Below are 264,268 nucleotides of genomic sequence, written 5' to 3' on the forward strand. Positions count from 1 at the left end.
ATTAAAATAATGTTTACAAAGAGTATGAAGTATGCATACAAAAATGCTGGGTGGAAGGGAATATACCCAGATCATTACAGAGTGGCGGACTGTGAGTGGTGAGATTCATGTTGCCCAACTCAAGAAAGTGCCATTTACATAGAATCAATATAAGTGTCACCCCTTGGAGTTGTACAGTGAAATAACACTGGTGCAACTCTTGAACTTTTTATTCTCTTTGACTAGCAGGCACAGGTCCCCTTCTGGCTAATGTGAAGGGATACCCAAAGGGAATTTTCATGAGGAAGACACAAAAAGACTAACAGCCAAACAAGAAGATGTTTACTGAATGTCCAAAATTAAAGAGCTGAACATCAATACCAGAAGTGTTCTGCCAGATATTGGGAAACAAAATATAGAATCAGAGAAACAGCACTCTAAGGTGGGATGGCTTCACTACTTATTAATACTAAGAATAATTAATACTATAAAATAATGGAACTAGTGTGATACTTCAGACCGCATATTCAGCTTAATCTCTATTTAAGATTGTATTTCATCTGATTGTAGAAAACCTAGTCTCATCAATTCAGGGTATATAGATTTTGCTTCCATTATTTCTTGTATGAACTCAGTGAAATCAGGGCTTCCTCCTTTAATCCCCCTGCTCCTCTTCTCCCCAGAAGATTCCTAAACTGTAGCTCATGCACTGTCCTACCATCACTGGGAGAGAGGTTTCTGGTGCCTGGTCATCAGCATCTGTCCCATCTGGTTTCCTCCACTGAGTCTCAATGTATTTGCTGCAATAGCTCCTTCTCTCTCTGCTCTGCAGAAACCAGCCTGTGAAGAACTGAGTTCTCCTTAACCTTGGGAGACCACTCCCGAACTGCAGCTCACTCCCAGCCACCTCCTCCCAACACACAGAAGCTGGAGAGAAATTTTGTTCATTCTTCTGCTCTTTTTTGGGTTGTGTATATTGTGGGTGGGGCGAGGTTATGGGGAGAGAGCCTCAGCCCTCTCTGCCTGAACATTTTATGCTACCATTTCTCCTCTGTGGCTGCTTCAGCATGCTTGGGTGTGAGGGAACAGGGAGGAGTGGAAGGGGCTAACCTGAGAAGTTTGGGATTTTGGGGGGCTCCACAAAAGAAGTGAGATATTCTCAGATCACAGATTCCCAAACGCGTGCAAAGGTTTTATCATTTACCTCACTCACAACTGGGACTCAGCCTCAGGCAAGAGATAGAGGGGCAGGGTACAGGGACTCCCCTGTTTGTGTTCCATTATTCATCCTCCTTTTACCCTCAAGCTAGTCAGGTCTTTATCTAGTCTGTGGTGGCAAGACCATCAGGCATTTCTCTCTCTCTCTCTCTCTCTCTCTCTCTCTCTATATATATATATATAAAAAATAATATAATAATATAATATATATATAATATATAATATAATATATATAATATATATAATATATAATATAATATAATAATATAATATATATTATATATATATAATATAATATATAATATAATATATAATATTATATACTATATATAATATAATATATTATATAATATATATATATATATATATCAGGCCCTTGCAAGTCAAAAGCCTTGGCTTTGAACTACTGTTACTGAACCAAACTTGGGTCTGCTTGCCCCCCACTCAGCCAAGCCTATCTACTGACACTGGGCTATGGTAAAGGAAGGTACAGTGTTTATTGTAGGGCATCAAGCAAGGAGAATGGACAGCTCATGCTCAAAAGACCTGAACTCCCTGATGACTTTCAGAAAAGGGTTTTTAAAGGCAACACTTGGGGTGAGGGTTGCAGCTGGTGGACTTTCTTCTGATTGGTTGGTGGTGAGGTAAGAGGTAATAGGGTGATGTTTCAGGAATCTTAATCATCAAGCCTCTGGTTCCAGTCTGGGCTCTATGTGCTAGTGGTCAGCATGTAGTCACCATCCTCCACCTGCATGAGGGGGTCTTAGTTTCTGCAGAACAACTCAAAGATATATGGCAGGTTGTAGTGAATATCCCTTGAGGAGCTAGGACTCTGTTTTATTGCTGAACTATTGTTTAAGCTATCATTCCTTTTCTTGCTTGATTGCTTTCCCTTTGTTTCTGCATTCCTTCACTTCCCTAATTAATAACTGCTTAGTCTGCTCTTTGGAAGTCAGGGAAGACCTAGGAGACTAGGTCTTTTTCTATGCCTTTTTCTACAAACATGAAAAGACTATGCCTTTTTCTACAAACATGAAATGTGGGGCACAAAGGTGCTTTGTACCAGGAGGGCTCCACAGGGCCCTTTCATTTTTATCCCCACTTTTCTTTAACACTCTTCAATCCTGAGGGGAATAGGGGTAAGACAAGAAAGGGAATAAAGTTTTGGATAGAGAAGTTAATCATAAACTCATCAGAGGAACTCAGTTTTAGGACTTATTTCACTACTACTGGACCTGAAGACAAGAATTTGATTCCTTAGGTCTTACTGCATGTGTGGGGATCTTCTCTTCAAAGATACTCACTGTTGTCCGGGAGAATCCTGTTTTCCAGGCCCAGGTAAAATTCAACACTGTCAGCCAGTCCCAAAACAGTGGCTGCCATAGAATAGGTACCCAACAAATATTTGTTGAATAAATGAATGAATACCCCTTAGGCAAGGAGGTAAGTGAAAGGACAACCAAGGAATAGAAAGGAATGGGAAAGAAGACTTATAATGTTCTCCTCAAAAATCTCCTTTTTCAAAGCTTCCTTTAGAAACGAAACTGACTTTGTCCTCAGGTGTTACGAATTCATTATTAAACTCTCTAGAAGAGTTTGCTCTTGAAGGAATCAGGGGCGTGCCCATAACCTGCATAATCCTTGTATTTCTTATGCTTCGTTCCAGAGGCTGCTTAAAAATTTATACATACAAAACACTTCACAAGCGCTCAGCAGAGATGTCACTTTCAAAGCACAAGTATTCAATTCAAGTTCCTCTCCCAACGAAAGCAAATATACCTATTTAACTTTTCCCTATTGTTCTTTTTTTTTTAAAGATTGTTTTTTTGATGTGGACCATTTTTAAAGTCTTTATTGAATTTGTTACAATATTGCTCCTGTTTTATGTTTAGGTTTTTTGGCCACGAGGCATGTGGGAATCCTAGCTCACCGACCAGGGACTGAACCTGTACCTCCTGCATTGGAAGGCAAAGTCTTAACCACTGGATTGTCAGGGAAGTCCCTCCTTATTGTTCTTAAAGAGGAACAGAAGGAAAACAAGCCACTCCCTAGTACATAGCATCAGCGTTCTTTTATATAATAGCACCGAGAAGAAATCAGCTTGGAACTTTTGGAAGGCTGTGTTCCTCTACTTTGTTTCTAGAAGAAGCCTTCCGATTATAATCATTATCTGTACATTTACTGGATTCCTGCTACGGGAAGTGTGCATACTAGAAAGTTAATCTTTCTCCAAAAGTTTAATCCTGCAATTCTGGAGTTATATCCTAAGCTTAAAGATGGTGACTTGATCCTGTATTTGGGTGGAAAAGACAATAGGCACTTTGTGCTCGGAGAATAATTCCTCCTACCTCAACTATCTAAAGCTTCATAGAAACAAATGGATTTCCGTTGCAACTCTGAAGTTTAGCTATTGTGAGGCATTTAATTACTGGAAATTAAATTGTGTCTGACTTTAAAATATTAAGTCAAGTATTTACTTCTGAATACACAATGGTTAAAAGTCTTTGTTGTTTAAAAAAAATATGTATACAACCATACGTGCCAAACTGTGAGTTATACATTTAATATATATTAGCAAGGCCCAATTTTTGAACAAGATTAGTTAAATAAATAGTACATTTAATTAAAACTTAATTATTATAAAATACTTAACAAGGGTGTTTTCAAAAGCATTTGGATTTCTTAATGAGATTAGAACAGATTAATATAAATGCCAGGGTAAATCAAAGTTCACTTTTTTCAAATTTAATTAAATTTCCCCTGGAAAGAAAAATGTGGCATGACTTAAAAAAAAAAAGTCTCTGCCTTCTTTGGATCTCAGAATATTTCAAATACATTTTTTCAGGGCATTAGGATAGCATTTGGAAATGATCTAGTAACGGAAAATGGTGTGATGTGCGTGCTTTGAACATACTGCCATCAAGCGGTGGTGGTAATTTTTTATAACTAGAGGAGTAGATGCTTGGGTTCAGAGGGTGGTGCCTCTGGCCCTGGGAAGTCAGCTAGCAGGGGCAAAGCCTCCTTCGGCCCTTCACACGACGCTCAGTCTCCGTGAAACAGTTCTCATGAGAGTATGTTTGACCCAAACCCAAGCCCTGCCCCCTCATTTAAAGCCTCTTTGGCTCCTTGAGCTCTGACGACTTGCTGTGGGGTCTGTCTATGCCCACTCATTCTAACCCCAAAGGCTGCTGTCTGTTTTTCCTACTTAGCAACTCACTCCGATCTGCTCCCCCAGGTTGTGTTTGCTTCACAGCCCCAGCCCTTGTTTTTTCCTGGCGTCTAACCTGGGCAGCTCTGGTTATGCTTATTTGCTAATTCAACATGTATATGGCACACACTGTGGGCCAGGCACTGTGCTAAGTACTTATCAAGTAGTCACAAATATTAACTCACTTTTTCATCATGGCAACCCCATGGCAGAGTCGCTATTGTTATCAACCTTATTTTATAGATGAAGAAACTAAGTAACTTGAAAGACTAGGATTCAACCCAGCCAGGCTGATTCCAGAATCTCTGCTCTGAACCTTTACAGCCTACGCTACCATTCCCATCCAGAATTGGAGGACAGGGCTACATGTTCTGAACAGTAAACTTTAAACCATGTTCACAGATGCTACACATACAACAACCCAGGCATTTAAAACACACAGATTCATGGAGCATTAAGCAAATAGTATATTTTAAGATAAGCAGTAAGAGTGCCTTATAAAGCATTAAAAATCGAGAGTCCAGTTTGATCCCTTTCGCACTTATCCTTAACTCTTCTTTTATTTTATTCATCCCAGCCTAATCTCATACATGATTTTGAATTAAAGAGTTTATTTGTTACTCACATTGAGTCTAAACAATTATGGAGGCTGGGAGAAATTTTCCAAGTGCTTTATCCTCTTTTTTGGGGTTAGCTCAGCATCTAAGTGCCTCTTGTCCCTTTCTCTGGATTTTAGGTTCATTTATTTTCTATTTTTCTTCTTTGCTACAGAAGGAACTACTTAAAGCTGTCGTTCTCAAATTTTTGATCTCAGGAACTCTTTACATTCTTTAACATTATAAAGAAATTTTGTTCATGTGGATTAGTATCTATCAATATTTACCACCTTTGAGATTAAAATGGAGAATTATTCACTTACTATATATGTTAGTTATTAATACATATCAAAATAAATTAAATATACAATAAATGTATATAATAAATGTATATAATAATTCTTAGTTTAATTTAAATATAATTATTATTTATATAATAAATATATAAATAAATGCTACATTAAAATTATGTATAGTACATTAATATATATTATAATAATAAACCCTTGACATATTAACATAAAGAACACATCTTTATGAAAAACATATGTTCAAAGCCAGAAATACTTTGTGGGAAGAATGGCATTTTTTTGCATTCTTGTAAATGTCTTTAACCTTTGGTTTAATAGAAGACAGCTAGATTCTCACATCTGCTTCCATATTCAAGCTGCTGTGACATTACATGTCATATAGTTCTGGAAAACTCCACTGTACACTCATGGGAGAATGAGAATGAAAGAGGCAAATAATGTCTCAGTATTATCAGGAAAATAATTTTGACTTTACAGACCCCTTGGAAGGGTCTCTGGCAATACACTGAGAACCACTGGTTTAGAGAGGACAGATAGGAGAGAGGGGAGAAAAAGTAGGTCCACTGGTATCCTGTTCCCAGCTGTCATTCATCTTTTTTACAATGTGGCAAAAGGGAAGGAGCAAGAGAAAGTGAAGGAAGACTTTTCTACATTATGAGCAAAAACGCACTGTGAATTTTTTCTCTAACTTTGAAAAAGAAAGATTCTTATTTTATTCTCGTTGTAAGAAAAATGAAAGAGCCTGCCTGACTATTTTTTCAGACCAGAGTCTCGAGTAATTGAACACAACACTGATTTAACAAGACAATTGTCAGCCACTTTGCCCTAGGAACACTTAGCAGCAACTTGGAACTTCTATAAAGTGCCTTGGAAGAGAGTTATAAATTTTACTGAAAATATTGTAAAGAGAGGAAAGGTTTTGGGTTTTAGTGCTGAGAATTTAGTTATGAACTAATTGTGACCACACTGGAAGGAAATAATAGTAGCTAGAGAGTCATCTTTACTATAAATGTTACACTACTACCATTACCACCACCATCACTGCTACTTCTAACCATAATAATAATGTTGTGCACTGTGTAGATGGAACTCACTGTTTCACTTTCCAGGCTCCCAAGCAGGCACTAGCGGTCTATTTGACAACAGTAGTCTCTATACGCTGAATTTTCTATCAGGCAAAGTGTTGCCTACCCGAGAGCCCTGGAAAAGTAGAATCCCAGAAGAGCTGGGTGTGACTCTTCCTCCAGATTCTTCATTTTACATTAATTAAGCATTAATCAAGGTCCAGAAGAGCAAAGTGAATCACCCAAGTGACACAATATCTAGTCATTTAAATAAAAAGAAATAGAAAACAGATCTCCAGACCCTAAGTAGATAAAATATGTTTCCATTATGTCTTTACAATTAAATAACTATAATAATAACTCACAGTCACAGAGACCTTACTATAGGCATGCACACTTCTAATTTGATCAGCTCCATTTTTAAAAATAATTTCAATTCTAACACATTATTTCTTTTCTTTTTTAAAAAACATTTCTAATTTCCAGTTTCTTGAGAGAGGCCTAGGCACATTGATTTCCAAATTTTTTATTTTCTAATATATATATTTAAGGAAATAAATTTTCTGGTAAATATTGTTTTAGTTACAGCCCACAATTTTTTATATGTAGTTCTTTAAGTGCTTCTCAGTTCCAAATATTTTGTAATTTGCGTTGTGATTTTGTCTCTGATGCACTGATTATGTAGAAGTGTGTGCGTGTGTGTGTGTGTGTGTGTGTGTGTGTGTGTGTGTGTGTGTACATGTACACCTCTGGTTAATTTTCAAGTACATATTGTGTGGGGAAAGGGTTTATTTTGTTTGGATTTTTGTTTGTTTTTTATCACCCAAAGTCCACAGTTTACTTTAGGGTTCATTTTTTTGTGTTGTACATTGTATGAGTTTTGATAAATACATAATGTCATGTATCCACCATTACGGTATCAGAGTATTTTCACTGCCTCCAAAATCCTCTGTGCTCCACTTACTCATCCCTCCTTCCCCCTAAACCCCTGGCAACCACTGATCTTTATACTGTCTCCATAGTTTTGCCTTTTCCAGAATGTATAATTGTTGGATCATATCATGTTTTACTGCCTTTCATTTGTTTTTATGTTTTTTTGTTTGTTTGTTTCAGTTTTAGCACCACACAGGTTGTATAAATGAAAATCTGACACATAGTATTGTCTTAAAGTTTTGGGGGTTTTTTGGTTTTTTTTTGTTTGTGTGTTTTTTTTTTTTTTTTTTGGATGACTTTGCCCACACCTCCAGCTGTCTGAAAGATTAAAAAACACACAAAAACATGTAAGTTTTCTCAGCATTTCTCTGAGGTGGTGGGTGGAAGCTTTTAGCCCATGAGGGAGTACTTTGAGGCTACTGGCTTTATGTCAGTGGCTCAGATTCAGTTCTTCCACTTTGCAGAAGCTTTAGAACCCTAAATTTGGTTAAACCAACTTACCTCTGGGTGCTAAACTGTCAATAGATTTACAGGTTTGGAGGGGAATGCATGGTCAGATGGTACATTCACTGAGAAACAGTGAGAAGTTGCAAGGATTCATATTATATAAAGGAATTCGGTCACTTGGCATATTTTTGTTGTTGTTGATAATAATTACATGATTGATGTTTTTGGCAAAAGGAAATCACCATATCAAATTTTCCATCTTTGGTCTTCTCCCTCATTAGCTATTTCCATAATATGAGTAAGGCGTCGAGAAAAATGCCAAGTCAACTTCAAATTGTAACTGGGTGAATTTTTAAACAACTAACAGCTTTTTCTCCATTGGGGTTCTTGACTTTTACCTCTCTTGCCACATCTTTCTCTCTTGTATTTGTGGCTATAATGGAGAAAGAGATATATTACATCATTCACCTTTGAGTTTCTCTGCCCATTCCTTGTCAGAAGGTTCTTTTGGCTCCCTTCCTGCCCCACACCCCATGCAGTCATTCATGGTAGTTCAAAGTGGATATCAATTCTGGGAGTCCTAATATTGGGTTGGCCAAAAATTTCGTTTGGGTTTTTCCATAACATCATAAAGAAAAACCCAAATGAACTTTTTGGCCAACCCAATATTATATTTTAATCAGAATTTGTTTGACTTTTCCCTTATATAGCATCTCTTGACCCCAGATTTCACCCTAAAGATCAGACTTAACCTTATGTAAATTTCGCAAGGAATAAAAGTTTGTCTGTCCTTCTTCCCTTTATCAGTCCCCGCTTCCATTTCCAGGATTACTATCTCTTTCATTACACTCAGCTCATCTACAACTTCCTGCATCCCATTTTCTGCTAATCTTTTTAAAGAAATTAACATAAAACTATGGTGTAAGTGGAATAAAGTCTAAGATGTGATCCCGTAAGTTTCCAACGGTCTTTGGGTTAACCGAGGGCTCCTGATTTCTAAAAACTTTAAATACTCAAAGAAAAGCAGCTTTTAGAATTATGTGATAGACATTGGGCTTATATTTTAACAGGCTTCTTATGTAATGTTAGTCTATTCTGTGCTTCCAAATACTCTTGCATTTTCAACCTGTACTAGAAATAAGCACAGTGATTTCTTCTCTTTCCACTTTTTATGCAAGGTTTTATACACACACACATATAAATATATATGTATATGGATACACATATCAAAGAATATGGTATGGAAATTGCTAGTAGCTAGCATGAAGAGGCAAAGATAGAATCCATTCTTTGGATATGACTTCCTGATATAACATATTTTCATTTTCTACTGACAATTTATTTAAATTCATATGCAGTAGACTTGTCCTCATGAACATTTTGTCAGAATAAAAATTCCACCTTGACTAACGAAATAATGTTACTTTCAAAGCAATGGAACTTAATATAATTATTGGTCTTCACATCATCACGATTTTAGCATACATTACAATCATTAATTTCCTGATGCTGTTAAAATCCTGCCTTGTCTTTGGAGACACCCTAAGTATCTTTAATAGGAATTATTTGGCAAGCCAGCAGGAATTTAATATAAGAAGAGATCCATCTGGTAGATATATCAAATTATTAATAGTACTTGGACACTGAGTTCCACTTTTCAAAAACTAATTAAGCATAAAAAATCAATTTCTTAACAAATATCGATGTGTTTTCATTATAACTTCATCACAGTTGCCTTCCTCACATCTGAGTGGTTTGGAATAAATAACATTTTTGAAAACCTGCTATTAACTTGGTGAAATACCTTAGATGATAATTGAGTAAGAAGACTGACGTTAGCTTCATGCTTCATTTAAATGTCTGGATCTATTTTGCATGGCTCTAGCCAGTCTTCTCAAACTTTTAGAGGATTTGAAAGTTTAATCACATGCTTAGATCAGATATGTAAGAATATGTATGGAAATTGCTAGTAGCCAGAGCAAATACAGGCCTTACTTTGGATTGGACTTCCTGATGCAATTCAAAATAGCATGATTTAAAGCATCCAGTTTAGTAGTACAAGAATTCAGCTGTCTCCAAGGTGGCACATAATCTGAAGGTAAACTGTTTTCTCCTTGGGGATTTGACTTATTAAAGGCAATTGTCTCCTACTATGTGGAATTTTGTGGGATGCTCAGGTAAAGTTTGTGGCTGTGGTGTCTATTGATCCTATAGAAGACCTTCAAATTCTATGAAAGTTTGTAATCTTCATGTAGGCCTTAAGAATATTCCCCCCAACATTTAATCCTCTATTTATTCTTTTAGAGGACATAGAAAGATAGATAATACTCAAAAAAAAGAAACTGGCTAAGGCTGAAAAAAGTACCCACAGATAATTTGCCTTTAACATGTACACACACACACACACACACACACACACACACACACAAACCTCCCAGCTTTCCAGCATTCCAATGTGGAAAGGTTGTAAATACCATGGAGATTGAGGATCCAGATTCAAGTGGTACCTAGGTATCAGGTTCTGGGACAGAGTTTGGCAACAATAGGTCCAATCTATAAAGACATTCGCAAGTCTATTATAACATACTGTGGGCTTTTCATAAAGTCTATTCAGTTTAAAGTACTGTTCTTCATTCTCAAATTTTCTGATTCTTACTTCTTTTGGTGTAAAACATTCTTTCCTATGTGAAATGATGGCCAGAGAAGATATGGTGCTTGTTTTTATGTTTTTACTTGAAAAATAAAAATAAAAGAAAGAAAATTGGCAACCTGACATTGGCTTTCAAATTTGCTCTTGAAATATTACCAGCTGGAAAACCCAAGAGTCTGGAAATCATTATCACACTTGGAGCATGGAGCACACATCCTTCCTTCATTCTTGCTAAATGAAAGGGAATTATTATTTTGGTTTTATAAACCATTCCAAAGAACATTTTTTATGTTATTGCTCTGTCCATTCAGAGAAGTTCCCTTCACAAAAAACCAAAACGAAACAAACAAAAAAACAAGCTAAAAAGTAAATAAAGAATCAAGAGGGAATGTAACTGTAGTATGGTTATAGCTTATTTCATGAAGTATATGGATGACTGAAATGCAGCCAAGATATCATATTTCTTTCCCTCTAATCCCGTATTTCCTATAAAATTAGTACTGTGATTTCCTTTGACCTAAAAATATCACATAATTCAATAAACTTTTCTTCTAGTAATCTAGGGAAATGATTATGAAATGGGAATTTTTGATAACATATTTGAAAGGTACCAATAAAAAATGTGAACAGATGAAGTTTGAAAAATCAATGAGAGCTTAACTGTGTAGAACCTAATGCATCGTGATGAAAATACAGATTCATAGTGAGAAGAAAAATTAAAAGTAACTTTCTCCATTTGATTTTTGAAGTCATCAGAGAGTCAACCTAATCTATACTACCTCTATTTCTAGTTGTACTACCGTGTAGTTAATCAGCCTTCAATGGCTCTTTCCTTTCAAAATGGGCAGTGAATGTGTATTGTTAGGTATATTGCTTTATAAATATCAATTATGTTAATTTGATTGATATAGTGTTTTTTCAGGTTTTCTAAATCCTTAAAGAATATTTTATCTGCTTTATTAAGAGTAAATTTTCAGTCTCAACTATAATTTTATATACTTTTCATTTTAATTTTATATAATTTTAATTTTCCTTTAGTTCTGCCAGTTTTTGCTTCTATTATTAGTTGTGTGACAAATAGGATTATTATATATATATTTAATTTTTATTGGACTATAGTTGATATATAATGTTTTGTTAGTTTCAGATGTACAGCAAAGTGAATCAGTTATACATACATCCACTCTGTTTTAGATTCTTTTCTCATATAGGTCATTACAGAATATTGAGTAGAGTTCCCTGTGCTATACAGTAGGGTCTTATTAGTTAGCTATTTTATATATAGTAGTGTGTATATCAATCCCAATCTCTCAATTTATCCTCCTCCTTTTCCCCCGTTAGCCATAAGTTTGTTTTCTACCTCTGTGACTCTATTTCTGTTTTGTAAATAAGTTCATTTGTACCATTTTTTTTAGATTCTACATATAAGTGGTATCATATGATATCTGTCTTTCTCTGTCTGACTTACTTCACTCAGTATGACGATCTCTAGGTCCATCCATGTTGCTGTAAATGGCATTATTTCATTCTTTTTTATGACTGAGTAATATTTCATTGTATATTATGTACCACATCTTTGTCCACTCCTCTGTCGATGGACATTTAGGTTGCTTCCATGTCTTGGCTATTGTAAATAGTGCTGCAATGAACAGTGGGTTGCATGTATCCTTTCGAATTATGGTTTTCTCCGGATATAGGACCAGGAGTGGGATTACTGGGTCATATGGCAGTTCTATATTTAGTTTTTTAAGAAACCTCCATACTGTTTTCCATATGGTTGTATACATTCCCACCAACAGTGTAGGAGGGTTCCCTTTTCTCCACACCCTCTTCAGCATTTATTGTCTGTAGATTTTTTTGATGATGGCCATTCTGACCAGAGAGAGGTGATACCTCATTGTAGTTTTGATTTGCATTTCTCTAATAATTAGTGATGTTGAACAACTTTTCATGTGCTTTTTGGCCATCTGTATGACTACTTTGGAGAAATGTCTATTTAGATCTTCTGCCCATTTTTCAATTGGGTTGTTTATTTTTTTGACATTGAGCTGCATGAGCTGTTTATGTATTTTGGAGATTAATCCCTTGTCAGTCGCTTCATTTGCAAATATTTTCTCCCATTCTGTGGATTGTCGTTTCATTTTGTTTATGGTTCCCTTTGCTGTGCAAAAGCTTTTAAGTCTGATTAGGTCCCGTTTGTTTATTTCTGTTTTTATTTTAATTACTCTAGGAGGTGAATCACAAAATATATTGCTGCGGTATATGTCAGAGAGTGTTATGTCTATGTTTTCCTCTAAGAGTTTTATAGTATCTGGCCTTACATTTAGGTATTTGGGATTATTATATATATTTTTGATTAATTAACTTTTAAAATCTTATGAAGTGTATCTCTTTAACTTTAGCAATACTCCTGTCTTGAAGTCTACTTTGTCAGAAATTGATTTCACTTTAGCTTTCTCAGGAATGATGTTAACATAATAAAGTGTTTCTCTACAATTTTACTTTTAACTTATCTGTATCTCTATATTTAAAGTGCATTTCTTTTCAACAATATACATTTGGGTCTTGTTTTTTTAAAAAATTGAATTTGATGATCTATGTATTTTAATTGTTTAATTCATGTACTATGGAATTATTGATGCATTTGGGTTTAAGTCTATTATATTGCTACTTATTTTATAATTGTCCCATTTTTTCTTATTCCTTTTTCCCTCTTTTCCTACAAGCTGTTGACTTAAGTATTTGTTTAGTTTTCCTAAATTTTCTCTACCAGCTTTTTAGCTATATCATTAAAAAATTTAGTGGGTTGCTTTAGGGATTAAATATGTAACCAGAATTTATTAACATACACCTTAATTTATATTATACAGTACCTTAAGTTATTGTTAAGAACTTTACAATAATATAGTTCTACTTACTCCCCTCTCTTTCATTGTGCCATATTGGTGGCATATATATTTACTTCTATATATATTATAAACACCAAAATACATTGTTATTGTACATGCATTCATTGATTGCCTTTAAAAAATAGGAGACAAGAAAAAAGTCTTTCATATTTATTAACTAATACATTCCCCATTTCCAGTGTTCTTCCTTCCTTTACGTAGATATGAGTTTCCATGAGGTACCATTTTCCTTAAGCCTGAAGAATTTACTTTAACATCCTTACAGTGCAGGTCTGCTGGTATCAGATTTCCTCAGCTTTTGTTATCTGAAAATGTCTTCATTTTGCATTCATTGTCGAGAGATTAATTTTGCTGGATATGGAATTATGGGTTGAAGGTTTTTTCTTTCAATACTCTAAGGATATTCTATTGTCTCCTGGTTTGCATTTCTTTAATCCCATCAGTTGTCATTCTTCTCATTGCTTTCCTCTAGTGTATGTAATATTTTTTTCTTCTCTATGTACTTTAAGGTTTTCTCTTATCATTTATCTTTATGCAATTTGACAATTTGACATTTGACAATAAGCCTTTGTGTAGTTTTTCTTTGTGTTTTTCCTGTTTGTGAAATTATCTGTATATTATAATTGTATATGTATATATATTTTTAATCAACTTCAGAAAATGGCCATTGTATGTTCAAAGATCTTTTTTCTGCACCAGTATCTCTTTTCTCTTCTTTTGAATCTTCAGTCACACATATTAGACTTTTTGATATTTTTCCATAGGTCACTGGAGCTCTGTTTATTTTTTTTTCAGACCTTTTTACTCTTTGTGCTTAGTTTGGATAGTTTCTAGTGTCTTACTTCAAGTTCATTTATATTTTCTTCTAAAGTCTCCAATCTACTGTTAAGTCCATCCAATACATTTCACATTTTAGAAAAAAGATTTTTCAGATGTAGAACTTCCATCTATTTTTAAAAAACTAATTTCCATTGCACTGCTTGGCTTCTGTATCTGTTCACATATTACATCCATATTTTCATTTACATCCTTAAAATATTTATATTTTGTACAGTTGTTTATTGTCTTTGTCTGCTAATTCCAACATGTGTCATTTCTGAGTCTGTTTCTTTTGATTTTTTTTTTTTTCTGATTATGGGTCACATTTTTCTGTTTCTTGACTGTTTGTTTGACATCAAAGATGCTACATTGTTGAAACTCTAAAATTCGTTGTCTTCCTGTAAAGATTAAGGTTTTTTTTTTCTGGTTGGCAGTTAATTTATTGGATAATCAACTTTATCTTACTAGAATTTCTTTTTAGGCTTTGTTAACTCTTATGTTATGGTTAAAGTATCCCTACAATGAAAGACATCTTCTCTTTCTGGGTTCTCACCCTAATTTTCAGAGTCTTTAGTGAGGTTTCTCCACTTTAGCTGGTTGAAACTCCAGTCACTTCTAGAAGTGTGCAACTTCCAGTCAGCTCCCAATCCCCCTGTGCATGGGAAGGCTTGTTTTTTATCAGATCCAAGGAGACACTGAGCTAATTTCTAGAGCTACTTCTGTACATAGCTTCTTCTACTCCATTATTCTATCCCATAAATTCCAGCTGCTTCTTCATCCTGAAACTCCAATCTCTATTTCCTCCACTTAGTGAGACATTTTCCCTCTGTTTAGTGTCCATTTCTTCAAGTCACAGTCAGGAAATATCCCCCAGGAAGAAATCTGGGGAGACTGTGCACTATATGTCCACTGCCTGAAAACTTGCTTTATATATTTTTCTAGTTTTATAATTGATTACAGTGGATGGGAAGCATGATACTCTTAATTCCGTCATGGTCATAACCAGAAGCAGAACATGGGAAGAAGCAATTCCTATGTTCACATGTCCCTTTGTGATCATCATTGTCCTAAGTACAGAGGAATGGGACCTAGCCTGTGACACAGAACAAAAACAAATTATACAACATAAATATAGGTGCTAAAATGAGTGGTACATGTTAAATATCCTGTTGGCATACATAGATTCAACCCACAATATTTACTGAGTGAGCATTTTGACAGTTCTAGGTTTGGGTCTGTGAAGATTTTTCTAGGTTCTGTATATCTGAAAATGAAAAGCAGTACATGTATTCAGATATCCGAGATTCTACTGGTACATTTTAGCCCACTGGAATTGAGAGGAAAAGGTTGCCAATTAGGGCTGTCAATAATAATTTTAAGAAAGAAATCTGACTTGAATGAAAGAGTAGGCTTTGGTGCAATTGGTCAGGAAGAAGAGTCAGGAATTGGTACAGTATATTGTTATTCATGATGGAATGTGTGGAATTAGAGATTCTGGAGTGTCTGGAAAGTCTGGCATATACTTTTAACAGGAGGTGGGGAAACACTGCAGTTTTGTAATGTATAAGGAAGGAATAGCATGATGAAGGAAGATTAGACTGCCAGAAGTATTCAGAAATAACAGGATAAGTCTTTATCTGCATATGGAAAATTGGAAGCATAATAAAAAAAGATCCCATCAAGAGTAGAAATATAAGGACTTCCCTGGTGGTGCAGTGGTTAAGAATCTGCCTGCCAATGCAGGGGACACGGGTTCAATCCCTGGCCCAAGAAGATCCCACAAGCCGTGGAGTAACTAAGCCTGTGTGCCACAACTACTGATCTTGCACTCTAGAGCCTGCAAACCATAATTACTGAGCCCACGTGCCACAACTACTGCAGGCTGCACGCCCTAGAGCCCGTGCACCACAACTACTGAAGCCCATGCACCTAGAGCCCGTGCTCCACAACAAGAAAAGCCACTGCAATGGGAGCCCGCAACGAAGAGTAGCCCCTGCTCGCCGCAACTAGAGGAAGCCCACACACAGCAATGAAGACCCAACACAGCCATAAATAAATAAATAAATATATTTTTAAAAAAAGAGTAGAAGTATAGAGGATAATGACTTTCAAGAATTACTCAATTAATCAAAACTGTAATTCTCTGGAAATTATTCATTTATAGAGAAACTACAGTGGAGTTAGTTGTCAAACTTGGCACATGTAGAGATCCAGTTTGCTCTAAAGCATATTCCATGAGAGAGATAAAGATGTGGGCCTATGTGCACAAGTGCAATGTTGCAATAAGAATAATTCGATCACATTCAGCGAAACTAAGGGTTTACTGGCAATGGTTATTTTTTTTTTCTGGGGAAGGAAAAAGTAAGAAATGAATTCATGGCTCTAAATTTAAGATACTAAAGGTGTTTTGGTTTCTCTGAAAACTTCAGTATGGGAAAATAAGAAATTAAAGCAAGAATTCTGACAAATGAACTTTGGCTTATCTCAGTCATAGAACATATGACTCACTCTTTCTCATATGGTACCAAGTTATTTGTCTTGTTTTGTTTTTAACTTGATATTGTTTCAAATCTGATTGCTCTCTAAGATTGAAAATTTAAGTGTTTGTTTGCCTGAGAAAGGCACAACCCATATATAAGACAAATCATGTGGCCTGGAAAATATGACACATGAAAGAAAAAGTCATATCTGCTTCAACAGAAAAGACCTCAAGAATTTGGAAATAGAATTAAATTCTCACAGCATTATAGTTATTTGCCACAAATAATATGAACCTAAATCAATACTTGTTTGAAAATGTGTTAGAAAGCCATTAGAAGATTGCAAAACTGAGTTGTTGGCCAAGTTATGGGTAGTTGGTAAGAGTTAGGTGTCTTGGATGAAAGTTGAAAGAAAAGCATTTATTCTGAGCTTTCAGAATTGAGAAGGGATTGGGATGATGGCGAGAATAGGAGGTTTTGTGAAGGTGGTAACTGATGAGCTGGACCCTGAAGGACAGGTAGAATTGGCTGAGATAGGAAGCTGCCTTTTTTGCAAAGAGAGGATGTAGAGATGGGAAAAGTGCGATATAGTAAAGAAATGTGAGCAAGTTGTGCAAAGGGAATTTGTGGCTTACAGTTAAGTTTGGATTGAAGCTAGATTGTAAAGGACCTCCAATGGGGTCTTTTTCCTCCAGGACGGTGGCTCCAAAAATGTTTCCAGCCCCACCCCACCCTCACCCTCCCTACATGAAATGCCCTCTGATATTTTCTGTTCCATTGTATTCTTCACTGTTTCATTTTTACAGAATTCTGACATGATTCACTATAGGAATTACATATTCTTTTAAGAGGTCAAAACCCACAGTCAGTAAATGCTGCTCTTGTGAAATTCATGAAAGTGTCTGAGTTGAAGAACAGAGAGGGAATATGAACTGGACTGGCTACAGACAGTGACTAGAGGAGAAGAGACAGGGAAATCTGGCTTGGCTGCTAATTGTGGGCACTAGGGGAAACATTTGTTGAATTAATGAATATAAAGTGAGCAAGGACATTGCAAAACATGTCGAGGAGAGGGAATGAGAGAATGATCTAAGGTGATGAGACAGAAATGAAGAAATGCATGCAAGACATATGTAGAGGACCAAATAAGATTTTCTAAAAAATCCATCTATGTATATATACTTATGTGTGTATAAATATTGAATTAGTAATAAATAAAATCAAAGCAGATTTATGAAATAAATGTCTCAAAAACTTATTGAAATATTATAAGCAAATCTAAACTACTCAAAACTAAGCCAACCAGCAATGTAATGGAAAAATTCATATAGCCTCAGGAGAAAAGGAAAGAAACGTTTAGCATCTACCATGAGTCAGATATTAATATGTACAATTTCTCATTTAATCCTCATAACTCTGTCAAACAAATATTGATGTCCTTGTTCTACAGATAAGGAACTGAGCCTCAGAAGTTAAGTAGTTTTTCCAAAGTCAAAAAACTAGTTGGATCAAAAGCAAACATCTGGAGCCAGGTGTGTCTGGTTCCAAAGCTTGGGCTTTATCGATAGCGTAAAATTCTATTTATGAAAAAATGTTACAATTATTTTTTAAAAGAATAAGGTGTATTTCATTTCGGTACACAGCAGGACTTTTCAAGCCAACTTGTGGTCTCAAAATAACTCTTTGTAATCCATTCTTGACTATTTACAAAGAAAAAATAAGGATTTATAAATAAATGACAGGTAATGTTTTAAAAAATAAATTTTTAATTTAGTTTTAAAATTGCTGTGATAGTTACAATTAAATGCAAGATCCAGATACGCTAAAAATTTAATTAAAAAACAATAAGGATGCCATCTCAAGAACAGATGGGAAACTGTCCATTTCTTTAATCATCTCCTCTCCCAACTGATTCCACATGGGGAAACAAACAAGTCACATATCATATTAATGCAAAACACCAACATGAGCAGTGCTAGAAACCTTGCCCAGAGCTGGGATTTCAATGGAAAGACAATAGATTTAATGGGAAACTTGGAATAATAACTAAACTAGCAATTTCAAGAAAAAACACACAGTAAAATGCATGTATTTCAGTAACAGCTCAAATTTTTCATTAATATTTTAATGTCAGATCACTTTCAACTGGGATGCTTTAGGAACTGAAAAAAATTATCATGTTCTTTTTGTGAAATGAAAGACTTTGCCTTAATTTTGTAGTGTCTGTTCTTCATTTATCTAAATTCTGTATAAAAACTTCTTTTCCAAAATACCACATTGGCAGACTGGGACCTGGGTTCCAAAGACAAACACTACAAATAACTCTTTGAAACAAACAACAACCAAACAGCTCCTACAGATGGGCACAGAAATATTTTGCTCTGACGTGGGAATAATAGCACATATCTACGGATGGTTTATGAGCTCAGGCATTCTCTTCTGGTGCAGCTGTGGAATTCGATGCACCCTCATCTACATCCTTCCCCAAAAGCAATTTTCTCAGCAATCTAGAAAACATTGGTTTCTATCCCCCAGGCTTTATAGACTGAAATTAAAGCTTGGAACTTCTTAATAAATGTGTAACACTAGTCTTCAGTTTAAATATACTACTGGGATGACAAGCAACAGGAGTGTCTTGGAGGTCATTTCCAGGCAGGTATTCATCCCTTAGAAGCATTTTCAGGGATGACTTATTTCCAATGGATAAAGGTTTACTAGATATATTCCCCCAAGCTGTAGAGGCTGTTTGGAATCTCATAGTCTTCCGAATTTGGATAACTCTAATGTGAGGCATAGCAAATACATCAGGCTCCAATTCTGTTGGCAATAAATCTCCCTCAGAATTCCCATTGTATTTAGTTATGCCTGCTGTGTTGGGTGTGAGGAAACTCATGGGATAGGAGATTTCAAAGTTAAGTAAAGCCAACAGTGAAATAGTACTAAACTTTTATCCAATCAGGACACATGGATCAATTTCAGATTAATCTTAAAAGACATTTCTTCTATTAGGACATTACTGTTATTATTCTTACAGTTTAAAAGAATCATAATTTGATGTATCCAAGCTTTTGGGGGAGAAAATTCCTTATATTTGTGACATACATATATATACTATTATATATGTATATAATTTTTCCCATTATTCTATCTAAACTTGTAGAAATTATTAAAGGAAAATTTTTCTTACCATTGTTAAAGACCATAAGGAAGACTTTATTCAAGGGACTACTGCAGTGAGGTTTTGCAGTAGGGGATAGAGTTGGGGCTCAATTCTGAATACAACAAGGAAAAGTGGGGATTTACAGCCAAGGAGCAGGGTTGGGTCTATGGGGGGAAAACTACTAAGAGGAAACAGCAGGGCTAAAGGCTAAACTGACTTGACAGGATCCCTGCTGAAGACAGGCCAGAATGATCAGCTATCAAGGGTGAGGGATGAGGTATTAGATCAGATATGGGTGGGGGATTTTCACTAAACTGACCCAGCAGGATTTTTGCTAAAACTTGACAAAGGGGCCAAGCACAGAGTTCAAGGTGGGACCTCAGAGGGAAGAGGGCTCAGAGGAGGCTGACTCGGGTTTGGGCAAGGTGAGAGTCTTTCTCAAACTACAATTTAAAAATATTACCTGGAAGGCAAAACTGACCAGAAAAGAAGCTCATTAAATATTCACCTCTCAAAACAATATAAAGAAGTGAATTACCCTAAATGTTAGTTCTGTCACCACCACCGACAAAACTTGAATGCTTGCTGCGGGTCAGGACCTATACCAGTTCTGGGATTAAAAGATGAATAAGACCCATTCTGTCCCTGTCTGGGTAGCCCATACAATGTAGCAATTAAAACTGGCCATTAGAGTAGGACCTTCCATAGGTTTCTTTAAGAGACAAACAGGAAGAAAAAAATTCCCTTTCAATCAAGCCTCTTTCCTTCTCTTTCTGCTTGTCCAAGAACCCCTTGCTCAGTCCACTAGCTTCCCTGCTTCGCCCCTCCGCACCCCACTCCTCCTAACTTAGCGCTCTTGAAGGTCCGCACCGCCGTCTCCGGGACTTCGAAGCCCACTGCGCTTGCGCATATCCAGGTCTTACCCGCCAGCAGGGGGCAAGTCACGATTTTCTGTCCTCCTCGGCTGGGCTCTGGCGCCCTTCTTCTCCCAGCCTTTCCCTTAGCTCTGGCCTGGAGACGCTTCCTTAGCAACGGGTCGCCCTTGGCAACAGGAGGACGCGGGCGGGAGGACTGGGTTTCCCGCGCGTTCCTGGCACCTGCCTGCGGTGGGAGGCGCGGGCCGAGCCATGTCGGAGATCCTGTGCCAGTGGCTCAACCAGGAGTTGAAGGTGTCCCAGACCGTGAGTGAGTGTCACAGCCTGGGGAGAGCGGGCCGGGGGCGAGCGGGGCGCGGAGCCTGGAGCGCGGCGCGCTGATGGAAGGTGGCGGGGCAGGCGCTAGCCGCCCGCGCCGGCTCACCTCAGCCGCTGCAGGGCTTCTCCCGCCTCCGCCCTGCCGCTCAGCGTTATCCATCAGCACGGTGGTCCCAATCCCGCAGGTTCTGACCTACCGTGGTGCTCAGCCATCAGAGGCTTCAGGGAGGGCCCCCTTGCTCCTTTGGAAAGAGGAATTTTCTGGACTCTATCGTCTGGCCCTGACATTGCTCCTTTCACGCTCAAGTGTGGTGTGCTACTAAGCCAACGAAATATGAGGCCTGAAAGCCAGCTACCGCGCTACTAAATGTGTGCCCCTGGACAAGTTACAATACCCTCTCCTTCTTCCAGTGTGTTTCCTCCAGTATAAAATAGATCCAGTCATACTTGCCATACCTAACTGCCTCGCAGGAGAGGAGGGTGTGTGAAATGAGTTAATGCAGAATATGTTAACTTTTACAAATTTCAGCAGTCTTAGCTCAAATGTACACATTAGCTGCTTCTGACCACTTTTCACTCTTCCCAAAGCTGACCTTCTTCACTAACCTGATTTTACCCGAGCCATGAAGTTGCCGCCCCAAGTTTCTAAATCTCACAACCACAGAGGCAGTTTTACATGTTGGCACCTTCTGTGACAGCCAAAATTCCAGAATAGCACTAAACCCCATTCAACTTCTTTCTGTTGTCTCTTAAGCAGTTCATTTTCCAGCTGGTACGGTTTTTGCTCAAAGCAAGAGGTTTTCAGACCGAATCATTTCATCCTTGCATAATGCCAACTTGCTACCAGAGGGGCAATAGTGCCAACTCAACCTTAAGTCTTAAGTCATCCACAGAATTTGCTAGATCAGTAGTGTTTCTGCATCCACACAGTATTTGTTATCAGCGTTTAAGATCTTTAACTTTGGAGCTTCTCCAGTTGCCTTTCTTGAGGCATAAAACCCAGATTTTTTCTTTGCCAAACCACCACCGGCACAAGCCCTGGGAACTGCAGTAATTTTTTTCCCCAGGATTCTATGATCATCCCGTGTGTCTCTGACTGTTCCTCACCTAAAATACGATGCTGATCTCAGGATGGCGTTTAGCATTTTTCTTTTCATATTCCTTTCTCACCATAGGAGCCAAAATGTAATAACATGCCCTTAAGATATACTCTTCCGAAGAAAAGCAGTTACAAATTGCTGAGTTTAATTTGGTTTATTTACTTGATTAATAAAAACCACACCCTTTGCTCAAGTCCCTAAGACTCTGTTATATATTGAAACACTTTTGAGAAAAGTAAATAAAATTCATAAGAAATATATAAAAACAGTAGTATGCCATTCTAATTGTAATCATTTTGGGAATTTTGGCTTTGAGAGGAGGAGGAAGAATTACTTCATTCCATGAATATTAAAAGACTGGAGACTTTTTAAGTAAGAATTTAAATAACATAAACTATAAATGGAAAATTCCCAGTGTTTGCTTTCCCGAAGCATAACGCTGGAAGCTGTTAGCAGAGACAGCTGCAGTATTCTGCATCCCATTCACTAGCAATACATATTCATTTTTTGATCCCAATTGCTAAGAGGAGCCTAAAAAGAGAGAGACAATCCCCTAACTAACCAAATTCCATATTGTAAAAGGCTTTTCTGACTGTAGGGCACACATTCAACTGTGTTTGGAAACAAACAAGATAGGATTTGTGCACCTAAGAAGCACACTGCCAGTTGATTTCTGTCATTAGATAAGCCATCCTATGGTGTACAATGGAAGGCTTGGAATGGTTTAGAGGAACTCTCATGGAAGGACTGTAAGTGGGTACAACCTCTGGGGAAAGTAATTGGGCAATTGCTGGATAAGGGTCCTGTTAAGAGCAAGGATTTGGAGGCCAGACTGTTTAGGTTGAAATCACTTATTCACACTTATTAGCTAGTGACCTTGGGCAATTTATTTACCTAAATTTTACGATAATCAAAATAGGGGTAATAATAATATTGCACTGAGTTGTGTCAAGACTAAATGAGATAATAAATGTAAAACATTTAGAATAGTCCCTGAGACATAGTAAATGCCAAATCTTACTTTACAGAAACTATCATACAAAAATAAAATCACCAATATGTAAGGACATTTGAACAAGGATGTTTATTGCTACATGGATTGTAGGGGCAAAAAAAAAAAAAAAAATGGAAACAGTTTGAATACCCTTCAGTAGCAGAATACTTGGGTAGATAATGCAATGGACTGTTATGCAGTTGTTAGAACAAATGAGTTAGTTGCTATAACTTCTGACCTAAAGAATGCTCAAGTCAAACACAAAAGTTATAGCTTGTTGTAACCAGTATAATTTCATTGTTGCATGAGGATGTGTGAGAGAAAAGTGCAAAGAGGCATATACTGGGCCGTTGACATACACGGGACTCTTCATTTTGTGGTTTGTGTAAGCATAGAGAGAAGTGTGGAAGGATATAAACCAGTGTGTTGGTATTGGTTACCCTGGGAAAGAAGATTGCTGGCTTTTTTTTAATACATCTGTGTTATTTGGCTTTTTACTTGTATTGCCTTTATAATTTGAAAGGAAAATACAATATGGCCTTACAAATATAAAATCAAAGAAGTAGATCAAACATCACATGACGAAATAGGAGAAAAAGAGGTTTAACATTTTGGTTGAAATATAGTAAGTATCTTAAAATATTGGAGGGTTACATAAGAGTTATTTTCTCTAATAAAGTTTATAAATGGAATAATAATAATAATAAAAGTTATCCCTTCTTGAGCACTTAGGTACTTACACCAGACGCTGTGCTAAGCCTTTTACATAGGTTTTCTTTTTTAATCTTTAAAAAAGCTCTAAGAGGCATTGTCCCAGTTGTACAGATGAGTAAAAGAGGCTGAGTGAGCTTGGTAATTTGTTCAGGGTCACCCGTCTAGTAGGTCCTAGAACTAGAATTTGAAGCTAGATCTTTGACTAGTGCTCTTAGGCACTGTATTATATATTAGAGTTTATGCTTAGGGAATATATTTTTTTAAAAATTTACCCTCCCAAGTGTATTCATTTGAGCTCCTTTTAATGAGGATTATTGTTCAATTTGAAGTCACAAGCAGTACAGAAATTCAACCACCCAGGCATGTTGTAACTTCACAGGGCATAACCTAATTCCTAGATGCTTAAATGGCAAAGGTGGATTTATTGGTGTTTTTAAAAAGTGGTTGAGTCCATATGTTGCTTGCTGGGACAAAGAAAACAGAATGAGAATGCCAAGTGAATGCACTGCTGTCATTGGTGAGGTAGCCAAAGCCGATTGATTTCTGGATTATTCTGAAAGGTAGAAGCCAATTTGGATAAAGCATCTCATGTTGAATTTTGCGTTGTCTGGACTACCCTGAATATCAGCAGTAAGAAAATGAATTTCAATGATCCTCAATTGAGAATGGTCTCCCTCCACTTAATGAGGTTTCTGGGAGTCACCAGAGGCTTGATTAGTGTCAACACCTGAAGATTCAGATCTATGTTACTAAAGCTAAGGATCTCCAGTGAGTTAAGTTTAACTAAACCGTTTGTCCTGGAAAATAATGCTTAGACGTATATGTTAATGAAATGTCTTAAAATACAAAAAGTTGTTCAACACAAAATCACATCTGAAATTCAAGCAATTATTTTTATAACAAAAATAAGCAATATAGAATAATGTTACTAAGAGATCTGCTGCAAAATTCTTTACAAACTCTCAGTTATTTTCAACAATAAGCATTGCCTCTGTTTTACAAAACGCCTGTGAATACACTGTAAGAGGTAACTGGCATCAGAATGTCATAACTAAACATTCTCCACAAATGAGTAGAAGCATTTGAATTCCATGTACTGAACAGATCAGATTCTTTGTAAAAATGGTTGTGTAAGACAGTCTATATTACTTTGGATTCTGGATGGAGCTATATTGAAAATTGTAAATACCTTATTATGCATACTTTTATTGTTTCAATAGTCTTAAACATTGTTATCAGTAGTAACAAGGAACCAATAAAGAGAAAACTGAGTTAAGAAAGTTTAGTATCCCTAAGTCTTGATTTTGTAGTAGCCAAATTATAAATAATGATCTCTAGTCCCAATTTTATACCCTGAGAAGTAATAATAATAATTGCTATATATTTGGGAGGGTATCTAATGAAATTGCAAATGGAAAATATCTACCACAGTGCCTATCATCTATACTAGAGCTAGATACTCAAATATTATTTCAACCACTTTTCTGCCTCTCACTTTAGAATTATGTCTATTATAGTGTCTGTCACATAATAGGCACTTAGTAAATAATTTTTTATTACATGAGAATGTATGAATGAGACAAAAGTAGGGTAAAGTATTGTTTTTGACTGAACCTTATGGATTTGTTCAACTCGAAAAGGTCACCCTGGGTGCTTTGATCCTCACCTTTGTGATTTCAGAAGCTCTGCTTTATTACTTAAAGCAACTTCTTAGGAATTGTCACATGCTAACAGAAATTACATTCTGCTGATTTTATCAGCTACAGTACCAATTCATCATGCGGAAAAGGACAGCAGAATAACATATACTGGCAATGGAATGTAATGCAAGTCTTGGTGGGCTGGTACACTCAGGAGGAGACCAAATATATAGATCAGATTGCTCCTTGACCATTAGAAATTAGACATTACCAAAAGAATCCTCAAATCAAGCTAATACTTGATGTGTTTTACTTTTCTGCTCTAGAGATATTTTATCTAGATATCAGTGAGTGGTTAGATTCGATTAGATTAAGTTAGATTAGATTAAAGTCAGATTCCCTCCTCCTTCTCTTCCCCCAGTGCTTGGGGGAATCATACTGTTCAATGATATTTTCCAGTGTTACTACTACTACAAAAGCTTCTAAAATTATGATATTTGTGTATTTTTCTTCCATTGCAGCATATCTCTATTCTGAATAAGTTTAACTAATACATTTCAAGATTATCATTTACATGATGCATAAAAAATTTAAATAGATAAATTATTGTGAGTTTTAAGAGATGGCCTATATTCCTTGTTAATTGGGTTTTTTTTTATAAGTGGGTTTCCATAGGTGGCTAATTTTGTCCTTTTGTATTAAATCTCAGTAGTTTTTGTTTTAGAGAGTGATATTTTCTACTGATGTCCCAAGTTTTAAGGACATCCTCAATTCGGACCCCCTTGTGCACTGACTAACTAACCCCTTGTGCGCTAACTATACTTAATCTGGGTTCCCTTGTACACTAACTAAAGGTCTTATGTCCACACTTTTTCAAAAGTACCAAATTTTATTTTAAGAAAAAAGTAGAGATATGAAAAAATCCTATTGAATATTTATTATATACCATATTTTATAATGTATTGTAATGACCTTTTATTAGCCTGTGACCTTACCATATCATAGAGACATAAAATTTTAGATCTGAAAAAAAATCTTAGACATCATTTAATTCTTCTTTGACACATGAGGAAATCAAATCAGATATGTGTAGAGATTTGTTTAGGGTTATACAACTAGGTAGTGGAAAGTTATTAGCAGATTCTGAGTACGCTGACTTTTAGTTCATTCCTTTTTCCCCCAGGTATTATTAAACCACACACTTTCTCATACTTTAGCCTTTCAGGGTCATTAGGAAACACATGATTTGTCATGTAATATAACAAATTATTTGATATTTCCTGGTTAGTTCAGCAGCATTTTCCTTGATTGAAATTTGGCCTCTGTTGACTAGAAATTGAGATAGCAAATCTAGTAACAGAAGACTGTTGTATAAATCAATGTCAAAATTTTAAGATATGAAGTTCCAAGAATGCCACCCAAAATTTTAACCATTAAAGAAGGTTATATAACATAGCAATTGAGATTTTTGTTTCAGATAGTAAATCTTGAGAATTATGATGAAGTCTTCAAAGGAGAAAATTATAAAAATTGATCATCCTATTCTGGTACTGGAAGAAAAGAAATTGTCAATGTCCTCCAGCCAAAGAGCACAGGATACACCTGTAGTTGAACAAAATTGAGTTTACTGACTTGTTGCAACACATACCATGAGGAACTGTGGGGCATCTCAAGAAGAGGATGTTAGAAAGCCCTCATAGCATTTGGGTTTGTGTTAGGGGTTTCTTGGGGAGGGCTCAAGGAAGCAGCGCTTTGCTCTGAATTGGATCCTGTAAAGGGAGCATAGACAACTCTATGATTGGATATCTTAATAAAACTTATCTAGGAAGTGGGGAGAGCAAAGCAAGGAAAAAGAAAAAGCAGCCGCCACTCATATCAGTCAGAATAGGGGGATAATATTTGATCATTTTTTGTGTTTTGGCCAATACTGTTTCAGGCTGAGTTCAGACATGATTACAGAGAGATTTTGTTTTTGTCTTAATCCATCAGGGTCACTGAGTAGCCTTGTCCGGTGTTGGTGTGATGTGAAATTGATTATGTTCAGCAGGAGAAGGCCGAGGTCTAGCTGTGAGTGCCGGGCCAACTCCTAGGAACACCAGGGCCTAATTGGGCCAGGCCACTACCCAGCCACCAGCAGCTGTTTTTCTCTCTCTCTCAAATGAAAGTAAATTTGCTTGGCTTTTAAAATGTGGTTGATAACCTAGGCTAGGTCTTTGATCTTCTAGTGAAGGAGGAGCAAAGGACACTTAGCATAGAATGTGTAGGTCTATAGCCCCTTGTCTACAATCCCCAAATCCCCAAATCTCTTTAGTCATTTGGTGGCAAAACTTGACCAGAAATGCTGTGAGGCTACGTTTTGTCTTTATTTCTCCCACTCAAATGGTTTGCTGTAAAAATCAACTGTGTTTGATTACATGTGCTTCCCCAGACTGGCAAGAGTGTTATAGCTTATCTGGCCCCAAGAGTAGGCCTGTATCTGAATTTAAGGATAGGGTCAAATATTTGTTCTCTGAGTACTGAGTTACCTTTAAATAAATATGTTTGTACTGTAGTCATTGAGGATCTATTACTGAGCTTAACAATTGTGTAATTGATATAACCTGTTGTCTTAGATTAGGAGGCAGTAATAATAACAATAAAATGATCACTGAGCACTTACTATATGCCAGGAATTATGCTATGCACTTTACATGTAATTATCTCATTTAATTCTCAAACCAACTCTCAGGAGGTAGAACCCATCACTTTCTCTCTTTTAAAGACAGGACACTGAGCCTGTGTAACTATCCAAAGTCCCGGGGCTTATAAATGGTCAAAGAGTCAAACTAGAGAATATTTCTCCAGAGCCTGTGCTCTCCTCATTACCATTTGGAATGTAGAAGGCTTATCTTCTTTTGTGCTTTCTCCAGCTGGCTCAGGTGGAGAAACACATAGACCATTTTGCCCTTTGTCCCAGCCTAAGGTAGACAAAGGCCCACATCAAAGATTTCAGGAAATGAAAACATTAGTGATGGGGATCAGATCTGAGGCTTGGAAGACGGGAGGCATGGCTGAGTGGCTGCTGAACAACGTTTCCCAGATGTAGATCATTTTAGAGCTCAGAGTGAAGAACGTCACTGGGCTCCCATGGTTTATGTATTTCTCATATTCTGCATTGCTCCTTATCCTAGAGTCAACCCACCTCTTCTTTCCTGTAGGTAATTCCAGTTGTGAGTGCAAATTAACTTATAGAGGTGGCCGTCATGAAGTTAGTCATGGTATTCCAGAACATTTACTGGGAAGGAAAATTTGATAAACCAAAGGGAAAAAAATAATCTTTCCTTTGAGTTTCCTTTTTTCCTTACTGTTTCCCTCCCCTCGCCTCTCTCCATTTCTCTTTCTCTCTCTGGCTTCTTATCTTCCTTGCCATACTTTTTAATCTACATATTCCTGGCTTATCTGCTTTTTCTTCATCTGATTTCTTGCATGTATTCTTCTTTTTTCTCCTCTTTCATTTTTTCTATGTGTTTTCTCTCTGTTGCTTTTGCTGTTTGCTATAGCTCTTCACTCATTATTCTCTTCTGTGTTCCTCTGGCGCAAAAAAAAAACAAAACTGAAAGTGTCTAATACACACAGAGCTGCAGACACGTGCTTTCATATTTATAGTAAACTACTTGACAGTGAAATAATGTGTTTACTGTTCTTCTTTGACCTTTATATCCAAAATGCCCCTATATTAGCCATATCAGAATTGCCTTATTAATAAGTCCTGCCACTTCAAAGGAAGTGAATTATGATTTTATTTTTCTAGTGACTTTTTGTAGCAAAGAGTTTGCTACAGACCATTTGCCTGATAAATTGAGAGTGATGGACTAGGATATAGTTATTCCCCAGTTATTCACAGGCTAGATTTCAGGCCTTCAGTCAACAGGAACAATAGGCAAAGTGCAAAATCCAGTGAGAGTGGGGGAACGAGGCCACCCAAAGGTGACATAGCAGTAGCCCCTGAATACAAAACAATAGTCCTTAGATTTTTAGTAGGAATCCATAGTCTGGCAATGACTGTATGTCCAATGGCACTTCAGAAAGCTAAGAATAGGGACGGGCTATAGAAGAGAGAAAGGAAAGAAGCAGAAAGGAGAAAGCAACAGACAGAAGAGGTGCAAGGCACAGCCAGAGCAGCCCAGATGGCACAGTGAGGACAGTGGTGGCAGCCGAAAACCAGGGAACAGCATTGGAGGCCAGCAGTGGTGAGTCTCTGAGGAAAGGAGAAATCTGCAGTGACTCAGCAGGAGGAGATGGCACACCTCTGCCTTTTGGGGGCAGAAGGAGCTATTTGGATTTCAGTTGCTTCCAAGACTACTGCTGTATGATGCCAGAAGGCAGTCAATAGATTCTAGTGCTAGATAGCTTAGGGGCTCACCCCAAGTAAACAGAATCAGTGAGAATAGTTGACATCTTTTTAAACTACTTTATAATTATATTGATTTAACCTAAGAATTGGGTTATTATTGAGTATAAAATACTTTGAGAACAGATATTAAGAAAGCTTTGGGCAAAATTGTGGGCTGGTGTCAAATATGCAAGAGTCTTATGATAATGTGAAGTCTTCTGAGTAAGGTCTCTGTACAGTGGCCTTTATGGAGCAACTCAACTCACCTCCCTGCAACCACGCACCAAGCATCAGTTCTACAAATCATAAAGAAATTATTTTTTCTTCATTTTCGTATAGCCACCTTATTAATAGTCAAATAGATAAAAGAGGGTAATTCAGTATGAATGAGTTTGCGATACTGTGATAATATATAATATTTTATAGATATTTAGTATTGCTATTGCCTAAAGGACTCTGATAGAAATACATTGAAGATTTTTAGACGATTTTGAAGTCATTTGAGAGATGATGGCTTTGTCCTATGATATTTATTTATACATATTTATTTTATGTATCGATTTTGTATATCATTCTTGAATACCATGTAACCCTATATCCTTCACTTCATAAGAAAAATACAAGGGACCCCAAACTAAGGACATTTTTAAAGAAAGCAAATTCTGTTTAACACTTAATTTCTTTTTCTGCACTCATCATTATGTGCATACTATGTAGCAGACATGGTACCAAGGAATTCTCATACATTACCTCTAATCTTTAAAATAGCTCTCCAAGATAGATATAGATATGATGAGGGGACAGAAACTCAGGAAGCTTAAGCAGCTTGGAAGAGGTTGCACAGCTAGTAAAAGGCAGAGCCAAGATTCCTGCATAGACATCTCTGGCTCCAAAGTCTGTCTTCCTCTGAGCTTCTCCATCATTGCACAGAACACCAACTAGACTGGAGTAAACCCTGGAGCCAACAAGGAAAAGCTTGATTATGTTCAGTAGGCTTTATTTAAGAAGGCACAGATGATTTCTGTAAAATTTCCATTGCAAAATGGTTAAAATTAAGTTTTGAGGTTTAAAGAAGTTAGATTGTACCTTACCCGGCCAGAATGTGAAATCATCATCCACAGGTTTTACTGATAACTAAGATATTAGACTATAATTTTATAAAATATATTGAGGGTTTGTTTTTAGATCTAAGGTTATATGTTTTATTGGTTGTGTTTTGTTTGGTTTGATCAAAAGTTGTCTTTTCCTTCAAAATGTCATATGTTATCAAGTACTGATCTACATTTATTCAGGGGTCTTTATACGATTCTACTGTTAAACTTCAATATTTTCATTTGGTTATTACAAGAAGTTTTTAGAAGTATTTTCATGGCATTTTGAGTTCAAGTTAAATTATGTAGTTTTACTCTATGTGTATATAGTGAAAATATATAAGCTCTATGTACAACATTATATTTACCTTTTTTAATCTCTGTTCTAAAATTCAGGTCCCAAGTCATTTGCAAAGGCATTTTCCAATGGCTATCTAATTGGAGAAGTTTTGCACAAGTTTGCACTTCAGGATGATTTTGCAGAATTTTCAGAAAGCAGGTTAGTGAGATTAATCCTTACTTTAAAAAAGGTCAATTCCTTTGGCATTTGGATGGTTTTAGCCCAAAGTTAACATTAAAGAATCATTTATCACAAGATTCCCCTAAACCAGACAAACATCCATTGGTATGGAAATTGCTGCTTCCTCACATATACATACTTCATTGTCCCAGCAGTACAAAGGAGAGAAAGTTATAAGGTTGCAGCAAGCCCTTATCTCTAGATGGGCCCCATTTTAATATCTTCTGTATTCCTGTAGTCCTGTGTTTTATCAAATTTGTGAAGCTTTCGCCCATCATTTCTCCAAAAGTTCTTTCTGCCCATTTCTCTCTCTCTTCTCCTTCTGGGACTCCCACTATGTGTATGTTGGTATACTTGACAGTATCCCCCAGGTCTCTGAGGCTTTGTTGATTTTTAAAAATAAACTCCTTATTTTGAACAGTTTTAGACTTATAGAAAAATTGCAAAGATAGTACAGAGAGTTCACATATTGTTCACATCCAGTTTCCCCTACTGCTACCATCTTATATTCGTATGGTACATTTTGTACCAAATATTTGTTATAATTTTTATCTAATGTCTTTTTTGTTCCAGTATCTCACCAGGATACCACATTATATTTTATAGCCATGTCTCCTTAGACTCTTCTTGGCTGAGATACTTTCTCAGACTTTCCTTGTTTTTGATAATATTTACAGTTTAGAAAAATTAAAAACTGGTCAGGTATTTTGTACATTGTTCCTCAGTTAGAATTTGTCTGATATTTTTTCTCATGATTAGAATGAGTTTATGTGTTTTGAGATTCTGTTCATTTTTCTTCATTCTTTTTCCTTTCTGTTTCTCCTATGAATAATTGCAGTTGATCTATCTATGAGTGTACCAGTTCTTTCTTCTGACAACTCAAATCTCCTGTTGAGCTATTCTAGCGAATTTTTACATTTCAGTTATTGTACTTTTCAACCTTAGAATTCCACTTGGTTCTTATTTTTATAATTTTGATTTCCTTATTGATATTCTATTTTTGTTGAGATGTTGTTCTCATACTTTCTTTTTTAATGGTTAAAAAATGGATTGTTTTAGTTCTTTTAACATTTATAATAGCTGACTTAAAGTCTCTGTCTAATAAATTCAACATCTGGGCTTCCTCAGAGAGTTTCTATTGACCTTTTTTCCCCCTATATATGGAGCATACTTTGCTTTTTCTCTGTGTGTCTCATAATTGTTGAAAATAGACATTTAAAATAATACGAGTTAACTCAGGTTATCCCACCTTCCCATGGTTTGTTGTTGTTGCTGCTGCTTCTTGTTTGTTTAATGACTCTCTTGGACTAATTTTGGAAAGTCTGTATTCCTTGTTGTGTACAGCAGCTGAAGACTCTGCTTGGTTAGCTTAGTGAATAGAGCAAGTGAACAGAACTCAGCAAATGAACAGAGATATTTTAAAATATCTTGAACTGATAAATCTTTCCTGACTGAGAGACTGTGAGTTTGTTGAGGTGTCTCCAGTGCTTTCACAGTTTACAACCCTGCCTTAGCCTTTACTTCCTGCTTGTACAGGACCTCAAGATCAGCCAGAGGTGAGAGATTTGGGCCTCCTTCTGTCTTTCCTGCTTATCCAAACATTCCTACACATGTATATGGCCCTCTAGATCTCCAGGAATATGTCAGAGCTTTTCAAAGCCCCCAATGGATATTTTATTCTTATATCTTCCTTTTAAGTTTTTGGGTAGGCTCTTATTTGCTCCAGTGGTATCACTGCTTTAGGTAGCTCTGATCTTAAACAATTGCCACTGATTGGTTTTTACTAATACCCTGGGAATAAGTCTTTTTTCAGTGATTGAGCTCTAAAAAATATCAAATAATGACAATGTCCTGAGGATAGGACTTTTTGAGAAGGTTTAAACCTGTTTGTCCTCTCTGATGGCTGCTAGGCTGCTGGTTTTTACAGCTTCTATTGTTGCAAGGCTACTGTAGAGCTGGGGAGAAGCTGAGATTAAGTTTTTTCTTAAATAAATGTTTCTTAGATTGTTACAAGCCTTTGGATAACTTCTGGAGTTATGAAAAAGTTGATTTTCATAATTTTTGTCAGTTTTATTATTGCCTTTATGGAGGAATGGATTTTTGGAGGTCCTTGCTCTACCATTCCTGACATCCTGCTCCATATCCATGTTTTAACCTGATATTTCCCACTCAAGTATTTCTTAGTTTTTGGTTGCTTGGAATGGTAGGCTTCCATTGAGCAGTACCTATGTTGCAAGACTTTAAGGCAAAAGAATCTGGTACCTCCATTCTAGAGGTGAGTCATTCTTTCACAATCCAGATTATGCTAGTTGTACAGGTAATAATAGTATAATACAAGAGGAACCATGGATTAGAAATACATTTTCATACCAAATAAGCCTCTGTTGCTAATTCCAGACAATTTCTTAAGCTTCTAGCGTACTGGGTAACATTCTAATCCATATCCTACACCCCATGTCTCACACCTCTTCCTCAAGGGCAAGCGATACACGGTCCTTCACAGCTTAGCCCCAACTGCCTCCTCTGCCTGAGCTCCTAGCCCTGTGCCCACTCTGCTTCTACCTTAATTTCGTCCCCTCCAATGGAAGCCAGGATCAGCCTCTAAGGTATATGATTTCCAGGGTAGGTAAGTCAGTGTCTATGCCCTTCTTTTCTCCTTTTGCTTTCTCACTAGTTCTCCTATGACCAGACTGATTTGTGATGGTCTGCATGTAACCAGGTTTCCAATCCTTTTTTGTTGTTGTTGCTTATTATCCCTTTATGAAAGTTAAAGTTATCTTGTACATTTACTTGTTATAACACTGGTCACTTTGTTGTCAGTTTCTTTTTTTGTGTCTCTTTCACGTTGCACATTGTACATTCAAGTGCCTTAAAGTTATGGGTATGAGTTATTTTTCTTTGCATCCCCAGGGCCATCGCAGGCCTGGCACGTGTTTAGCTTTCAGTAAATGTTTTTTGAATTAATGAATGGCTGCATATCCTGATAAATCCTGCATTTAGGCACCTTGTTTGAACTTCTCCGTAGGCAGATAGAGCTCTACACTCACATTTTTAAGTGTGGTTTCCCCATCAGCTTAAGAAACTTTAGATATTCCAGTTTCTGTGTCTCAAGGCCTGTCTTACAAAATGCTTCCCTGTGTGACCCTCATCCACCTTTCCAGCCGCATTTTCCACTGGTCTGGAGCCCTAACATAAACTGCTTTGGTCCACAAACATGCCATGTGTTTTTGTTATGCCTTGCAACTTTTCATATTAACATTTGTCCTTCACTTCCACCATGAGAAACTTTTATTTATCCTTAAGATCCAGCTAAAAATCCACCCCTTTTCTAAACTGTGTTTGGTCCCCTAGCAGATTTAATTTTCTTTTCCTCTTTGTTTTGTTTTATTTTTTTCTCTTTGTTTTAAGAACACTTTGGACATATCTTTTTGTTATCACATTAAGTTATAATTGTTTATTTATATGTCAGTTCTTATCAGAGTTACTGCCACGTGAAGGAGCCCAAATAATGTTTGATAATGAATATATGAATGTTTACTCCTTAACTAGATTGCAAAGTTGCTCAAAGTTGCATAGTATGTTTATTCTCTATGCTCCAGGCATTGTCCCTGGACCATAGCAGGCACACAATAATGTTTCTCTATTAAATAAATGAATGATTTCAGAAAGTATATCTAGTTCGGTACAGAAAACTTAAAGAACCATACTGATCAGATCATGCATGCAGTATTTCACGTGTACTAAGTTGGCTCTTGTTAGCCAGGCCATGGAAGGCCTTTGTGTGAAATGGAAATAGGGACCCCATATGGACGGAGGTAACCGTAAAGACACAGGTCTTAGTGAACAGAGAGACCTCTGTGCAAAGAAAAAGAAGCCCCTTTTTGGATAAAACAACCTCATGCCAGGTATGCCCCGCCCCTGCACAGGTGTGTGCCCTGAGCATTATCATGTGTAACAGTCCTGCCTTTCACTCACTGCAAAGGACTCACTTTCTGTTCCACTGAGTCATTACTTTTCTTAACATGGGGAGAGGGACCTACTTGTCCTGACAACCAAATACTATCCATCTTTAGTTCCTGGAACAACCCACATTTTTTCCAGGGCACATGGTATTTTAAAGAAGGCAAGAATTAGTAAATCTGTGGATCTGACCTTTGTAATAGTGTATTTAGTGGGGAAAAGGACCCTTCTTTGTAAAGCCTGTTTTTTTAGACAGCTAGCTAGTGCCAGAGCTCATGATTTGGGGATTTTTGTGTAATACTTTCTAGGGTCTTTAGTCTAAAATGTTAACAGTAAACTAAATCTATGTTGCTAATAATTTGAAGTTATTTGCTTTGGGAATTACTTAATCCTAAGAATAACTCATCTAACTCTGAAAGAATTCTGTTTTGGGATATTTTTAGTCCATCTCAGAGGGTGAAAAATGAGCAGATTAGTTAAAAGAATAAAAAGTAAAGGAACATGGATATCCCTTGGGAGGGCAGCTTCTAATTACCTTGTGAGATGTATTCCCTCACCAGGTGGCAAGGAGGAGAGGAGATTGGTAATCCCTTGGCAAATAAGGACTGCAAGTAGAGAGGGAGAAGACTTTTCCCAGAATACATTCCTTATCCCCTCAGGGGTCATCATTTACATCATATGCTATGTCTTCAGAGCAAAGATGTCCCAATGGATTCTCTGGGTTCAAAAACAACTGTTGATTATCATGTTATACTGATTGAGCATATACTGTAACAAGAGTGGACTCCACCAATTTACACACCAGTTATATTCCCAAAATTTTGGTTGGAAATTTAGAGTATATATTAAAAGCTTCCAGAGGGAAATACTATTACACCTGGACACTTCGGCCAGACCATAAAAGCCATTTTAAAGCCTACTGTGTCACTGAACCCTAGTGTTAGCAGGCTACACTGCATTCTGGGGGTTGTGTAATACAAGAAAGAGGAAGGGAAGTGTTCTTCACTTTTATTGGGTGCAGGGCTAAATTTTGATAAAATTTGGAAATGAATAGTGTTTGTTTTTGGATTCTCCCTCCCGAATTATGGTGCCTCTAACCTCTGAAGCCCAAGGTTATGACCCAGGCAAAATCTCTGAAAAGTGGCTCTCAGGCCATATCTTTCCAAGTAAGTGTAGTGGACAAGGCATACAGGACTCCTAGGACAGGAAGGACATGAGAGGCTGAACTGGGATGGAAGATCAAAAGGAGATGCCAGGTGCCCGTCCAAGGAATGTGAACACAGGTCTTTGATTTGACCATCCTCTGTCACAGTAAGACTCTTCAAAACATGGTCTGCTGTACCCTAATCATTTTAGTCCAGTGTTTGTTATCTCAAACTGTAAGGTCATTTGTGGGGGAACAAATTGCAAAACTGGACATGACATGAGAAGACCTAAAACAATGTTTTACCCTTTTTGTTGATAAGATTACCTTGTAGCGTTCCTTATCTCTTCTTATCCCCTCTAAGGTCTGTTTCTCTGTATCAATTTAAAATATTTCATTCAAAGTTTGGTTGATGTGGTATGCCATACTAAATATACTTAACCAAATAGAGGAAATAGGACGATAAGTTACACCACAGAACTGGAAAAGGAATTCAGTGTCTTGTGTCACTACATTTTTTGACATTGGCCTTTCCATGATACTGACTCCTTATTTATATTTAGAAATCATTCCTATATTTCCCCAGATCCACCTCCTTGGCAGCTAACAGGCACTTTTAGACTAGATTTTAGGAGGTCCACAAATACCCGCAAATGGTATACACATTTTGTGTATATGCATGAATGTGTGTTTTCTTTCCTGTGGAAAAGGTTTCATAGCTCTCATCAGATTTCCAAAGGATGGTATATGTGATTAAAAAAAAAAAAAAGGTTTAGAACCACTGCTTGAGAGCTGTCTCTTGAGAAATAATATAGTAGGAACAGTATATAAAGTTTAAGAAGTGCTAATTGGGCTTCCCTGGTGGCTCAGTGGTTAAGAATCCGCTTGCCAGTGCAGGGGACACGGGTTCAATCCCTGGTTGGTCCGGGAGGATCCCACATGCCGCGGAGCAACTAAGCCCGTGCGCCATAACTACTGAGCCTGTGCTCCAGAGTCGCTCCAGAGTCCACGAGCCACAACTACTGAGCCCACGTGCAGCTACTGAAGCTTGCATGCCTAGAGCCTGTGCTCCGCAGCAAGAGAAGCCCACGCACGGCAATGAAGAGTAGCCCCAACTCGCTGCAACTAGAGAAAGCCCGCACGCTGCAATGAAGACACAATGCAGCCAAAAATAAATAAATTAATTAAATAAATTTTAAAAAGAAGTGCTAAGTGATCTCTTTCAGCTTCTAAACATTCAGTTGAGGTCATTAAAGGTCATTGTATCTTCCCCAAATAATATTATAGTCCAAAATGAAGTTATTGAGTGAGTAACCCTATAATATTAGAAATTCCGCCAACTCCCTCTGTTCTAAAGTATCGTCTTTTTTCAGGGAGAGGATGTGACTTTGACTTATATTTAAGTATATTCAGTGTATTTTTTCCATCAAAGAATGTCACTGAGTTTTTGGAAGTTAAAGTAAGGAGAAAATAGACCAGTGGTTAAAATTGACATTTGCATGCAGTTTGATCACAGAGAGGCACAAAAGTTGAAAATCCATCTAACATCTTCTGCTTTCTTTCTGCCACTGGATTCATAGGCTTATTGACAGCCCTAGGTCATTTGAGACCTCTATTACAACAGTTACATCAATTTATCACTACTTGTTATTCATCTGTTTTCCCACTATTTCTCACTTTTTCCCTCCTAAAGGGCAGGGTGTCTTATCTTTGTAAGACTTCAATAAATTTATAAAAATTTATTAAATTAAATAAATTATTGGTATAGTTGAGAGAGTATATTAATAAACGAATTAATGAATTTCTTCTAAAATGTGAGCCTAATTTGATAATAGGTGATTCAATAATACATATATTTTAGAAAGTCTTTAGTGATTCTTGAAGAAGTAATATGAAGTGTACAGTGAAGATTACATAACTAACTTAGTTGTATAGCTAATGTTATTTAATTAAATATTTCTGATAATGCCTGAGGGAATTACTGTGAGAGTTGTCACTGCAACTGAAAATAAGGTTATTTTCAGGTTCTAGTAATGACATCACTTAAAGAAATGGACATTTAAATTGCAATTTTGTCTTCTGAGTAAAATATTTTTCAAAACGATAGTTAAGTTTTTCCATTTAGAAGAAGGCCTTTAGTTATGTTTTTGTACTGGCTTCTTGCAGAAATTCTAGCATCTATTTAAGTAGAAGAGTATATGAAATTAATGGGTTTTAGTTTAGCCATTCAAGAGAAATAAATGCATGGAGTTAGGACAATACACCAAATCTCAATGTATCTACCTGATTAAGTGGTTTTAGAGAGGATTGATATATTTAAAAGAACATGGGATAATTCATAATATGGGATCATGGTAATACCTCTGATATTTGTTGTTTTAATTCAGTGTCTAATTATGTAAAATATTTTAATGCCTAGGATTTCAAGTGCCAAACTTAATAATTTTTCTCGCTTGGAGCCCACACTTCACCTTCTGGGTGTGCAGTTTGATCAGAATGTGGCCCACAGTATCATCACAGAAAAGCCTGGGGCGGCCACGAAACTCTTATATCAATTGTACATTGCTCTCCAGAGAAAAAAGAAAGGTGTGCTGACTGGAGTGGAAATGCAAACCATGCAACCCCTGACAAATACAAAAGTTCAAAACGTGAAAAGCGAGACTTTCCGAGATGTAAGTACATAAAGAAACATTATAAGCATATCACAATATAAAGCTTGGTAAAGGGACACAGCAGTGATGTTGCGTTCTCAAAGAAGCCCCATCGAACATATATGTCCCTGATGTATGCTACTGGCCATATTTGGGTTTTATTTTATATTAATATTTTCAATTCATTTATCCATTTTTGATGCCTGTCTCCATCTTATCCACCAATTGCCAATAACTTATCAGTCGTTTGCTCCTAATTCCCAGTGCTTTCTATGCCTGCTCCTCTCATTCCATTTCTACCCCATCCTATCTGCTCAGACCTCCTGCTGAGCTACTGCAGTAAACTACTAACGCGGCTTCCGATCTTCAGGCTTTCTACTGGAGGTTAATCAACCGCTAGGTGAATCTGCCCTCAATTCCACTTTTGTTGGTTTCTTCTGCTCAGAAACCTGCTAATTTACAAATAATCTTGTCACCAAGTTAGACTAGCATCCAAGTTCTTTCACTAAAGAGTCTCATTCTGTCTTTCTAACTTTATTTCTTCATAACCCTCAGCATAAAGTCTTTCTTCTACATTGATTGGCAGCCTGTCCTTGAATAAGACTTGTATATTTCTGCTCTTCCCTTTCTACCACCCAAGCTCACCCTTCTCCTCTCTCCGTTTCCCCAAACTTTCCTCCGTCTACTCTGTGCAACCTTCCCAGTATACATGGACTCTTTCTGCGGAGCTCATAGGGCACAGGTAATCGTTACTCTTTGGTGTTAACCTCCTCTTGCTGATAGTATTGACTAACTTTCATTATTTATCTGTCATATGGCCTCACAAGATTTTTAGTTCCTCAAGTTCAAGAAATATGCCTAGTACAATGCTTTCAACATTGCAAATACTCATGAAGTGTCTCTTGATTATTTGATACAACTCTTTAGTTGACAAATCTCTGTAGTTCCTGTGCTGTTTCCTTATGATAAGTGAAGGCCATTAACTTTTCCAGGTCTGTAGGATAATGGGGAGTACTGTACTGATGTAATGCATAAAAATAAATGAAAATAATTAAATTTTAAATTTTAGTTTATGAAGCAGCAATGACAATAAATGTGAGAGCTACTTCCACTTTTAGATTGTCTACTCTTGGTGGACATCCTTATGAGTCTGGTAGCAGAATGAACTCAGCACCCACAGACAGCTAGAAATTAGATTAGGCTGAAAGTCAATAACTTAGTATCTCATCCTGCTTCCTTCACGTGCAAGCTGGTTAACTTTGGGTCAGTCCCTGGAACAGTCTCAGTCTCACTTTATCCAACTGTAAAAACAAGGATGTTTATCTCTACCTGCCTGAGAGTTAGGTTTTTTGGTAACTTCAAGAAAAACAGTATATAAGAAAATTCTTTGTAAAGTATAAAACAGTCAGTGTAAACAAGTGCTGCAAGTGCTGTGGAGCTGGAGTCCAAACAAAAAACCATTGGGTTTAATGTTGGCCACGGTGACCTTCCAAAGTCAATTACTCATTTATTGAACAAAGATCTGTTGGGCTTCTACTTTATGTCAGGCACCAACACAGTGAGTAGTACAGGAAAACCCCCAATTCTCTTAGAGCTTACATTTTGGGGAGAGAAAAATGTTTCAGCAGAGTGGTATGGATTGCAGTGGAGATGAGGAAGAATGGAGCATAGACTATTCTTTCAGGACACGTGGAGATAAAGGAGAAGAGAGAATAACAGTAGCTGCAGGAGAGAAGCTCAACAGAAGTGTGAGATTATTTGTTCATTTTATGGACATGGAGACTGGGACAACTTGGCAGTTGAGAAAAAGAATCAGTGGCAGGTGATGAGTGGTGTGAGGACCCAAGTGGAAGGAGACCCTCTGGGGAAGAAAAGAGGAAGAATGAATCAATGGTTCAGATGAAGGAGGAGATATCTTATGAAAAAAGTAGAGATGCCTTTTTCTTTGATATAGTGGAAGAAGATGCAGGTGTCTATTACATATTAATATCAATAATGATGAAAATTTATTGAACATACATAGTGAGATGCCAGGCCCTGTTCCAGGTGCTTTATGTATCTTATCTCATTTGACCTTCACAACCATCTTATGAGATAGGTACTTTTATTATTCCCGTTTTACAGATGATGAAACAGAGAGAGATTAGGTAACTTGCTCAACTTCATGAAGCTAGTAGGTAGTAGAGCTAAACCTCAAACCTAGGCACTCTGATTCCACACATTTAACAGTAGGCTATATGATGGCTCAACGGATATTTCCTGGGCTGGGGGGAAATAGAATTAAGTTGAAGAAAAAAAAATATATATATATATATATATATATGTTGAAGTGGGGTGGTAGGATGTTGAAGGACCTTACATGTTCGTTGCCACTGTGAAGATGGAGGCCAGGACATTTTTAACAGTGAAAAGAGCAGGGGTGTGTGTAAGTGCTTAAAGACAGCTCACAGGGCCTTAACTGATCTTCTGAGTAAGTGTCAGTATCTACTGAGGCAGTTTTAGAAAAGAAGGACCAAGAATGGTTTGAGCAATGGTACCATTTTTAAAAGGTTTTTTAGTAAGTCATCAGCTTCTAAGTAGATTACTTTCGAATATAAAAGTTTTAGTTAGATACGTTAGCCATTGCTCTGTGTCCCACTTCACAATCATCACTGAGAGTTCATTTTCTTTTACTATTGTACCCTCATTGCCAGTGGCCTGGAAGTTTTCATTATTTCTTCACTTTTTACTAGGAAGTGGCTTAAGTAATGGACAGAATCTAGCTTCTTATATTATCTCTTTTATGTTGAAATTGGTTTTGTAAATTATTTTTATGAAAATGTATTTGTAAGGATACAAATACCATTCATTGAAAATTAAACTCAGGGCAAAAAGTTTAATTATAAAAAGTATATACGAGACTTTTGTAAGAAGACATTCAAATCATGCATTTTTATTGTCCTTACATCAGTTAAGGGTGTGAGTGATTGGTATGGGACTTGAATTTGCTTTAGCCATCAACAGTAGTAATTCACAGAAATTTTATTTTGAAGGCAAATTTTATGTGTGCTTATAATGACAATATACTCTTTTTTCTCTAATAATGGAATCTTCTTGAAATGCTTTCTTCATTTGGAGACATAGAAACCTGATACCACGTCAAACTGATTTCAATCTGATGCAGGTTACACTTAGGTTTCAAGAAAAATATAAGCACACGAACGAAGATCTTGTCCACATGCATATTGAGAAACTTGAAAAATTTCAAAAACTCCAGGAAGAACAAAGATCTTTTAAAATCTAAAAGGTTTTATAGAACAATTTTTCCAGAAACTCATTAGTGCATAGTATATTGTTTGCCACGTATGTCTATATTACGCATTACATAAGCACGAATCCAGCCCGGGCTGCCAGCTCCCGGTACATGACTCATGCTCTGCCTGCTCTCACCTTTCTCTCCCTCACTTTTCCCCTTTCTCTGTCTCCACCGTTGCTGATGGTCGCATCTCCCTGCGACTAAGAACTAGAACTGCCATTCTTTGGAACCGTGGGACAACTTGACCTCTTTTTAAGCTGTCTGGTAGAAATGAATGCTTCAGATGCTTTCGTGATATGGGGGAGGGTTGCTACCCAGAATGAAAATACACACATTTGATCGGCATAATTTGGGGATTCCAAAATTGTGTTTCAATATCATACTTTTCAAAATAAGTTATATTGACACTTGCTTCCTAACATTACACAGTTGTAACACCCAGTCCATTGGTTAATTGCTGAGTTCCGAAAATTTCAATGGAAAATTTGTATATCTGTGTACCTGTGAGTGTATAACATTGCATATTATTCTGATGTACTGAATAACTAAACTAATGTGTATGGGATATTTAGCAACGCTTGAGCAGAAGACGACAAAATGAAATAATGGCTAAAATCCAAGCAGCTATCATACAGATTCCTAAACCCGCATCAAACCGAATTCTGAAAGCACTTGACACTCAAAAAATGTTGAAAAAGAAAAAAGAGGCAGAGGTAAGTGATAACCTTTTAATAATGTGTTGTGTTTATCTTAACAAAAGGATGATCTTTCCCTAAAACATATAGAGAGACTTCCCTGAACTCCCTACTTCCTTTTCAAATTACTTCTGGTATTGTCCCTTCTCATTTAAAACTCCTCCACCATATGCATATCCAATTCATTTTATAGTTATTTGTTCAGAAATAGAGAATGTAGCTTTAGGACAGGGATGGCAAATTCTATTAAATGACAGAACCTGTGTTCCTCCTGTGTTGTGGATTCTGTGGTCACTAACAAACTATGCCAGAGTGGGTGCTGTTGTAATGGGTCATGATACCCCTGGGTACAACAGGGGCCAGTCCAGGTACCCATACCATGCATGTGCCATTCCTACTATTTGCTTTTCCTCAATACCTCCTCCCCATGCTGCACTGTCTTTCTATGAATCCTAGAAATGTTAAGCAACTTGCTTGCTCTCATCATATTTAAATTTAAGATACTTACACTATTGATATTTTACTAGACCATACCAGCTGTCAATCATTACAATAGGATACAATCTCATTATATTTCACAAGGGAACAATACTACATTTTGATACTAATTCCTGCAATCTACACTGCATACTGCTATAATGATTGTTAGGGATATCCTCTCCCTTAAGAAAAAAATTAATAACTACCATTTATTGATCATCTGCTATATGCCAGGCTGTGGGTTGGGCACTTCACATCATTTTTAATTCGTAAATAATTCTCTAAGTAGGGTATTATTTTCCCCATTTTTTAGTTAAGGAAAATGAGACTCAGAAAACTGACATATTTTACCCAAGTACACAAGGCTGTTAAAGCAGAGACTGAGAGGTCTCTCTGATTTCTAAATCCATTGCATTTTATATTAATTCACATTTTTTTAATATTAAAAAATCCTATAGTTAGATTCTAAAAAGTACTACCCACAGAGGCTTTTTTCCTGACCCCATTTTAGTAAAAGTATTTAATTCTCCTGTTTCCCTGAGTTGATTAAAGCTTATTAATAAGGATTTGCAGGAGGCAGAGGATCAGCTAAAATTAATTTTCAGAGAGCAAATTAATAGTGTAGGTAAGGTTGCACAACCTTAAATGTTTAAAACACTCAAGATGATTTTAAAGAAATATTTATGTCCAAAAACATGCTTATTCTCATTTAAAAGAATTGTAATTAACAATGCACTTCCTGACTGTTTGATAATCTTTATTCTCATTAAATGCCCTTTGATGTACTGTCAGAGCTAGACTTGTGAACTGAATGATTCGGGTTAGGCAATTTTCACCTTCTTTTAGATATATTTAGCCTAGTCTAAAAGTAACAAATCAGAATAGAAAAATATTCTAGAATGTAGCTTTTCAGATCTTGCTTCCCAATTAGATTGAATTAGTAATGCATGTCACTTTATAAGTTTGAATGAATGTGGTAAATGAAAATGTTCAATGTTTTTTTAGAGGTGAAAAACTGATAATGAATTTCCTTTAAAGGATGTGGCCAATGAGATTAAGAAGTTTGAAGCATTAATAAAAAAGGATCTCCAAGCAAAAGAAAGGTGGGGTGCAAATTATCTCAGTAATCACAAAACTACATTTCGTTCTACTTTAACTTTTGAATATTTAGAAATAGTTTACCTGAAATAGCTGTTCCAAAGATGTTTTCACCTTGTAGAATCTTAATTAAGAGCATATATTAAGGAAGATAAATGAGCTAAAATTCAGGTTAGTTGTTCATTAACAATTTTTGTAAAGATCAAAAGGGAAAGTGGCTATTATGAGATGTGAGGTTAATTTATTTGTCTACGTTTTACTTACCCTTGTAAGTTCACACATATTTTTTAAACACTCTTAACATTTTTTCAAGTTACTATTAATTTACATTTGTCACAAAAAAGCCATTATTAGACGCTAGTTTGGTTGCTGTCATGTTGCATCCTCAGCATTTAGCACAGGGACCAGCAGTAAAAAGTTGTTGAATGAGTCTGTTGACTGAATGTCACTAAAACAGTTCAATGAGTTCTTTACAGAAAGTGCCTGGTTAATGGGCTTCTTCTTCCTAAAGATAAAGATCTTCTCCCCTTTTGTTTCCTATTACGGGTCATTGACTCACGGAAAATAATTGATTAGAGAGTACACATATAAGAACAGCTTGAATTTCTCTGCATTTTTTTCATGGACACTAAACTCTACTCATTTATGTTTTATAGAATAGGAAATAAATCTCTTAAAGAAGAAAAATCTACATGAATTATATACTTCAGTTCCATATTAATATTTTTGAGGAGAGGGAATAGAGTCAAATGAGGAGGAATAAGAATAAGCTAGAAGGAGAAGTGGAGAGGAAGTCAAGTGTGAAAGGAAAGTGAAGCAGAATGAAGAATGTATACATTAATTGCCTTTCCCCCTTCCCTCTGCAGAAACTCCTGATGCCCTCCCCATATTCATCAGTGCTCACCTCACTCCTAAAATAACCACAGCCCAAGCCTACTCCCCCATGCAGCTGCCACCTGACCCCCGCCACGCCCACCCTTGACCTTGGCCCATGAAACCACTCCACTTCTTCCAACTCTTTCACACATCTCACCAGCCACATGCTCCGGAGTGACAAATGGACGGTGTCCACCAGAATGACTATCTTAAGATATTGAAACACTCTGTTGCTTTTCGTGAATGGTATTCTCTGCAGCCCCGCAGCCCACCCCTTTCTTGGGACGCCTCGATTTCCACACAGTTTAGCAACCAGAATCAACACCAAGCACAACAGCGTCTTCCATCCCTGTACCAGCATCCATTTTGATTCGTTAGTGTCCTTGCCCTGTCCGTGGTTCAATGTTTTAAAGATCCATCCTGTACAAACATTCCCCCTGATCCTCATTGCCTTCCCAGCCCAACCTGAACCTAGGCCTCTCTATCAGTTAGCTTAGAAACCCCGAAACCAGAGTGGGTTAAATTAGATGGATATTTACTTCTCTCTCCTATAATATTAATAGAAATCCGAAGGTAAGCAGCCCAGGGCATGTGTTGCTGCTCCAAGGTCAACAAGGACTGAGCCTTCCTTTTAGTTCCACTGTCCTGATGTGTGGTTTCTGTCTTCAAAGTCACGTTCGCAAATAAGAGATAGCTTCCGAGGCTCTGGCCGTTTGGCCCACGTTCCAATATCAGGAAGGAGGAGAGGCAAAAAGTGGATATCCAATCTGAAATCGCTCCTTATACGAGCCTTCCCAGAAGCCCCATATAACATTTCTGCTTATGCCTTATTAGTCAGAATTCAGTCAAGTGGCCATACCTAGCAGAATGGGAGGCTGGGAATTGTAGACTTTAGCTGGGTAAGTTGTTTTCCTGAATAAAACCGTGGCTCTGTTTTGAGGGAAAAGGGAGGGAAATAGCAGGGTCTATCACAAGTCCTTTCTCTGCAGAAGCCTCCACTTGGTCTTGCCAGAGGTTTACCACTGGGGGCCCGTGAGATATGGACATCCTCACTTCTCAGAGCAGCAGGATAGGGCCTGGGGCAGCTAGAGTCCCTGGACCAGTCACCTGTGACTGTGAGCAGCCCCATCTGTGACTCCAAATCCCTTCCAGTACACTTCACAAAGGACATTTTTTCTGATGGACCCCCAAATAAAAAATGTTGAGAAGCACTAGTCTAGAGCAAAGTTTTAAAGAAAAAAGAGCTATGGTACAATATGGCCTTTCTTAATCTCTGTTATTGACCACTGCTTCTTAAGTTCATTCTGAATCCTTAGCTTAGAATCAAGCATGTTCTGGGCTTTTCCAGAAACTTCACACTACTTGATGACGGAGAGCACTAAAATCATCTCTAGGGTTGACCTTAGGAGCAATTTCTACAGCTGCCCCTTTCACAGCCTGCTCGTGAAAGACTTTCCCAGGGATGTCACTTAAAAGTCTATCTTTTCTCTTTTGTGAAAGAATGAAATGATGTCTCAGTGAGAGCAATGCAAGAACAGCCACTGCTGCTTTTTCCCCACATGAACTATTTCTTTATTTTTTAAGACAAATAATAAATGCCATCTGCTGTTTGTTTCTTTAGCTGAGGCTGTTGGCTGCTGTAATCTGACATTTGGATTCACAGATTTACCTTAGTCTCCTTCTAGCAACTGCTTATATATATACACAAATTTGGCCAAGGTTCCTATCACTAATAATTCATACACGTACAATTATTAACTCTATGGAGGCCTGGCGAGCAAACAGATATAAAGAAAACATAATTATTGCCCTCAAGAAACCCACATCTCAGTAAAATGAATACTTATTCAAGTAAATATCACGTAGCTTTCTTCAGGCCTTAATTGGCATAAGACAGCAGATGGGTGTATGTACGGATGGTTGGACAGACTGATTGATGAACAAAGGAGAACCAGTATCTCAAGTACATTGTTGGTGGCATAAATACAGTGTTGAGAGAGCTATTAACCCGTGCTCAATCTGAGGCAAAATCTTTTAAACAGCACATTTAAGTAAAAATATAGTAAGGATTTTGATGAAGGATCTGAAAAAGTTATGCCACACAATTTTCATAAATAATTGCACTAAATCTTAATAAATAAATAGGGTTAAAATTTGTCTTTGATCTTACTGAGGCTTTGTTAGCTACACAATTTCTGCTCAGTGACTCTCAGTGACAGAATACAATCAAAGGTTGAGCCCCTGCTGATAAAATAACCAGAATTTCAATGTGTGATTTTTTAAGTTATATTACACTTGTACAGTGCTTCTTAGCATATTATTTGAAATTTAGCAGACATTAGCTACATGTCAGGATTATGAGGCACAGGTACACAGGAGAGTAAACTAGGATCTTTTCTTCTGCGCTCAGAGTTCAACTGGAAGCGGCAAATGTACAAATAATGAACTATAATAAAATATCTGTACCATAAATATGTGATTATTAAACAGAACTAATTATAATTTAAGAATTTTAATTCAACTATGTAAATGATTTTGATCTTTGATTTAATGAAACTGCATGGCCACAGATTAAAAACAACACGTGTGATTATTCATTAAACATGAGTTAGCTATGCTTTTATAAGAACACTTCTGTCTATATGAGAATTGATGACTGTTTAATCCCTGCATACCATAATAATGTGTCCTTGTATTTTGAATAAGATTATAAGTTATATTTTAAACTGAACACATCAATAACTTATGACATTAAGAATAATAATTATCAATAATATTAAAATTCATTATTTCTTGGCAAGTAACGTTATATCTTATACCATTGTACTGTTGTATTCTTTTTATTTTTTAAAGAGTATGCAGATGAGAATTGATTATTTGATCCTTACGTACATAAAAATGTATCTTTTACTTTTAAAGGCAACTTTTGAATGAATCTATAAATTCTGTACTAAGCCACCATGTGCCTCACTAAATTGAGTGTGTTTGCTTTCTGTTGGTGAGACCACCAACTCTTCCTGATCCGTAAGTTCTGGACATGAGGTAGGACAAGAGCCCCAAGGTAGATCTTCTCACTTGGGTCTCCAGGACTTGGGCAAGAGGCTAGGTCAGACCTGTGGTGCAAGTCAACTCTCCACTGCTGAGCTTCTAGTAAGAGCTGGGCTGCTGCCCTAAGGAGTCGGAAGTTACTGGGAGCTCATAGAGCAACTTGCATTCACATAGGTGAGAGGAGAGTTGTAGTGGACAGAACCATCCATGGACGTACTCTCAGAACCATCCATGGACGTTTCTGCAGAGGGAAGGGGGAAAGTCAGTCTTTGGTCCTCACATTAGTGTACCTGGCTGACTCTTGTAGAAGTATGCCTTCCCTGACACTTGGGTTATCAATATTGCCTTACTCTTGACTCCAAGCAAGGGAGGCAGGAGGCCTAGAGCCAGCAGGAAGAAGAGGGAGAGAAATCCAGAATCTCTGGGCACAGTGAAGGTCATGAGAAGTAAAAGAGTAAGTAGGTGCCAGACCTAGAAAGAAGGCTATGCTAAGGACCTCACAGATACAGAGTCCAGAAATGGAGTGAGGCAAATGGAATCTGTTGATAAGCTGTGGATCTCACACTGAAGTTCTAATATTTGCTTCGATGCTTGTATTAATAAATGAACAGAGCACTCAAGGGAGCCGTCTCCAGAGGTCTTCCTCCACAGTCACAAGTAGTGGTGTGTGATTGAGTTATTTTCTAAAATTTTAATGAAAACTATTGTCCTTAGTGCATCCAAGACTTCTTTAGATACAACAGGCCAGACAACTGCTGATTTGTTAAACACTTATTCGGATGATGACTACATTAAAAAAATCCAAAAGCGCCTCGAAGAAGATGCTTCTGCACGAGAGCAAAGGGAGAAAAGACGGCGGAGACTCTTAATGGACCAGTTAATAGCCCACGAAGCACAAGAGGTAAGATATTTAATTGTTGATTGAATAATGGTGCTGAAAGATTTTACAAAATGTAGTCTTTTATACACACGTATGTTTATCTTATGTATGTATTATGTGCTACTCTGAATCAATGTCACATCCTCACATCATAACAGCAAATAACATTCAGAAAACAAATCTACATAAAACATTTACTAAAGAACCTAAAATCTGGTAATGGTTATACAGCATTGTAAATTTACTTAATTGTACATTGAATTGTACACTTAAAAATGAATTGAAATGGTAAATTTTATGTTATACATATTTTACCACAATAAAAAATACTGACAAAATAGGAATCTAAAATCTATGTCAGCCATGTATATCTATTGTTACATTTAGAGGTAAAAGGGAACTTTTTGTCACAGTTTTATTAGGTATAATTGACAAATAAAAATTGTATATATTTAAGATGTATAATGTGATGTTTTGACATATGTATACATTGTGAAATGATTACCATAATCAAACTAATTAACACACCCATCACCCCACCAAAAAAAAAAAAAATAGTTACCATTTTTGTGTGTGTATTTGGTGAGAATACTTAAGATCTATTTTCATAAGTTCAACTTTTTTAGATTCCACATTTAAGTGAGATCATGCAGTATTTGTCTTTCTATGTCTGGCTTATTTCACTTAACATAATGTCCTCCAAGTTCAAACATGTTGTCACAACTGACAGACTGACAGGATTTTCTTCTTGTTTAAGGCTGACAGTATTCCATATATATACACACACATATGTATGTATGTTTGTGTCTCACATTTTCTTTATCCATTCATCCATCAATGGACACTTAGGTTGTTTCTATATCATGGCCATTGTGAATAGCGCTGCAGTGAACATGGGGGTGTAAACATCTCTCTGAGATACTGATTTCATTTCCTTTGGATATGTACCCGGAAGTAGGATTTCTGGGTCATATGGTAGTTCTATTTCTAATTTTTCAAGTAAACACTATACTGTTTTCCATAGTGGCTGTACCAATTTACATTCCCACCAACAGTTTACAAGGGTTCCCTTTTCACCACATTCTTGCCAACACTTGTTATCTCTTGCTTTTATTTTATATTTTTTGATAATAGCCATTCTAACAGATACGAGGTGATATCTTATTCTGTTTTGATTTGCATTTCTCTGATGATTAGTAACGTTGATCATCTTTTCAAATACCTGTTGGCCATTTGTCTTCTTTTGAGAAATGTCTGTTCAGGTCCTTTGCCCAATTTTTAAATTGGGTTATTTGGTTTTTGGCTATTGAGTTATTTGAGTTCCTTACATATTTTGGATATTAACCAAAATGTATGGTTTGCAAATAGTAATTTCCCCCATTTTGTAGGTTGCCTCTTCAATCTTTCAATTGTCTCCTTTTCTGTGCAGAATTTTTAGCTAGATCAAATCCCACTTGTCTATTTTTACTTTTGTTGCCTGTACTTTTGGGGTCATGTTAAAAAAATAATTGCCTAGACTACTGTCAAGAAATATTTTTCCCTATATTTACTTCTAATAGTTTTATAGTTTTAGGTCTTATGTGTAAGTCTCTAATCCATTTTGAATTGATTTTTATAAATGGTGTGAGATAAGGGTACAGTATCATTCTCCTGCATGTGGATATCCAGTTATCCCAGCACCATTTGTTGTAGAGACTGTCCTTTCCCCATTGTATAGCCTTGGCACCCTTATTGAAGATCAATTGACTGTACATATGTGGATTTATTTCTGGGCTCTTTCTTCTCTTTCACTGGTCTATATGTCTGTTTTTATGTCAGTACCATACTGTTTTGAATACTGCATCTCTGTAATATATTCTGAAATCAGGAAGTGTGATGCCTACAGTTCTGTTCTTCTTACTCAAGATTGCTTTGGCTGTTTGGAGTCTTTTGTGGCTCCATATGAATTTTAGTATTGTTTTTCTATTTCTGTAAAAAATGCCATTGGAATTTTGATAGGAATTGCATTGAATCTGTAGATCACTTTAGGCATTATGGACATTTTAACATTATTAAATCTTCCAATCCAGGAACATGGGATATCTTTTCCATTTATTTGTGTCTTCTTCAATTCTTTTAATTAATGTTTTATAGTTTTCAGTGTGGATCTTTTGCCTCCTTGGTTGAATTTATTCTTAAATATTTTATTATTTTTGATGCTATTGTAAATGGGATTGTTTTCTTAATTTCATTTCAGATAGTTCATTGTTAGTGTGTAGGAATGCAAATGATTTTTATATGTTTATTTTGTATACTGAAACTACTGAATTTGTTTTTTGGTTCTAACATTTTCTTTTAGTCAGTCTTTAGAGTTTTCTATATATAAGATCATGTCCTCTGCAAACAGAGATGTTTTACCTCTTCCTTTCTGATTTGGATGCCTTTTCTTTCTCTTTCTTGCCAGTTTCTCTGGTTAGGAATTCCAGTACCAATAGAAGTGGTGAGAGTGGGCATCCTTGTCTTATTTTTAATCTTAGAGGAATGGTGAAAATCTAAAAGCTTTTAGCATCATACCTTTAAGTATGATGTTAACTGTGAGCTTATCATATATGACCTTTATTATATTGAGTTACATTCCTTCTATACCTAATTTGTTGAGAATTTTTATAATGGAAAGATACTGAATTGTTTCAAATGTTTTTTCTGTATCAGTTGATATTATCAAAAAGGGAATTTTTAAATGAAAACATGGAAAATTAGTTAGTCCTCTCAGTTTGATCTAATCCAGTGGTTCTCAAAGTGTGGTTCTTGGACCAACAACATGAGCATCAGCAGGAAACTTTTAGGAATGTGAATAATTAGGTCCCATCATCCGTGTTAACAGACCCTCTAGGTGATTTGATGCAGCTATAGATTGAGAATCACTGATCAACTCTTATGTTGAACACATATTTACTGAACCTCCTCTGTGCTCTGGGGACCTGTCCTAGTCCCGGGATACAACAGTGAACAAGAATAATGGGAAATCTGCTCTCACAGACCTTGCTGTTTGGGAGATGATCTGTAAACAAGCAACTACATTGGAATGTGGAGGTGCCATGAGGGTGATGGGAGGGACAGGCAACACATGGGAGGGAAGTCCAGCCCTGGCCTGGTTCAGAGATGATTTCTGGAGGGGGATAGCACAGAAGCATGAGGAAGGGTCGGAGTTAGCTAATTGAAGGTAGGGGTGATTTTAGGGGGTGGGGATGGGGGTTAGTTTCCAGCAGAAGCCAAAATGGTGGAAGGCAAACTGTGTCTCCAGAGAGAATATCGTATAGAAAGGCTCAGGGCTTTTAGCAAACTAAATGTCATCAGGCAGGAGTCACCAGAGGTCAAATCATAATGGGCCTTGTAAGATATAAAGAGGCAAATAGCAGATTTTATCCTGAGTGCAAAGGGGAACAAGAGTGACAAGGCTAGATTTGCTTTATAGGAAGATCGCTCTGGCTTTAGTTTTAAGAATAGATTACAGGAGGGCTAACCAAGTTATAGCTGTTGCTGTAATCCAGGTAAGAAACTATCCCCATTTAAATTTAGGGAAGTGGCAGTAGTGATGGAGAGAAGTGGCTTCAGGAGCTATTTTAGAAGTAAAATCAATGGGACTTACTGATTCATTAGATATGGGGGAGTGAAAACGTGGGATGAGGGGCCCAGTGTCTGGCTTGGGCAGCTGAGTGGATGGAGGAATCATTTGCTGTGATACAGAAGATGGTAGGAGGAACGCACTTGGGGAGGAAGGTGATTTGAGTTGTTAATGTAAATAGGACAAATCTGTATGTCTGAAATGTGAAAGACCATTTGAAGATACTTCTTTTATTCACCTGACTACATCTGGTCTGCTCAGTGGTTCTGTTAACTGAAGGGAAATCCAAGCTTCATGTAAGTATGAAGAAGTGAAACTGTTTATCCATGTGGTCACTCCTTTCCTAGTGAAAAATTCAGAGAATAACTGCCATCTCTTTGTGCTAAAAGGTTATTTCTTACTTCAGATTCACATATATTTTTACTCAGTCAGCTTGATAGTCACTCTTTTAATTAAAAGAATTACAAATTATGAAAATTAGATGATTAAAAAGTAGATTTTAAAATAACTACCTATTTCAAGTTTCATTAACTAGCAATAGGATTTTGAACACACTTTCATTTATTTTACAAAACAGTTGTGTGTTGGCTGCTAGGTTTTTTCTTTCTATTTTTCTGCTTATAATCCATGATTAATATTTACCTAGAAAGTGGGGTGAATGAATTCTTTCTAGCTTTCCTCACTTTCAACCAGGATGCTCTTAGTGTTGATTTTTTAAGGCTCTAGCTGGAGATCTGTTCAGGGATCCAGCAACCTAAGAGACATTGAAGGACGTCGGTGCTCTAACTAATGATATTTCCACCAAGGGAGCTCATCTCTGTGCTGCTTCTTCTCTGTGTTTGGGGAAGCTGCTACTTCTAGAACCAGGCTGGTTCATGCAGCAAGGGACCTCCGCTCCCACTGCTTCCTTCCCATTAAGTGTCCCCACCTGCCTGTGCCGCTGACCCAAGTGCCCCTGCTCCACACTGGTGGAATGTGCACCATGGTCTGCCTTCCCATCCATCCTACTCTCCTCCAAAGAGAAAATGGTACTTGTCAGGGTTAGCATTTCCTCTGCTTCCCTCAAGTATCTGCTGCTTTTCGGGAGCGTGACATGAATCTTGTGTCAGCCCTGGATACTTTTATTTCGCTCCATTTGCAGTGAATCTATCAGAAATGCCTCATAATATCTGCTCTAGCCTCCAAGTTGTTGCAATCTCCCCCTGGAGTTTACAGACCCTTGTTTTAGTTGGGCTTATAAAGAGAGAGGCAGAGATCTGTGCTCAGGTTGCTATCTTGCCTAGTTATCCATAAAGAGGTGTCATTATGTGAATGAAATGATGAGACTTAAGGTTAGAAGGATCACTTTAACTTTTTTAGAGGATAGATTCTGGAGAGGGATTGGGGGGAAGGCAAGGTAAGGAGGGGCTGATGTTGTCCACTATGGGGTGTCAATGGGCAGTGCCAATAGGTACCGAATGGAGTAGACAGTGATTTAAAACCATACATAGGAGGCAAAATAGACTACTTCTTCAAGAATTGTATTAGGGTGACAAGAGGAATGGACTTAGAATGACCTTAACATTTTAGGTCACCGAGTCATAGGTTTATAGTGTCATCAATGGAGATGGGAAAATACTGGGGGAGGACCAGGTCTAAGGGGGAGTTAGTGAGTTTAGTTTAGGACTTGTTGAATTTAAGTACTTCATAAGCATTTAAGTGGGACTTTCAGACCGTGAACTCTATATGGCTCCCAACTGGTAGTGTGATCATTTGGCCAGCATCTTAGCCTGTTCTTGGGATTCATTCCAGCGCAACTAACTCTACCTTCCCAGAACCTTTTCTGGATTATTTCCTTGGAACTGGCATTTGAACACCAGACAGTCCCCCCATCTCTTAACTAAAAGACCTTTGAATACTTAGCTTCCACGTCTTTCCTGCCATGCCCCATTCCTCCAGGAGAGCCACTTGGGCATCTTTGGAGAATTAAAGCAATGGTATGCACCAGAGTAAGCTCCTAGCTCCAACTCATGGGAAAGGCAGAGGTCTTGGCAATCAAACTGAGCATGTTTTGGATTGTGTATCTATAAGTCTTACCCAAATATGATTAAATATACTGAAAAGAGAAATGTGACTTCTCTTATTTTCTATTTTATTCATTGCAGATGTAGACTATTTCATCGATGTTAAGGGTTAAACAGACATCTGTAGGCTGCCCTAAGCACTTAACCGTAACATATTTTTCTATGAGAAAATGTGTCCCAAATTGTAATGAAACTTTGGGAAAAAGTATATTTCTAAAACATGAACTACTTGTACAATGGAACAAAATAAGAATATTTTCCACTCAACTTTTGGTTGCAGGTCTTAATACACTTGATGGTTCTTCATACTGAAGCTTCATATACATAGCATTGACTCAGCCATTCAACAGTAATTTCTTTTCTTTTCCTTTTTAATCATAATGTGTTGTCATCTAAGCAATAACCAAGGCATATCTGACCAACCCAGTTCTTCATCAGGGTCAGAATGACCAGCTCTCATCTCAACAACCAAATTGCCTTGCCATGTAGACACAGACAAATATAGAATATATTCCAAATTCAATATAGAATTCACTTGGAATAATAAATTAAGGCTTTACTTTTAAAAAATATGGCTGTGACTATGCTTTATGTATCCCAAACCACCCCCAAAATGTGGTAGGCAGTTTGGTCTGGGCTCAGATGTATGCCTTTTGCTGGTCTTACCTGGCTTCTCTCAGATGTCTTTGGTCGGCTGGTGGGTTGGCTGAGGCTGGCTGACCTGGAAGAGTTTCATTAGTTCCAGCTGAGAAGGCTGGTGTCTCTTTCCCTATGGTTTCTCATTTTCTAGCTGAGCAGAAACTGTGGTGACAGTGGCAAGGGTCACAAGAGAATTAAGAAAGTCAGACCGCAAGTGTTTTGTTTTGTTTTATTTTTGCTAATGTCCCATTGGTGAGTTCAAGTCAGAGGTCACCCCATACCCCATATTTAAGGAGTGAAGAAATAGATTCTACTTTTTGATGGGAATATCTGCAGGATAGCATTGGAGGCTGTGGATGAAGAAAACTGAAGAATCTGTGGCCGTTTTTACATTCTGCCTCACCTCCACTATTGGACCTCAAAAGAAACAAATGATTAACATTAAAGCTTCTAGAATGTTGTAACTAGATGAGACATATGTTTCAAAGTTGTTCATGATTTTATTCTTATCTGATATATTAATAACAGAAAAAATTTCATATTTATTTTCAGTTGAATTTTATTTAATCTACACTTCTATATAATCCCCAAGTTCAAGTTTTGGTATTTTCCACAGAGTGTTATTGTTATTTGTATCTTGATTCTGAACATATATATAGTACTTCTCCCACAATCTGAAACAGTGTCACTAGTGATGCCAGATTTTCTTCCTGAACAATTCGATTGTTGAGTGTTAAATGGACAATCCCAATGTTTAGTTAGATGTTCTCCTAAGTCTTCTCTCTGGAGAACTTTAATTACCGCCTCCTTCCACATGGTGTCTCTGTTTAGACAGAGTGAGAGAGCTTGAAGATGCCTTGGAGATCATCTTCTACCCAAACCCTTCATTTCCCCTGTCAAGAAATAGGCCCGGAAAATCCAAGTTACTTGCCCGAGACTGCAAGCCAGTTAATGGTACAGCTGGGGCTGCACTGGCAAGGGCCTCTGATTCCCAGTTTGATGCTTCTTCCACTGGTCTCTGGTTCTCCTTCGGTTCTCTTAAAATAGCCAAGGGAGCCAAGAGAGTGCATCTAGTTTCTCTCTCAGGTTACAACCACTCAGATTTTCTAAGATAAACTGTAGATCATTTCCCCTTAGCCTCTTCTCCAATCTGCCCAATCTATCATGTAGGAATTGAGATTGCCCCCCTGGGAACTAAGCAGATCTGCCGTCCTCAGCCAGACAATGTCTGCATTTGTTTTTACAACTAGTATTTATGTTGAGTGCATATAGCACGATTCCAAGTTTCTGAAAACATGCTTATAAATGGAGAATTACACCCTTTGTTTATAAAACCTTGAAAAAAATTACCTAATCTATTTTTGATCCGATTTTAAAGGAAGTAATAATTCATTTAGAAAAAGGAGTTGCAAAACCATGTGTTTCCAGATACCAAAATTATACAACTGTCGGTGGAAATTTTCATTTTTATAACTCGATTTTTGCCATGTTCAAATTTAAATCAAATAGCAGAATATCAATTCTGCAGGTGAATACTATGCCTTTTACACATGGTTTATGTGTAGGCTTCTCAGCCCAGTGGGAAATGTGGACATCACCTTGACAAATGATTGGCTCTCGCAATGGTGTTTCCAGGAGGCTTATCGGGAGGAGCAGCTCATCAACCGGCTGATGCGACAGTCCCAGCAGGAGCGCAGGATCGCCGTGCAGCTCATGCATGTTCGGCACGAAAAGGAAGTTTTACGGCAAAACAGAATTTTCAGAGAAAAACAATATGAGGAAAGACGGCTTAAAGACTTCCAGGATGCTCTCGATCGAGAAGCGGTAAACAATATATCCCTTAAAAACCCTCCTAAAGTTACTTTTGATCCTTCCTACCAAGTCAAGGTAAACAAGGCTGCGTTTAGATGCCAATCATTTAATGAGTCAATTTTTTGTATGATCTCTCTATTATCTCCCCTGACGGCACACATAGCATCTACATACTATACTCTCCCTTTAGTCTTGATTCTACAAATATTTTATTCTCACCCTCAGTCCTTATGTCCACATCTCTCTGGTCATTTCTGTTGTCTGCAGCTCTCTAGTAGATTCCTCAAGAACAGCTCACGGGAACAGTATTCCCTGAGCGCTTGCATATTGATAACAGTATGTGCCTTTTATACTCGTCAGTTTTGCTGTATATAAAATCCTTAGTTCACATTTTCTTTCCTTGAATATCTTAAATACATTATTCCATTTTCTTCAGGTATAAAGTGTGCTGTCAAAAAAAAATGAATGATAATCTAAATTTTGTTTCCGTGAGTCATTACTCCTGTTTTCTAGACGCATAAAGGACTTTCTTTTTCTTTAAAGTCCACTAAGTTGACTGGAATGTTATTGGTGTTCATTATTCTAAGTGAATGCTATTTTCAGGCAGTGAGAGCACTTTCAAGCTGCCTCCTTTTTATAAGACACCATTAGTCTTTAATAAGCAATTCCTTGCTTTCTGGTAAAACAAGATTTCCCAGGCCCATACTGTACTATTCCTTCCTCAGAACTAGAACAAGCCACTTTTCTAGGGTACCCTGGTTCACTGTAGCTGAGAATGGTTACAGAAGCCAAGATTTGGGTGCCAGGTGTGCTCTTGGCCACCATGGTATCATTGTGTCTAGGCCCTTTATAACTCTGAAAATCAAATTATCTAATCTTTTAGTTATTTGAGATATTAACATTTTCCTTATCTTTGTATGTACAGTTCTAATAACCAAAATAGATTTATTTTATCAGGGGATTTATATGAATCACTTCTTGTCTTTTTCCTCTTGGGGTGGTTTCAGATTTATTCAGTCTGTTAAGCCAGATTTGATTGAAGAAATATAAAGCTCATGTGAGTGGCATTTTAGATAGCCTGTCTTTACTGCCATAAAATATTCATAAAACCAGGCTGAGCAGAAGAGAAAACCTTACTGAAAATAGGAAGGCAATGCTTTATTTATCAGCATCATGGTTTCCACTGTGATATTCCATGAAAGTGAAACACATTTTTTGCCAAAAGTATGCAATTTTGAGAAATGTCATTTGGAAAGTACAGTATTCTCCAGAGTCAGGAAAATGGTGCTTTTGCCTTTGTAGAACAGACATAGCCAAAACGTCAGGAGTAGAGCGGGGAGCCGTACCCCATGAATTTGACCTGCATGCTCTCAAGTGTCTTTACTAGCCGAATTATCTGGATAATTGTTTCATCTCTCTTTTTTGACAAGAGTAAACTTGAATGGATTGAGTGGCATTTGCTTACATTAGAAATAAGTGCCTGTTTGCTTCACAAGCCCAGTTAATTCAGTGCAAAATAGTAAAGCACCGGTCTCAGAGCAGGACTGGTCTCACTGTGATGAGAAGCAGGACCTGTTCTTTCCTTACCTGGGCTTGGACTCACTTTAGAGGATCGGGACACTCGGTCTGCTAGAGCCTCAGAGGCCAGAATTGGGAGGCTCTGAAGCCCCTGAAAAAACATTACACAATTACCTTTTCCCAAAGCTGAGGTATCTGCTTACCAGGCACCCCTCCCTCTGAGATGGCCTGATTTCACAGTTTGAATGCATCACGTCCTCCAGCAGGAGTGGCTGGTTCCTGCTAAGTAAGGAGGGAGGAGGAAAGGGAGAAAGGGAAAGAGAACTTCATGTTTTTCACCATCAGGAGTTTTTGTTTGTTTGGTTTGGTTTTTAGGTTAAATCTGCTGATCTCTCTTTTGAAGGCAAATGGGCATCTATTCTATATTAATTAAAACGGTTGCCGCTTTCAAATTTCAGTGCCACCTGCTATTATTCACAGTAATTCATTGCAATAGCATTTAACACTTGTGAGCATTCACTCTGAGTCCAGCATTGAGCTACGTTCATTATACGCATTATAATTCTCACAGCACCATTTGGCAGTGGATACTGTTCTTGTGTACATTTCATCCGTCAGGAAGCTGGAACTTAGAGAGCTCAAAGTTGCACAGCTTGGTGGTGTGGCCCTAGCACAGCTTGGTGGTGTGGCCCTAGCACAGCAGTTCTCAGAGTCTAAAGTCCAGGCTCATCACCGCTGAGAGTTACTAGCTCCCACGGACTTCTTTTTCCTTTTCCTTCTTTCTTTATTTAGGGCTACAAGCCACTTTGCTGTAATGGGACTGGAAATTGTGGTGGGTTTAGCATGGGGGATGGGGAGAGGGTAGAAATAGCAGACTCCATGGCTAAAAAGAAGGAAGAAAGGCCTGGAAGGAGAGAGGGAGCAGGGAGGGAGGGAGAGAACACTGGGAGAAAGCCGCTCCATTCCTGCAGGGGGTGTTCCTGGGCTCCCGTCAAGGTTTTGGTTCCGTGGCATCTTAAATATTTCCACATGCTTTCCAGGCACTCAGTAGTAAACCAGCCTCGCAACCCATTTCGCTGGCTCGCTTCGTAATTTCTCATCTGGCTGCGCCTACTCTCTCAGATTCCTCTTCCCTCTGAACTCTTCACACTTCATGAAGCATGCCACAGGGCTCTGTACTTAAACTGGATGCTTCCCCCGTGAAAACAGGGCCTACAAAACAATACAACAATAACAAGTTCTGGTGTCATTCCTGAACGTGCCAAATGTACAGAATCGACCTCAGAGGTCACCCAGACCAACTTCTTCCCCAACAAAAATAAAGCAAACTAACAAAATAAAACAACAATAACAAACCAAATGAAGCTTCCATTTGGTTCAGTGGACAGTAGCAGCCCATCGTCACGCATTTAGTTACTTGTGAATAGTATCATAGGTATTTGCTCTGACAGTTAATTTCTGTTCATGCCAAGTCTTTGACCATCCCCGCTTCACAGAGAGGAAGTGGAGACATAGGGAAGCTCCGATTTGGCCAAGGTCCCGCAGCTAGTACTTGACACCTGTACAAGCTGAGGCTTGAATTCGAGCACAGCTCCGCCAGACCCATGTTTACCGCCATCGTACACTTGTTGGGTTAAGTTTCAGGAGGCAGCTCTTGTTTCTGGAGCACGTTAGCACAGGATAGAATTTCTCAAGGAGTTGGTATAACTGTTTGAAAAGCAACATTTGGTCATGCCAAGTTTGACCTTTGTACTTAGTGTGAAGAGTGGGTTCCCTAAACAAAATAATAGTGCAAAGCAGACAGAGGGTAATGCCAAACTATTTAAGTATTTTCTTACTTTCTGCAGAAATACATGTCTCTATGAATGAATTTTATCTATTTATTAAGGCTGTAACAGCAGAAGGTTTTGTTGTCTAAACACATTTAACATTTGTTGGCAAATGTGTTACATTCTCAAGCCAGTATAATCAGGGAATTTCCAAAATATTTTCTAAGTATAAATCAGTATCCTAGAAGTCTCCCACTAAAAGACATAGGGCATTGGCCAGAGCAGATGTGTCAGGTTAAGGCTCCTGAGATGGGTACAAAGGAGCCAGCTATGCTTGCCTGTTTCTCTGTGATCCCCAACTCTATTTGCAGTCCATGAACTCAGGACTTCTTTTTAAACACTTCAGATCCAATTTATCATTAATCCACATAGCACACTTTTCTCTGTACTGGGTTTTGCTGATAATATAAGCTAAGGGTGGGATATTTCCGATATTGTCTTTGCCATCACACTCAGTACTTAATGTATTAAGGAGAAAGTGCTCTCTCATGATTTATTTTTTCCTGATGTAAAAGGAAGTTTCATTCTATTTAGAGATTTTTTTTTGTCTATTGAAATGATGACATTATTTCTACTTGAATCATTGCCCAATTACAGTGACATAAAAATATGTCTTTGCTTCTTAGGCTTTGGCCAGACAAGCCAAGATTGATTTTGAAGAACATGCCCTCAGAGTTAAGGAAATTCATGAGCAGATTGCCGTGGAAAGGGTTCAAGCTCATTACAAAAAGCATTATTCAATATGTGCAGAAATTTTGGATCAAATCCTTGATTTGTCCACTAAAGTGGCGGACTATCGAATGTTGACAGATAAGTAAGTGTTGTTTTTTACTACAATAGTTAATACAATAGAGACACCACAGCAAACGAGAAAAGGGTAAGATTGTGATGTAGGCACTAAGTTGATAAGTAAAGAGAGATAACAATGTTTTGTGAAATGAAGACTAAGACGTGGGGTCCAGGATACCTTGATTACAGACTTAATTCACCCAATGACTAGCCTGATTTAAGGTGTATTTATGTCTTTTAACATTTAAACTTTGTGTCTAACTTCTCTATAATTGACAAAGACAGCTATGATAATTTATTTGAAACACTAGGAACTTCCTAGAAGATAGGAATTACTTAAAGATTATTTTACTAATCATTAAATCAATTTTCATTACACCTTCTTTCTAAAAGGAGTCAACCTATTTGTAAGGAAACATTTAACAATACAAAAAAGATTAAGAATATGCCAAAATAAGAACAAAGGATGGGAGTTCCCTTGTGGCCTAGTGGTTAGGGTTCCAGGCTTTCACTGCCATGGCCTGGGTTCAATCCCTGACTGGGGAACTGAGATCCTGCAAGCTGCATGGTGCGACCAAGAAAAAAAGAAGAAAAAGAAAATTCAAATAAAGTAGAAAGTTAAAAACAAGGAATACATGAAAACACAGTTATATCGGTACCAGTAGATTTGCCAGATACTGCAACTGAGCTGCAAATTTTATCTGAGCTTCCAGGTGGCCAAAGCAAAAAGGGCAACACAGTTTGTCCTATGATTTCTGTTTTCCATTCTAGTTCTTTACAAAATACAAAACTTTTCTTGGTCCTCAGTTTAGACTAATGATTTTCTCATGTGGCCCCACCTAAGGTATAATGAGTAGTGTAGTAGGTCTGGTGGAGAATGACCTCAGCATTCTGGCATCTGGCTTCAGAGACCTATCTCTTGTGATGTCCTTTCCTGGAAGCTGAAGGGAATGACGTCACAACAGATCTCAGTGAAAGCATCTCTGCAAGGACAAGGATAAGTCACTCCACTTAAAGTTTTGACCTCTAATATTACCCAGACTGAGATCTTCTTGAGAACCCACAGTGAAAAGAATGAAAGCCACGTGATATTCAGGGTCAAAAAGAAGATGGGTAAACCATCCCATCACCCCTGGACTTGATAGGAGCTTTCTCCACAGCTCTCACCCCAAGAGCTATATTTCTGATGCACTGCCATATAAAAACTACTAAATGAAATAACATAATGATGAGGACAGTTTGAAGATAAAACTATAAGGGTACAAGATTGAGAAAAGAAAATAAATAAGACTAAAAATTGAAATGAATTCAAGAGTAAATGTTTAAAAATACTTTTCAGATTAATATAAATTCAAAAGTTCAGAAATTATAAGAATAAAACTGTGAGGAAGGTAATCTATAAAAAGGTTAAAAAGGAAAGGTGATACAATGCATTATAATGGTAAAAAAAATAGGTTAAATTACAGAAGATAAATATAGTGGATTTAAATATAAAAACATAACACAAGATAATTCAGAGGGAAAAAAAGTACAGATTGATTTCCCTAAACAAATAAAGACTCATAATTCCAAATTAAAACGTAAATGCAAATCCCATTCCGCTCTGGGAAAATGGAGTAGAATGTGTTTTTCCCTATTCTTCCCACTAAGTACAATGAAAAGCCCTGAACATTGTGTGTGAAACAAACAAGAAGACTCTGAAGATGGACAGAAAAAGTGAGACTGGCTGGGGACCTCAGGACACAGTGGTGAGCTTCCTGGGTTCTCCTTGTCCTCACACATCCCAGATTGGAACTGAATATTCTGGCAACAGACATGCCAATGGTGTAGACAAAAATAGCCCCAACAGAAGCCTGCTCTTTCTAGTCAAAGAACCAGTTAAGGAGCAACCTAGCAAGATGGAAAACTTTTAGACAATAACCACTCTTCCCCAAATACCACACACACACACAAAAATGTAGCCCCATTCCCACCCGTGCCAGCAAAGGCCAAGTAGAGAGCCTGTCTTCCACCCTCACAAGGCTGTAACGAGGGACCTCTGGGACACCACGAGGGTGGTGTCCCAGAGGCCAAGTAGGAAGCATGGACTTCCACCCCCACCTGGCAGTACTGGCCACTCCTCCCCTCCCTACTGGGGCGGTGTTAGAGGAGCCTAGGGGGGGTCAGGACTTTCACCATCGCCCAGTGGTCACAAGGCCACCCGCACTGCAGTGGAGACCATGTGGAGTGCCAGAACTGCTACCTTCTCCTACAGTAACAAGGATGCCCTCCCCTCAGGTTGTGAGGAAGGCCACGTGAGGACTTCTGTCCACACCTGCCAGTAACACGATGGCCCCTTCTCTTTCCCTTGCCTGAGCAACGTCAGAAAAAAACAGCTAGAACAGAAGGTTCATGCAAGATTCAGAGTCTTGCAACATAATCCGCAAATGTGCAGACTTCAATAACAACTCATGCATCATACCAAGAACCAGGAAGAGCTCAAACTGAATGTAAAAACTGAGTACATAAAATTAAAGTTCTAGAGGTATTGGTATCATAAACTTTTAAGGGAGCTTTTATTAATACTTTGAAATTTTAAGTGTCTAAAAGGCAATATATAGATGCTTATATATGGGTTGAATCGTGTCCCCCCAGAAAGATATGTTAAAGTTCTAATCCCCCATACCTCAGAGTGTAACCTTATTTGGAAATAGTCATTACTGATAGATTAGTTAAGATAAGGTCATACTCGTGTAGGATGGGACCTTAATTAAATATGACTGGTGTCCTTATAAGAAGTAGAGAGGAGACACACAGGGAGGACACCATGTGACAACGACGGCAGAGGGTCATGCGGCTGCCAGTCAGAGAATGCCAGAGATCCCCATGACACCAACCTGGGAGAGCCTGGAAAGAAGACTGTGGGAAAAAGATTCCTCAAATCCCAGTTCCGTGAATGCTTCTGTTGGGAGAGGTCGTGGAGATAGTCCCAGTAGCGCTGGCTGGGGACCAGCATGAAAGGAATCAGATGGTAACCAGCTGTCCTAGAAGTATTATTTCTATGTCAAATAGGTGACCTAAAAATCCCCTTACAGAGCACAACTTATTAGTAAGTTGAGGACCTCCTGTGTGTATTGAGTTTAACTAATATAATATTTCACAGACTCATATATAGTCTGCCTTTTATTACTCTATAAATCCTGCTTCGTGAAAATTAATATTGAGAATATATTGGTTATATGAAACCATTTTTATTTTAATGAAAAAATACAAAAAATTTTAAAGTTCCAGAGGTATTGATCCCATAAACTTTGAAGGGGTCTTTTACTTTGAAATTGTAAGTGTCTTTTACTTGCAGCTGAATACAATGATTACACGTATATGTTAAGATGTTTTTAGTCTACACTACTAACAATCGAGATAAACTCACATTATTCTATGTACTTCCCAAAATAAGATGTTATCAATATATATTTCTTTCTTAAGCACAGGGATATTCTTGGTATCAGCCTACTTACATGAACTGACTTTTGTTAAGACTGCTCCTTAATAAAATAATTGATATTCAGATAATAGAATATTAATTCAGTAATTGCAACATGAAGTTTTGGACAATATATAAGTTGTTAATCATTTACTTCACCAGAGGAGCCAATGCCATTTCAATAATTCTGATGTTAGAATTTTTCTATGTAGGCCTTCCCTGGTGGTGCAGTGGTTAAGAATCTGACTGCCAGTGCAGGGCATACGGGTTCGAACCCTGGTCCGGGAAGATCCCACATGCCGCGGAGCAACTAAGCCCGTGCGGCACAACTACTGAGCCTGCGCTCTAGAGCCCTTGCTCCGCAACAAGAGAAAATGCTATAGTGAGAAGCCCACGCACCACAACGAAGAGTAGCCCCCGCTCACGGCAACTAGAGAAAGCCCATGTGCAGCAACGAGGACCCAGACCCAACGCAGCCAAAAATAAACAAATAAACAAATAAATTTAAAAACCCAGAAAAAAACAAATAGGGCTTTATTTTTAAAAAAAGAATTTTTCTATGCCTAAGCTATTAATTTCTAAACTTCATATCTCTATAATCTTTAACAAATATAAATATTTCATTAATGGAGAACAATGATTATATTTGAAGTTCACATTTAATTGAAATACTCTTTATTATTGTGGAGAAACATACCTAACATAAAATTTAGCATTTTAAGTGGTTTTCAACCATTTATGAGTTCACTGGCATTAGGTACAGTCACACTGCTGTGCAACCATCCCACCATCCACCTCCAGAACTTTTTCATCATCCCAAACTGAAGTGCTGTACCCATTAAATACAGTAATAACTCCCCATTCCCCATCCCTCCAGCCCTGCTAACCTCTGTTCTACTTTCTGTCTCTATGAATTTGTCTGTTTTAGGGTCCTTATGTAAGTGGAATCATACAATATTTGTCCTTTTGTGTCTGGCTTATTTCATTTAGTATAATGTCTTGAAGGTTTATCCATGTTGTAGCATGTATCAGAATGAAATACAACTTTTTAAGTTGCAATTTCAAGCTTTAGTCCCACTATTTTTAGAGAAAGGCATCTGAATCATGTCAGGCTCTTTAATTCCTTTGCACATTTTGTTCCTCTTGGAACTACTTTCCCATCGCTCTGTCCTGATTACCAAGTCATTCATCTGACTTAAATAGAAAAAGTACTGAAAAATAATTGCACAGGTTACCAAACGTGCAATGACAATAAGACTACCATAACATTAGATTTTTTTTCTGTTACAAGTTATTTGAAAATATGTAAACCAACTGTCATCTTAAAGAGGCCTTGGAAAGTATTCAGTCTGTTCATTTTGCATAGGAGGACACGGATACTGGAACATTTAACTGATTTCCAAAGCTTGCACAGCCATTTAGTATCACAGCCGGAAATCAAAGAACCTAAGTTTTGTGATAGTCGTCAGTATTTTTAGATATATTGTGCTTTCAGTGCACAATCAAAGAAAATTTGAAGAACCAATGGCTTTAGGTAACATTTATTCATTCAAACCTACTAAGTTTCAGCCATTTTACTGGCTATTAGAAATGTCATAGTAAGAGGAACCTCTGGCCTCAAATAGCAGATCCTGGTGAATGAACATGGTAATAGAAAGACTAAGATTTAAGATGTGTATTTAACTAACCATTGATTCCTCTCGACCTTTTTTTCTTCTTTTTTGCTGTAGCCTGATTCCATATAAGTTGATGCATGATTGGAAGGAACTGTTTTTTAATGGAAAGCCCATATATGAGCAAGCGTCTCTTAAGCATCTGCCAGCTAAGCTCTCTGCAGAACAGCTTATAGAACTGGAGAAAAGGGACTTGCTAGATAACAATGATTATGAAGAATATAAGGTACCTACTGATGTGGAATAATTAAAGAGAATGCAACATAATAAATAGTGTTGCTTTAGCATTAATTTTGTGATATTATTTCTTTTCATCTCTACTAATAAAACTGGGCATTTTATGTTTGCATTTTCCCTTGGTTTAATTTGTATTTATAGCACTAACTTTTAAATACCTAACCTATTCATAATCTATTATCTGTTGCTTCCAGTAATACTAGAGGGTGGTCTGAAAAAAAATTACACATAATACAATAGGTAGATTTCAGAATTTTAAAGTTTTTAATTGTTCATTAGCAGTTTTCTTTGTGTGAGCTGTCTACCTTTGCTTCAAAACCCCTGGTTAAATGTATTTTTCTAGTAATTTATCTAAATAACATATTGTTTTTGGAGGAAAATGGAAGAAGAGGAGGTCTGAGTTTTCAAAGTAGCATAGATGCAAACAAAATTTTATTCAATGAGTTTTTAAAAGGTATGGGGTGCCAACTGTGCTTCTTAGAAGAGCTGCTGAAAAACCTTTGGGGTAAACACGCCAAGGTCCCATTATTGGCACTGCCAACTGCTAACTGTGAGACCTTAGGTGGCCAGTCCCTTAAGTGCTAAGAGTCTCGGTTTCACAATATATGAAATGGGGATAATAATATGACTACCTTATTTTGTTGTTGTGAAACTTATTTAAGATAATATGTGTTAAACACTTAACCAAGTGCACTGAGTGTTGGATGCAAATAATATGTACCAGTTTCTTTCCTCACCACCCTGCCCTCCCTACCCCACTTCATCTCACCTTTAGTGGGAAAGATGTGAAATGAATGGCTATAGGATAGAAGTTCTGGGTAGATCATCAGCAATGGGGTGAAGAATGAGGCTTTTAATTATTAGAAATATTATTGAATGAGTTTCAGAAGAGTAGTAAATTCAACATGAAAAAAAGAAAAGATGGGACTTCCCTGGCGGCGCAGTGGTTAAGAATCTGCCTGCCAATACAGGGGACATGGGTTCGAGCCCTGGTCTGGGAAGATCCCACATGCCACGGAGCAACCAAGCCCATGCGCCACAACTACTGAGCCTGCGCTCTAGAGTTCACAAGCCACAACTACTGAGCCCGCGTGCCACAACTACTGAAGCCCACGCACCTAGGGCCCGTGCTCCGCAGCAAGAGAATCCACCACAATGAGGAGCCCACGCACCGCAATGAAGAGTAGCCCCGCTCACCGCAACTAGAGAAAACCCACGCGCAGCAACGAAGACCCAATGCAGACAAAAATAAATAAATAAATTTTTAAAAAAAAGAAAAGATGATTCGACCCAATCATCTGCTGGTATTTAGCAAATACTCAATGTTTGTTGAAAGGATTCACAAATAAAATGAATGAATGACAATGAACAGGGCAAAGTGTAAAATAGCACTAATATATAACTATTGAAGAAGGCAAGCTTATTTTAAAAGAAGGAAAGAAAATGAGATTATGAGAAACTAAACGTACGCCATATTTTAATTGGATGAATCTATATTTGGATCACTAAAATAATTATTATTTATTAAGGATTGGCCAGAACCTTACGGGATATATGTGCATATTTATTTTGCATGGTTGTAGAATATTCTAGATCTAGTATGTCAACCTAAAGTTCAACGCTTCATAATAAAATGCTTTGACAGTGTCAAACTATGTGAACGTATTTCTTTCCATTGTAAATTCAAGTCATTTTACTTGACAGATTTTGCTGATTCATGAAATATTTATTTCTGAGTTATTTCTTAAGCAGCTCTACCTTGTTGCTTTCATAAATCAGGAGACCTGGTAGTCTGCAACTTAGCAAAAGTTTGTCTTTTTAACTATTTTCTTGTTTGGGAAATTGTTACCACAGGAACATGCTTGTCTCACCCACATCCTGAAGCAGCCGGTATGTTTCTTTTGCAAGAAATTATAAACATTTTTAAGGAGTACGTGGACGTCTGGTAATACAGTTTATTTTGTTTATGGCCTTTGCTGTTGTCCTAGAAGTGAATATTACCTTAGGATTTCTGATATGTGTTTATATGCTGTGTTCATTTTGACTACATGATGAAAAATATACCACATACAGGTGTTAGCATATACTGTAAACTATCCTATTATCATTCCGTATTATTAGAGCTTTTGTCTCTTCAGATACTTGTTAAATGTTTTGCATTTAAGTAAAAAATAAATGTTTCAACTTGGAAAATACATTATCTGGCTTAAATAGTCTTTCACAACAGGCAGAGGATCAACACATCTGGCTTAATAAACATGGAACAGTTTTAGCAAAGTGCTAACTTTGCTTAGGATTTTTAATCCGTCAATCAAACACGTAGCTTAGAAATTGATCTTCAAAAAGTTTACTTTCTTAGCATACTTTATTAATGCCTATACCCACCATTAGTGTAGAACTGATGCTTCCTGGTTTTGAGATCATACTTTTAAAGCTCTGTTAGAGTAAGCTATCATGTTTAAAATTTTTAAATATCACACCTAGAAACTGGCATAAAAACAAAATTTTGCTCATGTCCATGTCATATATAGCTGCCAAAAATTTGACATTATTTCCCAATCATCATACTCTCTTTATAGACTGGCTACATGTGAGAGAGCTGTAGCCCAGGAATGGTGTGGCCAAAACTATCATTTATCTCTTCTAAGAAGGAGGCAGAAGCAGCATCATGGAGCAGCCAAACCCTACTGGGATTCCCAGCCAACCGCCATAGGATAACAAGGAGTTGTTCAATAGAGAGTGGGGAGGAGCCCCTAAATGCTATGGACCACCGGCAGCAGGCTAAGCCAGGAGCCCAGCTGCTCCAGTTCAGCTAACAGCATACCCCTCACATAGCAGCCACTGGTTCTCAGTTATGCAGTGGACTCCTCCTGGTAAACCCCAGACTCCCCCAAATGCAAATCCTTTCCATGATTCTTCCTGGCAAATGACTCACAATTCCATAGCATTTTATTTTAACATAAGTTGCTTATTAGCAGTTATCTACTGAATGAATTTGAGTTATTAAAATGGGGTGTTCATAAACTAAAATTAGCTCATGGCCACGGTTTCCTGCTGATGCAGATTTTTCTAAGAAGTCCATGCCACGAAGCACTTGGCAATTTGCAGGGCTCTACTGTGCATGCTCACGAACAAGTTGTAGTTGGAATTCCTACAATTTGGAGGAAGGATGTTTTGTGTCCAGTACATCATTCGTGTTGTCTGAAGCTGGTCATAGTTTTTAATTGCTGTTATTTTTGTTTTTAATGAAAATTACTACTGAAGTTAATGATCACTTGAGTTTGCTGTGGTTGTTGGGCTAACCCTACAGTGTGTGTCGAAATGCACGTTTTTATCAGCCACACTTTTGGCTTATGATTTTCCCTTAACTAGACTTTAAGATGTAATTGTATAGGTTATGGTTTAACATTCATACTCTTGTCACTACAGCAGATGTATACCTACCCATCCCCAAATTTACTTATAGAATGACATTTATTATCACGAGGTCTTTTTCCACTGGGGAATAGGAATGCGGGACTAAATGCACCATTGGGTAGTTTGTCTTCCTATGTAAGTCTCATCTGACTTGTTTGACCTAAAGGCACTATCCAGATACTATCTTCTTCTTACTCTCCAATCCCAGCCTTTGGCGTTGATCCAGTGGCTTTTTAGATTTGACATCTGACAGTGGACTCTCCAGCCTAGCTCTTGCCTTGCTCCCTGGCTTCCCAATGAATGACCCAAATTTTCATAGTTTAGTATTTAATCAGTTCCCTGTGGGCAGAATATCAGTTTGAAGCCTGTATCACTCAAGCGATGTCACTGGATAACTGACCCAAGCACAGTGATAGATTTTAGTAGATGAGTCTTAACGTCATGTGAATAGATCATCTTATTTTTTTTGTGGCTGTTATCGTTGTTGTTTTTCTTGTGTGTGTGTGTGTTTAAAGATACCCATTGTATTAGCTCAAGCTGCCATAAGAAAATACTGTAGACTGGGTGGCTTCAACAATAGGAATTTATTTCTCACAGTTCTAGGAAATCCAAGATCAAGGTCCCAGCTGATTTGGTTCCCCAGTGAGGACTCTCTTCCTGAATTGCAAACGGCCACCTTCCTGTCATGTCCTCACATAGAGGAGAAAGAAAGAGAACTTTGATCTCTCTTCTTCTTCTTAAAAGGACACTAATCCTGTCATGGGGCCTCCACCCTCATAACCTCATCTAAACCTAACTACCTCCCAAAGGCCCCACCTCTAAATACCATCACAGTGGGGGTTAGGGCCTCAATAAATGAATTTTGGAGAGACACAATTCAGTCTATGACATATGTGCTTATTCAGGACACTTATAAAATGTCGCAAAGTGCAAACTTACTAGTCAAGCAAGGAACCCCTAATTTCAAATGAAATTTTTTTTTCATGGCCTCTTTTGTGCCCTGCTAAGAAGTCTTAATGACTTACTTTTTGACTGTGAATTTATGATGGTTATATCTTTTATTTTCAGATATGCAGGAATATATGTGACTGTTAAGTAGGTAGAGTAAGCACTTGCTTACATGAAGGGAGTTGAGATTTTCCGTCAGGTCATTCTGCTTTAGAACTCCTGCCTGCCATTGTACCTGATGGTCCACATTATTATGTGGGCTAAAGACATGGATGGAGACGTCAGATGCATCTGCTAAAATACAAACATTTTTCAAGATAGGTAACGAAACCATTATCAGCCTCCAAAATAGGAGCTAAGAAAGAAGTTTGGTACTGAAAGGAATGTTCCCAGGTTCGTCCTATGTATTCATTGCTGTAATTTTCCTCTCCCTTTGCTTACATTTTGACTCAGGCTCTCACTAAATTTCTCCTCTAATGGTAAGGCTTTCTCAGGTTAGACCTCATTGTGTGTCTGTGTCTTGGTGGAATCACCATTATGCCCTACAATACTGATTAATGGTTATCAAGCATAGTGATACTAACTCACAAAACAAAATGTCACTATATTAGTCTTCAAAGGGAGCTATAGTTGCCCTAGGCACAAGGGTGTCTTCTAACTGTTGTGGGCCAAGGACTTCAGATGGCTGGAGTAGGCTTGGCAGAGGTCTGGGGCTGTGTCTATCGGGTATGCGTCTTGTGTAATAGAAGGGAAGCCTGGGTCATGGGAAGGGTATTTGGCTTCAAATTACTGGAACTGAAGACAAGCTGAGTTCATTAGAAAACCATGGTAGGAATAGTTGAATTAAGGTGTCAGGTTCAAGGCGTTAGACCAGAATTGAGAAATGGTTTGCAGAGTTAAAGAACTGGCACCCAGATGGAAGTGGAATGGAAAGAGGAGTGAGAAGGACATAGCCAACGAGAAGATCCCTGGGTGACTGATATGAATGAGACTAGAGTAAACGTTCACCACTCATTTTTGTTTGCTCTAGATCACATAGAATAGGGAGAATCTAATTCTCTCCCAGGCTCCCTCTCATCTGGAACCAGTCAAGACAGACAGTGGTCAAGTCTTCCCTGGGTTTCCTGCCACTGATTTTCTGGTTCATCCTTTACCTACTTGGACAACTGTGGAAGCCAGCTTCTATGCCTCAAGTCCAGCTTCTCTTCAATCAATTGCTCAGACTTCCCATCTAGTATTTTAGAGTTAGCTCTGGGGATCTGAACACTAAAGCTATGTCTTGGCAGATAAATATGGCAAGAATACATTGGGGTTGGTAACCACAAGAAACTTGAATGGATCCAAGAAAGTCTTTGAATTTTGGTATTGGGCAGATGTGTTGGACTGAGAACCAGAGAAACTCCCATCCAGAAGACCCCGTACCCTACCACTCCTGTCCAGTACCCAGAGTCTGTCAGCCGTATTCTTTAGTACATTGGTCCTGGAGTAGTCTTTCATATATTGGTCAATGCCATTTCTAAGCTGTTTTGGGGTGCTCTACACCTCTTTGAGGTATCAACCTTAGCAGTGAAACAAAGAAAATAGAGAGAGTGACAGTGGTCATTATTATGAGAGAGGGTATTCTGTGTGGAAAAATTGTGTGAATTTTGCAGTGACAAGATAGTTAGACCAAGTCATAGTGTTTCCATGCTTTGTGACATTTAAGAAATTTTAACCAAGCCTATCTGACTGTCCTTGGCTGGTCAGTGGCAACAGATAGGTGAATTTGGATGTAGAAGTCTCTGGAAAAGTTCTTTCTGTGGTCCGCAAGACCACAGAAATTAGTAAAAAAGTGATCTTGAGGAAGACTACCACCTCCCTGATGATGAACAGAGTGTAGTTTGAGCATCTAAGGAGTGAGATTACTGTTTTCATAAGGATGGCCACTACCACCAGAATTGTTTATGGCACAAGGAGAGATGTGATATAAAGTCCAGTGTGATGCTGTCCCAAGGGCACTAGGGCATCAGGAGAAATTGCAGTAGCCTTAGTCTTAATTTGTTTTAGACCCAGGCAATTCTGCTTTGAAAAGCACTGGGCTAGCTGCACAGCTGCTGCAGCTCCCAGTGTGCCATGATCAATGCCTTGGAGGGCCATGTGGCTTTCCAGGACAGAGAATGGAACCAGGAGTAGGAGCCTGTCATGTGGGGGCAAGTAAGCTACTCTTCCACATGACCTCAGTGGGTCACTTTGCACGTGTCAAATCAGAGTGATAAGCAGAAGCCCCTGCCCACTGTTTGCATCTGATTTGTCCTTTAATTACAGCAGCACTGAAATGTAAGTTTTCAGGACAGAGGATCTCTCAGAGTGGCTTAGTCTCAGTTACCCCTGGTAATCAAGCCTGTAAGACAAAGTATCAGCCCAGTGATTCTAGCTGCCTGACTTACAAGTAATCAGTAGCTCGGAGTTTTGGAAAAAGAAGCCTGCCATTGTCCACAACTGCTGAGCTTTCTGAACTTCTGGACTTGTTAGAAGCTAAAGTTATTGGATTGCATAGGGAGGTGCCAGGCTCCCTCACGTGTGGGCCTGTAGGCTTTGACAGTGATCTTTGTCACATTCTAGCTAACTGACCATGGCCAATTTTAATTTCCCTCCAAAAATAACCACAAGGTAGATGGAGTCTGTTGTCCTGGGTCTTCTTTTGTGACAGACTAGAATTAAATATGTCTGTTTCCATAGTATTAGATCAGGGCAGACTGGGGAAGGCCACTGCTGGGACAGAAGTGAGCAAGCTGCTGAATGAAAGCCATTATTGGACTAGGACCGTTCTTCAGATTTCCTGATGAGCCAGAGTTAACCATGGGATCAACCTATAGAAAGGCATTGGCTACTCACAATGCTGCTTCTAGCCCAAACAGTCTTCAGCTGAGCATAGCAGGTGAAGTAGTGATAACATCTGCCTTTCCCTCGTTACCATGGGCGACGCTTGCACTTCCTGGCCATAGATAAGATGTGGTCCACACTCAGCACTCTAGTGCAGAGGCATGCCTCCTCTCCGCAGATGCGCCTACCATGCCAACGTCAGTGAGAACTGTACATCACCATGGCCCTGCCTTTTCTGGAAGCTGAAGGCCAAATTGTCTGGCAGGAAGGTGTGGCCAGGCAGCTGACCATACTCTGACCTGACTGGAGGTCAGGTGACTTGGAAAGGCTGCCAAACTCACTCAGCAGGGCCAGCTCATCTTTTCAGGTTGTTCTGAGGGCTTCTTGGAACTGGGTCCCGATAGAGAGCCCATTCCATGACAATTCTTGGATAAGAGGTCAGGATTGAGTTGCACATCAGCTAACTCTCCGTCCTCCCTTCCTCCTTGTCAGATGCAGTAGAGGGCAGCCTCCATCTTTCCATCAATCTTGCCAATCTTTGATAGGAGCCTGCCTATCAAACAGGTCCCACACAGTGGTCAAGAAGCCCTGTAGGGCTGCCAGGTTACATGGGCTGAACTCCCCATCAGGCAAGATATCCAACCATCCTTTCTTCTCCTGAGAACCATGGATAATTGTGAGGAATTTTAACAGCTGAATTACAAATTTAAGCAGTTCCTCCAGATCCTCTCAGGGTTTTTGTGTGGTTGGAGGAGAAAGAGCCTGGGAAGAGAAGGCAAAGAACAGAGGCTTCAAAAGCTACAAAGTTTTACCTCAGTACTTCCCTGTGAAGTTTGGTTTTTTCCTGAGTGCCAAATTCCCCAAGCACAGTAACTGGAATATAGCCACTAGACTTTCCATGTTGCCATAATAATAGATGTGCTTCTATATCTGATTCCTTCTGGTAGGAGACAGGACAGACCCCAACAGAATGTCAACCATGAGAGCTAGTGCCAGGGGTTGGGTTCTTAGAGCTGGAACCAGGGTGGTCAAGATAATTTACCTGAAGTAGCCAGAAATGGGAAGAGGCAGAGGTGGGATCAAGCCAAGTCCTTTGAGCAAGTCAATGATCAAAGCTGAGACTGGGTAAGAAACAGACTAGAAAGTGGAAACGAAACCAGCAGGTTGGAAGCTAGGCAGTACTGGAACAGGCCAGGACTCAGATGAAAGGCTTGGAAGTTAAGTAAGGAGGCCCTGGGCAATTGCCACAAACAGAGCTGGAAATTCTGCAGCTTATTTTTATTATCTGCCTGTCATGTGGTACACCTTTGGGTCAACGTAGTTTAGGAGACCCAAGACAAATATCCAGTTAGGAATATGAAAGTAACCAGGTCATAACAGCTTGCCATAGAGCAGACCTTACCTATCCATTCACTCAACCTGCTCCTTACCCCCTCTGGACCCTGTTAAAATCTCTGGCAGAACTTCTTACAAGTCCCAACTTATAAATGATTTATAATTTAGTACATTTTAACTGAGATGCTTTCTGCTGCCATAAAAAAAGATGGCTTGATTTAATAGAGAAGCTCTTTCAAAATCATACTACAAGCTGTTACTTCTAGAAATGCCTCCAGGGTTAGCTAATTTCATACATAGTGTGTGGATTCTTGCTAACTTCCATCTGTGAGGATGACACTTTCTGATCTTGTTCCTAGATTTTATCTTGGGTTGTGCCTATCTTATTTGGAGAACTAAGTCATTTTTGTATTTAATCAAAATTAATAAAATACAATATCCATGAGTTCACTCATTTATTCAGTTCACATATATTGAGCCTATATGGCTAATTGATTCACTCATTCATTCAGTCAGTCAATAAATATTGAACACCTATTATGTTCCAGCACTGTTCTGGGAACTAGGGATATAAAGTTGATTAAGATAGAGATCCTTCCCTCTTGGTGCTCACAATTTAGTGGGGATGAGAGAAAAACCATTCCAGAGCATGATATTAAGTATGGATAAACACAGAGGTTATGGGGGGCCCATTAGAAGGGATGAGTTTCAACTGAATTGTGAAATATGAGTAGATGTCAGTTGGTTTAAAGGTATTAACTCAAAACTGACCTAATCCTATGAACTGTGAGCTTATACTTGTACTCTCTCCCTATCTTTGTATCTTCTCCATGATTTCATTTAATTTCAAGCATGTAGACAAAACTAAGCTCAGGAAGTATTTTGGGTGTCCTAACTAAGAGACACCTGCCTCATCAGAATTTCTCAGTAACTGCTAAAGATATCACCTTGAGTATATCCAAAAAACTTTAAAGAGAAATATGTAGATTTTCCAGTGAATTTAAATATTATAAATGGACAATTGGGCAAATGTACCTGGTTAAGACATCATTTCCTGCCCAAGGTGTCTGGTCTTGAGTTAACAAATCCCCTCATCTCCCACTCACGAAAACGTTTCCTTCGGATACAGTTTAGCTATTAGCTGGTCTGTTTTCCAACAGCCCTGAAAATTTTATTTCATTTTGAGTAATAAAAATAACTGATAATAGTTTTTAAAGATTTACATTATGAAAAAATTTTAAAAACAGGAATTGTACAAAGAACTATTTTCTAAGATACTATAAAATGAGCAAGCTAAACTAAGATCTAAATCACACAAAATAAGATCTAAAAATATAAGCTGGATCTTTAATTATTACCAATTATGAGAAATTTCACTGAGAATTGTATTATTATGTTAAAAATGCATTTGATAAGTAAATATCTACTCTGTACCTCTCTGGTTTGAGTCATCGTTAGTATAAAGTTAAGCATTTACTCATCCTATTTGCAGATATCTAAGAGATGAATCCAAGGTGGTACTTAAAGACATGAAATCAGAACTGAGGATTCCTGATGTCTTGTCGAATAAAAGATCCTTTATCTTTTATTTTTCAAACAATGGATTGAGACTAGATTATGAAATTAAGTTATGGATCACAACCATTATTTATTTAAAAAAATGAAAACACAACAAAATAAGAGAAATACAATACAATGCAATATAATAGAAAATAAAGCACATTACCAGGTAGTAAGGATGAGCATTTCATAAAACTTTTTCTTTTCTGTTCTATATATACCTGTATACAAATACTAGGTAACAATGCAAAAATGTATTTTTTATGGAAGGACCTGGTTAAAAAAAATGTCTTAGAAGATGCAGTACAAGTGGAAATTGTGCAACAAGAGAAGCTGGGTAGGTTGAGATACCCTCACAGGGGTTCAGACCAATAAATAATGGAGACACTGGGTGAAGTGGTTGACCCAGAAGCCTTGGATGGCTAGAGAGAAGTCCATCATGGTGAATATAAGTATAATGTCCCCTGGAACTTGAGGATTGGCGATAGCTACAACAACCCCTGAGGCTGCTGCTACTACAACCTTAGTTGTATTTCAGGTATCATGAAGGGTCATCTCTTCCTCACTGCCTGCAGAGTGGTATGCCAAGAGAAAGCCAGCCATGGGAAAAGCAGAATTAAGGTATTAAGGTCTTGGTAAGCTGTACTCTAAAAGGGGCATAGCCTTGATTTGTGGAGTTGCTACCTGTGTTGTTCCTTGAAGTCGGTTTATCTGAAGCTTTCACCCTAAGTCCTTTGGCCATTGCGTCAATATAATCTGTCTGTTGTTGGGTTTTATCATCTATACGTAAGAAGATTGCATTTCAGGAAAGCTCAAGGAAACTAGCAGGTGTCAAAAACAGTGTGTTTTATCCCCTAGGAGGTTCTTTCTCCGTCTTAGGAGAAAAGGCATTTGTCCTGTTTTTCCAAATGCGTCAGTAATTGAATTGTGAAACACTTGGAGCCTACCAAACTGGGAATATCTGGGGTACTTCAGGTCATGCAGATGTTGATAAATTCTAGCAATCTATGAGGACAAACACTGGATCATGTGTACTTTCAAATTAGTACCACCACTCTCCAAAAGCCACATTTGAATATCACTGCTAAATATCACTGGCATAGCCCAATGTTTTTTATTGAATGTTGTGCTAGTGACACTCAGACTTTATGGACTAGTGAATATCTCCCAAGGCCCAGATTCTGTTTCTGTAAGTTGGTCAAAGTGAACCACATCTCCCCCTCTTTAAAGGGTAGATCAGAAAGCTGTATTTCCAATTTGAATCTTTAGAAGTGGCAAGAAATGAGAATGAGATGAATTTGCTTTGGTCCAGGGATAATCATGTGCAGGGAAATAATCAGAATCTGTCGCGAAAACCACGCAGCTCCACCAGCATCATTATCCAACCACTTGGGCAATGTTTCAGGCAAGGAGGAATCTAGTGGACTGAACACATGGACAATCTTAGGCTTGCCCTTGAAGTGTGCACTTCAGCCCACATTCAAGCACATTGGTTCCGAGCTGATGCTGTCTGTAAATACTCATGATGCTTTTAGCCATGATTACTAACAAGAGGACCAAGGATGCTGACACATTAGGCCACAGGAAACAAAAAGGATTTGACAGGGTGGAAGTAACCACAGTGGGAAGTCTGGGTAACCATGTGGTACCTACAACAGAATACAGGGAAGCATGTGAGTGTATTGGATCCAGCTTGGAAAACAGTGTTAGGTCCATGTAGTCTGTGAAGATGGGAAGAATAGGTGGATACCATGGTCTCAAGGCAGGATTCAGTTTCCAGAAAATTCAGTGTAGGTAAATTAATAAAAACAGTACTGGTGAACAGGTTGTGACCAAAGGCAGAGGCTGTTTACTCTTTGTTGTATTTCATGATCTCTGTGTGTAGGTAGACAAGAATTCACAAAGACAGGTGGACTCTAGGTGATGGTGGATGTTATACCTTCTCAAAAATGCATACAGATGATATTTATGCAGGTACAATAACAATATTAATATTAAAATAAAGAGATAATAATTATTTGTTATATGTTCATGACAGTTTATGGTAATCAAGGGCAAGTATCATGGAGCACATCTACACAGAAAAAGTGTCTTGGTAAACTAATAGTTTGTACCAGGTGATACTTACCTGGTGTTGCCCACTCTGGGCATCGAAGTCTTGAAACTAATAGTCAGATGTCAATTTATAATAATACCTGAAGGAATAAGAATTATATACTTTATTTTATAATTTTATGTAATTTTATCATATAATTAATGTAATTATATATAAAAAACATATAAAATAAGGATCGGGTAAAAATTTCTGTTCCTGTTCACTAATGAACTAGTAAAATCTCTTTAGCTCATTGTCGTTAAACTGGTCATTTTTATTCTGGTCTAATTTCCTTCTTTTTTCAGTTCTCCTGACTTCCTTTTCCCTCATCATGTTCTTGTTCCAACCTGACATGTTTCCCTTTACTTATCCTTTATCTTTAGTCTTATTAGGAATTTCACAACTGTATCTTTAAGGTGATGCTGTAAAATGTGTTCTACCAAATCCTCGATTTGTCCATCTCCAATGGTCAGGCTTCAGTCCTTTCCCTGACCTCAGCATTCAGTTCTCTTCACAGTCAACATTCTATCCCATTGTGTTTGGACACATTCTACAACTAATCAGTGATAGAATAGGGCTTTCTTCTGACCCCTTTGTGAGGAAGTGCGCCTTTCTGATTGTGGCACAAGCTGGACGTGGTTTCCCTTTGGGCAGAAATGTGACTGCTGTCACCCCTCCTTTAGGGCACTACTATGTGCCTGCAGCAGCAGCCTGAGAACTTCTAGTTAAGCATTTAAAGTCAGTGGTCACATAGGCTACTTACACAAGCCTTTCACTCAATCTTTACAACAACCCTGTGAGATAGATATTATTATCATACAAAGGTGAGGGAATTGACAAGGGTGCAAAACAAGTAAGTAGGAGAACTATTATGGGAACCCAGGTCATCTGATTTAAGTCCCAGACTGTTTCCTTCAGAATGAATTAAATGACTGCATAGCACAAAAATCATTAGAACATTCAAAACTTTCCACTTAAACTTGACCTTGGACTTACAGCCTTTTTAATTTTAAAATAGCACAGTTTCTCTGGCTTCCATTTTTTATTTGGTTATTTTCTGATTGTCACATTACATAGAATAATTATCACTTGTCTAGTTAGAAGTATAAATGATTCCAATGAATGAAAGCAGAAACAAGTAATCAATCATAATAATCAATAATTATGCAAATCAATTCAGTATTTACCTAATTTTGAACAATGCATGTAATTATTATGCACAGAGTTGTTAGAAAAACCAAAGGCATTAAACTAAAACAAAATAAATTTTACAGGTAAAGGGTAGTTTGTATAGAAGTGACAAATATATGTATATACTAATAAATTCTACCAATTTAAAAGAAAAACCTATTATGAATACTTTTTTATTTGTTTCAAAAAGTATTTCTTTATCTCTTGTGTTCTCATATCATAAATTCAGGCACCAAACCAGATAATACCAGTTGTAAAATAATCTAAATTTTTGTCTGCTAATGTGACATATAAATCTCACTAGGTACTAAATTCTTACTCACACTTAGATCTGTTTCTAGAATTTATATTTTTGTGCACTGAATACCCTGTTTCTTCAAATCTTTCTTTTCATTACTTTGTTCTTAATAAGTGCTTTAATATCTGGTTAGGCAACACTCCCATATTACTTTTCTTTTTCAGTTTTTAAGTGAATGTTTTTATCCGCTACAATTCTTTTTCTGCTTCAACTTTAGAACCATTTTGGATATCATCCTGAAGGAAAACAAAAATGACACTAGCACTTTTGTTTCATTTCATTAAGTCAGGTTAATTTGGAGAAGAATTAAATGGCTTATAATAGTGGACCTTCTTGACTTTCCCTTTATTCAAGTCATTTTTCTTACACTCCTCAGTAGAAATATGAGGCTGTTTATATATAGGCTCTCTCTTTATTTCTTGTCAATTCCAATGATTTTTGTCAAAGTTTCTAACTGCAAGCAAAAAAGTTGACTTATGCTGAGTAAGCAGAAAACACATTCAAAATATGTTGGGTAGTTTAGTGAATCAGTAGGTAGATTCAAGAACCAGGCTCAAGGTTAAACTTCCAAGGAAAATGATCAGAACCATCACAGCAAGTTCTGATGAGACAACTGTCACCACCACGGAGCACTAGAGGTTCAGGTTGCAGCAGCTACCTCTGCACCAGGAACTCAACTGTTACTTCTAGGAACACTGCTACTTCTTTTTTCTTCTTCTTTTTTTTTTAATTTTGTTGAAGTGTAGTTGATCTACAATGTTGTGTAAATTTCTGCTGTACAGCAAAGTGATTCAGTTATACATGTATATATATACATTCTTTTTCATATCCTTTTCCATTATGGTTTATTACAGGATATTGAATATATTTCCCTGTGCTATACAGTAGGACCTTGTTGTTAATCCATCCTATATATAATAGTTTGCATCTGCTAATTCCAAACTCCCAATCCTTCCCTCTCCCACCCCTCCTCCCACTTGGCAACCACAAGTCTGTTCTCTATGTCTGTGAGTCTGTTTCTGTTTGGTAGATATGTTCACTTGCTACTTCTTTCTTTATCTTATTTGCATTGGCTAGAACTTCCAGAATAATGTGACTATTAATGTAAATGATGAGCATCTTTTTCTTGCTCCTGCCTTTAATGGAAAAATGTGTTGTTCATTTTGGTTCACCATTACATATTGGTAAGATATGTAAAAATGTTAGGGAAATCATCTTTGATTCAGAACATATTAAGAGATTTGTTTTGTTTAAATTTTTTTCTCATTAGAAATGAATTCTGAATTTTATCAGATGCTTCTTGGTCAAAATTATCATATATTTGTATTTTTTTATTTTAACCTATTAATGTGATATAATAATAGGTTTTCTAATATTTACCCTTCCTTGTATTCATGAAATAACTCTTATTCAGTCATGGTGAGACAACTTCAATATAGTATAGAGGTTATGAGCACATGTTCTGGAATCTGCCTGCCTGGGTCCTAATTTAGGCTCTGCCATTACAATTGACTGTGACCATGGACAAGTAACAGCCTCTGTAATTCTTAGGGTTTTCTTCTGCAAAATTGGCAAGATAATAATACTTATGTGAGAGTTGTGTGAGAATCATTTGAGATAATTCCTGAAAACAACAATATATGAGATATACTGAGTGTGTAATAAATGTCAATTAATATAATTATTTTATCTTAATATAGACTGTTTTTGTCAATATTGTATGCGTGATTCTTGCAATATATTTCCAAATGAGATTGACTTGTCATTTTCTTTTTGGAAGCTGTCTTTGTCAATTATCTTTGACACCTTTTTGGTATCAGTGTTTTGTTAGTCTTGCCAAGTGAACTGGAAAGCTTTCTATCTTCTTCCATATTTCAGAAGACTTTAAATAACATTTAAACTTCTATTTAATTAAGGAATGAAAAATTTTCTGTTTTTTTCTGTTAACCATCAGTGTCGTCACATTTGCTAGGTATAGTTCTTTGACAACGTTTTCATTTCTTTCATGGCTTTCACCTTTACAAATATTCCATTTACATTAACTTTAATCATTTGTACTTTCTTAAAATATCATTTTTACCATACATTAATAAATTCAAATTTATTATGGTAGAGTTGTACATAATATTTTCTTAAGGATTTTTAAGTCTCCTTAAAATCTGTTGTTGCCTTCATTCCTATGTTACAAAATTGTTACTTGCTATTCTTCACCTTTGTTCAGAACTGGTAGCAATTTCATTATGATTAGTATGGATAAGTTCTAGAAATACATTAATAAAAAGTATCTCAATAGTTTTGCTCTCTGTCAACTTCCATTATCATGAGTTTCTTCCTCCTTGTTCCTTTTTGGTTATTTTTAAATTGTCTTTTACTATTTTCATGCTTAGTTCATTTATTTTCCTTCTTTTTTATTTTAGATCAAAGCATTTTAGGCTAAGGGACTATGAATTTTCCTCTGAGTACAGTTTGATCCCATCTCATATTTTTTAATCTATTATTTTTAATGTTTTGTTTTAATCTGTTGTTTATAGACATTTATAGTTTTAATTTATTCTTTAATCTAAGAATCACTCAAAAAGACTGTTTTTAACTTTTAAAATTAAATTAAAATTGATTTCTAGTTTTATTACACAGAGGTCAGAGAATGTGGACTGTACAATTTTTGTTCTTGTTTTTCTTTCCCTCTAATTGTTTGATCATTTAAGCAAGAAACGTGAAAAAACTGGAAGTCGTTATTACTGTCCTGCCCCTGGGTTCTTCAGAACCATTTTTTTTTAGATTCCATATATATGTGTTAACATACGGTATTTGTTTTTCTCTTTCTGACTTACTTCACTCTGTATGACAGACTCTAGGTCCATCCACCTCACTACAAATAACTCAATTTTGTTTCTTTTTATTGCGGAGTAATACGTAGAGAATGAACCTGAGGACATGGGGAGGGGGAAGGGTAATCTGAGACGAAGTGAGAGAGTAGCATTGACATATATACACTACCAAATGTAAAAAAGATAGGTAGTGGGAAGCAGCCACATAGCACAAGGAGATCAGCTCCGTGCTTTGCGACCACCTAGAGGGGTGGGATAGGGAGGGTGGGAGGGAGACACAAGAGGGAGGGAATATGGGGATATATGTATATGTATAGCTGATTCACTTTGTTATACAGCAGAAACTAACATAACATTGTAAAGCAATTATACTCCAATAAAGATGTTAAAAAAAAAACCAAAAAAACTGGAAGTCGAACATAGTAAACTGAGAGGACAACATATTGGGCATGAAAATTCTCTTTTACCTATCTTACTTTAAAATATGTAAAACTAAGCTTAGTACTTGCATAGGGTAGCCGAATAACTCTTACTGTCTTTTATCTCTCTACCGATAATATCAATTTAAGTGTCTTAATGCTCAACTTTCATTACAATTTGTTTCAACTCAATATGCCTACTTTCATAAACTGTTAAGTATTTTAGAGGCTTGGTTTTTTTTTTCTTTTACTTTTATATGGGAAGCTCATTTTTCACTGTCTAATATGAAAGTATTATTCATGTTATTACTCATTTATGTAATGTAATTAAAGTATTGATTCACTTTTGTTTGCTATAATTTGTATTTACTTTCAATTTTCATATTTCCTACATACTTAAATTCCACTTTTAAGAATATTTCTGTTTTGTTTGTTTCATTATTATTTTTGCAGAACATGGTTGGAGAATGGACCTTACCAGAAGAAATGGTTGATAATTTACCACCCTCCAACAATTGCATATTGGGCCATGTGATTCACAGACTAATTGAAAGTTCTCTTCCTCCTCAAGTTGAATCAACAGTACCTGAGTTACCTTCATTTGCTATAAAAGGATGCGTGTTGGGGAAAACATTTAGTGGAAAAACTACTGCTCTAAAGTCTCTAGAGAAAAGTAAAATTTCTTTTTTGTTTGTGTTTTTTTCCTTTATTGGATTCTATTTACAATGACTGTAGCTGCAAATGGCTATGTCTGTAGAAAACATACATGAGAATCTGCAAATATATTGGGAAATTCTGTCATCAAGAATTTTGTAATAGGGTGATCACATAATTTATTGTCCAAGTCAGACACTTTTAGGAGTAGAGCTTCATAAATTGGGACTGTCCCAGGGAAACTCGGATATATGAGCTTGCTATATAATTATGATGCACAGTATAAAGAGAAATAATGTCTCAAACTTTACTTAAACTTTCATCATAGATTTTACTTTACCAATAGATGAAGTAGGAAAGTAATAACTTGTCACAAATAGAAAAGAAATCATGACTTCCCTGGTAGCGCAGTGGTTAAGAATCTGCCTGCCAATGCAGGGGACACGGGTTCAAGCCCTGGTCCGGGAAGGCCCCACATGCTGTGGAGCAACCAAGCCCATGTGCCACAACTACTGAGCCTGCACTCTAGAGCCTGTGAGCCACAACCACTGAGCCCGCAAGCCACAACTACTGAAGTCCACGCACCTAGAGCCCGTGCTCTGCAACAAGAGAAGCCACTGCAGTGAGAAGCCCGGGAACCGCAAAGAAGCGTAGCCCCTGCTCGCTGCAACTAGAGAAAGCCCGCACACAGCAATGAAGACCCAACGCAGCCAAAAATTAATTAATTAAAAAAAAGAAAGACAGGAAATCAACTTAAAATTATAAATGTTTTAATTCTTCACATTGATTGAGTTCTTTCCCTTTCATGAACTTTTGGCTTTTTATCTAGAAGTTCTTTCAGTTAGAAGTGAAATCTTAGTTTTCCATCTATTTAATTAGTTTTTCTTCACTAATACTTACCTTTTACTGTTTTTACTGGAAAAATCAAAATTGTCACTGAGGCCAGTCTGTCTTGTAACAGTCCAAGGCAGAGAACAGTAAGTCATTATTGAGAGGTTAAATAGACCTCTTTAAAAGGCAGCCTAACAAAAGCTCAATGAGATACCACTCCACACCCTCTAGGATGGGTATAATTTTTAAAAATTGGAAAAAAAGTGTTGGTGAGGATATAGAGAAGTCGGACTCTCATACATTGCTGGTGAGAATGTAAAATGGTGTAGCCACTATGGAAAGTAGTTTGTGATTCCTCATTAAGTTAAATAAAAAATTACCATATGACACCAGCAATTCCACCACTGGTATATACCCAAAAGGACTGAAAAGAGGTGTTCAAAAAAAACCATATGCAGGAAGGTTCATAGCAGCATTATTAATAGTAGACAAAAGATGGAAACCATCCAAATGTTCATCACCTGCTGAATTGATAACAGGATGTGATATATCCATACAATGGAATATTATTCAGCCATAAAAGGAGTGAAGTACTCTATGTGCTATGGATAGACTTTGAAAACATTATACTAAGTGAAAGAGGTCGAACACAAAAGACCACATATTGTATGATTCCATGGATAAGAAACATCTAGAAGAGGCCAATCCATAGACAGAAAGCAAATTAGTTGTTGGGGGTAAGGGTAGGGAGATAGGGAGTGACTGCTTAATGGATACAGGGTTTCCTTTGGGGTAATGAACATTTTCTGGAAAAAGGTAGTGGTGATGATTGGACAACATTGTAATGACCTAAATATCTCCGAATTGCATCTTTTAGAATGGTTAAAATGATTCATTTTATGTTATGTGAATTTTACTGCCATAGTAAAAAAACCAGCTTGATCCAAAAAACACTGCTGGGGCACCCTGAAGAGCGTACTCTAAGGGTGAAGCCAGCACAGAAGAACAATGATGTCAATTTCCTAAATGAAAAGTTATTAATAAAATTGTCATTTGTATTTTAGGCTTTCCTATTCAGGTACTTTCTATTGACACTCTCGTCCAAGAAGCGATCCAAGCATTTCACAACAATGAGAAGATCAGCGGAGCCCTTCAGAAAGCAGCCGAAGAAAAGGCTCTACCAGTTAGGCAAGAGAGTAGTAAAGAAAGCCAGGCAAGTGAGATTTTAGTTTTCTTTTCTTCACCGTGTACATTAGAGATTTCCAACTGGATGGCATCTAAGAGATCCTCTAGACCAGAGGTTGTCAGATTTTTCTGTAAAGGTCCAGAGGGTAAATATTTTAAGTTTTGTGGGCCCAGAAGCAACACTGAGGATATTACATAGGTACTTACATAATGAGAGAAAATTTCAACCCCCCTCTCCACTCCCCACATACATACACACACATCAGTTGGCCTAGGTGGGCCATCCCAGGTGGTGGGCTGACTTTGTGCCCAGTTACCATCAGCTGGAGACATTCTCCTGAGGAAAGAGCCACCAGCTGGTAAAGCTGGTAAAGGGGTGGAGGGGCCCAATTGTGAGGGCTTGGAGAGGGGTGAGGTATGAGTGTTTTGGACGAGTTCACCATGTCACCAGCTGTCAGAATGGAGTTCCACTCCCGAGAGCCTGACAGTGGCCAACAGCAAGTCCCCATCTCGTAGATGCAGCCCTGATGCCAGTCCTGGGCAGCAGCCAAGGAGGGTGCTGGAGAGGAGCAGACAGAGGGCGAGGGGGGCGCCTGGCTTGGTCCTCACAATGCTATCCTGTGGAGTGATGCCCAAAGACTGTGTAAAAACAGCCAGCCGATTTTGGTCCAGGGACCATAGTTTGCAGACCTCTGATCTAGACTAGTAGATCTCAGTTTTGAGGGGTGGCTGGTAGGGGAAGGTCTCTTACGGTTTACCTGCATTACCGTTTCCATCAGTGTTGCATCTTGCTACATTATTACGTAAAGATTCTAGGGCAGGAATTAGGAGAATGTGCCCCCCCCACCCCCCCGAGAATCATGGTGTGGTCCAACCTGCTCATTTTAAAGGGAGACAATAGAAACCCTAAGCATGAGTTGATTTGCTTGGGGTCAGAGGCTTGTTGACGGCTAGGCTGTGATTGGAATCCCAGATTCTAAATCCAGTACTCTTTTCCCTGACTTATCCTGTTTCTGAAATTGAATAAATTAGCGGAGAATCTAATCCAGGTCATTTGCATGAGCTGCAAAATAAATACCATTTAAACGTGATTCTGGAAATAACTGGGAGAGTTTTTCTTCACGGTGGGCTGCCTCTTCTTCTCTGTTGTGGTACTCTGTATTCTAATCAATAGGGTGATAGATAATGTACATGTTTTTCCTTTATTTCCCTTTTGGCTATGACTGACACCTCTAAGATTGTTCTTTCTAAGGTGGTTTTCCATAAACTCTACCTCTTTCTCAGCTCCCATTATACTTTCATAATGGCAGTTGCTTTATTTTACATAGAAATTGAAAGACAGATTATACCATGGGTTACTATGTGTTTCCATAAGTACAATGATCAAATTTTGTTTGCTTCCGGAACTCACTGAGTTCTTCTTAATATCATTAATGTTTTAGATAAAATAGTCTATGTTTTTAAACCCTACTTATAGACATAAAATTAAGAATGTTATTAAAATATGACAATGTTAAAATCTCTCCATGTGTGTTCGCGTGTGTTTCCTCCCCAAAGGATCTGCAAAATGTATTTTCAGCTGAAGCATTACCAGAAACAGAAGATAAAAGCAGACTTAGTAAGTAAGATATCGAAACAAATAATCCATCATTTTCATGAGAGAGACGGATAGATGAACAGTAAGAGCACACGGACGTGAGCACAGACCAGCTTTCAGGGAAAGAAAGGGGAGACGGGGAGGGAGGCACGCCTGTCTACATGGTCACGTGACAGAGACAGCAAGATAAACCCAGACGTCCCTAACCACTGTCTACAACTGGGGGTAAGAGATGACAATTTCAAAGGAATCTTCTCACACCCCTTCAAGTAGCTGCTCAGTTTTGCTGTGGTTTTGAAAACAGCCAGGCTAAATCATCGTCACTCTTCCTGGCTTTGCAGGCAGACAGTAGTTTATGGTTTCTTCTCACCTATGCAGCTGGGGGGAGCACTGCTGTGCTCTCTGCACGCTGCTGCTTTGTTCACTGTGATGAGGGAGGCTGCGACTCTGTCTCTTCCACCCACCTGAGCGGTGGTTCCTTAGATAAAGCTAAGTTTCTTCCCAGCCTTGGGCAAAGCAAATAGAACCAAGCTTCCCAAACCCAATGAAACGTTACCTCCCTTAGGATCTGGGCTTTAGTCCTTCAGATCCTTGGTAGAACCATTGAAGGAAAACAATTTTAAATCTTAAATATCTTTTCTATTTGTGCTAGTAAGGCTTTGCCACATTCAATCGTTGCCTCATATTCTAGCATAAAATCGGTTGCTTCTGTGCCATCACCATTCTTGCTATCACCTTTGGACAATGTGCACATTTATTATGAGCAGGCAACTCCACCAGAGCAGTCAAGTTTCACATACTTTAAAAGAATATAACCTGTCCCTTGTTTCAATTATTTGTGTCTTACAAGATAATTTTAATTGATTTTTTAAACTATCTAAGTATACTTTGTGACACATTCTATTAGAGAAGTCCAGTAAATTACAAACAGACTCTGAAAACTTATTTTTTCTGTGGAATTTAACTAAAAAACCCTCTGACTTCTAGAGTTTTCCACTTTCAGAAGTGTTTGTTACCTACAACTTGATAATCCAGGAAAGTAAAAACGTAACAAATTAACATCTTAATGACTTCTCTTGAGATCTTGGCTTGTTTTCCGAAAAGAGAACCCAAACTATGTTAAAGTATTTCTAATGATATTGCTCTGAGTGAGCCGTACTGGAAGGAAGTAGAAAACACCAAACCACACAGTGGCCAGGACTTAACGTTGCGGAATGAAGGTAAACGCCATGCTGTGCTGATGCTTTTACTCCTTTCCTCTGAGTATCTCAGGCATAGCTGAATCCAATAACCCACATGTCCAAAGCCATAGACGGTCAAATGTTAACATGGTTGTTAGCTGTAAATACCGGAGTATGTTCTTACCACTTTTTCTATTGCTAGGTACCAATACTAGAAAAACACCAAAAGCTGAAGAAGTCGTAGCAAGTGAGAGTTTCTCTGAAGTAAGTACTATAACCTAACTTTGGCTACTAGTGTATTGAAATGTGTTTTGATTCATAGCCTTTTCACAGCATTTTCATCTTCAAATGAAATGAAATAGCAATGTGCTCCTCTTTGGTTTAAGATAAATCTGATGGTGAAATTAGCTAAACCTGAATTTACTTGATATTTTTTATATTCTTAATATTCTTTGAATCTAAAGCAGTGGAAATTGCTTTCAGTTTTGCCAGGTAAGAAAGTAAACACATGCTTTTAAAAATTTTAGACTTATGCCAAATTTATATTTATGTATTTTTCTTTACCACTTAATTTATGACTTTTATTTCCTTTCACAATTTCTTTACCTTTAAAGATTTTTTTTCCAGAATTTATCCTTAGACTTACTGTTGACTCTGCAGAATTTTTTATTAATCCCTGAAAAAATATTTACAACAATCTACAGGCTATTGCTTCTGATGAAAACTAATATTTCTATATATAGTATTGTTTTACTGTATATTGGAAACATTTTTGATCATCAAATAGAACGGTCAGATTAATCAAGTGGGATTTTATTAAATAAAACTAAAGGAAATAAATAAAAGTATATTTGATTACCTTTATTGTTTGTTTCATCAAGGAAACCAGTTCCATAGTATTTTAGATTTCAAAACTGCTTAAAGATAGAAAAAGTTTTGGAAGAATATACAGCAACCTGTACATGTGGTGACCTATGGGGAGAGAAATGGGTTTAGAGAAAGTGATAAAGGGGGACTTATAATTTTTACTCTGTGTATTTTAAATGTAAATTAGCAGAAAAACTAAGTATATTTTTATATTTACATTTATTGAGTTACAAATCCCCCAAATTCCATATTCAATTCAGTTCAAAGGGCATACTTTGTTCCATGCATTGTTGTAAAGGCAGAGTGGATATGTCAGTGAACAAAAAAGACAGGGTTGCTGGACTTTATGGAGTTTACATTCTAAAAGATGGAACGAGATAATAAACCATAAACACACAAATAAATGAATTATATGAACCATTAGATGGTGATGATGCCATCAGAAAAGAAAAAGTAGGGTAAGGAGATCACCTTGAGAGAGTGAGATTTAAGCAGATTGAAAGAATCACCCACTGGATCTGGGGAACCATTTCAGGCTGCCAGAATAGCTGGACGACAGTCTTGAGGCAGAAAGGTGGTTGGCCAGCAAGGTGGGGGAAGAGAAGGGATGAGGTTAGAGAGATGAGTGGAAAGGGAGAAGAATCAGGGCAGCCAGAGCCTTATAGGCAATGATGAGGACATTGGGAGTAAAGGAGGAGCCTTTGCAGGGTTTTCAGTAGAGACAGAGTATCATTTGACTTATAAAATGCTCACTCTGGTGACTGACTCTATTTCAGAATAGGCGCTAGGGATGTTCCTGTGGATGTGGAGTAGCTTAATTAGACTAGCCTTCCTACAGATAACAATACAAAGGCTGGACAAAATACAAAAGCTAATTATCTGAGGGCCTGAAGCAGACAGCAAAAAAGCAAACAGCAAAAACCAGGCAGAAAATATATGGGATTTGACCACTGACAGAAGAAAACTTCAGTGGGCAAAAGCCAGGCTTATGCAAGTTACCCCAGAGGACATGCCGCATCTACGTGCCATGAGTGGTTAGAACCGGAGCAGAAAGCCCTAGTCTCTTTGATTTAAGATACTAGAGAATGAAGTTTGGGGATGCCAGAGCAGCTGATAATTAAAGAGGAAGATCTTGGAAAGGATGGAGCCGGAGGAGGAGCCCCGAAATCTGCATATACATTTTCCTTAAACGCTTGGCTGATTCCAAAATTGTGCTAAACGATAGTGTCTTCACCAGAGAACACGACCATTTAATTTTTTTCCCTCCAAATATTTGGAATCTGACTTTTAAATCAGCTGTCCCCTACCATTGTTTATTTTCACAGCTCACTGTGCGTGCTCAGCTTGGTGCGAAATCAGAAGAGTTGCTGAAGAAAGGAAGGAGCATATCTGATATGTTGCTAGTCAGCATCATGGTAAATGCTATTAAGTATGTTATCACACTTTTCTCTTTTATATCTATTTAATATGTTCTTTATCAAATAGAGTTGTATAAAGAATAACACAGAAATATTTTTATGTTCAGCATCTAATGAATTTACCTAAGTAAACACAGCAAGATAAAGATAAATTTTGTGATTTACATGTCTATATTTCACTCCCCCCCCACCCTTCACCAACCTTGACTTCATTCACCCAGATGTGAATTCAGGTTAAGTTCTATCCCGTGTGGGGAATTCAAGGAGACATTAGATACTTGGAAAAGCCAAGGGACAGATTTTGGAGAAGGGAGACCCTAACTATGTGGTCACGGGCCAGTGTGCTTCCTCATTTTGTGTTTCTGGAGGAGGAAGTGACCCCTGTGACTCAAAGGCTGGGCAGTGAAGGGTAGGAAGGCCATGAGAAAGTAGAGGTTGCACAGGCAAGGACTCACATATATGCATAGCACAGAGATGATGTGCAATAAGGGTAAAGAAAAAATTTAAGTAGGCTATAATATTGTAATTCCTCCTTTCTAAGGATAGAGGATTCTCCTCAGCCCTCCTTTACAATACAGAAAAGAGAGAAATTAAAAGAATCCATAGGGGTTCTGTTGATCCGTGTAATAAAGAAATGAGGCTGAACAGGCTGGAAAAAGGAATCAACAAGGCTCCTGTTGCAGGGTGTTGCAGAGCTTCGAGTGAGTGAGGGGTTTGGGGTAGCTGTGCTACCTGGGAAACGTTAAGACTGAGAGATGTGAGAACAGGAAGTTTGGGAGAAGTTTTGCCGGGCATCTGGAATGGACTCCCCCTTTAGAGTTTTCTTAAGAGACCTCATTAAAGATTTAAGTTGCCTCTCAGTTGTAATGTATCTTGGACTGATTAGTCTTTGAATGCAACACTGAAGAAACTGGGCCACAGTGATGCTATTCTCAAAGCTGGAGTCATTCTAATAGTTGCAACATTTTTCAGTACTGGAATAAGCCTTGGGAGTCCTTGTTCAAAGAAAATTGTATACGAAAAGCATCAGCTATAAAGCAGATCTTAGCTGTGGTTTCACTGAAGTTGGAGCGTCTACATCCCCTCCCCAGAACTCCACTACCCTCCCACCACCGCCACCACTACCGTCATCCCCTCTGCCCTTGAGGCACCATTAGAGAACTGTCATCAGTTTGACATCCTTTCATTTAGTCCAAATGTCCTCCTTTTTCAGTGAGGAAAGGAAGGCACGTGGCAGCTCAGTTAGGCAATCCAGTCACGTATCTGGTTAGTGGCGTAGCCAGAGCCAAAGCCCAGGTCTCCTCACTCCCTGTTGCCTGGTGTCCTCACACTACAGCGTGACAAGTGTGGCCCTGACCTTCTCCTCCCTCTGAAGTAGCTCCTGAGACTGGAGGTGGGAGAAGAGGTCCCTCAGACCTGGTAAAGTGCTCAAGAAATTTCTCTCCTCTAGCTGAGGCCAATGAATCAACAAGCTCATTCTGTGCAGAATGCTTACCACACTCTGGACAAATTATAAAAGCAAAATGTAGGCTTTCCTTGCTCTTCATAGCCTAGTAGGGGTAATAGAAGCAGTGACCTGAAGGCAGCTTGATACTGCGGAAAGATCACTGGATTTGGGGTCACTTGCAATTTTATGACTTTGAACAAGTAATAAAACCTCTCTGAACTTTGGTTTTCCCCCTTCTTCCTTGCCACACTGATAGAAGGATCATGTACAGGCACCAAAGCAGACTTCCAAGCCTTTAGAAAGGGATTCTAATTGTTTAAATGAGTTTTAACGGAGAAAGAAATGAAATCATAACTTTTTACCCAAAAATCAAAATCTTAATCTTACATAATTGAAGGGTTTTGGAAGAGCAAAGTTGAAGTTTTTTTCCAATTTAAAGAACTAAAATAATTCTTGGAGCACCTATTCTCTATAGAGGATGCTGCACTGAGTACAAAAACCAAAGAAATGACCCGTGCCCTTTAGCAACTTATAATCTAACTGAGATAAAGAAGACCCACTTGAATTTTTCTGTCAAGAAATATAAGAATTACAAATCGTGTGGTGAAGTGAATGAGGGTCCAGAGGAGTTCAGATCAGGCTGTTATGACTCCCTGCTGGATTGGGTGGGGTAGGAAGAAATTTCCAGGTTGGCGATGTGAGTATCCACCACATGCTACACTCTGTGCTGGGTTCTTAAAATGCGTCATTTCAGTTCATCCTCACCAGCATCTTGTGAGGTGTGTTATGTTATCCCGCTGTATAGATGAGGAAATTGAGGTTTTAAAGAGGAACAGCCTATGAACACAGCTAGGAAGTACAATTTATACTCACATAACAGTGAGGAGATTGGTGTGTTCAAAGTGAATGGTTCAAAATTGTGAGAGAAGAAGTTATAAGGAAGTAAGTTGTGGCCAGTTCATTTTAAATACCATGTTATGGCCTCTAGAATAGATTTGGAGGGCAGCAGGGACCCACAGAAGGATTTTGAGCAAGGGAGCGATTGTGGTACATTAGGAAACCTAATTTTGGCTGTAAAGAAATAAAATTCATGCAGAAGGAGGTTACTGTGAAATTGAAAGAAAGATAAAGGCGAGATTCACTGTGTTATTATTTCTGAAGGACTTGTGTCTATCAAAATGTTAATGATTTGTCCTTTCCTAATTTAGTCAGATACCTATACATAAAGGCTGGGTCCTGGATGGCTTTCCAATGACATTAAACCAAGCGAAGCTTCTGGAGGAAGCCCTCACAGGCTGCACCAGAAACCTCATAGAACTGGAGGGAAAGAAATCACAAATATCCACATTGGCTGTTGACCCTACAACTTCCAGAGAAGTGCCTCTTCCCCCTTCTGCATTTGATTTTGTCATGTTATTAGATATTTCAGATAATTCCTCACTGAATCGCATGAATGACATCATGGGTAAGCTGGACACCTTTTTTAAAATATTCTTTTCTATAATTCAGAGCTCTTTATTTTTCTTTGCCTGAAATGGTGAATATTCCCATTCAGGGCCTTCAGGAGAAGGCCCTTTACAATTATAAGTGGATAATAAAGAATCCATTTCAGGCTTCCAAAGAATTACCTAGTACAGCACAGTTGCCTCCTGGGTTTCCGTCAGTGTTCAGCACTGTAGCCCAAGCCTGGAGCTCGTGGAGAATTCCATGCCGACTACAAGCATCGCATTCAACCCTTCCATCAAATTGGCAGCTCCCCTGGCCCAGAGGCGCCCTCCTTTTCGAGGCTTGCATACGTGGAGGAGCTCCTTGTAGCTATCTAGTACATCTTGGTGTGCCACCCAAAGTGAAGTTCATGAACCACACTGGTGCTGCGAGCAAGCATCTGGTAACAGCCTTCCCTTGGATTGCGTGTTAACTGAGGAGCAGGTATCAGTTGGCTGCAGTCCTTCCACACTGGGGTCAAATAGTCTTGCCAAGATTCATGGTTTATTTAACTACTTTTCATTGTTGAAATGAAAACATTACTTTATTCCACAAATTCAGTGGTTATGGGTAAAAGCACACATTCTTGAACCCTGGCTTTCCAGGTTATTAGGCATTTGACCTTGGGAAAGGTACTTCATTCTTCTAAACCTCCATTTCACATCCTATATAATAGAATGCTTCATTGTATTGTTTTGGATATTAAAGGAAAACTGTTTCTTTACTCACAACACTTCTGACACCAAAGGTGTGTGGGTTTTCCATAGCACCCTGTTCTCCAATTCTTGAAAAACACCAACTGGGGGTCCTATAATTTAGGCTAATTCTGGCCCGAACTCCCCAGAGTTATCACAGGTTTTCACAGGTTAAGGGCTCAGTCCCACAAGACTTCTCCCCACTTCAGATGCCAGTCTCACGTAGTGGATCCCCAGGTTACCCACACTCCTGTCTGACTTGACTACAAATTGGGGGTTTCCATGACCCCTCCTCAGGTCTGATAATTTTCTATAATGACTCACAGAACTCAAGGAAACACTTTACTTACTATTACTGTTTTATTATAAAGAATGCCATAAAGGATACAAATGAGCAGCCAGATGAAGAGGTACATAGTGCAAGGTCTGGAAGAGTCCCAGGCTCAGGAGCTTCTATGCTCATGGAGTTTCGGGGGGGGGGGTGCCACACTCCTGGCACATGGGTGCATTCACCAACCCACAAGCTCTCTGAATCCCTTCTTTAGAGTTGTTATGGGGGTTCCATTATGTAGGCATGACTGACTAAATCATTGAGCGTTGGTGATCAGTCTCTAGTCCCTTCCCCTCCTTAGAGATCAGGGGGTAGGACTGAAAGTTCTAGCCCTCGAGTCACTTGGTTTCTCAGGCAACAGGGTCCTACCATCCAAGAGTCACCTCTTTGGCATAAACTCAGATAAAGTTGAAAGGGGCATATTATGAATAAAAAAAAATGCTTCTTTTACCTCTATCACTCAGGAAATTACAAGGATTTTCAGAGCTCTGTGTCAGGAGCCAAAGTCCAAATATACATTTCTTATTATATCACAATATCACAGGTATTAAATGAGATAAATGTTAAACATTTAGGATAGAATCTGGTACATGATACTAGGCACATAGTATCCACTAGGAAAAAAAAGTGGAAGACCTTGAAATGAACAAAAGATTATTGGATATCCTTTCAATAGAAGGTTGAGTATTGTCTTTTGGACTCCGAGGAGTATCTGGTTTCAGAGGGGTCTATGCCTTTCATTGGCTTTGACTCGGCTTTTCTGTAACTATAAATTGTAGGAGACTAATAGTAATTCAAATGATTCTTGTTCATGGACATGCAAATGAATTTGATTTAATTAAGATAAAATTAATTTCTATAATTTGAAAAGATGATTCCAAATATTACATTGCTGTATACACAGTAACCAGTCTTTCATCTATTACCATCTATTTCAGCATTCCTGACTACCTGTAAATGGGTCTGTTATTCAGATTGTCATTTGTACTAGTTGTAACATCACATCTTACTGGTTCCCTCATTACTTGAAAAATTAGATGATGTCATTTTACATTTGTTTGAGTGTCTTGATTTTACCTTTTTAAAAAACTGCCCTTTAACAAATGGTAACATCATTCTTTCATTATTGCTGTTACTACTAACACAATGACATTCGGAGCTAGGAGAGACTTAGGGGATCATCTATTCCAGTGCCTTTATTTATAGGTGGAAATTTAAAGCATGAGCACTTGACTCGTCCAAGGTCACACTCTTCCTTATTTTGAGTTTGTATAATTTTGAGATCTTCCTTTCATTGTTTAGTTAAATAAAATGACAAAGCCATTAGATATGACCTCAGCTGTTGAGCCCAGTAGCTTAAACTGGATGCTGTCCATCAGATCTCAAAAGGGAGAATTTACTTCTCTCCATACAAGGGAGCTATGCTGACAGTAGTGATGATTCTGCTTGTTCAGCCAAATTCTCATCCCTGTTCAGGATCATCTGACGATTGGCAAAGAATACTGCAATCCATGGCCATCTACTGACAGAATAAGGCCCTGAACTCAAATCAGTCTGACTTGCTTTCAAGATATGACGAGTTATTAAGTACACACAAAGACCTGTGGGTGAGACGGTCCCTGAAAGCTGATTATAATCCTACAAGGGCCTTAGAAGTTTTGCCTACTCTCTTGAGGATCCCTAGGAAACATTTGTTGTGTGTTTCAAAAAATAGAAGGAAACCAATTGGCACAAATTTTTCAAGAAATCTACTCAATCCAGTTTGAGTTCTTTCAATTCCCTATCAAAATTACATGACAAATGGTTCTGGAAAATTTATCAAAGCTGATGTTAGCATCTAACTAGTTTAATTTCTTAATTCTAGACCACTTACTTATAACTAGCCTCAGAAATGCCCTTTATTCACTATGACAGGGAGAATTATTTTTTGTCAAGTTTTTTGTACATATACACATAAATAATCTTACTTATCTACCCTCAGAACTTAGTGTTAAAGCACAATTAATTTTTTTATTTTTATATGTATTTCTAATCATATATATTCTAGGTCTGAAGTGAACTGAGCCAACTACTAGATTAGGTTCTTCTAAATCACAAAAACTAGTATGAAATCATTGAGTTTATAGTTCTTACTTGTTTTGGTCAGAACTCAGTAGGCTAAATATGTCCACAACTTTGAAAATCTATCTGCAGCTTTTATGTTCAAGTATTTTAAGTTAAGATAAAGTGTGATTCTTACATATCTTAAGATTTTTCTTTTTTAGAATATAAGATTGGAATGGCCATTGAAAGATCACTTTGCCAATTTGCTCTCCTCATCTTAAGCAAGACCCCACCTGAATTCTTTTGGACAGATGAAATTCTATCCTTCAAAAATATCTTGTTCATTCACATATTCATTCATTATTTATTGTGTGCTTGCTAAATGCCAGACACTGTGATTGGCACTGGTGATACTGTAATAAAGAAGAAATGGATCCTGCCTTCAAAGAATTTAGTGGAAATTGTAGCTAAGGAACCAAGGAGTTATAGTATTGAGTTGTACTTCCAACACGGCAGCCAATAGCCACAGGTGGTTATTTAAATGATTTAAAATTAATAAATTAAAAATTCAGTTCCTCAGTCACACTGACCACATTTCATATACATATGTGACTAATGGTTACCATACTGGACAGCACTGATGCAGAATATTTTCATCATCTCAGAAAGGTCTGTCTTATCAGATAACACTGTTATAGAGTGATGGGAGCTAAAAGGGTGCCACTAGTAAATATTTATCTAACATTTATAACATGCCAGGAACTGATAGTACAGAAATGAAGGGCAAGTCCCTGTCCTCAAGTCGTTGACAATGTAGCAGGAGAAGAAACAAAAGTAAGCTGATTATTATAATATAGTCACTTATATGCTATACTAGGTGAGCCCAGCATAGGAAGAGATTTACCAGACCAAGACAGGGAGGAAGGACGAGGGGATCCGCAAGCAGGGTCCATCTAGAGAACAGCAAGATTATCATTAGGACGGAGAGGCAGCAGGGTGTGGAAGAGTGACAGAAATGAGCCTGGATGGTAGGCAGGGGACAGCTGAACAGTCTTGCCCCAAGTTAAAGTGTTTGAACTTTATCCTGAAGCCATGTGAGGTCACTGAATTCTATTAAAGCTGAGATTTAATGCAATTCAATATGCTTTTCGTAATGGTCATTCTAGCTGCAGTGTGGAGGATGCATTGGCAGGGGAGTGAGATTGGAAGCAATGAAATGAGTTATAAAACTATCACCATCTGAAAAGCAACGAAGGGATTAAGTCAGCTAGAGAGACAAGGTAAAAAGAGTTAGCTTCAGGTGCTATTTAGGGGAAACTATAGAACTTACTGATCAGTTGGGATGGGGGCATTCATTTTGTTGTGAATTTAGTGCAGGGAGAACAGGGTGACTTCAAGTTTCTGACTGGCACAACTTTTTGAATGATAATACCATTCACTTAGACAATATGGAAAGAAACACAAGAGTTTCTTTAGGGGCATGTTGAACTTGAAGTACCTGGTACCTATGGGACTTTTAAGCTAAGATGTTCAGAGGGCAGTTCTATAAATGGGTCTCGATGTCAGGAGGGAAGTGTGTACTGAAGTTAAGGGCTTGAAGGTAAGACAAATCATCTAGGAAGAAAAGTGTATTTTAAGAAATACCCAGGATGACAGCCAAGAAAACTTGAGAATAATGGGGAGAGCAAAGGAAGAAGTGTTTAGAAGCAGCAGCTAGAGAGAAAGGAAGAAATCCAGGGAGAGTAATGTCATATAAGCCAAAGGCGGACAGATTTTCAAAATAAAGGTGTTATTCTCTCCTCCTCCCAGACCAGCAATGCTTGGGGTCCATGGGGAAGCCTGAAGAATGTCATCACAGGGAAGCAGCCTTCATGCAGCCAAAGCCAAGCGGGCTCAAAGACTGAACATCAGTCCTGCCAGGGCTGGGCAGAGAGGCGTGGCCCAGACTCAAAGCCAACTGGCAGGAGACCAGGAGACCTAAGGAGAAGGTTCAGCCAGTGTGGGAGCATAAGCTTTTGTCAGAAGGGAAGAATAGGTGGCTGCCTGGGTTTTTAGCCAGTGCCTTGGGCCATTGGTCAGCCTGAGAGGGAACAGCAGTGTTCATAATATGGGGAGAGGTACTGAGAGGCTTTGAGTGCAGGCTCTGGATGGATAACTTTAGTCACTTATAGTGACTGAAAAGAAATAGGAGGGGGCTTCTAGGGCTGATAATGTTTGTTTCTTGATCTGGGTGCTGTTTTCAGTTTGGGAAGTCATTGAGCTGTATAATCATGTATGCGTTCTTTTTGGCAGGTATAGTTCAAGAAATAGTTTAAAAATTAAAAAGAAGTTCAAAAAAAAAAAAAAAGAAGTTCAGAGCTTGGAATTAGATTGAATAGAATCAAATCCTTTCTCTGTCATTTATGAACTATGCCATTTGGGACAATTTTAGAATCACAATCCTACTTCACAAGTTTTGTTGTGAATATAAAATAATGTAATACAGTCTTGCCTCAGCATTCATAGGGGATTAATTCCAGAACCCCCTCAGATACCAAAATCCAAGGATTCTCAAGTCCCTTATATAAAATGGTGTGATATTTGCATTGAACCTATGCATATCCTCCCATATACCTTAAGTCATCTCTAGATTACTTATAATACGTAATTTCCTCTTTTTCTATCATGAATGTAAAGGGAGAACAATTGATTGCTATATCCTGTGAAGGTCCTTCATTTTCTTGAACACTATTAATTCGCTCTTCAATGTTCTCTTGCATTGACTGAGTAATCTAATTCCTTTTAATCTAGTTCAAGGCTTTTTTTCCTCTTTATGATTTTCCATTTATTCTGAATTCATGAGTATTCTGGACTTTGTATCTTAATCCTGAATAGGACTCAATCAGAGAAGTTGAGATCGTTTTTGGTTTTGGTCTCTTGTCGTATATTCCTTTATGTCTCTTCTAGAAAAATCATAAAGTCTAGAAAGAAAGATAAATCACTTTATTGTACTGTAATATAATATCCACAAATAAGTTGCATATTTGACTTTATGGCCACCCTGCTATTTCATTCTTAGCTTTTACAGCATGGTGTTGATTTTCTAATTGTTTCCTAATTTGTTATTCATGACAAACCATCATTTTTTATTCTCATCTCTTCATGGTCAGTCCGAAGATGCTCTACCTTAAAACTACAGCTCCTCTTTAATGTTGTATTTTACCTCCTTTTCCCCAATTTCCAAGGGAAATTTGAATTCTGATCCCAAAGCTATACTTTTTCAACATTTTGTTAAACATTTTAATTAATATTGGACCAAAGGCAGGACCATGTCTATTTGACTTTCTTGTATCAGTACATTTTAGCAGTGCTACTGCAACTTTGACTGCTTTAGCAAATTGTCTAATTAAGTAATTTCCATAACATAGCTGAAGCATTTTCAAGTGAAACTCCTCATGAAGACATCAATCAACGTGTAGCTGCTAAAAACCAAGATGTGGATGAGGACCAGAATTTAAGAGATCAAATACAGCATAGGTTAGTTTAAAACTCAATGTCTTGCTTCTTCTTTCTTACCCTTTGAACAAACTGACAACTAGTCACTTTGGAATCATCAGATCCAGCAAAAAAAATGTATTTCTTAGCATTCAGTCTTTTACAGGTAAAACAAAACTAAGTAGCTTTGATGTTGAGTGAAATATTTATGTGTTAGCTTTTATATTCAGAGCACAAGTCATCATAGTCTGAGAAGAAAAGAATTAAATCAGGCAACATTTCCCTTTATGGCTACATGAACTTACAAGTTCATTATATGGAATCCTAATTCAGCCCTCATTCAGCAAATGCCAATGAAGATCATGGAATGTCAAAGAGCTAGGCATCAGACTATAGAGTATAATTCTAAAGCTACTTCTGTGTTACTAAAATGAAGTTATGCTTTAAAAACCTTCTTTTGATCATATGCAATTTGCTCATTGGAAAAAAAATTAGACAAAATTAGACAATTTTTTGAAACCTTGAGAACTCTAGAAATATGAAATGAACCAGGGAAGAGGAATTTGAGCTACATTAAGCATGTCTACTCTTGGAAGACAAGACTGTTTCAAAAATCATTCCAAGAGTATATTTGAGTAAAGCAAATAAGTCAGAACCATCTATACTTACTCAAAGGTCTCTTTAACTTCTCTAAGAAAAAAGTAGATGACCTATGTGGCCCAGGCTGCAGCTACTATCAAAAGGGTGTTCAGAGTTTAGTCTGCTATGAGTATAGGTGATGTTTCCTTAGATCTTCACTTAGAGACATGAACCCACACTAAAGGTTTCCTGAAATGATAGAATTGCCAAATCTTCTTTTACTCACTCATATACCTCAAAATATATGGCTAGACAGCATTAAATGATTTCTTCTTTAAAGTAGATAGTATTTCATTGCCTGTAGATTTCTTAAAGTCGCTTTTTCAGATTTTTTTTGACAGCTTATTTTTTCATTACGTACATCAGATAAATCATGCTTAATGTTACTTTAATATTTCTGTCAATATGTTACATTCATATAACATTTGGGTTTTGCAGAATTTTAGGCTTCTTGGACAACTGGCCTTTATTGGAGCAATGGTTTACAGAGCCAGAAAACATTTTGATAAAAATTAATGCTGACATAGATAAACAGTCTTTGTGCCAAAAAGTAAAGGAAATGGTTATGACTGAAATAATGAAAAAAGAGAATAAAGGTAATTACAGTTCTTTATAATTTTGAGCTTACGTAACGAAAATGTGTGGTTTTAATGAATTTAGGAGGAAGTGAAAATGCGATTGCAAATTTCTCTCTTCTCTTTGGATCATACCATCTATAAGTATCTTCTACCTGTGATTTTAGCTTTCCACTGCAAATGTTTCTAAATAAAAGATTTTTCTCTCTTCACTTTAATTTAATTTAATCAAAAGAGGTCATCTTGCTGAAAGGTTGTTTTCAGGTGAAAAAAATAGCAGAGTTAAAATTAAAGATGTTACAGAGAAGGGTAAAGATTTCAATCTGTTGACCTCAGCATTATAAGGAAGCAATGAGTGAATTATCCTTTTAGGATGAAAACACTAGGCAGATTATTCCCCCCAAATCTTCTTGTGTTGGTATGAATTTACTGACTATTAACTACTTATTTATAAGCCTGCTTCTGGGTGCATCTCACCTACATTAAACCATCCCGACCTCCTTCCTCCTTCATTCAACCAATAGTAATTGCCCATTAACTTTTCATGGTATTATTGGAATTTGTTATTGAAAGGAATTTTAGGCTCATATACTGTCAATGCCAGACTTCAATGGAGATTTTACCTTTGAGAAATGAATTCAGAAATAAATCTTTCCCTTTTGTTTATCAATCACCCCTGACTATATTGACAACTGCAATTTCTTGGTATAATAAAAAATGGCCAAAATTAATAATATCACAAGGATTCTAAAACTGCCTTAGTAGCATACTGTCTCCCATCCCTAGATTTATGACCTAACTACTATAATGTATCGGTGAACTGACACTAAAATAGTGCATAGATATAAGCCACAGTCACCTTGGGGACCCAGGAGCTCACACTTAGAAAGACAAGCATCCACATCGAAATGTCTGCTCTCCCCAAAAACACCCATGTGAAGCTTTCAGACAAAACAAAAATCAACCCATATAGTATATAAGAGGCTTAACATGTTATTTAACACTCAGAAATTAGGCTGAGAGGAGGGAGGAAACCTCTAGGGTCTTGATTGGGAGGCAAAAGCAAACTGATTCTAGGCCATAGCTTCAAACATCTACCAATTAGAATCAGTGTTTTTGCCAGCTATCAGACTCACTTCAACATTTTCCTAAAGATTTTACATTCTGGTCACTTATTACATTAACAGACTCTACTGCCACTTATTTAAGATTTACATTCCAATCAGTTAATTATTTTTAATAAATATTTTGTCATTAAAATAATAAACATTTACCTAGCCCAGTGCTCTGTATTAAACATCCTGATTAAGCTAAAAACAAAAAATAAAAGGATACGGTACTTCTATGAATATTCTGCTGTTTAAAAATGATCATAATATACTGTTAAGTAGGGAAAATCAGGTTATATTTAAATTGTCCCTTTTTTGTTTTTTTGTTTTTGTTTTTGTTTTTGTTTTTTTATTTGAGTGTTCTTAGCTGATTCAAGATCTTTATTTTTTTTTATTTTTATTTTTTTTTACAAGAGATAAATAGACTGACACCAAGCATTGTACATGGATGACCACAACAAAAGCAACAATGATTGCAATTACCAAACATGAAACACACTCATACTATGTCATAATATTGACATTCAGTCCAGTAATCCTCCACTGTAACAGCTCCTTTACTTTGCAGTGAAAATTGATTTGTATATTCTTTGCCTCTGAGTCCTTGTGGGATTTTTTTTTTTTTAAATTCAGACAGAAAGTCACAAAAATTATACTCATCCTCATCAGTTCACTCAGTCCCATGTAATTAATTGTTTTTTTTCATCTTGATCTTTTGTTAGCACTTTTATGAGTTCATCAGTTTTTCATCAGAGTTCTGAAAATGCTTATTCATTCAGTTCAGCAGTACAGTCAGTTACCAGAAACCTGTACTTGTCAGAGTCTTTTCCATGAATTTCTTGAAGATGGAACCCTTTTATAGGAACATATTTGCAAAATCATCAGAGTACACCCAGAACTGTCTGTAAATGACAAAAGACTTAAAAATGACCACGGTAAAAGATTTGATGAAAGTTCATAATAATGCAGTTGACAAGAAAATTAGTTATTTCTGAGATATACATTTTAAAGTAATAACTAGGATTATTACTTATAACATTATACCAGAACATATAAGATTTTTAGAAATTTCATGTAATGTCTGAAACATTTATATTAACATATTTCCATACAAATACAAATATAAGATTTTTAGGAATTTCATGTCCTTTTTTGTTTTTAAAAGTATGTCTATTATTAAATATATAGGCACAGAAAAGAGTCTGACAATATATGCTAAGAAAAAACAAAATTCAACCCAGTAAATTCAAAGCTCTAACTGGCTTTGTTCAACTATTCCTGAAGTGGGCAGCGTCCCATCTAACAACTAGAAGGGCACTCTGAGGAACGGTACAAATGGAAGGCTTTTTTAGATAGGAGGGTGGGGCAGGGAAGTCATTAGCAAAAGGGAAAAAAAAAAAAGGGTTATTTTGGGCCAGGACATCTTCTTTTTGGAGGAAGGGGACTGCAGGGTCTTTACCATGCAGATTGCTTCCTCTTCTTTGGGGGGGATGGGGAGATATAGAGAGGACCCACATGACAGATCACCTCATTGGTGCTGACCAGAAAATTCCAAGCTGGTGGATTAAAATTACATTTCTGAAGAAGGTAGAAACTGCAACTGAGGCAGGTGGTAAGTCTAGGTTTGGTATCATGGGCTTTATTTAGCGCAAGTGACCCCATTTAGGGCCTGTGGTTTTCTCTTTAGCCGTACAGTCCTTGATGAGGGAGAAGGAGGAGGACAAAGAGACTTAACAGGGAATTTCTCTTTCTGCTTATTTGTCTAAATTGTTGGAATTTTTAAAGCAATAATTATATATCACTTTTATAATCAGAAAAAAAAAATCCAGTTTGAAAAAAAAAATCTAATAGAATGAAGCCTCCTTGGCTTGCTGAATTGAAAAGAATAATCTGAGGACAAAGGGAGTATGGATAAAAAAGCCATACATGGGTGCAGTTATTCACTGCCCCTGCTACAGGGGTAAAGTTGCGGCCGTTTCCAGGGTGGAGGGCTGGGAAGTCAGGGAGGGTGGGGAGGGCATGCTGGGAAGGGTGAGCCTGAATCCCGAAAGGCAAAAGGCCATAACAACGATAGGAGCCTAGACATTCAGGAATCAGTCCTACTCCGCCCCTCAAGCCCCTTGGGCTGACTGTCTGCTCTGCCTGGAGCACACGTTCCCTGAACCTGTTCAAGTCTTTGCTCAGATGCCACCTTCTCAGCGGGTCTTTCCTGCAAAGCACTCTGGTTAAATGAACTTTAAGAGCTGCCCCACAGCACTCCTGACCCCTTTTACTCTGTTCTATTTAGCTTCACAAGGCAGTGATTTTTCTCTTTTGTTTTACTTTTGTATCTCTGGCAATCACAACTGTGCCTAACGTTGTTCTTCTTCTTATTATTATTATTACTGACAGTACTGGTGTAGTTTACCTTATTGTTATAACCCTTCCTTTTCTTCACGGCACAACTCAGATTCAATAAGTAGTTGCTGCATGAATGAATGAAATGCTAAGACTTAGTTGTGTACTGAGCACCATTCTAAATGCTTCATATGTATTTACCCCTAGATGTCGGTGCCACGCATTTCTTTTCCCTTCCGTGTCCTCCCGACCCTCACCTCTTCTGTCACATCGCTCTTCACCTTCTCTTTGTGCTTTTTCACCTTGTTTTTCCCCTGGAAATTTTGACGTAATTTTTTATTTTTCTATCCCAACACACCAGCTACTTCTAGATTGTTGGTTTTACACATGGCACCCCCTTAACAAGCCTTCCCACCTGATACACACACACGCACACCCACACACCCACACACATCATCCCCATCAGAGGCAGGGGAGACGGTATTTCTAACCAGGCAGAGAAGACTTCAAATCTTAGTTTTACGGTCTGAATGATTTAAAGGAGAGCCCTAAAACATGAATTTTGCCCTAATTCAGTAAGAGCAGTTTTATATTAATTTAGGTTTATCTTAGTTCAAGTGAAATAGTAGGTGTCTGGAGCCGCTAATAAAGGTCCATTCTTACCATCCTTTTGAAGTGAAAAAGAAATTAGAAGAAAAGGAAGCTGAGGAAAAAGAAGAAGTTTCCCCAACTGAGGCTACATCACCTCTCCCTCCTCCCCCTCCTCCTCCTGAACCAGAAAAAGAGAAGGAAGTCCACCCTCAGCGTGAGCATTCCAAAACTCCTGCTGCAAAAGGAAAACCAGCATCAGGTGATTGACAGAACGATTTCTAATCCTGTTTGCCAGTTTCTCATGTTCATTTTAGAAAAGAGTTATAAATGATAGTACCAGTCCATTTATCTAGATTCAGGCTTTGAGCAACTTCAGTCGTATGAAAGCAAGCTGTCTGCTCAGATGAAGAGGAAAAGCAGTAGTCACTGAGAGCACAGCTGTCACAGAGCGGAGGTGCTTTACTGTGTGGGAAGGAATGTGGAGTCCTTACACCCAGATCTACTGATTAGAATAAGACCACAGGTGAGAGGAGGGAGGGCGCAGAGAATAACCAGAAGGAGATTAGAGCAGATCAAGAGGACAGACGTCTGTTTGCAGAGTGATAGGGTTGTGTTTTTGCAAAAAGAGAGACCATCGTCAGCAAATGAGAGCACAACCTGTTGTCCACAGGAATAAGGAAACATACCAACAGCATTCTTTAGAGACGAAAATTTATATGTAACTGTCACTCTTCAGTGCTGTGTGATTATAAAAGGCTAGGAACAAGCACCTGACATCTCAGTAAACTTGTATATTTATAATATATAACATACATGAATAGAGTTTCTATAGAGAATATTTTTTAGCTTAAGTTCTTTCTAGATTCTTAACCACTAAGGACCATTAAGTCAAGTGGTAGGCAATATAATGACAAAAGTAAAATCCTCAATTGTTGAAATGTGTGATATTGGGAGAATGCCAGGATCAGCTTGGTGCTGTGTGTATGAAACAAATGTGGCTCTAGTGGCTGGTTTTAGCTTTGTAAGTAGCTGGCTGTGCAGTTACACAAGTCTACCTAGGTATTCTTGATATTGTGTCATGATTGCATTTCTAAACTCCATAATATTTCTACTTCATGGAGATTTGAGATGGGTCTGATTTTTTTAATTCAATTTATTTATATTAAACAAATACATTTGAAAACTTTAATAACATATATTATGGTCTATTAAAGACCATTGTACTCCAATAAAGTGGGGCTTAACTAAAGGCAAAATATGCAAATTCTAAAAAAAATATTTTATCATATGAAACAATAAAGCACAAAGCAATTAAAAAAAAACAAAGCAGTGGTCTGAAGGACAAATGGAAACCTTAAAAATGCTGTTTAGCCAGGGAAGACAGTTTCCACAGAGGCTCAAGGGAGCCTGGAGTTACCCATCTAGGCCTTTAACCTATGGCCGTGGCCTCCCCTCCCTTTCCTCCCCTCGGCCTCACAGTCAGGAGTATCTGTGGATTGGAGCCATTCCCTGAAACCCATCTTTAGCATTTCTGGTTGCAACACGGTTCAGCCTTTAAATTTCTTAAGTTTGCTCGTGAAATTAAATAAAATTGTATACTTGAATACTGTGCATTGGAGGAATAATAAAGCTATTGTTGCTCCAAAGAGTGGTTGTATCTGTCTCTTTTTTCCACCAAGGGCAGGGTTAGTGCCTGATCTTTAAAAATGTACAGAAGAATTAATCCCCAGGGGCCCAATTACTGCCTTCCAACTGCAACGCATCATTGCAAGGGGATCTCAGTGCTAGTAGACGTTGATGAGGCAATAGCACAGGCTGCGCTGCCCTTACAGCTCAGGGAAGCTGGGATAAATGATTTTAGGAAGGGAAGTTGCCAGGTTTGTTTATTTTTATATAAATAACTTACAATTTTTTCAAAAGACCATACTTACAGAACTAAAAGCCTAAGGCTTCTGAACAAACCCAAAGCAAACATCCAATTACAATCTCCTTTAAAAGTTGAGAAGAAAAGAGAAATTATTTACTTAAAAAAAAAAAAAAAAAGGGGGTGTGGAAATAGGGTAAAGAAGGAAGTATAGTACACTAAGTACTAATAGTCATTTTGTCCAAATATAGTTCTACATTGTATATGGGTCTGTTGACCTGAAACAAATAGACTGCCAGATATTTCTCCAGCAAAGATGGGTTTATTCAGAATCAGCAGGAAATTATAATTCGGGGTTTGCAACCATGGCAAGCCATGTGCAAGTCTCTGCATGACAAGGGAAGGAGAATGCTTCTACAGAGGGGAAAAGGAAGTTGGGAGGGACATAGTACTTGATGAGTCCATGGCTTTTCATTGGCTGAGTCCTTGCCAGGAAAGAAGAGGAGTCTTCCTTCCTCCTGTTGGGCAATGCTGTCCTCTTAGGGCATGAGAGCTCCCCCTTCTGGTTTCCTGACTCTATTTATTTGTGCTTTCTGTTTATTAATTTTTAACAGTTCTGTATTTTATATCTGCTTCAAATGCATTTGAGATTAAATTTGAAAAACTTCACAGTTATGTCCCATTAAAGGGTTTATTATCAAGTCTACTACCAAATGTCAGAATTTAATTTAAAACTAAAGTTCTGAGTGTGACAAAGTATGGTAGTGCTTGCTATCTATCCGTGCTACTAGGAATATATTTTGCAATTTCAGAATACATTTTGGAAATAATTTTTAAAAATAGGCAAAGTGCATGCTATCCCCAGCAGAAATTAGACTTGCTCACAATACTTTATAAGTTCAATGTCTTAGGTGTCTCTATTTTTACCTTCTTTGCTGTTGCCTTTTGTAAAGTTTAGAGCTAAATGATTGGTTACCCAGAGTATTGTTATTAAAGGAACTAAGAGGTTATCTAGACTTTTTTTATTAAGCTTATTTTTTTTTTTTAAGCTTATTTCAAAGAAAAAAAAAAAGCAACTAATTCAAATGTTTGGATTTATTTATTTATTTATGAATGAGTTTGGTGTTCAACTATTTGGATGTTTAAAAGTCCTTTTATGGAGATTAACAAAGTTTCAGGGTTACTCCTTCTTTCCTTCACTTGTCTTATTTCTATGGAATCTTGGTTTTTGGAGCTGAGATGTTTAAATGTAAAAGTGATATGAGTTATGTATTTACACATTCTTATAAGTAACAAACACTTCTAAATACAAAGAATAGGTCAGATGATCTCTCCATCACAAGCATTTAAATTGTCCCATATGTGCATTCTTCCAATGAAGGAAAAAAAAAAAAAACTGTAGCCCAGGGCAAAGGGAGGAAGATGACTAAACTTGTTTGGTAAATTATGTGGGATGTAGTGATTTTTTCAAAGAACTAATTATTATTTGGGACACCTTATTGACCTCCATTTTCCCCTTTCCAATATGTTTTTGAATTAGATTCTGGGGAACCCAACGTATATATTCCCAAACCATCCTTTGCATTACAAGTTACAGTCAATGCACAGTGGAATGTAGAAGTCACAAGGCAACCAAATGTGGGGTCAATAGAAGTTCAAGGATGCTCCATAGCAAAGCAATGTGGTTATTTAACTCTTCTTCCAGGTGTTTTGGCATCATTTTTGTCACAGACCCAGTTGTCTTATTGTATAGGGATCATTCCAGTGAACTATATCCAAATAGAGCCATCTGCTTCAAATGGACTTGTGACTAACTTTTAAAATTCTGCAACTATGTTGCATTAAAGAGTTTACAATCAAATTCACTACCAAATGTTGATATTAAGCTTAGGACTCAACTTCTCAGTGTCACAAAATAGAATAGTACTATCAGGGTTGTCATTCAAGAAATTTCAATCTACAGTCTGTCTTCAGATTAATTTTAACTCACAGTAAAGGCCTAAGCCATTTTAGGCAGTTCACAAATATAACTGTTTTTGAGAAATAACATTTGATTTCTTACAAATCATAGCCCAGGATATTGAAGAAAATCATCAATGATATTTATGTGTTGAATTTTGTTTAGAACCCCCGCATGGTAATCGAGAATCTCCTCAGGAAGGAAAAGGGAAGAAAAGTGAAACTTCACTCAAAAGAAAAGGTACAGATCAAGATAGATATGATTAAATGTAATTCTGCATTTTATAATTTTCAGTGAAAATAGCTGTATTTATGTAGTAGTATACACTGAATACCTCTCTCAGGCGTTTGTAAACCATAAGCCCTTGCCAATAAAACAGAACCTCAGTGTTTCTGTAGCCTGGGTCTTAGCAAAGGTCCTGCTGAGAAAAGTGAGGCTTGTGAGGAGTAATTTAGAGAATATCTAAGATACAGAATATCCATTCATCATAGATATTACAGGTGTTATCCTTGGGCTAAGCTACGCCATCAGAAAACTACATGCTGAACCGTATTTTCTTGGACCCCCCATGGAATTACTTTCACTGATAAGCACTTTGATATAAAGTCCTCAACACAATAGCAGTGGAGGTAAAACTTTTATTATACCAATAATAACCTGGTATTTTATTTTCTGAAGGGATAATATGCCCATTATATCATTAAGTCGCCCCTATGTGAAATCCTAGGTGGGAAATTTCATTCAGAATCAAGGAACTGGAAAATCTTTCTTCCTCTGCATGGCTAGATAATTAGCACCTCTAAATGATAGCACTTCCTTTTCTTTTTTGGCTATCTAGAAGTACAGAAACAAATTAGTGTCTAAGATTTAGTATCTGTGCAAGGACCTAGATCCCAGAGTCTGCTTTCTAATTCCTCTCCTGGTTTTGACCTTCTACTTTAAGTTGTATTTTTCCTGACCCTAATTTCTTTTTTTTTTTTTCTATTTTATTTTAATTATTTCTGTGAAATAAAGAGGATAAAATTTTGTAAATAATTTATAGTTGGTAGAAGAAAATAGGCTTTAAAAAGCATATTAATTAGATTGTACATTGAAGCTGCTACACCAACCAATTAAAGATTGAAATGTAGTTGTGGACACATACAGTTGACTTATGCAGGGTACATACAAAGGGGGTTGTCATGAAGTATGTACCTTTGCTTAATTTTTCATTACAAATTGCCAGTGTAGTAGCAGCCCAAGATTGTGCCATGTCCACAAAATGATGGGCTTAAAAGGATCTTTATTTTGGCATTTAAAGATGCATAACCATGATTCTCAAAGAATCTTACCCTTCTCTGATTATATGACCTGATAGGCTTATATAACTAGAGTCATTGGTGAGTTAGCACTGAGATGAAATATTTAGCTATAATTTTGGCTATAATTTATGCTCTGCTCTATCTCACCTGTTTACAAATAGGAGAATAATTTTCACATTTACATTATGCATCCCTTGCTTTCTTATTGTGATCAGCAAAAGCAAATGAAGGATCAGCATAGAATCATCAAAAATAGGAATTAAATATATTTATGCATATTAGGTGCCAAATCATCGTTAGACATAATAATTCACATGCTTTGAGAGCATCCTTAGATAAAAGTATACACACTCAAACCATAAGCAACTACAAGTTCAACCAGTAAAATATATATATTCACTGGAGTCATGCAGTTAGCTCAGTTTAAGTAACTTCAAGAACTTTCAAACATTTTTTTGCTTTTATTTTACTATTGTGTTTCTATTTCCATAAACACAATTTCTACTGTGTTCAGTAATATTTGAAATAGGTAAACTCTCGATCAAGATTTAGAAGTCTTTCTTTTACATAGAAATGCTGTTGTTTTGGCATGTATAACAGGATTTCCTTCATTAAGAGGAAGTCTTAATGATTTTAATTCTTAATATTTGGAACTAATTCCATTAGGGGTGAACACTATTCATTGGTTATCTGTTTACCTCACAGGCTGTTTGATACCAATTATACTGAAAGCATCTCTTATGATTTGAGGAACCATCTCCTTTCTCCTTCCTTCAGACTTATCATTGTTTCCTGCTATTGGAATCTTTGACTCATCCCTATTTTTCTCTGTGTATTAGATCAATCCCAACCTTCTCCCTCCAAAATCTTGACACTGAAATGCCATTTGCAATTGTATTTATGGTGTTCTTAAAGCATTTCTTATTATCTTCAACGATTTGCCATGGTCCCACCTTATTCCTTCATAAAATAAGGGCTTTTCAACTCTATGACCTTATGTAGGAGGTGCTAATTAAGGGCTAAATGAAGCGTTTTCCTTAATCAACCAATTTCAGAAAATGCTGAGTTACACCAAATTAAAATGTTTTTAATCTCAACTGAGATAGATGTCAATATAGACATGTATCTCCTGTAAGCATCTATCTCTAAGGCAGTAGGAGATACACTATGTAATATCCCAAAACATTGTGGCTGCAGAACTCTCTCTTGGAGGGGTATCCGTTGGGACTAGAGATCTGTGGGATAAATGTTTGGAACTCATGTCCTTTTTAGTTCTTCTGGCCTGCGCGTGTATTAGTATTGGGACTGTTCCAGTGCTTGCCTTCTGATTTGACTTAAACTTTTGGTGCTATCAGGCCACGTAGCAATAAATGTTATTTCAATGTTATAAACATTAATGACATTTAATTGGAAAGACATGGAAGAACAGAGAAAAAAGATGAAAATGAAATGGAATTGAAATACCTAGATGCATCTACTAACATGGTGGCTCTTTAAGCTCAGTCCTGGACCAGCAGCGTCTGCATTACCTGGGAACTTACTAGAAAAAACAAATGCTTGGCCCCACCCCAGACCTACTGAATCTGAAACTCCTGGAGGGGCCCAGCAATTTGTGTTTTAATAAGCCCTCTAGGGAATTCTGGTGATCCCTAAAGTTGAAGAACTACTATACTGATGCCCAAGACTTATTGTCCTATTTTAGCCATTGGAATATCAGAAACATTCAGCTATTTCTAATGTATTACTTATAAGATGTCCTGTTCCCCAAAATATTTAAGTTGGATTACATTTTTAAAAACAACATGTATATAACAATACTTTGAAATAGAAATAAAAAGCCCTAAGTTTTTCTAGGATTAATTTCTAAAATACATTTTTTAACACCTGGGACCTTAAACAGAGGAGAGTATGTGGTGCAATGTACAAGGTCTTAATAGATTTTAGAGCACATGCAAAACACGTTAGGTTTCATCTGAAAGTTGATGCCACACATTAGAAAGTTGATGATTAATTTACAATCATGGTTCAGATATCAAAATTCAACAATCTCCTTTGATAATATAATTCATACTAATAGTAACAAACTACCTCTTATGGAGTACCTGCCCTACGCCAGGAACTATACAAGATAATTTTTATAATCTCACGTAATCCTCATAACCACCTGTGAAGCATAAATGATCATTTCCCACTTCAAAGATGAGGAAATTGAGAGTCAAAATAAATAAGGTAGTGTTTTGTTAGGAATCATTAACCTATGAGAAGGAAAAGTTAGAGCCTCTTTACACTTTGGCGAATGTAATCTACACTCCATATTAACTCTCAACACTGTTCTCATAGCTTCCCTGGATTTTGCCTTAATACCATCATCTAATATAAATGAGTTAAATAATATTATTTATACTCTTTAGTATGAGTCTTTCAATGAATTGATTTCTCAGACTGTAGCTTTTAATAAAATTTTCACCACCAGTAGAAAAATTAAATTGTAATTTAATTGTAATGCAATGTAAATAGAACACAGTCCTAAAATCAATTTATGAGCCAAGCAAATAGTATTAAAAGAACTACTCTAAAGCTTGCAAATTTCTAAATATCAATCTACTGAACACTTTTGAACATGAATTACATCAATAGACACTAAAAGGCAATCAAGTATGACAGTCAAATGCATGGACTCTGGAGCCAGCCTGCCTGGGCCGACATTCTAGCTCTGCCATTTACCATACGAGTGACTTAGGGCAAGTAACTTGACCTTAGTGAGTCTCAGTTCCCTCTTATGTAAAATGAGGTCATAAAAGTAACTTCTCTGTGGCTGTAGTAAGGAATTAGTAAATATCCCAAAAAGCAGCTGGAACAGAATCTGGCTCAGAGTAAATGGGGCTAAATAAGTATGGGATATGATTATTGACTCCAGACAAAGTTATTAAAGACTGTGGGCAAAAAGGGGAATCCTTTGCAAAATTGACTGAAGGAGTTTCCAACGCTTATCACTGAGTACAATTATACTAAAATCAGGTCCTATAAAGGATTCCAAAGAACCAGTCCTCATTACTTTATAGTTGCCCATGTTCCATATCTCCAGCTCCACACAGACTAACAATATGAACTCTAGGACACCAAGGAGAGAAAACTTTTCCAAAATAGCTTCTCAATAGCGATTTAGAGAATAAGCTGATTCATGTTCCATCTCTGGCTCCTTACCTGGCACTGACCTCTTTCTCTTCCTGGCCACGTTGCTGCAGAGCAAAAATTTTCATCTTAGCCAAGGCATCCTGAGTCTCCACTTCAGTTACCAACCAGAGTCGTTTTTCGCTGAACCAAGGCAATAAGAAAGCCATCACTGTTAACCAGTTTTCTAACTTCTACCTAGGGAAGCCCTTAATTAAGCCAGATCCTACTAGGAAATATTTTAGGACTGAAAGGTAATAATAATGCCTTTCTTTTAAAAAAATCAGACTTTTCGCATCTTTTCCTTCTTCCTACAATCCTCTCATCTCCCTGAGTAGTGCCAACTTAATCTGAAAGTGTTCTAGTTTTCTTAATGTCCTCTCATCAATTGATCAAGTTTATTCTTACCTTTACTGAGCTCCTACTATGTTATTTTCTTTGCTCAAGCCTATTGCTCTATCGTTTCAACTTTGACCATTTCTTTACTGATAAAATGATTAAATAAATCCCATGTCCTAAGATTGCATTTTTCTTTTGACCTCATTTTATTTATACTTGTTCTCACTCCACGTGCTTCTGTGTAATACCATTAGGTTCTTATAACTGGCCAAAAAAAAATTTGCTAAAATCTATCTTTACGATATGCTAAGCATAGATTACTCTCCAGAATTTTATGCATGAAGAATGGCCACACTGAGGACTCAATAATCCAACTTCCAAATGAAAGCAAATATCTTATTAGAAACTGAAGTCTTCACATGGTTGCATGGGTGGTACTTAAAAAGGAATGACCCTCATGACATTTGAGATGTCAATAGATTTTGTTCAAAAGTGGCACCTATTTTCACTCATGGTGACATAGATACATTTTTATTCATTCAAATCTTTTACCCTTTAGCATTTTCATTGTTAGCAATTAGATAAAAGTTAAATGAAATCAAAGCACATTGTCCAAAAATGTTCCCTGGCTCCCTCAGTTTTCACTGAATGTTCTTGATATATAAGAAAAGAAGAAAAAGAAACTCATTCCAGTCTCACGTTTATAATTACAAAGTTCTCCTTAGGAATTCTCCTTTGAGAAATTCATCTTAAAGTGGCCATAGTATTGTCACTTTTATTTCACCAGAGATTCAGTTCAGAGAATGAAAAATTATCATATAGAAAAATATATCAAGTTATGAACATTTTTGGTTTTCACCTGAACAAAGATGCTCTTAAATTTTTCTAATTAAAAAAAACCTAGATGCAACTTTAAACTTGTAGATGATGAATACTGGTTTTAATTGTATAAGTAGAAGTCATTTAAACTGTTCATATGACATAATTAACAATATCCCCTCTACTTATAATCCATATATTTTAAACTAGTATAAAAGTGGAAGATATATTTACTTTTCTAAACAGCATTATCATTAAATAATACTCATTAAAGAAATATATTTTGGGGAAAGAAAGTGCTGCAAATTCTGCAGGCATCTATAAACTGCATCTAAAATCTTAATAAGGAAACTGAAAATAAGTGGAATTTAAACTGAGTGAATTTCTAAACTATAACTTTGAACCTTTAAGGAAATATCAGTGCTTTCTGAGTTAAGGTAGTTTGACCAATCACAAGATCTTTCAGACCATAAGGGTACTGCTTCGCAGGTCTAAAATCCCCCCCTGGATGTTCTCACAGAGAGTGGGGCACATGCCCTTTCTGGGTTCTGAGCTGAAATTAGGCCTCTTTCTCTTTCTCCTCCTCCACCTCCTTTTCTTCCTTCTCCTCCTTCCTCTCTCTTTCCATTCCCTCTCCTTCTCTCCCCTTCCTTCTTCTCCCCTCCCCCGCATGTCTTAATTCAGCCAGACCTACAGCACAGCAGTTGCCTTCATCCCTATACCCTGACTGTAGAAAGAGATATAGTTTCCCAGCTCAGAAGCCCTCTGTCTCATGCAGGGAATGTGGGAATATTCAGGAGGTACCCCTTCTCCTCCCCTACATCCCTCACTGACTCCTACAATAGCATTCTTTCTCCCTGCTCCTCCCCTGGGTTTCAAAGAACGCCAAGAGCACCGCTCCTGTTATAGCTACCCTCTTTCTCATCCAGGGTGAGTGTTTAATTTGCCAGTTTTTGCAATAGTAAATAAAATACACTTTTCTCTGGCGCCTAAACTTTGTAAAAACCATGTGTTCATTGTGGAAGCAAGGACAGAGATGAAAATAAAATATCAAGTTGTTTTCCATAGCTAATTGGACAAGAGAAGTTGCATTGCTTTAAAAAAAAATTGCTATAGATATTATTGGTTAATTTGGAGACTATAGAAAATGATGTTTTTTATTTTGTATTTGGTAAGGCTGCCCAAAGTTGCTTAAAAAGTAGTTAATGAATTGCCTGAAATCCATGGCATCATAGGTTTATCCATCCACCACAATCTGGTCCCATTCATCTCCTTGTAATGGCATGATTTAATATGCATGTTTAAGGTTCTCCCAGAGGAAAATCTCCAGGAGGGAAAGTTCCAGTAAAGAAATCACCTGCTGACTCTACAGATGTGTCACCTGCCCCAGTAGTGCCACCCCCATCTAAGCCAGGATCAGAAGAATGGGTGTATGTGAATGAACCAATTCCTCAGGTACGGCAGTTTAGACTCAAGCTAGTAGAATCTGTTCTTTCTCCTCTTTATAGGAAGATTCACACCATTATTTGCACCATCCGAAAGGCCTTTTGTAGCTGGTAATATATATATTCATCAAAAAGCTGAGGTGATCTTTTGCAAATACTCATTGAATCACATCCCATGCTTTCTCTGCTCCCTAAAGTTTCTGAGTCATGCTTTGAGCGGCTGTTGAGTGCTGCAATCAGGGGAACAAATGGGTTCTTTGAGGACCAATTTTCACCCCAGGGACAAGCAGAGATGCAGTTTCCTGGAAGAATATCTTCCCCAGAACACATATCCAGCAAATTATAGCCCTCCAACCGTGCTCTTATGCCCACATCATAATGCTTCCAAGTGAAGTTTAACCCCTGACTTTTTAGAAATAGAAGTAAAATTTTGAAGCTAACTAAACTAATAAAAGAACAGAGAGCTATCTGGCCTGAGCTCTTTAAATGGGTACCCTAATGTCAGGCAAGGAGATGCCCAGGTGAGCCCTGGAAGCTCCATTCAGTTCTTTATGCTCTGACAGCTGCAAAGCCCAGTTGTCACCTAGGCAAATCGGGCTGCTTTAATAGATAAATCATCTTGGGGGAATCACACAGAATGGTCTTTCTTTTAAAACTTTTTAAAAGACAAAGAGTTTTTTGAAAGACTCAGTCCCTGTCTTCTTAATTCCAGTCCTCCATGGTTTCTTAATCTTATGAACTCTTAGCCCTGACCATCTGTGCCAGGCACTTGAGATCCAATCATGAATTGCAATTATTATTGAGCATTCCTGGGGAAATGTCTTACTTATCTCCTCAATTAAATTGTAAACTCTTTGGGGGAGGGTAGGAACATGTGGGACAATTCACTGTATTCAATACAGAATCAAATACAGTGAAGAGTATGTTAGAGATTCTTGATAAGGCTCTGATGAATTAATTAGCATTGAGGGAGAAATTAGAACAGAAAATATTTGAAGATGAGAACATTAAATGATAGAATTATAGATGTGTGTAATTAATATCACTCAGCCAAATAGTAGCTACTTTGAAAAATAAATATATTCAAAAACTGTCATAGAAGCAGGATACAGAAGTGGTTGTTAGGAAGGAGATAAAATTAAAATGATATTATTTGGTAGGAGTTGGAGAGTGAGGGACAAAAATATTAAAATCTAACCCTTTATTCCTAACATTGAAGCCCTTGAGAGAAATAAATTCATAGAGGGCAAGAGGGAAATAGAGAACATGAGTGAAAAATAAATATTCACACTGAGATATGGCACCAGCTTCCATTGTAGATCATCTAGTCAGGATCCTGGCAGAAAACAGAAGATAATTTAAAGAAAGTTGAATAAAGGATGATTTTTATGTATGTGGCCAGTAAATGAGAAAATCTACAAGGATTAGATTGTTACCCTCAACAAGAGATAGCCAGGAGCTATTATGGCCCCTAGGCCTGAGAAGGTGAGGACAGGGAGCAGATGTCCAGACCTCAAGAAGACCTGTGCATGGGCCACCTGCCAGGGACTGTGGCCTTCCCAGAGGATGCAGCCACCCACAGTGACCAGCAGAGAGGAGCAGGGAAACATTAACCAGACCTCATGTCCTTCCTGCTCTCACATCTCTTGCCTGGGAGGTGGAAGGCAAGGGAGTTTCCTGAAGTAGTTCACATGAGTTAGCCTCCTAGAGCAATCACTGAGCAGGATGGGGAGTTGGTCTGGAGGGACGATGGGAGGATATACAGCCCGGGCCTCTAGTTACCTAAGTGAAACCATGTACAGAACTCCTTTTTGCTACAAGCAGAATTAGCCTAGAACCTGGAAACAAAGCAGGCCACATGACCTACCCTAGTCCTTTTCTACTCTAAGCTTCTCACACATGAGCTGCACAGCTTACCTACTAATAGAGAGGAAAAACAGATGCCCAGTTAAATGAATTTGAATTTCAGGTAATCAATGAAGTATATATAGGCATCATATACTTTATCTGGCAACCCTAGTTCCAGGCCTTCCAGGGACCCCAGATATACCTTACCTCAATAGGCACGGGGAAGGAGACAGAATGAGAGAAAGAGGGGGATTGCTTCCATATCTGGATCTCTCAGGTGGAGACAGCAACCAAGTTCAAGGGGAGCCTGGGTCCTTATCCCTTTGCCAGCCCCAAGGGAAGGTTCAGAGACCACCAAGCAGGCAGTGGTGTGATAGGTCTTTGCTTTCTAGCTTCTGAAGCTTGGAGGATACTTGCTTTGGCTACCCAATTTCCTGTTATGCTTCAGTCAATGAAGAGAAGACTATTTAATTGGAAAGGATAGGTCTTAACATCTAGTCACATTACATAAGTTCAAGTGCCTAGACCCAGAAAAATAACATCCCAGAGAATTAAAGAAACTACAGATGGGACATTATCGATAACTTATAGAAATCACAGAAGATACAGGAGAATCTGGAAGACCAGATGTGGGCTAATGACTAAATGTTTAACAAAAGGTGGATGGGATTTAGTAGCATGCAAGACCAATGATCCAGACGTTAATCCCTGACAAAATTGGAAAGAAAATTATTAAACACATGCCTTCTGAGCACTTGTAACATACAAAATGATCACCCAGAGGTCAGACAGGTTTACTAAGACTAAGTCCTGCTGAACTGGCCTGTTCCTTTTCTTTGATAGCAAGGTTGAGTAGGTGGGTCAGAGAAGTACCATGAACATAGTATATCTTGAATTCAAAATAGTATTTGACAATTTCTCATGAAATTCTTGTAAATAAATAAGAACTGTGAACAGGATGTTAGTTCAATTAAGTCCATTCCTAGGTGGTAACTCTCCTCGCACAGTGTGTTAATTAATGGCTTGACGTCACCAGGAGGGAGGTTTAGTAGTCAGCTTACTTAAAATGGTATTCAGCACCACTCTGGATACCACATCTTTTAAGAGAGATCATGAAAAATTAGAAACCAGAGAGGGGCTCTAGGTAAGAGAAAGGTGTTAAAATAATTTCAGAGGAGCATTGAAAGAACTGTAAATGTGTATGATAAATGAATACTTGAAGTATGGTTAGACATGAAATCATAGGCCTTTAGAACCAGATGAAGCCATCCAGTGTCCTGAAAATTTAACTGATGATAAAATTGGGTTCAGGTGACTCTGCTTACATCTATATTAACATCTGTTGAGTACCTGTTATTTGCAAATGCTGTACTAGGTGCTGGAAATACAAAAGCAAGTGAGTTTCATCCTGAATCCCATCCTACTTCTCCTCACCAATGTCTTCAAATATTTGACAGGCTGTCATAGGGAAGATGGTGTGAATGTAGACTGTCCTTCTCCAAAGGGCACAGCTAGGGCTTATAAGTAGAAAATACAGAAAGGCAAATTTCTGCTCAACACAGGAAGCATTTTCCACTGACACAAGTTGTGTGACCCTGGAGGGGGTTGTATTGAAATGTGCCTAATGTATCAGTGAGGTCCACAGAGATTGGATAATCTGTCTCTAGACCTCTTAGTATTTCTCAGTTGAAGAGGAAGTTAGCCCAGATGACCTCCAAGGTCCCCATGTGCAAGTCCCTGAATAAATAAATGCACAACCAATAAGGGAAAAATTAGTAGAGCAAGTTTATATTAAAATATAATATGTACCTTCAATTTGATTACTTCTTATTTTTCATTGTTTATTTGCATCATTAAAGATAATGTAAAAGAAACTTTCTGATTTTCGTGGTGCACTTTACAGCAAAGGTAAAACCTCAAGGGGGTATTCAGAGAAATAATTCATCATCACCCTGACATGAACCCTAGGTGTTCTCCAACTTAGGCAAAATGTGAGGTCTGTGATTATTCAATTCATTCATTCAATAAATATTTCTTGAGCACTTACTATGTCCCAGACACTGTGGTAATTATAGGAAAAACTGTTTAGTGGTGAATAAGATAGTAATTCTTCCTGGTTTTATGAGACTGCTGTTCTAGAGGTGAATATAGACAAATAAATAAGCAGTTACAATTAATGCCATCAGTTCTCTAATGAGAGAAGTACAGGGTGCTAAGGTGGGACTTCAGAACTTCAGACGATGACCCTATACACTTGTTGGATCAGGGAAGGATTTCTGGAAAAAAATATGTCTGAGCTCAGGCACGAAGAATGATTTGAAATAGGAATTAGCTGGGGGAGGGGGAGGAAGGAGGAGCAAGAAGTTTCACAGAGATGTCTTAAGTGGCTGCAGTTACATCTTGAGCTTCTTGCTTAGTAGTGCCCTTTTGACTCAATTACACAGAAGAATCTTCACTTTGAACTTATGATTTTTATGCTTTACCATTTAACAGGAAATACGATCATTTTTAGTACCTTACTGGAAACTGATAGAAAATTCCTATATAAATTCCATCAAAACAGTACTCAGGCACCTGAGAGAAGGCCAGCATACGGTGATTGCTTACTTATATGATATTAGGTAAGTAAAGTTTCCAAAGTTACAACCGTGTAGTTTACAGGCGGGACAGATAAGCTCCGTCTGATTCTCCGAATGCCTTACAGAACAGGTTTCCAGCAGTTTCTAAGGCGTCCGGACCACAAGCAAGATTTTGTATCTCAGTGGCAGGCTGATTTCAACTCTCTTCCTGATGACCTGTGGGATGATGAGGAAACGAAGGCTGAACTACACCAAAGAGTGAATGTAAGGGAATCCATGACCTGCGGGGCCAGAGTTTCCACACTCTCAAATCTTGTACTTCAAAAGCCTAATTCATCCCCTTCTTACTCTCATGAGGTGTGAGGATGAGGAGGGAAATGGTTTGAACACTGACCTGCCAACTTTCAAGAACAATCGCTCTTCTGTACTTTGAGTTCAGAATGAGAATATGGTAGCCAATGTTTCTGGAAGGAGAAACCAAGGCCAGAGGTGCAAGAGCATTCCGGGCATCTATTTTGTAGACTCCTAACCCTTTTGTTGGGTCATGTAAGTGTGTTCAAGCCTGGTATTAAGTACGTGCCTCTCTTGGATACAATTATATGGTTGGTTAATGTCAGGGAGAAGGGGAATGAGGGAACATCCCAGAAAGCCTGAAGTGTTGCCTCTATTGAATAGATCCCTTGAGGGAAGGTACCAAATCTCATACATCTTTGTATTCCAGCAGCACAGTGCCTGGCACTTGGTAGACAGGCAGATTTTGATAAATTCATAAATGGAGTATATTACCCTGATGCTTTAGAAAAGGTCCTCTGATGTACATGAAGCCTGATTTCAATCTCTCACCTTTTGTCTTTCCTGTGTAGATTTACAGAGCCCCTTATCCTGTCAGGGGAATTCTTTCCCCTTCCACAACCTTAAGTATAGGCTACTAGTAGTCATATCTGATTATAATCTCAGTATTTATTTGTCAACAACAACAAATTCCCAAGCTCTACCCCATGACCCATTCATCTGCTCTGTGACTATTTATTGAGCATCTACCATGGTCCCGGCACTGCTCAAGGGGCAGGTGATTCAACACTGAACAAAAAAAATCCTATGACTTCAGGATATTTATGTTCTGGGGGCCAGAATGCAAAGGATAAGCAATAAACAAGTAAATGTATAGCCAGTATGTCACTGATAATATGAGCTATGTGAAGGAGGAAAGGAGGGCAGGGAGGGAAGGAACGTTGATATACCATTTAGTATATGATAGTTGTGGAAAGACCCACTGAGAAGGCAATATTTGAGCAAACTCAGGACAGGAGAGATTGAATGAGATAAGCCATGCAGATTTTGGGAGGAAGAGTGTATCAGGCATAAGGAAAAGTGAAGGCACTGAAGAGGGAGGACGCTTGGTGTGTTTGAGAGCAGTTGGAAAACCAACTGGGAAGTTATTGAAATTAAGTGAAGGCATTATGGTAACTTGGATGACCAGGGTGTTGGAGGGTTTAATCCAGGAGGTATTGCATTAATCAATGTCCCAGCAAACTGAAGTCTTTTACCTGTTCTTAGACATTCCTCAAACGGTAATCCTAAAACATATCTGCCTTTCCTATCTCTTTCCTGCCTATTCACAATCCTGGCCCTCCTGTATTCCAAAAGTACCATATGTTTATTGGAGACAGATTAGATATTTAAAAGAAGCAAAACTGGAAACGACAAATCCATAATCCTATTTGACAGTAGTTAACCTCTTTATTCCTGGTAATATTCCTTGTCCTTGGTTTCTTTCATTCCAATCCTAAGAAGTTAATGGAAAGGTTCTGCTATCATGTTGTCCTCACTTTACCATTAGAAAACCAAGCCACAGAGACACTGGTACTTGCTAAGGCCTCCCAGTGAGTCGGGAGCAGAAAGAGAACTAGAAACGAGGTCCCAGGCTCCTGCTTTTGTACTTTCTCCTCAACTGTTTCCTCTCCTGTCTTTTGAAAATGTATAAATGTTCAAGGAGCAGAAACCAGTCCTCACTGATGTCTGATATAGCATTTGTGCAAAGACCAGGGGGACATCAAGATCTGCTCTAAAAGAACGGCGTACTGTTCTGATGTTAGCGTAGAGCTATAAAAATGCCTGTGATGTTTTCATTTCATGTGAAGCCCCCACAAGATAACAAACCAAAATGCTAAGTGTTCCATAAACACAGCATCACAGAAGTAAAATCCACTGTAGGCACTGGAATCAAACTGCTTGCTTTCGAATTCCTGCCTTCACCACGCTGAAACCATAGGCAAGTGACTCAACCTCTCTGGGCATCAAATTTCTCATCAGAAACTTCTCCCTTGGTTACTGTGGGGATTTGTGAGGTAATCAACATCAGGCACTGAACACAATGCCCAACACACAGTAAATGTTCAATAAATTATTGTGATTGTGAAAACTGTCAAGTTTTATTGGACTGTATATATTTTCTTAATGGGATTTTAATTAAACAGATATTTTATTGCTATGAATAAGATTATGATACTGTTTATAACTGAGGAATTATTGTGTGCTAAATACTGTGCTAAGTGCTTTATAGGCTTAGGCTAACTGCAGCACATCCAAAGGGTAAATAATATCCCCATTTCACAGGTCAAGGAACTGAGCCCTAATCTAGTGGTATAGACAAGACCACAGGCTCATATCCTGGCTCCACCACTTGCTCATAATGTGGCTTTAGGAAAATTACCTCTCTGTGACTGACTCAGTATCCTCATCTGCAAAATGAAGAAAATAATAGGACCCAAGGTGGTTGTGAGGCATTAAATGAGTCAATATAAGTATAATGACTTATATTCTGAACACTGACACACATAGAAAGGTATTATCAACATTATTCCTCAAGATCTGGTAAGTGGCAGAGCTGAGATCTTTAAAAGATTTTTTTTTTCACTGCTAGCTCTGTAATACAAAGCTTATTTTCAGACAATCCTATTAAGCTCAGACCCTATTTCTTGGAGAATGACATGCTCCACTCATGATTAATTAACAAGCCTATGCCCTCGGATTCAATAAAGCAGCATATTTCTTCCACCAACAATACACCATTTCCTCAAAAATTCCCTGAAAGGTCTTTTCCGGCCAATCAAATCTTGTGAGGAAGGATTAGAATACCTAAAACATAGCACCCCATGAATAAAGTAAACTGTGGACCTGGGCACAAGGTGTGCTGAGGGGGTCTTAGAAAGATAAGGCCTGACAGAGTAGAAGCAAAATAAATATTTGTTGACCGAAGGGATAAAATATATGAGTGTATTAGGTCTAAATTTTCTTCAGGCACATTAAGACAGGCAAAGGATTTTAGTGTTATTATATGGAGGTCATCTGAGCTGTGATTCTGAAGCCTCACAGCAGTGTCTGTGTTCAGGATTTACGGGACCGCCTGTGGGACATCTGTGATGCCCGCAAGGAAGAGGCAGAGCAGGAACGTCTGGCCATCATTAACGAGAGCTGGTTGCAGGACTCGATGGGAATCGCGATGAACCATTTCTTCTCACTGATGCAGGTAAGAGCGGCCGGTCAGGATGACACAGACTCTTCTCTCCATGGCCACGTCCGTCCTGTAACCACTCCTCTGGGAATGCGAGGGGCTTGTTTTACGCACAGCACTCTGCCCAGCCTGAGCTCCAACTTGCCAAGGAGGTTAGCTGAAATAAGCCATTCTGTCCCCGGCCAAGCAAACACCAGAACTGGTAGCATCTCAAGCTACAACTCACCCGCTGTTTCCAGGTGGCCTAGAGCTGTGGAGGGCACAGCAGAGATGGTGTCTGTCCTGGGTCGTTACCATGCCAGCCTCTCCCAGCGGACACCCAAAGTGTCCCCGGGAAAGCAGTCCTGCCACAGGAGCGTGGGCTGGGTCACACTCAGCGAGCACTTGATTCCTGAAAAACGTTTGTGTCCAGATTGGAAAAATAGACCATTCATCGGAACAATCAGATTAATTTATTTCTGCAGCCCGTTAAAATAATGAATTGCACTGGACAAGTTGAAGAGACAGACGTTGATTTTATGCCAAGGTATTGTCAACAATAGGGGAGAGAGCACAGACCAAGTCTGGAGACCCAGCTCTGCCAAGAATAAGTGCTGGAGAGTTTTTAAGAACTGGGGCAAGGTGGGGTGTCATGCGCAACCTGTGTTGCTTGATTGGCCTCGTCTAAAGGAAAAGTAAACTCTCCCTTCTCTTCTTGATGCACATAGTTTTACAACTTGGAGCAAGGTGTCTTCCTAAGTCAGACTCCTCTCCTCCCAGAGGACCAGGACATAGGAGTTCTATTTTCATTTCATATGCTTACATTTCAAAGAGATGATTCCCAGGTTTTTCAGAGAGACAGTTCTGATTTCTAAAACCAACAGGAAGATTTTGAAAAGATTTACATCTCAAAGGGACAGAGAATGGACTTACAAAGACAAGTTTTCTAAAGTAAATACTCTAAGAAAAGGGAGGTCAGGAGTCTGGAGTTAGGAAGAAACCTGTCTATAGTTTAGTCATGCTGAGAGGATTATGAAGGCTGTCTTGGTCAAGCTGTGTCTACATGAGTATTTTTTCCTAAGAAAATAGCAGTGAGGATAGAGTGGAAAAAGGTACCTTTCAGGTCTTGAACTGATTAGCTTACAGGAGGAGTTACTGCGGGAAATGAGAATATTTAGCTGAGGATCACTGGAGCTAGCGCATAGTAGGTGTTCAATAAATCCTTGTTCAACAAATGACCGTGGATGCAAGTACTTCCAGCACTCACAGGGACAAGCCCGGGGTTCGGGGGCAAGCTGGACCACGGGAGGCAGCGGCCTGAGAAGCAGGAGCAGCCTCGCTGATTGCTAGCTCTGGGGTCCAGGTGGGGGCTACAAGGCATGGGCTGTGCTGAGGATGAAGGCAAGACAGCCAGCAGCCTAAACCTGCCTGGGTAACATCCCCGGGACACCAGTTGGGTAAGCGGAGAGTGAATGCTGGAACAGCTGTTTCAAAAGTTTATGGTAGAAATAACTGAAACCCAATAACAAAGTCAAAGGGATTAGAGAATTTTTGTAAATCATTCCCATTAGTCCAAGCAATATGTGCCTCTTTTGGAAACGGTATAACTCTTACACCCCACAAGACCTACATTTCAGACCCTCTCCCTGAGAAACAGAATCCACATCTAAAGCCAACTGGGAAAAAAGAGGGTAAAGGAAATAAAGGCTAATATTTATTAAGTTCTTACTCTGTTCTAAGGACTCTTCATGTGAAGGTTAAACCTTCACAACAACCCTAGGCTGTGAATTCTTTCACAATCCTCATTTCACAGATGAGGAAACTGAGGCAACCATAGATGAAGCGATTTGCCGAGTGCCACATGCCAGTAGTAGGAGAGCTGGGATTTGGACTGAGGGAATCTAACTCTTGAGCCAGTACCCCTGACCACTGCTTTGTCTTCAGCATTCACATAGTTAAAGGCTAGCCACCGAGAACAGAAGAAGCCTAGCTCTGCACTGATTGGCATGATCCTATAAAATCCCAAAGCTGTAAACTACAGGAGAGTAGTAGGTTTCAGTTCAATAAATGAAGAACGATCCTAATGATTGGAACTCTCCATCGAATAACAGACTTTTCAGGCACTTGAGCTGCTGGTCCAGGAGCTCATAAGCAGAAGCTTGCACATATTTATGGAGGAGGGGAAAGAATCTTCATGAAAGTTTTCAAGGGCCTGTGCCTAGATAAGTGTTTCCCAAAGTGGATTCCACGGAACACTAGTCCTACAAGATGTTTCACAAAACAAGGACTTGATGATCAGAAGACTTTGGGAAGGGCTATGTACTCTACCCTTCCCTCTCCCTGGGAGATCGACAAGCATATTGACATATTAAGATACTAAGATGCCCTGCAATAAAGAAAGTCTTCTGGTGTGTTAACCCAACATTTCTGAAATTATTTGACGTTGCAAAGTTTTTGTTTGTTTTTTCCCCAGCATGGTGCTCATTAAGAGCTTATAGGACAAAGCTTCTACGAAATAAACTTTAGAAAATGCTATGCTAGATGATTTCTAAGATTTCTTTCAAAACTAAGTTTCTGTGATGAGAGAAACAGTAAGAAAGCATTATTTACTAGTTACCATAAATGTGAGAGGACTTTTGATCAATTCTGCTTATATGATATATGATGGCATCTTAGTCATAGTTAGCTGTATAATGAATCAAATTATGTTCCCCCAAATAAATTAATATTTTATATAAAATAATATAACAGGGTTAGCCTAAGGCATGGATACCAGCAGTGTCTCGAATACCAATTGTATAGAATAGGATCTACTAAACTTAATCATAATTAAAGAGTTCAGTTCTCTAAGTTAAGGAGGAAATAATTTTCTGATGTCTAAATATATTTACCAAATGATGTAATACTATGGTTTACTAACAATTTTTATAGCCTCACAACATTTCTCTTTAATTCCCCAAAGTTATTAGTCAGTACTCAATTTGTCCAAATTGGGTTTATATTTGCATGCTACTCGTTGTAAATGTGGTATCGTGCAGATTCTCTTGAGTATACTTTACAAGAATCATTTTCTCTCTACTGTTTTACCAAATCTAAGCACAAAAGGTGCAAACATTTATTGTCAAACTGTGAGATTAGTTCATAAATAAATATTTTAAAGCTTGATTTGGTTTCTCTGAGGGAAAGAGAAAAATGTTTAGTTTTCCTAATCATTTCAAAATGCTAGTTTGAAAAGTTACTTAAACATATATGTGTTTAAAATCCAAGTAGAGTATTTAAAACATGTTCTATTATTTAAGATTATATATGAATGGTAATTTTATTTGTAACATAGATTCAAATTAACCAAATAAATTTCTTCCTGTTTCAATCATTTAGCTAGAAAAGTTTAATAATGCAGAGAACAGCTTTTCAGGAGCAATTTGGCATACACTTTTCTGTATCAAAATGAAACCTATTGAAACTGTCCTTGTCTTTTGCTGTAGACTACAATGCAGAGCAGACGTTTATTTGTTGCAAACTGTGAATATGGTAGTACAAGACTACTTCTTGATGTTTTATTAAATAAATGGCCATATTAATTGCTTGCTGAATATAGAGATCCCATCATAAATATCCTGGGTTAGGTTCAGCAAAGGGTTTTGAACACCAGGTCAGTTTTGTTCCTTTTAGAAAAGATGCTTTCTATAATTAACTAGCTGTTATGGAATACACCTGCATAAGAGCTTCAATATTTAAACCCTCAGGTACTGGTTTAAGTAGCCCCACTAACTAAAGCAAAGAATGGAGGTCATGGTTACACCACCAGAGAGAAGCACAGATATGCTAACTGATCTGACACCTAATGGGAGAGCAGGTTGGAAAACTCATGCTCTACGTTTGTGTAATCGACACTGTGCAGGGTCTCATTGTGCATGCATGTCACCATTACTGCAAAGGGAAACGACCTGGCTGCAAGGGAGTCAGTTGGGAATAACCGATGCTCCTCTATGCTTCTCCGTTTCCTGTCCCTCAAGACACCTACTGGCAAAACCAGCAGAGGGATTTCGTTGTCAGCATGGACAAGTGATCACCCTTCTGTTCCTGTTGAGCAAGAATGGAAACTGTGGAAAGAGAACTCTTCATTATCCCTTTACCTCACCATTTGTTATTCCTCCACAGCTACATTACATAGTCCTATAGGACCAAAACCTAGTCTTATTTTGCATTTCAGTTTTTTTGTATCTGTATCTGTATTTATATTATGTATTTGTATATATAATATTTTTGGTATCTCCCAAATCAACTAATATGTTACCTATGACAGAAGACACTCAAATGTTCGTTAATATATTGGTTGATTGAATACAGGACACAGGAAGAATTCCTAATGTCAAAATAATGAATAATATACACTACTTCAGACTTCATACAACATTTTGTCACTTTGTTAAGAGGCATAGAAATGTCATCTTGTTAAGTGGAATCGTACTAAGTACAGAGAAAGCAAACTCACCAGTTTTCTTTAATTGTTATGAAATTTTAGATATACAATTGAAGCCGATTGTCTTTCTTAATTTCCAGAAAACTGATTTCAACCTCAATGTTTTAAAATAGTGCTTACAGGGACTTCCTTGGTGGCGCAGTGGTTAAGAATCTGCCTGCCATTGCAGGGGACATGGGTTTGAGCCCTGGTCCAGGAAGATCCCACATGCCGCGGAGCAACTAAGCCCGTGTGCCACAACTACTGAGCCTGCACTCTAGAGCTCACGAGCCACAACTACTGAGCCCACGTGCCACAACTACTGAAGCCCACAGGCCTAGAGCCTGTGCTCTGCAACAAGAAAAGCCACCGCAATGAGAAGCCCGCACACCACAACGAAGAGTAGCCCCTGCTCACCACAACTAGAGAAAGCCCACGCACAGCAACGAAGACCCAACACAGCCAAAAATAAATAAATAAATAAATAATCTTATAAAAAAATAAAATAGTGCTTACAGGGCTTATATAGAACATATGTACAGATCAGCTTGTTCTGTCTTGGGTATTAACATTCATATTTTCTATTAAAGGCAGAACTGAACCGCTTCCAAGATACGAAGAGACTGCTTCAAGATTATTACAGGGGAATGGAACGTAAAATCCCAACAGACGACACTAAGAGATTTACTCGAGTCCCATTGGTCCAACTGGATAGTAAAGATATTTTGGAATTCCAGCTTAGGTAAGGCGGGCTATCACGTTGCCCTGTAATCAGTCTCAACATAAAGCTTTGTGATTTTAAATTGAATACCACTAATAAAACCACAGTCTTGTATCTGCTAATCCAAAATCCAAAAAAAACTCTAAAAACTGAAAACTTCGACTCAAGACTATTGATATGCATTATTTATCCCACTTATAGTGAATATCTACTCATTTCTGCTGCAGAGATGTAGTGTGTTTTGTTACAGAGTGCTTCCAACAGACTGCTGGGGATATTACGGAATGTATAGTATATACAAATTCTGAATTCTGAAACACTTTTGACCACAAGGGTTTCTAGTAAGGGATCGTGACCCTCTACCACTTTTATGAAAGGTCCCAAGCTGCTCTGTGTGTATGTGTGCATTTGTGTGTGTGCATGGCATTATATAAATGACAATGGAAGGTGTTATGAGTCTTCTTTTACAGGTTAGGAAATTGAGAAACAGTAAAGACTCAGTCATATGTGATTATGACTTTGTGAGACTGAAACTTAGTAGTAGTCTAACATCAGATTCCCACCAGTAAGAAAATAAACTTGGTGGTAAGGGTGGAAGAAAAATGACATTTTCAGGCAATTACTAGTTATATGTAAGTAAGTTAAAACAATTTGTTTGGGAAAGTCACCCCAACTCTCTTAAGCCTTGGTTTCCTTATCTGTAAAGTAGGGTTGCTGTGAAGATTACAGAGAATGAAATCCTCAAAACACGTAGCACCGTGCCTAGGAGTCAGAAGACTTGAGACCTAGTCCCAGTGACTCTCAATAAGTGATGACTATTATCGTCATCATATTATTGCATAATATGACAACAAACTATTCTTCCTCACATGCACTATTTTAATTGTGAGTATCACATGTTCTTACACTCCTCATTTTACCATCCCTTATTCCAGAAAGGATTTGAAATGGCCTGTGCACGATAGGATTCCACAGTGATCTGAGGCCCATTTCTCTCTAGGCTTCTTCCATCTGGTCCCATCATGTCCTTGTCAGGACCACGAGTAAGCAAGAACACACAAGAAGTCTGAACCCTCTTTTTGACACAGATACAAGAGAAATGTTTAACTCAGCAAGCTTCTGAAAGAGAACTTTGAAATTAAGAACAATAAAAATTTCCCAAAGTGAAATGAACCATCAGAGTCATCAAAAGAGGCCAAGTTTCAATGTCTACAGTAGCAGGGCATTCTGTTCTTAGCAGAAAATAGCAAGTCAGGCATAATGGGGAAGCTATTAATGTTGGTTAGTAGAATGAAACAGGCAAAAGAACAGCCAGTTCTTACTTTTTGCAAAACAATGTGCACCAATCTCAACCTCAGATCACTGCTGTGAGTATCGCCTGGAACTCTCAGCCAATCAATGCATCAACCAACAAACCAACCAACCAGTCTCTTTAATATGTATAGGGAAACGAGCAGTGTTAAGCATGTTCACATAGCTTGTCTATTTTATTCCTCCAACAACCTAATAATAATAATAATAATGGTGTTAACTAATAACCAATAATGTGTAACAATATTATTATTATATTTGTATTTTTCCAGAAGGAATGGAGCCTCAGAAAGTCGAGTGACATGCCCCAGTTCGTATCTATTGATACATCTACTGATAGTGAGAGAGCTAGCTGACCAGAATTTTTCCCAGTAAATGAATTCCAAATCCAGATCCCTTTTCTAAATGATACGCCACCACTGCTGTCCTCCAAAGCAAAGTGTTAGGCATGCCTATTGCCCCGTATTAAACATGTAGAGATGATCACACAGCCTTTATCTTATTAGACACGTGAATCTCACGTCTCAGTGACTGAGATTGAGCACTACTTGATTATTAAAACGTCAACTGTCCTTGTGGGTGGACATATACTGAGCTGTAGACCCTCAACACGTTGCCTTTATAAGGCACGGTGCACTGTCAGAATTCCAAGCGCTATGAGAATCAAAGAGCCAACTTCAGAAAACCTCGTCTGATGCTTCAAAACAAGGCCAAGCTAATTGTGTGCTGGAGTTCACAGCCAGCTTTCTGCATCCCTGCTCTGGTCCCCAGCAACTTGAGTCTGCCAAGCCAAATGCTTGTTCCTCCTCAAATTTTAGCAAAGGCATCCTTGGAGCTCCTCTCGGCCCATTCCTTGCCCTAGCGGAAACCTCTTCCTATGTTCTATCACCGAGGGGGATCCCAGTCGCAATTAGCATTCTGCTCTGTGGATCGCTCCCTGCAATTAGCCTTTGAGATCCTGGGATCCTTCAGGGATAGAACATTCCCAGGGGCAGCTCTAAAATCTCTACATAGGGGCAGCAATATGGTTGAGAAAGGGGGAGAGAGAGTTTAACTCTGTGTTCCCACAGCACTTTACAAAACAGAGACAGCCTTCATCACCCATTCTCAAGGGTGGGGAGGGCTGCGGGAGCTCTCACACCTCCATGGGACACCCCCTTGCAGACCTCACATCTGTCATATCCTGCTTTTTAACTCTCTACTTCCGGAAGCCAACTGCTAGTCATTTTAAAGAAGTGACGTCCAGTTCTATTGGTTTGCTTTTCATGACTGATTTACACCTTGTCGGAAGTTTATATCCCAGATAAATTTCAAAATTGCATTTCTTCATAATTGCCATTGTTTAATCCCCCTCCTCATAATTACTGAGAATTAGACCTGAAAATTATATTTTAGCATTGCTTGTCTCTAGTTTCCTCTTGTTAGACTTTCTAGACCATAAAACATTTTTTTTCTTTTTTAACATCTGTATTGGAGTATAATTGCTTTACAATAGTGTGTTAGTTTCTGCTTTATATCAAAGTGAATCAGCTATACATATACGTATATCCCCATATCTCCTCCCTCTTGCATCTCCCTCCCACCCTCCCTATCCCACCCCTCTAGGTGGTCACAAAGCACAGAGCTGATCTCCCTGTGCTATGCGACTGCTTCCCATTAGCTATCTATTTTACATTTGGTAGTGTATATATGTCCATGCCACTCTCTCACTTCATCCCAGCTTACCTTTCCCACTCCCCGTATCCTCAAGTTCATTCTCTATGTCTGCATCTTTATGCCTGTCCTGCCCCTAGGTTCTTCAGAACCAGTTTTGTTTTTTTTTTTTTTAGATTCCATATATATGTGTTAGCATACAGTATTTGTTTTTCTCTTTCTGACTTACTTCACTTTGTATGACAGACTCTAGGTCGATCCACCTCACTACAAATAACTCAATTTCGTTTCTTTTTATGGCTGAGTAATATTCTGTTGTATATATGTGCCACATCTTCTTTATCCATTCATCTGTTGATGGACACTTAGGTTTCTTCCATGTCCTGGTTATTGTAAATAGAGCTGCAATGAACATTGTGGTACATGACTCTTTTTGAATTATGGTTTTCTCAGGGTATATGCTCAGTAGTGGGATTGCTGGGTCGTATGGTAGTTCTAATTTTAGTTTTTTAAGGAACCTCCATACTGTTCTCCATAGTGGCTGTATCAATTTACATTCTCACCAACAGTGTAAGAGGGTTCCCTTTTCTCCACACCCTCTCCAGCATTTATTGTTTGTAGATTTTTTGATGATGGCCATTCTGACCGGTGTGAGGTGATACCTCACTGTAGTTTTGAATTGCATTCCTCTAATGATGAGTGATGTTGAGCATCCTTTCATGTGTTTGTTGGCAATCTGTATATCTTCTTTGGAGAAATGTCTATTTAGGTCTTCTGCCCATTTTTGGATTGGGTTGTTTGAGTTTTTGATATTGAGCTGCATGAGCTGCTTGTAAATTTTGGAGATTAATCCTTTGTCAGTTGCTTCATTTGCAAATATTTTCTCCCATTCAGAGGGTTGTCTTTTTGTCTTGTTTATGTTTTCCTTTGCTGTGCAAAAATTGTCAAGTTTCATTAGGTCTCATTTGTTTATTTTTGTTTTTATTTCCATTTCTCTAGGAGGTGTAGGCCATAATACAGCCTTTCATAGTCTTTTCTCCATCTAAAGAGTTCTTCCAAGAAAACTTTGAAAATTGAGATTAAAGCAGGACAACGAAAAAAAAAAAAAAAAAAAAAAGCAGGACAACGAAATTCACCAAGTAACATGGACACAAAAATAGAATTCTGTTAAATAAAATCTTTATATTTCTTTTTTGTTGGTTTTCCCAAGAATTCCCCTAGTTCCTCAAAGACCCAATTCTCCAGAGTCAGCTTTATCCAAACCAAAAACAAAAGCCACACTGAAGGGTAAGATCGATTACTCACTGGAAAACATAGAGTTAAACTTTGAGGCCGCTGAGAAGATGATGATGGACACGTGGCAGCAGTCTTCGTTAGCAATATCTCACATGGTAAGCAGTGCTGGTTACTACGTTTCCTTTCAGTAATACCCTTTCATTAAATTCCAAAGTTGGTAATATGCTATGAACAGAAAATTTACACAGTGTTCACAATATAAATCTATACCTCCCAGAAGTTTTTTCTTTTTTTCTGAAAGAAATAAGAAGTGAAACAGTTCAATCAGCAAATATATGAGGTCAAGAAAGGACTGAACCAACATTTAGATTATTTTCTATGCTGGCCCAGGGCTCCAAGTGCAGGGCTCTACAGGGCCAAGCAGGAAATGTCAGTGAGATGGGTTAAGTATAAGGCAATAGGGTGGAGTGGGACTGTGGCCAAGTGGAAGTAACAACCCCATCTAGAGAGGCACCTAGCCAACCTTGCCATTTAAGAATGGGGTCCAGTAGGGCCAGATTTTCCAGTTTTAAAGTCAGAAATTCAGCCTGTACTTTCTTTAAGTCTTCAGAACTAGTTCCTACCTTGATTCCAAACCAGTTGGTTGTCTGTTTCCTGAAGCCTGAGCCTTCTCTGATTGCATACTCTTCTAAACCTTGTAGCATTTATTGTCTCTCCCACTCTTGACTCTTAGTATCTAGGTTATTGTTTGTGATTTTTACCTTATTAGTGTTTTCCTGAATACTTAACTAGGTTCTAAAACTTTCTGTATCCACTACACCTAGCATGATGCCCACATCTAACACAGTACTGAGTCCTCAGCACATTCTTGAGATGTTGCTGCCGCTATGCTGGTGACACTGATGTTCATATAAATGATGATGGTCATGGCAAGGGGGATCACCGCAAAGACTACAGCTACCAAGCACCAGAGAGTGGGAAACCGGATCTAGAAGTTCTAAAAAAAGTAGATGAATTATTATCCTTACTGTTAATTGAACATAAAGACAACTTACAAGTCTTATGAATCCCATTAAAATTACCTGGGGAAATGAGATTTTAAATATTAGATTATTAGAAAGAGTATCATACAGCACAAAGAGCACTGGCTACACTTCTTGTTTAAGCTGTGTGATTTTAGGAAAATCACTTAACCTCTCTGAGTCTTCAATTCTTTATCTGTAACATGGGAGACATTCTACCTTATCTTTCCTTTCTTGAACGGTTGAAAAGATCCAATGAAATAATGTATATGAAAGTTTTTTAGACATTAAACATAATAGATTATTATATTAAGAAATTTATTCAAAACTGTACCACTTTGCTAGTGAACCTTTGAAAACCACTTAGAAAGCATAGGAAGAAGGATTGTTTAGTAATATTCCTAATACTTACATTTGAATCCTGCTTTTATATTTCTAATAGACTTTTATGACTTTGATATTACATGTCTTTAAGTGAACTTTGAGTTTCAGATGAGACAGGCCTGATTCAGTAAACTGCTGCAGGGAGAACGGGACCAGCCGAGATCAGGGCAATGGGAATGAGAGCACTTTAACACGGGCTTTTCGCTACACAGCGGTTTTACCAAGAGCTATTCATTTAGTACGTTATGTTAATTTTTAGTAAAACTTTCTTGTAATTAGCAGGTGTGCAATGATTTCAAAGAAATAAGTCATGTTTAACACCCACAACGTCAAAGCATTATTTCTAGAGTTTCTTCAGCCTTACAAGCTAGATTGCTGGATGTACTGTGAATTATGTTAATTTTTGAAAGAGACCCAGAGGTGTTTGAAGGAAGTGGACCAGAAAAATGCGGATGATGATAATTATCATCATCATCATCATCACAAGGTTGTTTACAGAGGAGAAAAATCCAATTTTAAAGGAAATTGCTAACTCACCGTGGTTTGCAAGAACACATTCAAAACTGAATTGCTTGCAATTTAGGGAAGAATGTTAACAAGTCTGCTTTCAGCTTTACCAAGAATTTGAAAGTACAGTATATATCATGAAATCCATTTTTATCAAAAGAACATCTGATTAAAAAAACGCATACACACCAACAAAAAAACTGCCTTGCTCTCTGAAACATTTCTGCATCCCTCCAAGGTTCTGCTAATACAGAAGAAGCTGTGGGTGTATTCTGTAGCATATGATTATTTTAAAAGAAATTCCATCAATCGATAAGCATTTCCTGGGCATCTTCTATGAGCATAGCACAGATGCTAAAAGCTATGGAGAAAACCAAGAAGCAGGGCTGGCTCAGCCCTCCGGAGCGCTCATTTCATTTGGAGATTGAGGGCAAGATTTAACACTCGTAGAACAGTTGGGGGCAGTGATATGCTGAGCCGTGGGTATGAAGTGTGCTGGGAATCTGGAGAGGACAGGAATTGGCTGGTCTATTGCACCCGCAGGACCGCAAGCTTCTTTGAGAGTAGAGATTAGATTGTGCCTTCTTCATCTTTCTATTCACCTCTATGCAACTTCCTGTTTCTCCTCTGGGCCCCTCACCCAATTCTCCCCAGAAATAACATCAGGCTTGGACACAGAAAGCACTGTAATAAATAAATGAACTCCCATGGACCCCCATTTCCTCACCAGCTGCCTTATTGAGATTTTTAAGTTTTCAACCATATGTTGCTACTGCCCCCGTGGTGTGTGTGGGTTTTCTTTCTTCATTTTGGGAGTCTCGTCTCAGCTCTCATTTCTCAGATTTACAGCCGTAAACGCCCTTCACCTCACCAGGGGCAGGTGAACTTATTTTAGCAGGTCCAGTCTTTCTCTTTTTTATTTTTTTAATTTTGATTTTATATTGGAGCTCATTAACAATGTTGTGTTCATTTCAGGTGTACAGCAAAGTGATTCAGTTATACATATACATGTATTTATTCTTTTTCAAATTCAATCCCACTCCTGGGCATATATCTGGAGAAAAACATGGTTCAAATGGTCCAGTCTTTCTAACTGCAGGCACAGCCCCAGCTGTACAAGCCCCAAGACAAGGTTTTCCTGCTGCCTGCAGAGCAGAGCCAGCCTCATAGGCGAGATGAAGGGATCCCAGCGGCACTTCGCACACCTCCCTCTCTGCCCTTCATCAGCTATTGTATTGTGACCACACAACTAATCTCTCATACCAGGAAATCTATGAGAGTGAAAGAAGGAGGGTGCTGATACGGAGAGAAGCTGAAATTTCCCCCAAGTAGAGGAAGTTAAGAAGCAGCGATGCAGTTAGCCTGTGGGACAGGTCATCCTCATGAACACTGCACCTTGGTGGGGTGATGTCTAGTGTTAAAAAATAGAATGGAAGCCCAGGATTCAAGTGTCCATGAGCCCAATTAATACAGGGCATGTGCCCCCAAAACTTGGTTGGAGGACATGAAAAATTCTCACCAGTTTTATGTATGAAGCACAGACACACATAAAATACATAGGCAGATACCCTTCTGCAGTATTAAAATTTCAGGAAGGGGAATGTGGTTAGGAGAAACTTACTTAAAAACAATCAATAATGAAAAAAAAAACCTGAGAAACAGTGATATAGAGGAATGCCCCAGGTTGAAGACCAAGAAATAACAGGAACTTGGAAGAAGAGTGGGTGTTAAATCCATAGGGTCTGAGATTAAAAAGAAAGAAATGTTTGCGTAACTAAAGACGAATGGCAGGCAGGGCTTGAGAAAGTGAGTGGCCTCCACACAGGTGGCCTCAGGAAAGCTACATCTTGGGACAGGGACAGGTTTCCATTCAAGTAGAATCTTTTAAATCTTCTGTAAAGATTGAGTACATGGCATGTTTGCTGTAGAATGAGGTTTCAATGGAATTGGGTGACGGCTAAATCCAAATGGCTGTCGTCTTTCATAAATGTTGTATTAACTGAAATGTTGCTCTTATACAACCAGGTGGCTGCTGAAATTCATCAGAGGCTCATGGAAGAAGAAAAAGAAAACCAGCCAGCAGACGCAAAAGAAAAACCTCCTCAGGTAGCTGCAAATAAAAAAGTGAAAAAGGAGCCGCCCAAGAAAAAAAAAGAGGACAAAAAAGGAAAAGGTATTCACGGCTTTAGCATCCAGAACCCTGGATGCTTAACCTCTCCTTGTTGGAGAACAAGCACTTAACCAGGCACAGGAGCCTCTGAGCTACTAGAATGCTGTTCATTAGGTTTTACTTCGAGACCCAGTCTTCTGTGAGCCGGAGTGTTAGCTGGCAAACATTTTCCATGCCAGCATTTCTCCGAATAGCCAAGTGTATCCAGGGTGAAATAAATCTCAAAGACAGTTTTGAACATGTGAAAAGAACTCCAAGATGACACTATGTAATCTGAAAAGTGTGTGCAAGAAGGCTGACACTGGCTGCCTTAATCAAGAAAGGGTTAAAAGCTAATTCTGAGTATGTAAATTTCAGGTCTAATTCAGGTTTCAGGTTTCATTCAAGCAAGTCCTTCTGCCCTGGAGGCCTCCTACCTAAAACTTAGCCTCAGAGGCAGGATGGAATGAAAAAGAGAAAGGGTGGGCTCTACCACAAACATTACCCTCCCCTCTGAATGTTTCCACTTGTAGATTTTTGCAGTGACTTGAGGCAAGAGAGGAAGAGAGGGAAGCACATGAGCAAAAGTCCTTCCACTGATCAGTTGCTCCTGATGTGTTTGTTAGGCCCCCGCCATGCAGAACATGCTGAGGATGGGTACTAAGGACACAGTGGTAAACTTAAAAAAACAGAAACGTGGTCCCTGCCCTGATAGGACTGTAGTCTAATGGCAGAGACAGACATGTGACCGATCATTGTTCTTTATGGGGGAGGTAGAGGTCCCTGGAGAGTGCGGTTATCTCACTCCATCTGAGGGGTAGAAAATGCTTTCCAGATGGAGTCCATCCAAGCAGCTAGAGTAGGAGTTAAGACAAAGCCCTCAGGATGGGGGTTGGGGGAGGTGGTGGCCCCTGAAGCCAAGGAAAGGGCAGCCCCACAGTAAAGAACAGGCGACCTTTGTCCATTTCAGATGGTGAACATAAAGGAAATAAGCAGCATTTGAAGGAAATGCTTCCGTTTACTTTAATGGAATAATTGGTTGGGTCCAATCTCTTAATTTCACAGATGTTAAAACAGAAACCCAGAGAGATTAAGGGCTCTTTCATCTGTAATTTATACTTACCTTCACTATTGAAATTAACACATCTTATTACAATTTCTTTGTTTACATTTGTCTTCTTCCCAAAATTTGAACCCCTTGAGATCAGACCTTCAAGAAAGATTTATTGAACTAAGTAGAATAGTACAAGCTGGGCCTGCAGCTAGAATCTCACTGCCATTTCTTATGGGCAAATTCTCAAACACTGACAAATTCTTTTTTTTTTTTTTGTAATTTATTTTATTTTTGGCTGCGTTGGGTCTTTTGTTGCTGCGCACGGGCTTTTCTCTAGTTGTGGTGAGCAGGGGCTACTCTTCCTTGCGGTGCGCGGGATTCTCATTGCAGTGGCTTCTCTTGTAGCAGAGCAGGGGCTCTAGGCACTCAGGCTTCGGTAGTTGTGGCTCGTGGGCTCTAGAGCGCAGGCTCAGTAGTTATGGCGCATGGGCTTCGTTGCTCCGCGGCACGTGGCATCTTCCCAGACCAGGGCTCGAACTCATGTCCCCTGCATTGGCAGGCAGATTCTTAACCACTGCGCCACCAGGGAAGCCCAAACACTGACAAATTCTTATTTTCTAATTTTCGTGTGTAATCATTGAAATACTTGTATTTAAGCACTAGTTAAAAGACAATGAAGTAGATTACGAATTCTTGACCATCAGCTACATTTCCACCGTATCTGTTTGAGGTTATTCTCTGATCTTCTCTTGATGAGGACCTGGGAAACACTTGGCCGATACAAGTATCCCTTGTGAAGTGGTACTTCTCCAGGTGGCCAACGCTATGTTGGGGTTTGCTAATTTCTGTCCCCAAACACTAAGTTGCATCCTCTTTGGTGTCTGTAACCCTGTCTGCACGAGCCACACACCTCATTTTTCCATGATGCTAGACGAATGGGGTATTAGTATATGTGTCCAGCCAGACACCACATGGAGAATTCTCAAGGAAAGATTATCAATATTTCATCACTCACACTGTCTGGACCGGGGTCTCTCCTTTCCAAATCACCAGACGTGTATTGCCCTGCACACTCCACTTTGTACTCATTTGATCCAAGTCCCTTCGTGTACGCTTGTATGTTGGCAGGTAACTCAGCACGTTTCATTGCCCTTTCAGGTAAATCCCCACCTATGGCAGAAACCGCTCCTGTAATAGTAACAGCAGAGGAGGCTGAAGAAACGGAAATAAAAAACAAACTGAGGCTCAGAATAAAGGAAGAGCATCTTGCTGCCCTGCAGTTTGAAGGTAGCAATTGGAAAGAACTAAGACGATACTTTTAAGTAGAAAACAGACCAGTAGGCAAACAGCCCCTGGCTGGCTTTTGTCTATGAGGACACAAAGCGAACTAACTGAAAGGTACAACATTCAGTTGGCTGTTTTCATGTGACCCTATGAAGACTAGATCTGACTGTCGTATGATTGTCTGCTGAGATCTCAAAAAGGGAATTTGGGAGGAGGTTAGGAGAGCACCAGAAGTAATTAAAATCTCAAAGAAAAGAAACAAAAGCAGTATTTTAGATTTGGTGTGATTTTACAGGCTGGGAGAAAGCTTGGGGCTACCTAAGGAGGTGCTTCTATATTATAATAAGAATAATTTAGGCCTCTCATTAGGAAAGTAAACCCTGACTAAAGGCTAACGGGTCCTGAATGTGAGTTCTTGGGAACAGGGACCACAGAAGAGCCAGTCATGGATCAATAATGTTCAAGGGACTCCTTCTCTAAAGAGAGCAGCAATTTTACAAGACATAGTCTCCTTCTGGCTCTTCCAGTTGTCTTATAATAAATTCAAAATGGAATTTGAAAAGATCAAGAAATTGAGCCAAAGTATCCTAATTGGAAAGAAACCATGGTCAATATACTAGATGTCAAAACCATAAAAATGCAGCATTGGGTAAGCTGGGACCCATTAACTACTCAATGACAATTAGCTACTAAAGATGCTTTCCACCCCTTGCTTCTCTCCTTTTCTCCCTCTCTCCATCCTCCTACCACCTGCTTTCATAACTCCAAGTGTAAAATCTGAAGGATGTTGAACACAGGAAGTCAGGACACATGCTTGTCCCGTTGCCCATCCCCACGTCTGCTTTCAGTTGCTAAGTATGCTTCATCCTTCAGTTCATTCCATACGTGGTCCCTAGTGTAGCTAAATTCACTCATTTATGTAGTAAATGTTCACTGAGTTTCTACTATGTGCCAGGTCCTGTAGTAGCTGGAAGAAATATACACATATATATACAAACACAAAAAAACAAACAAAAATAAAACCCAATCTAGAGGAAAAGAAATGCAAACAATCACTTATAATATGTTGTGATATTGGGGTTAGGCGGACAGGACAAAGGAAGCATGGCGGGAGTCAAGAAAGACTTCCGAGCAGATGAATTCATGCTTGAGCAGAGCTGGAAGAATGTGGAAAATGTGCGCAGGGGACGGGGGGGGGGGGGGGGGGGGGGGGCGGGGGGGCAGGGATGGGGGAGGAGAGCTAGGTGACTGGTGGGGAGTAGCTGCGGAGTCTGAGGCACATTCTGGGAAGGAGTGATCAGGGAGGTGGAGGGTCACATAGGCCCTGCCCAGAAAGTTACATTTCCTTTATGGCGACTGGGAGCTAGTGAAGAATTCTGAGCAGAAAGCACCTGTGAGCACGTGCGCAGGTGAGCTGTGTTACTCTGGGGCGGGTGGAAGTGGATTTGGATTTGAGGAGGGGAAAGGAACTTGGAGAAAGCAGGACAGAGGCGGTTGCTGTAGCTGAGGCGAGACATAAAGCAGTGCCCAAACGCGGTGATAGAAAAAGCAAGGAAGAAAGATTGGACAGATATTTTAGAGGAAAATCCACAGACCTCACTGTGTGCCCAGAACATCAATGGGCACTGGGACCATGGGCTTCGCCCTCCTGTCACCTGTGCTGAGAAGGATGATGGCGTCGCTTTCCCAAGGTTCTGAGACGGGAGATCCAGAGACTTAGTACCCTCCCCCTTTTTGAAATTCAGAAATTATCTATTTGTGTTTTCCCATTCCAATTTATCAAAGGGTATATTGCAATAAAGTGCAATTACGTGTAAAGCTGAATTATAGTTTTGGTTTAAATAAACTGTCAAACGACTCTAACCACGCATTGTTTTGTTTCTGAGACGGATAGGGTATTAGTTATCCATACTGGTATATCAAGTGTATGCCTAAAGTTTCACAGACTAAAACGTAATTGGTTTAAAATTGAATTTGGCTAATCAGAAAATGCATGACATATAAAACATGTAAAAAATGTTTGTTTCTCTTTTTAAATAGAGATAGCTGCACAGTTCAGACTTGAAATGATCAAGGTAAAAGCATTGGCTTTCCTGGAAGAGTTAGTAACAAAGGCAGTTGATGTATATAAACTCATGGAAAAGTGGCTCGGTGAGAGGTACTTGAAAGAAATGGCCAGGTAAAGTACAGTGTGACTTTTAAAAATATTTTAAAATATTTACTTTGTTAATTCCTGAAGACCAAAATTGACAAAGATTTTTAAGGTGTTTACAAACTTGAATTATATTTACAAATAGAAATTTTGACCTTTTAGGAAATCACATATGCATTTGTGTTGCCTCTTTTTAACAATAGTAAGTCATGTATCAAAGGGCGCTATTGCACATTATTTATAAATTTGGTTTTCACACTGCTCAGTGAGGACCTTAGTTTACAAGGTAAAACTATAAGCAATTTAAAAATATTTTTTAGAAGTAGTATAATGTTTCATATCTTTCTAATGCCAGACTTCTTATTAGTCAGGGCCAATGAATGGGAGATGAAGTCATTCACAGGAATGTTTTACCTGTTAGGCCGATTCCCTTGTGACAGCTAGTTCTACTTTTCTATTGGGTTCCAAAGGCTTTCCAGATCCTCATTGCTAGTGAGGGACAGCAAGTCTCATCCTCTTAATTCTCCCCTGAAAGGCATAAAGAGGCAGCTCAGCAGGGCGGAAACAGCCCTCAACGGAGAGTCAGGAAACGTGATGGTCCAGGAGATGGGGAATCTCTCCTTGTCCACATATTACAGCATGCCTAACCACTTCGGGCCCCACAGGCCTCATCTGTAAAAGAAAACACTCCAACCAGGCTCTTTTAAAGGTTTCTACTAGATCTAGATTCTGTGATACACTACAGTTTGCAATAAACATTTACTGAAAATTTGGAAGTTGTGGCATACATAGTATACAAATGGCAAGTATTCTCAGAAGCAACATTGGCCAGCTAGAAGACAGTTGTTAGGGTTTGTTTTCTCCAGTCCTTGTCTCAAAATGAAAGTTCTGTTGTAAAATCCTCAGCCTAGTTGTTTGTATCTGTTGCTCTATAGTAAAACACACACACAGACACACACACACACACACCTCGGCCTGGTAACCTCACTGCAGTAGTGCTTAAAATAATTTGTCAGCTACTCATCAGCATTGTGAAGCAGTGATGTTCAGTTCCGTTCTCTGCCTGCTGCCTACAAATGAAAGCATATCTTCTTCATTCTTAGGGTTCACAGCACCCATCCTTGTGGTCACGTCAAGAGGCACATGGCCAAGTTTCTTTTTTTTATCAGATGAACTCATATTTCTCAGATTTATTTTTTGCGTGTGTGTGAGGTCAGGTATATATATCTGACCTCTGAATATGGCCACAAGCAATTAAAACCTAGGACTGTCCAGCTATGCTTTCTCTTTTGGTTCTTGCAAAAATTCTCCAGTGATAAGAAAAAAAAGAACAGTGAGACCTAGCAGATCCCTTTGAACTTCAGATCCCACTTTCCATTTTCATGGGATTTCCCTAGCCCCTCCTCCCCGCCCGCCCTTTCTGAGAAGGTTACTCTTGGTAACCTTCCACTAGATGGCACACTTATTTTGCTGTGCTGGCTCTGGCTGGGTGTCTACATTTGGAGTCCCTCCTCACTCAGAGCTACAAGCTCTGTAGCTCTCCAGTACCCTTTTCCTTTGCTTCCAGCACATAAACACCATCAAACAAAAAGTACCTGGATAATACAGACTATATGGGCACTCACAAATACAGTATGCCGGAATTAAATTCCAGACTGTCTTTTGAAAGAAAGTGACTAATATTATTTTTTTAATTTTCAGTATACAAATATTTGGTGTTCCAGAGTTATATAAAAGCAGATTAAATGTGCATTTTTCTGCCATGTTCAATCTTTATTGCAAGATATAAATAAGATTCTTTCTGTAATACAGTGATATTGTACTTATGTATAAAAGTTCTCTGGCCTTTAAAGTGACCTTTAATTAAGGCCATAACTGTAATCCCCAGTACAGCCTAAATCTATGCCCCATGTGATTTCACATGAATAACCATAAGGTATGGAGTCGTGTGTTTTTGGCTCCATTGCAAAGATGAGGAAATCAGAGAGCTTGAGTCACTTCCCAAGGACCCATGGCTGGAGAGGGGTCTGCAATGAGAGCTCAGCTTCCAGGGCTCTTCCCACTGCACCACAAGGTTCCAAACTACTGCTGCTTATACCACGTGATTTAGCTGGGAATTGTTATTCTCTGTGAAGATAGCAAAGCAATTTCAATGGGTTATCTCCTCAGAATCCACTCTGTCAAATGTGTCTTCGATAACATCAAACTCCTTGATATAAAGTTAGAGAAAAGCCACTTTTCTAGACATCCATTATCAAATTTGACTCACTTTACATATAATTTGTCCCGATTCCAAATAAATGTGTTATTCTAACAGTCATATTTTACAGGCTTTTCTGTCATATAACCTTATTCTGGTTCATACTTAAAATGAATACATCTATTGACATAATCATTTATATAGTAAAATATGTTCTAATAAAACCATTTTAGTGGAGTCTCTTTTTGCTCAGCTTTGTATAAAATGTGTAACTCTTAGCCTTGGATGAGCATGTATTTTATTTCTAATCTACATTTATTTATTTATACCCTACCTTTTTACAAACGGTTTTGAGGAGAAATTAATATTTTTTAATCATGCGGATTGAATTTTCTAGCTTAGCCAAAATTTCTAATGTGTTAACTCTGTGTGTATATCTAATAAACAAACGCTATTAATCTGATAGTATTTTTAATGAGGATAACCCTATTCATTTTTCCACTTTCAGTGTGGAAAAATTAACTGAGGTAGCTCGCTATCACATTGAAACATCAACCAAAATTCAGAATGCACTTTATTTAGACCAAGAAGATTTCTGCATTAACGGCGATATAAAAGTCTTTCCAGACCTATCTCCTCCGATACGCCCTCCACCTGTAGAAAGGGAAGAAAATGGCACCCTGACCATCGAACGTCTTGGCAATCTTCGGGATCAGTTCTTAGAGATAGCACCCAAAGGTAGGAAAAGTAATTATTATGAAAAGAGCACAAAATAAGGTTAAGATTAACCAGGATGGCAATCCTCTGTCCACAAGTAAAACAGCCCTCTGGGATTGTGTGGCACTAAAACAAGCCCTTGATTCTTTCTAATTTATCTCATATTTGCTTCATACAACATAGATCTGAATTAAACAGAGCAAGACAGTGGCTAATACATAGGCAGTGCGGTGATCCTCATCCCTGGTAATTCTCCTCTCCTGCCCTCCCTGCCCCTGGCTGGCAGATGGGTAAATATGAGTATTACTCTGTCTGGCAGTTGAGAGACCGTCTTTGTACATACTTCTAGTTTAAGTTTTGTACTGGGATTCTGAGTTTGTGTTTCTGTCTCCCCCACTAGTCTGGGAAGGGAGACCAGGGAGTAGAGAATTTCCCTTTTATATTTGCCTTTTCCCTCAATGTTTCATAGACCAAGAGCAGAACCTCTGTCAACACATATTTGATTGATTGATTAATTAATTAATCTGTTCACATGTAAGTGTACATGTTATTTTCTGCACACAAATTCTTGATTTCCTTCACATTTTATTATTATGGCTCTGTAGCATCTACACAGGCGTTTTTTTTTTAATTTGAGATCTTTCTACTTATAGATATTCATCAATGAATTCCATCAGTTGATAGCACAAGTAATTCTGACAGAACATGTAGGATTATCATCTCCACTTTATAGGTCAGGATACTGAGTCACAAGCAGTTGAGAACTTGCCTATGGTCACATATCAATCAGGACACTTCAGGTTCAAAGGTTTTGCCCCTTCTCACTAAACTAAGTTGTCTCTCATAAAGAGGTTTATCTTCTAACATCTCCTACTTACTGGAAAATCATTACTTTTCCCTAGAGAATAGTCAACTGACATTTGTCTAGTACTAACACAATTTCACTTTCATAATGGTTATGCTTCACTTATTTTTTTAAAGTTCAGTATTCCCAGAAAACCACATTAGATCTCATTAGTCACAAGAGTATTACTTTACTTTAAGTCTGAAGACTTCCTTGCTAAGCCCAGTGGGTGAAACAGGTGTAACCATTTCCCTGGGTAGACCCCTACCCTAGCAAGTGTCACCTCATCTAATCAGCTTGAATGGGTCTACACCTCCAAGATATAAAGGCACACACTACAACAGTGGATGAACACCAACTCAGGTTGGCAGCATTTAGGCAGGAAGCAGCTGGTCAAAAAAATATGGCCATCAGCCAGTACAGGAAAAAATCTCAGTTGTATAAACCCAGCTCATGAAATCCCTTCAGTCCTTCAGTCAGGTAGATTCCATCCTCTTTCCCTTTGTTTGGGCTTACAGTGTCTTTTTATTACGTATTTCCTTCTTCAAAGTTGCTTTTGCTCTTCATTTTATCCATATTGTTTACATATAAAATAAGAAAAAGTATATGAAGTATAATTTGCTTTAATCCTAAACTAGGGTGACTAGAAGCTGGTCAAAATTTAAAGTTTTGGGGGGCATTTGAGTAGGTGGAAAATTATCAACCACTCATAATCCCTTTCAGAAAGGACCTTAGTATTCATGGCGATAATTGAAATACATTCTTGGATCCAACCTCAAAATCAGAGTTTGCATTTCAACTAAAGGTTTAAACATAAATTACAAATATCAGTTACAACTTGACATAACGTATGTCTTAGAAGATTAACTCTAGAAACCGTTGAGACTAAAAGATGTCAACTGATACATTTATCTATTTTCAGAGTTTGGTAGCATACAACGGCTTTCAAAGTATGGTAGGAAGAGGAAGGAAGGGAGAAGAAAGAAAGGGAGGTAAAGGAGAAGGGTGATAGTTATGTATATATATATATGTATATATATATATATTTTTTTTAAGTAGGTGTAAAAGGAAAACCACTTGCCCTAGGGACTTAGAGTGTAATTTGAAAAGGCAAGCAAAGAAGAAGAAAATATAAACTTCTATTTAGGATCTCCTCTGGAACAGAATCTGAACTTGATAAAAGTGCTCAAGAATGCAAAGAAAAGGAGAATCAGTGTGCAATGAGGTTGGTCAGGAAAATTGTGTGGAAAAACACCTTGGAGGGAGGAATTGAAAGAAGTAAAGAGTGACTGGATGTCAGGGATACAGAGGATATTTAAAGTTGGGGGAACAGTCACCAGAAAATGTGTAGGTTTGTGGCTTGAGTATGGATGTTTGAGGGAGGGTCGGGGGCCTCTCTGCTTCTCCCTCCCCAGTTGCATGAACTGCAGGAAAACAGATGCAGAGGTCAGTTCTGTCTGGGGAACAACCTCCAGCCACCCAAGCTAGAGAATTATCCAGATTTAAGAATAATTGTTGTAATTAACACAGAATTGACAAAGCTGTACAATACTGTGGGATTTGAGGATCTTGGTGGTACAAAATGAGTTACGGTCTATAAGCAAAGAGTTTAAACCCTTTTCTTTGTTATTGGCTCAGTTATACTATTTGAAAATATATATATTGCGTATGGCACTTTTTAAACACATGTAAAATACTTAGCACAGTACCAGGGGATCTATCAATAGAAATAATATTCATTGTCATCATTTTTCTAATGTATAAAGGGAAGGCAAAGTAATAATAATTCCATTTTCTGGATCCCAGAGTCACAGAATTAAAGGTTCTCTGCTGACATCTTAGAAGTCAGGCAGCAAATGTTAATGTTACCCCTGCCTGAAGAAGCCCAATGATTACCACTCACTCCTTCTCCCAGTTCCCCTGGCCCCAAAAACATCCTCTGACTTGAGTCTTTCTTCTTAATTCTTGTTAAAGGATACACACCAATCCACCTTTTACATGAAGTGTTTGTCATATTCCTTCCAAGGATTAGAAAACAATCTTTTATGATACATCCCATGGTATTTACCCTAGAAATCTACAATTTCAAAAGACGATCTTAGTTGAAGTAATAACAATTTTGAAAGTATAGAGCAACTGGCTACAAGTAGTACATTTCTAAATGTGGAATCCTATAGATCTTCCTGCTTGAACTTGAAAATTGCTGTTATTTCTAAGCCAAGAAATGTGAGCATTTTCTTACACTGTTTCACATATTTCAATTTAACCTATGATATTTAAGATGCAAACTTCAAGCTCACTAAAATATATTAAAGTATGGTGAATAGATGAACTTTTTTCTAGGAAACAACATACATATTTGCATATAACAATCATTATGATACTAAGCCCAAAGTAAGATTTTTTTTTTTAGCAAATCTACAAGGAGTATCAATGTGATTAAGTTATATTTTGTTCCCTCTAATTATGCTACATAAACAAAATTATTCAGGGAAATGGATAATCTTTCATTAAAACAAGTGACTGAATACATTCTTGTGAGTAACTAGTATCAAGATATTAATGGAGAAGATTGGTTCAAGATGGTAGAGCAGAAGGACATGCACTCACTCCACCTTGTGAGAACACTGGAATCACAACTAACTGCTGAACAATCATTGACAGGAAGACACTGGAACTCACCAAAAAAGATACCCCACATCCAAAGACAAAGGAGAAGCTGCAGTGAGATGGTAGGAGGGGCACAATCACAATAAACTCAAATCCCATAACTGCTGGGTGGGTGATTCACAAACTGGAGAACAATTATACCACAGAAGCCTACCCCTTGGAGGGAAGGTTCTGAGCCCCACGTCAGGCTTGCCAACCTGGGGGTCCGGCAGCAGGAGGAGGAATTCCCAGAGAATCAGGCTTTGAGGGGTAGCGGGATTTGTTTGCAGGACTTCAACAGGGCTGGGGGAAACAGAGACTCTACTCTTGGAGGGCACACATAAAGTAATGTGCACATCAGGAACCAGGGGAAAGGAGCAGTGACCCCATAGGAGACGGAACCAGACCTACCTGCTAGTTTTGGTGGGTCTCCTGTGGAGGTGGAGGGTGGCTGTGGCTCACCGTGGGGACAAGGACACTGGCAGCAGAATATCTGGGAAGTATTCCTTGGCGTGAGCCCTCCTGGAGTCCACCATTAGCCCCACCAAATATCCTGTAGTCTCCAGTGCTGGGTTGCCTCAGGCCAAACAACCAACAGGGAGGGAACTCAGCCCCGCCCATCAGCAGACAAGCGGATTAAAGTTTTACTGAGCTCTGCCCACCAGAGCAACACCCAGCTCTACCCACCATCAGTCCCTCCCATCAGGAAGCATGCACAAGCCTCTTAGATAGTCTCATCCACCAGAGGGCAGACAGCAGAAGGAAGAAGAACTACAGTCCTGCAGCCTGTGGAACAAAAAACACAGGCACAGAAAGATAGACAAAATGAAAAGGCAGAAGACTATGTACCAGATGAAGGAATAAGATAAAACCCAAGAAAAACAACTAAATGAAGTGGAGATAGGCAACCTTCCAGAAAAAGAATTCAGAATAATGATAGTGAAGATGATCCAGGACCTTGGAAAAAGAATGGAGGCAAAGATTGAGAAGATGCAAGAAATGTTTAATAAAGACCTAGACCTAGAATTAAAGAATAAACACCTAGAAGAATTAAAGAACAAACAAACAAAGATAAACAATACAATAACTGAAATGAAAAATACACTAGAAGGACTCAATAGTAGAATAACTGAAGCAGAAGAATGCATAAGTGAACTGGAAGACAGAATTGAGGAATTCACGGCTGTGGAAGAGAATAAAGAAAAAAGAATGAAAAGAAATGGAGACAGCCTAAGAGACTTCTGGGACAGTATTAAACGCACCAACATTCACATTATAGGGGTCCCAGAAGGAGAAGAGAGAGAGAAAGGACCTGAGGAAATATTTGAAGAGATTATAGTTGAAAACTTCCCTAACATGGGAAAAGAAATAGCCACCCAAGTCCAGTACGCGCAGAGAGTCCCAGGCAGGACAAACCCAAAGAGAAACATGCCGAGACACATAGTAATCAAATTGACAAAAATTAAAGACAAAGAAAAATTATTAAAAGCAACAAGGGAAAAACAACAAATAACATACAAGGGAACTCCCATAAGATTAACAGCTGATTTCTCAGCAGAAACTCTACAAGCCAGAAGGGAGTGGCACGATATATTTAAAGTGATGAAAGGAAAGAACCTACAACCAAGATTACTCTACTCAGCAAGGATCTCATTCAGACTCGATGGAGAAATCAAAAGCTTTACAGGCAAGCAAAAACTAAGAGAATTCAGCACCACCAAACCAGCTCTACAACAAACGCTAAAGGAACTTCTCTACGTGGGAAACACAAGAGAAGAAAGGGACGTACAAAAACAAACCCAAAACAATTAAGAAAATGGTCATAGGAACATACATATCGATAATTACCTTACATGTGAATGGATTAAATGCTCCAACTAAAAGACACAAGCTCTCTGAATGGATACAAAGACAAGAACCATATATACGCTGTCTCCAAGAGACCCACTTCAGACCTAGGGACACATACAGACTGAAAGTGAGGGAATGGAATATTCCATGCAAATGAAAATCGAAAGAAAGCTGGAGTAGCAATACTCATATCAGATTAAATAGACTTTAAAATAAAGAACATTACAAGAGACAAGGAAGGACACTACATAATGATCAAGGGATCAATCCAAGAAGAAGATATAACAATTATAAATATATATGCACCCAACATAGGAACACCTCAATACATAAGGCAAATGCCAACAGCTATAAAAGAGGAAATCGACAGTAAGGCAATAATAGTGGGGGACTTTAACATCTCACTTACACCAATGGACAGATCATCCAGACAGAAAATTAAAAAGGAAACAAAAGCTTTAAATGACACAATAGACCAGATAGATTTAATTGATATTTATAGGACATTCCATCCAAAAACAAAAGATTACACTTTCTTTTCAAGTGCACATGGAACATTCTCTAGGATAGATCACATCTTGGGACATAAATCAAGCCTCAGTAAATTTAAGAAAATTGAAATCATATCAAGCATCTTTTCCGACCACAACACTATGAGATTAGAAATAAATTACAGGGAAAAAATGTAAAAAACACAAACACATGGAGGGTAAACAATACACTACTAAATAACCAAGAGATCACTGAAGAAATCAGAGAGGAAATCAAAAAATACCTGCAGACAAATGACAACAAGAGCACGATGATCCAAAACCTATGGGATGCAGCAAAAGCAGTTCTAAGAGGGAAGTTTATAGCAATACAATCCTACCTCAAGAAACAAAAAAAATCTCAAATAATCTAATCTTAGACCTAAAGGAACTAGAGAAAGAAGAACAAACAAAACCCAAAGTTAGTAGAAGGAAAGAAATCATAAAGATCAGAGCAGAAATAAATAAAATAGAAACAAAGAAAACAATAGCAAAGATCAATAAAACTAAAGGCTTGTTCTTTGAGAAGATAAACAAAATTTATAAACCTTTAGCCAGACTCATCAAGAAAAAGAGGGAGAGGACTCAAATCAATAAAATTAGAAATGAAAAGGAAGTTACAACAGACACTGCAGAAATGCAAAGCATCCTAAGAGACTACTACAAGCAACTCTATGCCAATAAAATGACAACCTGAAAGAAATGAACAAATTCTTAGAAAGGTATAACCTTCCAAGACTGAACCAGGAAGAAATAGAAAATATGAACAGACCAATCACAAGTAATAAAATTGAAACGCTGATTAAAAATCTTCCAACAAACAAAAGTCCAGGACCAGATGGCTTCAGAGGTGAATTCTATCAAACATTTAGAAAAGAGCTAACACCCATCCTTCTCAAACTCTTCCAAAAAATTGCAGAGGAAGGAATACTCCCAAACTCATTCTACAAGGCCACCATCACCCTGATACCAAAACCAGACAAAGATACTACAAAAAAAGAAAATTACAGACCAATATCACTGATGAACATAGATGCAAAAATCCTCAACAAAATACTAGCAAACAGAATCCAACAGCACATTAAAAGGATCATACACAACGATCAAGTGGGATTTATCCCAGGGATGCAAGGATTCTTCAATATACACAAATCAATCAATGTGATACACCATATTAACAAATTGAAGAATAAAAACCGTATGATCATCTCAATAGATGCAGAAAAAGCTTTTGACAAAATTCAACACCGATTTATGACAAAAACTCTCCAGAAAGTGGGCATAGAGGGAACCTACTTCATAATAAATGTCATATACGACAAACCCAGAGCAAACATTATTCTCAATGGTGAAAAACTAAAAGCATTTCCTCTAAGATCAGGAACAAGACAAGGATGACCACTCTCACCACTCTTATTCAACATAGTTTTGGAAGTCCTAGCCACGGCAATCAGAGAAGAAAAAGAAATAAAAGGAATACAAATTGGAAAACAAGAAGTAAAACCATCACTGTTTGCAGATGACATGATACTATACGTAGAGAATCCTAAAGACGCCACCAGAAAACTAATAGAGCTAATCAATCAATTTGGTAAAATTGCAGGGTACAAAATTAATGCACAGAAATCACTTGAATTCCTATACACTAACAATGAAAGATCAGAAAGAGAAATTAAGGAAACAATGCCATTCACCGTTGCAACCAAAAGAATAAAATACCTAGGAATAAACCTATCTAAGGAGGTAGAAGACCTGTACTCAGAAAACTATAAGACACTGATGAAAGAAATCAAAGATGACTCAAACAGAGGGAGAGATATACCATGTTCTTGGATGGGAAGAATCAATATTGTGAAAATGACTATACTACCCGAAGCACTCTACAGATCAATGTAATCCCTATCAAATTACCAATGGCATTTTTTACAGAACTAGAACGAAAAATCTTAAAATTTGTATGGAGACACAAAAGACCCCGAATAGCCAAAGCAATCTTGAGGGAAATAAACAGAGCTGGAGGAATCAGACTCCCTGACTTCAAACTATACTACAAAGCTACAGTAATCAAGACAATATGGTACTGGCACAAAAACAGACATATAGATCAATGGAACAGGATAGAAAGCCCAGAGATAAACCCACACACCTATGGTCAACTAATCTATGACAAAGGATGCAAGGATATACAATGGAGAAAATATAGTCTCTTCAATAAGTGGTGCTGGGAATACTGGACAGCTACATGTAAAAGAATGTAATTAGAACACTCCCTAACACCACACACAAAAATAAACTCAAAATGGATTAAAGACCTAAATGTAAGACTGGACACTATAAAACTCTTAGAGGAAAACATAGGAAGAACACTCTTTGACATAAATCACAGCAAGATCTTTTTTGACCTACCTCCTAGAGTAATGGAAATAAAAACAAAAATAAACAAATGGGACCTAATGAAACTTAAAAACTTTTACACAGCGAAGGAAACTATAACCAAGACAAAAAGAAAACCCTCAGAATGGGAGAAAATATTTTCAAATGAAGCAACTGACAAAGGATTAATCTCCAAAATATACAAGCAGCTCATGCAGCTCAATATCAAAAAACAAGCAACCCAATCCAAAAATGGGCAGAAGACCTAAATAGAGATTTCTCCAAAGAAGATATACAGATTGCCAACAAACACATGAAAGGATGCTCAACATCACTAATCATTAGAGAAATGCAAATCAAAACTACAATGAGGTATGACCTCACACCAGTCAGAAAAGCCATCATCAGAAAATCTACAAACAATAAATGCTGGAGAGGGTGTAGAGAAAAGGGAATCCTCTTGCACTGTTGGTGGGAATGTAAATTGATACAGCCACTATGGAGAACAGTATGGAGATTCCCTAAAAAACTAAAAATAGAACTACCATACGACCCAGCAATCCCACTACTGAGCATATACCCTGAGAAAACCATAATTCAAAAAGAGTCATGTAACACAATATTCATTGCAGCTCTATTTACAATAGCCAGGACATGGAAGCAACCTAAGTGTCCATCAACAGATGAATGGATAAAGAAGGTGTAGCACATATATGCAATGGAATATTACTCAGCCATAAAAAAAATGAAATTGAGTTATTTGTAGTGAGTTGGATGGACCTAGAGACTGTCATACAGAGTGAAGTAAGTCAGAAAGAGAAAAACAAATACCATATGCTAACACATATATATGGAATCTAAAAAAAAAAAAATGGTGGTGAAGAACCTAGGGGCAAGACAGGAATAAAGACACAGACGTAGAGAATGGACTTGAGGACATGGGGAGGGGGAAGGGTAAGCTGGGAAGAAGTGAGAGAGTGGCATGGACATATATACACTACCAAATGTAAAATAGATAGCTAGTGGGAAGCAGCCACATAGCACAGGGAGATCAGCTGGGTGCTTTGTGTCCACCTAGAGGGGTGGGATAGGGAGGGTGGGAGGGAGACACAAGAGAGAGGAGATATGGGGATATATGTATATGTATAGCTGATTCACTTTGTTATACAGCAGAAACTAACACACCATTGTAAAGCAATTATACTCCAATAAAGATGTTAAAAAAAAAAAAGAAGTAAATAGCATCACACTAAAATAGAAAAAATAAAAGACACATGCACCCAATGTTCATTGCAGCACTATTTACAATAGCCAGGTCATAGAAGCAACCTAAATGCCCATCAACAGATGAATGGGTAAAGAAGATATGGTACATATATACAATGGAATATTACTCAGCCATAAAAAGGAACGAAATTGAGTCATTTGTAGAGATGTGGATGGACCTAGAGACTGTCATACAGAGGGAAGTAAGGCAGAAAGAGAAAAACAAATATTGTATATTAATGCATATATGTGGAATCTATAAAAATGGTACAGATGAATCGTTTTGCAAGGCAGAAATAGAGACACAGATGTAGAGAACAAACATATGGACACCAAGGGGGGAAAGCATGGTGGGGAGGTGGTGGGGGGATGAACTGGGAGACGGATTGACATATATACACTAATATGTATAAAATAGATAACTAATAAGAACCTGCTCTATAAAAAAAATAAAATAAAATTCAAAAAATTAAAGGTATTAATGGAAAGAAGTAAAGCTTAAGGAGTTTTCACTGAGTACTGGTTACCCATATGAAAATTAAGTCTTCATTAAGATAGTCCTTACTGAAAACAATGGAAAATTAAAAATGCGTCATATACTGTCAAATATCGTATATAAGGGGTGCTTATATTCAGCACTCCTTTCCTTGTCAAATTCTGCCACTTGTCATGATTCTAAATCTCCTTTGGAAAAGGCAATAATTAGACATAAAATACCATTTGTTGATTGTCACACATATGCCATAAAAAAATGACCTTATATGTGGTAATCACACAAGATTATGCAAAATGTAATGAAACAACTTGTCATGCTTAGCATTTTTCTTGCCACCCAGCACAGATCTATACTTTAGAATTTTAGAAGCAGCTTAAGTAAGAGAGAGCCTGAATCACCAAGACATTCTTTCCACTGACTGCCCCAAGAATCATTCCCATGAGCATAGTCCCAGCTTAGAAGGGATTTAGTGAGTATTTTCAAAATTATGACAGTAGCCAATATTGGCATGGTGCTAGGCCCTATGTATCAGCCCCCATACTAGCATTTCCACGTTAATACACTTCTTGCCCATGGCTGGATGAGGAAAAAGACCCATCCATGAGTAAGAAGAGTCAGATAGCTCTTTTCAAATCCCCCTTTTGTCAAATGACTGTAGTATGACCTTGGGCAAGTTATTTAACCTCTTTTTGTCACACTTTCCTCATCTGGAAAATGGGGTATTTCATGGGACTGTTATGACCATTAAAGTAATTAATGTATGTAAAGTGTTGTAAAAGCGTCTGGTGCATTGAATGTGCAGTTTAAGTGTGATATAAGACATTATCACTTAATTATATAATTACAGTAATATTACATTATTATATAATATATAACATTATACAATATTGATACAAACTATGCTTATTATTATCCAAAATGTGAGCTCGGTATCCTGAAGGTGCACATACCCTAGTAGGCACCTGCAGCATTACCCTAGGACAATTTCAGAAAAAACCCACAATACCTGGTGGAATTGAACCATGAGGTATGCGGCTCCCTGGGGACTGTAGCATCCAAAACAAAAACACTCATTTTGTGTACTGCAGTAAGCTCTGGGTAGGTACATCTTGTCCCAAACATCAAGTGCCAGCACATCAGGAAGACAGTCTTTCTCCAAGGGAAGCAATTTGGAGTCTGTTGAAACTAGAACACTTTTGCAGTGTTCCAAAGTCCCCACTTAAACCATAAGAACTCCTTTTCCTTGTAAGCCCATCAGTACTTTATGTAATGCCTATGGAGATTCAGTTCATAGCTATTTTGGCTTCTGCTGAGAGGCTATCAAGAGAGAACACCATCCAGAAAATTCTGTACCCTCACTCCTTCTTCAAGGGACGCAGCATTTAGTTGTTCAAGGCCTATAACTTTGTTCTAAAAACTGACAAGGGTCCCTCCTTCAAACTCCTCTTAGAGACCCTTAGAATCAGTGACTGGTCTCAGAGATAGGGCACAAATTCAGGAAGTCTAGGATGTACTGGCCAGGCTAGATCATCCAGCTACGTGGTTTTTACAGGAATTCAAGGAGGAAGTAGTTGTTACTGCCTGTGTGGGTCAGCAAAGGCTGTAGCCCATGGGAAGCTTTTGGATAGAACTTTCCAGGAAGCGAAACAGGGGCGGAGTATTCCAGGCACCGGGGGAAATGGAATCTACATTGAGATTTTGACGTTGCATGACATATTTCTGTGATCTGAATCTAAGCAAGCGGAAGGAGTTTACCCGCTGAGAAAACCACAGGGTACCTGGGGGCCACACTCCTTTCTGCTCTCATCCCTAGATTTTGCCACCTGGTTGAGCTATTCCTGTCAATAACATCAGTCCTTTCTTATCGTACCTTTTCTCAGAAATCTTTCTGTATTTCTTGATTTGTGTAAATGTCAGACTAACTTAATTACCTTTCAGACCAAAATAGGGGGCTTACTTACCTGCAGATATATAGTATCATAGTTTTAGAATTTTCTCAGAGATGCTAAGCCTAGGAAAACCCACAGAGCTTTCTAGTTACTCCGTTCAGGGAACAAGCCAGGTACGCTGACGCCTGCCTCTTGGTTAGTCGAGGCTTTTGGGGGAGACAGTAGCCATCTGCCGCTCTCAGAAACAGTCTGATGGTCCCTCAAAAGCATCCGGAAGGATGCCCTTCTTGTAGTAAGTTGGCCCTACCGCTGCCAGAGAAGATGGGGCTGAGGCAGGAGGGGAGAGGCGTCCAAAGCAAATCCTGCAGACACACTACCCTGCATGTCCTGTGATGCTTGTCTTTCACCTTGGGAAGGAAATGACAGCAAAAGGCCGTGCCCCTCTCCTGCCTGGAGAAACGGATTCTAGGGGGAAGGAGACCATAGCACCCTTTGCCCATAGGAGAAACCTGTAATATGAAGTGTGTAAACGTGGAAGGTAAGACTGCCTGCTAGCGACCGCCAGCTTCACCACATATGACCACCGTGACATCGGACAAATTAATTAACCTCTCTGTGCCCTAGGTTTTTGACCCATAAAATGGTGATGGATACTAGTAGTTGGCCTACTTTCTTAACTATAAAATAGGGATACTGGGTGATGACGATGAAATGATGTAAAGCACTTGGCGTACTAACCAAAATGCCTGCTAAGTAGTAAGCACTCACTAAGATTGTTCCAGGAATAATGAGCAAGTGTAGGGGGGGCAGGGATTAAGCAAAACTGCGGGTAGGCGTTGGTGATTACTTAAAATAACCACATGGAGTTATTTTAAAGGCAGGGATTCTCCAGATGTTGTGAGTTGAGTCACCAAAAAGCAGAAAAGGCCTCAGAAGCTTGACCGTTACCTCCAAAAGAGGAACAATCAATTTTTGAAAACTTGGCTTAAAAAATACCCTTGGCTTGTGTATGATGAGATACTAGATCTTATGTTCTGTGGCCTGTGTCGTAAACACAGAGTGAAGTCGAAGGGAAATCAAGTGAGGTTTTTTTTTTGGCACCGACAACTTCCGGACTGAATTTCTCAACGTGCACCATCTCAGCGAGGCTCACGCCAAGCCTTCCCTCATGGAAGCGACAAGTGGTTCCCCAGGGAGCAGAATCACCACGGAGCTGATGGTGAGGACCACGAGCAAGGTCACCCTCGGGAGGGTGGAGAACTTGTTCCCATCCTGCCACGCCATTGCCAAGACCAGACGTCCCCTCAACGATTTTATCTGGATGTGCTCGTTGGATGATACGAAGGGTGATGATATTGGCCAGGTATTCAGAACGAACAAATCGGCCAGAATATTTACATAGTATATTGCTGAAGCAGAACGGAGAACTCTAAGAGAGAAATTAGAAAAAAGTAAGTTTTTCTCCGTCCTCAGTGACGGGATCACAGACAGTTCAATCGAGGAAGCTGACCTTGTGTACGAGCAGTGCGCGTGCGCAGGGAAAGTACACTGCCAAATCGTTGGGGTACAGACGGGGGAAAAGAAGGGACCTCTGGCAATAAAACATGCCACTGAGAAAACTCTAGAGAGAAATCTTCAACTTCGACTGTCGAACCAAGACTGGGCAAAGAAACTGGTTGGTTTCGCAAGTGATGGTGCCCCCGGCTGAGAGCGAGAAGACGGCAGTGGGGTGGCCCTGCTTTTAAGAGAAATCCAGCCACGTGCGCTGACTGTGTATTGCTCTGCGCATCAGCTCGAGGTATCTTACAAAGCGGCGTTCCAGAGCGTTCCCCTGTACAACGATGTCAGAGACCTTCTCCGCAGCACTTACCACTTCTATCACAATTCTCCTGTTCATAAGAGTACTCTGGTAATTTCAAAGGCCTTCACCTTCGACCTGTGATGCCTTCTCAAGTAGGAGGCCGGAGGTGGCTTCAAGGATTACAGGCCTCCCTCCAGAACCTTCTCAAAGGATATCAGTTGTCCAGCAGCTTCATTCGGTATGTAATTTTGAAATACTGTACTATTCTAGTTTTTTCAGAATAAAAAGAATACTTTTACTGAGCCATTTGAAATAATAATTTTGAGAAAGATAAACCACTGTTTTTTCCTAGCCCATGTTACAGACAAGGGAAGGCAGAAGTGACACCAATCATCAGAAAGCCAAAGACCTTCTAGAGTCCCTCCTGCAGGCAGACATTGTTAAATTTGTCCACTTCTTGCTGGATGTCATTAATGTCCTCAGCATTCTGTCCCATGTCAATCAGAACAGAAACTCTTCAATTGCTGATATATTTGCCACCCTAGAGTCAACACTGGAAATGCTCAGAATATATCAGACATGGTGAGGAGTCCGGGATGATCTGAGAGTCTATCCAACCAGACAGATGGATTTGGGAAACCATTTTCTAGGTGTTTTTGCACGTAATTGTCCACTTGGGGGATTTTTTTTCCCTCCCCAGACCAGGGCCAAAAGAACGCCTGGTAGATTCAGTCACACACTTTCAGGGTAACTACCTCCTCGGAGGAAAGCGAAACACTTCTGACGTGAGAAACTTGGTTTTAACACATCTTATCAAGAGGCTGAGAGGCTGTTTCAGAGATGTCAACCAAGATGTGGTGAAGGCAGCCACGACTGGGAGCTTTAAACTGTGGCCAGCGAAGATAAATCAAGGTAACGTATGAACTCGGGCTCTGAATCTGTTGTTCTTTGATTGTCTGTACACATGTCTTTAAGATATGTGACTTTTTGTTTGGTGTATTGATTGCAGAATTTGGAGAAAAAGAGGTGTCCATACTGATAGCACATCATGAACCAGTATTGGAAGATGCCAAGGTGAAAATTGAAGAAGTAGACACAGAATGGAGCATGTTGAAATTAGAGATTTATGCTAGGTGAGCATAAGTAACCTAGCTGATATTTATAAATATTGGAGTAAAACTTAGGAGTCTCAATCTTTTACATTTTTCCTCCTAGATTTCAGAACATCCACAAACTGACCTGGGATTTTGTGAATTCTGTTTATTTACACAAGTATCCGAACATCCTGACACTCGTGGACCTAGTGCTGAGCCTCCTTGCAAGTTCAGCTGAAGCAGAACGTGGCTTTAGTCAGATGACGGGCACTAAGTCACAAATGCATGCCAAGGTCAAGGCTGATAGCATGACAGATCTCCTGATAATTCAGTTGAATTCTCCAGACATTTATAACTTTGACCCTAGGAAAGCCATTCATTTATGGAATACAAGAACACCATCTTCAACTGGTGACACAAGACCTATCTCGGATTGTTCATCAAACTCAGAAAGGCTTGACGAAAGTGATTAGTAATGTGACAAATGTTGACCTCATCACTGATCATAGCGAAAAGAACTATTTTCAAAAACCTGAAAGTTAAAAGTAAAAGTCACCAGTCTTCATATCAAACACAAAAGGCATTTGGCATTATCCAGACCTACAGAGCAAAAATCCAAAGACTGGTTTTCCTCTGACTTTCTAATTCTAGTTCTATATTCACACATTCTTTCACATTCTTTTGGTGAAGTATATACTTCTAAGCAATGGTATTATTTTGATGTCATCTTTCTGAGAGTTACTGCTAAGGGTAACTAGACTATAATTATGATCTGAGTTCCTTTAGGACTGGCTTACAATTAACTGTTTTTCTTGGATAATTCTAAATGACAGTCGCATTAGGTAACTAACTTAGGGCCAAATGGAAAGAGAATTGTTTTTGATCTGTAAACAAAATTTGTAAGCTTATCTGTTTCTGCTACTGCATTATATGTGAAGGCCATATTATTATATGCCTTGGTCATTTAAGTAACAAGGCCAAATATCAAAATAGTTTTCACATTGCACACTAGAGTTCCCAGATAAACAATTCCTATGTGAACTGAAAGTATTTTCTTACACTTTGCTTGCACCGTAGCTATTAGAGACAGTGGAAATATTTTACATATCTACCAGAATTTTTAAATACTTTGAGCCTCTTCATGGTTTCAATTGAGTTTATTTGTGGTTTCATCTTGAGAAACATGAATGGTTAATTTCTAACTTGTCTGTAAACCAATATAGTATCATGTAAAGATCATTTTACCAAAAGTTCCACTACCTGGGAAAGTTATTCTCATCTCTATAAAATTGGATACTCAGGTTTGATCAAAAAGGATAGAGAATTTATTTCTGAACAACCTGCTGGATGGCCAGTCTTATCAAAGAAAGAAAGATTCTGCTCTTGCTACCCAGAAAATTGCCTTCCAGATCTGAACCTTGTGCATGTTATTTGAACCACTGAAATTTTAAAAGGATTACTACATTTTCCTAAAGGTTAGAGGAAATGATAAAGTTCATGTTGGACTTTAGAAATGCTAAAAACTTAGATATAGGAAGAAAAATTTGAGATTCTACATCTACGTTTCACTCTTTTTATTCCTAAACAAAGAAGAATAGCTATATACTCTGGACCTGAAAGATACCCGAAAACATGTAGGAGTGTCTCCTGGTTCTACAAGGTACTGACACTATGGGAGTTAAACATTTTTTAAGCAAATACATTTATTTTGCTTCCCTATTTCTTTTTTAATGCATGTGCATGCAATTTGAAATGAGCAACAGACTAAACAAACATCTCAAGGTAAAGTAGTTTAGTGTTTAAGAGCAAATGGCTTTAAAAGGTTAGTTATCTTTTATAAAATATATCACAGTGTTTGAGCCAATTAGATGACTAAATTAGCACTTCCAATCTAGCAATTTAATAATTCAAATATCCCGACATTTACCAAAACAAATATATTCTGATCTAAAAAAGCAAAGAGAGGCCGCGATAGTGAGAGGCCCGCGCACCGCGATGAAGAGTGGCCCCCGCTTGCCACAACTAGAGAAAGCCCTCGCACAGAGGCGAGGACCCAACACAGCCAAGAATGAATAAATAAATAAATAAATAAGCAAAATGAGGATAAATGTGTTACCTTGATCACAGTGGTGATGTGCATGCCTTTGAAACACTTTTATCCCATATTTACCAAAACATTTTACTCTAGTGCCCTGCTGAAAAATAGGAGCCCTTGCAGTAGTTTTTAAAATTCAACCTATTCTGAGTACAAGGTCAAAGAAGACTCCAAACTAAAATATAAAGCCTCAGTATCTTACTCATTCTGAACAATTTACTACTCACCGAAAAAGACGTGCTGACTTAGCTGAGAAACAACCATGGGAGGAAATTAGGAAATTGATTATTATTTTTATGTTTCCAAAGTGTCTTCTGTTTCTCTAAAGGCTAAAGTTTTAAAGAGAATGAATAAAGTGATTATACAAATATCTATTATTTGTTCTATTTTAGTGAAAGAAACAAACCACATAATAAAATGGAAAAATATTTCTCATTGTATTTTAGGCATAATAGGAAACAAAGCATTTGCTGACATTCTGCTGGATTTGGTAACCCTGAACCTTGGAACAAACAACTTTCCTAGTAGTTGGATGAACCTCACTCAACCTGAAGTAAGCTTCTATTTTGTTTGGGTTTCAAGCTTTGAGAATTCTTCTTCTTTAATCAATAAGAGTTTTCAAATAACCAGTACCTGCACAGTATCCAACATTTAGTAGCAGCCTATAAACCTGGATGAACAAATGAATGAACTTCAAGTTAAGACACGTAGTATGTTCATGCTCAGTATTTGAAAATAAGTGACGATGCTGACAGTCAATGAAACATTACAGAGACCATGAGGCTCAGCCAGTGAGTTTGTATTTATTACTACCAGACGGAGTGATCCTAACTAGTAATAGTAGATGATTCTGGCAGTGCTTGCTTTTCCTTGTATTCTGTTCCTTAAGAAAACAAAGTGGTTAAAGAGTATTTCCCTACAAGCTGTAGAGCCCTCCCACACTCGTAATTATCATCTTTATTCCTTCTCTGTTGAAAAGGTACAAAGTGTCCTATAGTCACAAGTGTTAATTCCTTGTGTAACAGTAAGCAAAAACCACAAATGTCAAGGAAGCAAAAAATCAAAAACACTCTCTAAGTTCTGTCTGGTGTGGATTGCTTGGTAGAACCTGAGGGAACAAAAGTGAGAACTGACCCTATTGGCCAAGCTAAAATCTTACTTCCTTCATCGGAATCTCTTACTAAGAAACACGAGCAGGTAGAGTGTCACAAGAGAGTCATACAAACATTCCAATGGCATTTCCTGTTTTCTTCTAGTTGCAGGAGTTAACATCTTTATTGGTAACAAACTCGGAGTTCGTGGACTGGCGGAAATTCTTGTTAGTAGTCGCGCTGCCTTGGCCCATTCCTCTGGAGGAGGAGCTCTTGGAGAACCTGCAGAGGTTCCAGGCTGTGGATGAGGAGCACCTGGGCACAGTCACTTTTGAGCAGTATATGCAGGTCACTACCAGCCCCTGGTGGCACTGATCCTTCCAGAGTACTTCTGACCTAAGAAGCTCCCTGATCTCCCAACACCAGGTCTCATGGCCCATGTCTAGGCACCTAGAGGCAGTACAGCACTGTCCAAGTCCCAGGTAGAAGTCTGGCTCCCACCCCCAGGGGAGGGTCTGAAAAAGTCAGAACTGCTTGGAGAGCTAAGGGTTCTGAAAGAAATCACAGAAAACATAATTGTCCTCCTACCAAGTGGTTCTTAACCTTGGCTGTACATTAGAATCTCCTGCAGAGCTTTTAATCAGCCCAATGCCCGATACCAAATACTCCGGAAGTAGCAACAGCAGTTACAATGAACACAGCGAAAGGGGCAGGGTTTTTTTTTTTTTTCTTTTGGTCACAAGCGTGGTGAATGATGAGGTGGTTTTTGACAAGCTGAGTTTGAAATGTCTGTGGGAAATGCAGACAGAAATGTCCCATCTGATACGGCAGACGCAGAAGCTAGTCACCATCACGTAGGCAGTTGTTGGAGTTATGAATGGACCAGATCACCCTAGGCAAGTGTGTAAAGTGATGGATAATCCAGGAACATGGTACCTGGCCATTGGACTTGTAGATAGGATGTAATTATTGACCTTCACCAGAGCAATTTTGGGAGAGTACAGAGTCTAGATTGCAGAGGAGTGATGGAATAAATAGGTCTTTAGGAAGTGAAGATAAGACAGTCGATTCATCTTTGAGAAGCTTGAGTAAGGAGGGAGGAAGAATGAAATGCCATAACTAAGAAGGGCCTGAATGACTTATTTTGTGTCTACTAATCGAATTCATCCTAATGTTCACCACTTCACATTGCTGGTAGACACGAAAGGTGGAAATGTTTATAAGGTGCTGATTTTGAAACAGGGTGATAATCTCTAGGTGCCTGTAGCTCGTGTATATTTCACCATTGAAAGATCACATCTCTTCCTGCTTCTCTTTTCTTCCTTGATTAATGGAAGACGTGCTCGTAGACAGCCCTGACGTTTCCACACTCAGACAATGAGCCAGAGGAAATAGCACTTCCACATCGAAGAGGTTCTTCAAGCCTGATCAAGAAAGGTGCATAGCTGATTGGGGTCTAATTTACATACTTCCCAAGTAGAGCACTTTGTGAATTCTTTCACTGTCCTGGGCCTGGGCTTACAACTTATAGAGATGTTTTGTGTAAAAACATAAACAGCAGGGCAAAACTTACTCTATTTTCTTGTTGGCTTAAGATTTAAAAAGTGGGCGCTCGTGAATGTACCAACCTTCACTCTTTACAGTACGTGCCAATGAACACAGGTTATCAATTTAAACATCTTTTTGCACAAACGTGAGACGAACTTAGGTGCTGGTAATTTGTACCACAGTGCTGAGCAAAACCAGAAAGCTCCCTCACCAAAAGTGTGAACTTCTTAGAGAAAGTTGGCTGCTGCATGAAACAGAAACTCAGAAATACTTATCAGAACACCGCCTGGGTTTTGGGAGCAGTTGATTTCTGAGCTCTGCCCTCTCAGCTTACCCACCCAACATCCACTCCTCAGGAAGCTCAGGACAAGGAGGCCATTTGGAGAGGCCCGCTTGACCTCCCCACATGACTCACAGATCTCCAGCGCTCGCCACATCACACACACAGAGTTCTTTCATGGGACTATCAAAACAGCTTCTAGGGCAAAGTTTTATGATTTGTTGAAAATGCCACCTTCGAATACAGTAGTCAAATAGTACGACTACATTGCTGAAATGAAGTTCTCTGGGGAATAAATAAGTAAATAAGCTCCCTACTCTGCTTTTTATTTTGTCTTTTTTCTTTTCTTTTGACTAACTGCAAGTTCACCATAACCGCCACTTAAGAGTGTGCTGATTTCCCCAGCTTCTAAAATGGAATAAGATACAGCGTTTGTGAAGCTGCTGGGGCTGCATACCTGGGCTAAGCCACGCGAGCATAAAAGTGCACCTGCCTTTGCTCCAGCCCTATTGCAGCCGTCACACTCTTGCCTCTGTCACGTGTGGATGTTTAGTCACACTCATGCAGAATGTTTTGATGGTGAACTCTCTAGACTCATCTTCTGTCAGTGAGAATGCAGGTTACCATAGGCTTAATGAGTCAGATGTTCTAGGATCCAAACAGCGCAGCACTTGTTCTCTAAGGAAAAGTAAACTAACCTAAAATTCTTTGACAATATTTTAGCAAGAGAGTACAAAAGACATTTCCACATTTCAAGGATAAATCACCTGATTCTCCAGTGGGGCAAGATGTGGTTGACTGAACCTTGCTTGATCAATTTAAACCCAACCCTACGTTCACGTTTAACATTTCGCACTGCTAACGTTTTCATGGATGACTTTTAAAAAAATATAAGTTGTTCTCTGATTAGGTTCTTTCTTCTTTCTCATGTGACCCCCTTGTATGTGAAACACTTTGAAACAGTTTCCTAATCTTTAAAATATCATCTATTTTTTAAAAATTAACATGACTGAATTCTTGGTTTTAAGAATAAGGGAAAATTCCTGTGCGTTGAAACAATTGGATATGGAATTGATGGTTGAGAAATCAGGGATGAGTAGGAATCCTTCTTTTAATATTTCCTCTTTATCACTGGTTTTCAGCAATTTGATTATTGGGTACCTCGGTGTGCTTTTCTTCATATTTCTTTTGCTTGTGTTTCACTGAGCTTCTTGCACCTGTGGGTTTGCAGTTTTTGTCAAATTTGGAAAGTTGTCAGAAATTTTTTTCCAAATATTTTTTCTGTACTCCTCTCCCCCATTCTCAAAATCCAGTCACATGTTTGTCCGACAGGTTGCTGATCCTGGATTCTCTTTTCTTTCCATTTTTTTTCTCTCTGACTTTATTTTGTATTCATTTCTACTTCTCCATCTTCTAGTTCACTGATCATTTCCTTTGCAGAGTCAAATCTATTATTAATACAATCCAGTGTATTTTTATTTGAAATATGTTTTTTATCTCTTTAAGTTGTGTCTTTTTTATATCCTTCATTTCTCTCTTCATTATATGCATTTTTCTCTGTCTCCTTGAATAAATGAAATACATTTAGAACAGCTAATTGAACATCCTTGTCTGTTCATTCTATCATCTGTGTATTTCAGTGTTTGTTTCTATTGATTGATGTTTCTTCTGACTATGGGTTATATTTTCTGGCTTTTTTGCATGCCTTTGTATAGGATACCAGATGTTATAAATTTTATATTGGTGGGTGTCCAATCTTATATACCTTTAAATATTGTCGGGCATGCAGTAATGTTATTTGCAATCAGTTTTATACTTTCAAGGTTACATTAAGATTGATAAGGGTGGGTCCAGAGCAAACTTTAGTTTAGGGCTAATCTAGCCCCACTACTAAGGCAATATCCTCCTGGTTGTGCTACCCAATGCCTTGTGTATCAGGAGGTCCTTCCACTCTGCAGGGTGGTAACATTTTCCCTGGTGGTAACATAGTCCCAGCCCTGTGTGAGTCTCAGGAACAGTTCAGCTTACTCCTTTCCTGTGGTCCTTTCTCCAGCTTCTGGCATTTTCCACACATACATCCAGAGGTTGGCTTTCAGTCAAGACTTGAGGAGATCTTTCTACAGATCTCTAGGGCTCACCCTCTCTTTCAGTGCATCTCTAGTGTTTTGCCCTGAAAATTCTGGTCATCGTGGCCTCCCCCAACTCCAAATCTATCTTCTCAACCCAGCAAGACATGCCAGCTCTATTTGGATGCCTCTCCTGACACTGTGGCCTGAACAATAGTTGGGCTGCCCATTGCTCTCCTTATTTCAGGAATTACTGTCCTGTGTTGCCTGTTGTCTAATGTCTGAAAAAATTATGTTACATATATATATATTGGTCATTTTTTTTATTGTTTAAGGCAGGAGGGTAATTCTGAGCTTTGTCGCTCCATCATGGCCTGAAGCATAAATCTTACCTACATTCCTCATCTCTCTATTCTCCATGCAGTGGTACTTATGGTCCACAGATTGGCCACTGGGCAAGGACTCTTCCTGGTCAGTGCAAAGTACTTACATTCAAAGCCTGAGCCCGTGCTGGACCTTAGCTTCTTCTGTGTCTTCTCCTTCACAGGCTTCTGCATGGCCAGCACTCCTCTGTTCTAAATGAAAAGAAAACCCGGTCCTCACCTCTGGGGGTTGCATCCCCTTACAAGCTACCTAGTGTCACTCCAGCCTTCTCTCAAAACACGGGTGATTCTTCGAAGGAAAGAAGGCACAAGCATAGGCCAGAGTCAGGTTAGGCTGGCCAATGGTTCTTGGAAGTAGGCAGTGCCAAGGGTAGATTGTCACTCTGGAAGATGGTAAGGGAGAAAGACCTAGGAACAAGATTCTTATGTATACGAAGTGCTTGCCATGTATAAAAGTTAAGTTTGGCAAGACACATTCTTCAAACCCAAGGAATTAATACCTGATGTTCAATAACAGACATGAATGAAAACACCCAAAGGAATGAACTGAATGCCAAATATCTGGTATAAACAAGTCAAATTGGGGTTTCGAGGAGAGATCAAAGAGGGCTTCCCTGAGGAGGTGTGATATAAGCTGGGTCTGGAAAGATGAGTAGGTTTACATTGGTGAACAAGTAGTCACCTCAAGTAGGAGTAACGATGTGAGCAAAAGAGCAAGAGTAGGAAATTGTTCTAAGCAGAGAATGACATGACAAGATTAAAGTTTTGAGAAAATTGTTATGGTCAAATGGTCTGAGCTGAAACAAATAAGAGAGAGACTGGAAATGAAGACAGCTCCGAGGTTGCTGGAGCAGCCCGTGATGGAGGCAAAGAGGCTGTACATCAGCATGGCAGCCGTGGACGTGAGAGGAAGGGAGAGGGGGCGAGGCATCGCCAGATGGGAACCGAGGGATTTGGTAATTAGTGTCAGACATGGGCTGAGAATGAAGGTTGTCATTAAAAAGTAGGTCCTGAGCTCTTGATTCAGTCAGTCACTCACTCAGCAAAGATTTCCAACACCAACAATCTGCCCCAACACCACACTCGGCTCCGAGAACAGAGAGCAACATGAACAGGACACGAGCAAGATGAGCTAGTGGAGGGCAGTGACCCCTCCAAAGTACTGCTATGCAAGCAACATCCAGGGCAGGGACCTCCAAGCTTTGCCGCATGCTCCAACAGTTACAGTATAGCAGGCACCCCAGTATGTGGGGTTTCATTTATAAATTATTCACGTGTACTACTGCACTCATGCATTCTATTCATTATCAAATTTTTTAAAATAAAACTTACAAAAGAATGAGATCCAGTATATGTGAATGGAAGTTCTAGTATTTTCTCCAGCATCCCCATGGTTTCTGCACCCTACTTTGGAGACCACTGCTCTAGACACCTGCAGAGATGGCTTCAATCTCTGTGGCTTTCAGAGGAACAATTACATCTCAGTGTAACTTTAATGATTCTCATTTTTGTTTTCTGTGTAGGCTGGTCTGTGGTTTACGGGAGATGAAGATAGAAAAATTCCAGAAAATCCCCTTGAACCTCTGCCATTCAATAGGCAGGAGCATCTTATAGAGGTAATTCCTGCAATCTTTAAAAACTGTATGTAGTATCATAACATTGATCCATTTCTTTGTCTTTTCTTCCACTTGTGTAATTAGTCTTAGACTCCACCCTGACTCCCGGTTCCTTTGCTGTATCCCCCAAGTGCAGAGTTTAATATTCACTACGGCGACAGCATAGGAGAGTCTGGAGGGAAGCAGGGACCAAAATCATAGACAGGCTTCTCCTGTTTACTCACTATGTGATCCCAGACAATATCCATAAGCTCTCCGGGTTTCAGTCTTCTCATCTAGCAAATAAGCTGGTCCTGAACACATTTTTCACTAAATTCCCTTCCAATTGTAAAAGCTTTGGATAAGAACTGACTTTCACCAATATATGTCTTTGTTCATTTCTCTTTGATTTTGACTAACTTGAGCAACATTCCAAGAGTTTGCATACAGTATTGCCCACTACCCATCAGATTATCATTATTATCATCAAAAATATCATCATCATCATTATTGTTATCATTAGCTTCTATCCCTGAGGGCACAATAGAATGCAAGCCCTTAAAATCTGAAAACCGTTCTGACTTCAACACAGCCAAGCTCAATAAAATATGAGAAAAGTTGAATGGTAGATTCAGACATGACAGCAAACTATGTATATCGATTGATCAGTTCAGCCAGCCATGAGTTAAAAACTGCAGTGCAAAATTGAGCATGACTCCAGTGTAAACTGAAAGTGAGCAATTCCCTTCAATTGGACGCATATTCTTTGAGCATCTCTGCTAGATGCTAGCAGGAGAGCAGGTGAAAGAAAGGGGTCAGGGAGTTACCAGAAAAAGTCCAAGACATGAGGCTGGCAGTTGCACGGGCAGTTTTTTTGTTTTGGTTGTTGGTTGTTTTATAAACTAGAGGACTGAGCTCAATTCTCCTGTACAGCTTTGGAAGGTGTCTCTATATGATTTTGTGAACAAATCTGTCAACAATATAAACAGGTTCTTCATTCCTTGGGAAGAAGCCAGCAGTCTGAATATGATGTCAAGTAACTTCCTTTTCAGCCAGAAGTTTTTAGAAGCGTTTATCAGAGCAGAGCCCTTCCGTTGCTCACAGAGCTGCTAAAGGCAGGAGACAGCCTGTGTTGGTCAGTCCCGAGGACTGCGACACAGTGAGGCCGGAAAGGGCCTTGGGATGCCAAGAAAGGGTGTGGCTCCCACCTGCTGCTACCCAAACTGCTGGAAAGTGAACATAGGAAAGGAACAAAGTGGGGGGCAGAGGCAGGACCACAGAGCCTGAGAAAGAAGCGCTCTTACAGGGCAAAGGATGGTTGACAGGTGTGTGTGTGTGTGTGTGTGTGTGTGTGTGTGTTGTCCAGAGGACAGAAGAGGGTGGTGTCCTCTCTGCCCCATGAACTGGATGCTCAACATTTCATAAATCTCAACGCCCTTCAACTGGGATTAAAAGCACAGATGCCATGGCTGACAAGCTGCGAGGTCTTGATGGAGTTACCTACCCTCTCTGTGCTGTGGTTTTATTTTCATCCCTCTCTGCTGGGAGTGTTGTGCAGCGTGAGGTCATATGTGTGGTACTTTTAGAACAGTGACTGGCACACAGTAAGCCCGACATAAGTGTCAGCTAAACAGAAGCTAACCACGCTAGCTCCACATGGTAAAACACCAGTTAATGGTTAAGAAGCTAAAGAAAGGGGTGCAAAGGGAAAACGTAAAACAATATAATAAGTTTACTTTTTTGGCCATAATTAGAATAAGTAAAGACCCAATCAGGGGAAAAAGCACCCCATGAAGAGGAATTCTGAGCTTCAGGATGCCTGGCCTCTGCTCCCAGTTCTGACCTGACCCACCGTAGGACCTTGAATAGATCCCTTCACCTGCCGGGGCCTCTGCAGGCTCTTAAAAAGAGGGCTTGGCCTACGATCTAGCTGGCCACACCCAGCTCCCCTGCTTTGTCATCTGTGTTCTCTAAAATCCAGGGCCACCAGGGTTCCCAGAGACAGACCGTAATTACTGCTGTCTGTGGGCTCGGATGACCTCAGAGTCCTAGGCACTGGGTAAGAGGTCCAGTTGCATCCTAAAAAGGAACCCTGAGACATGTCTGTGTTGCAATCACATCGTTGTCCCCTGCCAGTGACAAGTCACTTCCTTATAACTGACAAGGTTCAACCATGGCCTGGCTGCCCAGCTTTCCACACAACATCAAGAGCAACTATTCCAGTGTTTTAAAAATTCATAGGGATTTCTTGAGAAAAAGCAATTTAATCTCACCATATGCAAATTCACGGTTTTGTCTTAATCTCTTCTCCACAGCTTCTGTCCATGTGAAATCCTTCTATTTCTTTGGGCTGTTAATATTTGTTGAAGCCGGGCTCGTGGTTTGAAATACTAGCTTTTTGCTAACAAATCCCAAGTGTCTATTTCCACCCCAAACCTCTCTTCCAAACGTTAGACTCATAGACACGACTGCCTATTGGACATCTCCACTTGAATGTTCTAGTAGACATTTCAAACTCATCATGTCCAAGACTGGGTCCCTGACCTCCCATCCCCACCACCCCACTGCCCCACCTTCACCTAGAGCCCTCTCCATGTCGGTCAGTGGCAACTCGGTCCTTCCTCTTGCTCAGGCCAAAACCCTAGGAGTCATCCCCAGTTCTCTTCCTTTTCAAAACCCCACATCCAGTCCTTCAGGAAATCCTTGTAGTTCTACCCTCAAAATACGTCCAGGGTCAGACCACCTCTTCCAAGTCCCACTGCTGTCACTGGAACAAACCAGCCAACTTCACCTGCATGACAGCAGCAGCCTCACCACAGGTCCTCCATGTCTCCCTTGTCTTGGCTCAGGTCACAGCAGCCTCTACTCCAGCCATCCCACAGCACTGCGTTTTAGTCAGAGGAAAACCCAAAGTCCTCAAGAAACCAACCGGCCTTGCCTCTTCTGACCCCTGCCTCATCCACTCTGGCCTACTCCGTGTTGATCAAATGTGCAGGCGTGCTCCCACCTGAGGACACTGGCCTCTGCACTCTCCTCTGCCTGTGTGGCCCTTCCCCTGCGTGTCCTAACTGCCTACTCCCTGCCACCTCCAACCTTTGTCCAAATTTCATCTTCTCAATTCTGCAACCTGCCCCCCTTCCCCACTCTTCACTCCAATTCCCCTTTCCTTGACCTACTTTTCTTCCCTGTGTTTCCATAATTACTATCTAATTTACTTTATTTATTCTGTCTGTCTTCCTCTTCTAGAAAGTAAGCTCCTCAAAAGGAGGCATCTTTATCTCTTTCCTAGTAAGTGCATTTCAAGCACCTAGAACAGTCTGGAATGGTCCTAAGTACTGTTCTGGAGCCATCAAAGGTTCTGCACAGTCAATTAGTACTCTTTGAATGAATGAAACCGTAGTATTTGTGTTGGGTTTTGAGTCTATGTAACAAATTTCCACAAATTTAGTGGCTTAAACCAAGGTCCAGTTATTACCTCAGAGTTTCTGTAAGTCAGAAGTCCAGTCATGGCTTAGCTGGGTCCTCTGCTCAGGGTCTCAGAAGGCTAAAATCAAGGTGTCAGCTGGGGTTGCAGTCTTATCTGAGGCCAATTCCAATATTGGTTCCAGGACTGGCTTCCAAGGTGGGTTGCTGGCAGAATTCAGATCCGTGCAGTTGTAGGACTGAGAACTTCAGCTCCGAGAGACTGCCTGTTGTTCCCTGCCGCACGCCCTCTCACAGTTTGCTTCTTCACGGCCAGCAGGAAAGCATCTTGCTGGCTTCAAATCTCTCCCTGAAGGCCTGGGTCCTTTTTAAAAGGGCTCACATGATTAGATCAGGGCCCAAGGTTGGGCTCTCGTTTGATTAACTCAAAATCAACTGATTAAGGACCTTAATTGTATCTGCAAAATCTCTTTACCTTTACTCCTGAAAATTGGCTTTCCATCACATTTACAAATCCCACCCATACTCAAGGGGAAGGGATTATACAAGATATGTATTTGAGGGGGTTTTCCAGGGAAACTTTGAAGCCTTCTTAGGAGTCTTCCTATAACAACATTTTAAATGATCTTAAGAACATAGCAGGCCTTCCCTTTTTTGAATGTCTCATCCATTGGTTTAAAATCAAGCCTGTGTAATTACAGAAAGAGTTCACATGTCAACTTGTTTTATTTTTGCCCATCTTCCTTCAATATATCATATTGAACTTCTTTGTTAATGGAAATAATGTGTTGCACCTACACAGCACTTTTTAAGAGCATTTCAATGAAAATAATATTAAAGTTCAAGGATTCATATGAAAGAAATGGAAGATAAACATGAAAGGACAATGCCATGGTTATCTGTTGGTGTCAGCTCCCTTCTACCCCTAGTCCTGCTGGGAATCCCTGAGGATTTCCAAAGGCAAGTGGGAAGATGAAGAAAATATAAGGTCCTGAAGGAACCCAAAAGCTGGATCATGACTCTTCAAATGTCTAAGGCTGCCTTACCATCAGAGAGTGTTTTGAAGCATCTGAGCCTAGATCGGTGCCACAGCAGACCCTCAGTAAACGTTTGATAAAAAGGGGTGACTGAATGAACGAGCTTGCAGAGCCCATTGACCTCTAAGATTCTTTTCTGATTCATAGCATAACAGACTTTATGTATTTTCCTATCAAAGTTATTTTTATTTAAATTTGATTGGATTTGTCAAATATCAGAAAATAATTTTTCCAATTGTTATCTCATGGATGTATAATTAGATTTGCTCATAGTTGTAAGGATTGTCAGGAATAAAGAATAACATGGTATCTCTAGATCTAGGCACTTGCTTCTTTAAGTGTAGGCCAGGGCCAGCGGCTTGGGAATTGTATAGGAGCTTGCTAAACATGCAGAATCTGAGACTGCTCCAGAGCCGTTTACTTAATAAGAATCTACATTTAATTTTTATTTTATTTTTTTAACATCTTTATTGGAGTATAATTGCTTTACAATGGTGTGTTAGTTTCTGCTTTATAACAAAGTGAATCAGCTATACATATACATACATTTAAAAAAGATTCTCCAGAGGACCTTCAAGATGGCAGAGGAGTAAGACGTAGAGATCACCTTCCTCTCCACAAAAATACATCTATATGTGCAATAACTCCTACTGAACGCTGGCAGAAGACCTCAGACTTCCCAAAAGGCAAAAAACTCCCCACTTACCTGGGTAGGGCAAAAGAAAAAAGAAAAAACAGAGACAAAAGAATAGGGACGGGACCTGCACCAGTGGGAGGGAGCTGTGAAGGAGGAAAGGTGTCCACACACTAGGAGCCCCTTCGCGGGCGGAGACTGCGGGTGGTGGAGGCGGGAGCTTCAGAGCCACGGAGGAGAGCGCAGCCACAGGGGTGCGGAGGGAAAAGCGGAGAGATTCCCACACAGAGGATCGGTGCCGAGTAGCACTCACCAGCCCGAGAGAGGCTTGTCTGCTCACCCGCCGGGGCGGGCGGGGGCTGGGAGCTGAGGCTCGGGCTTCGGTCGGATCGCAGGGAGAGGACTGGGGTTGGTGGCATGAACACAGCCTGAAGGGGGCTAGTGCGCCACGGCTAGCTGGGAGGGAGTCCGGGAAAAGGTCTGGACCTGCCTAAGAGACAACAGACCATTGTTTCCTGGTGTGCGAGAAGAGGGGATTCAGAGCACCATCTAAACGAGCTCCAGAGACGGGCGCGAGCTGCGGCTATCAGCATGGACCCCAGAGACGGACATGAGACGCTAAGGCTGCTGCTGCCGCCACCAAGAAGCCTGTGTGCGAGCACAGGTCACTCTCCACACCTCCCCTCCCGGGAGCCCGTGCAGCCCGCAACTGCCAGGGTCCCATGATCCAAGGACAACTTCCCTGTAAGAACACACGGTACGGCTCAGGCTGGTGCAACGTCACGCTGGCCTCTGCCCCCACAGGCTCGCCCCACATTCCGTGCCCCTCCCTCCTGGCCTCAGAGAGCCAGAGCCCCCTAAGCAGCTGCTCCTTCAACCCCCTCTGGTCTGGGCGAAGAACAGGTGCCAGAAGGCGACCTACATGCAGAGGCGGGGCCAAATCCAAAGCTAAGCCCCAGGAGCTGTGCGAACAAAGAAGAGAAAGGGAAATCTCTCCCAGCAGCCTCAGGAGCAGCAGATTAAAGCTCCACAATCAATTTGATGTACCCTGCATCTGTGGAATACCTGAACAGACAGCGAATCATCCCAAAATTGAGGCAGTGGATTTTGGGAGCAACTGTAGACTTGGGGTTTGCTGTATGCGATTAACTAGTTTCTGATTTTTATGTGTATCTTAGTATAGTTTTTAGCACTTGTTATCATTAGTGGATTTGTTTATTGGTTTGGTTGCTCTCTTTTTCTTTTTTTTTTAAATTAATTAATTAATTTATTTATTTTTGGCTGTGTTGGGTCTTCGTTTCTGTGTGAGGGCTTTCTCTAGTTGTAGCAAGCGGGGGCCACTCTTCATCGTGGTGTGCAGGCCTCTCACTATCGTGGCCTCTCCTGTTGCAGAGCACAAGCTCCAGACGTGCAGGCTCAGTAGTTGTGGCTCACAGGCCTAGTTGCTCCGCGGCATGTGGGATCTTCCCAGACCAGGGCTCGAACCCGTGTCCCCTGCATTAGCAGGCAGATTCTCAACCACTGCGCCACCAGGGAGGCCCCCTCTTTTTCTTTTTAATTACTCTGTTTTAAATAATTTTTTAAAACTTTTTATTTTAATAACTTTATTATTTTATTTTATGTATTGTTTTTCCCTCCCTTTTCTTCTGAGCTGTGTGACTGACAGGGTCTTGGTGCTCTGACCAGCTGTTAGGCCTTAGCCTCTGAGGTGGGAGAGCTGAGTTCAGGACATTGGACCACCAGAGACTTCCTGGCCCCATGTAATATCAATTGGCGAGAGCTCTCCCAGAGATCTCCATCTCAATGCAAAGACCCAGCTCCACTCAATGACCAGCAAGCTCCACTGCTGGACACCCTATGCCAAACAGCTAGCAAGACGAACACAACCCCACCCATTAGCAGAGAGGCTGCCTAAAATCATAGTAAGTTCACAGACACCCCAAAACACACCACCGGACGCAGCCCTGCCCAGCAGAAAGACAAGATCCAGCCTCATCTACCAGAACACAGGCACCAGTGCCCTCCACCAGGAAGCCTACACAACCCACTGAACCAACCTCATCCACTGGGGGCAGAAACCAAAAACAATGGGAACTATGAACCTGCAGCCTGTGAAAAGGAGACTCCAAACACAGTAACTTAAGCAAAATGAGAAGACAGAGAAATACGCAGCAGATGAAGGAGCAAAGTAAAAACCCACCAGACCAAACAAATGAAGAGGAAAGAGGGAGTCTACCTGAAAAAAAATTCAGAGTAATGGTAGTAAAGATGATCCAAAATCTTGGAAATAGAATGGAGAAAATACAAGAAACGTTTAACAAGGACCTAGAAGAACTAAAGAGCAAACAAACAGTGAGGAACAACACAATAAATGAAATTAAAAATTCTCTAGAAGGAATCAATAGCAGAATAACTGAGGCAGAAGAACGGATAAGTGACCGGGATGATAAAATAGTGGAAATAACTACTGCAGAGCAGAATAAAGAAAAAAGCATGAAAAGAATTGAGGACAGTCTTAGAGACCTCTGGGACAACATTATATGCACCAACATTCGAATTATAGGGGTCACAGAGGAAGAAGAGAAAAAAAAGGGACTAAAAATATTTGAAGAGATTATAGTTAAAAACTTCCCTAATATGGGAAAGGAAATAGTCAATCAAGTGCAGGAAGCACAGAGAGTCCCATACAGAATAAATCCAAGGAGAAACACACCAAGACACATATTAATCAAACTATCAAAAATTAAATACAAAGAAAAAATATTAAAAGCAGCAAGGGAAAAGCAACAAATAACATACAAGGGAATCCCCATAAGGTTAACAGCTAATCTTTCAGCAGAAACTCTGCAAGACAGAAGGGAGTGGCAGGACATATTTAAAGTGATGAAAGGGAAAAACCTACAACCAAGATTACTCTACCCAGCAAGGATCTCATTCAGATTCGACAGAGAAATTAAAACCTTTACAGACAAGCAAAAGCTAAGAGAATTCAGCACCACCAAACCAGCTTTACAAGAAATGCTAAAGGAACTTCTCTAAGTGGGAAACACAAGAGAAGGAAAAGACCTACAATAACAAACCCAAAACAATTAAGAAAATGGTAATAGGAACATACATATCAATAATTACCTTAAATGTAAATGGATTAAATGCTGCCACCAAAAAACATAGACTGGCTGAATGGATATAAAAACAAGACCTGTATATATGCAGTCTACAAGAGACCCACTTCAGACGTAGGGACACAGACAGACTGAAAGTGAGGGGATGGAAAAAGATATTCCATGCAAATGGAAATCAAAAGAAAGCTGGAGTAGCAATTCTCATATCAGACAAAATAAACTTTAAAATACAGACTGTTACAAGAGACAAAGAAGGACACTACATAATGATCAAGGGATCAATCCAAGAAGACATAACAGTTGTAAATATTGATGCACCCAACATAGGAGCACCTCAATACATAAGGCAAATGTTAACAGCCATAAAAGGGGAAATCGACAGTAACACAGTCATAGTAGGGGACTTTAATACCCCACTTTCACCAATGGACAGATCATCCAAAATGAAAACAAATAAGGAAACACAAGCTTTAAATGACACATTAAACAAGATGGACTTAAATGATATTTATAGGACATTCCATCCAAAAACAACAGAATACACTTTCTTCTCAAGTGCTCATGGAAGTGCTCCAGGATAGATCATATCTTGGGTCACAAATCAAGCCTTGGTAAATTTAAGAAAATTGAAATTGTATCAAGTATCTTTTCCAACCACAACGCTATGAGACTAGATATCAATTACAGGAAAAAAACTGTAAAAACTACAAACACATGGAGGCTAAACAATACACTACTAAATAACCAAGAGATCACTGAAGAAATCACAGAGGAAATCAAAAAATACCTGCAGACAAATGACAATGAAAACATGACGACCCAAAACCTATGGGATGCAGCAAAAGAAGTTCTAAGAGGGAAGTTTATAGCAATACAATCCTACCTCAAGAAACAAGAAAAATCTCAAATAAACAACCTAACCTTACACCTAAAGCAATTAGAGAAAGAAGAACAAAAGAAACACAAAGTTAGCAGAAGGAAAGAAATCATAACGATCAGATCAGAAATAAATGGGGAAAAAATGAAGGAAAAAAATAGCAAAGATCAATAAAACTAAAAGCTGGTTCTTTGAGAAGATAAACAAAATTGATAAACCATTAGCCAAACTCATCAAGAAAAAGAGGGAGAGGACTCAAATCAATAAAATTAGAAATGAAAGAGGAGAAGTTACAACAGACACTGCAGAAACACAAAGCATCCTAAGAGACTACTACAAGCAACTCTATATCAGTAAAATGGACAACTTGGAAGAAATGGACAAATACTCAGAAAAGCACAACCTTCAGAGACTGAACCAGGAAGAAATAGAAAATATAAACAGACCAATCACAAGCACTGAAATTAAAAATCTTCCAACAAACAAAAGCCCAGGATCAGATGGCTTCACAGGTGAATTCGATCAAACATTTAGAGAAGAGCTAACACCTATCCTTTTCCAACTCTTCTAAAATATAGCAGAGGGAGGAACACTCCCAAACTCATTCTACGAGGCCACCATCACCCTGATACCAAAACCAGACAAAAGATGTCACAAAAAAAGAAAACTATAAGCCAATATCACTGATGAACAGGGATGCAAAAATCCTCAACAAAATACTAGCAAACAGAATCCAACAGCACATTAAAAGGATCATACATGATGATCAACTGGGGTTTATCCCAGGAATGCAAGGATTCTTTAGTATAAACAAATCAATCAATGTGATAAACCATATTAACAAATTGAAGGAGAAATACCATATGATCATCTCAATAGATGCAGAAAAAGCTTTTGACAAAATTCAACACCCATTTATGATAAAAAACCCTCCAGAAAGTAGGCCTAGAGGGAACTTACCTCAACATAATAAAGACCATATATGACAAACCCACAGCCAGCATCATTCTCAATGGTTAAAAAATGAAACCATTCCACTAAGATCAGGAACAAGACAAGGTTGCCCACTCTCACCACTATTATTCAACATAGTTTTGGAAGTTTTAGCCGCAGCAATCAGAGAAGAAAAAGAAATAAAAGGAATCCAAATCGGAAAATAAGAAGTAAAGCTGTCACTGTTTGCAGATGACATGATACTATACATAGAGAATCCTAAAGATGATACCAGAAAACTACTAGAGCTAATCAATGCATTTGGTAAAGTAGCAGGATACAAAAATATTGCACAGAAATCTTTTGCATTCCTATACACTAATGATGAAAAATCTGAAAGAGAAATTAAGGAAACACTCTCATTTACCATTGCAACAAAAAGTATAAAATACCTAGGAATAAACCTACCTAAGGAGACAAGAGACCTATATGCAGAAAAGTATAAGACACTGATGAAAGCAATTAAAGATGATACAAACAGATGGAGAGATATACCATGTTCTTGGATTGGAAGAATCAACATTGTGAAAATAACTATACTACCCAAAGCAATCTACAGATTCAGTGCAATCCCTATCAAACTACCAATGGCACTTTTCACAGAACTAGAAAAAAAAATTTTACAATTTGTATGGGAACACAAAAAACTCCAAATAGTGAAAGCAATCTTGAGAAAGAAAAATGGAGCTGGAGGAATCAGGTTCCCTACTTCAGACTATACTACAAAGCTACAGTAATCAGGACAGTATGGTACTGGCACAAAAACAGAAATATAGATCAATGGAACAGGATAGAAAACCTAGAGATAAACCCACGCACGTATGGTCACCTTATCTTTGATAAAGGAGGCAAGAATATACAATGGAAAAAAGACAGCCTCTTCAATAAGTGGTGCTGGGAAAACTGGACAGCTACGTGTAAAAGAATGAAATTAGAACACACCCTAACATCACACACAAAAATAAACTCAAAATGGATTAAAGACCTAAATGTAAGACTGGACACTATAAAACTCTTAGAGAAAAATATAGGAAGAACACTCTTTGACATAAGTCACAGCAAGATCTTTTTTGACCCACCTCCTAGAGAAATGGAAATAAAAACAAAAATAAACAAATGGGACCTAATGAAACTTAAAAGCTTTTGCACAGCAAAGGAAAACATAAACAAGACAAAAAGACAACCCTCAGAATGGGAGAAAATATTTGCAAATGAAGCAACTGACAAAGGATTAATATCCAAAATATACAAGCAGCTCATGCAGCTCAATATCAAAAAACAGACTACTCAATCCAAAAATGGGCAGAAGACCTAAATAGACATTTCTCCAAAAAAGATATACACATTGCCAACAAACACGTGAAAGTATGCTCAACATCACTAATCATTAGAGAAATGCAAATCAAAACTACAATGAGGTATCACCTCACACCGGTCATAATGGCCATCATCAAAAAATCTAGAAACAATAAATGCTGGAGAGGGTGTGGAGAAAAGGGAACCCTCTTTCACTGTTGGTGGGACTGTAAATTGATACAGCCACTATGGAGAACAGTATGGAGGTTGCTTAAAAAACTAAAAATAGAACTACTGGGCATATACCTTGAGAACCATAATTCAAAAAGAGACATGTACCACAATGTTCATTTCAGCTCTATTTACAATAGCCAGGACGTGGATGCAACCTAAGTGTCCATCGACAGATGAATGGATAAAGAAGACATGGCACATATATACAATGGAATATTACTCAGCCATAAAAAGAAACGAAATTGAGAGAAGAACAAATACCATATGCTAACACATATGTATGGAATTTTAAAAATGGAAAGAAAATGGTTCTGACGAACCTAGGGGCAGGACAGGAATAAAGACGCAGACATAGAGAATGGACTTGAGGACATGGGGAGGGGGAAGGGTAAGCTGGGAAGAAGTGAGAGAGTGGCATTGGCATATATACACTACCAAATGTAAAATGGATGGCTAGTGGGAAGCAGCTGCATAGCACAGGGAGATGAGCTCGGTGCTTTGTGACCACCTAGAGGGGTGGGATAGGGAGGGTGGGAGGGAGACGCAAGAGGGAGGAGATATGGGGATATATGTATATGTATAGCTGATTTACTTTGTTATACAGCGGAAACTAACACAACAATATAAAGCAATTATACTCCAATTAAGATGTTAAAAAAAATCAGTTCCATGACTTTATAAACAGACATATTTATTAAAAAATAAATAAAAAGAAAAAGAAAAAAGCTTCTCCAGGTCACTGCATGCAAATGTTTGAGAAGAGCCAGTCACCTCCCTAAACAGGGCCGCGTAGGTGCTTGGGTGTGACCTCTGTGTCCCAGGGCTTGGCCTAGGATTTGCAGGGCGCCAGAGGATATTAGGTCCCGGAGCACTAACTCCTCACGCTGTCAAATGCATGAGACACTGCATCTAGATCTGAGCGTCAGCTCAGTCGTTCAGGATGCGGGAGAGACTTGCCAAACAAGCTGATATTCAGTGATAAGCACACTCTTTCCGCATGGGAGTCTACACTGGAAGAAGTCACATTACAGTCAATAGTTTAGGGAGTTCAGCGCAACGTGGGCCAGTTTAAAGAGTCTAATGGCTCAAGTCCCAGTGGCTTTGGGCATTGTTCCCTGCCTTCTCCCTACTCCCCAGGGAGTGAGATGTACCAGAAGCTTCATGGTTGGGAGTCAGGGCCCAGTTTGTCAGGATGGAGCTGAGGATGGACAGAGGGGTCCTTGCTCCCTTTTCCTACTTAACATGTCATCCCTGCCACCTTAATTAGCACATTCATTCCTAAGTATGTTGGTACCATTGATTAGCATACAATTTTCTTTAACATCAGAATGTTTCTAGCCCTACATTTCATGTTTTTTTATTTAGCATACTCTTCAGTTAATACCATTCATTACATGTTAGTTTTAGTAATTCAGTCCTCAGAAAGTGACTGTATTCCAAACTTCGGGAGGGATTCTTCATTGCCCGTCCATCTACTGTCTACCGAAGCATATGCATTTGATCTCTGGCTGAAATTCTTTTGTATGACAGTTTTTCTTTAGATTATTTGCTGACTGTGAGAAGGATCCACCTCAGCTTGACTACACACAGATGCTGCTTTATTTTGCTTGCCATCCAGACAGTATGGAAGGGGTCTACAGGGCCCTCAGTGTGGCCACTGGGACTCATGTCTTCCAGCCAATTGAAAGGCCTCCTCTTGTTGCAGAAAAGGTAATTGTGGTCCAGAAATGGACTAGCGTTGGGGTCTGGAGGGGATTCCAAAAGATCCTAAACTTCTAAGAACAAAGACTGTTTTTTTTCAATCTGTATTTTCCCAGGTTCCTCACACGATGCTTTACTAGGTCTTCGATAACGCCTTACTCAATTGGATTAAGAACTAGGGACCCACTATCTAAAAAATGTTTTGGTAGCTAAATCCAAATTTGCTCTAAGTTTCTTTGGTGAAACCAAAATTTGCTCTGTAAAGGGCAGCCTTTATTTTGCATGAAGTTCTGATCCTGATAAATGAGAAAGAACTGGGTATCAACCCAGACTCTTTGTCACATTCTGTGGAAATTCTATGTAAAACAAGTTCAGGCCTCAGACACATCCCACATGTATGTGACACTTGATAGTATTTCAGGCCCAAACCTGGCCACCTGAATTCCACAGGCACTTTGTGTCACCTGCATCCAGGGACAGAAAAGCTTAATGTCCAATAAAACCTCACATCCCCCTGTCGATTTCTAAAGGGTTGACATCCCCTGTTTTGGGGGAGGTAGAAAAGCCTCAGAACAGGGAAATAACTAATACACTTAGTAGGTGTCCATTGGCATGGCTTTTTAGTCTTCACCTGACCTTTTGGGGACAGAGCGGTGGCCCTCATGATGGAATGCTTTTTTCTGCTCTTCTTTGTGGACCCAGAGGGGCGAGGGATGCTGCACCGTTCAGACTCCTCGGATGTCCTAGCTGCAGTTCTTTTCCTTTCATACATTTTTGTCAAAACAGAGTACGCTGGGTTATCTGAGAAAAAAATGGGAAGTTCCTATGACAGCTTTCACACCCCAAAAGACATAGACTCTTTAAAGGCAGCCCTATATTTCAGCCCTGAGCAGATGACCCGGAGGATGTCCTACCCCTTCCATCAGGGGCAGGGCGAGGCCAGAGTGCTGCCTAGGAAGCTGACAACTCAGGGCTCTTCACCTCCATGTACTTTAGACTCAGCATTAACACTGACACAGTGACAGAAAGTTCAGGAAGGAGTTATTGTTATTTCCACTCAAGAATGCTCTCTTCTTAGAACATAGGAAGACCATTTACATTTTCCCAAATAAATGACGAGTTAGATGTGGTCTGCCTGCACCTCTCTATAGATTGGGACTCCTTAACCCAACACTGGCATGGGTCATAACCTGCCTGGAGGTCTCAGTTAACCTGTCCTCAGGGAGACCTTCCCTGACCTGGAATGGTGGCAGGCAACCCTGCCCTGTGTTCCCATAGCATGCTGTGCTTCCCCCTTCACCATAATCCTCATAGATAACTACTTCTACCAGGTCAGCTTCCTTTCTGGACTCTGGGCGCCCTGTGGGCAGGGATGGGCCATCTGTCTTGCTCTGCATCCCCTAACCTGCCTTCTTGAATCTGAATTACTTCTACAGAGCTCAGTAAACATTTCATTGAGTGGAGCAATCAATTACTTCATTAATTAGCTTTGTAAATCCTACCCTCTGTGTAGCCCTGCGATCTGCAAAGGATATATACGAAGCCAAATTTGCTCCCCTAAAGGGATTCCATCTAATTGCCCCTATCCATACAGGAAAGAATGGGAGAATGATGGCCCACACATGGAGGGAACACAGAATAAAGGACAGATTAACATGGGGCTTTACAGATCAGAAGAGGGGTCTAAACCTTCTCCTTTGCCACCTCCGTGCCTTTGCTCTTGCTGTCCCCTCCAGCTCATCTGGAAAGGTTCGAGGGCTCCCCAGTACCCAAGGCCTATTTCAACCGCCAGATCATTCATGAAGCTTCCCCCAGCACACGGAGCACTCCCGCAACTGGGCCCCATTTACATCGAGATCCTCTCTGGCAAGGCTGAGCACCATCACATGCACCTGTGCATTTACTCAACAAACATTTATCCAGCACCTCTGGGGATAAAGCAAGTAAAATAAAGACTACAGCAAATGGTGATAGGCACTATGGGGAATAAAGAATAGAGGGAAAGATATAGGAGTCTGGGTGGGAGTTGCAGTGTTAAATAGAATGGTCGCAGAAGGTCTCTCTGTGAAAAGACATGGAAGCAGAGGTCCAGAGCGGTGAGGGAGAGGGCCTTGCAGATAGACCTCTGGAGGAAGTGCATTTTAAGTGAAGACAGCAGTGAGTGCAAAATCTCTCAAGTGGGGTCATGCCTGGTGGACCCTAAGGAACCGCAAGTCAGCCAGTGTAGTTGGAGAGGATTGAGCTGGAGGAGAGTAGCAGGCAAGGATAGTGAGGGGGAGAGGGTTCCGAGGGGCCCTGGAGGGGCGTTGGCTTTGACTGTGTCAAGAGATGAGATGAGAAGTCATTGGAGCAGGGTGGTTTGATTTAAAATGTGCCCCCATACAGGACAGACTGTAGGGGGCAAAGGAGGGAAGTAAGGAGAACTAGTAATTCAGGCAGGGGGTGGTTTATCTATTGAATCCTACTGCTGTTATTCCTACCTTGAGTTGGGGATGACTTGTTACCCATCTTTATGTCCTCCAAAGTAGCAAGTGCTCAGTAATGCACACAGCTAATACTCGATTAGTGTTTGTGAACATGGCAGGGAAAGAAGAGAAGAAAGAGATGAAGAGAGAAGGAAGGGAGGGACTCCCGTCTCCAAGGTAGAGAGGAGGAGAGCAGACATTCCAGAGACAGAGGCAACAGCAGGTTCAGGAGGCCGAACCGAGCCAGAAAGACCAGGAAAAGGAAGTATGTGCTACAAGGGTTGCCATAGCAACAGACAGCTCTCTGGGTGGGTAGCAGCCAAGCCAGCTAGCACAGGAAGGCACTGCATCCCTTCTGTCCCTGACCTGGTGGGTCATTCACTGTGAGCTAGTGCCCATCCAGGAAGCAGCTCCCCTGGAGTACTTCTCTCAAGAGCTCTTTTAAAGCCCAAGGACAGTGTACAGGAACTGCCCCATGACCACTGCACAACAGAGATGAAACCAGGGTGGGGCAGGGATGGAGTGCAGATCTGTCACACACACCACACACGCAGGACTGCTCCTGGCTGGGAGTGAACCACAGGAGCTTTTGAAATACAGGATCCACCCACCTTCCTCATTCTTGCCTACTCCTAGCCCTCACCATCCTGCCTCCCTTTCTGTGCCCTTTCCAACTGTATTCTAGTTCCCTGGGCAACTTTATCCCAGGAAGGCAAAATGAACCTGCTCAGAAATAACACCTCCAATAGATTCTATATTCACTCCCAAGACATTTAATGGGATCTCGGCTTTTGCTTTCCAAAAAACAACTGGAAATCTCCCTGATACGTCATTCTTTCTTAGTCTATATCTGCTACTCACACTGTTTTATTCACCGTGGCACAGACCTCCTGTTAAAACCCACGGCTTTTTGGGTAATTTAAAGGAAGCTCAAGAGCAAAGCACTCATCAGCAGGCACTAGTCATCGTGAAGCTTCAAAGAAGTTGATATTTGAGGAAATGGTTCATCCTGACCTGTGGAGTTTGGGGTTATGATATTGGAATTTAGTAAATTATGAGCTTGAACCTCCCACATTTTGAGAGTCTTGTTAAAGCATCCTGACAGAGATGGTTTGAGGCCTTGGGTTTCGAAAAACTTAAATGTGCATCCCATTCTGCATCTCTTTGATGCTTTGCTCACATTAGTCCCAAGGACTGATCTTCTGTTCTGCCTTCTGAGATGTGGGACTAAGCAGACTGAATGGTAGAAATGCACAATCAGGCACCACTCCAGGGGCACGTTTGCTGGGAGTCCTGGAGGGCTGTCTCTGAGAGTGTGACATAGTGTTTGCTAGTGCCACAATCTGCCCCGCTGCTTAGAAGATAATGTGACTCACACAGAGTTTTGATGCCACTAATAATTGCTCATTCAGAAACCCTGGCTTTTCTCCAAACCAGCATCCCTGGTTTTGTTCATCCGCCCACATTCACAATCGTGGTCTTTCAGAGCATCTGTTGGGAGCCCCCTCTTGTGCACACCCTGCAGTCCCGCCAGGATGCTGAACTGGCTCCTTTGGTCCTGATCTTGGCCTCCCTCTTCTCCCTCCCTTCCCACTGAACCACTAAGTCTATTCTGTTCCAACCCCCTAGAGAGCAAAAATAGCAAACATTTATAAAGCATCCTCTGATATAACAAGTTAAGGATTCTTCACTCAAATGTTTAAATTGTTATCTTTTGACTAAAATAAAAAATCCGTTTATCCCATGATGATTATAGCAAGTCTTTGAGAAGTTGGGCTCTCTGTAGTTATGGAAATAGTGCAGAGAGAGCAGGTTCCTTCTCTGTTCAATTTTGGTATTGCCTGCTCATCCTGCCCAACTAGTCATGTGCTCACCCACAGGTTCTGTCTCTGTCTTGTCCGCGTAGCACCTGTGCTGCCCTCTGAATAGAAATTCATTCGTCCTTCAGTCATTCAGCAAGATGTTCTACACCTCGACTATGTTCATTTCAGTACACCAAATATTCTATCGCCCCGACTATGTTCATTTCAGTACACCAAATATTCTATCGCCCCGACTATGTTCATTTCAGCACAGCAAATATTCTATCACCCCGGAGGGATTATTGAAGGGTGGCCAGTGTGATGATTCCCAGGCTTCTTAGATGGAGACAAAAAAGTTAGTTTCACATTTCTGCCGAGTAGTATTTCAACTGTTTAAAATGGAGAAGAGGCTGGATGAATAGATAGATAGATAGATAGATAGATAGATAGATAGATAGATAGATAGATAGATAGATAGATAGATAGATAATAGATAGATAGATGATAGATAGATAGATAGATGATAGGTAGATGATAGATAGATAGATGATAGATAGATAGATGATAGATAGATAGATAATAGATAGGTAGATGATAGATAGATAGATAGATAGATGATAGATTGATAGATAGATAGATAGATAGATAGATGATAGATAGATAGATAGATAATAGATAGGTAGATGATAGATAGATAGATAGATGATAGATGATAGGTAGATGATAGAAAGATAGATAGATAATAGATAGGTAGATGATAGATAGATAGATAATAGGTAGATGATAGATAGGTAGATAGATAGATAGATGATAGGTAGATGATAGATAGGTAGATGATAGATAGATAGATGATAGGTAGATGATAGATAGGTAGATGATAGATAGATAATAGGTAGATGATAGATAGATAGATAATAGATAGGTAGATGATAGATAGATAGATAGGTATATGATAGATAGATAGATAGATAGATAATAGATAGGTAGATGATAGATAGATAATAGATAGGTAGATGATAGATAGATGATAGATCGATAGGTAGATGATAGATAGGTAGATGATAGATAGATAATAGGTAGATGATAGATAGATAGATAGATAGATAGATAGATAGATAGATAGATAGATAGATAGATAGATAGATAGATGATAGATAGGTAGATGACAGATATTTGTACTTAATTCCAAAAACTTCACCTGCTAGAGAATTTTCCCTCCACCCTCAAATATTAGATTAAATTCCCAATTTACCAAAGGATATGGAAACCCAACTAAAGCAAGGTGACCACACATAGCTAAGCAAATACAACCTGTCTCTACTGCACTATCTTCAGCCCCTGCAAATCCCTCAGAGGGGCTTACGACAACCAGAGGCTTAATTCTGTTCTGTGTTATAATCTTTTTACACATGGGACTTATGTGGCTCTTTGGAACGAACTTGCACAATCTATGCACTTAATGCTTCTACTGAATTGAGCATTTACAGGTATTGGCACCCTGCTCTAATTTTAAGCCTAAATTAGCATTTTTCCTTCATCTGAATAATGGAGAATCAGCCCTCAGGTGTTCTCTGACATCGGGCCAGTCAACATTCTGAAAATGCCCATTTTTCTATGACAAATCATTGAATATCTATTACCTCATCATCAGAAACACACACACACATTTATAACAGTAAATACAGTAAGTACAAATCTACTGTAAAGAATTTGAAAAATACAAAACAAAGTGAAAAAGAAATCACCTGTTGGACCAATCAGAGGTAACTACTTTCAATACTTTAATGTACCTGTTTCTCTTTTTTTCATTTATAAGTATAGATATATAAGAAAATGAGGATCCTGGTATATTTATTATTTGTGTTCTGTTTCCTTTCTGCACTCATCCCATGAGTGTTTTCTCATGTCACGCAGTATCCTTCTAAACCAAAATGTTCACGGCAGCATAGTATTCTGCCACAGACCAATACTATCATTGATGTCACCATTCCCCATTTTTGGAACCATAGGTTTTCTATTTTTGCTGTAAGTAACACGGAATGAACATCCGTATACAAAAGTCTTTGTGTACATGAATATTTCTTTAGAATCAATTCCTAGATCAATAATTATGGTATCAAAGGGTAGGCATATTTTTCAGGCTTTTGATACATAAGAAATTCCATCAGAAACAATTTACTCTTTCCCATGCCAGTGTCTGAGTTCATGGCTCTTGGCCAAGTGTCAACTAACAGCAATAAGAATCCCAATCTGTCTGTATTCAATTTGTCTTCTATTTTACCTTCTGGATGTTTAGTCGGGTTTAACCTCCAGCATCCAAACAAACATTCCCAAAGCTTCTTAGAATCTGTCAAGCTTGAGAAATTAACTTGCCCACAACCTCTTGACTGCAGGCAATTTCCAAAGCAAATCCTGTTCAGAAATCTAGCTTCATGTGTAGAAGTCCGACAGTGGTTACACAAATTCATTCCACTGCCCTTTCTCTGAGGAATGCGGTGTATCTGGCAGGGTAGTAGGCAGCAGTCTGTATGGAGGTGAGAAAGACACCCCTACACTGAGGCCTCTGTCAACCACCAGCAGAACTGGTCTGGGATTTCAACATGATTTCCAGCGCAGCCAGCATATTCTATCCTAGATTTTGTTTAGCTAGTTTGCGGTAGGCACTATCAATCATCCCAGGGCATAAAAAGTGCGGGACCAAACTGGTGTTTTCTAAATCTCTCTATTCCTGGAAAGACTTCATGTTCTCTTCATTGAATTGCACAGACCTCCTCCTTTACTGATATGAGTCCCATTGAGGAATATCCTGAACTTGAGGACAATTTTATAAGTGAAGAAAAGGAATTACAAGAGGAAGGGGAGGAAAAGGAAGAAGAAATCTCTAAAAACGCGAACACGGAAATGATTTCCATGGAAACACTACTCAAGGTGTTCCGAGGAGCAAACGAAGTACGGGACGCTAACAGATTTGCCAGCCACCAAAAGGCAGAGAACATGTATTCAGAGGTTGGTTAGATTATTTCATACAAGGGGCAACCTGTACGCAAGAAAAGTGTCCCTCAATTTTGAGCACATGTTCATAGAATTTCTCCCCAAATGTATCATCATATAGAAATTATGATGATTCCTTTAAAAAACAAAAATTTTTAACATTATCAGGATTGTAAAGTTAATCAACTTTTTTTTTTTTTTTCCTTTTAAGGGCTTCATAAAAGTATTTCAGGACCTAGGTTCCAAGAATCTGGAGCCAGTTGAAGTTACTGTTCTTCTGAAGCATCCTTTTATTCAAGATCTGATTTCAAGTTATCCAGACTATAAAATCCCTGTGAGTATTACGCAAAGGTCCTAATGCAGTCTTAATTTGGTTGAGTTCAGGTTCAGGGCTTGGTGGGATATCACAAATGTGGAGGAGCAGAAGAGGGGAAGAAGCTGGGCTAGGCTAGCATAGGGTCTGAGGAAGCTAAACTGTTAACAGCGTCAGGTCAGAAAGGCCAGCCCTCAGTACCCAAATGGCAGCAAGTTCAGACAGAGTAGAGGTGACGATCAGTGCATCGGTACCATGATAGGACTATCAGTATATGGCTAATACTATTAGCACTACAGATAGGACCGCCAGTACTAGGGACAGTACCACGGAGCTGCCCCACCGGGACCTGAGGACTTGGATCTACCACAGAAGGCTGGAGGTAGATGGCAGTTAAAGCTGGGTGGGTGGCAGTATTCATATTCTGCCTTATTCCAGCCATCGAATGGCCCTGGCCTATGATTGAAGAGTATGGAAAATAGAGCCCCCCTGCCAAAGAGAACTAAGGGGACCATGACCCCCAACCAAGTGCTGATTTATTCACCGTACTCTAACCATGGTACACATTGTCTCTGTAGCTCATGCAGTGACAGTGCTTATGAAGGAATGTGTAAGGGTTCCCTCAGAGAAACTGTTCAAGATGGGAAAACTGAGGACAAAACCTAGAGACCGGACCAAGTCAGCAGAATAAAGGAAGGAAGAGAGGAAGAGATGTGTCTCAGAGCTACCTTAACCACACACATCTCAACCACGCATGCTGAATGTGCACCCACCGGGCAAGTCCCGGGTCCCCAACAGTAAGGGCTACAGAAAGCAGGGGGTGACCCCCTTTCAGAGTGTGGCAGGTTGCTACAACCCTCTCACAAGCCTCACACACTTAACAGCGTGAAGTCTTCCTATTTGCCTCCTGTTAGTTGTTTATTGGACTACAAAGAGTTTGCTGAGTTTAAGGTAAAAACGCTTTCACTTTGATAAGATGCAAGTGATCTAAGAGGCGTTTCTCCTGACCCCTCAGTGATAACCTGCTATGCCCGGATATCAGACTATCCAGGCTTAAATATCTTTGTACCTACATGTATTTGTTCTAAATTGATGATCCTTTTTACATTTTATTACTTCTGTTGGCAATAATTGAAATTGATTTCTAACCAGCTGGCAGACACTAAGCACTTCCAGTAGTGAAGTATGATGATAGCATGTAAGAACATAGTTTCTGGAATCATAAAGTCATGCGACTGAATCTCGGATCCACCACTCACTAGATACCTGACCTTAACTTTCTCTTGACCCTGGCTTTCTCATCTGTTAAATGGGGATAACACCCATTCCTAATTCAAAGGGTTGTGGAAAGGATTAAAGGAGATGTTGCCCCTAAAGCACTGGGCACAGTATCTGACACATGGCAAGTACTACAGAAACGATGGCCGTTAGGATATCTATTCAATACTGAGCACTTACCACTGAGGCTAGTAAAATAAGTTTCCATGCGAGACAGCAACATGAGTACCAGACTCAGTTGCTGCTCCCAAGCAAATTCCACTTCTGTCTGCAACAGAATTTTTACTCACAGGAATTCCATCAATAACAGAATGATAGAAGGTAAACCACACCCAAGCGCAAAATTACAGGAATTCAAAACATAGGACTTTCTGTGCTAGAAACTGAGTCTTCAAAGATGGCTGGGGTTTAAGAAAGTTGAGAGGGTGCGGAGAGAAGGTCTATGTGGATTTTGCTGTAGGGGTGGAGAGGAGACCACATCCTGGGTGGAAAGGGAGGCCCGGGGGAAGGCATGGAAGCCGGGCAGCGTGGAGGAGTGGAACCCCACTGGTTGAAGAGCAGAGAGCAGGCTGTGAAGGACTTGGAGTGACCCCGTTGAATTAGTAAGATCAGGCCAGATTGCAAAGAACCCAGACACCACATGGGGAAACTTAGTTTCAATTTGAAAAGCGACAGAGAATGGCTAGGCTTCTGAGCAGGGGCATGAGGTGATGTGAATTTCTTCATCCCGAAGTGTTTCTTTGCCTCTTAATCATATCATATCATTTTGTCTCTACATTTAACAGGCCTCTTTTTTAAATTATTCGTGTCTCTTTATTTAAACAGGCCCCAAATATTTGGAAATGTGGTTGGCAATGTTCTAAGCCATTGTACTCATACACCCCACAAACATTTACTCTTCACATTGAGACTGATACGTCACAGGTCCCTTATCGGCATCTTATACTCCATACTTTCATTCATAAAGACCAGCTTGCTTCCCCACTTAGGATGAGGAGGCGATAAGTCAGTGTGACCCTGGAATTAGTGGGGACGGAGCACATCAGAACCAGACAAAGGGTGGAGAGAGGTGGGTGGGTGGGTGTCACAGAAAGGATGGACAGCAGTCTGCCAGCTGTGGGTGTCTCCCTGCTTTTGCTTTCCTCTGGGCAACCGTCATTCTGTGTGAGATGTGTTCCAGAAGCCCATCACTTGAGATTGCATTTCATCCTACACATTCTGTTCCACATTTCAGGGAACAGCCCTCCTATTTTAAGCCAGTAAAATAATGTTCAAATCCTTAGAGTTATATATAATAGGGTTTATCTTACATTACCAAGAACAATTAGGACCCTAAAACGATGCCACGCTTATTTCTTCCTATAATGGGAGAAGAAGTCCCTACAAAGTCAAGACGATTTGGGGAACATTCTTACTTCTGGAGACTTTAGAATGACTTAATATGATTGACTTGCAGAGAAGATTCTATCGGCACTTTGCTGAAAAAAGAAACCCACCAACAGATGACTGACTGCCTTCGAAGTTAAGTCCCTTGAAGATGTGTTCTGACGCCCAGGGAAAGCTGAAGTCCACAGGGCTCTAGTTAGTTTGCATATTTCCCTCATTTTGGAAGGAGTTTTATCAACTTGCGCCCCAGCTGAAGCACTCCTGACGTTTCTGAGCAGCACAGGACCGACTCCGTTGTGGCAGGATGTCTGATGTTCTGGGCTGCAGCCCACTATATTCCAGGAGCACCTTGATGCATTGATGACCAAAATGACCTCTGCACATTCCCCAAATCCTCTCTGGTGCACAGACCCCTCTGGCTGAGAGCCCCCCAGCTGGAGGGTATCTGACCTCCCATGAACCAGCCTAATAGCTCAGGTATCACCTGATACTCTAACAGTAGAAAAAGAGTTCATCTGTCTGTCTGTCCAATGGTTCATTCCTTATTGCCAAGGTGCTTCTGCTGAGTCAGCCTCTTCAACCCTCCCCATCCTGGTCCTTCACATCTCCTCCCTGTCGCTCCAACCTGGAATCTCATGAGAGGACAGTGGACCACCCGCTATCATCTAATCCAGGCGCTTTCATCTGATTGTGACCCAAGGAGAGCTGAGCCTTGGACCTGAAAAGCCTAAATGTGATGTTTGAAAAGGAAAGAGGTTCTCTTTCCAGTAAGGTGCTCTATTCTCATTTTCACTAAGCAAATAAAGAAAAGAAAGAAAGGGAAAGAAAAAAAAAAAATCTCTGAAGACTCAGTTACCAACACTCTCGTCCTATCATCATTTTTTTGCTCCAGATATCCATGTACAAGTAAATAGATCACATTTTTAAAATGAACTTTAACCACAGTGATGTTATTTGAAGATCTTTCAAGATAAGTAGAGCAAAAACTAGAGTGTGGTTTTTCAGGTTAGAATGTTGTTTGCTGCTATAAACAGTGGGAAGTGAAGGTTGTCGCCTAACAGCTCTGTGTTTACAAGGTTCATGTTTGGAAGCAGCACGCATTTTAAATACATGTGAAAAAAAGCGAGTGTGCGTAATTATTTTGATATGTTGTATTTTTTGCTCCTGCTGGCGGGTGGCCTGGCTTTGCGGTTAGGAGAGCAGAGTCAAGAACCATGCTGATTGGGTTCACACTTAAGAACTGTGTGACCTTGGGCAAGTGACCTCGTAGTGCCTTGGTTTCCCCATCTGTAAAATAGGCTTAATTATCAAACATACCTCACAGGGTCCTTGTATGGATGAAATGACTTAATCCATATAAAGTGCTTAGCTCCGTGCTTGGTAGATAGAAAGCACTCAATACATAGTAATTATTATCACTGTAATTATTACTGCTGGTCCGCCGGTGGTTGCAGCTCACAGGAAATACTCTGAGCCGTGCAAAATTGTACATGGATGAACTAAAAAGCTGGCATTTCAACTCCTGAATTCAATGTCTGCTCTTTGGAAAGAAAGGAGGCTTTCACTGGTGCAGTGCCATGATGAGAGGGTCCAAACCAAAGTCCCAGGAAGCCCCATGTGGTCAATGCCTATGCAGAAGATCCAGATTTTGTGTTGGATTCTATAGTTATTTAATCTAAAGTCACTTATTTAACTTTAGTTTCATAGATCTTTTACAGAGAGGTTATTTTCAAGGAACGTTCCTAAATTGTTAAGAAAATGCTTTGGTTAAATGTAACAAGATCAATGAGGACACTGTCAGTGGGTGGTTAGTGAGGAAAGTCAATTAATTTCCTCTGATAAATAGATTTACAAGTATAAGTGGACATTGGATTTTCTATACTAATCCAGCCAGTGCAGTTTCTTGTGATGCAAACATATGCTGAATAAATGTAGATTTCTTTTAACAAGCCTGTACATAGAGCATACAGCCTTAAAATTAAGGGTTCCAGTCACTAGGAGATAAAAATAAATCTTTTCATGTTAAAATCATAATGTCACAGGAGAATTTCTTAGAAACAAATGAGTCAGGACCCAATTACGTGAGGGCAAAATACCTATAAATGTAAATGTAACTGGAAGGGACACAGTCTTCAAGGTATCTGACTTTAAGATATACTCCAACCATCTCCTTTATGTTTATAACAAAACATGATGGCTGCTTCGGTGCTTTGTGTTTTCAAGGCACCCATGTCAAACACTTCCAGACTCTCTCAGGCTTTTCTCCACTAACTGCTACTGAAAACTATGGCCCCTGATTTCAGCTATAAGTCTAGCCAATCTGATTTAAATACTAGAGTTTATAATTTTCCCCCTTGCTCTGGAGTGTCAGGTAATCACAGGACAGCTCCTTCCTCAATCCCCAAGTTAACAGTCCCTAGTCAGCATTAGCCATTTACAAACAATATGCTATGCAAAGAAGACAAGTTAGGAGGAACTGTGGAGGGTAGGACCAGAATGGTCAAGGGCGAGCAGCTGTTCTTTTTCACTTAGCTCACCTAAGACTGACCTTGGCTGTAGGAGATCTGTATTTTCAAAGAACAAGCTCTTTCAAGAAAATGATTCACTATGGTTCCTGGCAGTGACTGATTCAGCGATGTGTGCGTCCCTCAGCAGGGGGTCCGTTCAGACGCTGAACTAACTCATGTTTTCATGAGTAAAATGACTATGGTCAAATAGAAACCTCTGGGGCTTCCCTGGCGGCGCAGTGGTTGGGAGTCCGCCTGCCAGTGCAGGGGACGCGGGTTCGATCCCTGGCCCCGGAGGATCCCACGTGCCGCGGAGCAGCTGGGCCCGTGCACCACGGCTGCTGGGGCTGCGCTCTGGAGCCCGTGAACCACAAGTACTGAAGCCCGCGCACCACGGCTGCTGAATCCCGCGTGCCTGGAGCCTGTGCTCTGCGGCGGGAGAGGCCACGACAGTGAGAAACCCACGCACCACAGGGAGGAGTGGCCCCGGCTCGCCGCAGCTGGAGAGGGTCCGCTCAAAGCAGCGGGGACCCGGCGCAGCCAAAAATAAATAATTAAATAAATTTATTTAAAAAAAAAAAAAAAGAAACCTTTGGAACTCAGCTCTGAAGAAAAGAAACATCCATAAAGCACTTTCCTAAAAAAAAAAAAAAAAAAAAACTGCATAAATATAATTCTACATTTTTCATACGTGCTTGTACCCCTTCTACATTGTGATAACGTCTTAAATTTATTTTGAAAACATCTGTGATTTAAAATGTAACATAGCTGGGTATTTTAAGTGGACAAAAAACAGATCAATCTCTAATATTAAAAAAAAAAAAAAAAACAGAAATGAGATAGTCCCCCCACCCTCAAAATAATCTGCTGTTCTAAAATTCTACAAATCTGTAGACATGATTAACTTGGCATTAGACTTTTCCTTTAATAGAAGGTGGATACTGTTTGTTATTGATTGATAGGGAAATAATGTTTTGCCTTGCCCATTATTGACCAACTCTGCTTTTTACAAATGTTATTTAATCTGATATGACAACTCTGTTATTAGATATTATTAGATGAGGAAATGGAATCTCCAAGATCTTTGCTATCTTTCCAAGGGCACAACTAGTAAGTTGCAAGGCAGGATTCAAGCTAAATAGAGAACAATTTTCTCAAAGGAAAAAGCAACTTACTGTTTAATCACTGCCACATATTAGGTGATCATTAATTCTAACTCATTTATTAATATTTGTGACTTCTCTTTGAATCTCTTCTCTTAGGATGTTAAAATAATTCTCCAAAGGAGTGAGCATGTACAAGGAAGTGATGAAGAGAGGTCTCCTTCAAGACTCACAGAGGAAAAGAAATGAAGACAAGAGAGGGGCATGAATCTTCCAAACATCAAATGTAAACATGGTGTTTGTTGTATACATTGTCATCATAAGTGTAGTAATGACCCCTACCAGGCTATGAGGGGCACGGAAAAGGGAGTCTTCCTTAACTCGGAGAATATTCTGTAATAAACTTTAAATTTCCAAGCAAAAATCCAAAGTAAGGAAGAGTGCATTCTGAAGTGATTCTGAAAATAAAAGGCACCAGAACAATATGTTCAAATATAAACATACACATTAAGTCATGAACAGTCCCTGTGAGGAGTATTCTACATTAGGCAGGTACAGTGAAAATTCCCCCAAAGCTCCAGGTCAGGGCAGCGTGGCTTCATGCAGTTTGTCGTTCTTGCTCCGTAAAATTCCAAGGTGTATCTCACTAGCCAAGGAGAAAGCTGTGTTATCAGCTGCTGGTATAATCATGATCCTATTATCTATTCATAATTCTTTATTAATAGAATATATTTCTTGTATACATAGAGGTACAATTATAGCACTTGTATAAATTAGTGACTCAAATTCAGTGATACTTACCTGAAGAAAGTGATTTTGTTTTTGTTGTTTTCGTTGCATTTTTAAGTGAGCACTGATGTATTTTCAGTGGCTGGGCCTCTGTGAAACCCGCTCCGGGTCTCCTCTCTAGCTGCTCCTTCTGTGGACCTTTGCTGGACCCTCCTCTTCTACTCAGCCTCTAAGAGTTGGAGGGCCCCAGCACTCAGCCTTCTCTGTCCACAGTCAGTTCCTGGATGAGTCATCCATTTCCAGGACTTTATGGGGCCAAAGCTGAAGTTTCTATTCCCGTCTTCCCCCCAAATCCAAACTTCTCTCTTACTGTCCACTTGATTACCACAGGAATGGCTTATCATCATCACAAACTCAACATATCCAAGCCAAAGAGAGTGAGCCTTCACGTCACCCCTCTGCTCCAACCCTCTATTGGAGTCCCATCTCGTGTAGAGTCTGGTCCAAGTCCTCACCTTGATTTTACCCCTCGCTGCCTGTCTGATCTCATTTCCTGATATTCTCCCCCAGCCCGCTCTGCTTAAGCAACAATTGTACCTTGTTGACCCTGGAACACAACAGACACATGCCTGCCTCAGGGCCTTTGCACTTGCTTTTCTCTCTGCCTGGTCCCAAATATCTGCATGGCTTGCCCCCTGACTTCCTTCAGGCCTCTGTTCAAATGACACTTTGTCAGCAAGGCCTTCCCTCAACACATAATACAACATAGAAATAACCCACCATCCCCATACCTCTCATGCCCACTTTAATTTTTTTTTTCCATTGCACTTATCAACATCTGACAAATGCATGTTTACTCTTTTGTTTGTCTGTCACTCCACTAAGTTGTAAGTTCCATGAAGTAAGGGATTTTGTGTATTTTCTTTATTGCTATGCTCCTGAACCAAAGTCTAAAATCATAGCCAGCTTTAAGTTGCATTATAATACATTTGTGCAAAACATGTAGAGGTATCACATTTTGATTGATCCCTAAAAAATTGAGCCATCCAAAGACAACTTCAATTGTCAGTGAGAATTATATTCTATTTCTTGAGAGTGACACATTGCCTAAATCTGCTTCTTGTGGGTTCCATTCCCAGAACCCTTGTCCTCAAGATGATGGCGGATGGTGATGCAGAAGCTTAGGAGGTGGAGAAGAAACCCAGCCAGAGATTTCACAGTTTCAACTTAGCTGATTCACTCGTAGTTCTAGTTATTCTAGAGAAGGGAGCTGAGGAACATCTGAAAATAGGATTCAAATAAATAAGATATCATGATAAGGACACAGGCAGCCAACCAACCCACATTTTATTAAGGATTGAAGAAGACAAGGCAACATTACATTGCACTAGAAAAAAATTAAAAGCGGAGACAATGGCTCTGTAATAATGCCTGTATTTCCTTGTAATTTCTTGCTGTAATAATGTTCTTACACAGTGTAGTTAACGAAGGAAATTGCAGAATTTTCCTCCTGAGGCCCATTATCTCATCTGAACTGTAGGAGAGCAACCCACACGAAGGTCTCCCTGGTGGGTATTTGCCACCATGTCAGTCTCCAGTCACCATCAGGATGGAGCCGATCTTGTGGTGGAACATGACCTAGAGATGTAAATGGAGCTCTCGCACTGCAGGTTCTGGAGCAGGCAAGGGTGGAACTTCACACTGAAAGCAGAGACTGCCTGGGATTCTGCCAGAAGAAGAAAGAATGTACTGGAAGCTCCTCTCCCCAAGAGCCTTCCAAGTCTTATAATTCTAGTGAACGCCCAACCATCTTCAGATCATTCTGAGGCTGCTTTTGCCCTGCACATTACCATGTCCTCCAGCTATTGCTTTTGTGAGACGGATCTGAAGTCTCTGATCTCGGACTCTGGATACACCATCAAGATACCTCTCTTAATGCAGCCCAGGATGTCAAAGCCATTGTGTATGGGCATACGCGCACACACACACACACACACACACACACGAACCCACACCTGCAGATTTTGAGGAGTCTGAGGTAACCAAAAGAAACTGATGACTTATATTAAACTTACAAATAACTAAAGCTTCTAAGCCTTTGTTTCATGTGCTTTAGTTCAACCACATTTCCACCTATCTTAACAGAGGCCACTTTTTAAAAATATTAAAGTACAGGTATTTACATATAACCCTATTAAATTCATCTTTCAAATATGTTTTTGTATTCTATTGTCATGGTGTTAAAAGAAAATTTATAACCCAATTCTACCATCTAGTACACGTGTATTGTCTACTTACATGGTGGCGTAGCTGTCCTGGTCTCAGAGCCCTGGGACAGGAAGGGTCCTCACTCCCTCCTGGGAAACTCCTGGAGCCTCGAACCATCTGCCCTCTCCTGTGGCAGCATCTGTGCTCCCCTGCAAGTCCTCATCTAATTTAAAACAAAAGAGTTCATCTGATTTTAAATCTCCCAAAGGAGGCTATCCCTTTCAGGACTCTGTGCATTCAACCCAAATACCAATCTTGAAAAGCCAACCGTCAAGAGGCCATCATGTCACATGATGAACAGCTGAGCCAACCTTTCTACCAGGCAATGGTTCTGACGTACATCATTGCACTTTTGGTGTATGTTAGATGACAAGATTCGGGGATCACCCAGAATTCATTGTAAAACTGTCAAAAAATAATATAGTATTTCCTATGAAAAGAAAGGGAAGCTGATGCTATTTTCTTCTAAAATAAATATATCACCAATGATGTCTCAATGAAGGGATTACCTGGGTAAAGATGGTCAAGGAAACAAAATGTCCATTAACGCATGGTACAGGCAAAGGGTTAGGGTTCCGGCACACCTAAGATGAATGAGAGAGCAGTGAAGCTGGGGAAGTTCACTATTTTACCATGAATTTTTCTTCTCTTTCTTCCCCTGAATAGGTCTCCTCCTCCTTCTTGCCTGGCTGTCAATGTCCACTTATTTCAAAGATCCATTTCTTCCTCTTTAACAAAGACTGATATTTTAGACTAATTCATGAGAAAAACCCGAAAGGGGGCCACAATTTCTTCTAAATCATAGGTCAAGGAGGTATCAGCATGGACTGCTTGAAACAGCTACTTCCAGAATCATTTGCTGCCAACATAACATTGGCCTCAGTGGACGTTCACGTCATCCATGCCCACCTTCTCTCCACCCTCATCCAACTCACACACCATATTGTCACCCTCTTCAACATCTCCCACTATTTGCACCATCTCCTCTCTTTTTGGCACTAAATATGACTATGTTCTCCAGCTCTCGCTTCTATGAGATGAATCTGAATCTTATCCTAGTTGCTCTCCTCTGGACAGCAATGTGACATTTTACAGGGTTATTCATGATATCTTCACGCTATCCTTGGGAACAAGGTAAACAAATATGGACTGAATGACAAGTGAGTTTGTAACCAGTAGAGTAAGGTTCGCAAACACAGAAGACTCATGACATGAATTATTTATTTTCCCTCTTCCTTAATGGGCTGTTAGCTATAGGAGGTACTGACTATGTCTCTCTTACTTCTGTGATACAAAACATCAACAAAGAAATTCAAAGAGAGAGATAGAATTCATGTGAATTATAATTGTGGTTGGCACAATGTTGGAAGAAATTTGAATTAAATTATGCTTATTAAGAAAAAGAGAACTCAATAACAAGGTTAGGATATTAATAATAGGTCACAATAGGTAATAATAGCTAATATTATTGAAGGTCTACTGTGAGGCAGGCACTGTGCTGAGTGCTTTACAGGCATTATCTCATTTAGTCTCATAACTCTGTGAAGTAAGTACTCTTAAGATGGCCATTTACACATAATGAAAATGACAAGTAGAGAGATTATGTAACTTGCCCAAAGTCACACAGCTGGTAAATTATAGACGTAGACTAGGAACCCAATATGAACACCCAAAGCCATCCTCTTACCTAGTTTGCTCAACTTGAAGTACAAATCACCCATAAGCAACCCACACGAAGGTCTCCCTGGTGGGTATTTGCCACCATGTCAGTCTCCAGTCACCATCAGGATGGAGCATAAGCCCAGGATGGAAGAAGTATGACTTAGCAATGTTTACAAATAAAAGCAGAAGGGTTTTGGTCAAAGTGAATTGAATCTAATTTGCTGTGTGAAGTGTCCCCTGAAGAGCCCAGTGTGCTCAGAGCATCATTGGTAGGAAGGGAGATGCTGATTTTCCTCTGATCGGTGCTGGTTAGACCTCACCGGCAATTCTGTGTGCAGTTCCTGGCCACACGCTTGAATATATGCACAGTGTATGTATGCAGAGGAACTGATATATATATTCAGAAAGGAGGAAACTCAAAACCCCATAGTCTTAGCCTTAAGTAGAGAAACTTCCAATGTAAGGGGCAAAGGAGCCATCTCCAACTATTTGAAAAGCTGTCCAGATGAAGTAGCTTCTCTGTGGTCCCCAGGGATGAACCAACACTAGTGGTGAATGTTGCAGCGTGGCAGATTTCAGCTGACCATGAGAAGCTACAAGCTCCCTGTTGCCAGAAGTATTCTGACAGATGCAGGGTACCATGCGGTACCATGAAGGGAACCTAGAACTTTACCCCTTTGTCCTCTTCCGACTGTAGTTTTACCTCTACTGAATCAGTTCCTCAGCTCTGCAACCCCAACTCCCATCTCCCCAAAGGGCCCTTTCAGTGTGGTCTTCATCATGTGTGGATCTCACCTTTCTTTAAAGCACTTTGAGGAGGCTCATCCCACTGTTTGAGCAACCCCTATTTCCTTGCACTAGAATTCCTACCCATGGTGTCCATTACCATACTCCAGCCACTTAGCTGTTATCCTGTCCAGGCCAGCCTGGGGCTGTCTAAGGGAGGATTAAATAGGAGTAGAGGAGATACAGACAGTGGATGAAGCATTTGGCTAGATGACTATATGGCCCAGCCCATCTCTAAAGTTCTCCTGGGAGAGCTCCTCCTCCCAACCTCCCATGCTATACTGATGGCAGCACCTGTGGTTCTCCTGGACTCCTATTCTCAGAACTGGGGCTGTATCCTTGTCTCTTTATCCTTTTCCCCCCTTCACACCCAATCTTACTGATCACTTCTTACAAATATCTCTCACATCTCTCCTTTCCTTTCAGTGCCCACTCACCACCCTATTTCAAAATCCCTCAAAATCCTTCTTCTAGACTCTTGCAATGGTCCTCATTTGACCCCCCTACTTTCTGTATCTTCTCCAAAAGCCTCCATCGTTCTACCCCAATCCAGCCTCTACACTATTCACAAAATAATCTTTCTGAATCTTTACTTAAGCATGTCACATTTTTGTTTAAAAACCTTCCCTCTGTTTCCTTGTTATCAAATAAATTCCACACCTCTTAGGATGTTATTTAGAATCTGATTCTACCTTTCTATGCTTATCATCTTTTTCTCACACTCAACTTGACACAGCTTCCCTCAGCATGGCTTCTGGTACTTATTAGATACTCAATAAATACGAAATGGATTAATGAGTGAAGAGGAATGTCTCCTTTTAACAGAAATTCTAGCAGGTGTAGAGTACCTTTTTACAGTAGAGATGTTCCTACAACCTTATATGTCCCTTATTCTAGATCTGTGGAGAGAACCGATTTAATCTTTTCAATATTATTTGTGTGTGTGTGTGTGTGTGTGTGTCTGTGTCTGTGTCTGTGTCTGTGTGTCTGTGTCTGTGTCTGTGTGTGTGCAAGGAGGGTCACTTTCCTCCTCCCCAAATGGCCTCCTGCAGCTCTGGAGGAGGGAGGCTGAGTGACATCAGGGTACATCTGCTAGAGGCTGAATGACTCACGAAGCTAATGAGAACCAAGAATCCTATTATAATCACCTCCTTTTAGCGCTGGGAGCCTAGTCTAGCCCTGAACAGGTCAGTGCAGCAACCCCCGCTGTCTGGGCTCCCTCAGGCTCCTCCCCTGCTCCTACCCTTTTTTTCTCTAAATAAAAGGTGCCCTAACTCTGCTTCCAAAACATTTTGCAACTTATTCTGTCTCCTGTTGTACTTAGCTGGCACGTGTGACTTAGTAAGAAATTTACGTTGCCTGTTGGATAGCTCCTTCCACCTCCAAAGTTTTCTCTGCCATGTTCTCTGATACAGACTTAGAGCATCCTCTGTTACTCAAGGCATCACCAAAGATTCTGTTGAGCCAGGGCTAAACAAATCTACTAGCACATTCACTGTCAGATTCTTAGCAGAAGGACAGGGGGAAACGTTGTTTTCAAGCTTGTGTCAAAACAAATCTGGAAAGAGATGCCACTAGCATCTTGTGGCCACAGTTCAAAGCCCCACAAGGGCCTCACAGGGCTCAAAGCAGCACTCCGAGCACTTGAGCTCCAAACAAACACTGTTGTGTCTTTGCTCACTTCACGGCTAACCGCAGGGAGACAGCGACACTGAGCGCTGTCTGAAGCAGCCTCACCTTGTTATGCGCCCCACAAACCAGGCTGAAACCACAACATCCTTGTGTTCTGCATAGGGCAGACTGCGCCATGGACTCCCAAGGGCGAGAGCTGAGCCTTCTCCCACCAATGTCACCCCCTTTTGAGCCCCTTTCACGGTAAAGCTCCTATAAATCAAGGAGAGCTTTTGCCACCATGCTCCTTGCAAAAGGGTCCGCGGGAAGAGTGCCCTGGATGGAAGACATCCCTTAGCTTCTTGTGCTCCAGGAGAACTTTACAACTTCTTTCTGAATGGAGCAACTCTAAAAATATGCTGCTCTTATTTCTTTCAGAGGACAACTTCCTCCAAGCTGATAACCATGTTTCTAAATATTGCGTTTTCCTAGGGGAGGCGGGAGAGATAGCAAGCTGGTAGTAATAAATACTTCTTGGGTATTTGACAAGTGCCAGCCACTCTTCTAAGCACTTTCTAAGAATTAACTCATTTAATTCTCATCTATAGGCAACCTTATAATGTAGGTATATACCTATCCTCATTATAAGGCAGAGGAAGCTAAAGCATGAAGGGGGTAAGGAGCTCACCTAACTTGCACAGCTAGTAAGAGGCTAGGATTCCTACCTGGGGGGGAAGCAATCTGTTTCCAGGGCCTTTGCCCTTGACCCTTGGACCGCGCTGCTTCTCTGTCATGTGGGTGTCAGGTAGAGGCATCCCAAGGTATAACCACGTGTGTAAAATTCCCAATAGTTCCCTCAGCTAAGGATTCAGCCCTCTGCCCTTTGAGCAATGCCTCCTTACTGATAGAAATTTGCCACCAGGGGCCTTGCCTTATGCAATCTGGTGCCATTGACTTACATACCTGACTTTTGTGTGGTATGTCAGGTATTTTTTGTGGTATGTCTGTGTTCCCAATCTCTCTGTCCTTCGTCCCCCCCTCCTCCTTCAGATTCCATATGTCTTATCACGGTAGCTCTCTCTCTGACCTTCAACCTGACCGCGTGTGATCTAGCCCCCCAGTTCAGCAGGAAGGGTCTAAACCCTCTGTCCTGACAAAAACACTTGAGGTCAGAGGGACAGATGAGGCCCCAGAACACACCTCCCAAGCTAAGCCCTCGACTGCAGAGGAGCCGTGCTAGAAGGACTTGGCAGGTATTAAAAAATACAGAGCAGGTCAGGATATTTTTGTAATGGCTTCTTAGTCTATCTTTAATTTTCCCACTTTTCAAAGACAGCACAGGATAGATTTCACTTCTCTTTATTCTACTACCAGAAAACAGAGCACAAGTGCTGTGACAAACAGCAATTAGCACTCATCCCCCGTGCTGGAGAGGCCGCAGGGCATGGCGAGGACTGTCACACACTAATTGGCTGCGACCAAATATTACCTGGCAGTGCCGTGGGAAGCCAGAAATTCTGAACCTCATGCAAACTCTCTTAAATTGTAAATATTGACAACTAGTTCAAATAGTTTAAAACGTTGTGTGGGTCAACTCTGTCTAAGCCAGACGATTACGCTCGTGGGCCTTGCGTGTTTTCCTATCAGTTTCCCGTGGTCAGGTTTCCCAGAGGGGCTCACTCCAAGCAAGTCAGGGGGCTGGTCATGAGGCTGCTGACCAGCCCTACAAGAGTAGAGACTGCTGCCAAGCCCTACGTTTCACAGCTTCACATACACCCTGAGCCACGGCCACCACTAGCTCGTACGGCACCAGGCACCGTCTGGGAGACACCCCTTCCTGCAGCCTGATATGGCACCATGGCAGGCCACGGCAGATCTAGTTCAGGGCTAACAGAGCTCACCCTCACTCTCCTCTCAGCTGGTTGCATTTTCACAGTGCACAAACTGCCCAACCGTGCACAGCAGCCTTGACGTGGTCCCATCCAGCACAACTGGACACTCCAACCATGTGGACGAAAAGAAAAAATAATCTGAAGAAGGAAGGCAGTCAGTGGCCACGGTTCTCCAGCTATCCTTCTGCGAATCCTGGGCTGCCAGGCATTCGACCTCCTGGGAGACTAGGCGTGCACGGCTAGACCAAGATCAGAGGTACCACCCTCTCTGCAGCCTGTCTTCTTGTCGCCTGCATCTCCCATCTATGCTAGACACGGAAGGGTAGAAGAGAGCTATGAGTGAGACAGATAAGGCTAAGCCTTGAAGAAACCTGGAGGTGGTGAACTAGGGCAGATCTGAGAAGGAGGACACAAAGCCGCCCACCATCTGCCCAGGCATTTGCCCACACATTCCCTGGATTAGGGATTGTTCAGCCATGCACCTCTTACCAAACTCTCAATTTCACCTGCAAGACTAAATTGAAATGGAAGAGCCAGCACGGCTTCCTGTCGCCACCCCTCCCCCTATGTCTGGGAACAGGCAAGACCACGGAGGTAGTGATTATTAACAACGCATGTATCAATTGTGACCACACTGTTGTTCCGGAAACCACAGCTGGTGGATCGCTCCCCAAATTGGCTGCAGACTCACTTCGTAAGGCGCCCCCTTCTTTTCGCAGAAATTCCCAGAGACAGAAGAGCCCGGTCAGGAGATGTTTTCTCCATGGCTACCCCATCACCCTGTCCCCTTTCATTGCCACCATCACACCACCTTCACCCTTTGGGGAAATAAAATAATATTTTATGAAAATAAAATGTATCTTTTGAAAAGCTTGATACTGATTCTAGGGGCTCTGTGGGCGAAGGCACTCCCGCTGTGCTCCTCCCATCCTCTGGCTCCCCACCTCCATCCCAGCACTCACACCCACCCACCGACACCAAACATCCCCACCATGAAGCCCGTGACTGAGCAGCCGGCTGGCCCCCTGCCCCGGGAGGCTCCTCAAGAATTGAGTAGGTGGTAACTGTTTGGCCACGGAACCCTCTTATTTAGGTCCCAGAGCCCAGAAAGGTCCAGGCAATAAACCATTATTTCTCATGAACCTAGAGTTTCTGTTGGGGGTGTAGCAGGAACCCTAACATAAACTTGGGGTTTTATGAGACTCAGAAACCCATTGGCAGAAGATAAAATCCTGAGATAAAATGTACCTTGAGCATAGAAGGAGCTAGAGCAGGTAGATTCAATAACAGTGAAATGGCCATGAACTCAAGACAGAGGGTACTGTAAGTAAATGCTACAAGGGCTGTTTCACAAGAACCCTGGGACACGGTGCCTCTAAAAGAGAATGACACCAAAAGAAGACTAAGTTCTTTGCTCCTCTCCAAGAGAAAGCCCTGCAGCCTCGATCCCTTCCACTCCCCACATACGCTAAGGCTCCGGTGTCCCAGATGCAGCTGGAGACAGATGCCCACTAGGAGAAAGAAGATACTCTGCAGAAAAGGAAAAAAAATCCCTGACAGGAGGGGTGATGTTCAGAGGAAGGGGCCAAAGTCAGGGAAAAGAAAGAAATGGCAGATTTTTGGTGGCCCACCTCGTTGGTTTGAGAGCACATGTAAAAACTGCCTCTACCCTCCCAAAGATTCCCCAGAATACTTGGGCAACCTTTTTCAGGAGACTGGTGGTCCTGAGAGAGTAGGTGGGTTCAAAGCCCAGAGAAGTTTGAATTATTGTTCTTATCAAACTATTTAGACCTGTAAGGTGGCAACATCTGGAGAAACTAGATTTAAAAGATTCATGTACTTTAACCTTCAGAGCCTGTATAAAACTTCCATATGTTTTCAATTTAGCCTGTATGAAACGTTTCCTAAGAATAAGTTGTACTATACACAGTGGATCACTGAGGGAGAAGGGGATTCTTGACCTAGGAAGATTTCCAGGAAGCGAGAGGGCGGTGAGGTTGCTCCATTTCTATCCTCCAGAGGTAGAGCTGCCTCCCTTACTCCTTGAAACTTGTCCCCGTCTTGGTGTCAGCAGATCCAGTGTGGACTCTGAAACTGAGATGTTCCAAAACGGCTTGCCAGCTCTCTGACTTACAAGAAACTCAAGAACTCTTGTATTTCAAGAAGTTGAATCAGTCGTAACATTTTAAATGCAATTTTCTGGTGCTGGGAAATCGTATAGTATTGCAAAATGAACAGGGGAATGATAATCACAGTTCAAACTATGGGTATGTTACAGAAAATGTTCAAAGGTGCCCCATGACCAATGACTCACTCTGTCTGCCCTGTCAAAGCGTCCCTTGTCAGATTAAACCCCCACTGACATCATTACATTTTCATATCCTCAAAAAGGAAGTTGTGTGGCTTGGAAAGTTCTCCTTTTCCACCATGCTGCTTAACCCGGAGTACACTAACATGACAAAGTCAGGAGACGTGTGTGAGGAGAACACGTGGAACCACTGGGCTGCCATCTCCCTGGAGATTTGCAGGTAGAAAGTAATCTCTATATTTGCAGGAAGTTGCTCTTAATTTTTTTTTAATAGATAATGCATGCTCATGGAAAAGTTCAAAGCTTATAAGAATATATGGTCAAAAGCCAGTTCCCATCTCCGGTCTCTCTGCCAGTCCCACAATGCACCACCCAAGAGTCAACTACCTTTACTAATTTCTTAATTATCCTTCCGGAGAAGATATTTGATCGATACAACCCTTCTCAGTTTAACACAGATTGCAAGTGATTTAAAACAGTGATTTTCAAGTGGTAATGCATGTATGAATCACCCAGGGATCTTATTAAAATGCAGATTCTGATTGAGTCAATCTTGAGTAGGGCTAAGATTCTGCACTTCTAACAGGCTCCAAGGTGATGCCAAGGCTGCTGGTCCCTGGATCACGCATTGAATAGCAAGTATTTAGAACACTGTATTGACTCTAATACATCCTGGTAGAACGTGAATTAGTACTTCCTTTTTGGAAAGTGATCTGACAACATTTATTAAAATTAAAAATATTTGAAGTCATCAACCCAGCAATTCCATTCTGAGGCTCTAGCCCAGAGGGAACAAACTATACATAACGTTTCAAGCTAAAACAGGAGACTTTGATGTACTTAGAACATGGTCTTCCTCTCTTAATTGCTTTAAAATGGCTTTGGTATGAATGTTCAAGAAGCTTTTCTTAGCTCATTGGTGCTTACATGGTACCTCCCAGTTTGGTTGCTTTCAGCAGAAAAAGAAAAACAGATAGTGAAGTTTGATATCTCAATAATGACCAGAGAGGACATGATTTGAGATTCCCAAAATCAGTTGCTCCTAAGGCTAGTCTCCATAATTGATTAAATCCCCTTGAAGTCTTCATTGAGCAGTATCATCCATTCCTCTTCATGTAGCACAGAAGTTATCACCTATCCATAACAGCGCTCTTCAAAGCTTGTTCTCCCCCAAAGAAATAAACACCAAATTAGCAGTATCTATCCCATATCACGGTGCAGAATGTGGGGCAGGTTACCAAAGTATGTGAGGTGCACCTAATTTCAAGTCTTTTTATCCTCAGAGTTAAGAAACATTATTTTTTCCTCCCCACCACTTACCCACATCTGACTGCAATCAGACAGACACCTAAAATACACATACGGCAGATCAGCTAGAAAAAAATATGGCCACACTTGCATTTTGTTTTGAAGATTTTCAGATAATATCAAAGATTGCTTCCAAGCCACTGTTCTGGTTTTATAATCCAGGGCAATGCTTTAACTATTTCAGAAATGGAACCAGGTTTCTCGTTCTTTCTCCTTCCAAAATGCAGAGCAGATTTTAATTTGACTTCAATGGCAAAATTGTTAGACCTAAACAAACATGTAATCTAATACGTTCAGTTATTATCACCCAAAATGTTTATTTTTATGGTGAATTCAAAAGAACTAAGACATCTAGACATCCAGACATCCAAAACATCTGCTATCTGCTTCCTTCTTTTTCTGAGAAGTTTCCTACATAAAGGAAATTTCTAGTCAAAGTTTAGGACAAAGATAGTCTTCCTTGTCTCATCTTTCTTGTCACCTGCATTAACTTTTCTCACAATAGTGCTGATGGGCAGCATACTGTTTACTCATGGTTTGTTAAGGTGAGTCTGTAAAAGTTGATGTTCTGAGGGCTTCAGACACCTACCAGGTGTAAACATTTAGTGTTCCTTGGCAAATAACTTTGTGTCCCTCCCTCCATCTGTGGGAAACATCAAGTAGAAAAAGAGTCCCCAAGCCTGTCTGAATAAGATAATGGGAGCCATCACCAAGGCAATTGGAAGAACCATAGCCGCTGATTCATCATAACTTTCCCTTCCAGCCAAATATTACACTGCCCCTGTGCAGTAAGTATCGAGGGCCCCCCATCCCCAACAAAGTATTAGCCTCGATAGGTTAAGAAGACACCAGGGAGATAAAGTCCCACTCTGACTTTTCCCCAGCACCTTAAGAATATTAAAGTCGATTGGGAATTCAGAGCTCTACACCTGTTGCTGGTTCCTGGAAATGCAGCTGAAGAGCACTGCAGGGGAACCTAGGGTGATCGGTGGATCGGGAGGGACAACCCATGATAAGACATAAGATTTAGCACGTACAAGCCATGCGTTTTACAACTTGAGTGCCCCCTGTCTTATAACTTCATAGCATGGTACATAGTAATTTGTATGATTTACTAGGGTTTCCTTTCTGAATTAAGGACAAGAATAAGCAATATGACATTCTCCAAGCAGTACAATTCTATTGTTTATAAATATTAGGGACAAACATTTACAGGAACTGGGGTGACAAAAGTGCTTCTTGATCAAAGGACAGTTTTCATAAATTAGCTTTTTACCCACAAGTTAACATCTCTGAAATTGGAATTAATGTCATCTAGATTTGGTGCATTGCAATAAATAATACCAAATTCACATACGAATGTTTTTGGTTCTAAAGCAATTATAAGTACTTGTAAAATAAGTTGTTCTCTTAATTATACCATCTTAGGTTTTTGGTTTGTTTGTTTTAAATGTATTGACCTAGGAAGTATTTTATTTATTGATACTACCTAATTAAACATCCTTCTAGCTTACCTAATTGACCAACATTCTGAAGTATTTGGTGCCACACTAAAGATATTTTCCTTTAAAGGTAATTTTTACTGTTAACCATTGTTGTCTATCTGTTTCCTTCTTGGCTTGAAGCCTGACTGGCTGGGTCATTCTACCCAATTCCATTGAATGGATTGCAACTCATGCTGCATCACTTTGGAAGAAGAGTTATGTAACCCTAACTTTATTCCTCCTTGTTTTCAAATGTTACATAGATTTTTATTGTGAGAGCAGAGCTACTTCTTACACAAGTAGCATTGTGCTTAGCAGAACACTGGCCTGAACTACTTTGATGGGAATGGGTTGTACGATTGCAAATCACTTACAAACACTGGCTGACCTCTTTCCAATTATATAAGGTTTCTCTGAAACACTTACTGAGAGGGCACATGAATTAAAATCATTATGAAATTGCCTCTTCAATTAGACAGAAGCAAAATGACAGAAAATTCTACTATAAAAGTCTATTCTACTCTGCTATTCAGATGGCGACATCTTTTCTCTATTCCTCTTTTTTCTCCTTGTGTGTTCTTAATGATTCATTAAGAATTATCCTTAAGAACCAAATTGCTCCTTTAGTCAACTCTTACTTCCTCTTAAGTGACCAGTTTAATTCATCTTACTAGAATGTTGACTCATAGCTGAATGAATTTATTTAATCCCAGAATTAAAAAGCTGTTTGCAGGACTTGAACAAATTATCTGGCAGAGTTGTTTCTTTGTTTTTTGTTTTTGTTTTTGTTTTTTAGTATCATGGGAGACACTGCCCAAATATCACTTTTTGGATCCTGAGCACTGCTGCACATAAAATATTCTCTATTTAGGACACATGGAAATACAACTCAAAATGGTACTAGATTAAGCTTTTGGAGGGTCTAGTGTTTGTAAGTTCTAGAATTACCCAGATAAATCATCCATCCATCCATTTTTATTATATAATTACCAAAGTGCTAATTACATGTATTTTGGGTGTTCCCTTATTGGGGAAAATGTTTCTAACACCTATAAACCACAAGCAGAGTGTCAGATTAAACAAACTCTTTGTTCCCGCAGTTCGTTCAAGAACAATTTGTATCCGTAAGCAAAACTTGATATCCACATGGTTCTGGCCCAAAGTGCTGACTTAGAACAGATGCTGGTTAACAGCTCAAAAGGTAAAGGGTCTACAGAAATAAAGGGTTTAGGATTAACTGGACTTCAAAAACAAAGCAGAAGAGAAATGTGGGGAATCCTTTTCATTTCAATTCAAAATTGGCTCAAGATTTTTATTGTTCTTCTTGCCTAGAAAACAAGATCAAACCCTACACATTTGAACTCAGTCTCATAGCGTACTACTACTTCAAAGTGGCCCAACCCAAATCAACTTCTGGTACATCACAAAAATAAAAGCTGATGTGTCAAGATAGAACTGTTTTCTAAACTACATAAACAGGAAAACCTAATCTCTCTGAAGTTTCCTACCTGAACACTTTTTGTTGTTGTTCAGCAAACCTGTTGGTAAATCAAGATACTGCCTGAAATGGTTGAGATATTGCTTCTTTGACATAGTCACTCGCAGAGTAACTCATAGTAATCATAGCAAGATAACAAGATGGGAATAGTTGTAGCCAATCAGACCTCAGCCAGTTGTATTATCTGCAATTGTGTTATCTGCAAAAAAAGAGGGAAGGGACTGAAGAGGAAGAAAGAGGAGCAAAAACGTGTTTAAGACTATGTCTTGCTTTCATTAATTGAAATATGAATGAGAGGGCATATTGAAACAGGTTGATTAACAATTTTCTTTTTAAACTCAAAGTCAATCCATTTATTTTCATATTTAAAATTTTTATATAAAAAGCTACCTTGTCCCTGGAAAAACTGAAAAATTGTTATTTTCTACTTGTTTCATTGAAATAATATCAACATATGCATTTGCCCTCATGGAAGGTGCAGGGGTATTTTTTTCAGATTATAACAAACACGGTAGGACTCTCAAGAGTCAGTGCTGATGGGCATTTGCTGACATCCCAAATCCCATTCTGTGATCTTAAACTAAGCAAGAGCAGAAGAATTTGGAGAGACATTGGAAAACCATTCAGAGAGCTAATGGGCTGGGAGATGACAAGGCAATAAAAACATAAAGGATTTGAGGTGTGCACATAATTTATGTTATGTTCTTCGTATATGTGAAGGCTCCTCTGAAAACCAGTCAGTAGCAACTCTTGATGTTTACTGACCTCAATGAAAGAAAATGAGCCTAAACTCTGCATGAAGGAATTAGCTTAACTCTCTTTACTCAGCGAACTTTTCATGAGGAATTAAACTATCACTAGAAGACCTCTAATGAAGTTCCATATGGTTATGATTCTGTGACTCCTACTTGACAAAAAAACTACAAATATTCACCCATGCATTCATTTTCTCAATACCTATTGAGTACCAATTGTGCACCAGGTACTATGATAGTGCTATGGAAATGGACAAGGCATCAAGCTTTTTTTCAGAAACTCCCCACTTAGTGAAGGACACTGACCAATAAACAGGTCATTACTCCCCATTACCATGAGCACTTAGGAGGCAATGCAGCAGAGGGACGACTGAAGTGTGTATGTGTTCAATATAAGAGGACCATCTAGCATTGGAGTCAAAGTAGCTTATGGAGTCTGTTTCTCCGAGATAGAATTCAGTTTTCTCTTACTGGGATGCTTTTGAGAGAGTCTTTCTAGGTCCAGACTAACTTTTAGAGTTTGGCTCATTCCAAGGTATAAACATCATCTCTAAATTGTGTTCTTTGGGACAGATTAGTATAGCGCTTAAGAGGATGGGTTTGGAATCATACAGATCTGCATTCTCCTTAAAATAGCAGCATGGTCCTGGGAAGTTATTTAACATCTCAAAGTCTCAGTCCCCTACTAACTAAGGTTGTAACAATTAAATGAGATAAAACAAGGTGCTCAGCACGTATTAGCAATGATGGTGGTGATGACGACGATGATGATGTAGGATAGTGAGCCCGGTGCATAGGCACGTGCTAATTGGCTCTTTTAGGAACCATTGCTAATTGCAAGCCTAATTAGAGTTGTCCTTCCCTCACTGCAATGCAGCCCTTCAGGGAATTGCTTTTTCACTCGTAGCTTTCCTACTATGAGCTGTATTTCTCTCTCCTTCCTGGGGTTCTTTCCACTCACCTTTCAGAACTTTCAGACTTTTCTTTTGCTAAAAGTACTCATGATTCCCCACCCTCAGTGATGGTCTTAGCGATTCCTAACTGTCTGCTAGCATTAATTAATAATGAATTCTTACTTTGCATCATAGTCAATCCCTTAAATGTTTCATAAACAAACATTTCTTGTAATTGCAAAACATCTACCTAGAAAGTTGAGGGAAAGGAGTAGGTGGCACCGGTTTCTTTTTTCAGTGTTAATCAGAGAAAGACTGAAAGTGATGCTTTATGACTAAACTTTTGAAGAAATGAGACTATTCAAGTTGATGAAGTCTTTGTCTGGAGTTGGTGGGTAGTGTTAAGTACATACTTCCAATATTCTTTTTTATTATTGTAACTAAATTTTTGATTAAATTTTCCAAGTGATGAAATTTAAAATTTCCAAATAACTATAAATTTAAACATAGTGAAATATACTTTGGGATCTCGTTTCTCTATTCATTTGTGAATGTGAAGCACAGTGATGAATTATCATCTTGAGGACCAAAAAGGAGAAAATGTTCTGCACAACAGTGAGCCAAAATTGATGGGAAAACAAAAGGGGAAGAAAACTCTATCTACATTCACAGAAACTGACAATATGGGGGCTTCCCTGGTGGCTCAGTGGTTGAGAATCTGCCTGCCAATGCAGGGGACATGGGTTCGAGCCCTGGTCTGGGAAGATCCCACATGACGCGGAGCAACTAGGCCCGTGAGCCACAACTACTGAGCCTGCGCGTCTGGAGCTTGTGCTCCGCAACAAGAAAGGCCGCGATAGTGAGAGGCCCGCGCACCGCGATGAAGAGTGGCTCCCGCTTGCCACAACTAGAGAAAGCCCTTGCACAGAAACGAAGACCCGACACGGCCAAAAATAAATAAATAAATAAATAAATAATTTTTTAAAAAAGGAATTCCTTTAAAAAAAAAACTGACAATATGACAATTTTTTTTAATCTTTTTTTTTTTTTTTTTTTTTTTTTTGCCAAATGAGGGGCAAATAAAAATTCACATAAGAAGAAAAGATAACATGTAGGAAATACTTGTCTACCATAAAGTGTTGAAATAAATTCAGATTGTAGCGAAGACTGCTTATTCCTACCCTCTTTCTGTCAGCAAGATGACTTTTTAAAATCATTCCAGAGATGGAGCAGCTTTTTTCCTTCTTCCCCAGCTACCCATCTCCTCCAGCCTTGTGGGGCCAGGTTAACTTGGAGACAATGCTCAAGGATTGCATCTGTTGTCAAAGGCAAGTTTGTGTGCCTGACACAGAGTGAGGCCAAACAAACCAAAATATAAGAGTTTGGAGCAGAGAAAGGTTTATTGCAGAGTCAAGCAAGGAGAGTGGACAGCTTGTGCTCAAAAAATCCAAACTCTCCAAGAGTTTTTAGGGAAGAATTTTTATAGGCAAAATTTGGGGTGAGGGCTGCAGGGGGCATGACTTTCTTCTGATTGATTGGTAACAGGGTAGTGTTCCATGAATCTCAATCATCAGCCTCCGGTTCCAACCAGTCTGGGGTCTCAGTATGTAAGTACTATCCTCTACCTGGTTGGGGGCCTTATTTCCTGTAGAAGAACTCAAAGATATATTTCTATGTATATTCCCTGAGGAGGAAACCCGGACTCTGCTTTTTTTTTCCATTTGTTTGGGGGTTTTTTTTGTTGTTGTTTTGTTCGGTTTTGGTTTTGGTTATGGTGTTTTTTTGACTGCTCCTTCTTTGTTTCTGCATCCCCTCAGTTCCCTAATTAGAAACTGTTTGAATCTGCCCTTTGAAACTCAGGGAAGGTCTCAGAGGTTGTATGAAGCCTATTTCCTACAAAAAAGAAACAAGACAAGGAAAGGATTTGTACCCAAGAGGGCCCCCAGGGTCCTGCCTGATTTCAAAAATAATAGAATAAAGAGTAAAATCATTTAAAACTCATAACCTAAATTTTTTTTTTTTTTTTACTAAAAAAAAGTTAATGTGAATTCAGTTACCAATATCTTGATATAAGACTAAGGGTTTTCGGGGTTTTTTTTTTTTTTTTTTTTTGGTATAGATTCTCTTATTGGAGTTTGGTGTTGTTTCCTATGTACACTCCCAAGGCTTCATCCAATAATTTCCAGTTTATATTTCTTTTAAATGGACTAATAAGCTAATGATACTTGTGAAACTGAGTAAAGAATGTGTTTAGATGTTTATGATTTTTTCCTTACAATCATTAACATTTGTCCTACACCTAATTTGATTGAAATATTTCAATGCAATGAATGAATCAACTTTTTTTTGAATAACTCTGTTGACTGAGAAAAAATGCACAACATGAGAGTTGTGAGTTAAGTTTTATTTGGGGCAAAATGATGACTATAGGCCGGGAGACAGCATTTCAGATAGCTCTGAGAAACTGCTCCAAATAGGTAGGGGGGAAGGTCAGTATATATGTGATTTTGGTGAAGGGAGAGTGCATGCAATCAAGTACATAGTTTTTGAAGAAAGTTACTGCTAGTCACAAGGAGCAGATGTCACCATGAAGAATTCTAGTGCTTTTCTAGATACTAAGAGATGCAAGAATTGGGCTCATAAAATCTTCTCCTGAAAATATCTAACTATCTAAAGACCTGTTCTGCTAATTTTTCCCAGAGCACAGAGTGCCTCATTCCTATTCTCCACCCTGAACTCCTTTCAGGGGATGTTGAAGGTCAGCAGCTCTTGATTTAATCCTTATAGAGGTAGATGGCAAGTGCCAATTTGTGGTTGACAATTCAAATGTGTCTTCATAGAAATAACAATTTGTATATTGTATTAATAGTTCATCAGTTCATGTAGTGTGTAACTAACGTGTGTAATTACGATAAGTACATCTGGCACAAACAATGTGGCAAATACAATTTATCTTCGGTAAATAAACAGCTCTACTGGTCAGAGCACCTGGGATGGTCAGTGTGCCCTAAGTTTATGTTTACAGAGCAGACAGAGACCATTGGTTAATCTAAAGAGTTAGTTATGGGAAGCGTCTGTTATCAATGCTGTTATTACTGTCTGTTCTCCCTCTTTGCACACACCTAGGATAGAATGTACTAAACACTATAATCAAAAGAAGAGAGGACAGCCGAGTTTTGCCTTCTTGGATCAGTTTATCAGTTACTGATACTGCTGTGCCTCCTGCATTTCATGTCAAATAACAAGAGGAAATGTAAAGGGAGCAGTGCCAAATCTTCAATTAGACAAAGAAGAGAGTTCAAAGTAGAGGGACAGGATAAATAAGTTGCAGAAATAAACTTAGCCTTTTTAAGAATTTAAATTGTCACTCTTGAGTGTTCACTGCCCCCCATCTGTTTCTCCTTTACTATTGCTGATAACAAAACTGCTAGAAAATTAAAAGCTCAGATGTATCTTCTGATTTCTTTCTTCAGTGTATTCACATTTATTCTGTAACTCTACAGCAATGACTTTGGAGATCATCTAGTTCCTTGTTTTTCAGTCAAAAGCTCTTAAGAGTGAAATTTTCTCTTCAAAGGAAAATTTTAAAAAGAGTTGCAATATATCAAAAACTTATCAAGGGACCTGGACTAATTACAGAGGAAGCAGGTAGTGCTGTTGCCACCCTTTCTCCGTGTCCCCTGAGGACCTCCACAGAGGCCTAGAGCTCTGTGAAAGCCATCAAATACCTTTCATAACCTTTCTCCTGCCAAACAGCCAGTCTGAAACTAGTCACATCAAACACACACACACACACACACACAGAGTAAAGGCATTGATAGCCAATATAATTTTACTGCAGATTTCTTGAGAATTTGGAGCAGAGCTATCATATGTTACAACACACCATAACATAGCCTAAGATTCTCAGTTTATCCAAAGTTTTACGCCATACGGCAGTTGTCACATCAGCCCAGTGTATCTCTCTCTGTCATTCATCCCCCATCCCCTTCTCTTCTCTGGCTGCTCAAGTTCTCCACATCCACGCCCATGTTTCTCCCCACATACATACAACAGCCATTTCTTTCCTTAAGGAAAACAGAGCAAGTCACCTATCCACCAATACTAACACCTGGTTCTCAGCCACACGTGGTCACCGTGCCTTGGACCAAGCGCCTGGAGAGCCAGCCACCATTCCTTCAGCTGCACACTAATCTTGTCCAATTTCTCAGACCCAAAGAGAACACCTCAGTGTCCTATTTTTCCAATATGCTTTCCACCACGCTTGTAGCTACCATGAAATAAAACGCAGTTTCCAAGAAGAGAGATCACTGTCCCCTGTTCCTATCTGTGAGTTTATTACTTAATGTGAAAAGAGAGATCCCAATCTCACTGGAGTCCCCTGAACAATATATAATTTTTCAAATCACATCATCGGAACTATGATTCATCTCTTCCTCTATTTGTGCTGTGATTCTAGCTAATCAGACTAGAATATTAAAATATGACTCTCTTGTTAGTAATACTTTCCCTAATTAGATACCAGAATGGGACTTTATGGGATATTCTCATGGAGATATTGCCCTCCCCTCTTTGCTCCTCTCAACTATTTGCTTAAAATATTTACACTCATGATAAATTAGAAACACATTTGACAAGATCAATGAAATTTACACAGACTTTTAACTAGACCAAGAAAAAAAGAGTGAAGACTCCAATTATTAAAATCAGTAATGGAAGAGGAGACATCACTATTGATCTTACAATAACAAAAGACTTATAAGGAAATACAATAAACAACTGTATGCCAATAAATTAGATAACCTTGATGGTGGACAAATTCCTAGAAATATGTAAACTACCAAAACTGACTCAAGAAGAAATAGAAAATCTGAATAACCCTAAACAAATAAAGAGACTGAATTAGTAATTTTAAAACTTCCCACAATGAAAAGCCCAGGCTTAAATGGCTTCACTGATAAATTCCACCAAACATTTAAAGATTGAATGATAATTCTTCACAAATTATTCCAAAAAATAGAAGAGGATGGAAGACTTTTCAATTTATTGTCTGATGCCGATATTACCCTATACCAAAACCAAACAAAGACATTGCAAGAAAACTACAGACAATGTTCAGTATGAATATATATGCAAAAATCCTCAGCAAAATACTAGCAAACTTGAATCCAGCAATATAATTAGGCCATAATCAAGGAATGGAAGTTTGGTTTAACATCTGAAAATTAATAAAAGTAATATATCATATTAGTAAAGTAAAGGACAAAACACATAATCACTTCAATAGATTCAGAAAAAGCATTTGACAAAACACGACATGCTTTCATGATTAAAATACTCAACACAGTAGGACTCAGGAGGAAACTAGTCAACCTGATAAAGGTTATCTAAGAAAAAGCCATAGCTAATGTCATGTTTAATTATGAAAGACTGAATGCTTTTCTCCTGTGATCAGGAAGACAAGGATGTCCACTCTCTCCAGTTCTTTTCAGCATTGTACTGGAGATTCTAACCAAGGCAATTAGTCAAGTAAAAGAAATAAAAGTGTTTCAGATTGGAAAGAGAAAAGTAAAACCATCTATTCACAAATGACATGATTTTGTATGTAGAAAATCCTTAGAAATCCACAAGAAAAAAACAACTATAAGAGCTAATGAATTCACAAAGATTGCAGGATATTCAATCAATATTCTGAAAGCAATTGTGTTTTTTTAACAACTTTATTGGAGTATAATTGCTCTACAATGGTGTATTAGTTTCTGCTTTATAACAAAGTGAATCAGTTATACATATACATATGTCCCCATATCTCTTTCTTCTTGCATCTCCCTCCCTCCCACCCTCCCTATCCCACCCCTCTAAGTGGTCACAAAGCACCAAGCTGATCTCCCTGTGCTATGCGGCAGCTTCCCACTAGCTATCTATTTTACATTTGGTAGTGTATATATGTCCATGCCACTCTCTCACTTTGTCCCAGCTTACCCTTCCAGCAATTGTATTTTTATACAAGCAATTAACAATATGAAAAGGAAATTAAGAAGACAAGTCCATTTACAAGACCATCAAAGAGATTAAAAGACTTTGGAATAAAAATAACAAAAAAAAGAGTGTAAGACTTTTGCACTGAAAACTACAAAACATTGTTGAAAGAAATTAATAAAAACCTTAAAATGGAAAAACACCTTTTATTAACGTATTGGAAGACTTAATATTGTGAAGATGTCAATACTCCCCAAGTAGATGTTTAGTCAGCTTAATCCTATCAGATTTCAGCCTCCTTATTTGTAGAAATTGGCAAGCTGAAGTGGACCCTAAAATTCAGATGGAAATGCAAGTGTCCCAGAATAGCCAAAACAATGAAAAAAAGGAACAAAACTAGAGGACTCATACTTCCTGATTTCAAAACTTACCACATAGCTACAGTAATAAAAACAGCATAGTACTGGCCATGGAAAATAACCTTATACAGTATTTATGGTTAATTGATTTCAGGCAAGAATGCCAAGACAAATGAAAGGAGAAAGAATAGTCTTTTCAACAAATAGCCTTTCCAAAGATGGTATATACATATGCAAAAGAATGAGGTTCTTTTTCATTTTGTATATGGTAGAATTCTGCCTAGAGAAATGGTGAGAACTTTGGGACAGCTGTTATATTCTGAGACTCCATCAATAAGACTTTTCAGCAAGAGATCCAAAGGCTGCCACTAGCCTGGCCTGGAGTGAAGGTGAGGGGTGATGAGAGGTGATGGAAGGGCTTGGATGATAAGGGTGAGAGTATACAGATAATGATAAGCAGTGAGGAACACTCACATGTTCTCCAACTAAGCTGTGGAGGAGTTTCTATGACTGTCTCTAGAGAAGGTACCAAGTTAGGCAGGCTAACTTAGTTGGAAGTCCTGATTCAGAGAGGGCCTTCTCTCCTTGTCTCATGCCTATGACAATGTTGCATGTGAGAACAATGATACATGTGACACAGAATGGAGGAAAGAGCAGGACAGCACAGCAGCCAGGATGGTGGTGGACCAGCCCTGCATCACTGGCCTAGGGGCTCAGGTATTCGGGAACACTGAGAGGATATAGCTGTCCTAATTCTTCTTTAGATGGAATTTATTTGGGAGTGGAGTGGGGAGAGTTTTGGCCATTCCCAGAGGAAATGAAAGCAGGTAGGAATGACCTTCAAGGACAATGGGGGTTTTGAGGTAATGTTTGCCAGTCCGGATCGATGGAGGCATGGGAAAGCAACTTGAGTTGAGTGGCTGTTAGTCAATTGCTCATTAGACTTCATTAGGAAATCTAAACAGGGAAAAGAAAGCTATGCTCCCTAAACTCCATTTTTTTAAAAATTTCTTAAGATCCCTTTTCAAAATTTCAGTTCCACTAAACTGTGAGAAAGAGATTAGCAGCATGTATTGAGGATAGGGAGGGGCCAGAAGCGCTAGCATTCAGGGTCAGCAGTCAAAGCTGCAACCAGCTCAGCCTGTTGGAAGGAGCTGGCAGAGAAAGAGAAAGGCAGTGGTTCTCCATCATTCCTGCATCCAGAATCTCCAGTGGACACCCCAGCCCCACCCTAGCAGATGTTGAGTCTGAGAATCTAAGGTAAGACTGGGCAGGCTATGTCTTACATGTGCCACAGGTGAGTCTGATGCTCAGCCAGGATTGAGATCCACTAGAAAAGGAGATTCTAGAGCGGCGTGGTCCCCAACATTTTTGGCACCAGGGACAGGTTTCGTGGAAGACAATTTTTCCACGGACGGTGGGGTGGTGATGGTTCCGGCGGTAATGTGAGTGATGGGGCGTGATGGGGACCGGTACCGGTCCGAGGCCCGGGGGTTGGGGAACCCCGTTCTAGAGTCAGGGAGTCAGGAGCAACAGTGGAGGCTGAGCCCTTGACCTGACCTTTTTGTGTCCAACCTCCCACCTCCCGCTGTAAGCCAGACAAGCACTTATTCTTAACATCCTTGAGGTCACAGACCTCTTGGGAATTTGGAGAAACCTAGAGATCTTCTCCATGCTTTAAAAGAATCTATTCTAGTGTCTTCCACAAGATTTACTTTTCTTTACATACAACCATCTCCGGAAACTCAAACCATAGTTAAGCATGGGACCCAACTATCATTTAAACATATGAATTTTATTCTGAATTGGCAAGGTCAAATTTTTCACCGTTGGTAGACCAGGGACTCAAGGTAAAAACAAAACTGAGTTCCAAAAATAAAGGATCACATCTCTTGAACATCAAAGCATTCTTTGATGTTGGAAAAATAGTGCAATCTCCATGTGGACAGAAACAAAGATAAGTTGCAGTAGAAAGGGAAGGACATCCAAGGCTCAACAGAGCTCATCGGGAATCTCTTGTTTTCCAGAAGCTCTCACAGAACCAAACCAATTTTAGGTAACATCCAAACTCATCTACCTGCAGCAATTAGAAGAACTCCACCTATAAAACTGCCCTGTGACCTCTGAAGCCAATGCTTTAGGCAGGCATTTAAACTTGGGCTTGCTTTACTTTACTTCTCTTTAGTAAGAGGGGATCCATGTAAAGAGTCTCCTAAACCCACCGCCCCACTTCCAGTTTTGAAGTTCTACTGTTCAGCTACATTAATTCATTTGGGATTTTCTCCTTTCCTTGCTCTTCTTCTATGGTTGACTTTTAGTTTTGTCTGGGGTTTGACATGAGTGATGGTTTTGTGATGTCATGTCATCAGGCGAGTAGCCCTTGAGCCCATGGTTCTCCAAAAGTGCTTTTCCCCCTTTCTGGCATCTTTTGGAATGTCATTTTACCCAGACATCATGCACATTATCTCTGTACAATGTCATCTGCTGAGGTATCCGAGGTGCTACCCAGCCCCCAACATCTCCATGCATGTGAAATCTGTTGACAATAGTCCTTCACCCCAGAGCATCTGTGTCATATCTGCACAGCTGTCAGAAATGCTGAGAGAAACCTCAGGCTTCTCCCTGGGGCTTTGGGACACACAGAGACTCTGAGATTAGCTCAAGCCTTTCTGCATTGGTACCCTTGGCAGACATCTCTACTCTGCTCTCCAGTGCCCTAGTGGTTTAGGGAAACCCGTGGGGTTGGTCACCTCCCAGCATGCAAGTGAGAAGTGGAACATAGGTTCCCTCTACTCGTGAATGCCCCAAGCCTCTCCAGGGACCTTCTCCTTCTCCTTGGATTTACAGCCCACTGCGGGGAGGTGTTAGGATGCTGGGCTCCCTACTGCCCCTGCCCCTTTATTAGTCTACATTTCTCATAAGTGTTCATCAGCACTCAAGTCTCTGTTTTCCACTGTTTTCCTCCCCTTTTCCAGTTAGATTCTCTTTATTTAGCTGAGAGAGAGAGAGAGAGAGATCTGGATTGGCTCAGGATGAGGGAGAGAAGGGAGAAGTGTCTGACCTGGCAAACAATTGTTCCAAATCTTTCCTGTCTTAAGGAGTGTGGCTTTTGAAATAGAAAATCAGGAATTTAAAGTCTCTGATTCCTAGTATCACAATTTTCACTTGGGGTGTTGGAAACCTGCTGGAGGAAGGGGTAAAAGTTAATGGGAGGGGAGACATGTGGTTTAACATTTTACAATATCATTTGCCACATTTGTTACCCTCTTGATGAAAGCAGATGGTGGAGAAAACTTACATGCACTAAATACCTATGTGACAGGCACTGAACCATGTACTTCAACCACAGAGTGACCCTCAGAATTAAATACTATTGCCCCATTTTGCAGATTAGGCAAGTGCAAGTGAGCGGCACTGGCAGGGACAGAATTGGAACTCAAGTGTGATTCTGAGACCATCGCTATTCACTAGAATTCAGAGATTGAAAAATTTGAAGCAGCATAACTCCTTTATTTTTCAAACAAAATCCTACACAGATAACTACACTATAAAACAGGTTTTTGTGCAGGAGGAAGGTTACCATTCTGACCCAGAGTACTCTCATTTTGTTTCCTTCAGGTCCATGGTGAGGATAAAAGAACAGGATTTTCATTTCCCTATTTCCAGCCTCTTCTGAATATCCAAGGCTGTACTTTTCTTCTTCTCAGGACTTTGCAATTACCTGAAACTTTTTGGGGGGAAAACCAGACCATCTTAGAGCATTGTCCTTATTGGGCAGTCGGAGGGGAATTTGATGGCTGTGTTGAAGTGAAGTCCTCACTGGCCCCATGGGAAGGACATATGGCGGAGCTTTGAGTTATGCGGTGTGTGGGGGACCCCAGAGTGGAGAGATGAGGCTCTGTTTCACCTTGCAAGGAGGCCCTAGGTATTGGTGGATGCTTTGCAGCTCTGGGCTCCATCACTTCCCACCTGATTTCCTCCAATTGCTCCCTCATAGCCTGGGAACCTGCCCTCTTTTCCCATCCTTCTCTCTCTTCACTTCTCCCCCAATATGAATCCTTTTCTAGTCTGAGGGATGGACGGAATGGTATTTTCGGGGCCAGAGAAGTTGATAATCCTTTCTTCTGTGACCCTATTTATGCCACTCTTCTCTTTAACTACCTCCAAGGCTCAGGATTTTGAAATTCAAAAGCCTGGAAGAGATTCTTCTCTTTGGTGTTTTCAACTGGCATCTTTCTTCCCCAAGAGTTCAGAATGCCTGGCTCTTGCATGAGGAGCAGGGCATAAGAAGAGAAAAAAAAAAAAAAAAAAAAGGGAAGTAAAACCCATGGGCCAGGGTAGGGAGGAACAGTGATTAATATTTCCAGAACACCACCATGCTGGGGCTAGTCCCATAGCATGCTGGCTCAGCCTCCTCCTCTTCCTTCCCACATCCTTATGAAGGTCTTTATGAAGGACACGCTGGAAACTTGGGCATAAAACACTGCCCAGAATGACCTGATATGTTACTTAAAATAGATTTTTTTCCTTTGGGGGAGACACTGTAAAATGATCAGGGTAGGCAAAATTCAGATTCCCATAAGGAACTGGAAAAACTGAGTCCTTTGAGTGAAAAAACAAGTACAAGATGTGCACTGGTATAAAGTCTAAAGTTCCCTGCCTGCCCCTGCACCTTTATTACTCTACATTTAGCAGAAAGAAATCCCATCCTCTCTGCTTCCAGCAGTGGAAGAGAGTTTAGCTAAGAAAGCACACAACTCAGTCAGAGTTAAGGAATAGACTACGTCGTTTGTAGAGAGGAAGAGAGTTGCTTTGGGAAAGGCACAAGCAGTGTTTACAAAGGAGAAAATGGTGAGAAGCCTCCCCAGGAACAAGACCAACCTCCCTCCTGTCTCAGGGCTGGAATAAGAAAGGGCTGCCTTCTGCCATGTGCTCCTGAGTAGGGAAGGTAGGACCAGCCCACGTGCTCAATGCGTGAGTTGCACTGTTGGACATACCTCCCCTCACCTGCCAAGATCGAGGGGAGAGAACTGGCCAAGATCCTGCAGTGTCTCAATACACAGAAACCCAAATCAAGAGTGTCAGACACAGCTGCCCGGTCTCTCAAAGTCCAGAGGACCCATGATGACAAGTCAACTGCTTTGGCATGGTATCCCCCTCTGGGTCAATGTGTGGGAATTTAAATTTTTGAATCACTGACCCTTTTGAGATTCTAACAAAAGAAAAGGAGGTTTTACCCCTATATATTGCTTAAAGTTTCAGGAGATTCGCAGATGGAGTACACAGATTTGGAACCCTGGCTTTAGACTTTTGATTCTCTTTAAAGCCTCTTGGGATCAGAGATTGGAGATCAGAGAAAATGGCCCTGATATAAGCCTTAAAAGTCTTACTTCCCCAGTGGCCAAGTGCCAGCTCTGCCCTGCCCAGATTTAGGGCCACTCTCCTGATAGGTCATTTCAAATACTTTAATCCCAAGATGGAATGCCTACTCTCCCCTCCTACAGGTGGAGAGAGATACTACTACCTGTGTTCTTCCTTGAGCACAATTTTGCAAAACTACTGAGTGTACAGCTCTTGCAGAGGCTACTTGTTCTCCCCAACATTCATTCTTCCCTTCTTCCTTTTACTAATAGAACCTCTAGTTTTAGTTGGGGACATAGTTACCCCTTTGCTGACTACCTTTTCCTTTTTCCTTTGCAGCTAAAGATGGTGACTATTTTGTGGCCAATAGGATAAGAGAAGTGATTGATATATGCAACTCTCAGATCATGTCCTTAAAAAGGAAACTGATTTCTCTTCACTTACTTGTTGTCTCTACTTCCCAAGGGCTGGAGTGGGATCATGGTGCTGGTAAACTAACCTCAAATCTGTAGACACAAGCAACATCCCAGGAAATAAAAGAGTAGGCTGGGTTCCTAACTAATGAACTCGTGGAACTGCCTACCTGCCAAGGATCATCCGCTATGAAAGAGTAATAAATTTGCATCTGTCTTAGAGCCACTGTATTTCTGGGCCTCCTTGTTTCAGCAGCATGGCCCAAGTAATACATACAAAAACCATGAAAACATGTTATAGCCCATTCCAAAGTCTCCTGAGGCTGGTAAGGAACAAGCATAAAGGCTTACATGTGGGTAAGCCAAAATAGGAAGTACTTTCTTGAAAAGTTTCTGGAAGTGACAATTGTATCTTAAAAACTTGGCCCAGAGTCAAATCGTATGGGAAACATGCTGCCTCTCTGTGGCAATTCCATGAACTGTATCAGTCAGGGTCACTTTTCACATGGACTTTGCATATTCCACTTGGGTCATCAGAGGATGCCAATGCTGTTCTTGGAGCTGCTGGGATCTAAGAGGGCAGGGGAAGCATAAGATGTAGAATTGAGGGCTCTTGCCAATTTTCCCAGTTCTTGGGAAAACACCACCCAATTCCCAGTTGGGTTTGGATGCAATCAGCATGGCAGTCCTTCAGAAAGTGTTCTGTGGGAGGGTAGGAGCTCACCCCAAGGCGAAGAAATCTGTGCAGGGCCATGGGCCACAGTCTAGGATGGTGTCAATCCAGATTTTTCTCCATAGCACAGTAGGACCCTGTGTCTGACAGTTATGAGCAGGAGCCTGCCATGGACCGTCTCAGGAAGGACCTGAAGAGAAACCATGTGCTGTAGGTAGACCCACGTCCTGCCAGATGCCCGCAGAAGCTCCGGGGTCTGCAGCCATGGCCAGAAGGCGTGCCACTTTCCCGAAGGATCGGCACTCGTGATCACATTTTTATCAAAATGTGGGCATGTCCTGGCATCAAACTATTCACTTTCTGGCAGAAATGTCTTTAGCAAAGAGTGACCAGTTGATTCTCAAATATTCCATTTTTGTTGCCTCCAAAGACAGAGACTAAAATCTTGTAAAGACAAAACAGCTCTGGCATGTCAAGCTCTGCCCAGAAGAAACACAAGCAACAGCAAGTCATGAGGCTGAAGACGTGGGGTAAGGAGGAAAGGGAAATGAAAGAAGAGCCACAACAAGGAAAATATTGTGCTCCTGGAAATGAAACTTCACGATGCTGGGACTCCCCCTTAGAAGCCTGGGGCCTGACTCAGCACACACTGATAAAATGCTAAAGACGAATGACTTAGGACTAGGGCAAAGTTAGATTTCCCCACAGTCTTCTTCACCTACCTGACACCCTTGGGTGTTTTTATTTCTCTATTCCCATAGCGCTCGGGGGTCCCCAGTCACTCCACTGAGCTCACCTGGGTTTCTCTTTTCCGGCAGAAGGCAGGGCCAATGATTGCTTTCCCTCTTACGGGTAAAATCTCATCTTTAATTTTAAAAGGTAAGTGACAGTGGGCAGAGGGGAAGCTAATACAGATTTCAAAGAATGTATTTTGGGACTTTTTGAGTATTTTTTCCAGCGTTGGATTTTGCCCAGTATATTCCTATAGCAACATACTGCCTATTATTACTATTGTTGCTGTGTTTTCACTTTATTTTCCTTTAATATTCAATCTCAAGGTGAGTGACTTTTACATCTTTCTCATTTAGGATAAATTACTAAATGCTTGGGGCTATTTTATAAGATTCATCTAAAAACTGACTCAGAGAAATACTTTTGCTTTTGAAACAGTTTGTTTCCCAAGGGTGTTGAAAGAGGCAACACATTGGTGCCTATCCCACTAACTCTATAATTTCCGTCAAGGATGGAAATAAAATTTCTCTTCCTAAGAGAAGAGTCGAGATAGTGAAGATTAGCAATAAGTTAAGCTCTCAGCCTGAATTTGCTCAGCAATATCTTTGTCCTTATTGACTGGGGAAAAAGAGAAAACATGGGACTTCCTGGGGGGGACTTTTACCAAGTGAACAAACAAGAAACAATCAAAGAGTGTACACAATCTTCCAACTCAAACATTACAGAATTTCAAATCTTGCTAGAAGGTCAGTTCTCTGAGCTCTTTAGGACTCTAATCGATTATACACAGAGGGCACGTAACTTATTACAGTATGAAAATAAAAGAAAATCTTCTTTGTGTGCTTTGTCAGCTTCACAAGTGGTCCAAATGATCACAGAAAAAGGAAGAAAGGAGAGATGGGATCAACTGATCCTGGGAGTCTTACAAGGTCACTCTGTTCTCTTTGTATATGAGAAATAATAAAATGCCTTTGCTACGATTCACCACATCATAGGAACTCCAGAAGCTAAAGGAAGACAACATCAGAAAGAAGAGAAAGATAGCGATGAGAAGAAATGATGAGAGAAGAGGAGAAAATGTAAGCTCCGATCAAGTTGCCCCATCAAAGACTGCTTTTTGCTCAGATCCTGATTCCACAGTTGGAGGTTCAGGTGCCTTGAGCATCTTTCCACATCTGCTGTTCTCATCTCTCCACTCTCCCTTCTCCCGTAGCCAATAATGACAAGGCAATATAGTAAATGTCTCCATTTGGAGGGGTAGGTTGAGTAAGGCAGTTCCTCCTCAGCTTTTCTAAGCTTCCAAAGATCTGGGTAGAGAAAGTAGAGAAGGTACCACTGTTTCCCCAGAATGTCTAGAAGGACGAAGGAGGCTTCTCATTTCTTTGAGCGCCCCACACCTAATCTAGGTTTCTCTCTGAGGTCCTTCAGCAACTCCAGCCCCACCCAAAGAGAGTAAGTACACCCGTGGAAATCCCCTGAGCAAACTAGCACATGCTGTACCAAAATATTGTGTCTTGGCTTTGTTCTTTTACGTCTTCACAACTAAAGGAAAGAGATACAATCAAAATGATAGTCCACTTAAATGATAAACAAGAGAATTTAAAGAGACATGACCCAGTTACTCACCCATGGAGTGACAGTCTGTGAGCAGTTCACGGGGTCTGTGTTGGTGGATGGATATGATTTGTGATTTCTCTTTGAACACTTGTTCATGGAAATTTATAATTAGAGCTTTCTTGAAAGGATATTCAGCTCAAGACCCAAAACACACTAATTTTTGTGAATCAGGCTTATGATTTTCTAACTGAGCATTCAAAACAAAATCAGAGACGAGAACACAAATTATTATTTGAGGCACAAAATTGTCACCGTTTCTTTGGTTTGGAAGATGTGTGAAAGATGCAGCAGGTGGAGGAGGTAGATTATGTCCCATTCAGTTGGCTCCTTGCTCTGAAATGTTCCTTGAGCTTGTATTCCAGAGTGTCACTATAAACAGGGCATCCCGTATCTGTCACGGATCTACCTCAACCCTGAAGAGGGGCTTCCAGGGGCTGATACAAATGTCCCACCTCCTCTTTTCTCATCTTATGAGATTGTCACAGTAACTGTAACGATGACAAGCTAACTTATGCAGCTTTCAAAGACTCTCTGTTTTACACTTGGGGAGATGTTGTTCATCTTGGTTACTATAGCCATTTTTACAAGCCCATAGGACCGATTTTATCCAATAACAGTGAATTGAACAGAAGTTCAAAAGTCACTGTCTACTCAGCATCTCTGTACTTGTCACCTTATAATCCTAGTCTCGTGGCTTCTTTCTAAAAGAGCCAAGGTGAATCAAGACAGTGGTGCTTCATGGCCAGAATCCAGGCTAGATTATCCGTGAGAAGACATGAGCAGAAGAAGTATGCCCTTCAGGAGCACTGTCTGTGTGTTGATGACAGAACTGCTGTCTACCTGTGCCTTCAAACGTGAATGATGGTTTAAGGGGGAACATCCAACAATTACTAAAAAGTCAGCCAGGCTTAACAAATATCACTACTTTAACCATGAGGCCATGTTGGGGACAATTTTGATGGACAAACTAGTTTAAGGAGAGTCTGAGTGACCTCTGTCATTGTCTCAGGCTTCTGCCCCATATAGGTAGGTACCAGTGTGGTCTGCATGTACCGTATGCTGCTGCAAAGCAGTGTGGCAATCAGATTTTCACAAATAGAATCCTATTTTACATACATGGAGAAGACTATTTAAGCAAGGGGTCTTTTCCTGTAACGGGCTAGATGGTGAAGATTTTACACTTTGTGTGCTGTACGGTTTCTGTCTCAGCGACTTTACTGTGCTCTTGCAGCCCCAAAGCAGACGTGTTTCAACAGAACTTTACTTACGAAAACAAGTGGTAGTCCAAATTTGGCCCCTAGGCCATAGCTTGCCAACTCCTAAATTAAACAAATAATTCTTGAATGCCTACTATGACGGGTGAGGCATCAGTAACCACCAGGGATACACAAAGAACAAAACAGAATAGTTACTGTGCTTGTGGAGCTCTCTAGCATGTATGTTCTGAGACGAGAGGTAGATAATTTAAAATATACCTGCAGTAAATGACTTCATTAAGTGCAGAATCTTTCTTTAAAGCAAAACTCACCCCAGACATGCAACGGATAAGTTTGTCAGTTTAGATTTTTGTCTCATGATTCTTTTAAAGCGGGCCTAAGCTAGTTTGAACCTGGATTTGAATCCATCCCCTTAGTCTGAAACAAGCCCAGTACGTTTGGGGGCTGCCAGGGACACCAAAGAGGTACAAGCATCTCAAAGGCTCCATCCCTTCCTTCCCTCCACTTCTGCTTATAGCAACACTCCTTTTACCCACACTTCCTGTTTCTGGCACTTGTCTTCTTTTCGGCTGTTTATACTTCCCCCAATACTTCCCCCCTGTGGTTAAACAAGTATAAAGCCCTAAAGCTGTAGATTTAAGTTGCCCTCTCTCTCTCTCTCTCTCTCATTCATTCCTCCCTACACATAGGCTCACGCGCCTGCTCTCTCCTCTCTTTCTCTCTCAGAATGGCACCTCTAGGTATTGCCTTGGGTATGGTTTTCTATTTACTTCAAGCCGTTTCTGGAGAAAGTGGCTATGCAGAGAATGGTGAGTCATTTCTAACTTTTCTTTAGGATTTCAGATGATCTCTAGCATCTGTTGCTCAGATCCTTAACAGACCAAAGTGGGGCACTGGGTTAGAAGGGAGTTTGAGGGCTTGCCACGTAGTCAGTCGTTTTGTGCATTCTAACCACCAGGACAGAGGGCCTGGGGACAACACTGTGAGTGGTTTGTAAAGGCTTAGAATTGTCAAGGGGTGCACTTGACTCTCCCAGTGTGGATCTTACATGTTGGTCAATGCCTCTGCTCTTACGAAAAGAACACCCACAGAGACACACTGGTTATGCTTGTTGGAGAATCTTCAAGGTAATTTTTCCTTGTCAAGAAATGAAGCTCATTTTGTTTTGTTTAGCTTTTTAGAAGGTTCTGAAAGCTTCACTTTCAAGATAAAATAATATCCAGGATCAACAGCTTTGTCTGCCCTTACCTTTGCTATATCCTCAGCACCTACTCTAGCATCTAGAACATAGTACACATTTAATAAATATTTGAAAATTTCTTCAAAATACTTTAGTTTTGGTAGAGTTGTGTGGTATTCTTAGTGAATAACAGAATAGGGTTAAGATCTGAGCGAGTTCTCATTGAAATATATTTAACTGTCTCCATGTCAACAATTTTACCATCATATAATAATTATCTTTGGGATCCTTAAAATACTTATTATCTAGAGGCAGATGCTGCCTACTTTGTAAATCCATTGTAATTACAACTGAACCGTACCCAAATGTGAAGTAGTCCAGAGGAGCCGCCTGGAAACTTGGACCACCAAATTGCTCCTGAAAATTAAACGCTTTCACTTTAAGACTTAAAAAGTATTTGCTTAACGAAGATATCAAACACATCAGCCTAATGACTCAACTTGGCTATCTTAAGTCACGTAATTTCTAAGGATAGAAATCCCTAGAATATTTTCTTTAAGGGACTTGCCAGAGGGTTGACATTTTTCACAGTGTGACCATAAATGAATCACTTTGTGGGAAATGATGATTATTTCATGGTAAATGTTGTCTTGTGTCTGTAGATAGATGCTTGGCACGTAACACGTAAATCTTACTCTTTGGAGTATAGTATATCCCTTCTATTTCTCCCTGCTGGTCATATTATTTTGAAAAGAAATTAACAATTTTAATTGAAAGCTGAGTTTTCACTTCAACTTTTTAAATTTCAGGGTTTTTTAGGAGATTTGTAACCACCCATCCACATGATTACATCAAAATACTTCCTGGTTTGGGGTGTCAGGAATTCAAAATAATCAGCTGTGGTTTGTTGAAAGATAAGTTAGTTCTCTGATAACCACAAGAGTGATCAAGAGAAGAAAGGGATACTTTTTAAAAATCCAAACCATTTATACTTTTAATCAACTAAGCCCTTTCAGTAGGAAGCTTTTAAACCACACTGCCTTGTCTATAATACATAGTTCAAAAAACCTAATTTTTATAATGAGCTTTTAAAAAATAATAGGTTAACTCACTGTTAAAAAAAAGCTCTATGTAATTTCAAAGCCATAGTCATAATAACACCTTTGACAGAGAACTCTTTTTCAAAGGAGCCCCAAATGCTTCGTGTATATTCTCAGAATTAGAATTCTTATTTTACCTTTTCATTACTTATTTCTCAAAAACATGTGATAAAGTAGCTAACCCTGATTGAGTGCTTACTGTGTTCTAAGAAGTCTTTGTATACTTTTATTCAATGATTCCTCATGATAACATGAATTTAAATATCAGAACTCTGAAGCTTAGAAAGGTCGAATAACCTGAAGGAGGACCACAGCTACACAGTAGAATAGCCAGGATTTTAACCCACATCTGTTCAGCTCTGGTGCCAGAGGTCTTAACCACTGTGTATATGATGCTTAACTAAGCTTAGAGCAGGTATAGCATTCTCTTTGTAAAATGCCATGCGATTTTGCAGGTTATTGAGGAGAATTTTTCTTGTATACAAAGCAACTTGGCTTAGTAACACCTGCTAAAGAGCCAATGAGCTGTTTGTCAAAACATGGCCATTTTAATTGTATGACCACTGCTTTTTTTCTCTTTTATTGAAGTATAGTTAACTTACAATGTTGTGTTAGTTACAAGTGTACAGCAAAGTGATTCAGTTATACATACATATATATATATATATATATATATATATATATATATTTTCTTTTTCAGGTTATTTTCCATTGTGGATTACTATCAGATATTGAGTATAGTCCCCTGTACTCTACAGTAGGTCCTTGTTATTTACCTACTTTATATATAGTAGTGTGTATATGTTAATCCCAAACTCCTCATTTATCTCCCCCCACCTCCTACTATCCCCTTTGGTAACCATAAGTTTGTTTTCTATGTCTGTGAATTTATTTCTGTTTTGTAAATGAGTTCATTTGTATCATTTTTTAGATTCCACATGTAAACAATATCGTATGATATTTGTCTTTCTCTGTCTGACTTACTTAACCTCTAGGTCCAGCCATGCTGCTGCAAATGGCATTATTTCATTCTTTTTTATGGCGGAGTAATATTCCATTGTATATGTAGACCACCTCTTCTTTATCCATTCATCTGTCAATGGACATTTAGGTTGCTTCCATGTCTTGGCTATTGTAAATGGCCACTGCTTTATAAAATGTATAAGGATATACAGCAAACTCACTTTGCCAGATTGGTTGGCTAAGGATAGCGGGAGTGCTTTGTTCTGTTAATACCCGGCATCTGCTAGACTCTGCTCTCTCTGGCTTACGTTGTATGTTGAAGAATTTTGGAGACAAAGATGAGCCACAGATGTCTGAATCCAAATAGTAATGTAGGTTCTGTTGTACAAGATTGGTGGAAGTTCTAAAGAAGAGAAAACATTAAGAGAGCATGAGTACTGCCATATAAGGGCAGGCTAAAGCCACACAGAACCATTCCATCAAGAAATGTGCCAGCAATTAGGGGACTAGATTCACTCTGTAAGATTAGGAATGAATATGTTTTGAAATGCGAGCCCTAAATGGTGGGCTGCCCCTCATTATTCAAAATTGTCATTAATAAGAGGGCCATACCCTTCTGAAATTACATAAGGAGTCTTTGCTGGTGGCAGAATTGTGAGCCGGATGGATTCTAGGTATAGTCAGAAAGAGCAGTGCACACAGCTCTTATCTAGATGTGGCTTTTAGAGATTTGTCACTTTGACTGGACCGACCTTTCTCTCAACTGGTTGATCCACTCACAACCAGCTTTAGTAACTTTCCCATAGAACTAATGGGTTATTGAAGTAAAGTGAATGCTGCTTGTAATCCCATGGCCTACAGGACACTCAACTGGGGTTTGATTTTTAGTATATTGTCTATCCTATTTAAAGCATCTATTTTCTAGTATCAATGGGCCAAAGTAATTTCTAGTATCATTGGACTTTGAAGCAATCATAGCTCACACTCAGCCTGAGAATGGCTTTGGTTACTCTGGATTTTCTCAGATCCCAGTTGGAGTATTTTGCTGACATAGTTTTCTCTATTAAGTATTGTAAAATATACACACAAAATATCTATATAATCTTAAGGGCCTCAACCCAGCTTAAGAAATCAAATACTATCTCTGACAGACAATACTTTCCAAAAGTGGTGGCAAAAAAATTCTGGTTCCCCACATACTTCCAGAATTTTGCTAATGTCTAGAAAATGCAGTATCTCTAAAAGAAGGTTGTATAAGCACAGAAATAGTATCTATAAGATTCATGGGAAGGCCCACCAGATCTGAGTCCTGTCATGTAATTTTTCCTAATCATGTTTGCCTCAGTTAGTAGCTTAAGACAAGTTGCCTTATATAAATATTCACACAATGGAGATAATCAATGGTACTTTTAGTTAGGATGCCTATTCAGGCAAGGGAAAGCTACCATTTTAAAAAAGTGAACTTCTGAATGCAAGTTAGCTATCACCTTCTTTCATTCAAAAAAAAAATTCTTGGGAAGGAATAAATGAAGATTAGTAATAAAGCCCAAGTCTAGATTAGGTAGCACATAAATAATAAAGTATCTCATTTGAAATGTATACAAACAAAAGAAATTCCCATTTATATAAAAGAAAGTGTGTGTTCAGTGTCTCATTCTAGACCTCCAATGCACTAACCCAATGGCAGAGATATTTAGAGATCTTAGGAGGCTATTTATTAATTGTGATGAGTTTTTTTCTATTAGAAAAAAAATCTGTGCTCATTAAGTTTTGTTTTGGTTTTGTTATTTTGTTTGTTTGAAATCCTATTTCTTGTCTTTGTCTTTGAGCCTTCCTTCTTTAGATAAACAATCATCACTCCTTTATGTCCACCACAGAAGGCTGCCATTTTATCAGTCCCTCCAGATTTCAAAAAGATGCACTTATTTGCTTCATTAACAGCTGTAGGTTTGTTCTTTCCCAGGAGACTTTGACGATGCAGAAATGGATGACTACTCATTCTCGTGCTACAGTCAGCTGGAAGTGGATGGATCCCAGCACTTGCTGACCTGCGCATTTGACGACCCGGACGTCAACAGCACCAATATGGAATTTGAAATATGGTGAGGAATGGTGCCTTCAGTGAGTGCTTAGAAATCCTCTGTCTCTCTTTCGTGTACTGTACAGCACCAGCTGCAAAGGCGAGAGTGTGGGAGCTAATTATCAAATATTAAAATTGAATAAATTCCAAAAACTTCCTGGAACCCCTTGTCCTTCACCAAGAGACTCAAGCAAAGCAAATCTCAGGAGTTCATCTTTCAGGTCCCGCTGCTACAGCCAAATGACAGTATGGATGTAGGAGATCCCACATCCCTCCTGACTTCATGGCAGAATTTAAATTCTGGTTCTTCTGGGACACTCATCCCCCAAAAGTTCTTTGCCCAACATGAGACAATGTAGTGTCTTGAAGCTGCACTTGAGGGCAGGTGCCTGGTTTCTAATCCCAACATGAGCACTTACTAGCTTTTTAATCTAGAGTAAGTTGTATAACTTATCTATGCCTAAGTTTCTGCACCTGTTAAATGAGATATACCACCTCATAGGGAGATGTGATGCTTAAATAATTTAATACTTTAATAATTTAATTAGAAGACATATCGGGTATGTAATAAGGAATGAAAAAGAGGCATTAAGTCAAAACTCTATGAATCTAGACTTAACTGCCATCCCCTTGACACAGTTTGACTTCAGATGGTACTCTCAATACCAGTTTTCCAAAAATCCACAGAAATAAATTGGCTCTTGGTTTCATGGGACCTCTGAGAAAAGGTAAAAAGAAAGAGAAAGTGTCTGGTTTGAAGGTTTGGTAAAGAACTCAGAGAACTTTATCTTCTCCCTCTTCCACAAATCATCTCTTGTTGCCAAGGGTTACTATCTCTAATGACGTGAAAAAAATACTCTATCGTAAAATTCTGACTTGTAGCTATTTCCAAATTCATATCAGATGACCTAATTTTAGTTAGTTGCCTAGTAAGGAAAGTAAGTCAAGATCCACCAGTAGTAAAAGAGGGCTTCGTAAATTCCTTAGACACTCAGCCAACCCTCCACAATATATAGTCTAGACAAGCCCTGAATCCCATGTCTTATGTTAATTCCCTACATCTGTTCATGCAGTGCCTTCTGCTATGGTCATTGGATAAATATGACCTTGGACTTGAATTCCATAGTGTGTTCTCAGTCTGCCTCTGTCAGTTCACTTCTATAACATGCTTTCCAGGAATAAAATATATCAGGAGAAGAGGAACCTACAATGTTCAGAATCTGTGCAGCAACTAGACTCCACTAAGGCAGCCGAACAACTCATTCAAAAGATGCAATCATTTTTGTGGGCAAAACCCTCTCCGACACAGAGGTCTGCTTTGGGCTCTCCAGCCAGCCGGGTGGTGAACTGCAGTGGTTTTTCTTGGGGAGGCTGAGGCTGACCTTCTGTCCACTTTCATTCACAATGGTATTTGACCACTTCCTTGGCCACTTGAACAAACTTTCCCGCTTCCTTTAACAAGTCTCTTGATTTCTCCTGTCATATTTTAACCTGTCCATAGCCTCCGTTTGGGTTTTTCAGTTGGGTTCAGATATTTCCGTTGGAAAGCGATTGTTTTAAGACACGTTTTCCGTGTGAAAGTATAAGTATAAAGCCCTTAGTAGGTTAAGGTGCTTCTGGAGAGAAGCCGTTTTTGCAAAGGTATCCACACCTTGAGGGAGAGATTCGTGCAACTCCTGGGTTCAGAGTAGTGATGTAGCTCAAGTTAAAGCCACTTAACTAGAGTGCTGTACTTGCTGCTTTGGTTGGGCTTCTTTTCCACAATGAAACTAGCTTTATTCGAGCTTTTTTTTCTGTGAATATAAATTTATAAAGAAAGAAATTGTAAATTACTGAAAACTGTGAGTTCTGCTGAAGTCATTACACAGGTGGGATTGTTGATAGAAACCAGGCGCTGTTTCCCAGAGGGCTCACCAGGGACATTTTCTAACAAGCATTGCCTGATCTGGCTGCCAGTCTCCCAGGCTCAGAAACCTATTACTTATTGTTCAGTGTGCAGATCCATCTCTCAGGGATGGACTTGGATTAGCCAAAATCACAGAGTTGGATTGCCAGCACTCCAGTTGACAACTTTACATGGACAGATGCAACTACCATAGTGACCCAGATGTTCGCCCTGGGCTCAGGTGTTTGGTGGGGAGGAGGGACAGAGAGGGCCAGTAGGTTGTGCATCAATATAAATCCACTCTCACTGGGGGATCTAGAAATTCTTCATTCACCAGCACCCTAACTAGCTCCCAGGTACCTGGAGTGACAAAGCAGAGGCGCTGGAAACAGGCAGGGAGGTTGGAATCCCAGTAGTGGCACTAGCTCTGTGACCCGGGGAGTCATTTAAGCTCTCATCCTAACAACCACCTTGCACTGGGGTAGAAGGGTTAGCGTCTGGCTTATGATCAGTGCTTGTAAATGGTACTTAATTCTCTCAGTGTCGTCAGATTTTCATTAAAAATGTGATCCAAAGGTTCAGTAAATACAGCAAAACAAAGGAAATTTGTTTGTTGATTTTAAGACCAGAGTTAATTTGATTCATATCTCAAAGTGGTTAATTTTTCTAAATTTAGTAGCCATCATTTAAAAGTCTAAGTATCTCTTTAAAAATCAGATTTGGTAATGCTAAGCCCAGATTAGCTGAACAGAATTCTGATTGCTTCTATAAATGGGGAATTAAATCTCAGTCCTGAAGTTAGGCTAAATTTTCTCATTTCTATTACCCACATGGACACCATAGGCATGTCAATTTGGGACCCTGCTTTTTAGGTGTCTGCATAACTTTCATAGTGAGCTCTCAGAAGGTAATTATATTTCCTTTATTTCCACATTCTTGGGGACACCACAGTCACTCCCAGGTACCGCCTACAGATACCACTTCAAATACGTCATTTTTTTGTTTTCATCAATTACCACCAACATCACAGGCTGCATCCTGCCAAATCTACTTCATGCTCCTGACTTAACTAGCAATATCTGTCAAGTGTTTTTAATTTAGTCCTTTCTACAGTAAACCATACTAACTTTCAAAGGTGTTTAATACTTTTGAGAAGATTCTGTCTTTTAGGGCCGAATGAGGAATAAAATCTATGGTTGTTTTTAGTATTTCCATGTAAATATCTGTTTGCACCAACAAGAGAAATGTATTTATCACGCTAACTCCCGGCGATTGCAGGAGGTTCAGGAAGGTGGCGTTGGGGTGAAGAATCAGGTGCTGTGGTCCCAAGTAGCCTCTCCCTGTTTTCAGAACAAAGGAATTTGTGTGAGTGGTTTACGTTTGATGTCCCTTAGGAAGGTCCTGCAGGGCCAAATTTGCTAGCCTATAGTATTGCTTGGGTACTTGTAGTGATCTCTTCTCCCCACCAAAATACCCTAGAACAGCTCTATCCAACAGAAATACAATGCAATCCACAAATGTGTGAGCGATATATGTAATTTAAACTTTCCTAGTAGCCTCATTTAAAAAAAAGAAATAGGTGAAAATTAATTTTAGTATTTTATTTAATGTAATATTGCCAAAATATTATCATTTCAACCTATAATCTGTATGAACAAAAAATATTCATGAGCTATTTTACATTCTTTTGCATTCTACATCTTCATAATCTGGTATTTCATATTTAGAGCACATCTCAATTTGGACGAGCCATATTTCAAGGTCCAATATCCACATGTGGGGTTATGGCTATTGTGTTGGCCAGTGAAATCCCAGAACGTTCCTAATCCTAGCAATACACGGTTAGCGACCAAGTAAGCTGTTTTAATTTAAGTGAATTGAAATGAATTGGATTGAATTGAGTTGAGCCGCTCATGGGGCGACACTGAATTTCCTCCAATCACCTAAAGCCAGGGTTAGTGGCACAAAGCAAGGCTGTCTGTTCTAGACCACAGTTGTCTCTTAGTCTTCCGGCACAGCTTCCCCTCCACATAGGGCAGCTCCTAGAGCTCAGAGCCCATAAAAGGCTGCCCAGGCTCACAAGACAGCCATATGGTGATCCTTTATTTTTCTTGCTCATTACTTGCACTCCCTGAAGAGCAGGAATGAACTAAGAATACCATTTTAGATTCTTCTGAAATGTCCAACAGTACCGGGACCTTGCTACATGTTAAGGATCTGCAATTGAATATTCCACACATGCTTTACTTACAAATATATCCTAAACTCAATGGTTGAACCAAAAGCCATTTCCTTCTAATTCCTCCATAGCACGTTTACCTAAAGTTCAGAAATGGGATCCTGACCCAGTTGTCCTCTTCCATCCTTCCTCATCAAACCATGACAGTGTTGCCATCTTCAGAACTTTCCATCTGACACTCTTCTCAAGTTTGTTCCTTGGTATCCGTCTAGCTTACCTTAAAATTTTGCTTTTTATTTTTGCTCTTCTCCAAATGGGAAAACCCATGTAGCCCAACAAGGGGCGTACTCTAGAAACTCCAACACCACACACACACACACACACACACACACACACACACACACACACACACTCAATGCCAGAACTGCATACCCTAAATAAGATAACAGTTAACAAAAAAGCTATACTGGGGGGGAAATGTTTAAGGAATGTCCCACAAACAATAAATATTTTAGACCATGTAGGAAAAACAAACTGGTAACCATGGTTATCACAGGAGATGTGAATTAAATAGAGGGTTGAAGGAAAGAAATGAGTAATTTTACTTTTACTCCGCACTGTTTATTATGACAGTAAGAATACATATTCTGCTTTACTTCCTTATTTTTTATGTGGTTTTTTAATTTAATTTCACTTTCTTTTTTGATTACCATTCATTTGGGGGGTAAAGTTTACCTATGGTAAAATGTACAGATATTAAGTGAGTTTGGTTTTTTTTTTTTGTAAATACTTCAACTCTTTAGTCAACTTTGTTTTTATAAATTTATTTATTTATTTATTTTTGGCAGTGTTGGGTCTTCGTTGCTGTGTGTGGGCTTTCTCTAGTTGCGGCGAGCGGGGGCTACTCTTTGTTGCGGTGCGCGGGCTTCTCATTGCGGTGGCTTCTCGTTGCGGAGCACAGGCTCTAGGCACGAGGGCTTCAGTAGTTGTGGCGCGCTGGCTTCAGTAGTTGTGGCTCACGGGCTCTAAAGCACAGACTCAGCAGTTGTGGCACATGGTCTTAGTTGCTCCACGGCATGTGGGATCTTCCCAGACCAGGGATGAAACCCATGTTCCCTGCATTGGCAGGTGGATTCTCAACAACTGCGCCACCAGGGAAGTCCCTTAAATGAGTTTTGAGAAACATATTTGACATGTTGCCATCACCTCAGTTGAGATATAGAACCTTTCTTTCACCCTAGAAGGATGCCTCCTGTCCCCTTGCAGTCTTTCCTCATCTCCTGTGAGCAACCACAGCTCTGAAACCTATCAGCCTTTGGTTTTGCCAGTTTCTGTGAGTTCTCATAAATGACACACTGCTCACTCTCTTCTGTCTGGCTGCTTTCACACAACAAAATGTTTTTGAGATTTATCTATGTTGATGCTTATCTCATAGCGCATCTTTTCAGTTGCTGAATATTAATTCCACTGTTCAAATATATCACAAATTTTTAATCCTTTCTTTTCTTGATGGACGTTTGAGTTTTTTCAAGTTTGAGGCTATTCTTTTTAAAGTTACTATTAACATTCTTATACAAATCAGTTTGTTGGTACGTATTTTCATTTCTCTGTGGTAAAAACCTCAGAGTGAATTACTGTATCACAGGGTAGGTGTGTATTTAATTTTATAAGAAACTACCCAACAAGTTTTCCGAAGTGGTTATACCATTCTACTACCAGCAATGTATGAGAGCTACACATCATTTCCAATATTTGACTTTGAAAGCGTATCTCATGATTTTATTTACATTTCTCAAATAACAAGTAACGTTGACCAGCTTTTCAGGTACAGTTGGCCATTTGTATGTCTTCTTTTGCTGAGTATCTGTTAAAGTCTTTTGTCTTTTTTCATTGAATTATTTGTCCTTTTGTTATTGATGGATGTGAATTCTTTATATGTTCTGGATACAATTCTGATGTTAGATATATGTACTACAACTATTTTCTGCTAGTCTGTAGCTTGCCATTTCATTTTATTAATGACATATTTTAATAAGCAGGAGGTTTTTGTTTTGATGAAGTCCAATGTATTTCATTTTTCTCTTTTGTGTTTAGTGTTTTTTGTGTGATGTCTGTCTGTCTACACTCAAATCTAGGAGGATGTTTTCTTATGTTTTCCTCTAAACAGTTTACAGTTTTAATCTTTATATTTAGAGCTATACTCCATACCCAATTAATTTTTGTGAGATTGAGGTTCATATTTTCCACACATTTGCTCAGTTGTTCCAGGACAATTTGCTGAAGACATTTATTTCCATTGAATTGATTGGGTGCATGTTTTAAAATCAAGTAACCTTATGTGTATGAGTCTATTTCTGAACACTCTATGTTTTCCATTGATTAATATTTCTATCATTGTGCCAGTGTTAAACTGTCTTGATTATCATAACTTTATAGTAAGTTTGAAATCAAGTGCTCTGTGTCCTCCATATTTGTTCTACTTTTTTCAAAGTTGTTTTGACTATTCTGAGTTCTTTGGGTTTCCACATAAATTTTGGAATCAGCTTGTCGATTTATTTTAAATCCTGCTGAGATTTTGATTAAAATTACATACACCAATTTGGGGGAAATTTCCATTTTTCACCACTGAGTTTGCTAATCCATGAATGTAGCTCTCTATTTATTTAGATCTCCTTTAATACCTCTCAGGAATGTTTTGTAATTTCCATTGCAAAGGCCTTAAACATCTTTTATTAATTTTATTTCTAAGCATTTTATGTTTTTATTGCTATCATAAATGGAGCTGTTATTTTTTTAATTTACTTTCCAATTTTTGGACACTAGTCTATAGAAATATAATTGACTTTTGTATACCGACCTTAGTGAATTCACTATATTAGTTCCCGTGATTGTGTTGGAGAACCTTTATAGTTTTCCATGTGAACAAACATGTCTGCAAGTAAAGAAAGTCTTATTTTCTTTCTTTTCAAACTGGTGATTTGTATTTGTTTCTCTTGCCTTATGCACTGGCTAGAACCTCCAGTGCACTGTTGAATAAAAGTGGTGAAAAATAGGTATTCCTGCCTTGTCCTTATCTTAGGAGAAAACTGTTCACTAGTTCACCATTAGGTATGTTATTAACTATAGACCTTTTGTAAATGCCTTTTATCAGGTTGAGGATGTGTCTGCTGAGAGTTTTATCATAAATAGATGTTGAATTTTGTCATATGCTTTTTCTAATCACTTGAGTTGATCAGATTATTTATGCCTTTTATGCTGTTCATGTGGTGAATTGTATTGACTGATCTTTGATTGTTGAACCTACCTTGATTTCCTGCTTGCATTCCACTTTGTCATTATATGTTAATATCAATGTATTGACATTTTCTTGAGGAACATTAATTTGTAAATTTCTTTTCTGTAATATTTTTGCCAGCTTTCTGTACCAGATTTGAGCTAACTTCATAAAGTAAGTTGGGAGGGGTTCATTTCTCCTCTATTAATAATAAATTCTTATTAATAATAAATTGAACCTCTTTGAAAGAAAGGGAACTATTGAAACATTCAATTTCTTCCTTATTTTCACTTTTGGGCACTATCTCTTTTTAGATTACTCTAACTGTTGCAATATTCAACCATTTCTTAGAGTTTAGAGTTAATGTACTATTTCATGTAAAATATAAGAAACTTGCAACAATATAGTTGTACTTATCACATTCTACCCTTTGTACTACTGTCATATATTTTATATCTACATATATTGGGGTTTTTTGTTGTTTTTTATTCTTTTTTGGCTGCATGGGGTCTTCGTTGCTGCGTGCGGGCTTTCTCTAGTTGTGGAGAGTGGGGGCTACTCTTCATTGCGGTGCGCAGGCTTCTCATTGCAGTGGCCTCTCTTGTTGTGGAGCATGGGCTCTAGGTGCGCGGGCTTCAGTAGTTGTGGCATGTGGGCTCAGTAGTTGTGGTTCTCAGGCTCTAGAGGGCAGGCTCAGTAGTTGTGGTGCACGGGCTTAGTTGCTCCACAGCATGTGGGATCTTCCCGGCCAGGGCTGGAACCCGTGTCCCCTGCATTGGCAGGTGGATTCTTAACCACTGCGCCACCAGGGAAGTCCCTACATATATTGTTAATGCCACAATAATGCTACAGTATTTGCTTTAAACAATCTTTATCTTTAAAGAATTTAAGAGAAGAAAATATGTATTGGCTTTTTTATTTATTCTGGTCAATCTAATTGCTTCCTGTAGATCTGAAATTCCACCTATTATTATTTCCCTTTGGTCTAAAGTACTTCCTAAAACAAATTATCTCAATTTTTATGTAGCTAGAAATATCCTTACTTTGCCTTCATTATTGTAGAATATTTTGTAGTGTAAGAATTCAAAGTGGACATTTTTTTCCCCTTCCAGAGTTTTAAATATATTATTCCAATGTCTTCTCGTTCACATAATTTCTGATGAGAAGTGATATTTTTCTCTGGATGCTTTCAAGATTTCTTATTTGCCTTTGCTTTTCAGCCATTTGACTATGATGTGCCTAGGTGTGGTTTCCTTTGTATTTATCCTGCTTGGATTGGCTGAGTTTCTTAAACCTAAAAGTTGATATTTTTTGCTACATTTGGGAAATTTGAGAACATTATTTCTTTAAATATTTTTTAGCCAAATTCTTTCTTTTTGTTCTGGAACTCTAATTGCATATTTATCTATCCCCTTGATATTGTCCCACAGGTCAATAAGACTTTCTTTCTGTTGTTTTAGACTAAATAATTTCTATTGATCTATCTTCAGCTTCACCAACCTTTTCTTCTGCCTTCTTCTATCTGCTATTAAGTCCATCCCATACATTCAGTACATTTTTAAAAACTTTAAATTTGTACTTGTCAGTTATAGTATTTTCATTTTGTTCTCTTTTATAGTTTCCACTTCTCCACTAAGATTCTGCATTCATTCAATAATTATGACCATATTTTTTTGAACATATTTACAAAAGCTGTTGAAAAGTTCTTTTCTGCTAGTTCCAACATCCAGGTCTCCTTGGGGTCAGTTTCCATTGACTGCTTTTTGTCTTGACTATTTGTCACATTTTTCTATTTCTGCTCTTTTGTAGTAGCTTTTGAATGTAGGAAGGACACTATCGATAATAGGGTGGTTTGTTTATTGATTGATTGATTGATTGATTGGATTCTGATAACTTCCTCTGGCAAGTGTTAATTTTAACTCAGTTAACTTGGCCAGATTAATCTCCAAATTCTCCTTTTGAGGCAGCACCAAAAATATCTTGTTAGTTCCTTCTAGAGCCATCTAGCTATTGCCATGGTTTCCTTGGATTTTCCTCCACAACTGCACAATTAAGGGGACATATAATAATTTAAGCAGAGTTTATATGCAGACTTAGTGTCTTCTATGTCTAAAGTTTCCTCATTTCTAGACTTTTCTCCCTTAAAAATACCCAGCCACTCAGGCCAACCGAAACTCTGTCCTCTAACTTCTCAAGATGGTAAAACTGTGGCCTTCTGTTAGATTCTAAATGCCCATCATAATGTGACCTCAGAAGTGCCTTCAGATAAAACAAAACAAAACAAGCAACCTAGAAACAAGGATCTAATCCACTCTTTTCTAAAGAATTAAATTCCCCTAGTGTCTGTCTGCTTTTGGTTATTCTCCAATGCTTTTAAATAGCATTTTCAAAAATATGTTGCTCAAAGTTTTTAGTAGTTATATGTTGATGGTTAGTGCAATATAAGTTACTCTGCCACTACTGGAACTAAAACAGACTTTCTTTTTAAAATAGGAATTTTTTAAAAGAGTACAATTTGGAGCTTTTGATGTGGTCGCATAGTAGGCAACATTCTCTTTTCTTCAGTTTCCTGAAAGCCTGATTTTAATTGGGAATAGGAGGTCACAGAAGTAACAGAATTCGATTCCTAGAACATTTAATCTAAGGAACATGGGGAGAAGGGTTGATTTTAAAGTCTGTTGATGAGTTAAAAGTGGAACTCAGCCACAATTACCTATGAAAATTCCCAAATTACCCATTAAGTGTATATGGTTTTATGTATATAATCCTTTAGACTATTTTATTATTTCCTTTAATGCTTTTTTGGTCAATATTTCTTTACAGGCTTTATTTTTTCAATTTATTCCTGCAGGACATCAAAAAAAGAAATTACCTTCCCATCTAAAGAAAGTACTTATCTTCTAATAATCAGTTATTACAAGATAAGAATTTTCCATTATTTTCATGAACATGCTTTGACTATTTCAGGTTCAATTGCATCTAATGCCTGAGTAAATCAATGCTGATTATAATGGCAGCAAAAAGCTATTTTATTTTAATTCTCTCTCTCTCAAATATGCATCTACCCTATGGACAAATTTAAAGCCACACAAATGAAAAGTGGATGTGATGCTATTCCTTCTATACAGAAATTCCTACTTGAATTAAGATAAATTCCTTTTTTGTTTCTACAGTGGGGCCCTTTTGGAGGTAGAGTGCCTGAGTTTTAATAAACTGCAAGGGATGTATCTCATCAAGACTAAGAAATTCTTACTGATTGGAGACAGTAAAATATGTGTGAAGCTTGGAAGAAAAAGCGTGACTTGCAAAAAAATGAACATAGTCAAAATAGGTAAGAAGTTGTATATAGAGGTATGTTGCCATTTTTCAGATATCGGAAGACAGATATCTGTGTCTGAACTTTCTGTATGTTAAAGTAGACAAATCATGGAAACTATTTACAATAGAAAATATCAAATTCTCTAATGCATATAATTTCTTAAGAGAAATGAAAGTTTGAAGCTTATGCTATTTATTCTTACTGTGAGAGAACTCTGAGGGTCTTCAAACTGAGCTATGAAAAAGGGTGATTGACACAGATTGCAGGAAGAGTTCATCTGTGTGAAGTGTCTAACTGGAGCTGGGCCTCCTATACTTCACCCACACACGTCTTTTCCTTCCTCACCTTACCTTTTCCTGAATTCCTTGTAATCATCTCCCCACATACCTACCTGTGAATGTATTTAGCAAAATTATCAAGTTATTTTTAAAAGTAAATATGCCTTCTGTATTAGAGTTCTCCAGAGGAACCAGAACCAATAGGATAGATGGATATACATAGATACATAGATGATAGATAGATAGATAGATAGATAGATAGATAGATAGATAGATAGATCGATCGAGAAAAAGAGATTCATTTTAAGGAATTGACTGTCATGATTGTAGGGGCTGGCAAGTCTGATATCTGTAGAGCGAGCCAGAAAGCTAGAAATTCAGGTAAGAGTGGATATAGTGGTTTTGAGTCCAAATTCCAGAGGGCAGACCAGGCAGTCTGGAAACTCAAGCAGCGTTTCTATGTTGCATTCTTTGTATCGTTCCAATTTTAGTATATGTGCTGCCGAAGCGAGCACTCTATGTTGCATTCTTAAGACAGAATTGCTTCTTCTTCAGGGAATCTCAGTGTTTGCTTTTAAGGCCTTCATCTGATTGAATGAGGCCTACCACATTTTAGAGAGTAATTATTTTACTCAAAGTCTCCTGATTTAAATGTTAGTCATGTCTTTAAAAAAAAAAAAGTACCTTTATATTAGTGTTTAGCCAAACAACTGGGGACCATAGCCTAGCCAAGTTGACACATGAAATTACCATCACACCCTCCTAGGGGACTTACTATTGAGGAGTGATGCATAGTTATATCTGATTCGGCCTAGAATATATATATTAAGTGTAATATGTATGTAGAATATACATATTACACTTGGCCAGAAAAAGTGATAATTATTATAATCCAAAAAAAGTACAATTTGAATTGCTACATTTATCTATATGTTTCCCTTGGTTCTATATAATATCCATATACATAATAATATGAATTATGGATTTCAGTAAATCCATTCGATTATCTGGTTGTAAGTCAGCATTAATTACCAATTCACCATTCGGTTACCAAGCAAATAAAATTATCAGAAAGACTGGGAATATAGACACAAAAAGTTTTCCCATTACTTACAGATTTATCACACTGAGGTAAATAAGGTTCTTTTTCAAAACCTCAGAGATACCCTGGTAGAGGGGAATGTCTAAGCCAGTTATGATATATCAGTGCAATGGAATCCTAACTTCTTGTATTCATTCTACCTATGGAGATTTACAAGTGAAACAATATATATGGGGAGAAAACTGTTCAAAGTGATGGAAGAGGTGCATTCTCTTTCTGGTTTTAAATACTATGGCTCTGTCTCTCCCTCTTCTCAACCCCCTCCCTTCACCCTCCTAAAAGAAAATTAAAGGTAAGAGAGCAATACTCGTTAGAGATGACAAGAGAAACTTGGAATCTAGTCTCAGTTTTGGACCACTAATATAGTAAAGGGCAAAAGCAGAAGTTCCATGTTTGAACAGTCATCTTGTAGAAAAAGCAGAGGGAGAGTAGAAAAGAGACATTAGGCACAACCAGTGTGAGTGCATAGTGGGGGTGGCACAACAGGGTATCTCTGAGTATCGGGACACAAGCAAGCTGAGTTTTGGTCATTTGGAGACCAGGCTGCTATGGATAGATGTTCAGTTTGTGCACAGGGCACTATATCTAGAAGTTCATCATTTACATTGCAAATACATATTCACTCTCAGAGAGCAGGCAGAGAGGGCAGAGACTCAGTCCTGTGACAGAGTCCTGAAGCCCCAGGGGGGAGCCCATTCTTACAAAAACCCACCCCGGCACAGAGGCCCACATGCATCCTAGTGCATGAGCATGGGAACCCTCAGGCACACCCACAGGCTCTTGGTGGCAGTCTGCCCCATCAGACTCCCCGGATCTCATATGTCCAGTGCTCTTCGAAGGCCACATTCTGTACCACCCAGCAGATGGAAAACCTGAGCGGCCGCCTCCTCTGAGGGACCAGAGCAGAGACAGGGCGTGCACTCTGCTGGTAGCACAGGTCTACGAAGCGGTGCTGTGAGCACCTCGGGGCTTTGGAAAGCACGCCCGGGCAAGCAGGGTGAGCGGTGGTGGAGACATGTCTCCCAGTAGCACCGTCTTCTGGTTCCTGATGCGACAGTTCATTAATAGAACTGTCATTTAACTAAGTTGAAATTGGATGCTGCTGATTAAACCCCAGAGCCAGAACTCCCCTGAAGCCACCCCTCCCCTCACTCACAACTCCTTCTTTAGGTGCGGGTCCCCAGGAAGGCTGCAGGGGCAGCTTCTGTCTCCCCCCCTTTTCTTGTCAGGGTAAATGCATATAATAGTTCAAGCTGTGCCAAGAATAAATTAACTTTTTTAAGATGTTGCTTGAGGAATGAGCACCTTTTTCTCATTTGCTCAAGTGTACCATTGGGTTTAGAAGCAGACCTGTGAGGGGAGTGCCTGGACAAGCCAGTGGGAGAGAGCTGAGCACAGAAACAAAAGCTCAATGAAGGAGAGAGAGTTCATTTGTATCATTTTTGTTTTTTAGATTCTGCATATAAATGATATCATATGATATTTGTCTTTCTCTGTCTGGCTTACTTCACTTAGTATGATCATCTCTAAGTCCATCCATGTTGCTGCAAATGACATTATTTCACTCTTTTTAATAGCTGAGTAATATTCCATTGTATATATATATAGCACATCTTCTTTATCCACTCCTCTGTCAATGGACAGTTAGGTTACTTCCACGTTTTGGCTACTGTAAACAGTGCTACAATGAACATTGGGGTGCACATATCCTTTTGAAGCATGTTTTTCTCCAGATATAAGCCCAGGAGTGGGATTGCTGGATCATACGGTAGCTCTGTTTTTAGTTTTTTAAGGAACCTCCATACTGTTCTCCATACAAATGAACTTATGTACAAACCAGAAACAGACTCACAGAATAAACTTAGAGAATGAACTTATGGTTATCAGAGGGGAAGGGGATGGGAGAGGGATAGATTGGGAGTTTGGGATTGACATGTACACACTGCTATATTTAAAATAGATAACCAACAAGGACCTACTGTATAAATAAATAAATTTTTTAAAAAATAAATAAATGAAGGAGAGTGAGACTCAGGATCAGAGAGAATTGGATTTACATCTTATTAACTCATCCTATGGGGGCTGAACTTAGCTAATTAACCTCTCAGACTCAGTTTCCTCATCAGTATACTGGCAATGAGTGAGTGTTGATGCAAAATGGCGTAAGTTAAGCACTTGGCACTTAGTAAGTATATAATCAACATTAGTCTGTTCTTCCCTTAATTCTTCCATTATTGAGAGGCCTTGGGAGATGGGGATGCAGCAAAGGATTCAGTGTCAGAGGTTTTGTTGAGAATGTGAATCTTAATCATTTCCTTGAATGGCAGCTAGAAACTGGCTTGGCTGGTGTCAAAGGACTGACAGTTTTCTCTGTTGGTCTGTTTCTCTATACCCACTACCTTTCCTCCTGCTTCCCTTTGGGGTATCTTCCCTGTTTATAGTGCATCTAAGGGTAAAAAAGGGTAAACTTCCCCTTGCAGAAGACATCCAAGGGTAAAGAAAGAACCACTTCCTCTTTTTCAGCACCTCTGGGGAAATCAAGGCAGGAGACACTTAGGAAGCCACCGCTACAAGCAAGTGATTATGACAAGGGGGCCAAACTTCACCACATGAGCTCATTTTACTGGGTCAGCAAGTCAGTCTTAAAGCTGAGATCATATAGCCTGGAATCCAGCTCAGTCTACTGCGTGAAGTTGTGATGAACACACACTCCCTCATTAACAATAGGTTTAGGTTAGATTTTAACCTATGCATCTCCCAATCTCTGTCTGAGATCAGCCATGCAAACAAGTGGCTGCCCCATCCCTAGACAACTAAGTTCCCAGGCTTTAGTGAAAGAACAGCAAAGAGGACAAGACAGGGAAACCGCAAGTCAAGGGTGGGAGGTGGCCTGACACACATGTGCTCCTAAGATTTCAGTACCTTTCTCCGGGTTTGTTCTGCCTGCAATAATACCTCTCTCCCTCCCACAGTATTTCATATATGGTGCCTCTGATCCTAGGCAGGTAGACAGGAGGAAGAAGGCAGAGAGGAGTTTAGAGCTAATGCAAACAAGACTGAAGGAGCAGGCAACCTGCAGTCATACCAGAAGTTACGAGCCAGGGCCAGGATGCAGATCCCCAGTTTCCATGTAACTGAGATGAAGTGTAAGGCCCCAAGTTTTATCAGAATAATGAAGACTCAAAGTTCAAATTCTCCTGCTTTGGAGCTAGTTAGTAACAAGTCCTCTAGTGCTCAAAAGGGGAAGAGAATGTGTTTTTGCGTTAAATTAGCACTAGCTCCTGTAACCAATACGCCCTAAAACATATACTCCAACACCATAAGTTTATTTCTTGCTCATGTAAGAGCCAAAATGGGTGTTTCTAACCTGTGGGTGGTGTTCGTTCAAGCAACGTTCAGGGCTCCTCCATCCTGGGGCTCCACTGTCTTCAAAATATGACTCCAAGTGGCAGAAGGGAACTGAGCATGGGGTCACACATGTGGGGTTTCTGGGCCAGGATGGGAGGTGGTGCACATCACTTCCGCCCACATCCTTCACAAGAACACACCCAACTGCAAGGGAGCCTGGGAAATGTAGTCAGGCTTTGAACCGGGAAGAAGAAGAAATGGTTTTTACTGACCCAGAAAAGGAATGTGATTTTCAGAGTAGATGAACTTTAAAAATTATAATTATTTCCTTGACTACCCTATAGAATGACCTCATTTCTTTTTCCTTTTCAGTTAAACCTGAGGCTCCTTTTGACATAAGAGTCGTCTATCGCAAGGGAGCAAATGACTTTGTGGTGACATTTAATACGTCGCACTTACAAAAGAAGTATGTGAAAGAATTAATGCATGAGGTAGCCTACCGTCAGGAAAAAAATGAAAATGATTGGATGGTATGTAGGTCAACTACATTTATACATTATAAAATTTATGAAGATGTATATAAAAATATCTTAATAAATAAGTTATATATAGATTAAAATATATAAATATATAAAACTGTAAAATAGAAACTTCTTAATGTTACTTATTTTATAGTCTCAGAGGTACATTTACCTGGGGCGGGTCCCTAGCAATTTTGTGTTCAAAATGTGCCTTTTACTAAAAGAAGTTCTCCAAAGTGTAAAATGTTTAGGCCTCGCAAAACCTGGATCTTCTCTGTCTCCTTTCTTGTCCTAGCTCTCACTTTTTTCTTGCCCTATTTTTTGTCTTTATAAAGTTTCTAAATGAAATAGTTGGACTAACCATTATAGATTGAGATCAAATCCATCCTCTTTATCTGGGGGCCTGAAAAAGAATCACATTTAGCGCAACTCTCACAGGCAAATCAGGCAGAAAAAAAAAATCACCAAGCTGCAACCACAGTCTGGTTTATTGGAGTTGTGGGAATAGCCTGAAGTAAGTAGGAGAGGAGAGTAGGAGAAAAAAATAATTCATTTTTTTTAAGCCTGAGTTCTTAAATCCTTGAAGTAACAGCTTAACTTTTACCCTTCATAATCTGGGTGGTTAAACTCCATGAGTCGCTGCGGTTGGAATGGTCTGGCGCTCCTCACAATCTGTTTTGGGGAGAAGGCAGGAGAAAATTAGGATGTCCCAGGGTTTCAGGTTCCTCTGAAGTCACTGGATTAACTTTTGTCCTTTTTGTACCACACGAACAGAAAATGGATAACAGTTGCTTTCTCAAGGGGAAATGAGATTCTACTTATCCATACTGTTCTCTTTTCTCAGTCCACAATCAGTCTTGTGTGTTTGCAATTTGCTGCCTTACACTACTTACATAAGTATAATGCCCACGCCAAACCTCCTTCTCCCTCCTTCTATTCCCACTGACAGACAGGCACACACACGCGCACACACACACACACACACACACACACACACACACACACACACTAGTAGGCTCCTTTGATCTTGATCTCTTCCAGTCTTTATCTGAAAATTGCATCAGTGGAAAAGCAGAGAAAGGAAGGATTTTGAATAAATGGTACCAAGACAATCAGTTTACTGGGGAAAATTAAGTTTAATGCTTAACTTGCTCCATGTAACAAAAAAATTAAAATAGAAGATGTTTTAAGGAAATTATGTTAAAGTGAAACTCTAAACAGGCTAAAACATTTACAGGTAAATGTATATATAATCTTGAGATGAGGAAGAACATTTTAAACATAAAAACAGTAAAAGAAAGCAAAAGATGGAAACATGTGACTACATAAAAATAAAGGTCTGTAAATGTCAGCATACACAATAATCGAAATCGTAAGGCAAATTAGAAATTAGGCTTAAATTACCACACATACAACTGACAGATGGTTAATATTCTTAAAATATAAAGAGGTCTTATGAATCATTAAGAAAAGGACAAATATGACAATAGAAAAATTAGCAAGAAAGTTGGAAATGTCTCACAAATTAGGAAATATATAATTTCAATAAGTATAAAAAACTAATAATCAAATAAATCTAAATGTAAATAACCATAGGTATTACTTTTTACCCATCAAATTGATAGAGTACCTTTTCCTCTTAAGGATGACACACGTTATTGGAGAGACTGTGTCTCTATATTGCTATTCACGATGTAGAGTTATATCTTTCCAGAGGAAAATGATTCTTGCTCACTAACCTTACCATTCCCTTTCATCTCTCCATGGGATGTGAAATGGGAGGTAAAGAAAAAGAAGAGATCAGAGTGTGGAAAGGAAGGCCGGAGCCTGGGAGTGATTTATACCCTCCCTGACTGGGAGAGCCCAACTCACCTGAATAAAGATAACGACCCATTTTATCACTGCCCTCCTTGACCACTTGCAGCATTGTTTGTGAGCTCACACACTCTGCCCCAATTCTGCTGCCAACCCCTCCACATCAGAGCTCCTTTTTCTAACAAATATGAGAGAACCTCAAAAGAATGCCCACATGACTAAAGACACTCACCTTGAAATGATTGGGAGATGTGAGCACCGCCTCTTTTTCCACCTTAAAAATGTAGTGGCCTTTTTTTGCTCTTCAGCACATGAATTTATCCAGTACAAAGCTGATGCTCCTACAGAGAAAGCTACAACCCAATGCAATGTATGAGATTAAAGTTCGGTCCATCCCTAACACCAACTATTTTGAAGGCTTCTGGAGTGAATGGAGTCCAAGTTTCCACTTCAGAACTCCAGAGACCAATGGCCCAGGTAAGAAGTGACTAGAGTCTGTTCCCCCCCGTAGTGCTTTGCATGTCAAAGTCTGTGAGCGACAGTGAGAGCCAGAGAGATGAAACAAACCCACAAGTTAGGACTCCCCAGAGGGCATTCTTACACTTTCTTTGAAAAATGACCTGCCATCTTTGCCTCTTTTGTGAAGAACGAAGAAGGGGTGGGAGTAGGGCTCTTAGTCACTGATCAGCTGATGTAGGCTGTCTGGACTGTACTGTCCCGGGCACTCCTGGGAGCCACTAGTTCTGAATAAAATTCCCACCCACTACCTCTAGTTTACCAATTCAGACTGGGATCCCAGTGGCCGGTCCCTCCAAGTCCCTCTAGGGAATACCATAGAGGGTGGCAGATGGGTAGGCTGGTGTGCCTCCTTTTCTAGAATAATGAAGATATCCTGGGGGTCTAGGAACTGAGAACAGCCAGAAGAACCAAAGGGCACAGCTCAGGCAGACCACTGGGGACCCAGAGCACCCCACATATACCTTCCCTTTGGGGGCTGCGCGGAACAGCTCTGCTGCACCAGCCTCCCATCCTTACCCTGGGAATTGCTGAGGCTGCAGGGAAGAGCATCTCTCAGCATCCCCCTGCTCCGCTTCTCTCTCTTGGTGGTGGAAGTTAGCCAGGGAGTGCTGCTGTCTTTACTGTTAGGTCACTTTTAAATTCCAAGTGACAGATGTTCTGGACTTGGTCACCTAAGTCGGTGCTGAAACCGTGTACAAGCTCCTGTGTCCTTGTCTTTTGAAGCAAAAGGCTGACTCAAGAGTTAATGATTGAGGAATGTGAAGGTGTAGAAACAAAGACTAGCTATTGGGCTGGGGAGCTGGTAACAATTTATAGATTATAAATCCGCCACATCTGCCACCGAACTCACGGTTCCCTGAGAGATACAGATAAAGGCCTGACACACATTCCAAGTTGTTTTTAACAGGAAGCACACCCCTACCAGATGAAAACTGCTGACCACAAGAACGTAGACCCTAGACTGGTTTGAACCAGAAGGCTGATGGTGCTGACTCCCTATTTCCTCACCACCAACCAATCAGAAGAATGTCTACCAGCTGACCACGCCCTGCTCCTTGAACACTATAAGACTCCTCACTACCCCCACCAGGGTGGGGCACGTAGTCTTGAGGGCATTAGCCCGCCGTGGTCCCATTTGCTTGGCAAAGCAATAAAAGCTACTCTTTTCTAGTTCACCCAAAACTCTGTCTCCACGTTTCTATTCAGCACCGGTGAACAGAGGCTGTTTCAGCAACAGCGTCACTTACTGAAGCCCAAATTCCCCCATAAAAGCTAATACATCATCCTGTTTACTGAAAAGCAACTTTCAAGAAATAATAAATGGGCCCAAGTTACTAAATAAACTCAAAGCATACTGAAAGTCTCCCCCACGGCACGCTTCATGATTGCTAACCAAGATCTATCCTTGCCTTCCAGGGGAGATGGATCCTGTTTTACTAATTATCAGCATTCTGAGTTTCTTCTCTGTGGCTCTGATGGTCGTTCTGGCCTGTGTGTTGTGGGAAAAAAGGTGAATTTCTTTAACTAATCAAGAGAGTGGTTATGTGGGATTCCAGACAGAGCTCTAGCCCTGTTTATTGATGAGAAAACTACAAAGGGGAATAAGGCATTTGAGGAACTGCAGTGCCCTATAACCCTCCTCATCCTCAGGCGCTGGTGAATTTCCATAGTTAATTTCACAAGAGGTAAAAATATATAAACTGAACATAGGGCAAATCCTCCCCGCAAACCTTTCCTCCCAAGTGTCCTCAGTGGGTGAGAGCCATCCCTCCAGAATGCCTGGGTAGCTGGAGGGACCCATGGGAAATGCAGAATGTTTTTGAAGTCTTAGCTTTCAGCACACAAATTCACGAGACTTTTGCATTCTACTCCATGATAGGGCCACGCTCGTTTCATCATTTAGACACACATCAGTCGAGTTATTAATGTTCTAGGAAGATGCCCTCAGCACAGGGTCACATACACGCCCCCCGCCCCAAGATACTCCAGTTTCTAAAGTACCACCCTAAAGCAATTTCCCTGTGTAACTTTGAAAATATGTCTCTCTTCCACCAAAATCAGAGCAGAGGAGTTGCTGCCAATGAAGAGAAAAGAAAGATGGCAAAGCCTATTTTGGGGAGTAGATGAACAGATCAGATTTTAGTTTCATAGCTACATCACTGCCAAGACTTATTGTTCCTTTTCTCCAGGGCTCTTTCCCAGGGGCGTATCACTGCTGTCTGGCTCACAGAGTAGATCGCTGACAATGGTCTCTGGTCCAACCCCTCCATGGGCTGGTGGGACTCTGAGGCCCAGAGAAAGCATGTCACTTGTCCAAGGTCATCCACCTAGTTGTGGCAGAGCCAAGGCTAGAAATCTGCTCTTCTGACTGCTGGCTCAGAGTAAGTGGGAAGGTCTATTGTGCTTTCTTCCTCCACCATTCATTTCATCTTCAATGTCCTTTTATTTCAGAATTAAGCCTATCATATGGCCCAGTATCCCTGATCATAAGAAGACTCTGGAACAACTGTGCAAGAAACCAAAAAAAGTGAGTGCTTCTGGTGTTTCTATCACTATGTCAGAGGCATCCCAGCAGCCAAGAATGGTATTGCAGGATGAGGAATGGCTGAACCTCAAGTGTTGGTCTTTTGTGTATCACATAACTAGGGTCCCTCATAAGATGCCAGCTGCAGGTTCCTGGAGGTGGGAAACTAAAATGACATACAAGTCTCAGAATTTCCCAGACTTCCCCAGGGATGGAGGGCATGGCAAGTGGTCACTTCAGACCCTGAAGTATCACAGCACCTCCAGAGGCAAAGAGTCAGCTACAACATGTGGGTAATTCTCTGACATACCCTGGTAAACCCCTGTTGGAAAGTTCTTGAGCTCTTTTCCTGAACAGAACATTTGCTGATGTGTCTCTCTGGTGCAGTCTTAATGCTTCTCTCTTTTTTTTTTTTTTTTTTTTTTTTTGGTGCAGAATTTGAATGTGAGTTTCAATCCTGAAAGTTTCCTGGACTGCCAGATTCATAACGTGGATGGCATTCAAGCTAGAGATGAAGCAGAAGGCTTTCTGCAAGATCCTCTTCCTCCACAGCTAGAGGAGTCTGAGAAGCAGAGGCTCCGAGAGGGTATGCAGGGCCCCAACCGGCCCTCTGAGCATGCAGGCATCAGCCCAAAAACTTTCAGAGGAGAGTCGTCATTCAGATGCCTGGCTGGGAACATCAGTGTGTGTGACGCCCCTGGGCTCCCCTTCTCCAGGTCCCCAGACTGCAAGGAAGGTGGAAAGAACGGGCCTCTCCTGTACCAAGACCTGCTGCTTGGCCCTGGAACTACAAACAGCACCCTGCCCCCTCTGTTTCCGTTCCAACCCGGAACTCTGACATTGAACCCTGCTGCCCAGGGGCAGTCCATCCTCACTTCCTTGGGATCAAGTCAAGAAGAAGCCTATGTCACCATGTCCAGCTTCTACCAAAACCAGTGAATTGTAAGAAACCGACGACCAGAACCATCATGATGAACAAAGATAACTGAGTCCCACTCTCCCTCACAGCACAAAGAAGACAAAATGAAAGCAGCGCCTCGACATGGTCCACAGGTTTCTGAAACAGCGCTTCAACCACACCTCCCTGCTTCAGTGGCAAGAGACAGGAGACAGGGGCATTCTGCTTCAGGCAATGCAATGATTCATTTATTTCAGAAAGGAAAAAAAGCAGAAAAGAGAGAAAGAAAGGGTGGAGGAAAAGATGGAGGGGTGGGGAGGGCAAAGGGAGCAACAGAAGAAAGAAGAAGAGGAGAATTAGAATAATAGATACCATTGTCAGGACTCACTATGTACACAATGCCGTGCTGCGTGCTCTACACATCTGTTCGCACTGCATCCTCACAATAATCCTGGGAGGTGGGTGCGATTAGTGTTATTCTCTATGTTACAGATGATGAAACTGTGGCTTAAATTAGCTTATCCATGTTCCCCACTCAGCAAGGAGTAGAATCAAGATCTGCTGCCCAGGAGTCTTACTGCAGTCTCCTCCAAGTCATGTGCCTTCCTCTTAACTAGGGACTGTCCCACTCTCAAGTGCCAAACCTCACTTAGAACAGGGTGACTGTACAATGTACTGTCCAAACTGGGTCACTTTTGCAAATGAAAGGGGAAGTTATAAATAATCACTCCAGGACAACAAGTGTAAACTGGGACTGTCCCAGGCAAATGGGGACCTATGGTCACCCGAACTGAAAAGGCTACAAGGAAGACAGGGGGCGGGGGGAATGGTCTCATGACATATGAAGCATCATGGCCAGCCATGTCTACCAAAAATGGAGACGGTAAGACAGAGCCACAAACACCATTTTATTCCATTTTTCTGAAAAAGTGCTCAAGAGAGAATCAACTAGAAGCCTGGAATTTCTATTTTTAGTTACCAAGAGCATGATCCTCTTGCCCCTCCCACTCAGTGGCATCCATCGATGATGGAAGAACCTGTTACGGACTCAGGACACTGGTGCATTTGAGCCATGAGCCAGGAGATAACGTTTCTATATGTGTAGAGACTCCCCAACCCAAATCCATCCACCATCCTGATTTCTATCACCATGAATGTTGCCACAAAACTTCAGGGAGAAGGAATTACAAGCCCATGCAGTGAGTGAGCCAACTGTGGCCATGTTCCCGAAGATATAGAGAACATCTGACATGGGTCCTCTTGCATTTCTTGGTCCAGATAAATTTTTAAAGGCTGTCTCAAGCCAAGTCAAGGCAGCGAAGCAGTCTCAACTCAGAGGAGGGCAGCTGATGCCTCTACACAGGCCCCCATACCATCCCCATCGCCACTCCGGGTGTACACAGACCAAGAAGGACATCAGTCCAGGATTGATATTGTTGTTTGGGAGTTTGTCCTCATTGTTGTCATTTATGTTTTGCCTTTTTTCTTTGTTGTGTTTTTAGTTTGTTTGGGGGGAGATTAAGTGCTTTTAATTTTTAAAATTTTCTTTTTGGTTTTATTTTGTGATGCCTGTGAAGTGAGTTTTAAATAGTGGACTAATAGACATTATCTGTTGGCTTAGAGGCCTAATGATAATCAGACTAGTTCAGTGTTGTACTTTCCAGTGCTTTTCTCTGAATCACTAGCAATGACTATAGTCCCATAAACCCTTAGATTTGCTCAGCACTTTTGTGATTTTTCAAAGCACCTCTGTAAGCATTACCCCTTCCGTTTTCTTGACAATTATTTATGGAAAGCTTGCTCTGTGCCAACCACAGTGGTAGGCTGGGAGGTCTAAGACAAACAAGGTTGGGACCCTGCCCTCATAAAGTGAAAAATCTAATGAAAGGTAGCTTGTAAACAAATCGTTATAACACAAAATGCAGTCATGGAGGCATGTTCAAAGCGCCCTGGTGGAAGACAGGCAGGGAAAATGCCACAAGAGTGGTGTACATCTTTGTGGAAGAAAAGCAGAATCTGCCTGGCGTGTGAGCAGAAGACATTTTCCACCAGGCGGACGTGGGTTCTTTACCTTCTGTAGAAATGTGAGCCAAGTCTCGAGGAAGAGGTCATCACAGGAAACCTCACGCCCAACCTAGCTCTCTTGCATCTTATTCATAGAGGTCCTATGAAGTACTTACCATTATTATCTTTGCCTTATGTGAAAATGGGGACACAGACAGGACAGGTAAGTTACTCAACCTTACATGTTAAGTCAGGACTGGAAGCTGTAAGTTTGTATCCCTCATATAAATAAACAATCTCTCAAAGAAAGGAGGGGATAGGTCTTGAGGAAGATCAAGGTCCCTCCAGCTTTAAAATCCTGTTGGCAGAGATTATCATTTGAATTCAGTGTGTGAATGTCTGTCTGTTACCGGAGGTATGTAAAATCTATGTATCATACTCTTATAATCATAACTGCTGCTAATGCTTGATTATATACTGTATAATGTAAGATTACAAATTTGTTCTGACCAACCCTCTTTGGGATTTCATTAAGAAAGAAAAACTCCTGGTCAGAGACAGTGCATAAATCAGAGATGTAAACTGCTAGTTCTACATGGCGTGAAATGAAAAGAAAACTGATAAGTAATTTGGTCAATTAAACAACCATGTCTGAATCTAGGGCACCCTGGCTTATTCGACTGACTTTCTACCAGCCTTTGCCCCTCCCTTCATTCTCATTTCCAGGGGAATTTGCTTCAGAAAAGCCAAGTGTGGGCTGTTTCAGATGTGCATACTTGTGTTTTCAGAGCATTTGTAGAGAGGCTACAAGACTTAGAATTGGCCAGGAAGACAGTGAGCATATGTGATCAGACAGCTGGAATGATGGAGATCAGACGGCATTTCTGCCAGCCCAGTTGTTTTTCTTCGGGGTTATTCTTTAAAATATCCATTGTTCACTACACCAAAAGTCTCTGATTTGACTGTGTACTTTCCACATGCATTACAAACATTTTGCAGTGCTGCTAAGTGTGTTATAAGTATCCGATGTGTGTTACAGTCATATATTTAATTAAACACTATGGAACCCTCTGTGACTGCACTTGTCTTCTATGAGAAATACGAATAAAAGGCTATCCAAAGTGGGCCATGCTTCTCCTCAGCCACTGGAAACATCCCGGTGTCATTTGCTGTTATTTTATGGACTGAGATTTTCAGAGGAAACTTTTTTCATCAATTAAGTAATTCATTTGCAAACTAAGAAATTAGCAATTCGTTGAGGATCTGCTCTGCATTACTTTGCACTAAGCTGGGCACAGGGGTGAAGGAGATGAGATGGGATGTCGCCAGCTCGCAATCACACGGGGGACAAAGACACATTGGAACAGGCGACAATGTCATACCGGGGTGATGAGCCAAAATATCAGTCATGAATCTTAGCTTTAGGCAATAGGAACCAGCTTTGGCTAATTTGAGGAGAAAAGGAATTTATGAAAGGCTATCAGAGGGCTCCCAGAATACCTGGGAGGGCCAAAACACAAACACGGAGGCCACAGGGCCACCCTGCATCTCAACCACTGGCACCTCCAGAAATGGGAAACAGCCCTTCACTGCCACCACCCGCTCCAGAGCAGACTCGGCAGCAGCGTCCCAGAGCTCCACATCACCAGCTCTGGTTTAAAGGCAGAGCAGGAGCCTATGGCTGAAAGCAGCTACGCCTCGTCCTGTGTCTGGGCACCAGCAGTGGGAGTCGGGGCAGAGAATAGCTGGCATTTGCATCTTCTGCAGTGAGAGGCAGGCTCTGCTTCACAGAGCCGGGAGTTCCTTAAATGTAGGAAGGACCTTCTACTGCTGGGTGAGGAAAACAAGGACAGCCAAGGACGCGTTAGGAAAGAAGCACCAAGAAGAGGTGGCATGAAGGAAGTACAGAGTAAATAGGAGATTGCCAGCTAACAGAGCCTGGAGTAGAGAGAGGGCATTTCCCGGCAGAGGAAACAGCATGTTCAAAGTGATGGAGCTTAGAGAGAGCCTGGACCATCTGGGGAGTTACAAATACAGTAGGTAATGTCTTCTCATCTGTCTCAGTTGGGAACAGTAGGGTGTTGGTGGTTACTTCTGAGAGTCAGACACAGGACACTTTGATAAAAAAACAATATGTATCTACCTTGAACATCTTATTTGAATTTAAAACATATGAGTGGATGCCCATTCATCCTTCTTTTATTACAAGGCCAAGGCTGTTCCTCTGGGGTCATTGATTGTAGTTCCATGTTGTCTTTCTTAAGTAATACACACCAGTAACACTTCATCTACTCCTTCTAGTTTTGCTTTCTTTAAAATGGAAAAGAACTTTCAAACACTTTAGAAGATATCTAAATGTAGATGCCTAGCTTTATCTCCCCACTCTAGTCTTTTACCATCACTTTTCCCACCCTGTTTGCTAGCAATATTCTTTCAGTATGCCTTTATCAAGTCTCTTCAAACCATTCGAGTAGTCCTCCTAGGTCAACAGCAGTCTTTCTTTGCACACTCACATTTTGCCAGCTTGCATCATGTAATTACAGTAACAAGACCGACTGGACTAAATGAGTTTGGGAACACACACAACTGACTTGGGTGAGTTTATACCTTACTTGTTGGGCACTAGAGATAAACTTGCCAGCAGCCAAATTCCAGTGTAGGTGTCAATGTATCTCAGAGAGAGAATGGAGTGTGCAGGTTCATTCAGCAGGTGCTTCAGTGGAAGCTGTCTATGGGCATCTACTTAGCTTATCATCCTTGGTCCAGTGGGTCTGCTGCGTGGTGGCTGAGATGGCACTTGGCAGAATTGGTCGGGCCAGTGGCATTTGACATGCCAGCCTAAGAAATTTTGATTTAGTCTGTGGAGGAAGAGGGTGCTTAAGAGGATTTTAATCAGGGGTGTGGCATAATAAATTTCATGTGTGTACTTACCCCTATTGTCACCACACTGATTTGTAATTGCCCAATTTGTCTGACGCCCCTAGGGGCTTCTGAGCACTCTGGCGGAGAGAACTATGACTTATTGGGGTTTATGTCTGCCGCTAAACACAGTACGTAAAATCTAGAAGGAAAGCAATTATACTCCAATAAACATGTTATAAATAAATAAATAATTAATTAATTAAAAAACGTAGAATGAATGAATCAATATATTAGTGAATGATGTTTTATTAGTCAAGATACTTCCTCATCGCCATTCGAGACAGAAGGATGCCAGGCTCAGGCAGAGGCAGACACAGCATCCCTGAGAGAATAGCTCATCTGGGCAGCCACGTGCAAGGTGTCAGTTGCCTCCTCCATCCCCAGTTACCTCCCCAGCTGCACTCTTAACCACCATAACCACAGAAGTGGAGAAACAACAGGGTGAGGTGGTGTGGGGAAGAATTTTCCAAAGCTTCCTTTCTTTGATGAGTACCTGCATTTAATTCTGTTTGTTCATTTATTTAGTATATTTTAGATCCACATTTGAAGGCTAACCCAGCTTCTGAATTTTAATAGCTTGTGGCATTTGTATGGAATTTGTGTACAGCTTGCAATGAGGCAGCTGTTCAGACAAACAAAGTGTGATACATAAAACCTGATGGGTCCGAGGGATACGTTAACACTGCTCAGGACACTAGTGAAAACCAGCTGTGAAGCAAACAACACACAAAGCCCCTGAGATTTGAAAAATAAAGTTTCAGTGCTTAACACTTGAGTTAATCTGGTGGATCCCTCGACCATAAATCATGAGGGCGAATTCCTTTCTACTCTGGGTAAAGATGTCTCATCAAGGAGGAGAAAAGAACTTGCAGAGACTGAGAAGGACTTTTTCCTTTTTTATAACAAATTAGTTGCTGCAAAGTGCAAACTGCACGAGTCATTAGACAAAATGCAAAATAATCAGAAAACATTTTAATATGAAGCTAAAGACACTGCTATTCACTGATAACAATGAAATATTTCTTTTATATCATATGAGATAGTTTAATTACAGTTTCAATAAATGCTTCAGCAGGATACTGATGAATACGCTTCACTGAAAATCCCTTTTTTGTATATTAATAAGCTTTTATGAATCGTAGTATGAAGTTGCCAACGTAGATTTGAATGGTGCTTAGGACTTTTTTTAAATAAAAAGCTTTAGTAAAATAAGAATAGAACATAAACCAGAATCATGATCAATGATGAAGTATTAAAGGTTATACTCCATTAAATTTACAGATAACACAAAAGAAGTTTCATTGCCATCACATTTAACATTGGCCTAGAAATCTAGGAAATGCAAGCAGACAAGGAGAAAAGTAAGAAGCATAAATATTAAACAGGAGGAAACCAAATGATCATTACTGGCAGATGAAATGATTGCACATCTTGAAAACACAAGCGGATCAAATTTTAAAAATACACTAAAAGGCACAAAGACTTCATTAAGGTCTTTGATTACAATATTTTCATATGTTGAGTCATTTCTTTAAATCTTTATTGATGCTTATTTACTAAAGTA

The 264,268-nt window shown here is 39.4% G+C and overlaps 2 protein-coding genes across 2 annotated transcripts; both read left to right on the forward strand.

Moving 5' to 3' along the window:
- Positions 1 to 20,821: 20,821 nt before the first annotated feature.
- SPEF2 (sperm flagellar 2) lies at positions 20,822 to 197,497 on the forward strand. The gene is made up of 36 exons (XM_036847598.1): positions 20,822 to 20,959; positions 31,275 to 31,377; positions 38,922 to 39,174; positions 43,021 to 43,161; positions 44,662 to 44,726; positions 49,360 to 49,546; positions 57,467 to 57,655; positions 61,617 to 61,804; positions 66,973 to 67,141; positions 84,559 to 84,778; positions 86,655 to 86,807; positions 87,211 to 87,228; positions 88,355 to 88,393; positions 89,756 to 89,817; positions 91,746 to 91,849; positions 94,494 to 94,750; positions 101,247 to 101,355; positions 102,391 to 102,548; positions 106,650 to 106,823; positions 110,554 to 110,628; positions 117,325 to 117,473; positions 121,805 to 121,932; positions 122,016 to 122,154; positions 125,282 to 125,419; positions 130,436 to 130,587; positions 134,741 to 134,921; positions 138,705 to 138,852; positions 141,041 to 141,169; positions 143,207 to 143,345; positions 146,027 to 146,256; positions 163,570 to 163,676; positions 170,015 to 170,107; positions 183,233 to 183,412; positions 190,437 to 190,676; positions 190,873 to 190,995; positions 197,408 to 197,497. The coding sequence occupies exons 1-36, from the start codon at positions 20,902 to 20,904 to the stop codon at positions 197,495 to 197,497; spliced, it is 5,088 nt and encodes a 1,695-aa protein (XP_036703493.1). The 5' UTR covers positions 20,822 to 20,901.
- A 33,969-nt stretch (positions 197,498 to 231,466) lies between these two features.
- Positions 231,467 to 258,056, forward strand: IL7R (interleukin 7 receptor). The gene is made up of 8 exons (XM_036848045.1): positions 231,467 to 231,602; positions 236,000 to 236,138; positions 246,628 to 246,785; positions 251,874 to 252,031; positions 254,146 to 254,314; positions 255,773 to 255,866; positions 256,808 to 256,883; positions 257,316 to 258,056. The coding sequence occupies exons 1-8, from the start codon at positions 231,521 to 231,523 to the stop codon at positions 257,817 to 257,819; spliced, it is 1,380 nt and encodes a 459-aa protein (XP_036703940.1). The 5' UTR covers positions 231,467 to 231,520; the 3' UTR covers positions 257,820 to 258,056.
- The last annotated feature ends 6,212 nt before the right edge of the window (positions 258,057 to 264,268 follow it).

This window comes from Balaenoptera musculus, chromosome 3 (genome assembly GCF_009873245.2).
Source record: "Balaenoptera musculus isolate JJ_BM4_2016_0621 chromosome 3, mBalMus1.pri.v3, whole genome shotgun sequence".
Lineage (NCBI taxonomy): Eukaryota > Metazoa > Chordata > Mammalia > Artiodactyla > Balaenopteridae > Balaenoptera > Balaenoptera musculus.

Bases quoted from the DNA above. Each gene is read 5' to 3' on its own strand.
- IL7R (XM_036848045.1), top strand. From the start codon at position 231,521: ATGGCACCTCTAGGTATTGCCTTGGGTATGGTTTTCTATTTACTTCAA. The intron at 231,603-235,999 runs GTGAGTCATTTC...GTTCTTTCCCAG, and splicing joins AAGTGGCTATGCAGAGAATG to GAGACTTTGACGATGCAGAA. The intron at 254,315-255,772 runs GTAAGAAGTGAC...CTTGCCTTCCAG, and splicing joins TCCAGAGACCAATGGCCCAG to GGGAGATGGATCCTGTTTTA.
- SPEF2 (XM_036847598.1), top strand. From the start codon at position 20,902: ATGTCGGAGATCCTGTGCCAGTGGCTCAACCAGGAGTTGAAGGTGTCC. The intron at 57,656-61,616 runs GTAAACAATATA...TTTGCTTCTTAG, and splicing joins ATGCTCTCGATCGAGAAGCG to GCTTTGGCCAGACAAGCCAA. The intron at 125,420-130,435 runs GTAAGAGCGGCC...TTTCTATTAAAG, and splicing joins ATTTCTTCTCACTGATGCAG to GCAGAACTGAACCGCTTCCA.